This window comes from Schistocerca americana, chromosome 7, assembly GCF_021461395.2.
Source record: "Schistocerca americana isolate TAMUIC-IGC-003095 chromosome 7, iqSchAmer2.1, whole genome shotgun sequence".
NCBI lineage: Eukaryota > Metazoa > Arthropoda > Insecta > Orthoptera > Acrididae > Schistocerca > Schistocerca americana.
Genome location: NC_060125.1, coordinates 310,835,910 through 311,124,267, shown reverse-complemented (window position 1 = coordinate 311,124,267; position 288,358 = coordinate 310,835,910). Strand labels below are relative to the sequence as shown.

General features: G+C 42.0%; 2 protein-coding genes and 1 non-coding gene across 5 annotated transcripts in view; 1 reads left to right on the top strand and 2 right to left on the bottom strand.

Moving 5' to 3' along the window:
* Positions 1 to 48,312: 48,312 nt before the first annotated feature.
* Positions 48,313 to 234,099, top strand: LOC124622543 (transmembrane protein 53). Of its 2 annotated transcripts, none has more exons than XM_047148278.1 (6): positions 48,313 to 48,464; positions 211,247 to 211,352; positions 212,458 to 212,760; positions 215,090 to 215,358; positions 233,622 to 233,799; positions 233,886 to 234,099. In XM_047148278.1, exons 2-6 carry the CDS (start codon positions 211,263 to 211,265, stop codon positions 234,024 to 234,026), a joined length of 981 nt encoding a protein of 326 aa, XP_047004234.1. In that variant the 5' UTR covers positions 48,313 to 48,464; positions 211,247 to 211,262; the 3' UTR covers positions 234,027 to 234,099. The 2 variants fall into 2 exon arrangements, with proteins under 2 accessions (XP_047004234.1, XP_047004235.1); XM_047148279.1 differs by lacking the exon at positions 48,313 to 48,464 and adding an exon at positions 211,004 to 211,160.
* Positions 103,961 to 104,035, bottom strand: Trnat-ugu. The gene has a single exon. It is a non-coding gene; the product is annotated as a tRNA-Thr (tRNA).
* Positions 234,100 to 261,470: 27,371 nt separating the features above from the next.
* The window catches only part of LOC124622055 (probable ATP-dependent RNA helicase DDX49), a 56,944-nt gene continuing 30,056 nt past the window's right edge, over positions 261,471 to 288,358 (bottom strand). The window contains exons 5-9 of one of the 2 annotated variants that reach the window (XM_047147620.1): positions 277,405 to 277,509; positions 264,307 to 264,473; positions 263,348 to 263,502; positions 262,968 to 263,168; positions 261,471 to 261,828 (exon numbers count right to left, since the gene is read on the bottom strand). In XM_047147620.1, the coding sequence (XP_047003576.1) occupies positions 261,596 to 261,828; positions 262,968 to 263,168; positions 263,348 to 263,502; positions 264,307 to 264,473; positions 277,405 to 277,509 (861 nt within the window). In that variant the 3' untranslated portion in view covers positions 261,471 to 261,595. The remainder of the gene's footprint in view (positions 261,829 to 262,967; positions 263,169 to 263,347; positions 263,503 to 264,306; positions 264,474 to 277,404; positions 277,510 to 288,358) is intronic. The other variant, XM_047147621.1, reaches the window with a different exon arrangement.

Genomic DNA, 288,358 nt, shown 5'->3' with positions numbered 1-288,358 from the left:
AATAGAGGACCTATAACACTTCCTTGGGGAACGCCGGATATTACTTCTGTTTTACTCGATGACTTTTCGTGTATTACTACGAACTGTGACCTTTCTGACAGGACATCACAAATCCATTCGCACAACTGAGGCGATACTCCGTAGGCATGCAGTTTGGTTAGAAGAAGCTTGTGAGGAATGGTGTCGAAAGCCTTCTGGAAATCTAAAAATATGGAATCGATTTGACATCCCGTGTCGATAGCGTTTATTACTTCATGAGTATAAAGAGCTAGTTGTGTTTTACAAGAACGATATTTTCTGAAACCGTGCTGACTATGTGTCAATAAATCGTTTTCTTCGAGGTACTTCATAATGTTCGAATACAGCATATGTTCCAAAACCCTACTGCAAATCGACGATAGTGATATAGGCCTGTAATTCAGCGGATTACTCCTACTTCCCTTTTTGGGTATTGGTGTGACTCGAGCAATTTTCCAGTCTTTAGGTACGGATCTTTCTGTGAGCGAGTGGTTGTATATAATTGCTAAATATGGAGCTATTTTATCAGCTTACTCTGAGAGGAACCTGACTGGTATACCATCTGGACCGGAGGCCTTGCCTTTATTAAGTGATTTAAGCTGCTTCGTTACTCCGAGGGTATCGACTTAAATGTTTCTCATCTTGGCAGTTGTGATGAACTATATCCATACACATAACTATGTTTGTGCGCAACCTCAGGGCAGGAGACCACCTCCTACGTGTCCGGTTTTTTTATTGGTGTCCAGCTCTATTCAAATAATTAGTATACGTATTATTTATTAGAGACACCGCAGTGGATGATAAAAATTGTAGAGGGAGACCAAGGCTTGAACACAGTAAGCAAATTCAGAAACATTTAGGTTCCAGCAAATAAGGAGAGATGAAAAGACTCGCACAAGATAGATTAGCGCGCAGAACTGCACCAAATCATCCTTCGAACTGAAGACCACAACAGCATCAATGTAAGAATGGTCCTGCATTCATAGAGTGTCCTCTGCTGTGATATTTCTTCTTCGATGCATCGCTACATGCCGGGAAAAGGATGGCGCTTAAGCTGCGTCTGTGGTTTATTTGTGCTTGGCCCCTTGATGCTCCCAATACCATAAACAAAAGCCATATTCTGTTATCGCGTGCATTAGTGACCGGTGGCGCATTCCTATTGCTCAGCACGGACTATGATCTCTTATCCAGAGACTTCTTAGACTTCGAACGTAGCAACTATCTGACGTTCCAAAGGGCTCTTAATCACCACATCCGCATATCAACTGAATTGGCTGATACAACTGTCTGTCATCTGTCTCGAAGTCTCCTTCAGTTAAAACCGGTTAGCAGGAATACTAAAAGCGCTCGTAATCTCAACAGCTGTTAGTGGAAATTGTCAAGTTTTTATCGAGAGAATTTAAACCATGGTCAAGGACTCTACTGACGATAAGATTATTTTCCGACTCGAATGGCAACAGGCGAGCTGTTATCGCGTTTAGCACCGTCAGAGACAGTCGGCGAAAGTTGAGAGGCTCTCCTTCAAGCAGCAGAACACGTCGCTTTCCATCCTTCCCCAAATATAAAATTTTTGTCGATTCTGGAGCCCGCGACATTGGTGACCGATAAATGTGACTAGTGCGGTTGATCGTTGTGTAAAGTTTTGATGTGTCATCTCGCAGATAAGATGTGTAATGGATCTCATAGTGTTGAAAATATAGTGCTGTACTCTAGTCAGAGAAACTTCTTTTAATGACAATAGCAACTCACACATGCATGATTTCACAAGACAAATCGGTGAGACGAAATAACCTATTTACCCAGTTTTTGATCGTAACATACACTTACAGAGAATTGTATTGAAAATGTGTCCCCACAATGTCCATGTCGTTTTTAGTCAATGTTCATATGGATATTAAAAAAAAAAAAATAAAATAAAATAAAAAAAAACTGGACAACTGTGAGTAGTACTCAAGCTCTGAAGGTCCCCCGCAAACTTCATTATGTATACATAAAAATAATAATAATAATATTAACAATAATTTCGTGTGGCTCGACGTCCAGGTGCAAGTGTTCCTATTGGATACCACTTCGGCGACTCTCTCCCTACTCCGGTTATCCAAATGGGCAAAGAGGACCTAGAGTTTAACTTGGAACTGACGTGCTGTTTCTGGTGACTTTTCAAATCGTTAGGATTTGAAGGCTAGGTTGGAAAGAAGACTGCAAATTCGTGTTCTAACCGAGATTCGATCCGGTGGTCTTTCGGATTTCAGACTTCACCTTTACCGCCAAACCACCAGTCCCGACCAGTATGAAGACAATTCACCTACAGGATTTGATGAGTGAGTACGTGAGTATCAAAATATGTGACATATATAGTCGTTTCTTTGGTTGCATTGGCTTAGAAGCTTGAATTATTACGTCGGCAAGGGACAATAAATAGATCTTAGTATTTGACATCAATTTCAGCTTGATAGCCTTACCTGTTCCTGCGAAAATCGCGGGCAGACAGAGATACGGACAAGAAACGGCGAAAAGAAAATTATGTAATGTAATAAGAAATAGATAATATTCGGATTTTTTCCTGTACTTGTACTGTGACACCTTGCTTCTTGCCAAATTTAATGATAAAGGGAAGTTCGCTTTAGGTTTTGGCAAATGAGTTTGTGAGTATCAAAATATGTGCATAAGTCTGTTGACTGCATTGACTTAGAATCTTAAAATGATCACATTGCCAAGGGACCGTAGATCTTAGTAGTTGATAATCATTTCAACTTAATACCTCCATCCGTTCCTTAGAAGCAGGAGTCTTAACAGCTGGACTACCAAAGGGACAATAAAGTGATCCTATAAGGCTTCCATTTTTACCGACTGAGGTACGAAATCCTAAAAACAGCTATGTCGGAGTACGTTATGAATGGATTTGTCGGAAATAAGCAGTTACCCATGCCAAGGTTCCAAATTCATCGCCTGCATTACGATGTTGTATTCGCAAATAAAACCTTTCTAAACTTCTGGCAATCAAAACTATGTGGCGGACTGGGACTAGAATCTGCAACCCTTGCTTTTGCGGGCAAATGCTCTTCCGACTGAAATATCCGAGTGCGAATCACAGTTGTACTTCCACCAGTATCTCACCTCCTACCTTACAAACAACACAGAATTTCTCCTGAAATCTTGAAGGACTACATCGCTGGAGGAAAGGAAATTGCGGAAACGCGATTTAGCTGCAGCCAGGTGGACTGCTTTCATTACATTTTCAGAAGGCCTTACCTTGCAGGCTGTAAATGTATTTGAAGAACGTCATTATTACCGCCAAGTGCTGCTGATAAAATTTCTTTATTTAACAACCAGTTTCGGGACACGGACCATCATCAGGTGCATAGAAGCATTTACGACATTACGTTAGGCGCTATCAGATCAGTGGCGTGATACAATAGTATCCGTGAATTCATCACTGTTGTCACATAGCAATATAAATTACACCGACAATCATGAACTGTGCAGTACAGTGTTCTTATTCATGCTACATCAACAATCTGCATTAGCGATGGGTAGAACAGTGTTCTTCTTCATGCTACAACAACAATCTGCATTAGCGATGGGAACGATGGCATTTTACACACTACGTACTGAGATATGTACAATGTATCTGTTCCTAGTGTTAATGCTGATTGTCGATACAGTGTGAATAAGAACTCTGTATGGCACAGCTTTTGATTGTCAAAATGGTTCAAATGGCTCTGAGCACTATGGTACTTAACATTTGAGGTCATCAGTCCCCTAGACTTAGAACTACTTAAACCTAAGGACATCACACACATCCATGCCAAAGGCACGATTAGAACCTGCGACCATAGCAGCAGTGCGGTTCCGGACTGAACCGCTTAGAACCGCTCAGCCACAATGGCCGGCTTTTTGACTGTCGATGTAATTTATACTGTAATGTGACAACATTGACGAATTCACAGATTCTATTCTATTACACCACTGATTTGATAACGCCTAACATAATGTTGTAAATGTTTTTATGAATTTGATGATGGTCTGTGTACCGAAACTGGCTGTTAAATTGATTTTTTCTCAGCACACTAGCATCTACCAACAAGGCAATACAACGTTTCACACAGTTCGCAGTGTAGGTGCGTGGTTCGAGCTCGAAGAGCACCAGGATGAGTTTACTGTACTCTCTTGGTCACCAAGCGCCCTGGATTTAAATCCAATCAAGAATGTGTGGGACCACTTCGATTGGGCTGTTCGCGCTGTGGATCCTCGACCGAGAAATTCAGTGCGGCTGGACACAGCACTGGAGTCGGCATGGCTCCACATCGCTGTCGGTACCTTCCAGAACCTCGCTGACTCTCTTCCTGCAAGTCTCGCGGCGTTCGGCCCTACAAAATTCGGTTATTCAGGCTTTTGACAGGTGGTCGCATAACTGTGACTGGACAGTATATAAATGAAATGAAGAAATTGTTGTTGGGGGTCGCAGTCCAGTGAATTAGTGCAAAAGATAAAATATAAAATAAATGAAAGTTAAATATGAAACTGTCTTCAGTGTCTTTTGAATTCGATCAATCAAGATATGACCTTTTCTCAGATCTCTGTCGTCAACGAAACTAGCTGCTGAAAACATTTTAAGTCCTGAAGCAGAGAGTGAGGCTACATGGTAAAGGAAATTATTTATTAGGACTGAATTAAACGAAATTTACTGTGAAATATTGTAAGGTGGTGTGATCTCCTGACCTTCATTTCTTACATACTCCGTCCTCACAATCGTATTCTGCATATCAAGACGCTTCATTCGAACCCAAACTCGATAAGGTAGAGCTAATTTTGTATGAATTCATGTAACTGATATGCAAATATAATAAGTAAATCGCAAGTGCGCACCGAGGTTGAAAAAGTCGAGGCTGGAGTACACAACATGACGGCCACAGGAATTTTCGTTCTAGGGAGGCAGCCAGCCCACTGGGAAGTCCGTCCCTTCAGAGGGGTAGCTGCACACCTACTTCAGCCGGAGCGACCGCCCAGAGAGAGGACAGCTTTTGCCAGAGCGAAGGGGTAATGACCCCCATGTTCAACTTAAAAGCAAATTCCGCTACATTGTGTGGGAGCACCCAGAAGACGCATTTTTTGACGGACCGACTGCCTAGTTACGGAGTTCTCACAGGAGCACAGTATACGCCTAACGGAGATGCTACATATTTCCGCATTGGTCGACTTAAACGAAACGTCATTCTCCCGTTTAAAAGAGCAGCGCTGATTGGCGGAATATTTCTGATGCAAAGAGCCAGAGGAGTGAGGGCAGACAGCGGATGATATACCCTTGCAACTTTTCCAGAAAAAGGGGCCATTCCATTGTCGCTCTTGGAGCGGGAACACGTAACGAGAGCGAGTGCACTCATACGTGTATGCAAAGAGCGAGGAACAAAGTCTCTCCTCAGTACTTCACTGGGAGAGCACCTCTGTCATTAGTGAATCGGAGTGATACTCTATATCAAGTCGCTCGCGATTAAGCGTTGTTCACTGTGTTGGCCGCCACACTTATTGTGCGGTGTGAATATGGACAGAGTACTAGTTAAACGCCTGCGAGCGAATATTGAGTGGCATCGCTGCGGACTGGTTATCTGACCAGTGTACCACGCCAATAGTTAGACTACGGGCGGATAGGAGTCCTTGACTTCATCAAGGCGTAGGCGAAGGTCAATCCAGATAGAAAGAGATAGTTGTGTTATCTGTCAGCAGTGAGCAACGCAGGCAGCAGTCGTCGCAGCTCATGGTATTGTGTGCTACAGTGTATGTGAGCCCCATCTGTCCTCCATAACAGTACACTCCATTACATTTCTCATACGACAGCCTTGACTGTACCTAGAAAAGTTATTCAAGTTGTGTAGGTGCGGCTCTCAGCCATTCTGCGGAATAAATAACATTCTTAAAGAAAAGGGAGAAGAGAAACCTTCCATAATTTGTAAAATAATAGCATTCCTATCCATAAGAGGCAATCTACTGTTCCAAAAAGAACCCGGAAATTTATTATTTTATAAGAAAAAGTTTCACTTGATTTCTCAGAATTTTTTGCAATAAATAACATTTTTCGTTCGTTTAATGTTTTTCTTACACTAACTAGCAATACCCCAGTACCCAAGTATTCCACTAGTTACGTAAGAATATAGAATGTTTTTGTGTCTTTTCCTTACAGCAGACGACTCCAGAAGATATTTGCTAATGAATTTTTTCAAGCAGCTCTTGTTGGTACATTAGGAGCGTCTGTCTGACTTCTGTAGTAGTATGAGGTGGAAATTGTTTCTTGCAAGAGCCAAAGGGTATTTGTTGGATCAATCCATTGCGCAACTTGACGAAATAAAACCCACACAATCATAGAATATCAGCAAGAGTAATGTACTGGTCATATGTGTAAAAATTCATAGTATGGTCGTGTTCCGACAGTCAGTATTTTGAATGCATACACGTTTCGACGAATTGTTACTGCTGATAAAATTGATATACAACGCTTTGAGTTTCTGAGTCTGGATTATACCCATATCCCTATCATGACACTCACAACAGGGGACTGTGGCATTAGTGTATATGACCAGAGAAATGAGTATGTGTCACTAAGATTTTATTTTACCTAAGGATGAACTAAGAATAAATTGTGGCATCAGAAAGTAAACAGAATTTAGTTCTTAAAATATTTTATTGTGTGCAAATCGATAGTTTGCTGTGTTGCCATTCTTCCGAATTAGAAATTTTTGGCGACAGTTTCATTTTTGTGTAATAGGAAGCAATTTCCCATGGCGCCGCAGCGTAGTTTATTCAAACACAGACTCGGCAATGCGATCCAGTACAATGTTGTTGTTGTGGTCTTCAGTCCTGAGACTGGTTTGACGCAGCTCTCCATGCTACTCTATCCTGTGCAAGCTTCTTCATCTCCCAGTACCTACCGCAACCTACATCCTCCTGAATCTGCTTATTGTATTGATCTCTTGGTCTCCCTCTAAGATTTTTACCCTCCACGCTGCCCTCCAACGCCAAAGTGGTGATCCCTTGCTGCCTCAGAATATGTCCTACCAACCGATTCCTTCTTCTAGTCAAGTTGTCCCACAAACTTCTCTTCTCCCCAACCCTATTCAATACTTCATTAGTTATGTGATCTACCCATCTAATCTTCAGCATTCTTCTGTAGCACCACATTTCGAAAGCTTCTATTCTCTTCTTGTCCAAACTATTTATCGTCCACGTTTCACTTCCATACATGGCTACACTCCATACAAATACTTTCAGAAACGACTTCCTGACACTTAAATATATACTCGATGTTAACAAATTTCTCTTCTTCAGAAACGCTTTCCTTGCCATTGCCAGTCTACATTTTATATCCTCTCTGCTTTGACCATCATCAGTTATTTTGCTCCCCAAATAGCAAAACTCATTTACTACTTTACGCATCTCATTTCCTAATCTAATTAACTCAGCATCGCCTGATTTAATTCTATTATCCTCGTTTTGCTTTTGTTGATGTTCATCTTATATCCTTTCGTGACACTGTCCCTTCCGTTCAACTGCTCTTCCAGGTGCTTTGCCATCATGAACAGAATTACAATGTCATTGGCAAACCTCTAAGTTTTTAATTCTTCGCATGGATTTTAATTCCTACTCCGAATTTTTCTTTTGTTTCCTTTACTGCTTACTCAATATGCAGATTGAATAACATCGGGGATGAGAAGGCAATAAAAGTGATAGAACTAAGAGCATATTTTGAAAGTTTTAAAAAATTTCTAGAGTTTAGTGATATTGATTGTAAAGAACTGTGCTTAATTTTAGCCGGCTGGGGTGGCAGCTACGGTCGCAGGTTCGAATCCTGCCTCGGGCGTGGATGTGTGTGATGTCTTTAAGTTAGTTAGGTTTAAGTAGTTCTAAGTTCTAGGGGACTGATGACCTCAGAAGTTAAGTCCCGTGGTGCTCACTCCCTTCCCAACCACTGCTCCCCTTTCATGCCCCTCGACTCTTATAACTGCCGTCTGGTTTCTGTACAAATTGTAAATAGCCTTTCACTCCCCGTATTTTACCCCTCCAGCCTTCAGAATTTGAAAGAGAGTATTCCAGTCAACATTGTCAAAAGCTTTCTCGGAGTCTACAAATGCTAAAGACGTAGGTTTGCCTTTCCTTAATTTTTCCTCTAAGATAAGTCGTAAGGTCAGTATTGCCTCACGTGTTCCAATATTTCTACGGAATCCAAACTCATCTTCCCCGATGTCGGCTTCTACCAGTTTTTCCATTCATCTGTAAAGAATTCGTGTTAGTATTTTGCAGCTGTGACCGAAACTGATTGTTCGGTAATTTCTCATCTGTCAACACCTGCTTTCTTGGGATTGGAATTATTATATTCTTGTCTCATACATTTTGCTCACCAGATGATAGTTTTGTCAGGACTGGCTCTCCCAAGGCCGTCAGTAGTTCTAATGGAATGTTGTCTACGCCCGGGGCCTTGTTTCGACTCAGGTCTTTCAGTGCTCTGTCAAACTCTTCACGCAGTATCATATCTCCCATTTTATCTTCACCTACACCCTCTTCCATTTCCATAATATTGTCCTCAAGTACATCGCCCTTGTATAGGCCCTCTGTATACTCCTTCCACCTTTCTGCTTTCCCTTCTTTGCTTAGAACTGGGTTCCCATCTGAGCTCTTGATATTCATACAAGTGGTTCTCTTTTCTCCAAAGGTCTCTTTAATTTTCTTGTAGGCAGTATTTATCTTGCCCCTAGTGAGATAAGCCTCTACATCCTTACATTTGTCCTCTAGCCATCCCTGCTTAGCCATTTTGCTCTTCCTGTCGATCTCATTTTTGAGACGTTTGTATTCCTTTTTGCCTGCTTCATTTACTGCAGTTTTATATTTTCTCCTTTCATCAATTAAATTCAATATTTCTTCTGTTACCCCATGATTTCTACTAGCCTTCGTCTTTTTACCTACTAGATCCTCTGCTGCCTTCACTGCTTCATCTCTCAAAGCTACCCATTCTTCTTCTACTGTATTTCTTTCCCCCATTCCTGTCAATTGTTCCCTTATGCTCTCCCTGAAACTCTGTACAACCTCTGATTCTTTCAGTTTATCCAGGTCCCATCACCTTAAATTCCCACCTTTTTGCAGTTTCTTCAGTTTTAATCTACAGTTCATAACCAATAGATTGTGGTCAGAGTCCACATCTGCACCTGGAAATGTCTTACAATTTAAAACCTGGTTCCTAAATCTCTGTCTTACCATTATATAATCTATCTGAAACCTGTCAGTATCTCCAGGGTTCTTCCATGTATACAACCTTCTTTTATGATTCTTGAACCAAGTGTTAGCTATGATTAAGTTGTGCTCTGTGCAAAATTCTATCAGGCGGCTTCCTCTTTCATTTCTTAGCCCCAATTCATATTCACCTACTACTTTTCCTTCTCTCCCTTTTCCTACTACCGAATTCCAGTCACCCATGACTACTAAATTTTCGTCTCCCTTCACTATCTGAATAATTTCTTTTATTTCATCATACATTTCTTCAATTTCTTCGCCATCTGCAGAGCTAGTTGGCATATAAACTTATACCACTGTAGTAGGCGTGGGCTTCGTGGCTATCTTGGCCACAATAATGCGTTCACTATGCCGTTTGTAGTAGCTTACCCGCACTCTTATTTTTTTATTCATTATTAAACCAACTCCTGCATTACCCCTATTTGATTTGGTGTTTATAACCCTGTAGTCATCTGACCAGAAGTCTTGTTCCTCCTGCCACCGAACTTCACTAATTCCCACTATATCTAACTTTAACCTATCCATTTCCCTTTTTAAATTTTCTAACCTCCCTGCCCGATTAAGGGACCTGACATTCGACGCTCCGATCCGTAGAACGCCAGTTTTCTTTCTCCTGATAACGATCCAGTACAATACATAATCTAAAAAACAACCGGAGAAGAGCGAGGATGGCACTCTGAGAGTTGCGCACAAACTGGACTATGTATAAGGGGCGATCAAAAAGTTCCTGTTCGAATCCGTTCCGTCCAGAATCGGTATGACAATTAGACAAAATCACTGTGAGCATCGAGGCAATCACCCCACCGACGCACCAAACTGAAGATATTGGTCTGGTAAAACTCCGTGCTTTGCTGCTCAAAGAAGTGTGTACCTGTCCGTATGGAATCATCGATCCTTCAAGACATTTTTTAAGGAACCGAAGGCGTGATACTCACATGGGTGGAGATCATGAATATAGGGAGTGTCTCCCACTGCAGACTTCTGCGTTACGACTTTTGCGATATGGAGCCGTGTTTTATCACGGAGCAGCAGTACCTTTCGGTGCATCATTCCATAATGGTGGTTTTCGACAGATATTCTGCCCCATACACATACTTCATTCTCCGATCATTGTGCACCGGTGTTTATCCTGCGGCAGCCAAGAAAACGATAACAGCACGTTGGTCCTATTTGGAGGCATTTGGTAATAAAGTTTCCGCATTTACCGCATGCACGTCGGAAAGACACGAATGTCACACTCATCTATTGTCTACATGTTGGTGCTTATAAACCTGCATCAGAGTCGCGTTACTTTGTATATACACTTCAGTAACGGCCTCAAACGGAAACTATTTCATCGCCCCTTATAAATAGGCAGTAATAATTTCGTGTTGTTCAGTGGCCTGATACAATCCTTTCTATTAAATGTCACTTCGACGACTTGCGTGTCCCTGTCCTAGCTCAGTTGTCCAACCGGGGAAAGCGCACTCACACTTCAACATGGAATAACGTGTTGTTTCTGGCGACTCCCCACATCGTTGAAATTTGAAAGACAGCTTAAAAAGGGGGCTGAAAAATTCGAGGTCCGACCGAGATTAGATTCCACGACGTCTCCTGTTCCTGGCATGCGCTTTATTGCTAAACAACCAAGCGGCAAGAATGCATATATGTAGTTCATCTACAGCATTTCATTAGTGAGTCTGGAAGTATCATTATATTGATTTAGAAGCTTAAATGTTTTAAAGGGCAGTAGAGCTTAGTACCTGGAATAGATTTCAGTTTAATACCAATACCCGTTGCTGCGAAAAAGTAGTCTACAGACAGACGGACAAAATGGTTCAAACGGCTGTGAGCACTATGGGACCCAGGTTTCGTCCCCAGTAATGATTGTTGCAAGGAAGCCGTCAACTTCTCGTTCAAAGCGCCGAAGAAGTTCTTCACAAGCATCAACGCGCCGTTCTCTCATTTCAGGAGTCAGCTGCCGTGGCACCCATCTTGTAGACACTTTGTGAAACTGGAGCACATCACGCACAGTGTGGTGTGCTGACCCATGACTAATCTGTAAGCATGCTGCAATGTCATTCAGTGTCACTCGGCAGTTTTCCTTCACTATGGCTTCAACTGCTGCAGTGTTCTGTGGAGTCACAACTCGTTGTGCCTGACCTGGACGAGGAGCATCTTCCACTGAAGTCACACCATTTGCGAACTTCCTACTCCATTCGTAGACCTGCTGCTGTGACATACATGCATCACCGTTCTGAACCTTCATTCGTCGTTGAATTTCAATACGTTTCACACCTTCACTAAGCAAAAACCGAATAACAAAAAAATGGCTCTGAGCACTATGGGACTTAACTTCTTAGGTCATCAGTCCCCTAGAACTTAGGACTACTTAAACCTAACCAACCTAAGGACATCACACACATCCATGCCCGAGGCAGGATTCGAACCTGCGACCGTATCAGTCGCGCGGTTCCAGACTGTAGCGCCTAGAAACGCTCGGCCACAGCGGCCGGCCACAGACAGACAACAAATGGCAATTTTTTGTGATATAATAACAGGTTTACAATTTTCGGATTTTTTTTTCTTGTACTGTGCAATCTTACTCCTTGTCAAATTTCATTATCCTAGATCAACGAGAAGTACCCTATAGGTTTTGATGAGTGAAGGCACAACGGCCTCATCCGCAAACTCAGCGACGCGGGATTCCCCGACGGGCTGCTGCGTCTAATACACTCACACCTTACAGACCGGAGTTTCAGCACTGACGTGCAGCGAAAACAATCAACACGACACGGTATACACGCGGGAGTACCCCAGGGAAGCATCATAGGGCCCTTACTGTTTAACCTCTACATAAACGATCTCCCAACCACACACAACACAATGATGGCAATCTACGCGGATGACACAGCCATTCTTGCGCAAGGTTGGAAACCATCAAACATTACGTCACGCCTACAGACTGCACTCAGAGTGGCCGAGCCTTGGCTGGAGAAATGGCGTGTTAGAGTAAACGTCGACAAGTGCGAAGCCGTTCTGTTCACTAGAAGACCGAAGCAACTGCGCAAACACCGCTATTGCAGACCAATAACTCTATATGCACGTCCAATACGTTTCCGCGAGAAAGTCAAATACCTCGGTGTCTGGCTGGACCGGAAATTACTCTGGGGGGACCACATACAACACATGACCAACCGAGCTAGCGCGAGTCTCAAACAGCTCTATCTATCCTATGCTCAACAGGCGTAGCACACTGAACAGAAAGGTGTCGAGGTCCATGTACATGACACTTATCCGACCCCTGATGACGTACGCAGCTCCTGTCTGGGGGTACCCTGCGCCTACACGCCTGCGCCATCTGCAGCTCATACAAAACAAAGTACTCAAAATCATAAGCAATGCTGCACGATACACACGCATCGCGGACCTTCACCGGGAATACCGACTTGAGACTCTCACGGAGGTAATCCACAAACTCACCACAAGACTATACAGAAACTCCAGACATTCGCAGAACCCGTTTATTCTGAATCTGGGGAACTACGACCACAACCATAGATGGAAACATAAAAGACCAAAAGATGTACTTGTAAGGACATAACATCTATGGCCAAGCATACGCAAACATAACGGCACAGGCGAGCCCCTGTTAATCAGACGCCATTACTGGATATCCAGCTGAAATACGCTGTCGAATAACTGGCACCACACAGGGAAGCCATGCCGTACACTGCATGCAAACAAGCTCCACACATCCCCCACACAGTGAGATGATCTATGGCCGATCTCACACTACTGTATAACGATCTTGATTGTTTCAGGAATGTAGCAGCTGCAGCAACTGGGACACATCACCATCGCTTGCCACGGTAATGATGCATGATACCTATACTAACAAATCCAACCTTGCATGAGCTATCGCAGCTAGTAAGCTACTACTGCTCTTACTACCCATCCCACTGTCGCAGAGGTTTTTTTCCCACGGCACGAGCCATGGCACTTTTTTCCCTCTGCTCTTCAAATCGCTACCCTCACTCGCGTTCCGTTCACTATCTATCACTTGATGGACCGTGTTAATGCGTAGCCTTACCCAGACCCACTGACAACATCACAGCCCAGCATCCTGTGATCCACTTACTAGATAACTAACATGTTTACGGAGGTGACAGTAGAACTTTTGGTTTGGTCACCACGTTGGTGCGGGCGTGGAGGGGCCCCATCTCTTATATAGTGAATTTGCGAATTATGGAAATACGTGACATAAATGGCCGTATCTTTTGACTGCATTGACTTAGAATCTTAAAATGCTCACATTGAGAAGGGACCGTAAACCTTAGTACGTGACATAAATCTCAAGTTGATAGCCCTATCCGTACCTGAGAAAAAGGTGTCTTAGTAGTTGGACAGACAGGCAGAGAGACAACAAAGTGACCCTGTAAGGATTGCGTTTTTGCCGATTGAGGCATAGAACTCTAAAAACAACGATGGTCATCCGATCTTTTCTGGTAAAAAAAAAAAAAATGGGACATACGAGTTGTGAGACTTTTAGCTAATAAGCAAGTGCGCTAGCATTTATTTCTTCAAAGCTTTAAGCCAAGTTAATTTCTGATATCTAAAGCAAGTGGTTAAGATGCGTATGAAAAACGTGCACCAAATCCACGTTACTTCCGAACGCGGTTTGCCACTACTAGCGATGTACTTACGTTGCAGAGCAAAATGCTGCCACTCAGTCTCTCTAAGATAGTCGATAGAGTTCGGCATTGAATCTCACACCACTGTTACAGCGTTTGATATTGGGTTAATCGAAATAAAAATGAAGGTTGGAAATGTTGCATCCAAGGTCAGACTCAAATTACCAGATACGTTGTTTGTTTATTACGAAATACCGTTTGTTGTCTTCGGGGCAGCGATCAGTGTCCTACGGCGCAGTAATAGCATACAGAGAGCCAACACTTGGTTCAGTATAATTCACATTTATTTATTTATTAACAAGGAGTTGGCTCATTTACTGAATCTTGAAGATGCATTGGTATCTGCAAATGGGGAGGGGGTGGGGAGGGAGAAGGGGCAGGAAGGGTACACTTGCTTCCAACTCCCCCCCCCCCCCTCCTCCTGGAATGCGGAGTGCAGTGTTTATATTATGCACCGCAGAATTCTCATACACTATGGACAACCATCTATTCTCTGGGGTATAATAAGTTTTTCGTGTCTTCTATAAAACTTAGCTCTTGTAGCTTGACACGTCGTGAAATTGACCAACTCATTCATATCAGAAATGGAAATTGTAGCATCTTGCCCCCTTTCCTCGATAAATTTCTGCTGGCGCCCATGCATATGACCCTTCAATTGTCGTAAGTGGATTTTTATATCTTTCTGCCTAAAATGGGCTCGTATCGCATAGTTAATGCAGCTAAAGGGAAGGAAAAATCGGCTTCATACAATGCTCTTCAACACGGGCAGCTCGTTATGGTACGGTATTTTCTAGCCGTGCACGCCAACCATGAAGTATCGCATTCGCAGCGCCGTAACTTGATAGCTCGTAGACCGCCGAAGCGCCGAGTTGGTGTGTGGAATTCTCTCCTCAGAGTAGAGCCCCGTCTCAAACAACGGCCGATAGACTATTAAAATTAAGCTGATTCTTGTTTTATTGTTGATTGCGTTTACTTAAACTTATGCATGGACATTTTTGTGTTCATAAACATTTTAATTTTATCCGTTATTACTTTTATGTTGTAATTTCATGTACTGACATGTTCCATGACCTTGGACATTTGCTCCTCAATTTGGTCCTACGGAAGCTGACGTGTAAATAAATAAATAAGAAACTAGAAAATATCATTGTAATGACAATCAGCGTGAGTACAAAAGACAAAAATGTTCAAATGTGTGTGAAATGTTATGGGACTTAACTGCTAAGGTCATCAGTCCCGAAGCTTACACACTACTTCACCTAAATTATCCTAAGGACAAACACACACACGCATGCCCTAGGGAGAACTCGAACCTCCGCCGTGACCAACCGCACAGTCCATGACTGCAGCGCCTTAGACCGCTCGGCTAATCCCGCGCGACAGTACAAAAGACCTTCGTATTGTTGTTGCTTCCTCTTAGTGTGGCTGCTAATTGAAATTACTACGAAAATAATCAGTTCCACTGGTGAACTGCCGATATACAGGGTGTACCACAATTAACGCATACAGTTGAAAGTACACGATACTAGGGGCAAAAAAGTCTCAGTAAACATGGGCTCTAAAACGCATTCTTAAAGAGTTATGGGCACTTCTCCGTCTTCGCTTCTATGAAACACTTCTCTTCTACTGAGCAAGAGTCCGTAGCTCGTAAGGTATGTATTTTAGAGTACATGTCTACCGACACTTTTTTGCTTGTGGTATCGTCTACTTTCAGCTATATACATTTACTCCATTAATTATGATACGCACTGTAGATGGAATTAGAGAAACCACCCGATATCGGAGCATTGAGAGGAATTCTTTAATCTGTACGCAAGTATGAAACATAGGTTTCTAAATAGTAGTCAATATCCTGGCATCATTACAATTCACCAAAGGAAAAAAATCTTATTTTACTGGCCTATAAGCGCACCATTACAGCCATTACAAATCAAAAAAATCGAAACAAATGTAATTTGCACTGAAAATTATGTCAACTGTGTTTTTGAACTCAACAGGTGTACTCTTATTGATTTCATAGAACAGTAACATGATAAAAAAAAATTCATGACACGTGGATGTTTAACTCTTGCATCAACTACATGCAGCTTGTGGTGGCAGCGTTTGTGTGACGGACAGTTAAACTGTGTGTAAAAATGAACAATGCCTCCGCCTATGAAATGTAGGAATTAATGTCATTCTCGATGTGTGCCCCTGTTTCATGAAGTGTGGCAGCAGATTAAACGGTAACGAAAGTAAACAGCGCTAAAGCATGTGGATTGCGGTCGGTGTTCGATTGACCAATACAAAAGGCATACCTTGGCTAATATTCGTTACGAATTGCGCGAAAGTTATAAGCCTTCACAATAAGCGGAAGAAACGGATCGTATCGCGATTAGCACATATGAAAGTGACGGTCAAGAAAATGTAAGGTGTTGCTTTAGCACTCAGTTTGACAATCGATCGTTTCACAATTCCGCAACTTTCGAATTGAAATTCTAGATCAGGACCTTGTACCTGTTGTTCTGACATAGACTTCACGAAGTCTCACACATCTTAGATTTTATTATAAGAATCACCTGTTGATAATGCAAATGCTTTAGCTGTTCTATAAGGGACAGTCAAACAAGAAAATGGTTCAAATGGCTCAAGTACTATGGAACTTAACATCTGAGGTCATCACTCCCCTAGACTTAGAACTACTTAAACTTAACTAACCTAAGGACATCACACAAATCCACGCCCGAGGCAGGATCCGAACCTGCAGCCGTAGCAGCAGCGGTTCCGGACTGAAGCGCCTAGAACCGCTCGGCCACAGCGGCCGGCGTCAAATTAAAAGAGGCAGTCGAAAAAAAGTAAATAAACTGTTTATTATATGAAAAATAGTCGCCGTAATTGTTAATACATTTATCTTTATGGAAGATGTTTGCTGTTGCCTACGGAACAATGATTGTACTCTGGCGTGTACTTCTTCGTACTAAGCAGGTCGACGGGCAAGGGGGCCTTTCTTCAGGCCCTGCCCACACGTCGCCAAGGTTGTTTCGACTGCGCTGCATAAGTTTCGCTAGAAAGCTCTTACACTTCCTCCATACAGTCCAGGGCTCTCCCCATGCGATTTGCATATTTCTGTAGCCCTGAAGGAAGAAATTCGTGGCTGTCGATTTGCTTCGAAGAGGTGCACGCCTGTGTACAACCATGGTTCTGTAGGCAACCGCACACATTTTTTCATGAAGGCACTGACCACCTTGTCCGATTGTGGGATAAATGTATTAACACTTATGGCGATTACTTGTGAAATAATACTTTACTTTCGTTTTTTTCTGTATGTCTCCGTTACCTTTGACTTTCCTTCACAATAACGTTTCTTAGATCTGTGCTACATTGTCTTTTGACTTTGCAATTAAATTTAGAAATCGTTTTAAGAGTACTTTTTTCTAATCTTCTGTTTGTAGGAATTGCTTTTCTGCTGTTTCTCCTTTGATTTCATTTTCGAAAGGCAGCAATACTAAACCTATATTACAGTACTGGCAATGTGGATCTAGCGAAACTTGCCATGAAACGAAGTAAGGCGGAAAAGATTTATTTAACTTGATATTTTAATTTAAATCTCCGCAATTACTGCCGACAAAACAGTGGTTTGAATGGAGAAGTAGAGAAGCGCAAAATGCTGCCTCTCGAGACGACAAGAGCCCAAAACATGAGGCTTTCACGAGAAGTTGTCCCCAGCCAGTGTTAAAATAGCGAGCGTCCGTCGCTCTGGCGCCTGAGACCCGACATCAAAAGAGAAACCCGCCAGCCATCGGTCTGGACACCGTCCGCAATTCACAGTGGTCGGACGTCAAATCACCTCCTGCTGTTGTGAGCGGGTGCTTCCTCACAGCCAAAAAGCTCCTACTCGTCTCCCACATGAAATGAACAGAATTACGATATGGATGCATGCTACACCCGATCATGTCCATGCTGGTATATACACCCGATTACCTACTTTGCATGACAGTGTAATAAGGTAGTCAAATGACATTAAATTTGCGTGGCCGGACAATGTGGCCAAGCGGTTCTAGGCGCTGCAGTCGGGAACCGCGCGACCACTACGGTCGCAGGTTCGAATCCTGCTTCGGGCATGGATGTGTGTGATGTCCTTAGGTTAGTTAGGTTTAAGTAGTTCTAAGTTCTAGGGGACTGATGACCTCAGATGTTAAGTCCCACAGTGTTCAGAGCCATTTGAACCATTTTTGAAATTTGCGTGTATGCAAATTCAGATTATTGAAATGCAAGATAGGCTGGTCTGACGGGTCTTAATAAGTGTATGAAGAGGCCAGAGGGGCTGCCATCTTACACCTTTTACCCTGGGAACGACCCCAGTGCTTATTTAATAGCAGGCTGAGTTGACCTGAGGCCGTCCTGAAGGGATTGAAACGAGGAAAATCCCTATCCGGGATTGAATGTGGGACCTCCAGGGACAGAGTGTAATGCTCTACCCACTAGGCCATCACGGCCACAATTACCATAAGACAGAGAAGTTCCTGTTGTGGCGTTCATGATATGCATGGTGAGGTCTTCTAGTAATTGTAGGTTAGGGGTTTGGAAGGGGAATAATTGAAAAATGAAGATATAGAAAAGGACGAGGAAGGCGCCTGAGGAGGTATCTAATATACAGAATGTGTAGGTCCAAAAATGGTTATGCGAACAGAAAGAAGATGGGTTGGTATACAGCTGATGGGGTGGATAGATCTCAGAGGTGACTTTACAATCTGGGAGAGGAAGGCGGTTAAAGGTGAAGAGTTTGGAGATGTGAGGAAGATGGAATGTTCTGACACAAGGATGGGGACACAGTCGCGTTTTTGGAGATGAAGGAGGGGAAAATGTGTTTTTTGCGTTCCTGTGTTCTTGCTGTTTGAGGAGGTACAGGGGTGGCGTGGGCGACGGGAGCCAAAATGTAAAGTAAAGAGGAGTGCATGCTGCAAAAGATTTGAAGAAAAAATAAATGATTGAAGATCCGTGCAAAGTAGGTATGAGACGGGTGACGGTTGATGCATGCATGGTTAACGGTTGTGGAATTTAGTCTCCAGGTTCGTCTGGTTAATAGCTTCTGTGTATCGTGTACTTTCGTGTTTGGTAAGTGGGGAATCCAAATAAGGTTTTCATCGACTGTTAGTCTTGCGTATTTTAGTGAGATGGCTGGGACAGAGTGTCTAAGATAGATTATTTAATGTATGACAGGAATAGTATAGCTATGGCGAACTCGGCACACATCCCATGTGACTAGCGCCTGAGAGAGCCTGTTCCGGTTGCCTAAATTCAGAGGCAGAGCTGTGGTGGCAGCAGTATTTAGTGTCATGCCTGTCCCCCGTCCTAAGTGATGATCTGTGTGTTTCTTGGAAATAGGCAAATCAGAGAGCTTTAATAAAATGAAACTATATGGTTCTAGAGGCCGTTTCAAGTCTCAAGCATCTATGATGTACATACGCAGACTGAAGTGATGAAAGAAAATTTGTACCAAGGCCAAGATTCAAACCTGGGCCTCCTTCTCACTAGGCAGATGGGCTAACTGCAGTGCCACGGAGTGGGCTGAGGCGTGAATGGAAATTTGGATTGAGGAGGCAGGCATGCTAGGGTAGTCTATGCAGCTGTGCAAAGCCGCTTCGCCAGGGTAGCGTTGTGGATAGGCCGTCTGCCTGGTGAACAGGAGACGCCAGGTTGGCGTAGTGGTTAGTGCACCTTCCTTCTGAGCAGCCCGGATACAAATTTTCATTTGTCGCTTCAGTCTACAAATACAAGGTGATCATTTTAACTGAAAATATTGAATATTTCGAAAACTACACATCGAATCAAAAAAGTTATAATTCCCACCTGTTTGTCTCGGAGGGGGACATGCAATGATATCACATTCGACCCCCCCTCCACCACACTCCACCCCGTACGTGGGTAGCGGAGGGAAACTTTAAAATCTTCAATGGGAACCCCTTTTTTTTTCTTTTTTTTCTTAAACATTTTCTTCGTTTCGCCACAGATGGCGCTGTAATCGGAGGAATAGAAATGGGTACGACATGAATATCCAATGGCACGTGGGATCCCAGCTCCATGTTGTGAGGGTAGGACAGGCCAGAATTTCATAACTTATAATTGGAAACCCCATTAGGAACGTTTTATTCCTCCGACATGTCGAACAGATGACTACTCGACGGGCCTCTGCGGCCGTGGCCCGGGGCGAAAGCTATTCTAGTTTTCCAATTAGAGTTAAGAGTTCAAACGTAGTACCACCTACTTCAATACGCTTAGTGATCCGCTTTTCAAATGACCTTACACTGGACAGAAGCATATCTATGGGAACTTTAATGTAAGCGTTTCTGATCTGGACGACCTTGTCTTTAGAGCTGTTGGCACTTGCTGGTACACTTTATCTTTTCATATCCCAACAGAAAGAAACCCGGCGACATAGTGGTTCAATTAATATGAGCACCTCTGCCGATCCACCGACCAGTCTAAACACGCTCTAAAACATCATGTGCATCAGTTGCGCAACGCTATGGGTGACTGTCATGCTGACACCACACACGTTGTCGAATGTCCAGAGCTACTCCTACACTAGTACCAGTAGTTCCTGTTCCAAAAATGTTCGATATTTGCGTCCATTCAACGTGCCGTCGACAAAATACTGACCAATGAGTTTGTTCCCCATGATGCCATACCGTACGTTAACTGTCCAAGGACGTGGATTGTCAACTTGTCGTAACAAGTGGGGATTGTCTACACCCCAGTAATGCATGTTATGCTGGTTAACGCTACCATGGTTTGTCAATGTAGACTTATCGGAAAATAGTACCTCGGTAAAGAACGTACGGGACGTTTGCATTTGTTGACGAGCCCATTCACAAGACACTACCCGACTGTGGAAATTTATGCCGGCCGTGGTGGCCGAGCGGTTCTAGGCGCTTCAGTCCGGAGCCGCGCGACTGCTACAGTCGCAGGTTAGAATCCTTCCTCGGGCATGGATGTGTGTGATGTCCTCAGGTTAGGTTTAAGTAGTTCTAAGTTCTAGGGGACTGATGACTTCCGATGTTAAGTCCTATAGTGCTAAAAAAAATTATAAAAAAAGCCCAAATATGTTGCAAACGCTTGAAGACGGATTCAAACTATCACGTGAAATCCTGCTATCAAGAACCGACAAGTATGTATTTAGGAATATACCGCAACTTCCTAGATATCGCCCCCATAAGGAATGCGAAAACAAGGTTATACTAATTACAGCATTCACAGAGGTGTTTAAGCAATCATTCTTCCCGCGCTCCACACTTAAACTGAACGGTAATAAGCACTAAGGTAATAACTGCTACAATGGGAAGCACCCTCCGCTATGCACTTAAGCCATTTGCAGAGTATGTAGGTAGGTCTAGGTCAGTTTACAGTACTTTCATTGGCCTCCAACAGTCGATACATATAAATCCACAGCAGAATTCAATGGGAGTTTGTACAGTAGTACATAGCAGTACTTATTTTTGGGAAGGGAGAGACTCGGTGGGGGGGGGGGGGGGGGGGGGGAGAGAGAGAGAGCCTATGCTTCCTCCCCCCCCTCCTCCCCCCCCCCCGAGTCTCTCCCTTCCTAAAAATAAGTCAATTCACAAATAGGTGTTATAGGTGTTGCAGGTCAAACGGTCATGCCACCACTAATTCAGTAGGGGGGGAGGGGGGCAGGGGGCACAGGCTTATGACTGGTTTGATGCTGGTGGCCACGACGGTACCTATTACAGGAAGAGAAGCAAGCGGAAGACTGCTGCTTCAAAGGAAAATCCATAACAACATTGCGCAACTGTTTGTTATTTTTGATTCAGTTCCTGGCACTGTGATAGGTGCTTTCACAAAATAATGATCCTGAGAGTTCTTTTTAGGGACTCGATTCCCGGTACCTTCTCGATTCTTTTTCCTGAGGTAGAGAGGCCTGGAATGGAAGAAAATTGTTGTTAGCAAGGCGTTCATTGAGAGTTGGCGCAAAAACGCCAGTCAGCCACCGCCAAAGGAGTAATCTTGTTACCTAAGCCTTCTATGCACTTTCCATAAAACCGGCAGTTTATCTTATAGCACTTTATTGCGTTTAAAAGGGAGCGGGTTTTCAGAGTGGTAAAAGGAAAGACGCTCAATCTTACAACCGCCACTTGCATTAGCGTATACTAACTTGGACAAACATATATGGGCACAATGAAGGTTACTGCGAAGAAACCTTGGGTAACAGAAGAAATATTTCAACTGGTCGACGAAAGAAGTGCAGAAAGGTGCAGGAAAATAAAGGAGTACAACAAGAGGATAGCACATCCTGTTCTGGACGAGGTAACAATCTTATCTCAAGGGCACTTTCTGTGACAGGTTTCACCTGAGGCAGTTGGCGATTTATACTGAAGGTTACGTAGGGAAGAGAGCGGACACGTGGAAGGAGTACATTAGAGAAGAAATGGGAGTAAATATCGAAGAATTTTCCTAGTTTTTTTTTTCAGGCAATTTTCAACAGTCGATACATGTTTCAGTTAACTAATAACACTGAATTGCATTAACTGGATTTTATTAGTACTAACGGTTTGGGACGTAGGCCATCATCTGGCACGAAAATCACGTAAGACATTTCATTTTCATGAATACTGAAATATGTTGTTGTCACTTTATATGAACAGATGATTGCTGCGCTTGTAAACGTTATGCATGAGCTTTTTATTGCGTGTTTCATGTGGATTAAACTATTCAACGTTTTGTGTTTCAATATTCATGACAAATGAAATGTTTCAAGTGATTTTCTTACCAGATGATAGCTTACGACTGAAACCGATGGTGCTAGTAAAATCCAGTTAACGCAGTTCAGTGTCGTCAGTTTTTTGAAACGATATGGAAGACATACAGAATCCAGATCAAAGTCTATGCTTCGGAAGACATTCGATCAAATAAGGCAGAAAGAATAGATAACAATCCATCGTAATTTTCTATAATCATCGGAGGAAGTGTAACTGAAAGACTAGCCAAACTAGTTTGTAGAGACTATGAGTATGGAGAAAGACCATCAAACTTTGGAGAAAATATCATCCACACAATCCCGAAGATAGCAAGGGCAGGCAAGTGAGAAATATCGCACAATCAGCTTAACAGCTCAAATATCCGCAAAAATAATGTACAGAAAAATGGAAAAGAATTTTGAGGACCTGTAGGATGAGGATCATTTTGGCTTTAGGAAATGTAAAGGCACCACGAGAGTAGTTCTGAAGTTGCGCTTGATAGTGGAATCGAGACTTAAGAAAAATCAAGACACGCTCAAGGATTTGTCGACCTGGTAAACGCCTCACACAATGTAAAATGATGGAAGATGTTCGAAAATCTCAGGAAAATAGGTCTAAGCTGTAGGGAAAGACTTGTAATACTATATACAATACGCCTACGCAAAAGAACCAAAAGGGAAGAATAAAAATGGACGACCGAGAACGAAGTGCTAGGATCAGAAAATGTATAAGGCAGCTATATAGTCTTTCGCCGCTACTATTCTCTCCATACATGGAACAAGAAGTGACGGAGATAACAGAAAAGCTCGGGATTAGTATTAATATTCGGAGAGAAAGGATAGCAACGATAAGATTCGCTGATGACACTACTATCCTCAATGACAGAACTGCAAGATTTCTTAAACGAAATTAACAGTCTTATGAGCACGTACCATTGGTTGAAAGCAAACCGAAGAATGATGAAAGTAACGAGGAGCAGCAGAAATGGTAACAGCGAGAAACTTAACATCAAAATTGAGGGCCACGAAGTAGAGTAAGTGAAGGGAGTCTGCTACCATGGAACCGAAATATCACATGACGGTAGACGCAAAGAGATTATAAAAAGCAGACTAGCACAGGCAAAGACGGAATTTTTGTCCAAAATATGTCTATTAATATCAGACATCGGCTTTATTTTGAGGAAGAAATTTCTGAGAACCTACGCTTGATGCACACTGTATGGAAGGTAACCATCAACTATAGAGAAACAGGAAAATACAAGAATCGAAGCGTTTCAGATGTGCAGAGGAGAAGGACGTTAAAAATTAGATGGACTGATAAGTAAAGAGGAGGTTCTCTACCGAATCGTCGAGGAGACAACAGTGTGGAAAACGTTGACAACAAGAAAGGACAGCATGATACCATGTGTGTTAAGACACATGGTAGTCCACTTGGCGAAATCTGTAGAGGGGAAAAACTGAAGGGGAGGACAGAATATATCAGAAAAATAACTGAGGACGTGTGATGCAAGTTCTACTCTGAGCCGGAGAGGTTGGCAGAGGAGAGGAATTCATGACGAGGCGCACCAAACCGGTCAGAAAACAGATGATAAAAGAAATGTAGGATTGTCCTTAATTATTTGTCACCAGACAGCAAAGACCTTGTAAAAAATACTAGACTCACTTATGGCGCTGTAGTCGCGGGATAATTTGAACCTTCGGCTGGACGCCATTATAGTGGTTGTAGTCTGATGTGTTGTGTAGTATTGTTGTTTATGAAGATCCCGATTCAACGTTGTATATTTGTTGGGCCGTACATACAGTATTTGTTACTCGTAATTCTACTGTTTGTACGTTCCTATCAAAAGAAGTATAATGCTGAAGAGTTGTGCAGGATTAATTGTACAAATAAATTCGAGAAAGGAACGAATATTACATTTCACAAAAAAAAATGGCTCTGAGCACTATGGGACTTAACTACTGTGGTCATCAGTCCCCTAGAACTTAGAACTACTTAAACCTAACTAACCTAAGGACATTACACACATCCATGCCCGAGGCAGGATTCGAACCTGCGACCGTAGCACTCGCTCGGTTCCGGACTGCGCGCCTAGAACCGCTAGACCACCGTGGCCGGCTTACATTTCACAGGTATGTGGATATTTTAAGTTGTTTTGTATGTCAGTGCACTTGCTTAATAAATGTTTTTGTAACGTGGTATTAGCATAATGTCTGTGCATCTATTTGAAGGTTTCCTTTCTCAAAACCACAGCTGTTACAAAAATGGTTAAACGCTGTCAGGAGGCAAGACTTCCGACCGACAGAATAACTTTTTATATGTTCTGATCATTTTGAAGAAAGTTGGCTGATCGGTAGTGTTTTCATGGTCTAGGTTAGGTTGAAACTTGATAATTTGGTTGTGAGTTGCCAAAGCACTATGCCATATATAACGCACTTCTCGTCATAAAATCTAAAGCAAGGTAGAGTCAGAAAATATCTATTAATATAGTGGGCAAATCTTCGAGTATTTTGATGCATTTTGCGTACATCTATCGTAAATGAACTACGAAAAATGCTAGGGGTCCAGTACATAACTTTTAGCAAGGCAGATTCCATGTATTACGTAAGATAAATTCATAAACAGTGAGTAGTTGCTGTTTGTTCATAGATTAAAAAGTATATTGTAGTAACGTATTTAAATGAGGCATATGTTTGTCACTTAACTCAAGGGAAGGCATTTTATAACCAAAAGCGATGTATAAACATTCGAACCCAGCGCGTCAGTTTACCACTCTAATGGCCGCCGCCCAGCTATTCAATTTGTCCACTCTTCACAGTCGACCACTCGTGCGGTTGTGGGGGCCTGCCAGACAGTGACTACCTCTCTTGGTTCATGTAATTGCTTGTTAAGAACTGGCATGTACGTACGTGCGGTTCAGAGTTGATAAAGTTCGCAAATTCGATTTCAAAATCTACTGCATTTTTATCCAAGCTAGCAGCCTTTTCAAGCCTAAAGACAGCGTAATTTATGACAATTGACACCACAGATGCTTTACAATTAAGTAAGAACCAGTGAGCTCAACACGGGTAAGAACAGACTTTGGCCAGAGATGATGATGTCTTTAGGCATCTCTCACATGATCTGCTCTTTCACTTTCAAACTTTATCGACTAAGTCAATAAAGTTATCTAAATAATTTGTGTGTTTGAAGTATGTGTGGTCATTAAGAATGTCCTGATATTTCTTGTGTGAATATATATCTCAAGTTCTTGCAAAATATTCATTTCTAATCGTTTTGATGTTTTGTGTAATGTTGTTAGAGCGGTTCAGATGTTTTGTGGTGAGTGATTTTCGTTTTATAGATGTAGATAGAAACTTGATTTGTTGTTTTCATTGACTTACGGGTTCACGGGAGTGGGGTGATGAAATCACGCCCTGTCTGACCAATGAAGAACTTATTGCAGTTGTAGCATGTGATTTTGTTAAGTTCCTGGTTCTCAGTAGTGGGAAACTTGTTGATGGACCAGCATTGAAATCTGCAGCAATATGCGGAAAGGTTGCACTTCTGTCACGTTGAACGATTTTCTTCAGTCGTCGTTGGTCCCATCCTTGCAGGATCTTTTTCCGGCGGCAGCAATGTCGGAGATTTGATGTTTTACCGGATTCCAGATATTCACGGTACACTCTTGAAATGGTCGTATGGGAAAATCCCCGCTTCACCGCTCCCTCTGAGATTCTGTCTCCCATCGCTCGTGCGCCGACTATAACACCATGTTCAAATTCACTTAAATCTTGAAAATCTGCCATTGCAGCAGCAGTAATCTATCTAAACAATCGATCGATCGATTATAGTGACTACACCAGACACTTTTGTTATATAGGCGTTGCCGACCGCAGCGCCATATTCTGCCTGTTCATATCTCTATATTTGAATACGCATGCCTGTACCAGTTTCTTTTGCGCTTCAGTGTATATACATAATTACGTTTGTATGGAATACTCGGTGCACGAGTCTTACTCGCACTTTCCGGATTTATTTAATAAAATCCTGTGGGTATCAGGCCGCACCATTATGAAACACTAAAAGAACTATTGGTGTTTAGTGTTTGGTAATGATGCGATCTGATACCCACTAAAATAGCTATTAAGCAGTATAGAAATTGAACCAAAACGCATTGTATTATAACTTAGCTATGTGTGCAAGTAAGACAAAGATAATGGCTTTCAAAGGAAGGAATCCAGTCAGATCGAAAATAATAAAAAATGAGAAAATACCAGAACAAGTATCCTACTTAGAGTATCTGAATATGATATTAGTTTTACTAGGACAAAGAGAAGAAGGTTAATAAATATCAGGTTATCTGCAGAATAATTGGAAGAACTTCCGCAAGAAAACAAGAAGAGAAGCACAAACGAAATTCTATAAAGTTACGGCTGTACCTACTCTTGGAAATGGTTCCGAATCTTGAACAGTAACAAACAAAAAATAATCACGTGTACAAGCAGCAGAGATGAATTTCATGAGATATGAAAGAGGCTGCAATAAAATGGATAAATTAAGGAATGAAAGAATAAGGTTATGTTTAAAAATCTTTTCAGTTAATGACAAGACAGAAGGGAATAGAATGAAATGGAAATGTGTCGGTGAATGGAAATGTGTCGGTGATAGGATGACAGAAAATAATTACCAAAAAAGATAATGAACTATCGGCCGAATGGAAAGAGAGAACTAGGGAGACCTCGCAAAATATGATGGATGATAGAAACCGGAACAGGCGATTACGACGCCTAATTCTTTGGAAGGAGATGATGATGACGATGATGACGATGATGATGGTGGTGATGATGAAAGCAACTATCACACTGAGGTTGCGGCCGTCTTTGTAGCGATTCTCTTCAGGACGACTAAAATTTTGGGTTCTTATTTCGGTTACCACGTGACGTCTGTTGCCATCTAATAAAATCGTATACATTCCCGGAAGCCAGCAGTTTATTCGTCCTGAAGAGAATGACTACTGCGACGGTCGAAACGACGACATTATACACTCATGCTCATAAATTAAGGATAATGCTGATACATGGTGCAACAACGCTCTGGTGGGCGGTTTTCCGGTTTTAAATCACCTCGGGGTGTGACCATGCGGTGCATTTGACCTGCTGTCGTCGCACGGTGGCACTGGCAGCAGTCCACATACATAGAGGTGCGTTGGTGCATGTCAGAGTACGGTGCAGCGAGTAAGTGTGCAGACGTTTTCAGACATGCTAATGGTGACTGTGTGTTGAAAATGGCTCAAAGAACACATATCGATGACGTTATGAGGGGTAGAATACTACGGCGATTTGAGGCTGGTCGAACACAGCACGTCGTAGCACGGGCCCTCCGTGTGCCACAAAGTGTGATCTCACGATTATGGCAACCATTCCAGCAGTCAGGAAACGTGTCCAGGCGCTACGGTGCGGGACGTCCACAGTGTACAACACCACAAGAAGACCGATATCTCACATCCAGTGCCCGCAGACGGCCACGCAGTACTACAGGTAGCCTTGCTCGGGATCTTACCGCAGCCACTGGAACAGTTGTCTCCAGACACACAATCTACAGACGACTGAACAGACATGGTTTATTTGCCGGTAGACCTGCAAGGTGCATTCCACTGACCACTGGTCACAGGAGAGGCCGTAAGTAAAGCCTGGTATCAAGAACGCAGTAGATGGTCATTGGAACAGTGGTCCCAGCTTATGTTCACGGACGAGTCCAGGTACAGTCTGAACAGTGATTCCCGCTAGGTTTTCATCTGGCATGAACCAGGAACCAGATACTAACCCCTTAATGTCCTTGGAAGGGACCTGTATGGAGGTCGTTGTTTGATGGTGTGGGGTGGGATTATGATTGGTGCACGTACACCCCTGCATGTCTTTGGCAGAGAAACTGTAACAGGTTAGGTGTATCGGGACGTCATTTTGCACTAGTATGTTCGCCTTTTCAGGGGTGCAGTGGGTCCCACCTTCCTCCTGATGGATGATAACGCACGGCCGCACCGAGCTGCCATTGTGGAGGAGTACCTTGAAACAGAAGATATCAGGCTAATGGAGTGGCCTGCCTGTTCTCCAGACCTAAACCCCGTCGAGTACGTCTGGGATGCTCTCGGTCGACGTATCACTGCTTGTCTTCAAACCCCTACGACACTTCAGGAGCTCCGACAGGCACTGGTGCAAGCAAGAATGTGAGCTACACCCCCGCAGCTAGCTGCTCGACCACCTGATCCAGAGTATGCCAACCCGTTGTGCGGCCTTGTACGTGTGCATGGTGATCATATCCCATATTGATGTCGTGGTACATGCGCAGGAAACAGTGGCGTTTTGTAGCACATGTGTTTCGGGAGGGTTTTCTCAACTTATCACCAATACTGTGGACTTACAGACCTGTGTCGTCTGTGTTCCCTATGTGCCAAAGCTGTTAGCGCCAGTTGTGTGTAGTGCCACGTCGTGTGGCACCACATTCTGCAATTTTCCATAATTTATGAGCATGAGTGTAGTTGGTACAGTTTTTCATAATGACGCGGCCCGATACCGTAAAAAGATTTTAATCAAACTGACACTAGTCATGAAATCCAGCGGGCGTATATTGTATGTACAGTTCACCGTATTAGGTTCTGTCAGCCATTCACATATTGTTGAAGATACGTCAGTTTTCTCTCGTGAAAATGGATTTTCAATCAGCAGGAGTAAGATTAGATTCCCTGTGTGGGTATCCAGATTGAGGTTTCCCGTGATTTCCCAAAACTGCGTAAGGCGAATAACACTATAGTTCCTTTGAAACATATACGCTGTCACTAGTCTTCTTAACTCCTTTTAAAGACGAGGTCGCGACAGCAGTCACAGGACCTCTCAGAAGGCAACCCAGTCAAGGAAATGTTGGTTGGTACACTCTTTTTTCTTTTTTCAACTAGGTGCACCGCTGACGGATCAGCTGCAGGCTGGGCTGAAACCGGTACGAGACAAAAACAGCGCGACGAGCTGAGGATCAAATTCGCTTCGTTGCGGTCACAGTTCTTGCCACACTACCGCTGTACCTGTGTATCCCTCGCAATAACTCATCACCAGTCTTAACTGATGTTTGGCCATCTCCCTGACAGGAAGCTCTATTACGTTGTGCAGAAAACTGGGCTAAGGAAACATTTACTGCCAGGTGTCTGAATTTGTCTTGTCGAGTGAGAGCAACTACAAAATATCACGTTCCTCCTTCAGCATTCTCTTCTAATCTTTGTATTGTTGGGAAGCCGCTATGTCTATGAACGAAACTGAAATCAAGGAGTAATTTTCAGAATTTTTAAATTAACTTTAGTCTTCATGAGGATGCTTTTTATGGTTCAAATGGCTCTAAGCAATATGGGACTTAACATCTGAGGTCATCAGTCCCCGAGACTGTTAGAACTACTTAAACCTAACTAACCTAAGGACACCACACACATCCATGCCCGAGGCAGGATTCGAACCTCCGACCATAGGAGCAGCGCGGTTCCCGATTGAAGCGACTAGAACGTCTCGGCCACAGCGGCCGGCGATACTTTTTATGGGCGAATATTGTAGAACTCTGCAGTCGTATCGATTTGTAGAAACGTTAAAAAAAATTGAACAAGAGACGTATTCTGCCTCCTTTCCTCTCGACAGGCGTTGCAAGAACCTGAATTCATTCATTTTCCTAACCCCCTAAACGGTTTGTGGGGTAGCTAGGAAAATCTAAATCTACATCTACATCCATACTCCGCAAGCCACCTGACGGTGTGTGCCGGAGGGTACCTTGAGTACCTGTATCGGTTCTCCCTTCTATTCCAGTCTCGTATTGTTCGTGGAAAGAAGGATTGTCGGTATGCCTCTGTGTGGGCTCTAATCTCTCTGATTTTATCCTCATGGTCTCTTCGCGAGATATGCGTAGGAGGGAGTAATATACTACTTGACTCCTCAGTGAAGGTGTGTTCTCGAAACTTCAACAAAAGCCCGTACCGAGCTACTGAGCGTCTCTCCTGCAGAGTCTTCCACTGGAGTTGATCTATCATCTCCGTAACGCTTTCGCGATTACTAAACGATCCTGTAACGAAGCGCTCTGATCTCCGTTGGATCTTCTCTATCTCTTCTATCAACCCTATACGGTACGGATCCCACACTGCTGAGCAGTATTCAAGCAGTGGGCAAACAAGCGTACTGTAACCTACTTCCTTTGTTTTCGGATTGCATTTCCTTAGGATTCTTCCAATGAATCTCAGTCTGGCATCTGCTTTAAAGACGATCAACTTTATATGATCATTCCATTTTAAATCACTCCTAATGCGTACTCCCAGATAATTTATGGAATTAGCTGCTTCCAGTTGCTGACCTGCTATATTGTAGCTAAATGATAAGGGATCTTTCTTTCTATGTATTCGCAGCACATTACACTTGTCTACATTGAGATTCAATTGCCATTCCCTGCACCATGCGTCAATTCGCTGCAGATCCTCCTGCATTTCAGTACAATTTTCCATTGTTACAACCTCTCGATATACCACAGCATCATCTGCAAAAAGCCTCAGTGAACTTCCGATGTCATCCACAAGTTCATTTATGTATATTGTGAACAGCAACGGTCCTACGACACTCCCCTGCGGCAGACCTGAAATCACTCTTACTTCGGAAGACTTCTCTCCATTGAGAATGACATGCTGCGTTCTGTTATCCAGGAACTCTTCAATCCAATCACACAATTGGTCTGATAGTCCATATGCTCTTACTTTGTTCATTAAACGACTGTGGGGAACTGTATCGAACGCCTTGCGAAAGTCAAGAAACACGGCATCTACCTGGGAACCCGTGTTTATGGCCCTCTGAGTGTCGTGGACGAATAGCGCGAGCTGGGTTTCACACGATCGTCTTTTTCGAAACCCATGCTGATTCCTACAGAGTAGATTTCTAGTTTCCAGAAAAGTCATTATACTCGAACATAATACGTATTCCAAAATTCTACAACTGATAGACGTTAGAGATATAGGTCTATAGTTCTGCACATCTGTTCGACGTCCCTTCTTGAAAACGGGGATGACCTGTGCCCTTTTCCAATCCTTTGGAACGCTACGCTCTTCTAGAGACCTACGGTACACCGCTGCAAGAAGGGGGGCAAGTTCCTTCGCGAACTCTGTGTAAAATCGAACTGGTATCCCATCAGGTCCAGCGGCCTTTCCTCTTTTGAGCGATTTTAATTGTTTCTCTATCCCTCTGTCGTCTATTTCGATATCTACCATTTTGTCATCTGTGCGACAATCTAGAGAAGGAACTACAGAGCAGTCTTCCTCTGTAAAACAGCTTTGGAAAAAGACATTTAGTATTTCGGCCTTTAGTCTGTCATCCTCTGTTTCAGTACCATTTTGGTCATAGAGTGTCTGGACATTTTGTTTTGATCCACTTACTGCTTTGACACAAGACCAAAATTTCTTAGGATTTTCTGCCAAGTCAGTACATAGAACTTTACTTTCGAATTCATTGAACGCCTCTCGCATAGCCCTCCTCGCACTACATTTCACTTCGCGTAATTTTTGTTTGTCTGCAAGGCTTTCGCTATGTTTATGTTTGCTGTAAAGTTCCCTTTGCTTCCGCAGCAGTTTTCTAACTCGGTTGTTGTACCACGGTGGCTCTTTTCCATCTTTTACGATCTTGCTTGGCACATACTCATCTAACACATATTATACGATGGTTTTGAACTTTGTCCACTGATCCCCAACACTATCTGTACTTGAGACAAAACTTCTGTGTTGAGCCATCAGATACTCTGAAATATGCTTTTTGTCACTTTTGCTAAACAGAAAAATGTTCCTACCTTTTTTAACATTTCTACACTCCTGGAAATTGAAATAAGAACACCGTGAATTCATTGTCCCAGGAAGGGGAAACTTTATTGACACATTCCTGGGGTCAGATACATCACATGATCACACTGACAGACCCACAGGCACATAGACACAGGCAACAGAGCATGCACAATGTCGGCACTAGTACAGTGTATATCCACCTTTCGCAGCAATGCAGGCTGCTATTCTCCCATGGAGACGATCGTAGAGATGCTGGATGTAGTCCTGTGGAACGGCTTGCCATGCCATTTCCACCTGGCGCCTCAGTTGGACCAGCGTTCGTGCTGGACGTGCAGACCGCGTGAGACGACGCTTCATCCAGTCCCAAACATGCTCAATGGGGGACAGATCCGGAGATCTTGCTGGCCAGGGTAGTTGACTTACACCTTCTAGAGCACGTTGGGTGGCACGGGATACATGCGGACGTGCATTGTCCTGTTGGAACAGCAAGTTCCCTTGCCGGTCTAGGAATGGTAGAACGATGGGTTCGATGACGGTTTGGATGTACCGTGCACTATTCAGTGTCCCCTCGACGATCACCAGTGGTGTACGGCCAGTGTAGGAGATCGCTCCCCACACCATGATGCCGGGTGTTGGCCCTGTGTGCCTCGGTCGTATGCAGTCCTGATTGTGGCGCTCACCTGCACGGCGCCAAACACGCATACGACCATCATTGGCACCAAGGCAGAAGCGACTCTCATCGCTGAAGACGACACGTCTCCATTCGTCCCTCCATTCACGCCTGTCGCGACACCACTGGAGGCGGGCTGCGCGATGTTGGGGCGTGAGCGGAAGACGGCCTAACGGGGTGCGGGACCGTAGCCCAGCTTCATGGAGACGGTTGCGAATGGTCCTCGCCGATACCCCAGGAGCAACAGTGTCCCTAATTTGCTGGGAAGTGGCGGTGCGGTCCCCTACGGCACTGCGTAGGATCCTACGGTCTTGGCGTGCATCCGTGCGTCGCTGCGGTCCGGTCCCAGGTCGACGGGCACGTGCACCTTCCGCCGACCACTGGCGACAACATCGATGTACTGTGGAGACCTCACGCCCCACGTGTTGAGCAATTCGGCGGTACGTCCACCCGGCCTCCCGCATGCCCACTATACGCCCTCGCTCAAAGTCCGTCAACTGCACATACGGTTCACGTGCACGCTGTCGCGGCATGCTACCAGTGTTAAAGACTGCGATGGAGCTCCGTATGCCACGGCAAACTGGCTGACACTGACGGCGGCGGTGCACAAATGCTGCGCAGCTAGCGCCATTCGACGGCCAACACCGCGGTTCCTGGTGTGTCCGCTGTGCCGTGCGTGTGATCATTGCTTGTACAGCCCTCTCGCAGTGTCCGGAGCAAGTATGGTGGGTCTGACACACCGGTGTCAATGTGTTCTTTTTTCCATTTCCAGGAGTGTATTTACGGCTGAAATCATCGATGCAGTAACAGCTTTATGGTCGCTGATTCCCTGTTCTGCGTTAACTGTTTCAAATAGTTCGGGTCTGTTTGTCACCAGAAGGTCTAATATGTTATCGCCACGAGTCGGTTCTCTGTTCAACTGCTCAAGGTAGTTTTCAGACAAAGCACTTAAAAAAATTTCACTGGATTCTTTGTCCCTGCCGCCCGTTATGAACGTTTGAGTCTCCCAGTCTATATCCGGCAAATTAAAATCTCCACCCAGAACTATGACATGGTGGGGAAATCTACTCGAAATATTTTCCAAATTATCCTTCAGGTGCTCAGCCACAACATCTGCTGAGCCAGGGGGCCTATAGAGACACCCAATTACCATGTCTGCTTTAACCGTGACCTTCACCCAAATTATTTCACATTTCGAATCTCCGTCAATTTCCTTCGATACTATTGCACTTCTTATCGCTATAAACACGCCTTCCCCTTCACTGTCCAGCCTGTCTCTGCGGTATACATTCCAATCTGAGTTTAGAATTTCATTACTGTTTACATCTGGTTTCAGCCAACTTTCTGTCCCTGGTACTATGTGGGCATTGTGACCGTTTATTAATGAGAGCAGTCACAATGCCCACATAGTACTAGGGACAGAAAGTTGGCTGAAACCAGATGTAAACATAAATTCGAGCTTATCCAAAGACTTATCGACAGTTGCTCTACCAGCTCACTTTTCGCGATTGAAACAGGAATCGTAGTGATGCCAAAGTACACTCTACAATACGCTGGAAAGTGGCTTGCGAATTATAACCCACAACGCCTGACAACATGCGTCAGCGCATTGTCAACGCATGTGCGAACATTACTGAAGGTGAAATACTGCGAGGAATGTCGTTACATGTATTGCCAAATGCATTGAGGTTGACGTACACCATTTTGAGTATTTATTGCATTAATGTGGTATTTACAGGTAATCACGCTGTAACAGCATGCGTTCTCAGAAATGATACGTTCACAAAGGTACATGTATCACATTGGAACAACCGAAATAAAATGTTCAAATGTACCTACGTTCTGTATTTTAATTTAAAAAACCTACCTGTTACCAACTGTTTGTCTAAAATTGTGAGCCATATGTTTATGAGTATTACAGCGCCATCTACCACAAAGCAAAAAAAGTGGTCCAACTAAAACATTCATTTTTCTTTATGTACTACACGAATATGTAATAAAATATGAGGGTTCCTATTTAAAAAAACGCAGTTGGTGTCCGTTTGACCAATGGCGGCGCCATCTAGCAGGCCAACAATAGCGCCATCTGTTTCCCCCTTCAAGCTAGAAAAGTTTCGTTCTTTGTAGTTTTTTGGTTTGACGCTTATTTCGTGAGATATTTGGCCCGGTCACGATCAATGGACCACCCTGTATATGCAAGTGAAGACAATAATCCTAATTGTTCTTACATTACGGTATCTATGTAGTTTTTGCTCTCTATGTTTCTCTCTGCACGTAAAACGTTTTTCCCTCTCACAAGAAGACCAGCAAGTTACGATCTCATCCCCTTCCCCCACCTCCTCCTTTTCCTTGAAAGGATACGGATCCTGTTCACCTCCCATAAACTCGATCCTCCTCACCCGCTAGTCTCCCCGATCCTCTCCCACCCCCGCCTGCTGCCGCGCCTGTATTCCCATGTCCCACCCGGTCTCCATCTCTCCACCCTCCTTTCCCTCTCCCCACGTGGCTTCCGTCAGCTCCCCCTCCCTGATGATGTCCTCCTCCCCTCCATCTACCCCTCCTATAAACTTTGACCCTGCCCCACCCCCAACTTCCCGTGTCCTTTCCTTTAGGCACCCTCCCTCCCTTCTCTTCCCTTCCCTTCTCTTTCCTTTTCCCCCGTCCCCTCCCTCCACCCCTCTTCCTCCGGGCTTCCCCTCCCACTTCCTCCCTCCCCCTATCTCCCCTGCCAGTGGCATCTCAGCTCTCCCCTCTCCCTCTCCCACCCCCCCCCTCCTCCTCCTCTCTTGGCACGTCCCCGGACTCACACACTCAGTGAACATTCGCGCGCCGGAGTTCATCGCCATCTGTGTCTCTTGTGTGTGACGTCGTTTTGTGTTTTTTAGTGTCCGCCAGCCGTCGAGCTTCTACGTTCACCTGTGCAGTCGGATTCACCAGTGTTCTGTGCGCCGTGTCAACGTGTTTTCAGTGTCGTTATCGTCGAATGTGAACGGCTCCGTGTTTTTTGTGTATCTGTGACCACTCTTTTTTTGCATGTCACTTTGTTCATACTGATTCTCCATTCTATGTTCTGTTATTGTCAACACTTTGGTTGAAGAGCAGCGTAGCTTGCCGCCGCTGACAGCCTACCTGTTGTTTAGGTATTAAAATAACAATAAAGGAAAAAAAAGGACAAGCAAGTTATTGTTGATTAAATAATGGGCATCATGTTTATACTTTCATGTTGTAATAATTTCATTTCCAGCACAGTAATTTCTACTTACAGCATTGCGGTTTCCGTACCGATTTCCTCACCTCTCCTCATCGGGTCACAGCTTGGATTCCTTTTGTTTTCCATAAATCTGAAAGGGAGCAAAACTCTGTTGGAGAAAATTGTTTCTTTAGAAAAGGGTGTTAATAATAGTTTCATTGGGTGAAATACATTACAACGCGCAGGCAGGTTTTCAAAATTTGCCCGTCATTGCGGTACATTTCTTACGTTTTCGAGTAGAAACCGTATAGCAAGTGTGTAACAGATATGGATTTGCAATTGCTAAACGATTAGCAAACGTGTTTGTGCTATGCAATGTACGCAGATCAAACTACGACTGAAACAAGAAAAAAAAAATTCTCACCGTCATTAAACATAAAATTCCCACAAGTGTAGTACATGTGCCACTTTCAGCCTTTGGTTATGTGGAGCGAAAAAAAGAGGAAAGTCACCAGGACACGTACAAAGAAAGTATCTCTGTAAGTACCCTTTCATTTTAGATGAAGGTCAAAGTGTAACGTGTCATTTTCCACTTTTGCTATATTACTTTCATTTGTTCACAACTAATTTCAGCCTTCTATGCCACTTTCAAGTGATTTTATGGTTCTGTAATAAACAGAACACATTGTATACTGCTCGCATCTTGTGGTCGTGCGGTAGCGTTCTCGCTTCCCACGCCCGGATTCGATTCCCGGCGGGGTCAGGGATTTTCTCTGCCTCGTGATGGCTGGGTGTTGTGTGATGTCCTTAAGTTAGTTAGGTTTAAGTCGTTCTAAGTTATAGGGGACTGATGACCATAGATGTTAAGTCCCATAGTGCTCAGAGCCATTTGAACCATTTGAACATTATATACTGAAGAGTCAAAGAAACTGGTACACCTGCCTAATATCGTGTAGGGCCTCCGCGAGCAAGTTGGTTCAAATGGCTCTGAGCACTACGGGACTTAACATCTATGGACTCGACTAATGTCTGAAGTAGTGCTGGAGGGAAGTGACATCATGAATCCTGCAGGGCTGTCCTGAAATCTGTCAGGCCCTATTCACACGGGGATACTCAAATCAAGTCTCCACGTACTTGAAAACCAAGAGACTGGGGGACTGGACGACTCGAGTAGCCGATCACATTCACACAGGCACGATACGAGTCTCCTGTACTGCGAAATCACTTGCGGTGTGAATGGAAAATTAAATCAGTTTCATTGGCTGTCGGCAAAGGACGTACAGCGCGTTTTTTTGTGTGCTGTGGCCCCCGGAGTACGAAGTCTAGTGACTATTAGTGATGCTGATATTATAATACAGTATTATTATTACCTCCGGTACAGAAGGAGAACTGTGAGAAAGTTCTTGGTTCATTCTAACACTGAGAATAATATAAATTGTAGGTTACATTTATAAATCGTTGATTAGTTTTCAATAAAATGGATCTTAAAGCATATTGAGTAGGGCGTATTTATTTTATGTTAAAAATTTTAATTACTGATAATGAACTTACCTGATAGATTAATCTCCTTGGCTTCTTCGTGTCATGCTCTGTCACCTCCTTCCTTGAAAACGCTTTCAATTTGCAATTTTATAGTTCCTGATATTTCTCCACTTCTCCCAGGAATTTCAAATTAACGATTTGTTCGCACTTTGCGCAACCCAATGGCTGGAATGCAGCTGAGAGACTGGGAGACTCGATTCGGTGACAAGCACATTGGGACACACAGTATCCAAGTCGCGGCGACTCTGGGACGCCACTACTGTAGTATCCCCGTCTGAACGATCGCACCTAATAACACATGCCGGGTCTCTTGGTTGCAGAGTGTCTCAGTCACTCGGAGACTTAAATATCTTCGTGTGAATAGGGCCTAAGAGTACGAGGGGGTGCAGATCTCTTCTGAACAGCACGTTGAAAGGCATTCCAGATATGCTCAATAATGTTCATGTCTGGGTAGTTTGGTGACCAGCGGAAGTGTTGAAACTCAGAAGAGTGTCCTTGGAGCAACTCCGTAGCAATTTCGGATGTGTGAGCATCGCATTGTCCTGCTGGATTTGTCCAAGTCCGTCGGAATGCACAATGGACATGAATGAACGCAGGTGATCAGAAAGGATGCTTAAGTGCGTATCACCTGTCAGATTCGAGTCTAGACGTATCAGGGGTCCCACATCACACCAACTGCGCACGCCCCACACCATTACAGAACCTCCACCAGTTTGAATAGTCCCCTGCTGACATGCAGGGTCCATGGATTCATGAGGTTGTCTCCATACCCGTACACGTCCATTCGCTCGATACAATTTGAAACGAGACTTGTCTGACCAGGCACATGTTTGCAGTCATCAGCAGTCCAATGTCGGTGTTGACGGGCCCAAGCGAGGCGCAAAGCTTCGTGTCGTGCAGTCATCAAGGGTACACGAGCGCACCTTCGGCTCCGAAAGCCCATATCGATTATGCTTCGTTGAATGGTTCGTACGCTGACATTTGTTGATGGCCCAGCACTGAAATCCGCAGCAGTATGCGGAAGGGTTGCAATTCCGGCACGTTGAACGATTTTCTTCAGTCGTCGTTGGTCCCGTTCTTGCGGGATCTTTTTCCGGCCGCAGCGATGTCGGAGATTTGGTGTTTTACCGGATTCCTGATATTCGAGGTAAACTTGTGAAATGATCATACTGGAAAATCCTCACTTCATCGCTACGTCGGAGACGCTGTGTCTCATCGCTCGTGCGCCGACTATAACACCACGTTCAAACTCACTAAAATCTTGATAACCGACCGCAGCTCGTGGTCGTGCGGTAGCGTTCTTGCTCCCCGTGCCCGGGTTTCCGGGTTCGATTCCCGGCGGGGTCAGGGATTTTCTCTGCCTCGTGATGACTGGGTGTTGTGTGATGTCCTTAGGTTAGTTAGGTTTAAGTAGTTCTAAGTTCTAGGGGACTGCTGACCATATATGTTAAGTCCCATAGTGCTCAGAGCCATTTGAACCATCTTGATAACCTGCCATTGTAGCAGCAGTAACGATGTAACAACTACGCCAGACACTTCCTGTCTCACATAGGCGTTGCCGACCGCAGCGCCTTATTCTGCGTGTTTACATATCTCTGTACTTGAATACTCATGCCTATACCAGTTTCTTTGGCGCATCAATGTATATAGGCGTTGCCGACCGCAGCGTCGTATTACACCTTTTTGTATTTCTCCGTATTTGAACACGCATGACTATACTAGTTTCTTTGGCGCTTCAGTGTATGATCTCAAAGAATAGTAATGTAATGATGTGAATATAAAATTTAGCCAAAGTAGATAATTTCAAACACAAATAAGTAAAGAAATGTTTAGACAGAAACTGAAGATTAAGAAAAACTGGGACGCAAATGAAATTATTCTAGAAAAGAGGAAGCCAAACAAAAAATTAAATTCGTACTTCTGCCCCATTATGGAATGATTTCTAGTAAAAGAACCAAAACTCTCAAAGATTCAAATATCAGAATTGGGTTCCGTTTTGGAAACAATATTATTGATATTATAAGACACGCCACTAGTGAACAGGCTCATTTAATGATATACAAAATTGGACGTGACTATTGTGACGAAGTATACAGGGTGGTCCATTGATAGTGACTGGGCCAAATATCACATGAAATAAGCATCACGAAAAAACTACAAAGAACGAAACTCGTCCAGCTTGAAGGGGGAAACGAAACTGCGCTATGGTTGACCCGGTAGATGGCGCTGCGTTTTCTTTTTTTAAATAATAACCCCCAGTTATTATTACATATTCGTGTAGTACGTAAATAAATATGAATGTTTTAGTTGGACCACTTTTTTCGCTTTGTGATAGGTGACGCTGTAATATCACAAACGTATAAATACGTGGTATCACGTAACATTCCGCCAGTGCGAACGGTATTTGCTTCACGATACGATACCCGTGTTAAAATGGACCGTTTACCAATTGCGGAAAAGGTCGATATCGTGTTGATGTATGGCTATTGTGATGCTGCTCGGTATCCTAGACGACATCATCCAAGTGTCCGGACCGTTCGCCGGATAGTTACGTTATTTAAGGAAACAGGAAGTGTTCAGCCACATGTGAAACGTCAACCACGACCTACAACAAATGATGATGCCTAGGTAGGTGTTTTAGCTGCTGTCGCGGCTAATCCGCACATCAGTAGCAGACAAATTGCGCGAGAATCGGGAATCTCAAAAACGTCGGTGTTGAGAATGCTACATCAACATCGACTGCACCCGTACCACATTTCTATGCATCAGGAATTGCATGGCGACGACTTTGAACGTCTTGTACAGTTCTGCCACTGGGAACAAGAGAAATTCGGGACGATGACAGATTTTTTTGCACGCGTTCTATTTAGCGACGAAGCGTCATTCACCAACAGCGGTAACGTAAACCAGCATAATATGCACTATTGGGCAACGGAAAATCCACGAAGACTGCGACAAGTGGAACATCAGCGACCTTGGCGGGTTAATGTATGGTGCGGCATTATGGGAGGAAGGATAATTGGCCCCCATTTTATCGATGGCAATCTAAATAGTACAATGTATGCTGATTTCCTACGTAATGTTCTACCGATGTTACTACAAGATGTTTCATTGCATGACAGAATGGCGATGTACTTCCAACATGATGGATGTTCGGCACATAGTTCGCGTGCGGTTGAAGCGGTATTGAATAGCATATTTCATGACAGGTGGATTGGTTGTCGAAGCACCATACCATGGCCCGCACGTTCACCGGATCTGACGTCCCCGGATTTCTTTCTATGGGGAAAGTTGAAGGACATTTGCTATCGTGATCCACCGACAACGCCTGACAACATGCGTCAGCGCATTGTCAATGCATGTGTGAACATTACTGAAGGCGAACTACTCGCTGTTGAGAGGAATGTCGTTACACGTATTGCCAAATGCATTGAGGTTGACGGACATCGTTTTGAGCATTTATTGCATTAATGTGGTGTTTACAGGTAATCACGCTGTAACAGCATGCGTTCTAAGAATTGATAAGTTCACAAAGGTACATGTATCACATTAGAACAACGGAAATAAAATGTTCAAACGTACCTACGTTCTGTATTTTAATTTAAAAAACCTACCTGTTACCAACTGTTTGTCGAAAATTGTGAGCCATATGTTTATGAGTATTACTGCTCCATCTGTCACAAAGCGAAAAAAGTGGTCCAACTAAAACATTCATATTTCTTTACGTACTACACGAATATGTAATAAAATACGAGGGCTCCTAATTTAAAAAAAAAACGCAGTTGATATCCGTTTGACATATGGCAGCGCCATCTAGCGGGCCAACGATAGCGCCATCTGGCTTCCCCCTTCAAGCTAGACAAGTTTCGTTCTTTGTAGTTTTTTCGTTTGACGCTTATTTTGTGAGATATTTGGCCCGGTCACGATCAATGGACCACCCTGTATATTACATACTAGGACGTCAAGCACATTAGTGACAGTATAAAAAGAATTGATAACACTTTGCTGTTGTTTTTGAAGATGACCGCCGGTAGAAGGAAACGGTAGCAAGTCAAATGTGAACAAAAATAACAAAAGTAATAGGTAAAACGTGAAATCAATGCACCAGGTAATAATTCTTTTAAAAGCCAGTTCATGTGTTCTTACATAGGTTGAGCATACTGCCTAACGTGTTTTGCTGTGTGAAACTAGAGGAATCTCTACTATGTTCCGCTAGCTACCTAGTGGTGTGTGGTGGAGGACACTTTCTGTACCAGTCACTTCCCCATTTACCAGTTCCAGTCGCGAATGGTTCATGGGAAGTACTATTACTGGTAACCCTCCATCTGGCCTAGAATCTCTCTGATTTTATCTTCGTGGTCTTTTCCCGAGATATACGTTGAAGGAGGCAAGATATTGGCTGACTCTTCCAGGAATTTACACTCTAGCAACTTAAACAGTTAACCACGCCGTGAAGAAGTACACCTCTCTTGCAGCGTCTGCCACTGGAGTTGGTTGACCATCTCTGTAACGCTTTGATGCTTACTAAATGAACCTGTAACGAAACGCGCCGCTCTTCTTTGGATCTTCTCTATTTCCTCTGTCAGTCCTATCTGGTACGGATCCCACACTGAAGAGCAATATTCAAGTACTGGCCGAACGAGTGTTTTGTAAGCTACTTCCTTTCATGTTGTCCTTCATTTCCTGAGGATTCTGCCAACGAATCTCAATCTGGTATCTGCCTCACCCGCAATTAACTTATGTGATCATTCCACTGCAGATCGCTCCGTATGCATACTCCTATATAGTTTATGGAAGTGACTGTTCTATAATCATGTAATCATATAATAAGGGGTCTTCCTGTCTGTTTATTAGCAATACGTTACATTTGTTTATACTGAGAGTCAAATACAACCCCCTGCACCAAGTGTCAATTCTCTTCAGGTCTTCCTGCACTTCGCTACAATTTTCTAGCGCCGCGACTTCTCTGCGTTCAAAAGCATCGTCTGCGAAACGCCTCAAGAAAAATAATGAACTATAACTCTCCCCTGGGGCACGTCCGAACGTATTTTTCTCTCCGTTCAGAATGGCATGCCGTGTTCTGTTAGTTGGATGATGACGATGTTTGGTTTGTGGGGCGCTCAACTACGCGCTCATCAGCGCCCGTACAAAGTCCCAATTTTTACACAGTCCAATTTTTTTACCCAATTCAATCTAGCCACTGTCACGAATGATGATGATGAAATGCTGAGGACAACACAAACACACAGTCCCCAGGCACAGATAATTCCCAACCCGGCCGGGATTCGAACTTGGGACCCCGTGATCCAGAGGCAGCACCGCTTGCCACTTTTTTTTAAAATCTCATTTTGTTCTATATTGTTCGTTGACTTTGTTCAGGGCGGACGTCCGATGACACCCGTTGAGATTCTTCGTTGATCCGTTCACTCAGTTTTTATTACAGAGGGCAGCTAAAACCTCTGACCGAACACGCTGAGCTACCGTGCCGGCATCCACTACACCACGAGCTGCGGACTGTTATCTGGAAGCTCTTCAGTCCAGTCATACAGTTGACTTGTTTTTTTTCCCTATCGTTTCGGCCTGCTTTGGACCACGAAGATTTTTATCTCTTCCCTGATTGTGTTTTCCTCTTTTGCCAGTAGATTTTCATTTTGACTGACTGTGCTTCTTTTCTCTGTTTTGACCATTTGCCGGCAGGACGTGGAACTGGCGTAGTAAGCGAAATAAGGTTTTTAGTAATTTTGACTTTTTCTCTGAAAACTTCTCGATCCTGAACGTCCTCAAATGAAATTTCAGCTTCCTGTAAATCCTTTTTAACTTGGCTTTCCCATTTTGAATACGATTTTGTTTTTGAAATTGATGAACGTATGCGATGAGTAAGTCTTTGCGGGTTCATTCTTTCCAGATGACCAAAAAACATCATTATTCGCTTCCTCATGCTGGTAACAATGTCTTCTGTATTTTCGTATAATTCACAGTTGTGTCTTTGGCGGAATTATCCGTTTTCTTTGACAGGGCCAAGGATTTTCCTCAAAATTTTCCGGTCTTTTATTTCAAGTTTTCGTAGTGGTCCTTTTTTCGCCTTGTTTAAGCATTCTGATGCATACAAAGCTGACGGTCTAATTACGGTGTTATAATGACAAAGTTTTATATTTAAAGACAGGCTTTTGCTTTTGTATGTCTTTGCACAGATGAAAAGCACCTTCTAGTTTAGAACACCTACTTTCTACAGCTGCATTTTCTGAACTCTCTCTATGTAGGAATCAACATGGATTCCGGAAGCAGCGATCGTGTGAGACCCAACTCGCTTTATTTGTTCATGAGACCCAGAAAATATTAGATACAGGCTCCCAGGTAGATGCTATTTTTCTTGACTTCCGGAAGGCGTTCGATACAGTTCCGCACTGTCGCCTGATCAACAAAGTAAGAGCCTACGGAATATCAGACCAGCTGTGTGGCTGGATTGAAGAGTTTTTAGCAAACAGAACACAGCATGTTGTTATCAATGGAGAGACGTCTACAGACGTTAAAGTAACCACAGGGGAGTGTTATGGGACCATTGCTTTTCACAATATATATAAATGACCTAGTAGATAGTGTCGGAAGTTCCATGCGGCTTTTCGAGGATGATGCTGTAGTATACAGAGAAGTTGCAGCATTAGAAAATTGTAGCGAAATGCAGGAAGATCTGCAGCGGATAGGCACTTGGTGCAGGGAGTGGCAACTGACCCTTAACATAGACAAATGTAATGTATTGCGAATACATAGAAAGAAGGATCCTTTATTGTATGATTATATGATAGCGGAACAAACACTGGCAGCAGTTACTTCCGTAAAATATCTGGGAGTATGCGTGCGGAACGATTTGAAGTGGAATGATCATATAAAATTAATTGTTGGTAAGGCGGGTACCAGGTTGAGATTCATTGGGAGAGTGCTTAGAAAATGTAGTCCATCAACAAAGGAGGTGGCTTACAAAACACTCGTTCGACCTATACTTGAGTATTGCTCATCAGTGTGGGATCCGTACCAGATCGGTCTGACGGAGGAGATAGAGAAGATCCAAAGAAGAGCGGCGCGTTTCGTCACAGGGTTATTTGGTAACCGTGATAGCGGTACGGAGATGTTTAATAAACTCAAGTGGCAGACTCTGCAAGAGAGGCGCTCTGCATCGCGGTGTAGCTTGCTCGCCAGGTTTCGAGAGGGCGCGTTTCTGGATGAGGTATCGAATATATTGCTTACCCCTACTTATACCTCCCGAGGAGATCACGAATGTAAAATTAGAGAGATTAGAGCGCGCACGGAGGCTTTCAGACAGTCGTTCTTCCCGCGAACCATACGCGACTGGAACAGGAAAGGGAGGTAATGACAGTGGCACGTAAAGTGCCCTCCGCCACACACCGTTGGGTGGCTTGCGGAGTATAAATGTAGATGTAGATGTAATTATTTCTTGAAGATATTTAAATTCGTTCGACTGCTTGATTTTCTCTTGTATTTCAATATGAGGAGGAGCGTGTTTGATGTTTGTGATGAATTCAGTTTTGTTAAATGCTATTTTTAGGCCAGTCTTAGCAGCAATTGATTGTAAGCTGGACACTTGAACCTTAGGTTCGTCAATATTATTTGCAATGAGTGCCAGATCATCAGCTAAAGCCAAACAGTTTCCACTGAGGCCATTTCTTTTGTGTCCAATTTGAATCCCATAACCTGGCGGTACGATTGTTTTCCACTCTCTGACTATCTTTTCCAGAACACAGTTGAAAAGCAATGGAGAGAGCAGGTCACCTTGTCTCACCCCTGTACAGATTTCAAATGGTTCTGATAGTTCGCCTCTGAACTTGACCTTCGACACTGTGTTACTTAAAGTGACGCTTATCGGATTGATTATTTTCCCATCTACACCAAATTCGGCAAGGGTATTCTTTATTGTTTCCCGATCAATTGAATCATACGCTTTTTGAAAGTCGACAAAGGCCACAACAAACGTTTTTGATCTTGATTTGGCGTATGAGATAACAGATTTCAGGTTATAGATCTGCTCTGCACAGGATCTTGATGTCCTGAAACCAGCTTGATATTAGCCCAAGTGTTGATCTAAGACTGGTTCAGCACTGTTTAACAACAATCTGGAAAAGATCTTGTACAGTTGACCTGGTATTTTGTGCTTTAGGCGGCAGTGCGGAACGGTATCGACTGCCTTCCTGAAGCCAAGGAACACGGCATCTGCCTGGACACCCGCATCTACTACCTTCTGCGTCTCGTGGACGAACAGAGCGAACTGGGTTTCATATGACAGTTGTTTTTGGAACACGTGTTGTTTCCTGCAGACGAGATTTTTGGCCAGTCAATGTGAAGTAAAAGAATCACTAAGTACAGAAAGGAAACACGGCCAAAAGTTTCTAAATTCATTTCGTTGCATCAAAGGAGTTCAATTGGGTAGGCATATCGTTTACTATGGGCAACATAATTTGTCCGCTGTCAACACAACGCCTCTAGCAACAGGCACCATTAACTGCTTTCTGCAGGAAGGGAAATGTTCTAGTCGTGTTCCCTTTCGGCTGCAAACAGTATTTCCCAGGCAGCGCTTGTGTGGCCAGGTAGCTCTGGAGAAGTCTGCGTTCGGTGTGAACTAAAACATAACCCTATAGTAGTGCGTAGCGTATTTTGTTAGTTTGTTTCGTGAATTATTAGCTTCATGAGTAAGTTGAACTCTTCATAATGAGTTCAACGGAAGAAGAAACTGACAGCAGAAAAAAGAAGAAGGGAACCATTAAAGCTGCAAATACAAGAGAAATACGATCAAAAAGCCAACGTTTCGGGTAGAGAACAATTGAACTGAAAAGGGCAACTTGTTCCAGCTAAATAGCCAGGATCAAAGAATTGCGGCCACTGTATTTCGAGTGAGAAGGCTGCTAGATGTCTCGTCAGTAAATGTAAGCATTGGCATAAGTGTGCACTTTTACTATATCTTGTGGATTTTAACAACCTGACAAGCATAAAAGGAGTGCTACATACGTAGACATACCAAGTCCCACAAGATGCAGTTTATCTGTGCACATTTCTTATTGTCACAAACCTGTTTGTAATTTTATTTTTGACATTCTTGTGTCGAATACGCAATATACTCTCCACTAAAACGTTAACATGCCATGAGTAATCAGCGCACAATGGAACATAGCGTACAACCAGAAAAGTTTTTGGAGATCTGAAGATGAAAGTCTTACCTGTTGAAACCGGTCAATAAAATACAGTTTTGAACACGATCTTGACCATAAAAAATTTCTTTAAAGTACGTATGGATCGCCTCTTCTCATTTCTCGTTATGAGAACTTCAATCAAACAATTCTGGCCTATCAAAGTAACATGAATTTAGTTTCAACAATGATACGCTGCAGGTATCTCAAAGTAAGATCAACACAATAGCCTGCGAGCTGATTGCTTTTATTTGAGGAATACTCGAATGAATCTAGGACTTCCTGAGGAACCTGCCTACAGTGCCAAACATTCATAAACACCTTAAAAATGGATTACTGTATACTAAGAAACGTTTAATTTAGATTCCTGAAGAAAAGATGCAGTTTTGGAATGAGATTTTGACATATTCGACAGCAAAGAGAGATGAATCTGACGAGAATTCTTAAGTCAATGCGTTTATTTTAGTGAAATAGCACTTAAAATGTATTTAGCTTGATGAAAATATGTAAAATAAATTTCTACTCTCAAAATGTAAGGCTTTTAATTTTTGTTCCACATGGTTTACTGCAAAAAGAAAACTTGAAGAATGGCAAAAAAAATTTTAAGCTGCCGGTAACACAATGTTGGATGAAAACTACATAATCTAGAGCACCGTACAATCACATATTTTTAGAAAAAAAAATAATTTTGCTTTAGGGTTTTCGTATGAATTAGTTTTTTGACCCTCCTGTAAAATTTGTAGAAGTGGACTTGTTCCCTTTTTGCAGTTAGCATTTCAAATCTGCACAAGTAAAAATTAGGAAATTACCAATATCATTGAACACTATGACCTATGACATAAGCAAGAAAATAGTTGATGTTTAAGATTCTTCGTAGATATTAAAACATTAGTATACCAAAAATATAACTATTGTAAGACATCAAAAAATAATGTTGACGAAACAGCTTGATTTCAGACTTTAGTATTTCCGATTGCTAGATTGTAATTGCACAACACATTACTAGCTGCATTTATACCTCCTTTATAAGCTCTGAAAAAATACCGTATAACTTCCCACAGTTTGAGCACTTCACAGTTGAATGGGCTCGTCAAATATTACCGGCATATTAGTTACACTCCCGTCCGCTTGGGAGCGCGGCGCGCGCCTCACCGTTGCCAACCCACCCGCCTGCGCGCTCCAGTAGCCGCTTCCCTCTCAGTCAGGAAACCGCAGCCTGTCCGAAGGGAAGTGTCAGCCCACTGTGCTTCTCATCGGGCCGCCGCTGCAGCTGCGCGTAGCGTACACCACAATTGCTTTGTCGCTTGGGGGAACACAAATCTCGAGGAACGCACTATCATCGAATACTGCAGGTAAGAAGCGCCGGTCGCTAGGCTCACCTGTTGTCATTGATGCAGTATACCATGCCGGCGTTTTGTAATACATATCCGTCTGTCATTCAGTAAGAGATCCTGCAGGGGACTGGCGGCGCTACAGGTGTAGCGGATATGATTGGTAACAACGGTGCGGTGGGTGGCGTGATTCCGCGCAAGTTAGCGTTGAACTGTAAATATCACGGAAGACAGTACAAGCCGGTATGAAGAAGTACACGGTGATAACACATTAGAAAACCGCAATTATGCGGAGCAGTCAGCTGAAAATACAGGCGCAACCACTACCGCTTACTGAACAATTTTGCAAAGAATTATTCATTGCAAAGATACTTCTAACTGTCGCTTTCTTCGTTTCCCGCCGTTCCTTAGTTGCTTAAAAATTCATAGAGCTATGTTCCGTTTTTGTAAGTAATTGAAAAGCAGTTTGTTTTTTACGATAGCCGTTTCGCTTCTTTCATTTATGAAGCATCTTCAGTGGCCTGTAATACATGTTTTTATACATATAATAAATACATTTTGTAGTAGTTACAAGTATATTAATATGTTACCTTTTCTCATGTCACTCTTGTTTGCCAAGTTAGAAACAACTTTCGCAGCACAAATTTCGTAACTTTAAATTTTTGGTGTTTCTTAGAATTCCCAGTGTTGTTATTCATATGTATCATCATATGTGTTATGGGGACAGAGTAAACACATCTCCAAGATGACTCACATTAACTAACGACAATGGAAATCGTAAGTAACACTAAAAGGACAATTTAACCTCTCAAATCTTGTCATGTAAAACTTGTGTCTAACCGGAAAAACAAGAGTGACATGAGAATACTTGACTGAGAAGTAGCGGCTCCGGTCTGTCTCGATGTAGATCCATTTTCAAATTACAAAATTGGAATTGTTACTTTTAATTCATTTCACAGCTGTAAAATTGTTTTCAATGAAATCTGAAACCAATTAGGTAGCCTTAACAAGAGATATTGTATTTTTGCTGTGGGTTGACAAATTTGGCAGCAACTCGTATACGTTACGTGCACCTACTACCAAACTCGAAACGAAAGTAAAAAACGTAACGGAAATTGATCAGCTAGACACCAAATGATAATGGCATTTTTCTCTCTGGTATTGGATGCTTAGAATCATTACGCAAGAGATTCAGCCGACGGAAAGTCACAACAAACCACTACTTGGCACTCCGAGCTATTCCGCTAATAACTGAGCCTCAGCCGACGCCAAGGAAAGTATGCCGATTGATGATGTATCATTTTATGGAAAGCAAAATCGGCCAAATACGCTTGATTTTTTTTTCTTTTCGTTGCCGGTTGTCGACAATTGCTGTTCAGTGATTCTGAAAACATTTCTAATAAGTAATCACTTTCCCTTATACAGGGAGTGAGTGATGGAGACGCTAATAACAGTTTGTAAGTGCTATTTTCACGCCAACGATTGCCAGAGGAGCCATTGAGTTTGTGAAAAGTCTTCCTACCATAAGTATGTACTATAAGTCATATCCTATACTGTACTTTGACTCTATGTGTTCATTGTGGAGTGGAAATGGTCGTCAAGTACAGAACTTAGAATGAAAGTTGTTTCTTAGAAATCAGCTTTTCGAAGTGCGAGCGACGTCATGTTGTCTGCTAATGTACCGGTAGCCGTTTTTTTAGAAATCAAAATAAAAAAATAGAATATGTCTGCATTAACATACGCAGTAGAGCTTTGATTACCTGAAACAAATGCCCAAAATTTTTTTCAGAGCTGAGACTCGTTTTACTCGCTCTCGCATTCGGGAGGACCCGCCCGGTCATTCAGATGTAGGATTTCCGTAATTTCCCCAAATCGCTTCAGGCAAATTGTTCCTTTGACAAGGCACGACAGATTTCTTTCCCCATCCCTAAAAAGTTACGAGCTTGTGCTCTGTTTGTAATGTCTTCGAACTCGACAAGATGTTAAATCCTACCCTTCATTCTTCTCTCTCTCTCTCTCTCTCTCTCTCTCTTCGTTACTGAATCGTTTTAAAGACAGAAGTAATACAGGATCACATTCTTGTTTGTTATTCTAACCACTTAGCAAAAAAAATGGTTCAAATGCCTCTGAGCACTATGGGACTCAACTGCTGAGGTCATTAGTCCCCTAGAACTTAGAACTAGTTAAACCTAACTAACCTAAGGACATCACAAACATCCATGCCCGAGGCAGGATTCGAACCTGCGACCGTAGCGGTCTCGCTGTTCCAGACTGCCAGCGCCTTTAACCGCACGGCCGCTTCGGCCAGCTAACCACTTAGCAGCTGTCTCAAGGTTATGGAAAACTTCCTCACTGGGTGGTTCTTTTTCATCACTGTCGTCACGACGTTCTTCCTGGTCGACGCAAGAGTCTTGGTCGTCGATAACACTAAGTTGTTATATCGCCTGTCGATTCTTGATAGCCACTGGGCGCGCGCGAATTTGAATTAACCGGCTGGAAGGCTTTTGATTAACCGATGTTTCGTCTGGTCGGTTTTCAGATAACTGGTGTTCTGTAGGATTGGAAAAAATCCATCCTGTCTCAATAGCGACAAGAATAGGTGAAACCCCATCGCGCTAAACGCACCTAAATAGGCTTAGGCATGGCTCGAAAGATCAGTCTTTATTAGATGTTTGGGAGCACACTGCAAGGACAAACAATCGAAGAGTAGACAAGATGAGCAACAATATCGCGCTTCGGAAGCTGAAGTTCATCTTTAATTAGCTACCTACTGACATTAGTTTACTGTTGGCTATTCATTTTCTTACCTGTTCGCAAAACTCTGCTTACTTTGGGAACGAGTTTCAAACGACAATTTTTCCGCGAATAATCGGATTGTTTAGTGGTAACGCCAAGGAACTGGACCAGAAATATTTCGTGACTGCTATGGGTTTATGATTCGTTCGATTATGTAAAATCAAAAGTCAGGGGTCGATTCTTATTCTCTTCTTGAATCACTGTTTTCTAGCGCGTAATTGGTCTTGCGGTAGCGTTCTCGCTTCTCGCGCACGGGGTCCCGGGTTCGATTTCCGGCGAGGTCAGGGATTTTCCCTCCCTCGAAATGACTGGGTGTTGTTGTGTCGCCTTCATCATTGTCATCATTCATCCGCATTATGTTCGGAGGAAGGCAATCGCAAACCACTTCCGCTAGGACCTTGCCTAGTACGACGCAGCGGGTTTCCCGCATCGTCCCCTACGCTGTTCGGAGTAAGGAACCTCATCATCATCAATACACTCTATGTTCAAAAGTATCCGGACGCCCGCATGTAATGCGGAATTGAAAACTATATTTCGCAAGAGGCAGACCCACCAGTATCAAAGTAGGCACCAATTATTGTGTTATCAGTAGAGAAGCAGTACTGTAGAATGGGTCTGTCACGAGGTCACAGTGACTTGGAACGTGGGCTAGTTATTGGATGTGACCGGAGTAAGAAAATCAGGGACATTTCAACCCTTCTAAAGCTACCCAAATCAACTTTTGACGTTACGATTGCGAAGTCAAATGTAAAGGAACAACCACAACTAAACCAAGACCAGGCAGGACTCATGTAATGACGGACGGATCATCGAGCATTGCGTAGGGTGATTTCAAAAATCCCATGAAATCAGCGGAAGGAATCACTCTTGAGTTCCAGTTGCTACCAGCATTCCGTCTATCACATCGACTGCGAGTACGGAGTTGAAAACAATGGGGCGCAATGGCCGAGCCGCTCCTCATAAGCCACACATTTCAGTGGTCAAAGCTACGCGACGCTGGAGGTGGAGCAAAGAACGACACCACTAGACAGCGGATGCCTGTAAACGAGTGATTTGGACTGATGAATCACGCTATACCTTGTGATATACCCCGTGCCTATCATCATGTGTTGCGCCAACAATGAAGTACGGAGGGCGTGGTGTTACGGTACGGGGGTGTTTTTTGTCTGTCGTGTGCAGTTTCCTTATTGTGCTTAAGAAGCCGAAGGATCTGAACACATTTTCCAGCACTGTATCCTGCTTACAGTGGATAAATATTTCTTATGCGATTATTGTTTGCATCAGCATGACAATGGAACCTGTTATTAACAAGCATTTTTGAGGCAATGGATTGTGGACAATAGCATTCCTGAAATGGACTGGCCTGCCTAGACCTGATCTGACCTAATGGAACACTTTTGGGATGAATTAGAATATGGAATTAGCTCCAGATCTCAGCGTTCAATCATTACCTTCACTGGTTTCGCCTCTGGAGGAAGACTGGACTGCTATTCATCCAAAGGTATTCAGGCACCTAATTGAAAGTGTCCCCAGCAGGGTTCAGTCTGTCATAAAGGCTAAGGCCGGACGCACCCCTTATAAATGTCCACTGAGAGATGTCCGGATACTTTTGATAGCACCACCTCTAACAGTGCTTCACGTAAGTAAAAACTGGTAATTTGCACTAGCGGTATGGCGTACTCTACATCTACATGGATACTCTGCAAATCACATTTAAGTGCCTGGCAGAGGGTTCATTGAACCACCTTCACAATTCTCTATTATTCCAATCTCGTATAGCGCGTGGAAAGAATGAACACCTATGTCTTTCCGTTAGAGCCCTGATTTCCCTTATTTTATCGTGGTGCTCGTTCCGCCATATGTAGGTCGGTGCCAACAAAATATTTTCGCATTCGGAGGAGAAGGTTGGTGATTGGAATTTCGTGAGAAGATTCCGTCGCAACGAAAAACGCCTTTCTTTTAATGATTTCCAGCCCAAATCCTGTATCATTTCTGTGACACTCTCCCCCATATTTCGCGATAGTACAAAACGTGCTGCATTTCTTTGAACTTTTTCGATGTACTCCGTCAGTCCTATCTGGTAAGGATCCCACACTGCGCAGCAGTGTTCTAAAAGAGGACGGACAAGCCCAGTGTAGGCAGTCTCCTTAGTAGGTCTGTTACATTTTCGAAGTGTCCTGCCAATAAAACGCAACCTTTGGTTAGCCTTCCCCACAACATTTTCTATGTGTTCTTTCGAATTTAAGTTATTCGTAATTGTAAAACCTAGGTATTTAGTTGAATTTACGGCTTTCAGATTAGAATGATTTATCGTGTAACCGAAGTTTAACGAGTCCGTCAGTTACTACGAACTGTGACCCCTCTGACAGGAAACCGCTAATCCAGTCACAAAACTGAGACGATATTCCATAAGCACGCAATTTCACTACGAGCCGTTTGTGTGGCACAGTGTCAAAAGCCTTCCGGAAATCGAAGAATACGGAATCGATGTGAAATCCCTTGTCAATAGCACTCAGCATTTCATGTGAATAAAGAGCTAGTTGTGATTCACAGGAACGATGTTTTCTAAACCCATGTTGACTGTGTCAATAGACCGTTTCCTTCGAGGTAATTCATAATGTTCGATCACAATATATGTTCTAAAATCCTGGTGCATATCGACGTTAACGATATGGGCTTGTAATTTAGTGGATTACTCCTACTACCTTTCTTGAATATTGGTGTGCCCTGTGCAACTTTCTAGTCTTTGGGTACGGACCTTTCATGGAGCGAACGGTTGTATATGATTGTTACGTATGGAGCTAATGCATCAGCATACTCCGCATTAACAATAATTGGCTTTGTGAGCTAGTTCTCACATCGCAGGACGAAGAGGTTCGTGACTATTAGAGATTAAGTGCTAGGGTGTGTAAACAAACCTTGGGGATAACGACAGCTTTCCTTAATTTAGGAATATCTACCTCGCTGTTACCGTACACCTGATTTTTAGAGATATACAATAATGAAAATAGGATTAATAATAGTTCTCTCGATTAAATTGAACTTAATGATTTATTTGATTATGTCAACACACGGGTAGTCGTTAAACTTTGACGAAACACAATGTACGAAGTTCTACACTTCTCAGAAAACGATAGTCTCCGTAACTGCAGTCCATTCAAAGTAGCGGTACTGCTCAGGTTTTGGAACCACAGACTGATCACTGAAAGCCAACATTCTGTACTTAATGGAGCACCTATGTCTGTTACATTTTCAGATCACGCTACCACATTTGTATGTATATTAAGAAAGAAGAAATTCCACAGCGTGCTGAAAAAGTAATGACTACGAATTTTTCTATGTGACAATTTTTAAATCATTTTAAGTAAAACATTCATTATTAACATTGCAAATCTTTATTTTGATGTCTACGTAGTTGCAGCCCTCTGCCACTAGTGAGCTCCGAATTGTAGCGTGTAACATGACGGTGTGTAATGTAACTATGTTAGTGCGTGAGAATCAGCTTCTGTAGTAGTTTCGAATTCGAAGAGTTCGGTTCAGCGAAGCGACATGGGCACATTCCGATGCCTTGCTTTCACTGTCATCAACCATCCTCCACACAGTTCCGACTTGGCCTACTCCCATATCCGTCTGTTTGCAAAACTTGAAGGTCATCTTCGAGGGCTCTACTTTGATAGTGATGCAGTGCAAGCAACAAAGACAATCTACAGAGACAGTATCAACAAGCCGGTCGTCCGGAACCGCGCTACTGCTACGGTCGCAGGTTCGAATCCTGCCTCGGGCATGGGTGTGTGTGATGTCCTTAGGTTAGTTAGGTTTAAGTAGTTCTAAGTCTAGGGGACTGATGACCTCAGATGTTAAGTCCCATAGTGCTGAGAACCATTTTTGAACAAACCGATCTCTCGTTGGGAGATACGTGTTCATCGACAGGGTGATGCTGTTGAAGATGTGGGATGCTAGTAACGTTTGTCTAAGCCCGCCCGGTTGGCCGCGCGGTCAAATGCACGGCTTTCCGGACGGGAAGGAACGCCTGGTCCCCGGCACGAATACGCCCGGTGGATTTGCGTCGAGGTCCGGTGAACCGGCCAGTCTGTGGATGCTTTTTAGGCGGTTTTCTATCTGCCTCGGCGAATGCTGGTTCCCCTTATTCCGCCTCAGTAACACTATGTCGGCGATTGCTGCGCAAACAAGTTCTCCACATACGCGTACACCACCATTACTCTACCACGCAAACGTAGGGGTTACACTCGTCTGGTGTGAGACGTTCCTTGGGGGGGGGGGGGGGGGTTCGGCGGAGGGGTGAAGTGGACTGCCGTAGTTGTGGACCACTGCGGCTGCGGCGGGGACGGAGCCTCTCTGTCGTTTGTAGGTCCCCGGTTATCATACAACACATACAATACAATACAACTTTTGGTTTTTTTAAAACGTTTTACGAGGTTTCTCAAAAATATTCTGAGACATCACTTTTCAGTAAGCCTTCGAAGTTTATTCTCTAAATTTCCCTGCACCAATGAACTGTGACGTGTTTTCGGGATACGAAAGAGTGTTACAAGACTTATGGCTTATTTTAATTCTAGAACATCCTACAATGGTGGTGTTATAAAGCTTGAAATTTTGACAAATGATGCATCCATTCTTGACTTTTGTCGTTAACGTTTTTCTTTTCTCAAAAAATTGCATGCAGCATGATTATAATAGACTAAAAATTATTCCTATAAAAACGTAAAGTATTTAACATTTATATAGAAAGAAGTCAAATATTTTGGTGCACGTGTATTCAATAACACAGAAAAAGGATTGGCATTTAACGTCTCGTCGACGACGATGTCATTAGGGACGGAGCCGAAGGTTGTTTGGGAGGAAGGAAGGGAACGGAGATCGGGCGGGTGCTTTTCCAAAAAACCACGGAAAACTTAATCAGACTGGGCGTATCGGGAACTGAACCATAGTCAACTCGTATGCGTGTCAAGTGTCTTAACTACTTGTAATGCAAAACTAACTTAGCTACGAGTCCTCCACGGTTCGTTTTCATGCCACACTTTCATTTGACTCTCATACCTTTTACTCCAGCGTCAGTAAACAAATATCAATTTATTTCCACTTAATACACTGTCAAAAGGAACAGGAGAAGAAACATTCAGATGAAAATATAACAAAGAATTGTGTTTAGGCATAAGAAGAGTTTAAGGCTGTGACTGTGTCAAATAATGTTATGTAAGACCTTATCAAGGCAGTGGCTTCATACCGGGAAGCAGCTGATGGGGTGACAGGGGAAACTGGGCCAGTCTTCGACGGTTCACATTCATTTTTAAACAGCTGTCAGCCGACGTATCGATTTCTTCACTGTGTCTTCCCGTTATACCAGAGCTAAGAAACTATACTGAGAGTATTAGTTTTGCTGATAACTTTTCATTGTTTAAAGGAAAGAGGTACGATTCCCGTTCGTGCTGTTTTTACTGCTTACATGTTTAACGTCAGGCGGGTTGGGGGGGGGGACTGTTTTACCACTCACCTTTTATGAAACAATTGCAGCTAAAGAGTGCCCATAAGCCCACATTCTTTACCTCTGTATGCATTTTAGAGCCGACAGTATGTTCTTAGATTCCGCCTTAAATCATTTTCACTAAATGTTATGAAGGGAAGTTAGTGTAACATCCCGTCAACACCAAAATCTTTACAAGCTTTCGTGAAGCTAATGTGGTGTCCTAATTAACTGTTCTCTTATTTTTCAGTTAATAATAATAGCATTTTTATAATAACAGTGCCTGTTTAAAAATCTTTCTAGTAGGACGACCAATATTGCTATTCCGAAGAATAAGCTGCAGGTCCGTCCTTATGTGATTACCGCTGGCTATAAAATTCTCTCGCAGCAGCATAGGTCGTCCTTTTTACTGAACACCATAACGAAAATACTATTACAAAATACTTAAACGGAAATTGGATTACTATGATAAGGTTAACACTAAGTTATAAATATGTCACGACCTGTTAATTTATCTTGTTTATTAATAATTATTTATCTTAGTGCAGTGCTTACAAATAACAGGCGCTGAGTTAATAGTCCAACTAATCTATATACTACACAAGCCAAGTCTATGAACTATCAAGGAGTATGCATATGGAGCGATTTGAAGTGGAAAGACCACATGAAATTAATTGGCGGTAAGGCAGGTGCCAGATTAAGATTCATTGGAAGAATTCTCAGGAAATGCAGTCCATCAATAACGGAAGTAGTTTACAAAACAATCGTTCGACCAATGCTTGAATATTGCTCGTCATTATGGCATCCGTACCAGATCAGACTGATAGAGGAAATAGAGAAGATCCAAAGAAGAGCAGTGCGTTTCGTGACAAGTTCATTTAGTAGGCATGAAAGCGCCAAAGAGATGATCAAGTGACTCCAGTGGCAGGTGTGCAAGAGAGGCGTTCTGCATCACGATGTGGTCTACTGTTAAGTTCCGAGAGCGGACGTTCCTAGAAGAGTCAACAAATGTATTGCTTCATCCTAAGGATGTCTCCCGAAACTACCATGAAGATAAAATTAGAGAGATTAGACCACACACGAGTGCTTACCAGCAATCGTTCTTCCCGCGAACTATTTGCGACTGGGACAGGAAAGGGGAAGCGACAGGCGTACACAAAGCACCCTCTGCCACATACTGCTATTTGGCTTGTGGAGTGTAGATGTATATGTATGTCCTTCGGAGAATCAGAGTTCATGCTACCTCTGTAATGGACTTGTGATTCCTCTCTTCTAATGAAGTCGTCGACATGACGTTAAATACTAAGCTCCTTGTTGTCTTCCTTCGTTAATAAAAATACGCTACTTCCAATCATCCTCATGTTTGCTTTCGTCACGAGATCGGACAAGTTTCGAAATAAGTTCACTAGACAAAATGTTGGTCATTCCCTTACAAGAGCACGCTGTTCGTCTTGGAATGCTGTAAATGGTGAACTGTTAATGCGGGAAACTTGTAAGGTACCATCTGACACGAACTATTGTCGCCATCCTTACAAAAGGCCTCGCAGTTGCTATATATGTATGGCAATTGGATACACGCCCTAATGTCCTTCTCCATCTTCTCTCTGTCCACCTTCCCCTCCATCTTTCATTGTCCATCTCGCCTTCCTCCGCATCTCTTCGTCCATCAGCTTTTCCCCCTCTCTTTGTCCATCGAGGTAAAAAACAAAACGGTACATTTTCACTGCAGACCACAGCACGGCATTTTATAACTCAGTCAGTTTTAATAGAAAACCTGTACACTCTTGCTTAAAAAATTACATAGCCTGTGTCTGTCTGAATGTTTAATAGAGGATCGGGTAAAAATTTGAAGTAAATTGTCAATAACTTTAAAAGATTTTTGCTAACTTTATTTCCACATTATACAGGGTGTCCCACTCAAACCTCCCTGATTTCAGGGACCCAGGAGAGAAAAACCACACGCAGTAGATACGACAATTAATAATGCACCACACTGTAGAGCGTCTCAAAGAATTTATATTTCCAAGTCAGAAGCCCAAAGTATCGTCGCCAACCGGCCGTTGTGACCGAGCGGTTCTAAGCGCTTCAGTGCGGAACTGCGCTGCTGCTACGGTAGCAGTTTCGAATTCTGCCTCGGGCATGGATGTGTGTGATGTCCTTCGGTTAGTTAGGTTTAAGTAGTTAAGTTAAGGGGACTAATGACCTCAGATATTAAGTTCCATAGTGCTTAGAGACATTTGAACCATTTTTTATGGTCGCCAGAGTGCAACAAGGTCACATGAAGTGAAAATGGCGACTCCACAGCAGTGCGCGCAAGCAGTAGTGTGGTTTGCAGAAACAAAATCGCCGACTGCTGTGCAAAGAAATTGTCATGTGTATGAATGGTGATCCACCTGGTGTGAAAACAATTAAGTAATGGTATAGGAAGTTTCTGGTCACAGTAAGTGTTCTGAAAATTTTGGCGGAGCACGTTACGGAGTTTCAGAGGAGACAGTGGAGGACATCAGACAAACGTTTCTCAGAAGGCCACGTAATAAATCAATTCGTCAAGTATCTAGGCAACCTGATGTACTTCGATCAACATTGTATTGTGTCATTCACCAGCGTCTTCGTATGTGTGCTTGCAAAGTGCAAATTCTGCAACATCTGACGCCAAACGACAAACCACGCCAACAACTATTTGCTGCGGATATGCTGCAGCGTATTGATATGGATGCCACCTTCCTGGTATGATGTTTATTCTCAAATGAGGCAACCTTTCATCTACACTACTGGAAATGGAAAAAAGAACACATTGACACCGGTGTGTCAGACCCACCATACTTGCTCCGGACACTGCGAGAGGGCTGTACAAGCAATGATCACACGCACGGCACAGCGGACACACCAGGAACCGCGGTGTTGGCCGTCGAATGGCGCTAGCTGCGCAGCATTTGTGCACCGCCGCCGTCGGTGTCAGCCAGTTTGCCGTGGCATACGGAGCTCCATCGCAGTCTTTAACACTGGTAGCATGCCGCGACAGCGTGGACGTGAACCGTATGTGCAGTTGACGGACTTTGAGCGAGGGCGTATAGTGGGCATGCGGGAGACCGGGTGGACGTACCGCCGAATTGCTCAACACGTGGGGCGTGAGGTCTCCACAGTACATCGATGTTGTCGCCAGTGGTCGGCGGAAGGTGCACGTGCCGTCGACCTGGGACCGGACCGCAGCGACGCACGGATGCAAGCAAAGACCGTAGGATCCTACGCAGTGCCGTAGGGGACCGCACCGCCACTTCCCAGCAAATTAGGGACACTGTTGCTCCTGAGGTATCGGCGAGGACCATTCGCAACCGTCTCCATGAAGCTGGGCTACGGTCCCGCACACCGTTAGGCCGTCTTCCGCTCACGCCCCAACATCGTGCAGCCCGCCTCCAGTGGTGTCGCGACAGGCGTGAATGGAGGGACGAATGGAGACGTGTCGTCTTCAGCGATGAGAGTCGCTTCTGCCTTGGTGCCAATGATGGTCGTATGCGTGTTTGGCGCCGTGCAGGTGAGCGCCACAATCAGGACTGCATACAACCGAGGCACACGGGGCCAACACCCGGCATCATGGTGTGGGGAGCGATCTCCTACACTGGCCGTACACCACTGGTGATCGTCGAGGGGACACTGAATAGTGCACGGTACATCCAAACCGTCATCGAACCCATCGTTCTACCATTCCTAGACCGGCAAGGGAACTTGCTGTTCCAACAGGACAATGCACGTCCGCATGTATCCCGTGCCACCCAATGTGCTCTAGAAGGTGTAAGTCAACTACCCTGGCCAGCAAGATCTCCGGATCTGTCCACCATTGAGCATGTTTGGGACTGGATGAAGCGTCGTCTCACGCGGTCTGCACGTCCAGCACGAACGCTGGTCCAACTGAGGCGCCAGGTGGAAATGGCATGGCAAGCCGTTCCACAGGACTACATCCAGCATCTCTACGATCGTCTCCATGGGAGAATAGCAGCCTGCATTGCTGCGAAAGGTGGATCTACACTGTACTAGTGCCGACATTGTGCATGCTCTGTTGCCTGTGTCTATGTGCCTGTGGTCCTGTCAGTGTGATCATGTGATGTATCTGACCCCAGGAATGTGTCAATAAAGTTCCCCCTTCCTGGGACAATGAATTCACGGTGTTCTTATTTCAATTTCCAGGAGTGTATTTGGAAGGGTTAATAGGCATAATGTTCGGATTTGGGGTTATCTATATCGTCACGTTGTCATTGAACATGTTCGTGATAGCCCTGAACTAAACATCGGGTGTGGGCTAATGCATGACAGGATTGTTGGACCATTCTTCTTTGCGGAACAAACAGTGAATGGGTCAGTGTATCTGGACATGTTGGAGCAGTTAGTGTATCCTCAGATACAAGACTTGCAACCCAACGTAATTTTTCTACAAGATGGAGCTCTGTCGCATTGGTCAACGGCTGTTTGCAAGTTCCTGGATAGGCAATTTCCCAATCATTGGATCGGACGCGGAGGACACATTCCCTGGCCACCACGTTCACCCGACATTACGCCGCTTGATTTCTTCACGTCGGAGTTCGTGAAGGACCGGGTGTATGCAACCAAAGTGGACGATATTCCTACTTTGCGACATCGTACCACTAATGCGATTGCAATAATAACAGCGGAAATGTTACAAAGAACTTGGCAAGAAATTGAATATAGACTCGATATTCTTCGTACTACAAATGGTTCACATGTAGAGGTGTATTGATGAAAAATGAAAAATTTCTTTGAGATACTCTACAATGTGGTGCACTTTTCATTGTCGTATCTAATGTGTTTTTTTTTTTCCTGGGTCTTTGAAATCAGGGAGGTTTGAGTGGGACACCCTGTACACAGCGTATAATATATAGCCTTTGTTCATCGAAATCTTTATCAAAGTAACGTGTAAAAATTTAAGTAAGTTGGTCAAGTACTTTTCGATATTTGTGGTAACAACGACCTGTCTATAAGTAATAGTATAGATTTGTTGGACTATTAACCCAGAGGCTGTTAATTGTAAATACTACACGAAGATAAATACGAGCAATTATTAATAAATAAAATAAATTAATAAGTCTTGACTTATTTATAACGTATTATCGTTAACCCATTCATGCTAATTCATTTTCTGCTGAAGTATTTTGTAATATATCTTCGTTGCGATGTTCAGTAACACGGACGACCGAAGTCACTGCGACAGAGGAATTTTATATCTGTTCCCGCATACCAGAAGTAATATACGGACGAAATAACACTCGTCTGTTGCACTGATGATTCAGTAGAGAAACGACGCTGTCGCCTTCGGCGATGACTGCTTATGATCTGAGTGGCACTGCGCTCAGGCGTTAAGTACGTGTGCTGATGCAGTAGCATATGGAAACTCTTCTGGACGGGTCTACGCCATCGTTCCTCTTTCGCCAATGCTGCTGGCAGCCACTGCGTTTCCTTGGGGTTCCATTGCAAAGTACCAACTTTGCCTTGGCACCTCTCTCTCCGGACTACACCACACGAAGCAACGTGCGTGTCTCTGACAAGTAGTCATTCCTCGCTAAGTGACGCTGTTATCGCCTGGACGGCCTTATATCAATAGTAGGTCGGTGGTCCTGACGTTCTGACTGATCAATGTATTGTTGTTGATATTTCTTCCTGGTTATATGGCCGTGGTCCATGGAATTCTTCTAATCCTAACGTTTCGTCCAATACTTATACTTATAACCACGGTGAACTCATGTCCAGACGTGTTTGGTTGGGCGGCCACCCTTCATTACAGATGGTTCAAATCAAATGGTTCTGAGCGCTATGGGACTTAACATCTTAGGTCATCAGTTCCCTAGAACTTAGAACTACTTAAACCTAACTAACCTAAGGACATCACACATATCCGTGCCCGAAGCAGGATTCGAACCTGCGACCGTAGCAGTCGCACTGATCCGGACTGAAGCGCCTAAAACCGCTCGTCCACCGCGGCCGGCCCATTACAGATGTCGGACGTCATAGATTGGGCAGACTGGTAAAACAGGACAGGCGCCGGACTGTGGCAGAACTAACGTCAGACTTAAATGCTGGGCAGAGTACAAGTGGTGTCTGAACACGCAGTGCACCAATGGGCCTCCGCAGCCGACTACCCGTGCATGCACCATGTGAACAACGCGACATCGGCAACTACAATTGAAATGAGCATGTGATCATCGGCACTGGACGTTGGCCCAGTGGCAGAGTGGTCTGATGAAACCCAATACCTTCTTCAGATGCCGATGGAGGTGTGCGAATCCGTCGTCTTCCAGGGGAGCAGCTCCTTGACACCTGCACTGCTGAACGGAGACAAGCAAGCGGCGGCTCCATTGTGCTCTGGGGAACATTCACTTGGGCATCCAAGAGTCCAGTGGAGCTCGTGCAAGGCACCACGACGGCCAAGGAGTATCGTGCACTGGTTGCAGACCACGTACACTCCTTCATGACTATCGTGTTTCCAGACGGCACAGGCCTTTTTTTAGCAAGATAATGCGCCGTGTCACAGTTCAGGGAGTGTGATGGAAAGGTTCAAGGAACACAGTGGCGAGTTCCGATTGATGTGCTGACCCCACAACTCACCAGATTTGAACTCGAACACATCTAGGATGTGACTGAATGTGATGTCAGAGTTCATCTCCCTCCTCTCCAGACATCATGGGAATTAGGTGACGTGTGTGCAGATGTGCGACCTGCCAAGGCCTCATTACTTCCAAGCCAAAGCGCCGCCACTGTTATCTGTGCCAAAGATGGACATATCGGCTATTATGTAGGTGGTCTTAATGTTCTGGCTCATCAGTGTATGTGTTAATTGTTGTAGCATATCCCTGCTCTCCGTGGCTGGTAAAATTTTGGTAGAATTCTGTTGAATTGCCTCCAGACTCTTTCCGAGACCGTACTTCCTGAATCTCAGGGTGGATTTCGCCCCTCCAGAGAAACTATTGATACGGTCTTCTGTGCGCTACAACTGCAGGAGGAGTGTGGGGAGCAACGTAAGTCTTTACTATTACTGTTTGTGACCTATAAAAGGCGTTTGATACGGTGCTTAGAGAAGCTGTCTGGAAGGTCTTAAAACGGTTTGGCTGCCCTGAATAGTTTGTTCGGATGATTCGAGCTTTCCGTAATGACATGACTGGGCAAATGCTGTACCAGAATAAAATATTTGACGAATTGTCTGTTACTAAAAGGCTCAAAAAAGGATGTGTCTACGCATCAACATTGTTTGCTCTGTACCTAGCAGCCATTCTTTGATACATCGTATGCAAGCCATCAGGTTTAGAGCTTGACAGAGAGCTATTTAATCAGTCCAGGCTCCATTCTAAAAGGTTTACAAGTGTTGTCAAGGTTAATGGACTGCAATATGCAGACGACAGTCATCTACAGCTCAAACACCAGCAGAGCTGGACGTGTCAGTAATTGTTTTAGTACTGCATATGTCTAGCGGTTCTAGGCGCGCAGTCTGGAACCGTGCGACTGCTACGGTCGCAGGTTCGAATCCTGCCTCGGTCATGGATGTGTGTGATGTCCTTAGGTTAGTTAGGTTTAAGTAGTTCTAAGTTCTAGGGGACTGATGACTGATGACCACAGCTGTTAAGTCCCATAGTGCTCAGAGCCATTTGAACCATTTGAAGTACTGCATATGAACAGTTCGGCAGACCATAAATATCCAAAAAACAAAGGTACTCGCACAGTCGGCTTCTGGAAATACCTGTCCAGATTTCAACATTTCTGTTTCAAGCACACCTTTGGAACAAGCCGATCACTTCCTTTAACTAGGAAATATATTTTCATTTAACTGCTCATTGGAAAAGGGCGTGTAGTGCAGAATTCATGCTGGACGTGTCGAATTTGGACGTCTCCTACAGCGGGTTTTCCTGAATAAAGATCTGACACTATGCACCAAACTGATGGTGTATCGAGCAGTTGTTGTTTCTATCCTGCTCTATGGTTGCGGAACCTGGACGCTGTATCGCCTGATCTCAAGAAACTAGAATGCTTCAACCAACACAAGCTCAGGTACATTATTAACATCAAATGTGATCAAATCCTTATCAAACATTACTGTTGTTGAGATGGCGAAGATGTACAGTATAGAAGCCATCGTTACTGGTCACCAACACACATGGATTGGGCATATCAACACATGAGAAAGAAAGAATTCCTCGACAAATTTTGTGTAGTGAAGTGAGCATAGATACAAGGCTCCGAGGTGCTCCTCTGAAGCTCTATAACACGGATCCAGCCCGAGATTAGTTTCAATCCGACGCGCGGAGGAAATTCGTGAGGGAGAGCGAAGTGCTTGCTTGCACTGTATTCCACCCATGACACATTTTCGGATATTCCCCACGCTGTTGTTCGTATTATTCTAGCTTGTCTTCCGTGTAATACAGCCGATATGTGCTAAATACAAGCTATTTTGACTTGTAAACTTTCTTAAATTGAACAAAAAATTCATAATTCAATTAGCGTTACAGAAACAACCCCTATAGATCAGTCATTAAATCATTTTTCGACCAATGTTTGAAAAAGATGCTTTCTAATAACGGTTCTGGGAACACTAACAAATAATTCTTGTCCATCGTGGACGAATTAAAAACTGCAAGTGTTGAAATAGGAATTAGCTGTAGCCAGTTGTCTTTATAGTTGTTTATTTTTCTAGGATGACATTTCAAGATACCCATCTTCATATGTTTACATTAATTTTATTTACGTGTCGTGAACATCATTTCTTTACTAACGGCTTTGCAGAATTTTGCAACGGAAGTTTTTAAGTCAGCTATTGTATGAGGGTGACTTGAAAAGTTATCGGAACGGAGCAGAAAAACGTACTTACATCACTGAAACTTTTATGTTCCAGTGTAGTCCCCTTGTAGATTAATGCACTTGGTTCGACGATGTTCCAGTGCCTTGATCCCATCTCGAAAATGAGTTTTCTCCAAGCCTGCAAAATAGTTGTGAATTCTGGCTATCAATTCTTCGTTTGAAGTGAATCTTCGTCCACCAAGAAAAATTTTCAGTTTTGGAAAGAGATAAAAGTCTGACGGAGCCATATCAGGCGAATAAGGCGGATGTGGCAACATACCTTAGTTCGTGTAATTTTGCCATGGCGACGGCACATATGTGCGGGCGCGTCAAGAGTCGCACCCATCTTGCAGATAATTTTTTCATTTCAAATTCTTCAGAAAATGTGATATACCCTTTCATATGACATCTGGCAAGCGTGAGAAATTTCACGCACTTCCAATCGGCGATCCTCCATGACCATTTTGTGCACTTTTGCAATGATTTCTGGAGTAGTGACACATCATGGCCGACCAATGCGCGGATCATTCTCTAAGTTCTCCCGACCAAATTTAAATTCATTTGTCCACTTGGTAACAGTCCGCCAGTGTATTCTGGAAGTCGGCATGAATGTCCTTTGCTTTTGTACCTTTTTAACGAAGTTCTTGAGCACTGCTCGAATCTCGATTTTTTTTTTTCCATCTTCACAGATCACTATGCAGGAACAACAACAAATCCACGTCATCGCCACAGCTCTCTTCCAAGAGCACTGACGTCGTACGTGTTTACAGGCACAGTCCAATGAATACCACGTGAACAACTCGTTGTACTAGCGCTGACCTCTCATGGTGATTCAGAGAACTTTTCAAACCACCCTCGTAAAACATCGTGTGCGAAGAAACAAAGTTGAAGACGTGTAAATAAATATAAACGTCTGAAAATAAAATGAAAGTGTATGTTGTCTGTTTTTCAGCCACTTTTCCCGCATTCGTAGATATACAAGTAGGGTAGGTTAAATACCGTCTTTTGCAACTGTAATGGTCTTAATAAGACTTTCATTAGACTTGTATAATTTGTAAAAGGAATGTACCTTAAAAAATGCTTTGAGGCACAATTTGTTGGCGTGGCGTGTGGGGAAACGGGTGCCTTTCATATCGGTGCGTTAGCCCACAGGCATTAACGTCACTGGCGCTGTAGTTCTATGTGCTAGGAGCGTTACTGACACTTCACGTGACGAGCCAGCCCGCCAGCTAGAGTATGTGAATCAGGCCCGCATGTCACTAAAGGTTGCCAGCGCTTGCGCTATACGGACAAAGTCAAGAAGTATCTGAACAGTCTAAACTTTGACCCCGGTAACTGGTACACCGCAGCAGAAATTCATAATCACTGACGCATAATTTCTTCAGCTGCTGCCTTACAGGGCTATTACAAATGATTGAAGCGATTTCATAAATTCACTGTAGCTCCATTCATTGACATATGGTCACGACACACTACAGATACGTCGAAAAACTCATAAAGTTTTGTTCGGCTGAAGCCGCACTTCAGGTTTCTGCCGCCAGAGCGTTCGAGAGCGCAGTGAGACAAAATGGCGACAGGAGCTGAGAAAGCGAATGTCGTGCTTGAAATGCACTCACATCAGTCAGTCATAACAGTGCAACGACACTTCAGGACCAAGCTCAACAAAGATCCACCAACTGCTAACTCCATTCGGCGATGGTATACGCAGTTTAAAGCTTCTGGATGCCTCTGTAAGGAGAAATCAACGGGTCGGCCTGCAGTGAGCGAAGAAACGGTTGAACCCGTGCGGGCAAGTTTCACGCGTAGCCGCGGAAGTCGACGAATAAAGCAAGCAGGGAGCTAAACGTACCACAGCCGACGGTTTGGAAAATCTTACGGAAAAGGCTAAAGGAAAAGCATTTCTTAAACAGGAGATTGGAAAACCGATGGATCGGTCGTGGTGGAGATCATGATCAACAATTCATGTCATGGCCTCCACGCTCTCCCGACTTAACCCCATGCGATTTCTTTCTGTGGGGTTATGTGAAAGATTCAGTGTTTAAACCTCCTCTACCAAGAAACGTGCCAGAGCTGTGAGCTCGCATCAACGATGCTTTCGAACTCATTGATGGGGACATGCTGCGCCGAGTGTGGGAGGAACTTGATTATCGGCTTGATGTCTGCCGAATCACTAAAGGGGCACATATCGAACATTTGTGAATGCCTAAAAAAACTTTTTGAGTTTTTGTATGTGTGTGCAAAGCAGTGTGAAAATATCTCAAATAATAAAGTTATTGTAGAACTGTGAAATCGCTTCAATCATTTGTAATAACCCTGTATATTTAGAGCAGGAACGTCGAAGGCAGGAACACGTCAGAGAGGTAAACTTTGCCAGGCCCAGCCACGCCCTCCACCCTCCATCATGTGTAGCCTATGTGGCCAGGATTGGTCTGCTAAGCGATCAAAAGCATCTGCACACCTGAACTGCGGTGCAGTAATGGAAAAGCAGAAGAAAATTGAAAATACGGATACGAGTATCAGCCGACGACGACAGTACCAGGTTGTCATGTGACACTCTACTGCTGACGCAAGTCATGCCAGTGAAGTACTATGTATGTGCCAGTAGGTTTTAAGGGAACAGCGCAATAAGAAGGTCGAGGAGGAGGCGGCGTGACATAATGACAAAGGAGCTATTGTCTTAGGACGTAGCGATGACTACACCACACCGAGAATAATTATGGCCGATTTGTTGGTGTATCAATGCGGGCTGTCTAACATGTCTAAGAGGAATTAGTACGAGGGCTATTTGTCTATTAAAGTGCGATCGGACGCAAAATGTAAACCACAGTGAAATACAAAAATGTTTTATTGAGAACAGTTAGCTACGCCTTCCAGCTGCTTCTCCACATAGTCGCCCCTCCGACTTCGACATTGTTGTAGTGTTGTACCAACTTTCCAATACCCTCGTCATAGAAGGCCACCGCCTGTGCTTTCCACCAATTCTCTCCGCTGGTCTGCAGCTCGTTGTCTGTGGCAAATTTTTGTCTTTATAACCAGCAGTTCGTGTGAGCAGAGTTGAAAATGAGAGGGAGCCAAGTCTGGGCTGTATGATGGGTCATCAAATACCTCCCATCGAGAAGGATGCAGGAGCGTCTTCATTGCCCCTGCAGTGTGCGGCCGTGCGGTAGCGTTCTCGCTTCCCGCGCCCGGGTTCCCGGGTTCGATTCCCGGCGGGGTCAGGGATTTTCTCTGCCTCGTGATGACTGGGTGTTGTGTGATGTCCTTAGGTTGGTTAGGTTTAAGTAGTTCTGAGTTCTAGGGGACTGATTACCATAGATGTTAAGTCCCATAGTGCTCAGAGCCATTTGAACCAGTGTGCGGCCGAGAGTTGAAAATGCGCGCGACCGCTACGGTCGCAGGTTCGAATTCTGCCTCGGGCATGGAGGTGTGTGACGTCCTTAGGTTAGTTAGGTTTAAGTAGTTCTACGTTCTAGGGGACTGATGACCTCTGAAGTTAAGTCCCTTAGTGCTCAGAGCCATTTGAACCATTTAGTTGAAAAAGGAAACGTGTGAGATATGTTATGCGGGCTCCATGAAATCAGGCCAAACCTCTCAGCAGGCTTTCATGCTTGGCAGGAGATACTATTTTCTAGGCATCTTTACGTTCTAATTGTGCTTCCAGAACTGAAAAGAGCGATGTGACGCTTCTGACGGCCATACTAGACACACTGCACAACACATCAGTACAAAGTTTCATTGGGTTTTCACTGTGGTTTCTATTTCGCGAGTGATCGGACATTTGCCGTGCCTTGTCAATGGCAACGGATTTCTAACGAGATAGGTGTCAGGACATCTCAGCCAGTTTCCGAGCGACTATTACGAAGGGAACTGCATACAAAGGACATTTGAAGTTGTGTACCTTGCAAAAAGACTATTGTTAATAGCGGTACCTAACGTTTTCGGACACGGCACGCGCAGTTGTACGGGCTTTGTTTATTTGCGTTGTAGTGTCCTACTATTGCGCTACGTCGTTTAGTCATCAGCGAAAAAATTGGTCGGGGATCTTTGCTTCTTATACAACTCGAAGCACTTTGTTATCTTGTTACAGACTCGGGGTATTTTGTATTAAATTTTGGAAATTTTCAGTGTGGCTGGCCCGGAGTGTCTGCGTCGAGGAAAGTGTTAATTGTACATTTTTTATTGTTTTGACATTTGAAAAAATTGTTTCAGCATCGGATAGGTCTACAGAAGAAATAAAAAATTAGTGCGCTAAACATTTTTTAATAGCTTCACTGTTAAAATGACTGCAACTTCCACAAGTACAAAAAACACTATGGGACTTAACATCTGAGGTCCTCAGTCCCCTAGACTTAGAACTACTTAACCCTAACCAACCTAAGGACATTACACACATCCATGCCTGAGACAGTATTCGAACCTGCGATCATAGCAGCAGTGCAGTTCCGGACTGAAGCGCCTAGAACCGCCGGCTTCCATAAGCACAATTCTGCGTGCTGGGACTGTGTTACTTGCGTATGCTCATTTAGGCCGATGTCTGAGGCTAGGTTTCGAAGCGGATTATGGAACAAATATATCTTATTGCCAATAGATTTGCACGTTATTGTCACACTGCGTTAGATTTTTACGTTTAGGGCCTACTAATGAGGAAATTATACTTTTAATAGATGAATGCGAAGTGGAAGACCTCAGTGGATTTCCGACAGGTGATTGGAGAAGCGCTAATTTTTTCATCTAGTGAAGAAAACGTAAGTGGATTTGACGAAGAGGCATCAAAGAAAATATATAAACCAGAAAATATACCATGTGATGATAAGAATATACATGGGTACCAGCAGTGGCTGACTTGATGATCTGCACGCCTCTCATTGCTGCAGCTGCAAGAAGAGAGCAAGAAGATGATGTGTGACGTGTAAAATTTCTTTTTTTTGTAAAAAAAAACGTAATTGATTTCGTAAATAACATAAGATATAAATATGTAAAATAGTTCTGACCCATTCTAACGTATGGGTTCTGGATTTTTGTGCAAATAAAAAATAAAAATTTCGTACCTATTAATGTACCATACTATAAGCGGCGATCAAAATGTGTCTTTTTGAAGGCCGTACTGTCCAGAATCGGTGTGCCAATCCGGCAAAATCGCCGTCAGCATTGACACAATCATCCCATTGACATACCAGGTTGAAAATATCCGTTTGGCAAAACTCCACGTCCTGCTGCGTGAAGAAGTTCGTAGCTACCTGTTGCACATCCTTATCGGGCACGTATCGTCGACGCTTTAGCGCCTTTCAGGGACCGAAGGCTTGATAATCGCTTGGGTAGGGTCCAGGACTATAGGGCGGGTGCTGAGTTGTCTCCCACTAGAGTTAGCTTAACTTTTGGCTGGCCTCCCAGATCGACCAGCACGGAACTTGGGGAGCACCATTCCACAACGGGTGGTTTTCGGCAGACATTCTCCATTCTCCAATGGATGTCCTTCTGTGTGTGTCCTTGGCAGCCAAGAAAAGAATAACAGCACGGTGATCCTGTTTGGACGCATTTAGTACGAGGGTGAGTCAAATGAAAAATTTAAATATTTTTTTTAAATATTATTTATCGTGCAGAAGTGGTACAAAGCTGTATCACTTTTCAACGTAATCTCACCCACGCTCAATGCAAGTCCTCCAGCTCTTACAAAGTGCATAAATTCCTTTAGAAAAAATTCTTTTGGTAGTCCGCTTAACCACTCATGCACTGCATGGCGTACCTCTTCATCAGAATGGAACTTCTTTCCTCCCATCGCGTCTTTTAGTGGTCCAAACATATGGAAATCACTTGGGGGCAAGGCCTGGTGAGTACGGTGGATGAGGATGACACTCAAAATGCAGGTCTGTGATTGTTGCAACTGTTATACGGGCAGTGTGGGGCCTTGCATTGTCATGTTGCAAAAGGTCATCTACTGACAGCAATCCACATCGCTTTGATTTGATTGCAGGCCACAGATGATTTTTTAGGAGATCTGTGTATGATGCACTGGTGACAGTGGTTCCTCTAGGCACATAATGCTCCAAAATGACGCCTTTTTCGTCCCAAAACAGAGTCAACATAACCTTCCCTGCTCATGGTTCTGTTCAAAACTTCTTTGGTTTTGGTGACAAGGAATGGCGCCATTCCTTGCTCGCTCTCTTCGTTTCCGGTTGGTGGGAGTGAACTCAGGTTTCGTCCCCAGTAACGATTCTTGCAAGGAAGCCATCACCTTCTCGTTCAAAGCGCCGAAGAAGTTCTTCACAACCATCACCCAATCGTTCTCTAATTTCAGGATTCAGCTGCCGTGGCACCCATCTTGCAGACACTTTGTGAAACTGGAGCACATCATGCGCAATGTGGTGTGCTGACCCATGACTAATCTGTAAACATGCTGCATTGTCATTCAGTGTCACTCGGCAGTTTTCCTTTACAATGGCTTCAACTGCTGTAATGTTCTGTGGAGTTAAAACTCGATGTGCCTGAACTGGACAAGGAGCATCTTCCACTGAAGTCACACCATTTGCGAACTTCCTACTCCATTCGTAGACTTGTTGCTGTGACAAACATGCATCACCGTACTGAACATTCATTCTTCGATGAATTTCAATAGGTTTCACATCTTCACTACACAAAAACCGAATAACAGAACGGTGTTCTTCCCTGGTGCAAGTCGAAAGTGGGGCTGCCATCTTTATACTGATACTGCGACGGTATGTGTGCATCTGCACTATGCTGCCACCTACAGGCCATTCTGCACGCTGTTTGTAGCACGCTTACCAACTTACAGGAAACGGCTCGAAATTTCGATTTGTTGTTATAAATTTGAGGTTTTCATTTGACTCACCCTCGTACTGAAGTCGCCATAGCTTACGTTTCCGCGTTTACCGCACCCACGTCGGAAAGACAGGAATGCGACCCTAATCCCATGCATATATGTCGGTTTTGAATGCATTATGGGAACAGCAGTGATCAATGTCTTGTAAATAATTACTATTAAAAACAGTCTTGATCACGATTTATTTTACAAGGTGACCGGTTTCGACCACTACTGTGGTCATCTTCAGACCATTGAGTAGGAACCCCTTTCTGTTGGAGAATCACAACAGAAAGGGGTTCCTACTCAGTGGTCTGAAGATGACCACAGTAGTGGTCGAAACCGGTCACCTTGTAAAATAAATCGTGATCAAGACTGTTTTTAATAGTAATTATATATGTCGGTGTTTGTATACCCTCATTGCAGTCACGCAAGGTTGCGTATACGTCACATTATCATCCTCAAACGGAAACGTTTTGATTACCCTATATATGAATATTTTTGTTAGAAAATCTCATTGATTTCGAAATTACCATTCCGAGTTTGACATGGGGTCTGAAAGGGATAAAGCTGCAATTCATCGTTGGATCAAACAAAACAGAAACGTGGCAGTAGCTGACAAAAGGCGCGTAGTGTGCTCCGACGACTCGTAAATTTGGCTCTTTTCAAATCACGTAATGCGTCAAGAGGGAAGGTCCAATAGGGCGTTTAAGCTGCCGTGTAGTGGATGGTGTAACTCAGACCAGAGGCGGTTCTGTGAGAGATTGGGGTGTTATCTTACCATGACAAGAGCCAAGTATTGAAGAACGCGAACCACGATGTTTATTTCAACATAGTTGGTGGCCCGATTGTTACCATCTCTTCAAAATCTTCATGAAGGGTACGCTGTGGACCCTGCTGTCTTCAAGCCGTCTTCACAGGGCTGCACGCGTACCGTTCTTTGTTTAACGACGATTCAGGCGTCCAGTCGTAACACTAGGTGAAACGTAACAATCGACATCCTCGCAAATATTTAGAATTACGGGGTCTAATGATCTACGAGAGGCTTCAGCTAGATTCTGCAAAGTTATGGATTCTGTTCCTCGCTGAATTGGGGTCGTTATCAAGGATAGAGTAGATGTTACACGGTATAATTGTGATGTCTCCTGGTGCGTGACTACTGTTTTGTCCAGCGTGTTTCATACCGCCATTATTAAAAACTACTGACTTGAATGCAAACGTATTTTTCCTTCGATTTGTGAACTGATGGTTATTGAAGAAATGAATTACAAAAGCAAGTATTAGAACGAAGTATGAAAACGAAATGAAATGTGACCCTTCTTCTTTTCCTTCTTCTTCTTCTTCTTCTTCTTCTTCTTCTTCTTCTTCAACTTCCTTATGCTGGAACTATCGGGGTAGCCTCGCACTAGCTATTTCCCCCATTCCACTCTATTCTCGCACAATCTCTTCTTTTTCACGATTGTTTCCACGCCCCTCCTCTTTGCACACGCATTCCAATACTTGTTCAGCTTTCCTATCCTCTCTCATTGTCTAAACATGAACAGTCTCAACTGACGTTCCTCAACCACAGCACTCATTGCTTTCTTCTGCCCGGTCTTTTCTCGTATTATTTCATTTCTAAATCTATCTGTTCTGGTCTTTCCTGCTGCTGTTCTCATGAATTTCATTTTTGTGGCAATAATCCTACTTAACTATCCATACCATACGCCGTAATTGGTACCATAACTGCAGTGTGACTTTGCGTTTTAGTTTTCATACTTATGTCTTTCTTCGCTACTATTGTGTTATTGGAAATGGAAATAAACGTTTGGCGTCATTGGCCCGGGCAGGTCCGGCCGTCTTGGTGCAGGTCTTATTACATTCCACGCCACAACGGGCGAGCTGCGCGCCGGATGGGGATGAAATGATGATGAAGACAACGCAACACCCAGTCCTTGAGCGGAGAAAATCGCCGACCCAGCCGGGAATCAAACCCGGAACCCTTAGGAAGGCAGTCCGTCACACTGACCATTCAGCTATCGGGGCGGACATTGTGTCATATATCTGATAGAACGCTGAGACTGCTTTCGTAATTCTATTTAGCACTTTCTGTCGTATTTTCATTACTACTGAGTATGGTGTCAGGATATTCAAACTGTCTACTTTTCCAAGAAGCTTCCCATTGCGGACTGTATTTAGTGTTTCTTCCTGTCTATTCCGTTTTGCAACCCACATGACTTTGCTTTTATCTACATTCACTATCATTCACTTCCTCTATGACACTTGTAATTATGATTTTTCTCAGTGTAAATTCGTGGGCTGGATGCCCAGCTTACAATTTCCCGTTTGTGAGTACTTCTAACAACGACTTTCTAATGTAGCTACAGAAATATGTTTCAATAGTTCAGTTGAAGAAGGAAGAAAATATATTAAAAATGTCATTCCACAAAACTTTAAGCCACTGGAAGTAGCGCCAACATCCTTCACTAAATATAATTGAAGTATAAAATAAAAAAAAGGATAAGTGCGAGTAGGACCCGGGTTATGAGATTTTAGTACAAAATTAAATATGTACCTGTGTTTTGATAAGAGAATTGGCGAGTATTAAAATGCGACATAAATGACCGTATCTTTTGATTGCACTGACTTAGAGGCTCACATTTTTGCATCGCCAAGGGATTGCAACTTGATACCTCTACTCGTTCCTGAGAAAAAGGGGTCTTAGTATAAGGGCGGTCGGGCAGATGGACAACAGGGTGACCCTGTAAGGGTTCCGTTTTTACCGATTGAGGTACGGAACTCTAAAAACGAAAGCTCTTATGGCAGTCGTTTTGAATCTGTTTGCGTCCACGGCTCCCTTTCCCCCAAACACCCACGGCTCAGTTCCACATGTCATCCTATTCGAAGTGTGGGGTAAATAAACTAAAGTTTCGAAAAAAATGAATAAGAACAGTTATTTCTTCTTTGACAGTTCGAATACATACTGGCCATTAAAACTGCTACACCAAGAAGAAATGCAGATGATAAACGGGTATTCATTGGACAAATATATTATACTAGAACTGATATGTGATTACATTTTCACGCAATTTGGGTGCATAGATACTGAGAAATCAGTACCCAGAACAACCACCTCTGGCCGTAATAACGGCCTTGATACGCCTGGTCATTGAGTCAAACAGGGCTTGGATGGCGTGTACAGGTACAGCTGCTCAAGCAACTTCGACACGATACCACAGTTTATCAAGAGTAGTGACTGCCGTATTGTGACGAGCCAGTTGCTCGGCCACCATTGACCAGGCGTTTTCAATTGGTGAGAGATCTGGAGAATGTGCTGGTCGTGCGGTCGTGCATTATCCTGCTGAAATGTAGGGCTTCGCAGGGATCAAATGAAGGGTAGAGCCACGGGTCGTATCAGATCTGAAATGTAACGTCCATTGTTCAATGTGCCGTCAATACGAATAAGAGGTGACCGAGACGTGTAACCAATGGCACCCCATACCATCACGCCGGGTGATATGCCAGTATGGCGATGACGAATACACACTTCCAATGTACGTTCACCGCGATGTCGCCAAACACGGATGCGACCATCATGATGCTGTAAACAGAACCTGGATTCATCCGAAAAAAAATGACGTTTTGCCGTTCGTGCACCCAGGTTCGTCGTTGAGTACACCATCGCAGGCGCTCCTGTCTGTGACGCAGCGTCAAGGGTAACCGCAGCCATGGTCTCGGAGCTGATAGTCCATGCTGCTGCAAACGTCGTCGAACTGTTCGTGCAGATGGTTGTTGTCTTGCAAACGTCCACATCTGTTGACTCAGGGATCGAGACGTGGCTGCACGATTCGTTACAGACCTGCGGATAAGACGCCTGTCATCTCGACTGCTAGTGATACGAGGCCGTTGGGATTCAGCACGGCGTTTCCTATTACCCTCCTGAACCCACCGGTTTCATATTCTGCTAACAGTCATTGGATCTCGACCAACGCGAGTAGTAATGTCGCGATACGATAAACCGCAATCGCGATAGGCTACAATCCGACCTTTATCAAAGTCGGAAATGTGATGGTACGCATTCCTCCTGCTTACACGAGGCATCACAACAACGTTTAACCAGGCAAAGCTTGTCAACTGCTGTTTGTGTATGAGAAATCTGTTTGAAACTTTTCTCATGTCAGCACGTTGTAGGTGTCGCCACCGGCGCCAACCTTGTGTGAATGCTCTGAAAAGCTAATCATTTACATACCACAGCGACTTCTTCCTGTCGGTTAAATTTCGCGTCTGTAGCACGTTATCTTCGTGGTGTAGCAATTTTAATGGCCAGTAGTGTAATATGTTTGAATCAACTTTTAATGATACCACATGTTAGTCTTGCAACGAAATCAATGATAAGGATGAGCTTGCTTTATCATCAGTTTTTAATCTCGGCTGAAGAAGGGAAACTGTGATTCGCATGTTTTTTTTTATTTAATACGTGATCTGTATTTTATCTTTCTGATTGCCAATGCTGAATAATCTACCTCAAATGGTTCAAATGGCTTTAAGCACTAGAAGACTTAACTGCTGTGCTCATCAGTCCCCTAGAACTTGGAACTTCTTAAACCTAACTAACCTAAGGACATCACACACATCCATGCCAGAGGCAGGATTCGAACCTGCAACCTATCTACCTCAAATAAGCAGTTTGTTTGAATAGTGCCAAGATTCGTAAGGGCTTGTTACCTATTTACCGATACTTCTGTTCCACCAAGCTCCAAACCTCAAGCAATGATAAGGAAACGATCTTCGATTGCAATATGGAGTCTGAAGAAATATCAATAAACTGCTGTTGTTTAGCAGTGATAAGCGTTAATGTAGTTGCTGAAACGATCTGTGATCCAGTTGTATTGTCGAACCACTTCTGGAAAGTACTTCAGAAAGTAATCAGTAAGTTCTGCTAAATGCTCCACAAATAAGGACTTCCGTTCTTCACTCAAGTGAAAGCCGCTAAACCGTGTGAAGAGCCGGGTACACGTATTGTGTATCTCCTTCTTCCACCATCGTAGTTTCTTTCTGAAGGCTGAAATTTAGTGTGACAGTTGCACAATGTGTCTCATTAAGCTGAAGGGATACATTCAATGAATTTAGTTTTTCAAAGATGTCACCTAGATACACCAGTCTCAAAATTCAAAATAAAATCACTGTCTACCGACTTCTCGGAACTCAAATGTATCTCTCGAACAAGGTAACTGTGAAGTTCATTCCTGAAAACATACAATCTTTTCAAAACATTCTCACAAGAAAGCGGGCGAGAGTTTCTGCAATAAATTAGAGAAATTGCCTCAGGCCTCATATCAGTGCACATTTTTTGAAATCATCTTAAGTCACTTACTTTTATTAATTTCAGATTATTTTACTCCTCACATAATTGCTAATTTTGGAAAGAAACAAATCATCCTCCTGACGTATTTATATTTCCACTCAACAATGTTTTATGGACTGACTGACTACGGGATAACTCACCACTTACAAAGTACGACTGCAAAAAAGCGAGCTGTAAGAATAACGTGTTATTCACACGCGGTCGTCATGTGGATACCTGCTCAAGGAGGTACGCATTTTAACTGAACCGCCACAGGGAGGTACGCATTTTAACTGAACCGCCACAGTACATATATTCGCTGAAATTCGTCATAAGTAATTCATCACAGTTTGAGAAGAGCAGTGATTCCCATACCGGTAACACTAGAGGAATAAAATGACCTTTATTAGGCATTATTAAAGCTGTGAAGTGTGCACCAACACAAATTTTTGATTACTTCCACAACATAAACTGCCTCACAGATAGAAATGCACGTTTTAAAGTTTTAAATCTACCTAAACTACTATTGAACAACTTCTTCTATTCCATGGACGAATTTTTATTTAAAATTTGTCAGCCTGGGATAAAAAACAAAGAAAACCTTTTTTTTAATATGGTTGCATGAGTAGGACTAAAAAAATTGTGCTCATTAATGTTAACACTAATTGTGCATATATATCCCGTAGCCGATGAAAAGAATCGTTCAAATGATCTGTGGAACATGTAACTAAGGAATTAACCGTTTGTATTCATTACCTGCAGTGTTTTTTGGATTTAGGTATGTCAGACTGAAAACTGAAGCCCGCATCTCGTGGTCGTGCGGTAGCGTTCTCGCTTCCCACGCCCGGGTTCCCGGGTTCGATTCCCGGCGGGGTCAGGGATTTTCTCTGCCTCGTGATGGCTGGGTGTTGTGTGCTGTCCTTAGGTTAGTTAGGTTTAAGTAGTTCTAAGTTCTAGGGGACTGATGACCATAGATGTTAAGTCCCATAGTGCTCAGAGCCATTTGAACCATTTTTTTGAAAACTGAAGTAGACGTGTGCTAACGAGAAGCCCTTGACAAGTAAGATAGGATTCGGACGTTGTGACAAAAGTGAACATTCTGGTGATTGCAGATGGTGTTCTTCTTCACTGCGTAAATATACTTCTTGGCGGGTATAAAACAACGAAATGTTTCTTAATGAGTTGCCCACATTTAAGCAGATGTTTTATTCATTTTTTCAGTACAGATCTATAAAACGTGCCACCGACAAGGTACATGTAATAATGTTATTTTAAATGGAAATGGGGGAACTGTGATACTTATACATCAGTCGGAAACACAAGGTATATTGTTAAACAAAACTTGTAGTGACGCAGTTACTTGCTCGTCTTTTGTCCATCATAAGCAGAGTGTACAACTACAGCAATTTACGACAAGATTGCATCATATTAGTTTCCTGATGATGACCTTGTAAAGTGAATACCGAGCCGTAAAGGAGATAAACATTAGTAGAACGTTAATTTTTTGGTATTTATGTTGTAAATACGAAATGAGCTATGTAATGATTCACGTAAAAACATTGTTGTGGAAGGCCGGCAGTGGGCTTCTCACGAATGAGTCTGGTTTTAGTGGTTCACGGTAGATGTTAAGTGTGAACACACATTCGGCTTCGTGTGTCGACAACTAGCTGCCTTTGCGGTTAGTATAGATCTTCTACAGATTCTTCTGTGTTCCGCCACGATTTGGCGGAGACAGCATCTGTTACGCAGACCAGAGGCACAGGACTACGAATGCTGTCGAAGACTGGCATAGGAAACTAAACTCCTCAATAAATCAAAATATTCGAGCGTATACCTTTTGATAAATAAGGTGAAGGAGGAAGCAGTAAATGCTACATTTGAAATTAAAACAGATTCCATTGGTCTGCCTCTTCAAAAAAAGAAGAGAAAGTACACAGATCTTGAAGAAAGTTAAAAAAAAGACGTAAGAATATAGACCTATAACGACTCGGACTTAAGACAGTATTTACGATCTCTGGATTTCTTACAAAAACTTAAGTGAGGAATAAAAATTTGTAAACTAAGACAATAAGCTGATAATTTGCTGCAGTAACGTTGCAGAAAGAAAAAAAGGATCAAAATGAAAACAACAAAAGCCAAACAACAAAAACATTTCAATATTTCTATGTACTATGTGCATAGCCAATACTAAGTGTGTATAATTTGTGACGGGGTTTTGGTATTACAAAACGGTCGGCAGGGTCTCAACATTGTTATGGCTTCTTCTGACAGTCGGAAAGTCCACGGCTAAATTATTTGTGGCCTGAAGTTCCATGTTTACGTCACGGGCCACGAACCCCAGGGCCGGAAAGCACACGACATATTTCGAAAAGTAATGGTGTTATCGCTTCCAGAATAATTTTGCTAACGAAAATAGAAGGGATGGTAGCTACAGTTCCGGTGAACCGCACTGCGCCGACCATTGTTATGGATTATATACCAGGTATCTCCACCCCAGAGGAAGACAGTGATGAACATGGTTAGCACGTTCAAATAGGCGGCAGTAATTATTCGGACACGAAGAAGCTTGCACAGGATCGACTAGTGTGGAATGGAGCATCAAATCTCTTCGGACAGAAGTCCACAACAGAATTTCTATTCTTGTTTTACGCTTTTTTTTTTTAAAAAAAAGTTACAGAACCATCCGCCGAATAAGGACGTTGAAGCAGTTGGGGTCATTTGAAAGAAACCCGATGTGTACCGCCAATGAGATCGCCCCAAAACATCCTTTCATACAATCATTATCCACAACAATACATATTTCACATCGCATGTCATAATAACATATGATTCTAGTGCAGAAGATTAATTAACACAATCAGCCAGAACATTATGTCCACCGACCTACTATCGATGTAAGTCCGTCCAGGCCATAGCAGCGTCACCTGGCCACGTATAACTGCTAATCAGACGCACACACGGTGCATGTAGTATCAGTGAGCGTGCTGTCCGTGCGTAGAATGGGGTAGAAGCGCAATCTATGCGTGTCTACGCTACCCCGGTACTAAATGTAGAGACTCTTCGTGCTCGTATTATGGACGGCTGTGATAGAATACGCCATTCTCCAGGGCTGCATCAGCGCATCAGAGATTCCATGCGACGGAGGGTGGATGCATGTATCCTCGCTAACGGAGGACATTTTGAACATTTCCTGTAACAAAGTGTTTGAAGTCACGCTGGTACGTTCTGTTGCTGTGTGTTTCCATTCCATGATTAATGTGATTTGAAGAGAAGTAATAAAATGAGCTCTAACATGGAAAGTAAGCGTTTCCGGACACATGTCCACATAACATATTTTCTTTCTTTGTGTGTGAGGAATGTTTCCTGGAAGTTTGGCCGTACCTTTTTGTAACACCCTGTATGCCGTCCTACGGGAGGATGCAGCTAACGTTGAAGTGGACAAGGACGAGTCATCCACCATCACGAGAGACAACCCCGTCGGCACACCGAACGAGCAGGTTATTGTGACCAGCGCTCTCCAGCGGCCTTTGTCGGCGATATTTGGTTCGGAAGCCATGCAGTTTCTTTAGAAAAATGCCTGCCGTAATATAGTTGCATCAACTCTGTTAACGATTTGCGACGAAAAGCAGAGTAAACAGCGAAGAAGATTCTGGACTCGTCAATGGCTTCAACAGTGAATTGCTGGTAGAGGAACATTACATAATGATGTACTACGAACTGAGATATATACTAGTGGAAATTATTCGTTAACTCCACTACATTTTCGTCCCATTTTCGGTTTTAAATTCAATGTAGTTAAGGTACAGTGCCTAATGTCAGTTTGGGCATGCATAATATTCATATTCTCGATGTTGCATTGATTATCAACACCCTGAAATAACATACTTCATCACATATATTTCGTAATGTAGATTCGTTTCGTAACTTCATTCGAAAGGAAGAGGAGATTTTTCCGAAGCTGCTCACCGCCATTGAAAAAGATTTTTACCGGCAATATAAAACACGAGCTAGTCCATAAACCCAGATATGGATCTGTTACAGAAATTTCCATAATGGTAAAAACTTCCAGTGTGTAACTTGTGTTTATTTCCTGACATAGACTTGCAGCCACATTAAGAATTGGGATCACTGGGCAAACAGTTTTTGGCCTTTGCAACACGAATTGCAGGGAATACATCATTTACGATTAAAACATCGAGTTCAATTAAGTGAATAAGAAAGATCCAGAATTTTTTAGAAAACATATCGTTAAAAGAAAAAAAAGAAAACTGGAGAGAGGTGTACGCGAAATGCTACCTTTGTCTTTGCAGCAATCAGCTCACGACGCTACCAACTGCGCTACGATTACGACATATCTACCTGCTCTCCGTGTATGACATACTCTCCAAAGTCCATATCTACAGATATCAGTATTTGATATTTAATATGCAAATTGCGCCAAAAGACGCGCTTTTGATAGATCGCTGTGCCGCAGCACTGAAATGATATACTTTCGTAGCACACAATTCGTAACACTGAAAACATCAACCACTGGAAGCCGTTACCTACCGATATGTAGTTTTCTACAATTTGCTATAGCAAATCGTCGCTGGAACGTGTTTTCGAGAGATCCTAAATTTGTTGATGTTTTGAAACAGCTTATTGTAACACGTGCTCTATGGGGAAGAAAACCCACCAGACACGATATTTCTACGATGTTCCGCCTGTGACGTAAAACGATGTCACAGCTCACTGGTCACGCTCCTCTCCACCAGGCAAAAATCTAACACGCCAGATTCCTTATATCACACTCCGCATTGTAGTGGAACGTGGAATACCATACTGTGATGTCACCAGCTTTTCGTCCACGTTCGTTGTCACGGCTAAAGGGTCGGAAACACCGTGGTCGGAAAGCCCACGCAGCCGAAGTCCCACGGTATCTGCGGCACCTACTGAAAGGTCGGGAGTGCTGCGGTCGGAACCCCCACGTAGCACTTCAAAATACTGCCTTCCAGCCTTCACGGCCTCTTTCTTTTTTTTATCAGTCTTCTGCTTTTACAAAAAACTGACAATATGTACTCGAAGTCTGTTTTTACCCTCTACAGCACCCTCGAGTAACAAAAAATTTATTTCCCTGTTGTCTTAACACGTGACTTGTCATCCTGTCCCTTCTTCTTGCGAGCGTTTTCCGTATCTTCCTCTTCTCGAAGATTCTGTGTAAAACTTCCTCACTCCTTATCGTATCAGTCCGCCTAATTTTCAACAGCCTTCCTTCTGAAACGCTTAGATTCCTTTTCCAATTTTCGTTGAGTCAGGGACTCACACCGCTGTTCTGCTAACGTACACGCTCAAATTAAGGCCGATACTTGATACCGGTAGACTTCTCTTGGTCAGAAAAGCTCTCTTTGCCTGTGGTAGTCCGCTTTTTTGTCGTCTTGCTTGCCCGCATCTCGTGGTCGTGCGGTAGCGTTCTCGCTTCCCACGCCCGGGTTCCCGGGTTCGATTCCCGGTGAGGTCAGGGATTTTCTCTGCCTCGTGATGGCTGGGTGTTGTGTGATGTCCTTAGGTTAGTTAGGTTTTTGTAGTTCTAAGTTCTAGGGGATTGATGACCATAGATGTTAAGTCCCATAGTGCTCAGAGCCATTTGAACCATTTTTTTGTCGTCTTGCTTCGTTCTCCATGTGTTATTTTTCTTCCAATGTAAAAGGATTCATACATTTTGTCTACTTCGTGGTCCCCAGTTTTGGTAAGTTTATCGCTAATTTTACATCTCTTACCTCATTATTTTCGTCATTTTTCGGTTTACTCTCATTCCATTTTGTTTCCTCATTACCTTGTTCATTGCAGCAGTTGTTCCTTCCGCACACTGAGGTTTGTTACCGCCTTACTGTTCTATAACAACAAACGACGACTTGTATTGGAAGGATATGCCGATGCTGCAGTTCTCTCTCCCTGATCCCCCACTTTTATCATTTAATCCACTGGTGGGCAAGTCATGACCCACCTCCCGGATCCCGCCCGCTACTGGTTTCAGTTCGAAAAACGAAAAAAATTGGTGGGCAGGAGAGAAGCGCCCGCATTGTACTCCCAACATGTCGCATTTTCGATTATTCGCCATTCTGTTGCTCGCATTATTCAAGCTTGGTTTCTGCGTAATACAGCCGATATATATTAAGTTTCAAGCGATGCAGGCCTTCTAAAATGTACATACAAATGCTAGCTTAATTTATTTAAACTATCCGGTCAAGCACAAGATTATTTTCGCATGAATACTTTAAAAATGCTTGCAGATAGTATTCGCAGACATTAACACACTAAATTTCGAACACTCTAATGACCAGCATGTGATGAAAAATCGCAAAGTTACTCCTAATTCTTTGTCGACCGGGATTGCCTGTCCATTGCCGTATTTTGTTTCTCAATCCTTTCTCGCGTTAACATTAGTAAATAATTCTTGTCTATTGTGGGCGTATTGGAACGTTGCAACAGTTCAAGTTGAAGGATATTTATAATGAATTAGCTGTAACCATTTTCTTTTTATGGGAATTAATGTTCCATGATGACATTTCAAGAAGCTTGGCACTTCATCTTCAGACGTTTGCATTTATGCATCGTGGACAAACTTTCTTGACTAACAGTGTTTCAGAATATTGCAGTTGAAGTTTTTAAGACCCTTTTGTAAAACTCCGTAAGTAAATAAATAATGCCCACGACTCGTAAAGAAGTGTAAACATCTGAAGGTGGGGTATACGTACAGGGTGATAATTATTGAACTGTATGAATTAAAATCGTCCTAACTTCTGAACGGTTTGCGTTAGGACGTTCGAACTGCGCGGTTGGCCGCGGCTCATGATGCGAATTAGTATGCTCTGTATAGTTCAGTTTAGCGACGAAGCCCACTTTCATATGGATGGGTTCGTCAGTGAGTAAACCCGGCGCGTTCGGGGAGGGGGGGGGGGGGGGGGGGGGTGCGGGGACTGAGAAACCGTATTTCGCGATCGAGAAGCCTCTTCACCCTCAACGGGTGACTAGTGCAATGTCCAGTCACGGAATAATCGGCGCGATATTCCTTGATGACACGGTGACTACCGATCCGTACGTGAAGGTTTAAGGAGATGATTTCACGCCATTACCCAAAGTGACCCTGATTTCGACAAGATGTGGTTCATGCGAGACGGAACTCGACCCATCGGAAAAGGAGAGCGTTTGATGTCGTGGAGGGGCAGTTTGGGAACTGCATTCTGGCTCTGGGGGTGCCCAAGGTCCACCGTCATGGGCCTCAATTGGCCGCCATATTCTCTCGTTTCGAACACATGCGCCGGCCGCTGTGACCGAGCGGTTCTAGGCGCTTCAGTCCGGAACCGCGCTGCTGCTACGGTTGCAGGTTCGAGTCCTGCCTCGGGCATGGATGTGAGTGATGTACTTAGGTTAGTTAGGTTTAAGTAGTTCTAAGTCTAGGGGACTGATGACCAAAGATGTTAAGTCCCATAGTGCTCAGAGCCATTTGAACCATTTGAATCTGAACACATGCGATTCATTTTTGTGGAGCTGTATTAAAGACGAGGTGTACAGAATAACCCAAAGACCACTGCTGAGCCACTCAGGAGGTCATCCACTGCATCGAAGTTCAGACACTTCAGCGGGTCACGCAGAATTTCGCTATTCGTTTGCGCCACATCGTCACCAGTGATGGCATGCGTGCTTAACATGTCATAACCCAAATCCGAATATCTTTAGTGAAGTTTGCATATTCAACAAAGTGTGTCATGCCGTAGTTTCTAACTAATTTGCTTTTTTTCCATGTAGTTCAATAATTGTCGCTCTGTAAAATGAATGTACTCTCCAAAATGCGAGTTTCGAGGCCTAATTTGTTGGCGTGGCGTTTCGGAAAGGGGTGCCATTCATAATGACGCGTTTCCCAATGAACATTAACGTCACAAGTACTGTAGTTTTAACTTCATGGACTGGGAGCACTGCTGTCGCGTCTCGTGACGACCCGCCAGGTGAGCTTCAGCATGTGGGAGGGTTGTTTGGGGGAAGAGACCAAACAGCGAGGTCATCGATCTCATCGGATTAGGGAAGGACGGGGAAGGAAGTCGGCCGTGCCCTTTCAGAGGAACCATCCCGGAATTAGCCTGGAGCGATTTAGGGAAATAACGGGAAACCTAAATCAGGATGGCCGGACGCGGGATTGAACCGTCGTCCTCCCGAATGCGAGTCCAGTGTGCTAACCATCGCGCCACCTCGCTCGGTTCAGCATGTGAATCAGGCCCACGGGCAACAAAGGTTGCCCATGACTGATCTAGTCTCTTGCAAACGCACCTAATGAACGACGTCGTACAACCCATCCTCGTGTTCAGTGGTTACCCAGAAAGTAGCACATTCGACACACCACCCCGGGAAGCGGTTACGTTGGAGGCGTTGCAACGGGACCTGGCGTGGAAGTGAAATTGCTTAATCACCTTGTAATTAGATTCTGCTGACGGGGTTCGTTATGGCGCGCCGTATCACGCAAACGCAGAACTGCCGCTTTCCCGGTAGTGGCCCTGCGGAAAACAGGGCACTCGCCAGAAATCTGGCCGCTCTGTAATCTCGCGACGCGTCACGCCAGCTAGAGCGTCAAACGTGCGCGTCTCTTTTCACGAACGAGATAGTGCATGTCTTTGTCAGCTATCACTGACACCGGGGCTGAGACTAGCAAAAATACGACGGAGCGCGAAAACCGTGTAAGCGCTGCTTAGGGATTATCTTTCGTTAGGAGAAATGCCAGTATTTCCACTTGTTTGGTTCTGTCTGTCTTTCTCTATCCGAATTACTTTCGTTTTTGCTTTGTTTATCCTTAAACCATATTCAGTGCTAAGTATGCAGCCCTTTCCTTGAAACAGATCTTCCAGGTCTTAGATCCGGCCATCTGTGGAAGCCAGCATTGCTATGTGTACTCCTTGTACTTATATTTCTCCCTTCAAAATTTTCTGTAATTGCTCCTTTGTCATACAGATAGAATTAGAGTGCTGATAAGCTGCTACTCAGTCTTTCACCCTTGTCCCACAGACTTGTCTTAATTGATCTTCCACTTTTCTTACACCCACATGGATTTTGTTGACGTGTGTTATACTGTCTATATAACTTAGCCGAAATCTTCTAAGGGCTATAACACCTTCTTTCACCTTACACTGTCGAGTTTTTTCTCAGAGTCCAAAATTCTAGAAAGATATCCTGATTTTTCTTCAATCTGTCGTCCACTGCCAACTACAATGTCAGTATTGTTGCTCTTATTCATAAATTTAGACAACATTGTCTATGGAGAGCCGCGACCTGATGCTATATTGAAGATAAAATGAACAGTCGAGGCCGGCGCTGTGGCCGAGCGGTTCTAGGCACTTCAGTCCGGAACCACGCTGCTGCTACGGTTGCAGGTTTGAATCCTGCTTCGGGCATGGATATGTGTGATGTCCTTAGGTTAGTTAGGTTTAAGTAGTTCTAAGTCTAGGGGACATGACCTTAGATGTTAAGTCCCATAGTGCTTAGAACCACTTGAACCATTTTTGAACACTCGAGATGGCAATAAAATTTGTTTATTGTTATTTAAAAGCCATCTTCAAAACTTTTGGCCCCTACGGCTTGAGCTGACCGCTCCTCGGTTTTCTGGTGATGCTACGATCGTACACTGCAGTGCAAATATTATTGCAATCTCAACTGTTCATTTTAACTTAAATTGTTGCTCTTATACCTTTCCTCTTCCTGAAACCAATGTGCTCTTTGTCCAGCTTCTTGTCAACTTTTCTTTTTATTGTGTATATTAACTCTTGTCAGCAGTTTACTAGAGTGAATTACCAAACTGACAGCCCGATAGTTCCTCGTTTATTTTGATGTGCTTTCTCTGGTAATGTGTTAATAGCGCTTTTCTGGAAATCTGATGAAAAGTCATCTGTTTTATAGATCTTTGGCACCAACCAAGAAATTCTAGTTCTTAATCTCCCAGAGATGTAAGTATTTCAGGAGTATACCATCGACTTCTGCTGACTTGTTTCAGCTCAAATCATTCAGTGCTCGAACAGATTAGTCGACATGGAAGAAATAAGTAATCCAGTAATGTTATTTCCTCCTCTTCTCGATAGTACAGGTCTTCCATGTACTCTTGCCTCCTATCTGCCTTTTCTTTTACGTTTGATACGAGGGGTTCCATATGAAATTCACGGAGTAACATCTTTATATGTTTTACTTCTCCAGTGTACATTTACTTATCCTGTGCAATGTGTCGGTTATTCCTATTTTCATATCTTTCTCAATATCCTGCCACGTTTCCCTCACCAATTCTGATTTAAAATGTTTCCTTTTCCTGTTAATTTCACCCTAGGCAATTTAAAATCCTGTTTCCCAATCTAATTCTTAAAATTTCGGTTATTTTCTTCTTCCACCCGTATGGTCGTGTTTTTCTTCAGTCAACCATCGCTTCTTTCTTCACTGATTTCGCAATTGCCCTGCCCAGCATTAATATTACTTCATTCTTCATTAATTTGACTCCCTTTCCAGTGAAGTACTCGGCACTTCTACTTGACCATGATCACTGCTTCAGAGAATTTCCATTTCGTCGCACTACATCCTAAATTTTCAGTATTTCATTGCTCGTTTACTCCTTTTTCTTTACCCTCTAAAATTTCAGCCTGCTATTCATCACTACTAGGTATCTATCAAAGCCTGTGTCCACACATCAGAATGCTTTGTAGTCAAGAATTTCATTTCAAAGTCTTTGTGTAAACTTGATACCTTACTACCACAGGTCCCCGGGCGCTAATGACCATAGCAGTTTTGCGCCCTAAAACCAAAAACAAAAAAAAACCACAGGTCCCATGGTGGCCCACATGAATGCCCCCATAGCTTTATACTGACCCGACAGTCTGCATCTGTGACGCGGTCCATGTTCCGAGCAGCCGCTCGCCTGGATGACGTCTTCTCATCCAAAAGCACAAGAGGAGAAGATATACTTCGAAAAGGCCAGCACACTTCAGTTTTAAGAGAAGATCTCACATGTGGTAAATATGCAAACGAGTCCACATCTCTCATATGCTAAAATTGTGCCGAACTACTTCATTCACAGTTCGCCAACACCATCTCTATCTGTAATTCAGTTGTTCATTAGTGCTCACAGGACACTGATCTTCGCATTGAATGCAAGTATCTCATAATAACAACTATCAGAGTTGTTGACTTAGTAGATAGTGTCGAAGTTCCATGTGTCTTTTCGCGGATGATGCTGTAGTATACAGAGAAGTTGCAGCATTAGAAAACTGCACCGAAATGCAGGAAGATCTGCAGCGGATAGGCACTTGGTGCAGGGAGTGGCAACTGACCCTTAACATAGAAAAATGTAATGTATTGCGAATGCATAGAAAGAAGGATCCTTTATTGTATGATTATATGATAGCGGAACAAACACTGGTAGCAGTTCCTTCTGTAAAATATCTGAGAGTGTGCTAACGGAACGATTTTAAGTTGGATGATCGTATAAAATTAATTGTTGGTAAGGCGGGTGCCAGGTTGAGATTCATTGGGAGGGTCCTTAGAAAATGAAGTCCATCAACAAAGGAGGTGCCTTACAAAACACTCGTTCGACCTATACTTGAGTATTGCTCATCAGTGTGGGATTCGTACCAGGTCGGGTTGACAGAGGAGATAGAGAGGATCCAAAGAAGAGCGGCGCGTTTCGTCACAGGGTTATTTGGTAAGCGTGATAGCGTTACGGAGATGTTTAGCGAACTCAAATGGCAGACTCTGCAAGAGAGGCGCTCTGCATCGCGTCGTAGCTTGCTGTCCAGGTTTCGACAGGGTGCATTTCTGGATGAGGTATCGAATATATTGCTTCCCCCTACTTATACCTTCAGAGGAGATCACGAATGTAAAATCAGAGAGAGTCGAGCGCGCACGGAGGCTTTCCGGCAGTCGTTCTTCCCGCGAACCATACGCGACTGGAACAGGAAAGGGAGATAATGACAGTGGCACGTAAAGTGCCCTCCGCCACACACCGTTGGGTGGCTTGCGGAGTATAAATGTAGATGTATATGTAGTTGTTATTTCTCAGTTTGAGCATCGTCAATTACCTTTGGCAAAAGCGCTCACAAGGTCTTTATTACATTAGTGGCTTTCCTAAAATTTGTGAATCACTTTCCAATAACGTTGGTCTCATAGACAGCACAAAGTGTCCATTGCCTTCCTTTCTTCTGTATTCAGCCCAATATGTAGAATGCCAGAAGTTTTTCAGTTGGCACTGAATCTTCTTTTCCTCAAATAACGAAAACAATCCCTAAATATGCAAATATTAAAAGTGCTACGTTCAAAGCAACAAGTGCAAGAGACAAAAAAGCTAATTTCCTAGTGATGCACCGTTGTGGTAATGAAGAAAAACAATACGAACTTGTAGATACATGTAATAGTAACAAGAATTCTTTGTACTTCAAGTCTCTAGATCACAATATGGGTAATTTCTCTGTCACAGAACCAGATTTCATATCCGTCTCGGCGAATTAAATCTCCACTATGTTCTTATCCCTATCCTCAATAATTTGAACAGAGGCCTCTTTCTTCAGTTCCACGCATCGTTTGTGTCGAACGATGGAAACAAATTTTCCCTGTGCTCATTTCATGGCAACTAGCCTGTAAATTAACGTACCGCGTATTTCAGTAAACACGTATAAGCTGTCTGATGAATTTATAAATTCTAACAGGTAAGTGTTTTCCAATAAAAAAAAGCCAACAACAGATTGTGGCTAATTGCTGTTGTACACTATAACATTATGTATCTCATAACAGCCATGGTTCTCCAATAATTCCAATATCTGACAAAATAGCATAAACGTCTTTTGTTAAGGAGTATGATTTTTCAAACATCTTTTCATTTGATTTTTGTTAATTACCCAAATGATAATTAATTAGTAATACTTGCTTATTATGTAGAAGAACTTCAACTCCAATTCAATAAAATTAGCGTTTTTAGTAAAGAGTTTAAACTTACAAGGTAAAATCTTCTAGGTTGTTAGGCCACCATTATGTTCCTCTTCAGTTTATTCTACACAGTCGATGTTTCGAACCTTCTGCAGTGATATTCTTTACGATGTTCTGCTGTTCAGTTAGAATGGTTTCCAAAAAACGAAATTTATAGGCACTACCAAGAAGAGAACAGGGAGCAGGGTTGTCATTGTGAATGTGATGTACTTAAGTCAGAAAATCAGACGCCTACTAGAAAAGTGGGCTCATGATAAAAAACTGAAACTGACACTGCAAAAACTCGCATAACTGACGTGTAATCACATCTTTCAGTCTACCACAGATTAGTGAACTGTAAAGTGTTGTTTTACCTGTACTGGTGTATGGAGGAGATTCCTGGATGACGAAAACCTCAGCCATGAAGAGGAAGAAGGCGTTTTAAATGTAACATTGCTTCCGTCCAGACCCCGAAACTTCTGTGACGCCGTGTGAAGTACTCTTGGCGAGGTGGGCCGCACGAGACAAATTGCGCAATTTGTTGCTCCGCAGTCTTCAGGCATCCATTCACAGCATGAATGGCCATCAGCTCGAGCATGCCGACCTATCCGACTGTGTGTGGACGCTGGCGAATGCTTTAGTGGACCCTAGCTTTCTTCCCTGACGAATTGCGGACTGCCAAGTAGTGGGTGGGACTAGTACGTAGAGGTCCGCTGGTGGAAAAGATGGTATGCAGATCCATCGCCCATACTAACGCGAACAGGGTGGGCATACCCACTCGGCGGGCAAGTCAGCACACTCGTCTCCCTGTGTATGGAGGGCCTTTAGTCGGAAACGTTTACTGACGGACCAGGATTTACTCTCTGCACTGTTAAAAATTTAGTGTCAGTCTAAATAAGGGTCACCTGCCTCACATTGATTGGCGAGACAGAGTTAAAATTGTCACTAGTCCTATACCACTAGTCAGTGCCCTGTACCAATCCAACTACTTTCAAAAGGCTCTCAGACTTGACTACAGGATTGGAAAAATAGCACAGTAGACATTACTATAACGTCTCTAACCGGTTCCTAGCATCTCCTCAACATACAAAACAAGTAGTAGTCTATAGTTAAAAAGCAGGACACACACAAAATCAAAAGTTTCCACTGGAACTAATGAAATGTGTTGTCTTCCATAAAACCTCACCAGGTCCGCCTTGTCATTATCAAACACTGCCTCCAGGCAGCTGATGACTCCACATTCCGATATGAGGCCCCTGTCCACCTGACAACTGCTCACTCGTCAAGTACCCTTTCTCTCAAAAACCACAAAATAGCTGAGCTCTTTACATCAGCTGGAACGGGTTTTACTCTGCTTCAGTAATCTACACACATTTTTTTCCTGTCTTGGCCGCAGTTTATTATTTCCGATTACACGTTTAAGCACTAACAAGAGGAGCACACTTACCTGTCATCAGTTTCGTCCAATTTTATGATATATGCAGGGCTTGGCCAGAAATGAGTGACAGAAATGGTTGCTCCAGATAGCCAAACATTTAGAAAACAGCATTTTCAGCACGGGTATGGCAGGGCTTGAGCCATCTACATTGACGTAGATTATTGGTAGCAATTAGTGCAGTGGAGAACGTGCGGAATAGTTATCCAAGGATCGCGGGTTCGAGTCTTTAGACAGAAATATTTTTTCTGTTTTTGTCAATTTTCACATTACTTACATCGAAATAAAGCGAAATAACTCCCAATATTTTGTGTTTATTAAGATTTTGATGAAAGGCAAGAAAAAAGGAAGGCAATGGAAAATTTGGCATTACAGAGACTGTAAGGTGTACATGAGAACTACTTATACAAAATTAAATACTTTTATTATTGTATAGTTGATATTCATCGTAAAAACATGGAAAGCAGTACTTTTATCGGCATCTTGCAAACATTATAAGCGCGACATTTTTACAGTTGCATGGTTGTTTTAAAGTTTCTATAGAAAAACAAAATAGTTTATACTCATAAAAGGTTCTCTTTGATGGAACAGTTTGGCGGCAAACCACGCGTAACGCAACATTTCGTCAAATATTGGTGAGGATATCTGGTGATGTACAATGGAACGTATTTTGATGCAGTCTTCCCTGGATACGAGTCTTTTTCCCTCTCGATGAGATAAAATCAATTTCGAAGGTTTTTGATCAAATTCGTTACCTGACGATAAAAACAGACATCGTAGGCCTGCAACAGCGGAGTGCATTTGAGAGGAATCCTACCTTTGAATTTTATTTGCAATCCCAAATTTTCCTATGCCTTTCCTTTTCATGCCTGATATGAAAATCTTGCAAATACAATATACTGATCGTTATTTCGATGTATTTGCTGTGCAAGTAACGTAAAAATTAAAATTAAAAAAAGAAAAAAGTTTCAGCAATGGAACAACAGGTTATCGCTCTGTAGTGTCTCCGCTACACTAACCGATGGCTAAGACTAGGCTAACGTAAATGGTTCGTGCCTCGCCCAAATAGAGCCAAAAATGCTATTTTTTTGTAATCGCTTGTCCATCTGGAGCTCCCATTTCTGACACACTCATTTTTGGCCAATCCTGGCATATACCACAAATTTTAACGAAATTGGTGACGACAAGTAGGTGCGGTGTCCTTGCCAGCCACCCTCAGGTCTTTTGACTAATCTCCCAATATACTTCATTTTGACTGTAATGGGTGTTCCATATTTTAATTAATTATTGCCGAACAAAAAGGCTATAGAAGAGCTCTTTCCGGCGTCGCTAATCCCACACTGGTATCCATGAATATAAGTAATATAAATACAAAAATATGGTTGCTTGATTTGAGGAAAGCATACAAAACTGCTGTATGGCGATCACGAAATTACACTAGAGTCACAAGAATGCAAAAGAAAATACTTTCTTTTGTGGACTGGCAAGACAGCCAATCCACGAGGACGGGAGGCCGAAGGGCATGCGTTTAAGCTCACGCAGGATGGCGTGAGGTCTGGAAAATGACAAGGAATTGAGACTAGCAAAAAAGGTACATAGCTGCTGGAATACTTAACTTTAATCCATAATTGGTGAACATCGGTCTGACGGTACATGCATCCCAAGATAAATAGCAATTGATAATGGCGCCTTGCTAGGTCGTAGCAAATGACGTAGCTGAAAGCTATGCTAACTATCGTCTCGGCAAATGAGAGCGTAATTTGTCAGTGAACCATCGCTAGCAAAGTCGGCTGTACAACTGGGCGAGTGCTAGGAAGTCTCTCTAGACCTGCCGTGTGGCGGCGCTCGGTCTGCAATCACTGACAGTGGCGACACGCGGGTCCGACGTATACTAACGGACCGCAGCCGATTTAAAGGCTACCACCTAGCAAGTGTGGTGTCTGGCGGTGACACCACACTTTCTGATTTTTCGCTTGCATGAACCTCATAAATCGCGTGTTTCAGTTTTCCGGAAAATAAGAAGATGGATTGTTGCAAGAGTAGAACATGAAAACGGTGACAATCCTGCTGTGTTGGGTATTTGAAAAATCTCCAGTGATCCGGGCATTGGCAGCATGATCATAAAATTGATTACCCTTTATTTCAGTTATGCTTTACTCAAACACTCCATTAATGGGCGAAAGAACGCCTCGAGGTGCAGAGGAAATCAATAAATTAGTTACTATACTAGCCAAATATTTAAACACGATGGCGTGCAGTAAAATAATGCCTCGGAACGTTCTACATCTTTATTCTTCATGTCTAGATTTTTATTTCTCAACTTAGTTACCCTGGTGATAAACACATTTCTCACAATGAGAGATCAGTTTGTTGATACTCTCACTGTAGAATGTTTCACTTCGTTAACGAGGCCACACCTCTCCTTGCACCGCTTTATCCCTATCAAAAGGAAATCCTCTAAGATGTTCTTGCAATTTGGGAAACAGATGAAAATTGGATGGGGCCAAGTCGGAACTGTATGGAGGATGATCGAGGCCAGTGAACCCAAGGCATCGGATTGTTGGAGATGTCGCAGCTCTCGCGTGTGGTCTGACATTGTGATGCTGAAGGTGAGGGCGCTCCATGTGTGTACGAACTCTTAGAATTCGCAACTCGATTACAACATACCCTTTCTCATGCACTGACGTAATTACATTACACATCGCCATGTTACAGGCTACATTTCGGAACCTTCTAGCGACAGAATGCTGCAGATTTGTAGACATAAAGAATAAAGATGTAGAATGTTAATGATGGTTATTTTATTTAAAAAGCTTTAAGACTTTTGACATAAAAATTTAGTGGCATTAGTTTCCAGCACGTCCTCGTATTTAAATGTTACGTATAAACTGATATTAAAATGTAGACTGCCACTAACATCTCAGTCTAAAACGAAATGCATTTTTACGTATGTAGTATCTGAAGTGATGCATTACATACTAGCATTTATGTTAAAAGTCAGTGTTATAGAGATATGTACTGCAAGTATGACAATATATTTCCTCCACAGGGCTTGAATATCATGTGCACTTACGGGTGCTACATGTGGTCTATGTAGACAACACAGGTACAAGTAGGGCCTACAAAAATGACATATTTGGGTAATGCAAGCAACCAAAGTTAGTGCTGTTAATAGTCGCTCGATGATGCATGTCTATACTACCACGCACCCTGATTTAATTTATAACGCCATGGACAAATGTTAGTTCATTCGAATTTCACCGGCAATATCTCGTGCAACACATAGTGCCGTTGTATACATTGCATTTTTGAACATAGTGTTTAATAAGATATTATGTATTTCATCTCAGTGAGTATTTTTTGTGTATTTCCGATGTTCCCTAAATTATTTTACGTTTAAGTGATGTCAAACCTTTAAAATAACAATTAAGTTGGACTGCTGCATTTGGAGATGGTGCCCAACCACACAATTTGCCCCGGGCTCAGTCCTGGCTCTCAGCGGCCTTCGAATTTCAGACGATGCAAAGCACAGGAATCAGCAGGCAAACACCAGAGTTCTACCCCCAGGTTGGATAGAGATCACTGATAACAACAGCTGAGAATAGAGTGTAACTTCCAGTAAGGAGGCGGCACTTACAAGAAGCTACTGATATAGACAATAGGTGCCGTCCGTGGCCCGGTGACGTCATGAAGCACTTGGGGCGAGATGATTACGGCTGCTGCCCGCTGCCGCCCCGGGACAGAGTTCGCATCCGCGCCCGCGGAAAGCCGCGCTCTGCGCATGTGCGACCTTGAGTCAGCAGGTCAGGCGGGCAGCCGCGAATCGCGTGACGCACCACGCGTCCAACACGTGGTCGGCGCAGGAAGCGATGCAGGCGACGCGGCGCGTCGGAAGTTCAGCAATTGACCGGACTAGTAAGTAGGGGCTGCAGGCTGCGCGCATTGCGTGGGAAAATTCCACAGCGCACAGTTCCCATTATGTGCAGATCGGCGACGGCAGCGGACAGCGAGCGGTAGCACAAAAGACGTTGGCGTTTTCAAAATCTCTGCGCTATTCCTCCAACTTACAACAGAGCTCATACTACGAAATTGTCAAAATGTTTCGAGAAAAGAGGTTACGATGAATATAAACGAAAATAAATCAAAGGTTATTAAATATGTAATAAATAATTCTAGTGTAAAAGTTAGAGACTGTGTATATCTCTTGAAGCAGCGTTAACTCACAGCGCACACATTACCCCAAACTATAATCATTCAGCACTTGATAATGAGAGCTCTTAGTGACTACCAGCAAACTTTACACATAATTTGAAACCTTTTTTAAAGTTTGTCTCGCTGTCACCCCAACAAAATAATGAAAGAGAACAATGACGGCTCGTGCAAAATTTTACCAGTGTGCTGCAATGTGGTGGCCTATTGCCTTTCGACTTGCAAGGCCAGTAATCGTAACTAAATTGAATATTTAATTTTACACAAGTAAACTGAACTGTTTAAATGGATTTAAATTTTATAACTGATTGTTTAACGTGGTGAGGAATACAAGAAAATGAAAAAAAAAAGAATTATAGTTGAAGCGGTGATCAAATCGGAGCCAACGAACCGCCAGTGGGTACACTTGACCACTGCACTACCGAGCCAGTATGTAAACTGCTGCTCAATCAATTATCCTCTACAAGTTACCTTTTGCTAGAGCCCACTCAGGCGAAATATTCTAGGGTCTTGAAATGGGCATCTACCTGCATCTACTCACATAGTTTAAGCAGTTCAGTGAGCCTCGTTCTATGCCCTCTTGTTACATTTACACTTGGAGCAGATATACCGTACTCTTTAAGTCTCTCTTTATCCTTCAAAGAGCTACCGGAACAGGGCATTTTAACAGATCTACAGAAACACTTTCATACTAAATTTCCTTTTAGACTCGTTTTTTACCTCCGTCACCAGTCTTTTGACATACAAAGGTAGCTATCGCAACTAAATTTAATACAGTAATTTTACGTATTTAAATTGAATGTTTGAACATATCTAAACTTTTTAATTGAGTGTTAGCATTGTCACGAATAGAATAAAATAAAATGGAAGAAAAAGTATGGTAGTGGTGAGAATTAAACCTGTGCTGGTGAATTGCCAGTTAGTCACCATGATCACTTGGTCACGGCGCCGTTACATCAACTGGTCCTCTACAATCCCTCACACGCAAGAAAAAGAAAAATACTGACCTGGTGCTGTGAGCAATGTAGCTCTCATAGTGCTGGAAGTTATTGTCTCACATCAGAGGATGTGCAGTCGAAAACACAGCTACATTCTTTCTCTGAATTGTTCGTAGCGCGGCTAACCACTATTTCAACACTTGGTACCGGTTTCTAGTTATCATGGAGAGAGCACAATAAAACATGTTTTCGTCGGTTTTATTTGCATACCAGCACACATTCGATGAGAAATAGAATAATTTTAGTGCTCTTTCTGGCTTGCATTCGAATAGAAATGGTATAATCTTAGTTTGGTTTCCACCTCACATTTGAAGAGAAGTGGCACAATTTTAGTGCAGTATTTAAAATGTGGTGTAGTACATTAGCACATAACTGGTCACCAGTGAAAGGAAAAAATTTTATCGCTTACATTTTTGCTGTTCATACAGTAAAACTTCACCATCAGGTATGCTGTTTTAATTTATTACTTATTTTCTACAAACTCTATTTCCAACTAATTTTGCAGACACTATCCCCAAATACCATTGAAAGTAGCTACAAAATTTATCATTGTGCAGAACATAGTTCAGGAGATATTACATCATAAACAGTGAGATGGGCGTTCGATTCTTTAAAGCAGCGGAATTACGGTTAGTGGTGAAACAGTGAAAGCAGTCGATTAGTTTTGCTTTGTGGGCAGCAAAATAATGCGATAGCCGAAGAAGAGAGGCTATAAAATGCAGGCTGTCAACAGTAAAAGAAGCGGTTCTGAATAACAGACATTTAATGTCGAATATACTCATAAATTTAATTGTTAGGAAGACTTTTCTAAAGATATTTGTGTCGAGTGTAGCCTTCAACAGAAGTCAAAAGAGGACGATTAGTGGTTCTGACTAGTAGAGAACAGACGCTTCTGAAATGCTGTGCTACAGAGATCGAATAACTAATGAGGAGGTACTGAGTCAGACAGGGAAAAAGATGGTGGCCCAACGACAATGAACTGTTTTTACAGCGCACATGAAGCCTCAAGGAATCGTCAATTTCATAATAGAACGATATGTGAGGGTTAAAATTGTAGAGGGAGGCAGTAGCAGGTTGAAATGGATGTACGTTGCAGTAGTTACAATCAGAGGCTTCTAAAGGGAAGATTAGTGTAGACGGCTGCACCAACGGCAAAGACCAGAACACACATTTCTGAGTCACCTGTAACAACGCAAACACAATACTACACCGGAGAAGCATTTATCACAGTCATCCACGCGACACAGGTACGCATTTTTCGAGCTTCGTTAATAGGCTGTAAGAGTGCAACTGCAAGCCACCTCCATTTGGTCGATGTCGAGGAATGTAATGTGGGATTTCCGTGTTGTTCTCAATATTCACGTGTCGAGTGTGTGATTAGTCTTGAAGTTTGATACAGGAGTTCACTCTTTGTACCACGCTAGTCTCTGACATAACGGCTGATAATAGTTGCAGTGGTGATAAAAGCTATCAGAAGGCTATGCAGAACATCACACAGACTGGGTGCATCATTGCAACTCCGTCGCACTAGCATCCTAGAGTGATGCTAGCACTCTAGTTGACCACTGATATGTTTGACGGTAGTACCGGAGGTGCATGCGGCTATCATATTCCTCTCGCGACAGTTAACGTCGGCTTATAATCCGGAGCCGCCACTTATCTTTCGTGTAGCTTCTCGGTTCTTCAGCGCATCCGTTGGTAGTGAGAGTTTCATTTTCCGTTGATCATTTGCACGACGAACCGTAATGATGTGAAAAGAGTCGTTTTATATTCCCATCACAAATTATTCTGTAAAAATGCCTACATGCTGACCATTTACAAGTTCTTTCCTTCTTTCTTTAAATATAAGAAAAGCAAAGGAAGACATACATATGTGAGTCAGTAATTTCTATCCACCATCTTTTATATAATACAATAACAGAAATTCTTCTACAGAATAAGAGTTGTCAAGAAGAAACTTTTTCAGTTTATGTTAAAATTTTACTTTGCTGGTTGTGAGACATTTTATAATTTCATCTGGAGCATTGTACATTCCTTTTTGTGTTAAAGATAACCTTAATATAGAATGTCGAATGTCACTTTTCCTTCTGGTAATATAATTATATGTATTATTATTCATTTTGAACTGCAGTGGATTACCTATACCAAACTTCATTGGGGAGTAAATATACAGGGTTGTCCAAAAGTCCGGAAACACCCTCATAAAATTAAAATGGAGTAGCAAACAAGGAAACAGTCTCTACACACGAGGAACGGGAAGGGGGAAACTTTATAGGCTATGCCACCAACATGGCGGCCATCTTGAAAGCCGCCATCTTGGATTCAACTCCAAAATTTCAAATGGAAATGTGATCATGTGACATATCGAACAGATAGAGAATTTCACCAGAAAAACAATGCCATTGTAATTTTAAACATAGCTTTATTCGTTCTCGGGCAGCGGTGGGATGCTCAGCAGCATGTGTGTTATGTGCCGAAGAGACATTATGCCGATGCTACACAGTCCCGAGAGACCACCAACAGTCATAGGAATGGCTCGATATGTTGTCCATTATGTTGGATTGTTAATGCTATCCTCCAAACTCAGTCCTGATGAACTTTGACAAACACATCTGGCTGAATTTGACCACATCCATCAACAATGCGCTGCTTTAGATGATGCAAATCCCATATATTCACAGAATAAACCAGTGCTTTGACATGACCCCAAAGATAAAAATCCGAAGGAGTCAAATCTGGTGAACGTGGTGGCCACTCCACAGCACGACCAAACCACTTTTGAGGGAACTGCACATCCAGATATGCTCGAACATTGTGCCCATAATGTGGTGGAGCCCCATCATGATGGAAGAATTCCGGAAATGTCCCGTCCTCCATTAACAACGAGGGAAACACTTCTTCATCCAATAACCTCAGATAATCGTTGGCTGTTAACGTACCATCAATAAAAAAGGCCCAACGACTTTGGTACCCGACGCACCACACCAGACCATCACTTTTTGTGAGTCGAGCATTTTGGAAGCATCAATCCAGTGCGGATTTGTGTCAGACCAGTATCTGTGATTCTGTTTGTTCACCTCACCATTGATAAAGAAATTGGCTTCATCACTGAACAGCACCCGATAGGGGAAACGTGGGTTTATCTGCAGCTGCTGTGTCATCCATTCTGCGAACTGTACCCAACAGTCTGGGTCATCCTTGTTCAGGTGTTGGAGCAGATGAATTTTGTAAGGGTGCCATTTGTGCTGCGATAAAATTCGCAGTATGGAGGTACGGCTATCCGCGACGAGTACTCCGTTGAGGACTCTTGATAAATGATGGCAACACGCTCACTGTTGTTGCTTCATCGGTGGCGGATTTTGCTCTTCCAGACTTAGGTTTATCTGCGACAGAACCTGTTGCTCGGAATTTGGCCAAAAGCTTGGCAACTGCGCTATGGGTGATGGGCTGTCTGGTTGGGTGACGACTGTTGAAATCCTCAGCGATGACCCATGTGCTTCTTTCTCCTGATATCAAGATGATTTCAATGCATTCTTCATGTGTTAAGGACATTTTGTAACCTGTAAATAAGGAAACAATGATTAAAACGTTAGCATGAGTAAATGATACCTAACAGTTAAACACATGTAATATATCAGGCATGGGATAGTCACTTTGCACCGTTTCAGACTCCATTTTATGACTTCTCAGTACGTAATACTCACGGTGCCAAGCGTCCCACTGCTGCCGCAAATAATTGGCTTTAACCTGAGAATGAATAAAGCAATGTTTAAAATAACAATGGGATTGTTTTTCTGGTGAAATTCTCTATCTGTTCGATATGTCACATGACCACATTCCCATTTGAAATTTTGGAGTTGAATCCAAGATGGCGGCTTTCAAGGTGGTCGCCATGTTGGTGGCATAGCCTATAATGTTTCCCCCTTCCCGTTCCTCGTGTGTAGGGTCTCTGTTTTCTTGTTGGCTACTACGTATGGATTTTATCAGGGTGTTTCTGGACTTTTGGACCATCCTGTACTCTAAGCAGCAATCTGAACGCAAAAGTCCTCAAACGGATGTCTACAAGATCAATGTGGATAAGCATTACGTATTAGTCTTACAACACGTTTTTGACCAGTGAAGACTTCCTTTCTTAAGGATGAGTTGCCTCCGAAAATTATTCAATATGTCATTATTGAATGGAAGTATGCAAAACGTCAACATAATGATTTCTCTCTCGCCAAGATTAGCAATAATTGTAAGTGCAAATGTGGCTGTAGTAAGTTGTTGTAGGAGTTCAAACTGTGTTTCCTTTAGTTTAAATTCTCATCAATACGGACACCAGAGAATTTTGGAGGTGACTCCCCTTTTATTATTGGCTCACCGTGTGTTACACTTATGTTAGTGTAGTACCTCTAGAGGTTCTAAACTGAATATGATGTCTTTTTAAATTTGGGAGTGAGACCATTCGCAGAAAACCAGTCAATGATTCTTTTAAGATCATTTACTATTTCTTCTGTTGCTGAATGTATGCTTCGATTGATTACAATACTAATGTCATCCGCAAAAAGAACTAATTTCACTTGTTGTATATTAGATCGTTTACATGTAAGAGAAACAACAGCGGGCCTAAGACTGAGCCTAATGGAACGCCGTACCTGATTTCTCCGCAGTCAGAATAGCGTCCCCGGAATAAAATGATTTAATTACTAAGTACAGCTTTTTGCATGCTCTGGTTAGATATGACACTATCCTTTAGTTGGCTATACCATCAGTTCCATAAAATCTTCATTTGCCTAGCACAATGCTGTGATTCATACAGTCATACACCACAGATAGGTAGCAGAAAATACTAACCGACAGTATTTTGTCATTTAATGCTTGTAAAATCCGGTGACTGAACATGTACATGACGTTGTTAGATAGAGCAACTCTTCGGAAATCCAAATTCTGATTTACTGAGGATATTATTGTTGCTGTGGTGGGATACTGTTCTTGAATACTCCACCTTCTCAAAAATCTTCGAAAATGATGTTAGCAGTGAAACAGGTCGGTTGTTATTGACAATTCTCCTAGCATCTTTCTTATACAGAGAGGTTTAACAATGGCATAGTTCAGTCTCTCTGAAAAAATACTTTGAGTGAGTGATGCATTACATAACTCGGGTAAGACAAGACTTATTACACTGTCCAGTCACTTCGTGACCAACCTGAATAAATTGCTTAAGAATAGATTCATACTTGTACTGATGCAAAGTGTCTTACTGAAGGACGATATCACGCAGGGAATGCCACAAAAGCATTCTCCAGACCATAACGCTACCTCCTCTGGCCTTGAAGCTCCCGGTGATTGTTGCAGAGTGTTTGCTTCCAGAAGTTTCAAGCCGTACACGGATAAAACGTGATTCGTCTGAGAAGGCCCCCCCTCACCACTCAGTGAACGTCGAGTTGTTGTTAGCGTGCAAATTCCAGCCTTGGTCGCCGATGAACAGCAGTCAGCATGGGTGAATGAACCAAGCGCCTGTTGCGAAGGTCAATACGCAGCAACGGTCGTTGAGGAGACGCTGTTTGTAGCCCCTTGGTTCATTTGGGCGGTCGGTTGCTCAACAGTTGCATGTCTATTCGCCCGTACACGTCTTCGCAGCCGATGTTCGCACCTGTGATCTATCGCCTGTGGTTTGCCAAAACTGCCTAGGCACCGGTTTTGCACCACATAGTTTAACCGTGGCGATACACGAATAGTTAACAAATTAGTCTTTTCGGAAATGCTTCCATCCAATGATCATGGACTTTCGACGTCCGATAAATCACTTCGTTTGCGCATTACAACGACTGCACTGTTTTCCGCGTCCCACCGTAGGTTTTATACACCCCTCACTGCTAGTGCTTCTGCTACCTACCGTCTGTGAGTGGTTACTGCGCTTTAACGGCGAAGATAGGCGGCTGTCACAATAATGTGACTGAACCGCGTGTGGAAACAAATCTTTAGCACTCGATTGGAAAAGCCATCAAATCCAGATGAGCTTTTATTTTTGAGAGAATATATAACTCTCTTAATTTCAGAAGGAGAGCTTGATGATACGTTAATATGACTGAATTTTATGAGCTCTGCATTTTCGACATAATCCTGTAATTTTTCTCTTGAATTGTTTGTCCGTATATTTTCTACTATATTTAATAAAAGATTATGAAATTCATTTGTTTCCTTTAATTAAGTACCCTAGTAGTACTGGGTATAGCATTCAGGTCTTCTGTATGTCAGTCAGAAACGCTGGCATCTGAACCACGGAAGGAAGTCCTCAGGAATGTACAAGTCGGGGAGTGCCTCCATTTATGGCATCAGACCATACAGGCTAAGCAGGCAGGCCCGTTCAAACGAATCATCTCGGCATTTGCCTGAAGCGATTTGGAGAAATCACGGAAAACCCATATTAGGATGGCAGGACGCGGGTTTGAACCGTCGTCCTCCCGAATGCGAGTCCAGTGTGCTAACCATTGCACCATCTAGCTCGGTAATGAGTGGAAGCACTACGACCACTGCTCACCACGAAATTAAATGCCGCCTGGTGGCTGTGCGCGTATGTGACACGACACGATAAGGAAAGTGTACATGGTGCAATGACAATCAAATCAAGACCCTAAGCTGTCTACAGGCGTTGATATACATCGACGGGGACAGTTGAAAATGTGTGCCCCAACCGGGACTCGAACCCGGGATCTCCTGTTTACATGGCAGACGCTCTATCCATCTGAGCCACCGAGGGCACAGAGGATAGTGCGACTGCAGGGATTTATGCCTTGCACGCTCCCCCTGAGACCCACATTCCCAACTTAGTGTCCACACATTATATTCGTAGTGTCCCTGCCCACTACACTCATTACTCGCGGTAGACAATCTTTCCGAGTCCCGTAAGAGTTCGGGCAATGCGTGTGCATCCAGCACAGGAGGAGGTCAATGGCCGGTTAGCCTTAACTGTATGAAGATGGAGAACAGATACCATCTTCGTATAGTAAACAGGGTGGTCAGAAATAGTCTGGAAAGCTTGTAAGGGTGTTACAGAGTAGATTGTGCTGAGAAATAATTGTTACGGAAAAAATTCTATACGTTGCGTAGTCTTCTAGTTAATTAGCATTGAAATTAGCCTACCATGCCGGCGCGAACAAATTCAAGTGGCCCCCCAGAGACGGTGTCAACAAACGTGGCCTTCGTATGCTTCTCTAAAACCGAACAAGAGGACGATACAAAAATTGGGCAAGGGGTAGTAGCAAGTATCGAATCCGATCCAAAAGCTGACCAGTCTCGTGCGCTGTCATCTACGCTATAACAACTGACACTAATTTAATTGTATCTGGCGGGCCGCTTGAATTTGCTCGCGCAACGGCCTGATTGGCTAACTTCAATGCTAATTAACTCGAAGTATTTTCTTGTCAGTTATTTCTCAGCAAAACCTACCATGAAACATCCATACACACTTCCCAGCTGTTTCTGACCACCCTGTACAAGCGCAGCATGGACGAATGAGGAACCATTCTAGCGACGATACGGGCCTCAAATAATGAAAACTGCTGACATACGCGACTTTGACAGAGGGCCGACTGCTGGGGCCCGCCGGAAACGACGAAGCTGATGATCTGTTCTTGTGCTACTGTCGTGAGCGTCTGTGGAGTTCGGTTAAAGTGCGGTGAAACGACGAGTGGGCGACAAGGCACTCCTCACCACACAACGTTTAGGATGGAGGCTTGTCGCTCTGCAAAGCAGCGCAGTTGCTGATCTGTGGCAGGTCTGACGACAAAGTAAAATACTGGTGTAGCCACAAGTGTTTCAGAGCACACCTGTCATTGCACATTGTTGAATATGCTGCCCTGCTATGACGACCTCTACCTGTCCCCATGTTAACCCAATGAAATCGTCAATTACGACTGCAGCGGGCATCGAGATTGCACCTTGGTGCAATAGAAACTTGTCGCCTGGTAGGATGGATCACTTTTCTTGCTACACCAGATCGATGATCGTGTCCGCATATGCTGGCACGTAGACGGACGGCAGCCCCAAGTATGCTCCGCTCCATGGGCACAGACCAGGTAGGTCAATATTATGCTTTAGTGGATATTTACCCGCTCTTCCATGGCAACTATGGCAGTAATCAAAGACAGAAAGACAGCTGGGAACTATATACCCGTAATTGCGGGCTATCTGCATCACATCATGTCTTTCCCGACGGCAGCGCCACCTTCCAGCAGGATAAATGTCCGCTTCGCAAGGTCAGAATATACTATAGAGGAGCATGACAGTGAAACTCACGTCCATGGCTTTGTGACCGAATTCGACAGATCTGAACTCAATACTGCCGGGCGCCGGATCCGCGTCCATGAACCACTGCTGCGTAATTTACGGGCTTTGCGTTACCTGAGCGCAGACTTCTGGCACCACATACATACGGAAACATACCAAAGACTTGTCCGAAGGCAGACCTACAAGCTATTAAGCAGGTGGTCAGTATGTTTTAGCCCATCAGCGCAGCCGGCCTGTGTGGTCGAGCGGTTCTAGGCGCTTCAGTCTGGAACCGCGCGACCGCTACGGTCGCAGGTTCGAATCCTGCCTCGGGCTTGGATGTGTGTGATGTCCTTAGGTTAGTTAGGTTTAAGTAGTTCTAAGTTCTAGGGGACTGATGGAAATGGAAATGTCGTGTGGCTAGGGCCTCCCGTCGGGTAGACCGTTCGCCTGGTGCAGGTCTTTCGATTTGGCGCCACTTCGGCGACCTGCATGTCGATGGGGATGAAATGATGATGATTAGGACAACACAACACCCAGTCCCTGAGCGGAGAAAATTTCCGACCCAGCCGGGAATCGAACCCGGGCCCTTAGGATTGACAGTCTGTCACGCTGACCACTCACCGGGGCGGACAGGGGACTGATGACCTCAGATGTTAAGTCCCATAGTCCTCAGAGCCATTCGAACCATTTGAACCATCAGCGAAACTGTATATTGTTTTCAAAACCTTTTGTCATCTCAACGATCCTTTAAAGTTCGCCAATGAGAAATTTCTACTGTACACTACTGTACACATACTTTCACTTCTTACTCGCGTTTCTCTTCCGAAAAAAAAAAGTTCAAATCTGTGTGAATTCCTAAGGGACCAAACTGCTGACGTCATCGGTCCCTAGACTTACACACAACTTAAACTAACTTGTGCTAAGAACAGCACACACACACCCATGCCCGAAGGAGGACTCGAACCTCCGCCGGGACTGACCGCGCAATCCGTTGACATGGCACCTCAAACCGCGCGGCCACACCGCACGGCTTTTTCTTCCGAATTTGGCCAACCATGTACCGCGTGAAACTCATGGCTTTTTGGTCTTTTTTCCTCTCTTCCTAGAACCCCCTCCTTCTTTAACTTTTTTCTTTCTCTCCTCCCCGGAAACAAAATGTGTGGATCTCCTCGTTAGTAATTTTTCTTCAAATGATTTTATGCAGTTCACTTTGCTTCTGAGTCCTTCTGTTTTGGTTCACCTCTAGTGTAATAGCAGTTTCTTGTGCATCTCTTTTGACCTCTTCTGTCCACTTAGAGATGGACTTTAATGATGTGATGTAACTAAAGATAGTTTTGCTCAGTCAGAATTCGTATATTCTTGTTAGGTGTCCATAAAACTTCAACCATCGTTTCCGTGTTGTGTCAGTTAGATTTTTGGTGTACTTAGAGAGTTCCTCGTTTTTTCTGTTCTTCCAGGTTATATCAGTAGTCTTACGAGGTCCCTGAATTTTCCTGAGAATCTCCGCCGGCCGGAGTCGCCGAGCGGCTCTAGGCGCTACAGTCTAGAACCACACGACCGCTACAGTCGTAGGTTCGAATCCTGCCTCGGGCATGGATGTGTATGATGTCCTTAGGTTAGTTAGGTTTAAGTAGTTCTAAGTTCTAGGGGACTGATGACCTCAGAAGTTAAGTTGGTTGGTTGGTTGGGGGAAGAGACCAAACAGCGAGGTTATCGGTCTCATAGTATTAGGTAAGGATGGGGAAGGAAGTCGGCCGCGCCCTTTCAAAGGAACCATCCCGGCATTCGCCTGGAGCGATTTAGGGAAATTACGGAAAACCTAAATCAGGATGGCCGGACGCGGGATTGAACTGTCGTCCTTCCGAATGCGAGTCCAGTGTGCTAACCACTGCGCCACCTCGCTCGGTCAGAAGTTAAGTCCCATAGTGCTCAGAGCCATTTGAACCATTTTGAACCTGAGAATCTCTCTTTCCTTCCGTTCGATTTCTTGCAACTGTCCATTTTTATTTAGAACATGTATCGAGTACTTCAGGCTTTACAAATGAATTATAGCGCCTGATTTTGGCCGTGTAGGATATCGCTCGTTTGTTGTGCCTGTTTGTTCGTTAATTTTGAAGCAATGTCTAATTTTCTGGCTCTTACTTTACTGCCTCTTCATCCCGTCCACTGATTTGCACCCACTGTCATAAGGATTTGAATTTCTGTCCTTTTAATCTGACCTTCTAATCTTTCTCTCCAATTATTTCTGTAATTGATGTCTGTGTTCCATTTACTTTGTCTATTCATATGAGACTCTGAGATCCGTTTTTCCAGTGATTTCATTTGAGATCTCCAGCATTCTTTGCGCAACTCTCCGGTTTCTGGCTAAAAGGGCGTCATCGGCAAAAGCTAAACACCTGATTTCCAAGTTGTTTCCTTTCTTCTCAAGATGTGTTCCACTTATTCTTTCCAACTGCGTCACTTATTGTTTCCAACTGCGGAATTTCTTCCCACATTCTCACTATTCTCCACGACGACATTAAAAAGAGCTGAGGATAACGTGCCTGACCCCCTGTCTTTAGTTCAAAGGTGCTTAGAGATTTCTTCAAAAAACTTAAATTTCCAGATGTTTTCTGCCAGGGTTGTTTTACGATTCCCATCGCTTTTCTATCAATTTAGAATTCCTTTAAAACGTTAAATAAAACTTGTCTCTTTGGAAACCAGCGTGATACTTATATAAGATATATGTACACATTTACAAATTAAGATAATATTCGTGTTGATTTATTACCGTTGCGTAAGTTTTGCCTAGACAAGGTCACTTGTTTCCTCTGACTTATCTTTTCGTGACGATATTTAGTATTCGTGAACATAACATGTTTTGTGGCTTCTGTACAAGAAACAGATCCCCACGTACTCATTATGGCTTTGATCAGTACCCAATTAAAGACCTCGCACTCTTGTCTCGACTTGCTATCCCAAACGAAGAGAGAAAGGGATGCCAGGAGCGTTATAGGCAGAAAACTAGTGCGAGCAGAAAGCATGGAACAAGCACCTTCCGTGACTCATTTGAAAAAACCATCCTGACCTTCGTCTGCCCGTCACATGCCTATGATCATCATGCAGCCATATTCTTGAAAGACCACAGTGTGTCTACCGTTCTTCAACGTGATGGTACATTTGTACACTAAATTGCTTTTCTGGATATGCCTTCTCTTACTTAAATGTGAAGACTAACGTTTAACGTTGTTATATGGGGTGGAGTGCAAGCTCGGATTAGACAGGATCGGGAACTGTATGGCCATGTACGGTCCAGCGCACTGCGCAGTTTAATATGGTTTTGAAGTATGTCGTGCCACTGCTCACAATCCAAAATGGCGGTCACTTTACCACAAAAAGTGGTAGTTATAGTGCGGATTGCCTACATGCAGGGACAATCTCGTCAGTGACTTCATCAACCTTACGAATGGTGTCAGGCAACAACCCCTTCCTCTCCAACCAACCACTGCGTCAGCAAATTAGAATGAAGTTTCAATAAATAAATACACAAATAAATACATAAATGCATTTAAAGAACCAGAGATGACGGAACTAGCCCAATTGTGCTTTGTACTCCATCCCTCTCCTCCTCTCCAGCCAGCATCAATGTAATATTAACAGCTGCGTAAAAATGATGGCAGGTTCGAAGATATGGAGGGAAAAATTACGTGTCTTTCAGCTGAACAGGCGGCAAGCTCAAAGATCTGCATTATTTCCACGAAATTCAAAGATACTTATGCACACATTCAAACCTCTGTATTTAAGCAGCATAGTGTTAAAATGACGACCAGATCCAACAACAATTTTTGTCTATAATGGTATATTTTCATCGAGTAGTGAGATGGCATGTTGCATTGCACCAGGACCGCGATGAAGATAGTATCGGATGGCGGACACTTCCAACAGCAACCTAGAGTTACGAAAGTGTCAAAACGACTTGAAGAGATCTTGAGTGACACATAGTTAGGGTCTGTTAGCTGTGTAGGGGCGATCTCAAAACGAGAAAACTATCAAAAGCAACAAATTAGATTTGATATCGAAATGTTTTATGTCATCAACCAAACCATATTTCAACTAAAATTTTTGCCTTACCAATGTTCTAATTTTTCAGTGTATTCCTCAATGTCAAGAATTAGGTGTCGTGTTCCGTAATGTCTATGTTTTTGTCCTATTTATGTGACTCACGTTTTAATTAAGCAAGAGCCGATGAGCAACTGCAAGAGGTCAGATTCGGCCGCAAGTACCGTACGGTAGTATTTCATGTAGCAGCCTGTTTTAAAACTTGCACTTCGATAATTCTCATGCCCAGAGGCGTCGTTAGTGTAAATCAACCGGGGAATAAGCTACGAGCAAAATGCACTACGACAAGGAACTGGATAGAAATTCAATCCTGCACTCAGGGTAACAACTTTCAGTTATTTTGGTTTCTCTTTGTCTTAAGTTGTCAGAAAATGGAAAGTTCTATCATCACGCACTTACTGACAAAGCTTCACGAGCAGTTACGTTGTGATCGTTACGAGACGTTACTTTTCATCTGTTTCGTTTTTCTAGACTACATGACAGTTTCGCTTAAGGACCACGTATTCAAGACATTACTGTTAGCACTTTTGTTCCTTGTAGCACATTCTCATCACAACTGCTTCTCATTTCATGTTATTGGAAGCTGGAATCTAATTTAAACTGTATTTACTTACTTTTTTCCCATGGCTTTTGACCCCTATTTGTCGATCATTGAGTAAGTTTATCTCGCAATGTTTGTTTTTCTGATTCGAGATCGTATGTTATTCACGGCTTATGAAATTTCTTTGTGGATATTCCCGATTTGCTGCCTTCTCACTTGCGTCATTATATGTTAGAGATGGTCCCAATGAAAGCATTTACAAGGGAAACTGTTTTCAGGTATATAACAATAAAAATAATGTTCCTTACTCATAATGTTAAGTGTCCGACGGTGATAAAAAAGCAAAGCGCATCTGGTAAATGAATTTTAGTTTGCAGTTAGCTTAAAACAGAAAAAAAATACAGCAGTTAATGAAGAGGAGGGCTGCTCAAATAATTCCCACTGCTCGTCATTTACGGTGCTCGAATAAGAGCGCATCTGGATATTATTCGTACAAGTAAAACTCGTTGGCCTATAGGTATTTCTGCTTCCAGTCAATGTATTGGCAGCCGGCACTGCCCCGTTTTCAAAGCGTGAGATTCCCAGTACATAAACACAACGGCTAAGCAAACTTGAACTGGCAACATTGTAGCTTATGTGAGCGGAAACTGCAGCTTACTTCGCCATTCACATTGCGAATTTTACGTGTTGCCCATAAATGGAACAAAAAGGAAGAGCTGTTTAACACAGATCTACGCTAGCTTAGCGGTAAAGTGTTCGTCCTTCCAGCGGAAGAGTGAGCTAGTTTTCGCTTCTAATCTCGCTGGAGATAAGATTTTTACCTCTTCTGTGAAAGAGTCACTAGCAGGCAGTTCGACAATCAGTAAAGAAATCCTAAAACGACTTCTCGTCCCCATACGTTTTGTCGCTACCTTGATATTGTACCTTGTAGATCTAAAGATGAAAAACTTGCTGAATTGCACACCTGTTAGCACCTGCATTTTCTGCTGCTGTCAGCTATACTGACTTAATTGTAGCACTGAATGATTTTTTAACTGAATTTGTTAGATATCTACCCTTACTATTAAATTTATATGACTTTGGGTAGTCCTGCACCGCTACTTCAGTATAGCTGTAGACTGAACATAGACAGAGACCGTTTTGAGGCTGAAAGTGCTTAGCATTTTGCTACTATATGACGATCTGGTGTACTTCGTTTTATTAAGAGACTTTTTTCGTAACTTTATCATAATAAGTTTTAATTTATTTGTATCAGCACTAAAAAAACTCCGCCTGAAGAGGCCTCAGAAGGCCCAACGGTACCGACCGACCACCGTGTCATCCAGGGCCGATAGGCGTCACTAGATGCGGATATGGAGGGGCATGTGGTCAGGAAACTACTCTCCCGGCTGTTGTTAGGTTTCGTGACCAGAGCCGCTCCTTCTTAGTGAGGTAGCTCTTCAGTTGGCCTCACAAGGGCTAAGTGCACTCCAAGTACCAACAGCACTCAGTGGACCAGGACAGTCGCCCATGCAACTGCTAGCCAAGCCCGATAGCGGTGATCGGACGGGAACCGGTGTTATCAATGTCGCAAGGCCGTTGGCTATATTAGTACGGTGAACGCTAAATAGCATTTTTTGTTAGTTTACTAAACGCAGCCGGCCGGAGTGGCCGAGCGGTTCTATGCGCTACAGTCTGGAACCGCGCGACCGCTACGGCCGCAGGTTCGAATCCTGCCTCGGGCATGACTGTGTGTGATGTTCTTAGGTTAGTTGGGTTTAAGTAGTTCTAAGTTCTAGGGGACTGATGACCTCAGAAGTTAAGTCCCATAGTGCTCAGAGCCATTACTAAACACAACAATTAAACATAAGAGAGAAATTAATCTCTCAAATGGTCTAAAAAATCTAAGAAAGCTCAGAAGTTTTCTACTTCACTACTGTAATCTATAGGTTGGTAGCACTTAGTCTTCTTCCATGTTATGCTGTGTAATACAGTTAAAGCTGTGACGTTCAGTATACCGAAAAGGCGAGAAGTCTAGCAAATTCTGCCACCGACTGTACTTAATTTTGCAGAACGCAAAGCTGAGCGGCTGCTCGGACGTTCTTTAGAGTAAACATGCAACAATTTGTTAAAAAGATGGTTAATCAATTTTTTCCCACTTGTTGGCTTTCTTCCGCCATTCAGCAACATTTGAAATTCAGATCGTCTTTTTTTACATTTAAGATTAATATTTGCTCAGGGACTACAAAAAAGTATGGAACTGGACCGTTTCAACTGGAAATCTCCATTTTCTCATGGACAGAGCTCAAGGTAAAAACACATCTTGTGAAAAGATGGAACCGTGTTCCCTGATGTGTGGCCTGGAAGTACACACCCCCCCTACTCTGTCCTCACTGGGCCTAAGGCATCGAATTCATTTCTTACTACAGGTGTGATTCGACCTTGGCCCAGTCAAATGAAACCCGAACACCCTCTACAATGGAACCATGGAATAGCTTCTGTCAAAAGTAATGACGCTTTAAGACATTTATCCCCCTGGGACACGAGACGATCAATTCCCGTTTCGTAGGACGTGGTCGGCCGCTCCTCCACTTCCTCGTCCGACTGAAACAGACGTCCACGAGTGTCTTTCTTCAGGTCGCCAAAGACGTGAAAATCACGCAGTGAAAGATCCGGGTTTTACGGAGGATGTTGCAGTGTTTCCCAACCAAATCGCTGAAGCGTAGCCCTCGTTCGATTGGCGGTGTGGGAGCGGGCGTTATCGTGCGACTGGATGCTTGCGTCCTACTGCATTCAGACAGCCCGTGGACCAATGGCAAAGCAAACAGTGGAAACATCCCGCATCTCTCCGCCAGAGAGATCCAAAGCTGATCACACAAGTTCCAGTAAGTTCATGATGACCTCCTTCGACTGCAGGGAGGCTCTGCTAGCGAGTTCCTTGAGCGTGGAACCCTAATCAATGCGCAGCGCTATGAAGAGATTTTGCAGAAACTGCGGCGCGCCATAAAGTTAAAGCGCCCAGGAATGCTGTCGGATGGAATCATCCCGTTGCACGAAAACGCCCGCCCCCACACTGCCAGTCGAACGAAGGCTGCACTGAACAACAAATTTGAAGTGAAAGTGTGTAAATTGCATGATTTTGAGTTAGTTATGTTTATTTCAGTATAAAATGATACAAAATAATCATCTTCATAACTATTTACCTCTAGTATTTTAAAAAAGTAATCTACATTTTTGTATAAATAACTCACTAACTAAATATGCATTCATGTTCCCAGATTCAGCATAACAAATTTTAAGTGAATAATTACTTGAATTACGTTATGTGTTATGCATTGATAAATTTCAGTGCTATTCTGGAAGTACAAAAGTAAAATTTTAAGAAAAAATGATGATATTACATGAATGAAAATACTTTGTAAGTCTACTCTCACCAGAACTATGTAAAGCACAAAAGAAAACATATAAATTAACTGGACAAAGATGTATATAAAGGATTACAAATGTTAAATGTCCATATGTACAGCATATACAATTACATATTTTGTTCAGAGACAAATTCAGAAGATGGCCGTTTTCGCTTGGCTTGATGTTTATACACATCCTCGGGAACATCCCTTATCACAGTCCAGCAGTAATCTGCTAAAATAGTAGGGCTTCACTTTCAGGCATACCTCTTCTCAAATATGGCAATATCTTGATGAAATCACTCCCCATGTTCATCACTTACTGCACCACAATCTTTGGGGAAGAAGTCAAGGTTACTAAGTAAGAAATGCATTTTCAATCACATGTCGCATCCAAGTTTTTCATAAGATGACATGTTATGTACAATCTTATTGTAATTTATTTCTCGTTTCTTCCCTAAGAACTGTAAACAGGCTGTCTTAAAACGTTCCCATGCATGCTTCTCATCACCTTGTATGATTCCATCAAAAGTACGGTCTCTGAAAAGCTCTCGAACCTACGGGCCTACAACGATGCCCTCCTTTACTTTGGCATCACTTAAGTAAGGGAATTTTTGCCTTAAGTACTTAATCGTGTCACCATCTTTGTTCAGTCCCTTAACAAAGTTTTTCATGAGACCCAACTTGATGTGCAAAGGCGGGAGCAGAATGTTTTTAGGGTCTACTAGAGGTTCACTCTTAACGTTTTTTACACCTGGTTAAAGAGATTTTATGGTGGGCCGGCCATTCATGTTTACTGTAATGAGATGCACAAGCTCAGCTATTCCATTCACAGAGAAAGCAGCAATATTTAGTATACCCTAACTGCATACCTAATATCAGTGCAGTCATTTTCAAGTCACCACAAATCTGCCACTGGGAGTCATTATACTTGATGGCTTCTAGTAAAATTTTCATGTTTTGGTATGACTCTTTCATATGCACACTATGCCCAACTGGAATAGAAGGAAGCTCATTACCAATATGTAAAAGCACTGCTTTTAAGCTCAACTTCGACGAATCAATAAAGAGTCTCCACTCATCAGGGTTGTAATTAATTCTGAGAGCCTTCATTAGACCATTTATGTCTACACGTGCCACGAGACTATCTTGCATGTAAAAAAAAAAAAAAAAAAAAAAAAAAGAAGAGTGAATTGTTGCTCTCTTCTGCAGTAGAATGAAACATTTACATAGCTTTCCAGAAAACTGCGCTGCTGCAATCTTCATGCTAAAATCTCAGTCTTAGCTTTAGAGAGCTCCAAATCTCTAATGAGATCATTTAACTCATTTTGAGAAAATTTTTGTGAATCATCAGTTGATGATATATTTGGAACAAACTCTGGATGTTGTGATATACATGGTTCAGGACATTCAGAATCCCCATCAGACGTAATCTCGTACTCTGTCGGTGGTTTAGGCATTGGCAATCCTTCGTCATGTAGAACTGGACGTATGGCAGATGAAATGTTAGGATAGGTAACTGTCCGCTTCTTCTTCTTATACATTGCCTTCTTGATAGGAGGAACCACACAAAAATAGCAGTCACTGACATGGTTAGTTGGCTCACGCCAGATCATGGGCACTGCGAAGACCATGAACGTCCTTTCCCATGACTCCAAGCCGGCCGTGGTGGTCTCGCGGTTCTAGGCGCTCAGTCCGGAACCGCGCGACTGCTACGGTCGCAGGTTCGAATCCTGCCTCGGGCATGGATGTGTGTGATGTCCTTAGGGTAGTTAGGTTTAAGTAGCTCTAAGTTCTAGGGGACCGATGACCACAGATGTTAAGTCCCATAGTGCTCAGAGCCATTTGAACCATGCATCCAATTCCTGAGGTTGCTGGTACAAGTACTGCAGATCACACGTGGAGCCCAGGGTTTATCCTGATCACCTTTTTTGCACCCAAAATAACAACTTAAGCTTTTTTAATCAATGGTGTTATTTGCTGTTTTTGTGAAGCAAATGTCACTTCTCTACACATAGCAAAATGTGTCAGCACTATTAACACAAACTCGTGACATTTTTGTTCACTTCAATAGCAGTCAACTTGAACAACTGGTAGTTAATCTGGAAACAAATGTGCAAAAATTATTACATGCATTAATATAGTCACTGAAGTTGAAAAGGAGGGGGACAAAAAGTTTACTAAAACTGGTATCAAAATGTTTATAACCAAAATATTGCACACAAGTAAGACAGGGACAATAATCCATTGTTATTAGTTATTATGTCTGACAAACCATTATAATATTTGATTTTAAACTTAACATAAAAGTCCGCATATATTTATCTCACCGTAATAAAACAGTGTAAAATGAAAACTAGAGCCAATTTTGAATTGTCAGCACATTAGAATTGATAGGAATTGGCTATTTTCGTTAGATTGACATTTTCATTGTTGCACAGTGCTATGCTTCTGTGGCGAACTGAAGAAAGACATGCGCGGACGTCGGTTTCAGTCGGACGAGGAAGTGCAAGAGTGGGTAGCACAGCTCTCAAATAACAGTCGACTACAGACTGTTTTAAGCAGGTATAATTTGCAAAGAAAAAGTGAAATCCGTAATGAAATTCACTCAAGGTAAAAAGGCACTGAAATCGATGACGGTTGTGGCTGGTTGCAAGGTAGTGATTACACGACCGGGAGACAATGGTTAGCCAGCCAAGCAAAACAGTACACACATAGCTATTAAAGGGCACTTATAAAAGGAAGGAATAAAACACAGCCGGCCGCTGTGGCCGAGCGGTTCTAGGCGCTTCAGTCCGGAACCGCGCTGCTGCTACGGTCGCAGGTTCTAATCCTGCCTCGGGCATGGATGTGTGTGACGTCCTTAGGTTAGTTAGGTTTAAGTAGTTCTAAGCCTAGGGGACTGATGACCTCAGATGTTAAGTCCCATAGTGCTTAGAGCCATTTGAATAAAACACACAACTGAGGGCGCGCGGGAGAAATGTGGTCTGAAGGCGTTACACGGCTGTATATCGTGACAGATAATGTGAGTGATGCATGGAGACGTTGGTGGTCCTGCTGCGATCGTAACTACGAGTGGCCATCATAATTTCCGGTGGTTAGATCATCGCAACTAGTGGGCAACAAAGCCACGGATTGACCACTGTAGCACTCGGTTGAACTATCTCCACATGGAACCTGAGGAGTAGGACCATGTGGTCGGGAGACTACCTGAACCAGCCACGGAACGCGTATAGACCGCAGACGGAATCGGGTCCGAATGAGCAGAGGTCTTGCTGTGGGGGTTGTTTAACCCCTCGGGTTTCGGAGAGAACCCCCGACTGTGTGCCAGGCTCTACTTTCCATAGCCATCCTAGTGCTCATTGTGTGTCTGGACAGGCTACTCCGAAGTTAGATTGGCTAGCACTGCCTTCCTCTAATGGTCAGAATCACTTCTCTGGCGCCATTGGTGAATCCATGCGGGAAGGAAGGTTCAAACTAGGGAAGACGGAGTGCCTTGCAACGGAATACTCCATCTTGGCAACCACGACCTGGAGAATTTGCGGGCATCTGTACCGTCTATGCGGTATCTCTTGTCCGCCCTCACAACACACAAAAAATCACGAGTCAATACAGTTAATTTTAACAGCCTTTCAATGTAATAGCTTTTATGGACTCAGAAGTTGAACATACTGTAATCCAGATGTAAGGATAATAACTTGCTACCCGTGAAATGGTTGCCATCACATCTTCTACCCTCATTTAAATGGGTTGACACCTAACCAAGCAAGAAGCTATCAAATACTTACATACTGTGGGCGAACAAATGGTATCCATTGATGGCAGCCATATGAGAGGCCCATTTCTTTCCCCACACGAGGATTCTGCCATTACCTGCTGAACGGAACGCTGTTGGCAAGTAGGTGTCATCGCCTCAAGTGGTTTCCTCGTACTTGTTTCCTGCCATTGGCAAATATCAGTGCGTAGCGACTTGTCAGCTCAGGTGGCCATTTTCCATGCTAAGGGTGCCCACTGGCGTAGTTAACTTCTGTGACTGACGTGCGGTGAGCAGAGATGGTGCGGTGGATGCTGCATGCCATAGCGAAGATGTTGTAGTGAATATTATGAATGCTCCCCGGTTATTTTTGTCCAGTCCAGAAATCACGAGCGATTTTCTGTACCGCGGTTTATGTATTAGTTAGTTAAGAGTTCCATAGACGTTAATGTATGGAATGTGTTAACTGCACATATACTGGACACATACATAAAATAAGAGTGGAAAATATTTAAATGGCTACATGCTGGCGATTTACATGTTTTTATACACAAATGACTATATTCAAGAATTCGTCTATGATTTAGGAGTTGGTAAATATAAACATTTTTCCTTCTACTGTTGTTTTTGTGAATATCTCTGTTAATCTAATTCAGACAGATTGTTGCTAACATGTTTCATTAGTGAGTAAATGTACTGAGACTGGTTAATATTCTCAGCTGCTTACCGATACCTGATGATGTTCATATGTGAACCCCACACACAATTCTAATTACTTTCTATTGTGCAATGAATAGTCCAGACCGTTATCCCACCTGATTAACTTCTCATGCTGCAGTTCAATCATGTAGAATTTTTTTTAAAGACATCATATTAGCCGTTGACTGTAGAAATCATATATGTCACAATTGCTGTTTTGGCCTTTGGGCCATTATCAAGTGGTACTGCATAATATTTTGCTTCAGCACATCTCTGACTTTAAAATACTCGGACATGTATACATGTCACGTCAAAACTAAGCCTGTTCACTGCAGACATATACTTGGCGAAAAATTTTGAAGTATCATATGTGCTGAAGCTTGAAAATGGCCCAAACAGCAAAATAACAATGATGAAACAATTTCTATAGTCAACGCCGAATATGATGTCCTTCGAAAAATTATCCCATTTGTCATCAATGAATGAACTGACTTTTATATCACCGTGTGCTGTTACTATTCGACAAAGTCGACGGGGACCCCTGTCCTAAACATACTATTGCTTGTGGCAGTTGGTTTTGGCAGCGGAGGTTTCCCTCAAACAGTCGACTCTACTCTCAGTACTCGGCTGCAACAGTCAAACCAGTCCACTGCAGCGGGATCTGACACACAGCTGGCGAGAGGGTTACCTGTCACCTAGTAAACGAGCAACATAGGCGTTCGGCTTCGAGAAATTCTGTGCCATCATTGACGAAGAAGATAAACTTACCGTTGACCTATAGAAGGCAATAGAGCGGTGGCGGCTGAACTTGGACGCAGTCTCCCATGAAAAGTTCCCACAGTACAACAGTTGGCACCCTTTCAAGGACTCATGTCGATCACCAAGCTTGACGTTCTAGAAGCCATAGGGAAGATGAAACTTGGGAAGGCGACCAGGCCAGATGATCAGCTAGTAGAACTGTATAGACCAAGGCACCTGGATGCAGATCAATGGCTGAGAGATATCAAGAGAGCGGACGTTCAGGAGTACAACGTCTCTGGAGGCAGAAGGGGATCCATCTGAATGTTCCAACTATTAACATGTGTGCATTCTGTCACATACCATGAAGATCTTAGAGCGCACCATAGGCAACAGAATACGCACGGTTGTCAATCATACTTCGAATACACCAAGACATTACCAAAACGCGAGTTTTCCTTGAAAGTCGATGGTACAATATCTTTTGAGAAACCAAGGCAACTAGATATCCTCCATATGGACCTCCCCCTATCCAAGTACAAGATCGTGTCAAGTGGAGACAGAGCCGAAAATACGAACCCTTCTATATTACGGGACAGGTGCTAAGGATGAAGTAGTCTACTCTAAGTACACTGTTGACATGAAAAGCCTCTTGTTAGACGATATGGCAGATAGTGCTGCATGTGCCAGCACTCAATGACGTAGCTGCGATCAAACACATTGATTCCGCACGTCTTGACCATTCTGCACTCGGAGCTGCACCACAGCCAGTCCAATGACAGTGCACTCACGTGACACATTAAACTAGACACAAAGAGAGCCGACATTCAGCAGTACAACCTGTGTGGAAGCAGAAGGGAATCCGTCTGAATGTTCCAACTACTGACCTGTGTGCCTTCTGTCACATGCCATGAAGAGCTTAGAACGCACCATAGACAACAGAATACGCACGGTTGTCAATCGTACTTCGAATACACCAAGACAATACCAAAACTCGAGTTTTCGTTGAAAGTCGATGGTAAAATACCTTTTGAGAAACCAAGGCAAATAGGAAATAAAATTTTCAATCTCTGGGTATCCCGTACGTGTGCCGTAGTCTCTTCAGCAGCACGTTTAGCCAGACGATCGATGGAGAAACGCTAAGTCCGTTATGTAATGTCGCCATCTGTTGCATCCTTGAGCCCCCAGTTCTAGATGTACCCTTGTCCGACCATTATAGTTTATTGATCAGCATCACATGGCGATTGATTTCATGCTATGTTCTTGCTCATTTGTGTATTTTAGATTGTCAAGGTGTTCAGAATTAAAACAACTACTTCCCCGTTCTGTGTGTAATTCACGATATAATCATACAGACTGTTAACAGATGTCTGTACGATTGTGTTCTTCTCGGAAGATGGCATTCCAGTCAACAGACAACCACGCCAATAGTGGCGTTAGGGCACCTCTCAAACGGAGTAATGTTTGCCGGGTAGTCCCACATTCACAATCGTCGTGTACACAGTCACTGACAGCGCAGCACGGCACACAGAAGAAACCTACCAGACTCTCTGCGGTGGAGGGCCGTAGGAAGAATGGAAATAGGACAGTTGCAAACTGACGTGGCCCTATAACTTAATGTGAATTGTTCTGTTGTTTCTCGAACGTGGCGACAGTTTATAGACACCGAAATTGTATCCCAAAGACCAGGGCAGAGTCGACCATGTGTGACATCAGAAAGAGAGGAGCGTTTTTGGCTGTAAGGGCACGACGGTACCGCCTTAGTACTGCATGGCAGCTGGCATCTGACCTCGCAGCATCCACTGGACGAGTTGCATCGAGGCAAACAGTGTACAAAGAGCTTCGGTAGAGTGGTTTCTGCGATCGGAGACCTGCTGTACGTGTACCTCTGATGCGTCTTCACTGAAGAGAACGTCTACAGCAGAGTCGTCAACAAGCCATCTGGAAGGTCGAACAGTGGGCCAATGTTCTTTTCAAAGACGAGTCTCGATTTCGTTTGGAGAGTGATTCCCGACGGATTCGCATCTGGAGTGAACACGGGAATCGATTTCGGGATCCAAACATTGTGGAAACAGACCGGTATCGAGAGGAGGAGGAGATTAGTGTTTAACGTCCCGTCGACAACGAGGTCAGTGGAGACGGAGCACAAGCTCGGATTAGGGGAGGATGGGGAAGGAAATCGGGCGTGCCCTTTCAAAGAAACCATTTCGGCATTTGCCTGAAACGATTTAGGGAAATCACGGAAAACCTAAATCAGGATGGCCGGAGACGGGTTTGAACCGTCGTCCTCCCGAATGCGAGTCCAGTGTGCTAACCACTGCTCCACCTCGCTCGGTAGGGTTATCTATGAGGATCCCTAATGGCGTGGGTAGGTATCATGTTCACCAATCGAACACCTCTTCATGAAATTGTAGGGGTGAATCAGCAAGATTTAACTGGTGTCATATATCGTGACGAGATCTTGGGACCTCATGTGCGGTTGGTGTGAGGAGCGGTGGGCCCAGACTTCGTACTGATGGACGATAATGCTCGTCATAATGCACAGGTGGTTAATGTTTCCTTCCTGCTCGCTCTCCCGATCTGAATCCCGTAGAGCACTCTCCAAGACTTGCGAACAGCTCTGCAGGAAAAATGGGCGTTATTGCCTCAACATGAGACTGATGAAATCATTCACAGCGTGCCCCGTCGTTGTCAGGCCTGTATTGCTGCCAGAGGTGGTCACACTCCGTACTGAGCACATTAACAGTTGTCAGAATGTGCGTCAAATCCGACAAAATGGAAAAAACGAAGAACATGTTTGTCTACCTCTATGCATATTGCAGTTGTCTACTTTCTGTATTCTTTACATTGTTTCTACTTTACTGTCACCTGTTTATAATGTTTTGTGGCAAAATAAACGTAACTTTGCAAAATTTTCGTTTGTTGCTTTAATTCTGGACACCAGTGTACTCCATTCGCCGTGGCTTTTGGAACAGTGTCTCTTCGAAACAGCAGCTACCTCAAATTCATTGCTCTTGATTGTAAAACGTTTGTGAGTCACATTAACTGTCGGGAAAAAAGTGGAGTGATTGGCTATCCGATCCCGAACCTGTTCATTACTCACCTCGTGCGAATAAAATAACCTCAAGCAGTACTTTTCGATGTCTTTAGCAACACTGATATTGAGCTTTTCTTAGCAGGGAGGTATGAAAGATGATTGAAAAGAACGCCTGCTATGCATTAGCATCTCCATATCTGTTTACGTCCTGTTTGTGAGTATACGTATTGCTCCCAGCCATCTGCCTGTACCATACGCTACTTAATGTGCAGCTTCTGCTGGCTCTTTTCGCATGGAACCATGTGGTACCCTATACCGTGTACACAGTTACGTGCGTCTGCACCGTGGTTCGGAGAACAGTTTGGTTGTCATGCCCCTCCTTAAGCAGTACGAGCTATTTCGCAATAGATGAAAAGGACATTGAGACCCCAGTTGTGATTTGAGATGCAATCGATAAAGCGAGTTCCCACTGTGCACATAGGCAGCGTTAGAGCTAGCAGACAGTCGCAACCTTCAACATCGCTTCTTATGAAGAATGTACGGGAGAGGATGTAGTGGATCTTGTAAAAACTACGTCGTGTACAAATTGCGACTTAACGCTTCCGTAAATAGGAACGAAAATTTGTGAAGATATTACGACCTTTATCAAAAAGGGTAAGAACTTGCCAGAGCTCATGGTTATTGATTAATCCGTTCTTCATTTATATTCGATGATCCCATATTTAACCATCATCATTTTCAGCAGCAGCAGCAGAAACACAATATACCATAAATGCACTAACTAGTCACCAACACGTGCCAGTTCAAATGCCGGCGCATTTGACGCAAGCTGGCAGTTAGTTCAAACTAGAAAAGAATGCACAAGAATAAGAGACACCATGCCTAGCTAGCGTGTTTCGAGGCACTCTGTGCTGTCATTGATACCGAAAGTATCAGCCCATCAGTAAATATGTTTTAGACGTCCCTAAAGGACAAGTGTTTCTTTCACGATGGTAAAAGGACATTGCTTATGTTGGTATGCGTATTTCTTTATTTCATTGCCAGTTTCAGGTTATGATAAACAGATAACTCAGTATATAAGGTTTGCAAAAATACAATATAATCTTAAAGTGATATGTTGCATAAAGGCTTTGTGAGATGTCGCGGTCATTTAGCTGCACCATAACACTTTTGTCTTGCCCACAGCTTTTATTGACTTAGTTACGCTTTACTCTTTTCGGCGTTACCCCAGTTTCGAAGGATCTGCAATAAAATGGGTATACATGAGAAACATGTGATGACATCAATATTAGTGGAAACATCAAGACAAGCAAATAAAAAGTGCCACTATCGGATATGACATACAGTGTTTTATGAATCAACAAATGACAAAAGTGCATTCCTTCGTACATAATATACGACAGATACTTATTTCCACAAGAAGAATAAGAATATTTGGTCCATAGGATCCATTTATTTTGTAGCGAAGATGCTGCTGACTAGTACTTAGGATGAACATTTTTAAAGCTAGTTTCGTTTTGAGCAGCTTACTGACTCGATCATAAGATTACAGATTTTTCCTCTTTTGTTTTTATTATTAATCTAATGCTGTTATGTAAACAATGGTTATGTAATGCTCCTTGTACAGTTCATTAATACTCTACTACGCATGTCCTCAGCATTCCGTTATTTTACGGAATTGCAAGGAGGCTGTTTTATTATTTTTTCGTTTATGCGATGTGTAATCAGATTGTATTGAAATGTGTATTCCCATTATAATGGTCGTATGACATTATTAGCTAACAGCTGACTGCTCCCATGACAACACAATCATTCCTCACACGCCAAATACAGCTTCAGAACTGTAACTTTTGTATTTTCTTCTTGGTATACAACACTGATTATGCTTGATCATTATCTGTATCTGTGTATTGTTTCCTTGCTATCTATATTTTGCACTTACATGAGTATTTTTCTAATTTTTTTAAACGCTGTTTTGACTAATGATACAGACATCATTATAACCAAGCGCCATATAGTTTACAACATGTAGACCTTACTTTTTACCGTTGCAGCTTGAAGCAACGAGTTTATTTATATTAGCACAAATTTGATATTTGAACTTTTGTTATTCAATATTTTACAATGATCATAAAATTTAAATTACTTTTGTAGTGCTCAAAACATTATATATCATCACCGCCTTGCATTAAGTGCCGCCTGTTGCACTTCTTTTCTTAATCCTTTCGTGAGTCCATTTTGATTAGTTTGCAATTATATCTGACGACATTAAGACAGACGAGAGATTATGTATCAGTATGTGTTGGACACACACGCTTTTGCTATTCAGTGAACCATAAGACTTTGGGTGTCATATATTTGTTAACTGTTGATTTTAATTCGCTAGTCATGGTGTATTTACTATTATTTTGCCATCACATGTTTCTCATATGTAACGATTTTATTGCAGATCCTTTGAAAATGGCGTACGGCTTAAGGTGTAACAAAATGTTAAAGACAAATGTGATATCTTAATCTTAATGTTTTGCTCAATAAGATGTAAAAATCAGTTGACATAATTACTTTAAACTGTCAATAATACTACTGTAAAACTAATACAAACTTAAAGGAGTGCAATGAAACGTATTCTAAGTATGAATTCGTCATGTAATTACGAAACAATAGCCCGAAGTGGAAGGACAAACTACCTAAGCAGACTACTTACTCGTATTTCAGAAACTGAAACTACCTTAGAAAAATATGAGGTAGGGTTGTTAGTACATGCCGGCCGAAGTGGCCGCGCGGTTCTGGCGCTGCCGTCTGGAACCGCGAGACCGCTACGGCCGCAGGTTCGAATCCTGCCTCGGGCATGGATGTGTGTGATGTCCTTAGGTTAGTTAGGTTTAACTAGTTCTAAGTTCTAGGTGACTAATGACCTCAGCAGTTGAGTCCCATAGTGCTCAGAGCCATTTGAACCATTTTTTTTTGTTAGTACATATAAAAAAACGTTTAGAATAATGTGTTTAACATTAAAGTGTGTTTCGTTCATTTTGCTTCATCGAGGAAATTATAGCACATTTAGTGCCTGGACTTATTAAACACTGGTTAATGTCGCCAGTCACAGCGGAGGTGGATAATCAGGATTGCACTACCGAGCACCTCCATTCCACCGGCATACCAGTATACTACAGTACCTAATCCGATAGCTTCCAGTTCGATGGATTACTCGCGCATGGCAACAAAACAAAGCCTTCTGCATAAAATATTCTTGGTCTTCTTACCGCCTCCTCGATTTGCGTAAAAATTCGAGCTTCAGACGACAGAGGGTCTCTTAGGTAAGAGGGTCTCGGGAAAGTACAGAAAGGGCTACAGTCTCAAATGGTGTAGGAAAACACAGGGCGAGAGTAGACATAGAAATATGCAATATTGTAGAAGTAAATCGTTGTAACTATGTTGGGAAAGAACGAAAGCTCCAAGCATTGAAGCTCATATCATTATAGGTATCGAAAGCTGGCTAAAGCCGGAGATAAGTTCAGACGAAATTTTTACAAAGGACCTAACGTTATACAGAAAGAACATGTTAAGTACCGTTGGTGATTGTGGTTTTGTTGCTGTTAGAAATAGTTCACCTCGTAGTGAAATTAGATAATTCCTGGGAGTTGGTATGGGTGGAGGTTACACTTGAAAACAGGAATAAATTAATAATTGGTTTCTTTTACCGACCCCTGACTCGGATAATTCAGTTGCTGAACAATTCAAAGAAAACTTGAGTCTCATTTCAAGTAGGTACCCCACTCACATAATTATAGTTTGTAGTGGCTTCAGTCTGTTGGCGAAAGTACACGTTTAAAGTCTGGGGTAGGTATGAAACATCATTCGAAATAGTATTAAATGCTTTCTCCGAATACCATTTTGAAAAATTATTTCAGAAGTTCACTCGAAGTGTGAATGGTTGCGAAAACATACTTAATGTCTTAGCAACAAATAGTCGTGAGCAAAATAGGGAGCATCATGATGAATACAAGAATTGGTGACCGCAAGGTCGTTGTAGTGAAAATGAACATCGTAATATACAACTCCATCAAAAATAAACAAACGTAACTTTGCAAACTTTTCGTTTGTTGCTTTAATTTTGGACACCAGTGTACTCCACTCGCGGTGGAGTATATATATATATACATATATATATATGAAACGGCAATAAAAACTAAACGAGCAGCGATAGAAATACACAGTTTGTTGCAATATGCTTGGGACAACAGTACATTTTCAGGCAGACAAACTTTCGAAATTACAGTAGTTACAATTTTCAACAACAGATGGCGCTGCGGTCTGGGAAACTCTATAGTACGATATTTTCCACATATCCACCATGCGTAGCAATAATATGGCGTAGTCTCTGACTGAAATTACCCGAAACCTTTGACAACGTGTCTGGCGTAATGGCTTCACATGCAAATGAGATGTACTGTTTCAGCTGTTCAATTGTTTCTGGATTCTGGCGGTACACCTGGTCTTTCAAGTGTCCCCACAGAAAGAAGTCACAGGGGTTCATGTCTGGCGAATAGGGAGGCCAATCCATGCCGCCTCCTGTATGTTTCGGATAGCCCAAAGCAATCACACGATCATCGAAATATTAATTCAGGAAATTAAAGACGTCGGCCGTGCGATGTGGCCGGACACCATCTTGCATAAACCACGAGGTGTTCGCAGTGTCGTCTAAGGCAGAATGTCCAGATAGCGTGATGCAGTAATCGTTTCGGATCTGAAAACTGGGCCAATGATTCCTTTGGAAGAAATGGCGGCCCAGACCAGTACTTTTTGAGGATGCAGGGACGATGGGACTGCCACATGGGGCTTTTCGGTTCCCCATATGCGCCAGTTCTGTTTATTGACGAAGCCGTCCAGGTAAAAATAAGCTTCGTCAGTAAACCAAATGCTGCCCACATGCATATCGCCGTCATCAATCCTGTGCACTATATCGTTAGCGAATGTCTCTCGTGCAGCAATGGTAGCGGCGCTGAGGCGTTGCCGCGTTATTTTGTATGGATAGAGGTGTAAACTCTGGCGCATGAGACGATACGTGGACGTTGGCGTCATTTGGACCGCAGCTGCAACATGGCGAACGGAAACCCGAGGCAGCTGTTGGATCACCTGCTGCACTAGCTGCGCGTTGCCCTCTGTGGTTGCCGTATGCGGTCGCCCTACCTTTCCAGCACGTTCATCCGTCCCGTTCCCAGTCCGTTGAAATTTTTCAAACAGATCCTTTATTGTATCGCTTTTCGGTCCTTTGGTTACATTAAACCTCCGTTGAAAACTTCGTCTTGTTGCAACAACACTGTGTTCTAGGCGGTGGAATTCCAACACCAGAAAAATCCTCTGTTCTAAGGAATAAACCATGTTGTCTACAGCACACTTGCACGTTGTAAACAGCACACGCTTACAGCAGAAAGACGACGTACAGAATGGCGCACCCACAGACTGCGTTGTCTTCTATATCTTTCACATCACTTGCAGCGCCATCTGTTGTTGAAAATTGTAACTACTGTAATTTCGAAAGTTTGTCCGCCTGAAAATGTACTGTTGTCCCAAGCATATTGCAACAAACGGTGTATTTCTATTGCTGCTGGTTTAGTTTTTATTTCCGTTTCAAATATACTGGTCATTTTTGGAACACCCTATATATATATATATATATATATATATATATATATATATATATATATATATTACTCTGTTTTTATCAGTCAGTGTGATTTCAGCGTTCGTGTAGAAACAGTCTTACGACATCGCCCAATAATTTATCATTTCTATTTGTAGCTGCCTTTTGATGCTTTTTTTACATTCTGATTGTCTGTTTCACTTCTCCTGGATGATCATTTTTTTTTTTCGGTAATGAATACACCACTGCCATTGGATATTTCCTAATCTTTCCGATGTACGAGCGAGCTAAATTGCTCATCGTTTGTGATTCACTAATCACGAACGATGAGCAACCACTGTTGATTCCTACATTGTAGCTGTTCTGTCTTCGAGAAACGGATCATATTGACCAAACATACAAGAGCATCAATCATTTAACGATCGCAGGGCAGTGCAACGGGAATGAGGATATGGTCCACTGTCCGCGGGCTGGCTTCACCACAGATTCTGCGCGCCGGCTAGCGCTAGCCTGTGAATTGGCTACACTCCACGCCTTAAGGCAGAACACGCCACCTGACGCCAGAAGCCGACCAAGTCAGCAACAAACACTATGGCTTCCTATACGGGCGCCGCCGCTCTCGGAATATCCGTACACTAGCGACCTGCCACAGATTCGCACGGGGTGCACTGTAAGTATCCACGACTGGATTACTTGTCTGCCGTAGCAGTGATCAACTATATACAAAAATCAGTATATCTATTAATGAAAACCGTATCCAAATCCCTACAGTGGTTCCTGGGTTAGCTTTCACATATCGACAGAAAAATATGGCAGGGGATATGTATAGATATGCATATATTCTAGTCGAGATTCGTTACTCTCCTAAGTTGCAGCGGATGTTTACTGTTTTTCCCGCCAGATTCCGCCACCTCTGTGACTGATCAACTTGTAGCTCCAATCATTGTCACGAGATGTCCCTCTAAACGACAAATAAAAACGGGGGAGATAATATATATTACACATTCATCGTTACTGTAATGATTTATATATACAAACCTTCCTCGTAAAGCAGACTTTCAGTAAAGACATCGTAACATCCAAAATATCGACCTTCAATGTTTGCAGAAAAACAAGGTCGGAGTGACGTTACGTCGCATATACGCTGCTGCAATGCTCTCAAACAGAAAGTTTGTTATCTCCCCTTGTATAATATTTGTATTTTGCTTTTTACACCTTTAAATAAATTCATCATATTACCGGCCACTGATGTTTAAACGTCGATGATGAAATCGAATTCTGCACCGATTATTTGCTAACTTTGCACGTCGATATTAGACCTTGTCTATATGTTCATCCTTCAATATTTTCCCAACAGTGGGTGACTTGACAGAGACCTTGAGTATCGAAATCTGTATTTCAGCTGTTCGAATTATTTTGCACCCCAGAAACGTCCCGCCTAGAAAATTACACGTCTACCCTATCTCTTAAGGCTGTTCTATGCTAGTTTTCTTTTACTCCTCATTGTTTGGGGGTTTAAAACCGGATGGCTTTCTTCTCTGTTACTGATATACCCGGTATGGAGGGACTTATAATCGTAGTAGTCTGGTCACTTAAAACCGTATAATCCATTCATCGAAAATCACCCAAAGTCATTCGACCACACAATGGTTCTTCATTGAGGAAAGAGTTAGAAGTCTTGCGTGCGACGTCAGGAGAATAGAGGGGGAGAAGTGACATTGGATAGCGTAAGGAAGCAACCTGTGTCACTGTCTCTTGTGCAGAATGAGCTGGAGTGTTGTTGAGAAGGAAAAACACCTCTTTGGACAGCCTCCCACAACGCTTCGCTTTTGTAAATCCCACGCGTAATTGATGCTTGACGAGCACGCGTGCGCAAGCATACTTGGTTGGGTAAGCATGCACAAATTCCTCCTTCCTTCACACGGCTCAAACATGCTTGTACAAGGGTCAGTTTGTTCTACAGAAAATGTAGAGCTCAGGTGATGGAGCGTTGGCTTTGGCAGCTTTTTTTTGCATGTGTTATGAAAAGAAAAGGAATCATGATACATGGAGTAAAGAGTTGTTAAAGAAACGAAAATATTAGTTCTGTATTAACTATTCGCATTGGACATGTCACGGAAACTGTGTTCTATTTGACGTGTCCTACATTATACTACAATATTTGCACAGAATGTACTTTAACAGGACGAAATAAAAATTAAACCAAATCAAATTACTGACGAATGTTTACACAACGCGTCAACGCTTGCACAAGCATGAATAATCGAAATTCGATCTAGCATCAACCAGCTTGTACAGTCCTGATTCTTGTGCAAATTTGTGCTCTACACACTGAAGCAGCACACTAGGGCAGTACGCTTGCGCATGCTTGTTTGTCAAGCATGCAGCTGTGTGTGTGGCCACCTTAACAACGTCAGGAGGTTCCGCTAGTTTGCTCCTGTAATAGTTCCCCCGTTATGAGGGTAATCAGGTTGAACCACACTATGGCAGCCCCTCCCCACCCCCCCACCCCCAAAAAAACAAAAAAAATCTTACGGCCTCACCTTACCCGATAATTGTATTTTCTCCTTTTTCGTCAATGGTGAATTCACATGTTTCCACTACTTGCTTTGCTACTGTGTATCAAGGACATACTGACACATCCAGCACTGCTCCATCGTGCCTTGGGCGTCGGGCTTTTTGAATGGGTGTCAGCAGTACCAAAATCCGGCGTGCAAAACGCTGAAATCTGATCCATGGCTGATGTTCACTTTTTCCATCATTGCCTCGATTGTGATGCGCCAGTGCTTAAGCACCATGACAGCCACTTCTTTAGCCATTCCAAGTGTAATATTTAAATGGGGGTTATAAATGCACTTGTTCAAAATGTGATCCACCATATCACTTACACATGCTCGGACAGGGACGTCAAGTGTAATGTTTAAAGGAGGCTTGATGTACCCTTTTAAAATTAACCGAACTCTGAAACACTGAAAGTTGGCTCCTGAATAAAATACTTTCCAGCAGAAAGACCTTCCACGATTAACAAACACGTTGGATTTCAGTAAATAATGTCCGCATTCACTTTCTCTAACACAAATGAATGCAGCTTGCTTACCTCTTGTCTTGTAAAGCTGCATCGCAGCCGTCATCCTGACTGGTTTCCTCTCTGTTGGCTGCAGGCTCTCTAGAGCATGCAGTAAACTGTAACATTGTGGCAAATGGAAAAAATTCTGTCGAATTAAAAATGAAATTACAGAGGACTGGGACGCAATATTATTTTATATCCATTTATAGAACCACAAAACCAAGAGAGTGAGTCTGAGAGCCAGCTTGCTATCAGCATTCAAAGTTTCCAGGTGTTAATTATTTCTAGAGCACCGGAAAAGATCACAATAAAATCATCCACATAATTCTAAAATTGACGCGCCATTAACACAGAATTGCACAAGTACGTCATCTGAGGCAGTTTTAATAAATTATTCTTTCTCAGCCTTAGATCACATTTTACACATGTATTCACGTATTGCCTTCTCCGAAAACGATCACAGACTAGAGGTGAGTTACCGTTAAGTTTGGCTCCTGCCCGCTCGGTGGCACCTGAGACTGGTTCGTTGTTTTCGCCAATGATTATCGGCATTAACTAAAATTTGTATTTAGATTAGTACGTCTGTTATTCACACCAGCGTTCTCACAGCCTGAGACCATCTATCGCGTGACGTGACGTGTGCGCTTCTCGCTACCTTACAGCGACGTGAATCTTCCTATACTGAATGTTAACAAAATCAATGAAATGTAGATGAAGAAGTGCCATGAACGCCACATCATTTCTTTCAGAGATGGTCTGCCACTTTGTTCTTCGTCATTTAGCCTTTTTTGACCACATGGAATCGTCTGCACGCCTGAAACGCTATACCTATTTGACAGTGCAGCATTGACATCCAGTTCCACCAACTCGGAGGGGATTGTTCGAGCTTTTTCCCCTTAAAATGCTAAAAAGTAATTACTGCACGTTACTACACTTTATCATTCGGCTCCGCCATATTGTTTTGTCTCTTCTATATGCTTGCTGTGGTATTATAGCGTCGGATGTCAATATGTACCATGACTGCAGACAAACAAAAAAAGTTAATTATGTTTCATTACTATTTTTCGGAATATAACTTTATCTTTTGTATAGGACGGGGCATCTGTACTGCATCGACGTATCTATCATCAGACGTAATGCTGGATTTGCTTTCAGCGGTAGCGAAATTCAAACTTCTGCCCGGCCATTCCAATTAGGGTGTCTGTAGATCAGTTAGGATAAATACTGGGACGGTTCCATTGAACAGCTTCACTCCTGCCCAGTCCGCGCTTGTGCGTGCTCCGCCTGTAAATAACGTATAGTCCTTCCTTTTATCAATACACTTTAGCAATGGCGAAGCAAGGCAGTTTTAGTAGGATACTCTGAGAATTACAGATTTCGAAAAAAGAAAAAATCTTAAAACAACTTGTAAAATAGAAACACTGCAAAAGTAACTAAATTATATATTTCTACTAGGATTGAAGCTACTACAGAAATTGTTATAAATAAATACATAAAAATATCAAACCAGTACACATTAATAAAAATATAACACTGTGTGTGTGTGTGTGTGTGTGTGTGTGTGTGTGTGTGTGTGTGTGTGTGTGTTGGGGTTTATGGGCGCTCAACATCGAGGTCATCAGCGCCCTATAACACAGTGAACCAGCGTTATATCGTCTTATAAATTTGTTCTATCCTCCTGTCCTTTTTCTGGGCGTAAACATCGATAACATGAAATATGAAGTCCTGCCGTTTGTTGAAGATTTTACAGTTCCCTTATCTATAGCCAAAATCGCAGTTTGACAGTCTGTTATTTGTCATTGTGTTGCGAAGGTGCGTTTTAACGCGTTTTTATGTACTCATGCTTCTTTCGCAGGACGCAGCGGTTGCTGGAATTGCAAGAACCAACAACAGTTATTTCATACATTCAGAGAAGATTATTTTTTTAAATCCATTGTTTACAAAGGATTTAAAGACGTCCTGAGCCTATAGAGATTTATCCTCACTGCTGTAAATAAACTTAAGTTCTACATCTACATCTACATCTACATCTATACTCCGCGAGCCACCTTACGGTGTGTGGCGGAGGGTACTTATTGTACCACTATCTGATCCCCCCTTCCCTGTTCCATTCACGAATTGTGCGTGGGAAGAACGACTGCTTGTAAGTCTCCGTATTTGCTCTAATTTCTCGGATCTTTTCGTTGTGATCATTACGCGAGATATATGTGGGCGGTAGTAATATGTTGCCCATCTCTTCCCGGAATGTGCTCTCTCGTAATTTCGATAATAAACCTCTCCGTATTGCGTAACGCCTTTCTTGAAGTGTCCGCCACTGGAGCTTGTTCAGCATCTCCGTAACGCTCTCGCGCTGACTAAATGTCCCCATGACGAATCGCGCTGCTTTTCGCTGGATCATGTCTATCTCTTCTATTAATCCAACCTGGTAAGGGTCCCATACTGATGAGCAATACTCAAGAATCGGACGAACAAGCGTTTTGTAAGCTACTTCTTTCGTCGATGAGTCACATTTTCTTAGAATTCTTCCTATGAATCTCAACCTGGCGCCTGCTTTTCCCACTATTTGTTTTATGTGATCATTCCACTTCAGATCGCTCCGGATAGTAACTCCTAAGTATTTTACGGTCGTTACCGCTTCCAATGATTTACCTCCTATGGCATAATCGTACTGGAATGGATTTCTGCCCCTATGTATGCGCATTATATTACATTTATCTACGTTTAGGGAAAGCTGCCAGCTGTCGCACCATGCATTAATCCTCTGCAGGTCCTCCTGGAGTACGTACGAGTCTTCTGATGTTGCTACTTTCTTGTAGACAACCGTGTCATCTGCAAATAGCCTCACGGAGCTACCGATGTTGTCAACTAAGTCATTTATGTATATTGTAAACAATAAAGGTCCTATCACGCTTCCCTGCGGTACTCCCGAAATTACCTCTACATCTGCAGATTTTGAACCGTTAAGAATGACATGTTGTGTTCTTTCTTCTAGGAAATCCTGAATCCAATCACAAACCTGGTCCGATATTCCGTAAGCTCGTATTTTTTTCACTAAACGTAAGTGCGGAACCGTATCAAATGCCTTCCTGAAGTCCAGGAATACGGCATCAATCTGCTCGCCAGTGTCTACGGCACTGTGAATTTCTTGGGCAAATAGAGCGAGCTGAGCTTCACATGATCTCTGTTTGCGGAATCCATGTTGGTTATGATGAAGGAGATTTGTATTATCTAAGAACGTCATAATACGAGAACACAAAACATGTTCCATTATTCTACAACAGATTGACGTAAGCGAAATAGGCCTATAATTATTCGCATCTGATTTATGACCCTTCTTGAAAATGGGAACGACCTGCGCTTTCTTCCAGTCGCTAGGTACTTTACGTTCTTCCAGCGATCTACGATAAATTGCTGATAGAAAGGGGGCAAGTTCTTTAGCATAATCACTGTAGAATCTTAAGGGTATCTCGTCTGGTCCGGATGCTTTTCCGCTACTAAGTGATAGCAGTTGTTTTTCAATTCCGATATCGTTTATTTCAATATTTTCCATTTTGGCGTCCGTGCGACGGCTGAAGTCAGGGACAGTGTTACGATTTTCCGCAGTGAAACAGTTTCGGAACACTGAATTCAGTATTTTTTTCACAGTCAAAGAAATGATATACTTTAAGTAGTTTTTCAACTTCGTATATTGGGAAATTGTTTGGTCTACTACAACCTGAGAACTTTTTCTGACTTACAGGTTCTATAACACCTGTTTTACTGTGGTCGTATGTTTGCGACACTAATTTGTTTTTATCACTATTCCGACTGCATAGCACTTGCAACAAAACAGTGATTATGCCTTGCGCACTCCAGTTTATGGATACGTCGTAAAACTCTACGAATCTCTTTCTTATTTCTCGTAGCGCTTTATTTGCGAAATGAAAAGTTACTCATTCGATTTCTAGTTGAGACATCCGTTGTTTTGTTGGCTTGTACTGATATAAAAGGACTGTTTTTAATTTCACTTGAAATTTGTTCTGTAACTGCATCCGCAATACAGGCTATTAATTCATTCTGTGTAAGAGGAAGTGCCTTTAAATACTCCATCGGATGCTAAATGCTCTTTTATGTATGGTTCTTCCTTACAACGCTGCCACTTAACCATGGTTTTGAAAATTGTGCCATTGTATTTGGAAACGCCTTACAAATTTTCCATAAGATTTTTTAATTGACAGACTTGGCGTCGGCTTTTGATACGTCACCAGGACTTTATCTTCCAAAGAAAGACGAGAGAAGAATGCAGGGTTTTCTGTTAAAAAATTCAGTGGATCTTGCGCCGTGCTAAGAAGCAGATAGTCGAAATGTGTCTCTTCATAATACTTCTGTTTTGATCAACCTTCTCATTATGTTTCAAAGCCTCCAGGCGTGTTTCTTCTGGAAGAGCATGGCTTCCGTGGCAGTTTGAGGTAGTCAGCAGTACAATGCATGACAAGATAATGATAGCAATATTAGACAACTTATAGGTTCCCTCTCGACAACATAATGAAAGATAAATTGTCGATGACGCCTCACACGAGACAGAAATATAGTTCAAAATCAGTTAATAACTGCCACTACTTACTACATTTTTACTACAGAATTCATGTTGCAGGTTTCACAACAAGCACGTCCCGTACTGTTGATACGAAAACCTATGGACATGTTAGTGAACTACCCACGTTTGAAATAAGTACAGATGGCTGTGAGAACTATGGGACTTAACATCTGAGGTCATCAGTCCCCTAGAACTTAGAAGTACTTAAACTTAACTAACCTAAGGACATCACACACATCCATGCCCGTGGCAGGATTCGAGCCTGCGGCCACCGCGGCCACCGCGGCCTGCTTTGAAATAAGTAAGGCTACTAAATTTTAATCTGAGGAACAGTGAAAATACATAGGCTATTTCCTATCATCTTGTAACAACACCCAATAATACAGTCACATTTATTTTCTGTGAATTATGGATGACTTCTCGTTCTGTGTGTTTTAAGTAAACATTTAAATTAAGAGTTAACGGCTTCTCACTCTGTCTGGCTTACTGGTAGTGTGCTAGACGATGCGAAGTAGCGCTATCCTATACGGAACTGCTGAATGACTTGCAGTTCCAAGGCGTGTATCCGCCTGCTGGCGAGAAGTAGAAACTAATCAAACGCCAGCTTTTAAAAACCGTATCCACACTGTAGAAGCCCCAGTCTGCCACGTGAAAGAAACGTTCTTACTGCGCATGCACGGATTTCTGAGCCGCTATTGGTTGCCAAGCTAGAGGAGTGATGCATTGTAATACTGTCGGGTACATATACGAAGGTCACACGTAAAATATTTGAAAACATTTGAGGGTACGTGATCAGATCCGATTAAATTCAGTTTGAACGAATTACTTTGGAATTTTTTGGGTGGGCTCAGTCTTAGAGCCAAATGGACGCATCGCCAGGGCGCTTTAAGAGCGTGATCGTGGTAGTTTATTGAGTCTTTGCAGTATCGGCCAACCTTAGTCCCAGTGGCCCGTTAGAGACAACACGCTCCGTTTGTTGCCCGTTTCTCTTAGTGAATGTATTGCGCTCTGAGCACCTGCACGTCTGCTAAAAAGCGTGTGACGTGGTATGGTTCTCGCGGTTGTACAAAAAACTTTTCCATCGACTTGTGGTTCTCGCTGTGGAGAACACAGTTGCCTGCTCTCTTACATTTTCGCTTCGGGATTGAAGTCAAATAACGTTAAGACGCCATCATGCCAAACCCCACTCGCGTTTTTCTTACAAGACATTTCGAAAGCCATGGAATAAGCCAGGTAGATGTTGCGTATCTTGACTTCCAAAACCTATTTGATTCAGAATAACACCAACGTTTATTAACTAAACGGCCATAACATAAGCTCTCAAACGAAATTTGTGACTAGACTAAGGATATCGTGTTAGGTAGGACCCAACCCAGTATGTTATCTTGGAGTAGAGTCGTCAACAGACGTGAAGTGTTGGGACACTTCATGTTCTTGTTGTTTATTAATGACCTGTTAGACAATATTAATGTTAACCTCAGACTTTTTGTAGATGATGCATTAATAATGAATCACTGTCTGAAAAGTTTCTACAGATTTCCAGTCACATCTTGTTAAGACTTCGAAGTGGTGCATAGATAGGATACTAGCGTTAACTGTTCATAAACGTAAAATCGTGAACATTCAGAAAAAGCAGAAATGTAATATCATATTACTACAGTATCGAAGAATCACAGCTGCAGTCCGTCAACTCATACAAATATCTACAAGTAATAACTTGTGGAATATGAAATGAAATAATTACATACGCTTAATCGTAAATAAAGCAGGTGGGAGGCTTAAGTTATTGGCTGTATTTTGGAAAAAACGCAAACGGTCTACAAAGGTGGTTTGTTACAAATACTCATGCTGCTACAAATGATCCATTCGTTATCGAAGCTCTATATTTTCCAAAATATATGATGGATGCATGTATAGAAACTTTAAGTCACTAACTACAAATGTTCTACGAGAGCACGATGCACGTCGAAGCGGTAGCCATGTTTCATCTTTGTCCTTAACGTACGCCCAAAGGAAAAAGTCACAAGGTGTTAGATCAGGCGACCTGCGGAAGGGGGGGGGGGGGGGGGGGGGGGGAACTACGCCCAATCCAGCGATGTGGAAGTTCGTCGTTTAGGTAGCGACGAACATCGATGCTCCAATGACGGGTGTCCCGTCTTACTGGAAGAGCAAATTCTTGGAATTCATAGTCAGTTGCGGATACAATCACAGCTGAAACATATCACAGTAAGAGGTAGCCATCACAGTGTTTTCACAGAAGAAAAACGGCCCATTCAGCTTCGCCTGTGACATGGCACAGGAAACTTTAACCTTCGGTGAATCTCGTTCACGCACCACAATTTCATGAGGATTTTCAGTGCCCCGCATTCGCACATTGTGGCGATTAACCTTTCCAGAAAAATGGAGGCTTGCTTCGTCACTGAATATAAACTTGGAGGGGAAATGTTCGCCCTCAAGTGCTTCTACTTCTTGTATTGAGATGCAAAATTGAAGGCGCCGGTCATAATCGTCCAGTTTTCATTGTTGCACGAGTTACAAACGGTGCGGTCTCATATGTAGCTCCCGTCGCAAAATCTTTGCTGCGGTATTCCAAGTTCGAGGCTTGCGTGGATCATTGAATTTTTTGGACTGCGTACGGAACTTTCTTTCATCCTCTCCAAAGTTTCATCTAACACATCTGGTCGAACGTTGCTTTTCTGTTTACAGAGACCACCAGTGCACCTAAATTTTGGATATCAATAAATCCTTCTGAATGCACGCTGCACTGTTGTCACAGATAAAAGTCTCGCATATTCCAACACACACACAAACTTTTTTCTCGGTTTGTAGCCATTTTGTCAAAGCATTGAACTCGTAACAACTGGCGGCCACAATGCAAACTCAGTGAGTTTACGACTCTATTCATGCATCGACCATATTTGTGCTAGTAATAAGAGAGTGATTTGAAAAGTTCTCGGAACGGAATAGAAAAAAACGTACTTACATCACTGAAACATTCTTCAAAAGTAGTGTCCTTGTAGATTAATGCTGTTGGTCCAACGATGTTCCAGTGTCTTGATCCCATCTCGAAAATGAGTTTCCTCCAGGCCTGCAAAATAGCTGTCGACTCCGGCTATCAATTCTTCGTTTGAAGCGAATCTTCGTCCACCAAGAAAAATTTTCAGATTTGGAAAGAAGTGGAAGTCGACGGAGCCATATAAGGTGTGTAATGCGGGTGTGGCAACAATTCATACCTTAGGCTAGGATAGGGTAATTTGCCACGTGCCGTACATGTGTGCGGGCGCGCATCAAGAATCACGGTACCCATCTTGCAGATAATTTTTTTCATTCTGATTCTTCAATTAAAATGTGATATACCCTTTCAGATTACATCTGGCAAGCGTGAGCAATTTCTCGCACTTTCAATCGGCGATCCTCCATGACCATTTTGTGCACTTTTGCAATGATCTCTGGAGTAGTGACATATCCTTGCCGACCACGGCGCGGATCATCTTCTAAGCTCTCCCGACCAAAGTTAAATTCATCTGTCCGTTTGGCGCCGGCCGCGGTGGCCATGCGGTTCTGGCGCTGCAGTCCGGAACCGCGGGACTGCTACGGTCGCAGGTACGAATCCTGGCTCGGGCATGGGTGTGTGTGATGTCCTTAGGTTAGTTAAGTTTAAGTAGTTCTAAGTTCTAGGGGACTTATGACCTAAGATGTTGAGTCCCATAGTGCTCAGAGCCATTTTTTTGGCCATTTGGCAGCAGTTGAATATAAAGGAGCAGAGTCCCCCAGTGTATTCTGGAAATCGGCACGAATGTCCTTTGCTTTCATCTCTTTCTTTACGAAGTACTTAATTACTGCTCGAATCTCGATTTTTTTTTCCGTCTTCGCAAATCATGACACGGGAAAAACAACAGAACCACGCCACCTCCACAGCTCTCTTCCAAGAGAACTGAAGTGGCACGTGTTTACAGGCAACAGTCCAATGAATATAACGTGAACAACTCGTTGTGCTAGCGCTGTGGGATGCTGCTGATATTACCTTGTGCAGCAAGCGAAGACGATGTCCTCGTGCCAATCGGAGACGGGTGTCGGGCAAGTAAACCACAGCCATGTTTACGATGTGCTAGAAATTACTATTGAATCAACGTGACAGGGTAGTGGACGGGTTCTTTGGCACAGTACATACGAGGAAGCGACAGAGAAAAGATTGGGATTTTCTTTTCGACTTCCGTAAAAGTTCGCATCTACCTTGACTGCAGGGCGGCGTCGGAACTATTGTGCCAAGGAAATGCCACCATATACCGTGAACAGCGAGACAGGCAAATAAATTAAACTTACGTAATCTGTAGTAGTAATCGGCTAAACCGGTGCAAAGTACTTCTTACAGGGTGCCTATCTACGGCTTTCAGGGGTAGAAAAGCCTGAGTTTCAATGTTTCATGTAACACTGACCGAATTAAAAAATTTAAAATGTTGTCATAACCTACTTATTAAGAGGTAAAATATTATGTTAAGGGTATAACACAGTAAGTAAAGTATTAAAATTAATCACCCAGACTGTATTCATCCAGTTTAGGGGAATGAGAGCTTTTTCTTTCTTCCAACAAGCTTTACATACAATTATAAATCTTTTCGAAACTTTTTCTCGCTGACAACTCCCACAAAATAATGAAGGGAAAAGAAATTTACCACTTACATTTTTGCTGTTGGTGCAGTAAAACTTCAGCATCCAGGAATGACGGTTCTATTTGTTGCTTTACTACTAACACTATTCGCAATACATTTGCAGATCGTATCGACATGTGTACCCCTGAATGTACCCGCAAAATTGGAATTAGAAATGTTGTGGAGATGGAGCTTTGAAGTCAGGAACCTGAAAAAATGAAAGTGTTTAATTTATACCGTGGTAAATGGATCCTATATCACTAAGACGAAGAGGTGTCCAGTGTAGTTCCTCGAAGACTTCAGATGCTCTCTTCCAATTCTACGCAAAGGCCCTCGGCCCATCGAAGCAACTAAATCCAATGGTGTTCTGTCTTGTTTCTAACACATACTGGAAGCTCCTCACGCTTATTACAAAGCGTTAAAAGAAGCTGAGAAATTCAAAGCAGATAATGAGTGCAGCGAAAGTGGGCTTCGAATACCGAGATTAGTGTTTTCAAGTCTTAAACCTATTAGATTTAATTGAATTATATTTCTTCATTAGCATGTTGCCTTAAATTATTTTAACGTCAAATTTTCCCGTAGCCAGTGAACATTTTTAATACCGTGAATAAGATGGTATCTACATTTTACGGTCACGAATAATGTGGAAGCTACTGTTTAATTTTTCGAATTAAAAAAATATTCCCATTTTGTAACTATACCAGGAATTCTTTATTGTTCAAAATTTTAATTAAAATAGGAAGACACAATGGGACATTGTTAATGTAATGATTATATGTTTGTAAAATACTAAACTGTCACTTATCATGTTTTACCCCAATCACCTTTCCCTACACACGAGAATTCAGTTCTTTGAATGACTGGAGTCGAGTAGGGGGTTTTGGAGTACTTGGTACAGCCACACTATTGCCGTTTCTACTCTGTCGTTCCAAATGTGCAGTTTAGCAGAAATAAATGCTAAAAATACACTCCTGGAAATTGAAATAAGAACACCGTGAATTCATTGTCCCAGGAAGGGGAAACTTTATTGACACATTCCTGGGGTCAGATACATCACATGACCACACTGACAGAACCACAGGCACATAGACACAGGCAACAGAGCATGCACAATGTCGGCACTAGTACAGTGTATATCCACCTTTCGCAGCAATGCAGGCTGCTATTCTCCCATGGAGACGATCGTAGAGATGCTGGATGTAGTCCTGTGGAACGGCTTGCCATGCCATTTCCACCTGGCGCCTCAGTTGGACCAGCGTTCGTGCTGGACGTGCAGACCGCGTGAGACGACGCTTCATCCAGTCACAAACATGCTCAATGGGGGACAGATCCGGAGATCTTGCTGGCCAGGGTAGTTGACTTACACCTTCTAGAGCACATTGGGTGGCACGGGATACATGCGGACGTGCATTGTCCTGTTGGAACAGCAAGTTCCCTTGCCGGTCTAGGAATGGTAGAACGATGGGTTCGATGACAGTTTGGATGTACCGTGCACTATTCAGTGTCCCCTCGACGATCACCAGTGGTGTACGGCCAGTGTAGGAGATCGCTCCCCACACCATGATGCCGGGTGTTGGCCCTGTGTGCCTCGGTCGTATGCAGTCCTGATTGTGGCGCTCACCTGCACGGCGCCAAACACGCATACGACCATCATTGGCACCAAGGCAGAAGCGACTCTCATCGCTGAAGACGACACGTCTCCATTCGTCCCTCCATTCACGCCTGTCGCGACACCACTGGAGGCGGGCTGCACGATGTTGGGGCGTGAGCGGAAGACGGCCTAACGGTGTGCGGGACCGTAGCCCAGCTTCATGGAGGCGGTTGCGAATGGTCCTCGCCGATACCCCAGGAGCAACAGTGTCCCTAATTTGCTGGGAAGTGGCGGTGCGGTCCCCTACGGCACTGCGTAGGATCCTACGGTCTTGGCGTGCATCCGTGCGTCGCTGCGGTCCGGTCCCTGGTCGACGGGCACGTGCACCTTCCGCCGACCACTGGCGACAACATCGATGTACTGTGGAGACCTCACGCCCCACGTGTTGAGCAATTGGGCGGTACGTCCACCCGGCCTCCCGCATGCCCACTATACGCCCTCGCTCAAAGTCCGTCAACTGCACATACGGTTCACGTCCACGCTGTCGCGGCATGCTACCAGTGTTAAAGACTGCGATGGAGCTCCGTATGCCACGGCAAACTGGCTGACACTGACGGCGGCGGTGCACAAATGCTGCGCAGCTAGCGCCATTCGACGGCCAACACCGCGGTTCCTGGTGTGTCCGCTGTGCCGTGCGTGTGATCATTGCTTGTACAGCCCTCCCCCAGTGTCCGGAGCAAGTATGGTGGGTCTGACACACCGGTGTCAATGTGTTCTTTTTTCCATTTCCAGGAGTGTATATACGAATTTTGTAATCAACAGAAACTATACGTCCAAGAGGAGCAAGTGCGCGCCTCCCCCTCCTCCCGCCCCAGTCCCTCTCCGTCGTTGCAGGGCCTTTGTGTAGGGAGGCATCACACGAACGAATGGCTTCCCGCATAACGTAATCAAGGAAGCCGGTAAAATACAATTGCCGATAACCACCGTAGTAAAGACGGGGGCGTGCTCCAGGCTGTTCTCGCAAACTTCTTGACGGAATGATGCGTGCACAAAAAGCAAAAGACGATCGTCATGTGGATCCAGGTGCTTGACTTTTTTGAAAGTTTTTATGGCTCGCTAAGTGTCGATTTGATCTGTGTCGCATCATCTGATAAACAACACAGTGGAAGGAACAAACTGTCCGACAGTGACAAGAGGATGTTAAGGAGGATTTAATCACTTGCTGAAAGTGTGTTGCGAGATTGACGCGAGGGTTCCCCTTTTAAGTTTTTCACAAATGACCGCTAGGTGGCGCGATTCAGATGTGATAGTGCTATACGCGCAATCTAACTTGACGCTCGGTGGTGGTGGTGGTGGTGGGGAAAGGGTGCGTTTGGACAGGCAATGTTTTATGGCAATGTGTGACCGCAAAAAGTTGCCGTCAACACTGCTGCAATTACCAGTCAATTTTGCTGGCGTATCAAGCTGTTGCAGGTAGTTTTCGACGTATTGCCGGTTGTAGCTGGTGTTGTTCACCAGAATAGACAATATTTCAATATTTCGTATGGCCGGGCCATACCTATGTCTGTCCTAATCTGTAAATGCTTCCGTCTCACTCTGACCTTTCTCTAATCGAGAGTGCTGCAGTCAAGTGTTAGAGAAGTAACAATATTCCTTCGCTTCTGTTCTAAAGTTTGAGCGCGAAGTTGGTCACTTGTCTCGTTTCTTGTCTACAGTAAAGGAGAAGTGGGCAAATGGGAGAACTAAAAATTTCATAAATGCGATACGTCTATGCCCATTGTCCATAGCTCATGGTTTAGCGGCGGGCACCGCTATCTCCAGTTCGCGTGGCCCTGGTTCAGTTCTCGGTAGGGTCGAAGATGTTCTTCTCTCAGGAACTGGGTGTTTGTATTGTCCTGATCATTTCCTCTCATCTTCATCGACACACAAGTCGCCAGAGAGGCGTCGAATAGGAAGACAGGCGCCAGCGGCCAATAATGCCATTGTATCATTTCATCTATGACAAGAGCGATGGGGCGTAGAAAGTAATGTATTCAAAGATCTGCCGCAATGAGGTATACTTTATTATTTGAAATTTTTGAGACCTCTATAACATTTGCCCACATGTTCATAGGCATCTACTTGACAACGATCCAATAGCAGATTGTGATCTTTGTATACCTTACCTTTTTTCATCCCGTCGCTCTGGCCTTAGATGTGTCGCATTTATGAAATTCATAATTCTGTCACTGTTCTGGTGAACAGAAATAACACATTAATATAAAAATTGGATTCTTATTTTAATCCTATATTAATAAAATCCTTCAGTCCTCCTACCTGTGGTACTAAGGTGTTTACTGATGAATAATGCACTTTAGAGGTACGTTAAACTTCTGTGCGGATTACCAGCTGCTAAAAAACTGTGGGTGATACCCAGTCGCATTGTAACTGGTATATATTCTCTCAGATTTGTATTAGTTTCGGTAGTTCTCGGACCAGATGCTTATACGAGATATTAAAAATCGCGTTTCGACATTCTGGTAAAATTCTGCAAAGGGTATGTTTTGAGCAGTATCAGTTCACGAGTTATTTTCTAAGCATTCCGATTACGTAAAAAATTATACAGTAGGAGAGACGGACTCACTACCACTCGCTCGTTTTCGTCCATTTTGTGGAAACAGTGCGGCCCGTGTAAACACCTCTGGCTCGGAAATGTATTTCTGCAAATACTAGCTGGTAACAGTTGCCGGCAATGCTGCCTACACGAAGCTGCAATTCGTGTGGCCGGCAGTGCTGTTGGACAATATTTACTGCCTATTTTGTCTCCAATATGCAGTCTCCATTGCCCGTGTAAACGTATATTAAGGGACGCTGCCTACAGAACCACTCCCAGCACCAACCGCACAGAGTCTGAAGTTAGACTGCGTCTACACTGAGGAGAGACAAGTTATGGGATACCCACTTAATATCGTGTCGGACCTCCATTTGCCGTGCGTAGTGTAGCAACTTGACGTGGCATGGACTCAAGTTGTTTGAAGCCACCTCCAGAAATATTGAGACATGCTGCCTCTATTGCCGTCCAGAATTGCGAGTGCTGACGGTGCAGGATTTTGTACACGAACTGATTTCTCGATTATGACCCATAAATTTTGTTGGGCTTCATGTCGGGCGATCTCGACGTCCAAATCATTCGCTCGATTTATCCAGAATGTTCTTCAAACCAATACCAAACAATTGTGGCCCAGTGCCATGGCGCAATCATCCAAAAAAATTCCATCCAGTCAGTGCTCAGTCCATTCCAAGAAAACACAGCCCACACCATTATGGAGCTACCACCAGCTTGCACAGTACCTTGTTGATAACTTAGGTGCATAGCTTTTCGTGGGGTCTGCGCCACACTCAAACATTACCATCAGCTGTTACCACCTGAAATCAGACTCAGTTGATCAGTCCACGGTTGTCCAGTCGTCTAGCTTACGTGATATCGTGTTATCAGCAAAGACACTCGCGTCGGTCGTCTGCTGCCAGAGCCCATTAACACCAAATTTCGCCCCATTGTCCTAACGGATACGTTCGTCGTACGTCCTATAGTGATGTCTGCAGCTATTTCACGGAGTGTTGCTTGTCTGTTAGCACTGACAACTCTACGCAAACGTCGCTGCTCTCGGTCCTTAAGAGAAGGCCGTAGGCCATTACGTTGTCTGCAGTGAGAGGTACTGCCTGAAATTTGGTATTCTCACCACACTCTTGACACTGTGGATTTCGGGATTTGAATTCCGTAACGTATTCCGAAATGTAATGTCCCATGCATCTAGCTCCAACTACCATTCCGCATTCGCAGTCTGTTAATCCCATCAAACGACTACAATCACGTTGGAAGCCTTTTCACACGAATCACCTGAGTTCAAATCACAACTACGCCTTGCACTGCTCTTTCATACCTTGTGTACGCGATACTACCGCCATATGTATATGTGCATATAGCTATTCCATGATTTTCGTTACCTTAGTGTATAGTACACTGCTCAGCAAAACTAAGGACGAGATAGATAAAGTAACATAAAATCATAACTACTCGCTGGAAACGAATGAAAATGTGGGAACATGGTGCCAGAGGTCTTCCCTTGTGCAAAGAAAGTTGGAAGTCACATGGCCTGAGGTCAGAGTGACTCTAGTGCCAAATTCGGTTGGCCCTGCACAGCGAGGTAGTTGAAGGAACGGGAAAAGAGTGTGCCGAATCAGTGACAAGTTATGGTGCGTTGTGGTGGAGTTCATCAGAGCGTGGCCCGGACACAACATCTGGATGATCCCACACGGGGAAGAAACGTCGGTAAAAGTGGAAGGTGGACGAAGGGTGACGAGTGTAGCCTATGATCACAGCATGGAGAGCGTGTGGCACCACAGGCACTGTTGCCCGAAGGAAAGGAGTTTGTCGAATGGAATGGCTCTGAGCACTATGGGACTCAACTGCCGAGGTCATTAGTCCCCTAGAACTTAGAACTAGCTAAACCTAACTAACCTAAGGACATCACACACATCCATGCCCGAGGCAGGATTCGAACCTGCGACCGTAGAGGTCTCGCGGTTCCAGACTGCAGCGCCAGAACCGCGCGGCCACTTCGGCCGGCGGAGTTTGTCGATCACGCTCAACTGCAGCAGCAGATGACCACTACATTCTGCAACAGAGAAGAATGGGCCAACGTCAAACACCGGGTGCAATTGCAGCCACATTTAACAGGACTGCAAGGCACGCAATTTCACGCTCCACAGTAGCACGGTGAGTGGATGGAAGTGGTCTCTTTGCTCAACGTCCCCTTGCGTTGTGTTACGTTGACACCTGTACGCCAGTGGCATCGTTCGACGCTGACGCCCCAATGGTGAGCTTTTCTTTCTCGGCGTGATGAACAGTTTAAGCGTAAGTATGATGTTCCTGTGGGGACGAAAGAAAACAGTATCTAGCTGTATCAATCGGCTTTGGGTCATGTGGTGGTGATTTCCTTTGCCTGCTACGGGAAAATAAAAATTATTCTCACAGAATATCAGTGGCACCATTTGCGATAGTATCATGAGCGTAGGGAAGGAGGAAGGAGATTAGTGTTTAACGTCCCGTCGACAACGAGGTCATTAGAGACGGAGCGCAAGCTCGGGTGAGGGAAGGATGGGGAAGGAAATCGGCCGTGCCCTTTCAAAGGAACCATCCCGGCATTTGCCTGAAGCGATTTAGGGAAATCACGGAAAACCTAAATCAGGATGGCCGGAGACGGGATTGAACCATCGTCCTCCCGAATGCGAGTCCAGTGTGCTAACCACTACGCTGAGCGTAGGGACTGGACCAAAGTCGATTAGGATCGGGGCCGGTTCTAGGCGCTACAGTCTGGGACCGCGCGATCGCTACGGCCGCAGGTTCGAATCCTGCCTCGGGCATGGGTGTGTGTGATGTCCTTAGGTTAGTTAGGTTTAAGTGGTTCTAAGTCTAGGGGACTGATGACCTCAGATGTTAATTGCCATAGTGTTCAGAGCCATTTTGAACCATTAGGGTCGGGCGTCGAGTGCTCTTCTCTGTTGACGGTATACTCCGTGTGAATAGTGATCCTAGACGCACTCTCATATGGCGAGAGGGTATACTGCCGTCCAAAGCTGTATGCTCACCGGTCAACTTTATTGTGACGCTATAATCCTTCCCCAAGTGCGTCTTTTGAGCGGTGCATTCGGCCCTGGGTTCATTTTTATGGATGACAATGCGCAACCGCATTGCACAGCGCAAGAAGAGGAGCTCTTGGAATGTGAGGATATTCGGTGCTTGCACTGGCCTGCCGTTCCCCCGACTTAAATCTCACTGAGCACATGTAGGTCGTGTTGGAGAGACGCACCAACCACCATTCAGGGATGGAACGCCCTACCACAAGAACTCCCTACCAACCTTGCGGCCAGAGTGGCAACATGTCGCTGAGCATGCACTGCCGTCTGTGGTGATCCTACACACCCTATTAACAACCATCTCCCGCCATTTGTATTGTCCAGGCGCCATCATAAATAGTGGTTACAGATTTCTGTTCCGTCTCATTGTGTATTTCTTTCATTTACCTTCTGTACTATACTGAAGCAGTTCTTTCAATGTGTGGTCCAAGTTTCCTGAAGCTATGTTACTTGGCCGTGACGCTTCATACACTAGTTACTTTCATCCTAAAGTTTCGCACACAGTGTATTCTTGAAACTTCCTGGCTGTGTGCCAGACCAAGACTCGAGCTCGGGACCTTCGCCTGACGACCATTATGAGTTCGACTCTCGGTCTGGCACATCGTTTTAATCTGCCAGAAAGTTTCGTATCAGTGTACACTCCGCTGCAGAGTGAAAGTCTAATTCCGGAATTAACTGTTGCTTTAAAATTTGTTATTTATTATTGTTAAAAAGGATTTGCCTGTACGTTATTGTGAAAACAATACCACCTTCGAAATTGGCCGAGTAGTTTGTTTACAGTCAGTGTTTAAAGAAACAGTATTGTGAAAAAGATGGAAATTTCAAATGAAGGTTTTAATCGGATGAGTTTTTGCGATTTTCCTAATGTCTAACTCAAAAACAATGCCTCGAACCGCTTCATTTAATTTTTTTTGTCAGTCTCAGTAAGAAAATAATGTTTACATTTGAGTTGCAGAATTTCGTCATGGTCGTGCTTACGCCAACGATGGATTTTTTCAAGATTGACCAAAAAAAACTGATGCCGCCCGCAGCATGATTTAAGACGATCGGAATGTCATTTACAGTGAGATATAATCATCTTTAGGAATAGCGAAGACAGCCAAACACTGAGTTTTGCATGTACCTTTAGTCTAGCTGTGAAAAAGATCGATCCGCGATGAACTCTGGACAATTTGACTGCAGCTCAAAAACCGGCCTCATGTTAGTTGGCTTAAGGAAACGCTCGGACAACTCGACCAGTGGTGTGCAGAATCCGTAGAGAACAGGAGACGAACTTTGGATATATTATTACGAGCCGGAAAGTAGAAGAGATCATTGATCATTTGTTTGGGTGTTCAGAGATGTACTGAAACCAACAAAATGGGTCTTTCGCGCAGCATTTCCATGAGCATGATGGCTCATTCCTTTGGTTGCACTGCACATGTCGCGACCATTGTTTTATAGAGTCGAAGAACCAATCGTGCTGAACGGTATGCAATAATTTCTTTCTATCCATCAATGTCAGGAAAACAACCGAAAACGACGCTTATGCTTCGCCATAACAATCAGTGCTAGCTGTCGTTCAGAACATCAAACAATTAATTATTTGATGGAGTTGACGTCTTATAGCTGATATTCACTTGATTATTGCCTAACGATCTCTTATGTTCCCTTGTATCAGATGGCAAAAGAAATCTTGGACAGCGATTTTAATTATCTTAAGGTGCTGTTTAATAAGTCCAAAAACCATGTATCTGAGATACCAACATCAGAGTGGAAACAACATTCCAGAATCTTGCCGAACGTATGTGAAATCACATGTACTTAGTAGGCAAATATACTGCCTGACAGAAAAAAGTGGAACACCCGGAACAAATGGTCGGATGTCAGTGTAAGTTCTTACGCGTACACGCCATCCACAGTTACGTAAATGAATAGAGGTGCAGTTCAGCCACAGGTAGAATGGTCAGCAGACTGCAATAACATTGCTCGTGTTTGGTGTTGTTACCAGGCCTGATAAGGTGTATAAGGGATGTAAACAGCGTCAGATATTGAGTGATCACTGTGAAGTCGACAGAGGTATCGCATGATCCTGTGAGATGGCGTTATCACCTCTTGATAGCCTGAAAGGGGCTTCACTGTGGGTCTCCATTTGGCCAGCTTTTGAATTGTGTAATATCCAGAGTTGTGGGGCATTCAGATGTGATAGTGGCCCAATGTTAGACTATGTGTGAACGTGAGAGCAGGAATACTCGTCGTCAAGGTTCCAGTCGGCGGTCTCAGGCGCTGCAGCCATTGACTGTGCGGCTGGTCCCGGAGGAGGTTAGAGTCCTCCCTCGGGCATGGATGTGTATGTTTGTCCTTAGGATAATTTAGGTTAAGTAGTGTGTTAAGTCCCATAAGGTTTCACACACATTTGATCATTTTTGAACTTCTGACGTCCGCGGGGAGCGGGGCCAACGAGAAATACGGGGCCCGCAACGAACTTTTGACGTCACACTAGCAGCCGTCTTGCCCGCCATTCATCCCTAACGCTCGGCTCCCTGCACGGCTCACGAAAAATCAATATGTTAGTTAAAAAGGTGCCACTAAAGGTCTTAACTTTGTCCAGTATTATTGAGAGCCTGCATATTTAATTACGTAGTTAAGAATAATTAAGGGAAATTCGGTAAAGAGTACGCAGTTTCTATTTAACCGCTCATATCTAGTAGATGAGAAGGTTAAAAACTTTTCTTATAGCAAATTATTGCTGGTTTATTTAGGAGCAACATATATCAGTTACAGCTGCCTAACTTTAATCAAAAATCTTAAACATCAACATACGTAAGACACTGCTCCTTCGTGCTCTTAGCCTCTTCGTCTAGTAAGAGTATGCGACTCGTAGTCAAAGAGTACGCACTAACATAAATAACAAGAAAATTCACCATGTTCTTCATAGCCCGTGCATTCTTCATGCCACCATTGGGAGCAGTTATCACGTTTAATCCAGTCTTCCGTAATATACTCCTTGTAGGCTTCATCAGACCCTGGGCAATTCAAAACGTTAGATCCCTCCTTGGATATGGACCTGGTTGTTCCTCAAGATGATGGTGCGGTTAGGTCCAGATTAGGCCTAGAGATTCTACGTTGTTTGTTACTGGTACCTGCATTTTGTCTCTTCGTGGTTTTGTCTGGTTTAGCTTCTTTTTCTAATAATGCATTTTTGTACGGACTCCCAGACAAAATTTCGGATTTTTTCGCCATTTTCTTCTTTGTTGTGGGTTGATCATATTTTGGCCGTGAATAAATACTGGATAGGCATACACCTGTTCGTTCATCTGCACTCTAAATTTCATTTGTGTAACGTTCTTTTTTTCCCTGATGACTGCACAGACAAAACATCTGCCACTGAGGAGCAACATTTTTCCATGGGTCCCTGTTGAACTCCTTTGCCTTCTTCAGTTTTTGGAAATTCGGCTCTCTCAGTGATTTCTGATGGAGAAATGTCTTCTGCTATGAAGACTTGCAGACTGAACGGGAATATACCAGTTGACTCGAAGGATTTCTCAGCTATTTGGATTGCGGCTACCCTAGAATATGCAGCTGGAAACAAACCATTCCTACCTGTCTGCCTAATGCGTCTTCCTGGATTAGTAACAGGAACAAAGACGGAGTGGTGGAGGGTTAAAAATACGCTCATCCTCTTTCTCGCTGTCTTACAGCGTACTCTTAACCGATGCGCCACTCCGTTCAAACAAATATCACAAATGATAGTCACTGTTTCGTTCCACTGTTTGTCGTGCCGTGGTTTTTTCTTCACAGAACGGTGATCCTTTTGGCAAATAATTTGATTTTCTAGTGCACACCTAGATAGTGTTTATTGCTTACGAAATACAACTTAAAGATCACATAATTTGGGACAAAACTCATATTTACCTGCTATAACCAATAAATCTCGTGGAGCTTTTTATGATCACAAGTGACGGCGTCGCTATAGAAGCAACAACTAAATGTCGTTTTTCTTTGATCAGTGTCGCCAATACAGAGAAAATGCCATTGCGAACTGTTGCCAGATGCGTACTCTTACCCGACCTTAAGGGTAGACACTTGTCTAAAATGGTAACTCGCTCCCCGTCTGAGATGGCCGATGATAACTCGCAAGACCCGCAAAGGCACGTGATGTGCGAACGCAACAGGGCCTGTACATCTCGTTGGACCCAGTGGGGAGGCGTCATGTATGACTTTGGGTCACGACTCGTAGAGATTGAAGGAGCTCTGACGGCACAACGGTACGTCGCAGACATCCTGTGTCTTCATGTGTTATCTTTCGTGTGACTGTATCGTGGTGTCATTTTTCGACAGAGAAATGCTCAGACATTGCACGTGCCTCTATGAACTGGAGGTATGATGGTCTGTCATTGCTAGCAAGATCCTGAGATCTGTTTCAACAGAATATGTTTGACCAGCTCGGACACGAATTCTGTCCGAGAGCCAGTATCCATGATATCGAGGATCAGTTACAATAGTTGTGGGTAAGCTTGCTTCACGAGAGGATACAACATCGTTACGGCACTCCTCCCGACCAAATCAGTCCATACAATCAGAACAGAAGGGACACAGTAATAATGATATGTGGGCTCTTACTGCCAATTTCTTTGTAAACTTTACGCGATTTTTAATCTCTGAAATAACACCATAGGTCCTCTCAGTCCATTAAGTTTGGAAGTTTCGTTCCCTAGCTTCTTCTTCCAGGAGATTACTTTTTTCCTGCCGTGTATTTTAACTAGTAAAGAAGTGAACTGGACAAAAAATAGATCTCCTTTTATTGTTTCTGATAAACGAATGGAGGTATTCACAAGCGTTTGGAGAACGGTGTCGACTGAAACAATACAACGGAAACTGCATGTACTATATTTGCGAGGCGTAACTGCTGTTACCCAACCTCTTGAAACTAGGTGAGTGCAACTACGAGTCCTCAATGGCGCAACACGAAACCTTGACTAATGACAAGTGAACTAGTAATACATTCTGTTGTCAACTTTTACACACACTCCCACGAGAAGTGTTTACGTATGGAGAACATTAAAGGAATCGTACAATGTAAACTTGCTTCTTGCACCTGCGCAGTACGCCTGAGCTTCTGATGTTCTCCAATGGCTATGTCATGGTTTACAGTAGGTCTTACGATTAAAATGAAAGCATAGATTAGGTAAGGAGCATGAAACCGTTTTAGATCATAATGATCATTCAGTGGCGTAGGTACTGGTCCGAGCAGAGGATTGTATCATTCAAGATAATAAAGGTCCACATCTCTCGCAGCGTACAAATCACGACGTTTAAACACCACGGATTTTCTCGGCCTTATCTTCCTTCAGCAATTCCCCAAGTTGTTTCAGTACTAATCGCTCGACATCATTTCGAAGAGAGCTCAGATGAACCGGCGAACACTGCTTCAGCAAATTATAGGAGAAACATCTCTTTGGCTCCATGTTTTTGGTTTGGCACCAACATCATTTATACGTAGGATTTTACTCGCTGTACACTTTGTCGTTGCGTCGATCATGATTCATTTTTTCATTAAATTAACCATCCTCGTCGCTCGCAGAAAGTGACAAGTGTTAGTGATAAGGAAGAGCCCTAAGCGTATTATAGCAGAAACGAGAAAGAAAATAGTTGCTAAATATGGGAATTCCAGTAATGTTTTTGATTTCTCCGAATAGTCGATATAACGAAACCTATAAAATTTGCTATATGAAAGAACAGATGGCTTGAATACGGTTGACGTGGATAAAAGAATGATTGTGTTAACGAAGCAAAGGTCTCAACTGTTTGAAGAAGCAGAGAAATTATTTTCAGCTTGTGACCAAATAAATATAATTTTGCAGAACGTTAGGAAGCGTTTCCTGTTCAATATTATTGTCATGTTCTGCCAAATACCGCCGGAAAATTAGTTTTTTGATGATTCACTATTGTGATCGAAACTAATAATTCACTAAATTATTTAGACCTAACTATTAGCGAAAATAACACTAAACAGAACTTTAAAATACACAGAAAGCCTACCACCACCGACTGTGTCATATATGCCGAATCATGTCATCCCCCTTCATATAAATTTGCATATTTCAACTCCGACCAATAGATTAATAAATTTACCTCTAAATAAAGAAGCAGTCGATAAAGAACTTGAAATACTACAATATATAGCTTACGAAAACAACTTTGACCCTAACACTGTTATCCAGTTATTTAACAAACGAATAAAACCAAAACAAGACACACTACACAAAGATATCCACCTAGTTAGAGAAAACATGACACAAACTAAATTTAAATACACACCCACAGTATATTTAGGTAACACTTCGAATAAAATTAACACACTTATCAAAAACTCCATAATTAAATTCGCTTTTCGCACTAAGAACAATTTAAGAATGAAACTGCACTTCGCAACCACCAGAAATTCCCACTACTCGGAACCAGGAACTTAACAAAATCACATGCGACAACTGCAATAAGTTCTTCATTGGTCAGACAGGGCGTAATTTCATCACATGCTTACGTGAACCCGTAAGTCAGTGAAAACAAGAAATCCGCTTTCTGTCTACATCTATAAAAGGAAAATCACTCAGCACAAAACATCGGAACCGCACCAACAATATTACACAAACACCAAAAGGATTAGAAATGAATATTTTGCTAGAACTTGAGATATATATTCACACAAAAAATATCAGGACTTTCTTAATGACCATACAGACTTCAAACACAAAAAATATTTAGATAACTTTATTGACTTAGTCGATAAAGATTGAAAGCGAAAGTGTGGACCAAGTCAGAGAGATGCCTAAAGACATCATCATCTCTGACCAAAGTCTGTTCTTAACAGTGTGGAGCTCACTGGTTTTTACGTAATTATAAAGCATCTGTGGTGTCAACTATCATAAATTACGCTAAATAATTTACGATTTTACGCTAAAACGTTACGCCCTGGTGTATGAAACCTGACAGCATGAAACAGTGCGACTCCGAAATTTCTTAAATTTCACTTGAACTGTAGCAGAAACAGTCACACCAGATATTTATATGTCACTACAACGTTGACGTAAGTTGAGAACCAAAGATAGGGTCCACACACTTGAGATACCTAAAGATACGAAAATCACAAAAATTTCAAGAAAATAAAAGAAAAATAGTTAAGAAGAAGAAGAAGAAGAAGAAGAAGAAGGAAAAAAAGAACGCAGGGACCTTTGACTATAGTCTGTTACCATGTAAATATAAACACCTATCGTGTGAACTGTCACAATATTACAGGAAATACAATATTACATCAAAATATTACGCCACACTGCATAAAACGGCACAAAATCGACGTGAAATCGATATGCTTGAATTTCACGAAAAAATATAACGAGAACAGTCACTAGATACAGTCACACGAGGTTTATACATACGACAGGACAGAGTAGACCTAAGTCTCCTTATTACTTACATAATTTAGAAATATAAAAATTAATTACAGCATAGTTGTTTGTGTAATTCGTAGTAATGAAAATTATGACTGCGGTTTCAGTTACACCTCAATAATTCACAAAATTCTACACTTAATTCTTCTTAAGTCTAAAATTTCTATAGAACTATAGCACATTGTAGCTCTCAATCTTTGTTTACGCAGATACTTCAAAATATAAATCTTCCGAAACAGCTGTCGTAATAATCAATAAACGTTTTAAGCAGTGATACTGGAACATTACTTACAATGTCAATTAAAATGAAGAGTAGCTTGTTAGAGATAATATGCGAGAAGGCTTTACTTTCGCACTGTGATTTAACGGGGGAAAAATCTAGGGTAGCGAACACGAATTTTAAGCACGTAGAAACTGATTCGAGAAATTTCGTGGACGAAACGGAATACGTACTGTCTTTAAGCTTCAAAAGGCTGCTAGTTTGGATAAAAATGCAGTAGATCTTGAAATCGAATTTGCGAACTTTATCAACTCTGAACCGTACGTACGTACGTTCCAGTTCTTAACAAGCAATTACATGAACCAAGAGAGGTAGTCACTGTCTGGTGACAAATAATAAAGGACAGTCTTACATTTCTTTTATCATCTGTTTTCTGACCGGTTTGGTGCGCCTCGTCATGAATTCCTCTCCTCTGCCAACCTCTCCGGCTCAGAGTAGAACTTGCATCACACGACCTCAGTTATTTTTCTGATATATTCTGTCCTCCCCTTCAGTTTTTCCCCTCTACAGATTTCGCCAAGTGGACTACTGTGTGTCTTAACACACATGGTATCATGCTGTCCTTTCTTGTTGTCAACGTTTTCCACGCCGTTGTCTCCTCGACGATTCGGTAGAGAACCTCCTCTTTACTTATCAGTCCATCTAATTTTCAACGTCCTTCTCCTCTGCACATCTGAAACGCTTCGATTCTCGTATTTCCCTGTTTTTCTATAGTCCATGATTACCTTCCATACAGTGTGCTTCAAGCGTAGTTTCTCAGAAATTTCTTCCTCAAAATAAGGTCGATGTCTGATACTAATAGACATATGTTGGACAGAAATTCCGTCTTTGCCTGTGCTAGTCTGCTTTTTATTATCTCTTTGCGTCTACCATCATGTGATATTTCGGTTCCATGGTAGCAGAGTCCCTTCGCTTCCTCTACTTCGTGGCCCTCAATTTCGATGTTAAGTTTTTCGCTGTTACCATTTCTGCTGCTCCTCGTTACTTTCATCATTCTTCGGTTTGCTTTCAACCCATGGTACGTGCTCATAAGACCGTTAATTTCGTTTAAGAAATCTTGCAGTTCTGTCATTGAGGACAGTAGTGTCATCAGCGAATCTTATCGTTGCTATCCTTTCTCTCCGAATTTTAATACTACTCCCGAGCTTTTCTGTTATCTCCGTCACTTCTTGTTCCATGTATGGAGCGAATAGTAGCGACGAAAGACTACTCAGCTGCCTTATACATTTTCTAATCCTAGCACTTCGTTCTCGGTCGTCCATTTTTATTCTTCCCTCTTGGTTCTTTTGAGCAAGCGTAATGTATACAGTATTACCCGTCTTTCCCTACAGCTTAGACCTATTTTCCAGAGATTTTCGAACATCTTCCATCATTTTACATTGTGTGAGGCGTTTACCAGGTCGACAAATCGTTGGCGTGTCTTGATTTTTCGTAAGTCTCGGTTCCACAATCAAGCGCAACTTCAGAACTGCTCTCGTGGTGCCTTTACACTTTCTAAAGCCAAAATGATCGTCATCCTACAGGTCCTCAAAGTTCTTTTCCATTTTTATGTACACTATTTTTGCGGCAGTTCGGATACTTGAGCTGTTAAGCTGATTGTGCGATATTTCTCACTTGCCTGCCCTTGCTATCTTCGGGATAGTGTGGATGATATTTTCTCCAAAGTTTGATGGTCTTTCTCCATATTCATAGTCTCTACAAACTAATTTGGCTAGTCTTTCAGTTACCACCTCCTCCGATGATTATAGAAAATTACGATGGATTGCTATCTATTCCTTCTGCCTTATTTGATCGAATGTCCTCCGAAGTACTGTTAGACTTTGATGTGGATTCTGTATATCTTCCATATCGTTTCAAAAAACTCACGACACTGAACTGCGTTAACTCGATTTTATTTGTACCATCGGTTTCAGTCGTAAGCTATCATCTGGTACGAAAATCACTTAAAACATTTCATTTGTCATGAATATTGAAACACGAAGCGTTGAATATTTTAACCCACATGAAACACGCAATAAAAAACTCATTCATAACGTTTACAAGCGCAGCAGTCTTTATGTTCATATGAAGTGACAACAACATATATCAGTATTCATGAAAATGAAATGTCTTACGTGATTTTCGTGCCAGATGATGGCTTACGTCCCAAACCGTTAGTACTAATAAAATCCAGTTAATGCAATTCAGTGTTATTAGTTAACTGAAACCTGTATCGACTGCTGAAAATAGCCTGAAAAAAACAACTAGGAAAATTCTTCGATATTTACTCCCATTTCTTCTCTAATGTACTCCTTCCACGTGTCCGCTCTCTTCCCTACGTAACCTTCAGTATAAATCGCCAACTGCCTCAGGTGAAAGCTGTCACAGAAAGTGCCCTTGAGATAAGATTGTTACCTCGTCCAAAACAGGATGTGCTATCCTCTTGTTGTACTCCTTTATTTTCCTGCACCTTTCTGCACTTCTTTCGTCGATCAGTTGAAATATTTCTTCTGTTACCCAAGGTTTCTTCGCAGTTACCCTCATTGTGCCCATATCCGTTCGTCCAAGTTAGTATACGCTAATGCAAGTGGCGGTTGTAAGATTGAGCGTCTTTCCTTTTACCACTCTGAAAACCCGCTCCCTTTTAAACGCAATAAAGTGCTAAAAGATAAACTCCCGGTTTTATGGAAAGTATATAGAAGGCTTAGGTAACAAGATTACTCCTTTGGCGGTGGCTGACTGGCGTTTCTGCGCCAACTCTCAATGAACGCCTTGCTAACAACAATTTTCTTCCATTCCAGGCCTCCCTACCTCAGGAAAAAGAATCGAGAAGGTACCGGGAATCGAGACCCTAAAAAGAATTCTCAGGATCATTATTTTGTGAAAGCACCAACCACAGCGCCAGGAACTGAATCAAAACTAACAAACAGTTGCACAATGTTGTTATGGATTTTCCTTTGAAGCAGCAGTCTTCCGCTTGCTTCTCTTCCTGTAATACGTACCGTCGTGGCCACCAGCATCAAACCAGTCATAAGCCTGTCCCCCTGCCCCCCTACTGAATTAGTGAGGGCATGACCGTTTGACCTGCAACACCTGTAACACCTATTTGCGAATTGACTTATTTTTGGGAAGGGAGAGACTCGGGGTGTGGGGGGGAGGAAGCATTGCCCCCCCCCCCCCTCGAGTCTCTCCCTTCCCAAATATTACTGCTAGGTACTACTGTACAAACTCCCATTGAATTCTGCTGTGGATTTATATGTATCGACTGTTGGAGGCCAATGAAAGTACTGTAAACTGACCTAGACCTACCTACATACATACTCTGCAAATGGCTTAAGTGCATAGCGGAGGGTACTTCCCATTGTAGCAGTTATTACCTTAGTGCTTATTACGGTTCAGTTTAAGTGTGGAGCGCGGGAAGAATGATTGCTTAAACACCTCTGCGCACGCTGTAATTAGTCTAACCTTGTTCTCGCATTCCTTACGGGAGCGACGTCTAGGAAGTTGCGGTATATTCCTAAATACATACTTGTTCGTTCTTGAAAGCAGGATTTCACGTGATAGTTTGAATCCATCTTCAAGCGTTTGCAACATTTTCGGGCAAATTTTTTTTTTTAAAGCACTATAGGACTTAACATCGGAGGTCATCAGTCCCCTAGAACTTAGAACTACTTAAACCTAACTAACCTAAGGACTTTACACACATCCTTGCCCGAGGCAGGATTCGAACCTGCGACCGTCGCGGTCGCACGGTTCCAGACTGTAGCACCTAGAACCGCTCGGTTTTGGCATTTTCCTGGCGCTCTTTGCTAGATTTTTGGCCCTTTTCCTGGCATTCTTTAACAGATCAGACAAACCTGTAATCATTTGCGCTGCTCATTTTTCGTATACGTTCAATGTCCTTTCGTATAATACTGCTCAAGTGTATGGGACCTTTACCTGATAGGACTAAGATAGGATGCGTAAGTGCTAATTTGTAGATTGTCTGATTTCCACAGTATACTCCCAACGAGCTGAAGTTCGCCATATGACTTACCTCCAAGTGGAGCTGCGTGATCATTTTATTTTACACAGATATTTGCACGAGATGGCTGACTCGAATTGGGACTCATTAGTAATGTGATCACTAGATACTACGTTTTCTCGCTTTGTGAAGTATTGTTTTACATTTCTGGACAATACAAATAAGCTGACAGTCACATTGAAATCTTACTAAGAACTGACTGGACATCTGTGGAGCTGTCTTCATACAGTAATTCATTACAGATAACTGCATCATCTGCAAAAAATCTGAGTTTGCTATTAGTATCGTGTCCTGGGGTCTTAATGAACAGCACGAATAGCAACGCTCATGACAGACTTCACTGTGGCACGGCTGATGTTACTTCTACGTCTCTCATTGACTCCATACAAGAAAACATGCTGCGTCTTCCCTCCAAGAAAACATCAATCCACTCACAATTATTGTCTGATACCGGATGTAATTGTACTTTTGTTAGTATACGTTGGTGTGATACTGTGTCAAATGCTTTTCGGAAGTCAAGAAAAACTGCATCAAAACACTAGATTTGAACCACAAGTGGCAGTTCCCAAAGAATTCTGCAGTTTGCCGTAGCCCACTTTACTATTCAGCAACAAACCACCACACTGTTTAGAGGAAATAACATGAACAGTTGTCCAAAACTACTCTAAAAATTCCCAAGAACTTAGAGAGATGAAACTTCCTAGGAGATCAAAACTGTATACCGGACCGAGACTCGAACCCAGGAGCTCTGAAGTTCGGAAGTTAAGTTAAAGCTGTGAGGGCGAGCTGTGATTCGCGCTTGGATAGCTTAGTCAGCAGAGCACTTTCCCGCGAAAGGCAAAAGTCTTATATTCGAGTCCCAGTGGAAAATTCGGAGTAGGTATTAAAATCCATGGAGAAGAAATAAAAACTTTGAGGTTTGCCGATGACATTGTAATTCTGTCAGAGACAGCAAAGGACTTGGAAGAGCAGTTGAACGGAATGGATAGTGTCTTGAAAGGAGGATGTAAGATGAACATCAACAAAAGCAAAACGAGGATAATGGAATGTAGTCGAATTAAGTAGGGTGATGCTGCGGGAATTAGATTAGGAAATGAGACACTTAAAGTAGTAAGAGTTTTGCTATTTGGGGAGCAAAATAACTGATGATGGTCGAAGTAGAGAGGATATAAAATGTAGACTGGCAATGGCAAGAAAAGCGTTTCTGAAGAAGAGAAATTTGTTAACATCGAGTATAGATTTAAGTGACAGGAAGTCGTTTCTGAAAGTATCTGTATGGAGTGTAGCCATGTATGGAAGTGAAACATGGACGATAAATAGTTTGGACAAGAAGAGAATAGAAGCTATCGAAATGTGGTGCTACAGAAGAGTGCTGAAGATTAGATGGGTAGATCACATAACTAATGAGGAAGTATTGAATAGGATTGGGGAGAAGAGGAGCTTGTGGCACAACTTGACCAGAAGAAGGGATCGGTTGGTAGGACATGTTCTGAGGCATCAAGGGATCACCAATTTAGTATTGGAGGGCAGTGTGGAGGGTAAAAATTGTAGAGGGAGACCAAGAGATGAATACACTAAGCAAATTCAGAAGGATGTAGGTTGCAATAGGTACTGGGAGATGAAAAAGCTTGCACAGGATAGAGTAGCATGGAGAGCTGCATCAAACCAGTCTCAGGACTGAAGACCACAACAACATCGATTCGGATGACCGGGTCGCAAAACGAAAATAAAAAAAACGACTTTCACCTCGTTGGGCGATGACTTCGTGTTTTCTGCTGACATGTATTTCAGTCGAAATATGGTCAAGTTTTCAACTTCCACTCACCGCAGTGGAAGATTTTTTTCTCTATCGCAACGCAACTTTCTTTATTTGAATCCGTTTAATTTGCGCCCCTTTGTGTGGGATAGATTATCCGGAGAGCCGGATAATCGATTGGCGACTCGTATGGGAGAGACACGTCATTAAAAATGAACGTCTCTCACCGTCGCCCCTCTCTCACAAAAGCGCGAGTGCGAACCCACCCACCCACCCACACACACACACACAGACACACACACAGCTTTTCTCCACCTCATATCTATCCTTCCCTCCCTCCTTGTTTTGTGTATGTGTGTGTGTGTGTGTGTGTGTGTGTGTGTGTGTGTCATTCTGTCTTTCTACGACCGTACTACTAAATCCTAATGGTGTTTAGGAAAGGCCTCGTACCCAGTGCTACTAAATTAGTGAGGGCGTGACCGTTTGATCTGCAACACCTATTTGCGAATCGCCTATTAGATTTAGCCGGGTCCGCCAACGCTCGCTAGTGCGGGGTTATCGACGAGAAGGTTGTCGGTTTGACTATGAAATAATTTTTGCGTCAGCGGAATTTGAATACTGGAAGAGGGGAAGAGAAGTCGTAACGTGCAGTTGCCTAATGAAGAGGCTGTGTGTCAGTTCCGTGGGGTAATCAGCAGTCCACTTCCTAATGTATCGTGTAAACGGTATGGGAGATTTAACAGAGATCCATCAATCGGGTTGAGACATTACGGTCGGAATCGTATATGCTTACAATATTTCACCCGCTGCCTTTCGCCGTACTGCCATACCGTCAGCAATACGAATTTCGCGCGCAGTCGGAGCCGCTGACGCCAAAGAAATACACTAAATCCAAAATATATATTCATATAAAATATGGCTTATACGAAAATCTTGGAGCAAGGCTCAGTCAAACACATATCCGTGTACATATTTCAAGTCTTTGTTGCGCTCCTGGACAAAATATCAATGGGAGAGCCGCACTATTCCTTAACTTGTTATCCGTGAAAGTATACGAGGTCTAATAAAATGTTAACTTGTATAGTACTAAACGGCCAGCTAAAATACTCACCGCGTCACCAGGTTTCGGATGCAGCTTGCCTATCTATTGGCTTCCAGGGGCAACAAGAATTTGATTTTCATTATTTATATAATTATCGATCGAATTTTAAAATTTTAAATGCTGTCATAACGTACTCATTAAGAGGTATAAGGTTACGTTAAGTGTGTAACACACTAAGTCAAGAATTAAAGTTATAATCTGTGTATATGTCTTGAGACAAAGTGACACCCAGCGCGCAAATTACCCACATTGTCTTCATCCACTGTTTGAGAATGAGAGCAGTTAGCAACTACCTGTAGAATTTAGACATAATTTCAAACTTTTTCGAATTTTTTTCTCGCTTACACTCCTCACAGAATAATGAAAGGAGATATGACGTCATAAATATTGAGATGCTTGCAAAAGGCGTTCGTTCATACGAATGTAGTAAGGGTTTTAAGATTTTGTGATGTATCTCACTTGTTTCCTAAAATTTTAGGGAGATGTTCTTAATGTTTTAAATGAGTGACTGGCTGACCCTGTTTTTCTAAGCGCTCAGCCACTCACATTTCCCTGTGCCTTTCTTTCACCTCTTCTATGGTTTTACATCTGACTTAATCCTAGGTACAGCACCATTCATCCTTTTTCAGCTGTCTCCAGGTGTGTGAGGTAGTGATTCTGTGGTTCAAAGTGAGTGAGGTGGCAGTGAGTGAATGAGTGTCGTTTTACAGATTTCCTCCACAATGTTTGTAACAATTTTTGACAGATTATAACCACATTCGTTGGTTTTTATGAGTGTAATGGCGCTGATAACCTCTTCGTTGAGCGCCTATTAGCTCCAAACACACACGCACACACGCACGCTTAACGCCAAATACTTAGCACTTTAACTCTTTGCAAAGAAATCTGACGTTTGGAACTGTTCTGCACACTGCATCCCTATTATTTAAAATGTCTCGGGTGGGCGTTTACTGGTAAAAGAGTAATGTGGCCATGGTTCTCTCTGCCTTCTCTGTTCCGTTTCTCGTGAATTAAAACCATTACGGCACTGTCAGCAATATCGGGCACAGAAATTATGAAGTTAGAAATTAATTAAATAAGTTTTAGCACATCGATTCGCAGTCGGTCTAGCAGCTTTTCGAATTTCTTGGCACCTGGCTGTAATCTGTAAACGCAATAAACTTGAAACTTACGCACAGAATGATTAATAAAACCTTACTAAAATTCTAACTGACGAAGTATTCCGCCACAATGTTCGTGCTTGCTCTGTGTCTCTCGACTGTGACACTCTTCTTTCCGTAATGCAGAAGAAGACAGGGATAGAGCGAGCGTTGCGGTACGGTCGCGGTTCCCCCGACCTAGGTCACCGTTTGCGAGCACCGCAATGCAGCTGATTCATTCCTCTTGTGTCTCTCCAGACTTCTCCGCGAAGAAAACGCTACTCAGTCGTATTAGATGTGTTACATAATGTCGGTAACTTTCCTGCGTTCTTCTCATTTTTCCTCCTCATGTACATCCTTTAACAGACATAACGAATATCACAAAGAGAGTATTTTCGTCCCGTCGTAACAACTACAAGAAAATGCGTGTTTTTTTTTAACCGAATACGTTTTGTTTGATTGAGGTAAAGCATCATCAGCTGTCTGTATTTCAAGATATTTAGAGTTTGGTTTGTTTTTAAGATCGAGAAACAGCTCTTTGACAATCTGTTGGTTTTTACTTACGGTAACTTCTGCTTGGTTTCTCCCCTACATCAGGAAATTCGTGTGCTAGCACGTCTTTGGTTTCTTTCTTCATTAAACACTGATACTTCTGGCCTAATTTTTCACTGCTTTGCGAAACTATGCATTTTTTTATACGTTTTACGCAGCACACGTTGTTACAGTGTATTTTTATAGTTCTAGGTGTATATCGTGTTTTGTAGTGTTGCCAACATTGCCACTAGTTTGACCTATACTTTTTGTAGTTAATTATATATGTGTTATTCTATTTCATTACAGTGCTGTGTATTTATATACTGTGTAAGAGTAATGAAGTAAAAATAAGTCATAAACATTGCTTACAAAACAAACACCTCAATACAAAAGTGCATCCCAAAAAACTTCAATCAGAACCAGACAGATACCAACAATTTGGTATCTATCAGCTCAGTTGCAAACATTGCGAAGAAATATACGTTGGAACGACTGGCAGGATACTTGACGCTAGATGTAAAGAACACACAAGAGCAGTGAAATATGGTACAACAATAAAACATTTGCAGATCGCCTAAAACAGGAATACTACAGAACAAGCAGTATTGAAAAAGATAGGATCATCACAACTAAAGATACACTTCCTCTTTTCCAAGAAAATTTCCACTTACGCAAAGTATTAACACAGAATAAACAATTGTTCAGTGATCAAATAAGTATTGGGAACCAGATACTATGTAAAATAATTGAAAAAAAAAACATGGAAAAGAAGAGCCTTTTAGATCCTTCACCCCTCCCCGTCCCCCCCCTTCCCCCCTCCTTGCCCCAATTTCATTACACTTCTAGCTCCTCACATTATTTTCCTCCAACTCACTCTTCAGCACACCACAATACACTTACGCCCACTCGTCCTTGCCTCTCCCTCTCCCACCTATTCATCACAAAAAAAACGGTCCAGCACTATTCTTTCATTACTTTTACACTTTAATATAATTAAATAGAATAACACATATACTGTATAATTAACTACAAAAAAGGTATAGGTCAATGAAAACTATTGGCAATGTTGAAAACATTACAAAACACAATACATACTTAGAAGTATAAAAATAAACAGTAAACATTGGTGTACGAAAAAGTATGCTGTGTAAAACGTAAAAAAATGCGTAGTCTGCAAAGTAGCGCAAAATTAGGCTACAAATATCAATGTCTGATGAAGAAAGAAACTAAAGCCAAGTTAGCAGACGGCATTTCCTGATGCAGGCGAGAAACCAAGCAGAAGTTACCGTAAGAAAAAATAAAAAAATTGTTAACGAACTGGTTTTGGATCTTAAAAACAAATCAAATTGTAACTATCTTAAAGTACGGACTATTGATGATGATGATGATGATGATGATGATGAGGAACCTCAATAAAGTGAAACACGTCTGGTAAAGAAAAAAGGCATTTTTTTGTAGTTGTAACGACGGGACGAAAATAGCCTCAGGAACTGTAAAGCACCTACGGGCAATGTGGCGACGCAAATGTAGGATTAATGGTACTTCCTACATTTGCTGTTCGTCCATTCGTGTGCCTCGAACGATACTGTCACTGCTTCGTTTCATAGAATTCATACACGCTCTGTTACCTCTTAGGATCTTGTGTGATTTTTCTTGGTGTCACATAGAGATTCTGAAATTGGCTGAAGAATGAAGAATGTCAGTCTACTTGCTCTGTGATATTTCCATCAGTATTTAAATTTCGCTTTTGGCAGGATCTTTCTGTCGGAGTGCCTTTCCTTTCGATTATGTTATATAGATTTCTTAGCAACTATGCGAGGGCGATTAGGAAGATAACCTCTGTTTGGCTGTAAATAAACTTTCATTGAAAAAATGCTGTTTCCATCTTTTTACCATTTTTCAACATAATCACCGTTTTAATTTAAGCTTTTGTCATTGCGTTTCATTAATTTACAAAGTTCTTCATCATAAAATGTAAAATTCTGCCGCCTGGACACGTAACCAATCTTTCACGGCATTTCGAAGATCGTCGTCATCAAAATACAGCGATGCAAGCCGTTTTTTCACGCGAGCAGAGGAATGAAAATCACTTCGCGCCAAGTCCGAGGTGTATCCTCTTCAATCGTTATGTAGCACAGACGCTACATCGAACTTTTCTTTTTTTTTTCTAGATCTGGGAATAAACCAAATTTGTTGTGCCTAATTGTAACATATCCTTTGCACCTTGTGCTTTCACTGCATTGCTTGTTTTCCATCTCTGCTTGTTCCCAGTAGGTTGCACGATGTGCTTTAAAAAGGTGTTCATCGCAGTGTCAGCACATCTTCGAAAAATAAAGGTAATTCGTGTTTGTTTTTAGTAAATTTGGACTAGAATGCTTTTCGACCCTGCTGTAATATGCTAACAGACCATGCGCTGTCGAATTAGTGATCGTTTATTTCATCACAATGATATAACGATGAACTGATTTCGGTGGTAGCGCTGCGACTACAGTTGGCAACTACTTATATTTTGACATTCCAGTGACGTTTTCGTAACTTTTAGGCGATAATATTGCGTTTTCCGAATGTTACACATATTTTAATTATTTTCTAACATAAATAGTATTCACCTTGCAGATGTAAAATTTTTATGAATCAAACCAATTTTTTAATTTCAGTATTTCAGTCGTATTTTACCCGAGAACAATGCATCGAACAACAATACAAAGTTTTTATTCACAAAATCTAAGCTCAGGACTGAGGAAGGTATGGAACATGATCAAAAACGTCAAATTTGAATTGCTTCAAAATCTGTTAGTTTTTCAGGTACTTTGAGGACGAGCGTTGTCATGAACAAAAAGAAAAAAAAAATCTCAGGATGTCCGCATGCCACGACGTTTGTTTTCAATTGTTTGCTAAAGTTTCTTCAGTGTTTCACAGCAGACATCTGAAGTGAATGCGTTCCATGCTCCATAAATTCAGCCAGCTAAGGCAGAGCCCATTCTTTTGGTTTTGTGGAACAGGGCGAGCAATTTTGGTATCCGCCGAGCACAGAGCTTTTGGTATCAGAAGTTATCAGTGACAGCCTCATACATAGCTGTACGAAAAAATTGCTGGAATTTTTCAATAAATTGAGATGGCTCATCTTCGATTTTCACCTACTGTTCTGTCAATTTTGTTGACCTTATCATTATTCCCAACAGAAGGCCGACCACCAGTCTCTTCATTATGAATGTTTGTACTACCACTTCCAAAAAATAAGGCCCATTGCCGCACAACACCTTCACTCATAATGTTAGCATCAGATGCAGTACATAATTGACGATGAATGTCTGCTGAAACGTTTTGCACGTAAAGAAATCTTATTACTGCCCGCAAATCGCATTTCACGGGATTTTTTTTATTACAGCGCTCGTGTTTTGTGGTTATAACAAACAAATGCACTAAAGAAAGAGGTTCATAGATTTACAGCTGGATGCTTTGAGTCAGGGAACGCAGACCTGACAATGGCGACGCTCCGCGCACAAGTACTAGCGCCACAATAGGACGGCAGACAGAATCCGCGCAGAATACTTTGGCCGGTAGATGCGCAGATGGCAGCGCAAGCAAGGGGGAGCGGTAGTTGGGAGGGCTGAGGGCAGGCGCTGGAGAGGAAATGTCGGGCGCTGGAGGCGAAGTGCCATTGTAAACGGAAGTCTACTCACTTTTTTGTAAATACTAAGCGGGGCCCCCACCTTGCTCACACATGGATGGTGATCATTCAAAAAGATCTGTCACCTCTGCATTGGTTAGTATTTTTCCACCGAAACTGCAGCCTCTTATTTTCTCCAGGCTTGTTATTCGTTTGTAACTTTCAGAGAAGCATCACGATTGGCGAATTTTGAGTGAAACCTAAACATTTCTCTTGTTGTCGCGTTAAAATTTGCTTCTTTTGGCAAAACACAGTGGAGTTTACACAGTCTCACCTCACTAACGTGCTGTGCAGACGCAATTACGACAAAATTCTGAAGAAGTGATTTGTGAGGAATTGAGGAAAAATAAGATCAGTATCTTACGAAAAATCACATCTCCGGTACTAAATAAAGGTGTAATTTCTTCACGTATGTTGTTCGATGCCTTGTTCTTGGGTAAAATACGACTGAAATACTGAAATTAAAAAATTGGTTTGATTCATAAAAATTTTTGAACATGTTCAAAGTGAATACTATTTATGTTAGAAAGTAATTAAAATATGTGTAACGTTCGGAAAACGCAATATTATCGCCTAAAAGTTATGAAAACAACGTCACTGTAACGTCAAAATATAAGTACGTAGTTGCCAACTGTAGTCACAGTGCTACCATCGATATCAATTCTCAATTAATCGTTATAATGCCGTGATGAAATAAATAATCACTTATGTTAATCCATGGAGAAGAAATAAAAACTTTGAGGATCGCCAATGACATTGTAACTCTGTCAGAGACAGCAAAGGACCTGGAAGAGCAGCTGAACGGAATGGACGGTGTCTTGAAAGGAGGATATAAGATGAATATAAAAAAAAGCAAAACGAGGATAATGGAATGTAGTATAATTAAATCGGGTGATGCAGCAGGAATTAGATTAGGATATGAGACACTTAAAGTAGTAAAAGAGTTTTGCTATTTGGGGAGCAAAATAACTGATGATGGTCGAAGTAGAGAGGATATAAAATGTAGACTGGCAATGGCAAGGAAAGCGTTTCTGAAGAAGAGAAATTCGTTAACATCGAGTATTGATTTAAGTGTCAGGAAGTCGTTTCTGAAAGTATTTGTATGGAGTGTAGCCATGTATGGAAGTGGAACGTGGGCAAGAAATAGTTTAGACAAGAAGAGAATAGAAGCTTTCGAAATGTGGTGCTACAGAAGAATGCTGAAGTGTAGATGGGTAGATCACATAACTAATGATGAAGTATTGAATAGAATTGGAGACGAGAGAAATTTGTGGCACAACTTAACTAGAAGAAGGGATCGGTTGGTAGGGCATATTCTGAGGCATCAAGGGATCACCAATTCAGTATTGGAGGACAGCGTGGAAGGCAAAAATCGTAGAAGAAGACGAAGAGATCAATACACTAAACAGATTCAGAAGGATGTAGGTTGTAGTAGATACTGGGAGATGGAGAAGCTTGCACAGGATAGAGTAGCATGGAGAGCTGGATCAAACCAGTCTCTGGACTGAAGACCACCACAACAACAACAACAACAACAATGATGTTGTTTCAAAACCCATAGCATTTCTCGTTTCACCAGCTATTGATGGTCCTTACAAATTACATTCTTTCATCGAGAAAGTCTGTGGTTGGTAGAATAACACAATAGATACTGTAGTTTTGCATTATAACCATACGGAAAAATACAGTCCTCTTTGCGAGCTGTCATTTGACAAAATCTCATTTTGGTATCTCAAACCGTTTGACATATGAGGAATGTTGTGGATATTTCGTTCTGGCTTTATCGCCAGCGCGGCGCGATCGCAAACGCATGTGCTACATCAGATCAGTTTTCTCGAGATTGGTGACAGATAGACCTCCACACAAGTTTAAAGAAAATTTCAATACATTAGCTAAATTTCATATGCAGTAACATGTTATGTAATACACACCAAACGCAAAATCATAGCGAACCCTATTTTTCATTGGAAACTTTTTCCCTTTTCGCGCAGTGTCTTACTCCTACGTAAATATCACAGTAACTATGACCATCAGCGAAATGATGGGCACCTCATCATGAATCTGATATATAAAGCTACAAGTACAGATTTTTTTCTTTTTTACCGAGTAGTTTCTCTAAAATCATCTGAGAAAGATTGCAGGGTGTGCGCCTGTATTGTCATCGCCAGCCAGCCGAAAAAATAGCAGTGTCGGCCGCCTCTTCCAAACAAACGAATGAACTCGCCCAATGCTTTGGGTGAAAACTGGTCACCTCACATTGGCCAGACTCTACTTACCGAACCGCCCTCGCATTTAGGAATTAAATCTGTTCAGTTCACTGAGGAACTGGCGCAGAACATTCTTCATGTGATGTCGGCAACCTACGAAATGGCAACTTTTGCATTCAGAACACTTGGTGGTTTAACACAGGTCTGCAGAAGTGATTATGACTTACATATGTTATGTAAGATGTGACTACTGTTTCCCGAGAGTATGCGTACTCAAGCAAAATACTATGAAGTGACAACACTTCCAATTATGTCGATTCTGACCTAGGGAACACTGGGTTTAAAAAAGGTCCAGAGTTATAACGCAGTTTTGTCTTCAGCATGTAATGATGGATCCATGTGTCGTCTATTGCTGCAGTTCCGAGCTAATGAGTGACATCTCCGTAGCGGGTAAAATCAAATAAAAACGAAAAAGGTTTTATTCGTGGTTTAGTCAAGGCTCTAAAATATTAATGAAAATGGATTGTTGTACTGCTGGAGAGACTTTCTGGTAGCGAAGACAGCGCCCGTGAAGGAATATGCCAGTAGTAATGTGGTAATGCGGAGCTGCGTTCCGTTGGTAACCTCGGGCCGCATTCGGAGCGAAATGCCTCGACAACGCTGCCACTAACGTCCATTGTGTGTCTCACAGCACACTTCGGGCCGCAGGTCTCTTGTAATAAGGCAGATTCCGTTCTGTCACGGGTGAAGTATTTCATATGGCTAGGCCGCTCTTCCACATCGTTCTGAGACCGGTATTTTTGTGCCCACACCTGAGAAGAACTGAGTGCTAGAATGCGAGAGGGATCGAGCTCACACAGACATGGAACGGAGACATTTTTGAGTTTTGTGTTTTTTGTCTTTATTTCATAAAACTGAGCACATTAAAGAGTCACCTTTTTGGATTATAAATAATTATTTGCAGTCCAGAAAATATAATTAAACTCGCCTTCTAATATACATTATTTATCTGAAAAATGTCAGCTCCAAATTGCTAAATCTGGAAAATGTAATTTAGAAAACGGGTTATACTGTACTGGGTAGTACCGGATGAAAATACACTCGTCTGTACAATGGTGGGTCCTCTACTTTACCTACCGAGTGGATATTATAACACACAAAATATCAGTTCACTTTATTACAAAATACATAAGGATAATTACTTAACTTTGTACGATTCATTTCCACGGGAATATCATGAGTGTGTACAACTGCCTGAGAAGATTAACTTCTCACCTGATACAGACTAAATAAGTCTGTTACTAAGAGTACGTTTGACGTTAACTTTCACGTTGAGTTCTGCCTAATACACTAAACACACAGCTGGCCTACCATAAGACGATGCTGTCATCTTAGTCGATGGTCACGGACTGAGGCTGAGCAGTCCTGTGTCAGCTGTTAAGTAGTAGCGCGGTTGTGGTGGCGCGGACGAACGTTTCTGGACGTGGTTACGCCGGTGTCGCTCATTCGTTGATGCGGCTGTCTTCTCTTGTGATTGTATTGCGAGGCACTACCATGCTTTGGCAATGCGCTCTTCAGGCGACACCAGATGTTGTTGCTTTTGTTACAGTCCAGTTTTCGTTAATTACTTGTTTTAAAATGCAACTACGTTCAGATTTATTCCAATATGAATTTACTGTTACATTGAAGGTATGTTAGTGGTGTCTGGGGTTCTAGTTACACGAAATCTTAGCAGAGCATCTGTATCGAAACCTATACTTACTTTCAGCTAATGGATTCCTCCTCCTCCTCCTCCTCCTCCTCTCCCTCCTCTCTGTTTGCACCTTGAGAGTCTGATTGAAGAGCAGTCCGATGTTTTTTAGGGATGTAAGGACGTAAGGACATAAAGTCCTTTTGTGTTGCAGCAGCTATTTTTGTCACCAGGATACAACCAATCGGCATTTTGTAAGTGTGAATAAGCTGTGATGGGGTCGAGCTCAATTGATGTTCTGTGTTTCCAAGGTCGTCTGGGACTTTTGTTCAAAACCCTGAACTCTCCCGAACTGCCGATAAAGAGTAGTTTTCTTGAAATTGGGCTCTGGAACATCATTATTGATGTATTCTATCCGACACTCTGCGAAATATTCTTTTCGTTTTCATTCTTGTAAAGTCGATGCATTTGAGCCAAAGTTTTCACAGAATGTGTATATTTCCTTCTCGATCTCTTCCTACTGTAATGACTCCTGTACAAAGGAAATCTTTTTATATGATCAGTTCCTTCATTTTCTAAATAGATAAATTTAGACTTCTGTTTGCCGTGTTTTCCTCTTTGGTCTACATGAAGAAATTTGTAGGCTTCATTTTCTAACGTCTCTTCAACGTGAGACTTGCCACTAGAATGATCAATGCCATTAGGTGTTTCATGATGAATGCAAGATATTTACGTACTTCGATCTCTCCGGCTGCAGATAAACACATCCTGGATGTTGCAGATACGTGACAAAATGCTTTAGCGCAAATTCTTACTAAAATATCGTTCGCATTTCCACTGTCAAAATATGCAGTATTACTATGCGCTCTAGTGCATGCTTTACTAAGCACAATACCAAGCAAAAAAAAAAAAATTGCAAATCATAGTTTCCTAGTTGTTAAAACTCTGTAAAGACACTGTCCTTATCAGTCGCCGATAAAGTGTGTAATGTTCGCACCAAATCAGATTAGCTTTCGCAGTTTTCACAGCACAATCGCAACCGCCACCCTGGTTTCTTGCCGAAACAGTTTTGTTAGTTTTTTCACTCACCTAGCGTAGGCCTACGTTTGTTCACATTTTTGCCTTTCTTTTCTTAAAGGCTCATCATTTCTTGCACGTTTTCTCATAAGTAGCAAGCACAGAATCATCTTCACGGTCAGCTTTGACGTCAACACTAAAGCATGTACCTGCAAGCGCGTGTGCTTCTACTAGCTGACGTAAATGCATATCGCTTGGCTTATTTCCCTCTTGCACAGGAGATAGTTATTCAGAGAGATAACAAAATCTCTCTTTTGTAAAGTGGAAGAGTAAAACTGGACAATAATTATTCGTATATTGTAGGATAATAACTACGTAGTTGTAATATTCAAATACGTCAGTAACTCATTTTTAAACAGTTTATGGGTTAGCTCCCTCTCGAATTCTACGGCACAATTAGAAAAAAGCACTGACAGATCTAAGTAGAAACAAAGTCGTTGAAGTAGACCGCGTTACCTCACAATTATTGAGATCTTTGGGAGAGCTAGCCGTAATAAAACTGGTAGAAGCCGACATTCGGGAAGAACAGTTTGAGTTACGGAGAAATATATGAACACGCTAGGCAGCACTGACCCTCAGACTGACCTCAGATTGAACTAAGGCGAACGTAACTTTATAATAGTTGCAGTAGGTTTAGAGATAGCTTTGACACTGCCGATTGGAATGGTCTCTTTGAAATTCTAGATTTAGCAAGAGTAAAATACAAGGAGCGATAAACTACCTGCAAGAGGTGCAGAAACCAGACTGTCGTCATAAGAGCCGAAGAAAGTAAAAGGAAAACAGCGGTTGAGAAGGGATTGAGACAGGGTAATAGCGTATCCTTGATGTATTTCAGTCTGCACATTGAGAAAGCAGCAAAGGAAAAAAATGAGAGATTTGGGGAGAAGAAATAAAAACTTTCCAGGTTTACCCACGATTTCGTAATTCTATCAGACAGCAAATGACTTAGAAGAGCAGCTGAACAGAAAGGATAGTGGCTTGAAAAGAGGATATAAGATGAACATCAACAAAAGCAAAACAAGGGTAATGAAATGTTGTTGTTGTTGTGGTCTTCAGTCCAGAGACTGGTTTGATGCAGCTCTCCATGCTACTCTATCCTGTGCAAGCTTCTTCATCTCCCAGTACCTACTGCAACCTATATCCTTCTGAATCTGCTTAGTGTATTCATCTCTTGGTCTCCCTCTACGATTTTTACCCTCCACGCTGCCCTCCAATACTAAATTGGTGATCCCTTGATGCCTCAGAACATGTTCTACCAACCGATCCCTTCTTCTAGTCAAGGTGTGCCACAAATTTATCTTCTCCCTAATTCTATTCAGTACCTCCTCATTAGTTATGTGATCTACCCATCTAATCTTTAGCATTCTTCTGTAGTCGAGCTAAATCAGGCGACGCTAAGGGAATTAGGAAATAACACGATAACAGATGATAAATTTGTCTCAAACGTAAGGCAGCGTCAAGTGGTTTAAAATCCACGAGCCGTCGCCCGAGTACTCCTCGGCCATTGTCAAGTGGAGACTCTTTCGGTTGCTGCTACCGTGCTTACATAGCCGCGCTGCCTTCTGTAACATCACTGATGCTCGCTCCAGCGCCGTACAAGGTGATGTTTTGGTTGCGTGCTTACCGCCCCCACTCCAGCCTTCCGATGGTCGGAACCCAAGCCGTACTTAGTTGCAGGCCGCCGTTTTTATTCAGGGTGTTGTCACAAATTTTTATCTTGGTGCTTCTTTTATCACGCTATCCCAGAAACTGTTAGTCCCTCTAATAACAGACGTCTCGCCGAACACAATACGAAGTTCGTTTTCTAGACCATGCTCTGCTACCGCTGATTTTTCGGGTACTGAAGGTGAAAACATCTCTCGTGTTCTACACAGCGCTGTTAAATAGTACTCACAGTCTGTGCGGCATAAAACTGTCCACACCCACAGGGACGGACCACATCAGTTAATCAACTATATCCATGACAACATCAAGTTAGCGATGGAGGTAGAGGCAGACGATGCCTTCCCGTTCCTTGACGTCCTCGTCCGCTGTAAAGCAAAAGGGTGTCTCAGCCACAGTGTTTTCGAAAACCCACCCACATCGATCGATCTCTGCTCGCTGACAGCTATCACCGTCGTCGCAGAAACGTTCTGTTCTGACACTCAAATCTCCTGTTGTCAGACACTCAGATCGGTACCAAACGTTGTATGTCGATAGAGTATCAACCAAAACACAGATTTAGTTCGTGCTATGCGCTGTCGGCGTCCAGTAGAACATACCTAAACGGTAATTAAAAGCAACACTAGAACTACGGACCACTGAAAGGCTATCTGTGAGTGACTGCTTTGTATGTCTAGACCCCTGCCCACATTGCTCCCGAGACCACTCCTCCAGTTCATTTAACCCAAAAAAAATTTAGTGAGATGGTAGCATGTCAGACCATCATACCGAAGGTTCCACGTTCAAACCCCACTAACGACAATTTATTATAACTGCTTACACGTGTGCTGTTTAGTTGGTGAACATTTTCCTGAGGTGTATGAGGACTTCCCGGAGCCTGTAGCAATGTTCTTTTGGCAGTCTGCTTTCGCTTCGTTAGTTGAAAGTAACAAACCTATATAGTACATTTGTATAGACAGATGTAGTGTGCTGTCGGACATGTGCGACAGAACACACACCACTCGTGATGAAGCAGCTAGTTCATTTGTAGTTTCGCAGAATAAACATAAACAATCGGAACAGTTGAATGAAGAAACAATTGCATCACACGCGCGACAGTATTAATAGTCCCATATAACACTTTCACCCATACTACAAAAAAAAAAGCCATTGTTGGGGTTTGACCGCAGCACCCTGGGTACGACAATCTATCGCTCTACCAACTTAACATATTACTTCTCAGTTATACGAGGGTAAGTAAATTATTATCAGGAATTTAGTTATATTTTTGTTCATTTTGGTAGCACTGTCGTTTTAAGATGATGACGCACACTTTGTTTGTTTTTTGTTACATCTTTGCAGTTTTCAAGCTGCTAGGTTAGTTTCGTTATCGCTGCCGTCCTGTTAATTATGGCTGCTGCGCTGTCTATTTGCACCAAAGAAGAGCAACGTTCAGTGATCCGTTTTTTGTGGTCGGAAAGCGTATCAGGGGCCGAAATTCATCGAAGACTTTCAGTACAGTACGGGAACAGTGTTTTGCCACAACGGAGTGTCTACGAATGGATTGAAAAATTCCGAAATGGTCGCACAAGTGTTACCCACGATGAAATGAAATGATCGTATGGCATTGTTGGCCGGGAGGCCCCATGCGGGGAAGTTCGGCCGCCGTATTGCAAGTCCTTTTTTAGTTGACGCCACTTCAGCGACTTCTAAGCACGATGAAGGAGCCGGACGACCGTTCACCGCCACAAATGAACACAAATGAAGAAACCATTTAGCGTTCACGTGAAATGATTCTCTTATACAGACGATTAACTATCGATGAAGTGGCACATAGTCTGCAAATTAGGCACGGTTCTGCCTACGAAATCATCCACAGCAGACTTGGGTTTCATAAATTTTGTGCAAGCTGGGTCCCAAAACGACTCACACAGTTGCATAAACAAACGCACTACGACATCTGCAGAAAATATTTGGATAGCTATGGTAACGAAGGGGACAACTTCTTAGACAGGTTAATTATTGGTGACGAAAGATGGATCCATCATTACGAGCCGGAGAGTAAACGACAGAGTATGGAATGGAAACATCCAAATTCGTCGTGCAAGAAAAAGTTAAGGACCGAACCGTCCGCAAGAAAACTGATGCTTACCGTTTTCTGGGACGCACAATGTCCTGTACTGGAACATTATAGGGAAAGGGGCACAACAGTAAACAGTGTACGTTACAGTGAGATGCTTACTTCCACGTTAAAGCCTGCAATTCGAAATAAACGCCGAGGATTGCTGTCAAAAGGTGTGTTGTTGCACGACAATGCCCGTCCGCATACTGCTGCCCACACTGCTGAAACGCTCTAGAAACTCGAATCTGAAGTACTGGATCATCCTCCATATAGTCCCGATCTTGCCCCTTTGACTATCACTTGTTTGGTCCACTCAAACAGGCGTTAAGGGGCCGTCGATTTGCCTCGGACGCAGCAGTGAAAGAAAGGGTACATACCTGGCTCGCAGCTCAACAGAGAACCTTCTTTTACGAGTGTATCAGGAAACTTGTACAACAATGAACCAAGTGCCTTGAAAAGCAAGGAGACTATGTCGAAAAATGATGTTCATCTAATTTCCTATTTGAGTACAATAAATTTTTATAACTACTTTGCGGATAATAACTGACTTAACCCTCGTACTTTTCTTGTGCTCCGTAGTTCTGGTGTTAGTTTTAATTGAAGTTTACGTTCATTCTGCTAGACGACAGCACATAGCACGAACTAAATCGGAGTTTTGGTTGCTACTCGGTCGAAATACAACGTTTGGTACCGATCTGAGTGTCTGACATACGGAGGTTTGACGTGTGAGAACCTTGGTGCATCGAGCGGATACCGTCTCACTTGTCAGACGCTGAAAACCTGCCGAAGCAACTGAGCCACTAGCAGAAAGTATTCAGGGACAACGGGTACAACTACTGCCAGATTTCGCAAGTCATCTTTCCGAAAACACGTAAGCACAAAGACTCCGCGGAGGACTCAAAAAAGCTTGCGTTTTTGTCGTTCTGTGGCTCAGTAACAGGAAAGATTAACCGGTTCCTAAAGAGGCATAAATCGATTCGGTCTTCAGGGCTCCAGCAAAAATTTGACAACTCGTGAGGCCTGTGAAAGACGGTGTAGACCTCAGACCGCCAGGAGTATACAGTATAAAATACCGTGTGGATGTGGACAGTTTTATGTCGGACAGACTGTGCTACTATTGAATAGAGCTGTATAGAAGATACTCTACTTTCATCTTCGGTACCCTGAGAAATCAGCGGCGCCAGGGCATGCTCTGGAAAACGGACATCATATTGTATTCGACGAGACATCTGTCGCTATATGGTTAACCGCATCTAGGACAGTGTAATAAAAGAAGCGACCGAGATAAAAATTTGTGACAACACTTTCAATAAAGAGCTGCCTTGCAGCTAAGCACGGCTTGGGACCCAGTCATTGGAAGGCTGAAGAGAGCGCGGCGGGCACGCAGCGGAAACATTACCTTTATGGCGCTGGAGCTACACCATTGCCGTGACAGAAAGCAGCGGAGCTATATAAGGACGGTAGCAGCGACCAAAAGACAGTCACCACTTAACAAGGACCTAGGAGAACTCGGCCGAAGGCTTGTGGATTTTAAACAACTTGACGTGGCTGGAAACTCGAGAGAATTTTATCGGTGCATATTGTAGCGAAACCATGCATTCGTGTATATGATAGCAGATGAGTTTGCTATTTGGGCAGAAAGAGAAAGAGAAAGGCTATAAAGTGCACAATGGCAATAGCAAGAAAAGCATTTCTGAAAAAGAGGTCGTTGTTTACATATAGTACGAATCTACGTGTTAGGAAATATTTCCTGAAGGTACTAGTCTGGACTTTAGCCATTTACGGAAGTGAAACGAGGACGATAAATAGATCAGACAGGAAGACAATTTACGGCAAGAAATGAAGAATGAATTGATTGCTGGTGTTAATAACGATCATCCTTCTTTACCTCCTCTGCATTACTGCAGATGACGTGTCACTGAGCACATTTGTTCTGTGCATGCAGTACACGTGAGGCGCCGAATTGTTTCCACTGCACTGTGTGGAATACGAAGGTTCTGTTATAGTTCACTAACCTTCTGTCTTCAAGTTGATGTCCTCAGCGCAGAAAACAGCTTGCAGGTCGTAGGTTCCGTATCTTGAGGCTGAAACTGACTTTTAGCGAGGTTCTGATCTGAAATAATGTATCACTTCTTTGGGATGCCACTCACGTAATTTAATATAGCTACACGAGAAGACTACATGGTCTTAATACAACACCTTCTGATACAGCAAAGTACATGATCAAACACAATGTTTACGAAAATGTATCTTTACACTATTTGTGGCACGTGTCTGTGCCTCATGACTACCGGAGTGAATCTTTTAATACTGAATACTGGCAAACACATCTTACGATAGACAACATGTCTATTGAAACTTCCTGGCAGATTAAAACTGTGTGCCCGACCGAGACTCGAACTCGGGACCTTTGCCTTTCGCGGGCAAGTGCTCTACCATCTGAGCTACCGAAGCACGACTCGCGCCCGGTCCTCACAGCTTTACTTCTGCCAGTATCTCGTCTCCGAGTTCGAGCCTCGGTCGGGCACACAGTTTTAAACTGCCAGGAAGTTTCATATCAGCGCACACTCCGCTGCAGAGTGAAAATCTCATTCTGGAAACATGTCTGTTCTTCTCGACTGCCTAATCCAGAGTGACGACCAGTCCGAAACACTTCGCGCGCCTTACCAGAAAAGGCGTGACCCTGGCGCCTCCGAAGTGCTTCGTCTGCAATTTCGTCAGTCTTTTGTTTTTGATTTAAATTGTTTTTAATAATTCTAAAATGACTGATTGATAGCTGTTGAGAGATATTTATATTAAAAAGAGAAGTCATTTCAATGAGTAGTTTAACAAATAATAACAACTATACTTTAACGTTTTGGCGCCCTTGCTCCGAACACAGCAGCCAATGACAGAGCAGTAGCATTATGCAGGCGGTCTTTCTCACGGGAATGGTACCGAATCTAACATCTGTCACAGGTACCTCACACCACATTTCGTCATCTATATACTTCTTGCATCTCCACTGCTCTGGGAACAGCTTCTTGGAGCCTAATATGAAGGCTGACTAAGCCAGAAATATTACAAATGAAGTTTTTGAAATGTGGTGCTACAGGAGAATGCTGAGGACCGAAAGGGTAGATCACATAAGTAATGAGGAGGTACTGAATGGAATTGGGAAGAAACAGAATTTATGGCCTAATCAGCTATAAGAAGAGTCGACTGATACTACACGTCCTGAGACTGTTATTAAAATATTACGGGTCATTATGCTGTGGACGGATAAATTTTTTGTTGAAACCTAACACTTCGCCCCCATCTTCGGAGGACATCTTCAAGAGGAGTTATAGCTTTTTCGAAGGTCCGATGCACAACCGAGCTTACTACTGACTGAAGTAAAAAACCGTTTCTGCGAAGGGATACATGTTTTGAAAATTTGAGCACAATTGGCCTTTGTTAGTTTCTGTCGACCTGCTATTATTATCACCACATGGTGGAAGACTGGTACCCTCTTTCTTCAACACCGGAATCCAGATATCATTCAATTTCACACCCTCCTCTTTCCGTTACAAATTATTTGGATGTTTGGCGATTCGTAGGCTAAGGCGTCACGCCTAGTCTATGAGAGTCGGTTTCAAACTCGACAGGAATAGCCGCTGTTAGCTAATGCAGTTTCATCTCAACCCGTTTCCAAGCGAATGTTGAGAAGGGAACCGTATGCAATGGATGTTTTGAGTCGGAAACCTCACAAAAGGTCATTGCTCAAATTGGTACATAAAGCGGCACGGGCACGAATACACTTCTATTCATTGTGGCACGGAAGCAAACCGCCTCGGAAAGCATCCTGAGCAATTTGTAGCCATGCTTGAAACACGTACTGTGCAATTCACGAAGTTAGCTGGCATAAAAGTATGTCTTCCGATCACAACCATCACTGACGCGCACAAAAAAGGTGACAAATGAAGGGGCTAGGCAGGTCAGTCGAAGATCTGTACGTTTCTCAAAATGTTTTTAGTGTGAATTGTTGTATGGGGTCTGTTGTACCAATCGAATACATACTTGCTGTTACAACAGTGGCTTCTTTAGTTTGCTACGGGAGGAGATTGAGTGGAACTGTAATACATAAAATATTGGTTCACGTTTTTACGTTATACGAGAGGTGTTCAACAAGTAATGCAACACGTTTTTTTCTGGAAGTAGGTTGGCTTTATTAAGGATTCCAATACACAATATTATTCCTCACTCTTTTGGTTACAAAACCCTATTTTTCAACATAATCTCCGTTCAATGCGACAGCCTTATGCCACCTCACTGGGAGAGCCTGTATGCCCGCTTGGTACCACACTGCTGGTCGATGTCGGAACCGTCTTGTTGCATCAATAACCGCCCCATCATTCACGTGTTGTTTCCTGCGGAGTGCATCCAAACAGACGGCATTCAGAAGGTGCTAGATCAGGGCTCTGGGGTGAATGAGAGAGAACAGTCCGGCGAAGTTTTTTGAGCTTCTTTCCGGTGCGCAGGCTTGTCTGAGGCCTTAAGTTGTCGTGGAGAAGAAGGTAGTTTGCATTTTTTCAACGATGAACTCTCTTAAGTCTTTCTTCAGTTTCCTATTGCTAGCACAATACCTTTCGTAGTTGATCGTTGCACCATGAGGGAGGGCATCAAACAGAATAACCCCTTCGGAGTCCCAGAATGCCGTTGCCAAGACTAGCAGCAGATGGTGCGGCTTTGAATTTTTTCTTCGGTGGAGAATTGTTGGGCCGCCACTCCATGGATTACCGTTGTGTGTCCGGTTCGAAGTGATGAACCCCTTATAATGAATTCTACTCTGCTTTTGTAAATGATGAAAGTCTATGTGAATGCAGCTTGCCGCTAACTTGGTGTAATGTTTTGTCTGTACAGAAGTGTATCTGTCGCCTTTATCACTCTTTCCCTCTCACACATAAATCGGTACAATAAAGTCAGGGCTTCGTGTTTCTAGTTAGGCTGATCCGTGAAAAGACAGAGAAACAATTATGCTAATGGAGGATTCTCTCTCTCTCTCTCTCTCTCTCTCTCTCTCTCTCTCTCTCTCTCTGTCCTTTATCTGTGTACAGTTTAAATATATTATTTACGTGAAATCAGCCTAGTAGAATCTCTGGTGGAGCCCTTCGTCTTAATATTCAGCGGCTGGCTTGCTAGAAAAGATCTTTACATTTGTTATTATTATTGAGCGCTGCATTCAGTTGGGAAAATCGATCGTTTGAACAATTCGTTCAGTTTACGACAGATCTAAAATTTCAGATGTGGACGAAGCCTTTTTGGACGATTTCAAAAAACTCAGAGACTGCAGGCTCTCTTCGTCACAGCTGAAACTTCCCAATTAATTACAGGGCCCAGACAATCATCAATGGTTCAGACAGAGAACTCATTCGTCATTCACTCTAGAATAAAAATGGTCACAAACCTTATTTCTGAGGAAAATTGTATATTGAATCCATTTCCGTACATGTTCCGTTTTCTGTTGGTTCCAAGTCTCATGTAATTTTCTTTTACAGGTTTTTCTTTCTCTTTATCTATCACGCTAGCGGCACAAACTTTCCTAGCTCGCTTTAGCGCGAAGAAGAGTAAATAAATCTCCTTTAGCAATCCGACAATCTTCCAACCGGTACTTCCGAAGCTGTTCCTCTCTCTCTCTATAATAACCATGGAGCATACATTTCTGTACCTCTGTTGTTCCAAAGAATAAACGTACTAGAAAAATACCTTGGCGTCGACGAGCTGTCGGCGCATATATTACTAGAAAATCTGATCAGATACTTTTCAAACGTAAATACATATGGATGATTTGGTTGACCATTATTAATTATTGCGTGGTAGAGGGTAATTTTCCGTGGGGAGATTACACCCTGTTTCATCACCTGTGACGATGTTAGACAAAAATTATCATGGTACACTTCGTACCGCACAAACAATTCAGCTCAGATGGTCATTCGTTTCTCTTTGTCTTCTGTTAGGCGGCGAGGAACCCTGAGGACACATGCCTTTGAGTACCCCAACTAGAGGACAGGTGTGTCAGCGCTACCAACAGAGACGTCCAATTGTGCAGCGAAGTATTTCATTGTGATCTATCGATCACCTCGAATTGCAGCTGTGTGTGGCCGACCGATACGCGGAAGATCCGACAGGTTGGTGTGACCTAGTGGCGATGATGAAAGACGCCTCCCCCAATGGCTCACCGTGCTTTGGTTTACTGTCAGGTCTCCGTAGACATTCTTGAAGCGCCTATGAATATCTGCGATGCTCTGGTTTTCTGCCAAAAGAAGCACAACGACACCTCTCTGCTTGAACGCCTCCGTTGCAGACGCCATTTTGGAGGCTACGTATAGCATCGCCACCAATTGGAACTTCATGAAACCATAGGGACTGAAGCGGGATTCCACGATGTCCCACAACAAATTCTGCGTTGTTTCAACTGAAATCGGCCGAGAAAAAAATGTGTTGCATTACTTACTGAACACCCCTCGTATATGTATAAAGATTTACTTATCCATTTTGACAAGAGTGTTCTGAGTATTTACAACAGTCTGAATATTAAAGATCACGTTATAAAAAGAAATTCACAAGACTCTTCACCTGAAGTGCAATTGACATGATATTCGCTTTAGAGTTCTGCCTAAGACATTTAATACACTGGCGGTCTGTCTAAGACGATACTGTCGTCTTGATTGAGAACTGGGCGAGCCTTGCTCAGCTCTAACTAGACCATCGAATGGTGGTGGCGTAGTGAAGATCTAGGAAGCGTAGTCACGCCGGTGTTTCTCGTTCGTCGGTACAGGATGCAGCCACTATCGTTTCCTGAGGTTTCGTTGCGAGGTACCAACCATGCTCTGGCACTCTTTCCTTCGGAAGACACCACAGGGTCTTGCATTATCCTGGTGAAATATGCCATTTCTTTTTTTTTGGCTTGCTCATGAAGGATATGACACCATGGTTTACCATTCTTGCCACATACTGGTGAGCTTTCAGTTTATTTTCAACAATTATTGAATCAACCCTGTCGTAACATCGAATAGTTCCGTACGCCGTGATCCCTGCAGATGGAATGGAACGAGTCTCGAAAGTCACTGCTTGCTGACACCTTTCACCAGGGTGTTCATGGATGTGTTTGCGTAGCCTAGGCCGCCACAGACAGTAGTGAGACTCAGTGCTGAAAAACACGGAATGTCACTCAGTGTTCCAGCTGGCTCTAGCTCTACACCACGCAAATCCCTTTTGTCAATGTTACGGTGTTAACGGCAAAAACGACGCATGGCAGCTCGAGATCTCAACACAACTTCCAGTAATACGATCCTGGCCGTTCGTGGGGACACTGTCGGTAACCTCTGATTGGATTTCAGTTGTTGTCACCCGTCTATTTGTCAGTCAGTCGAACTATCCTACCATTTTTTCGGAGTTTAGTCCTTCTGAAAGGATGCATGCCTACACTTCATGCCAGACGTCCTGACTATCTCGTCACCGTTCGTTCCGCATCCGTGCACTACAGTCAACTTTCTGCACGATCTGTCGGTATAATGATCTCAATTGCACCCCTCCCCCTACTTTCATGCCAATGATTCGGTCTTTCTCAAAGTCCCAATTGTGATAAATTGTACCGAAAATGCTTAACCCTTAAGAACACGCGTGGGGTAAAATATGCCCTGCCATAGCTTTTATATGTTGTGTAAGCATTGTTAAATCCTAAAACTATGACTTTCCACATACCTTTCAACCAACTTTTCCCCTTCCTAACAATGTTCAATTTCCCCAGTTTCATGCATTTTGTTGCTGAGTAAAGTTGTGTCTTCCAGTGCCTGGTAAAAAAAATACTCCACGGGCGTGATAACGTAGCCACTGACCTTTGGAAATAGGTTGCAGATTCGAAGATGATAAAGACTAGATATACCATGTAGAACATTGTACACACGAATATGAGATTAATATTGAATCTGAGAGAGAAAATGACCTCATTCAGAGAGTGATCATAACACGGATACTGAACAAGAGGCGGACAGCCTTGATTCAGACGACATGGCTGAAAAATCTCAAGCAAGCTGTAAAAGAAAGTTTGGCACTGTGTAGAAAATAATCTGCACCACCAAGAAACACTTACCCTCATTTACCAAATCTGCTGTGAGACTTGATGCAGGTTAATATGTAAGGAAACTTAAATTTCAATTTTCAAATAACGTATCGGCGATGATTGTGATTAGATATAAAAACCAAATGCTCCAGAATACATTGTCTTCATGACGTTTAATTTATGTCATTATAAGAATGACCGTTTGCATCTTAAAAATCATTAAAATACTCTTATGTTGTGATTTACACACGTACATTCCGATTTCCTAATAATAGTTTCATGAAAGTATACTTCTTTATAACTGGAGTAAAAATACTCCACTCGTGTATTAAAGTCACAAAAATACGAGCGTTTACTTGCGGGTTAAAATAAACCCACAAAAGATGAAATTTTAGTCAACATACACCTCGCACCTGGACATACTGGAGTGTCAGTTCGGTAGCATTCTGTCTACATGACCACACGGTAACACTTTTCCTTCCCATCAGTGAAATGAGAAGAATCCAGTCTTCACCATCCACTAGCACACGACCTGGACAAAAACTTTGGAAAGACAGCGAGAAATTCATGCTTGAACATAAATCCTGATGCTAGCCAAGCCTGCAGGTTGCGCTGTTGTATTTGACCACGAATGGCACCTTCCCAATGTTCTCAGCATGTTTCAAGTGTCAATTGTGGTCAGAGCAGTGTCCTGTGTAATTGTAAGTGCATTATGTCGGAGCTAAATAAATTATGACGTGGGTAAATTATTGTGCCTCCGTAGCCAAAATAGTCGACGTGTTTGATCTTTCAAGAAGCATCATATCGAAGATTTATACCGCATACAGGAAATGTGGACGTTTTTTTTATTTATTGACTGTCGGAACGTGCCTATACAGCCATGTCAATACTGGAAATGTTTGTTTCGACGATTCAAAGTATATATTAGTTTAAGACACACTCTGGTGCAAAATTTTACCGGTAAAACATATCTGTTAGGTCACAACGCGGAAGAACGTGTGTGTGTGGAATGATCGTAACATCGGTCACTTAAGAGGACTGTGACGAAAAATAAGGGGATGACATCTGCAAAAGTCACTGTAGATCTGAATACCTCCCTCACGAACGCTGTCAGCACCAAAACATGAACACGCTCCATAGGCAGAGAAATACTGGACGAATTGGAATTCCAAAACCACTCCTCAGTGATGCAAATGCCTATAACAAGGAAATGTGGTGCCGAGGCCACAAAACCTCCTCTACGAAACAACGGAAAAAATTCATTTGGTCTGATGAGCTTTGTTACATGTTGTTGTGGTCTTCAGACCAGAGACTGGTTTGATGCAGCTCTCCATACTACTCTATCCTGTGCAAGCTTCTTCATTTCCCAGTACCTACTGCAACCTACATCCTTCTGAATCTGCTTAGTGTATTCATCTCTTGGTGCCCTCTACGATTTTTACCCTCCACGCTGCCCTCCAGTACTAAATTGGTGATCCCTTGATGCCTCAAAACATGTCCTACCAACTGATCCCTTCTTCCAGTCAAGGTATGCCACAAATTTCTCTTTTCCCTAATTCTATTCAATACCTCCTCATTAGTTATGTGATCTACCCCTCTAATGTTCAACATTCTTCTGTAGCACCACATTTCGAAAGCTTCTATTCTCTTCTTGTCCAAACTATTTATCGTCCACGTTTCACTTCCATACATGGCCACACTCCATACAAACGCTTTTCTTGCCATTGCCAGTCTACATTTTATATCCTCTCTACTTCGACCATCATCAGTTATTTTGCTCCCCAAATAGCAAAACTCATTTACTACTTGAAGCGTCTAATTTCCAAATCTAATACCCTCAGCATAACCCGATTTAATTCGACTACATTCCATTATCCTCGTTTTGCTTTTGTTGATGTTCATCTTATATCCTCCTTTCAAGACACTGTCCATTCCGCTCAGGTGCTCTTCCAGGTCCTTTGCTGTCTCTGACAGAATTACAGTGTCATCGGCGAACCTCAACGTTTTTATTTCTTCTCCATGGATTTTAATTCCTACTCCGAATTTTTCTTTTGTTTCATTTACTGCTTGCTCAATATACAGATTGAATAACATCGTGGAGAGGCTACAACCCTGTCTCACTCCCTTCCCAGCCACTGCTTCCCTTACAAGTCCCTCGACTCTTATAAGTACCATCTGGTTTCTGTACAAATTGTAAATAGCCTTTCGCTCCCTGTATTTTGCCACTGCCACCTTCGGAATTCGAAAGAGAGTATTCCAGTCAACATTGTCAAATGCTTTCTCTAAGTCTACAAATGCTAGAAACGTAGGTTTGCCTTTCCTCAATCTATTTTGTAAGATAAGTCGTAGGGTCAGTATTGCCTCACGTGTTCCAACATTTCTAGGGAATCCAAACTGATCTACCCCCAGGTCGGCTTCTACCAGTTTTTCCATTCGTCTGTAAAGAATTCGTGTTAGTACTTTGCAGTCGTGACTTATTGAACTGATATTTCGGTAATTTTCGCATCTGTCAACATCTCCTTTCTTTGGGATTGGAATTGTTATATTCTTCTTGAAGTCTGATGGTATTTCGCCTATCTCATACATCTTGCTCACCAGATGCTAGAGTTTTGTCAGGGCTGGCTCTCGCAACGCTATCAGTAGTTCTAAAGGAATGTTGTCTACTCCCGGGACCTTGCTTCGGCTTAGGTATTTCAGTGCTCTGTCAAATTCTTCACGCAGTATCATATCTCTCATTTCATCTTCATTTACATCATCTTCCATTTTCATAATATTGTCCTCAAGTACATCACCCTTGTACAGACTCTCTATACACTCCTTCCACCTTTCTGCTTTCTCTTTTTTGCTTATAACTGGGTTTCCATCTGAGCTCTTGATATTTATACAGGTGATTCTCTTTTCTCCAAAAGTCTCATTTTGTTACATAATGTTTCCAGTTTCTGGCCCAGTTTACGTTCCAAGAGTGAAACAGGGCGAGTGTTCAGTGATGATATGGGCAGTCATTCCGTGGTATTCCACAGGCGAGATCGCATCACTGCCAAGGATTATGTGACAATTTCGGCTGATCATATCCATCCCGCAGTATAATGTTTGTTCTCCAACGGTGATGCTGTTCTCTAAGACGAGAGGGCCCCTGTTCACGCTGCTTGCATCGGCCAGGATTGGTTTTGTGAGCACGACGATGAACTGTCGCCTTTGTGGCATGCTTTGGAGAGAAGCGTGGGTGATCGCTATCCACCTTCCTCATCGTTACCTAAATTTGGCCTACTTTGCAGAAAGAATGGTGTGAGTTTACCTTGAAAACCATACAGTACCTGTATTTATCGATTCCGAGACGATTGGAAACTGCTTTGAATGCCAAAGTTTTTTCAACACAAATTAGGCGTGGCAAAGCGTTGTGTTTAAGACATTTCCATATTTGTGTCCACTCACTGTAAGCCATATGCAGTAGGATACCTGTAATAAATGCATTTTAAGTGTGTGAAATTGAAAGGATGAATGGAGAGAGAAACACAGTAGCGAAGCAGTCGCCTCTTACCGAAACGCACCACGAGGGCCATTACGCTTAACGCACCCATCCGGTGGACGGTAACAGACTGTAACCCCCCCTTCAGATCCGAAACCTGGATGCCCGCCTATCCATCGCTCCCATATGCGCCATTATCGTTTAAAGGAAGAAAGAGTTGAGTTTGAAGTCCCGTCGGCGACGAGATCTTTCGAAGCGTTTCATAAATCTGGGACTGGGAATGGTAGGAAAGAAAATCGACCATGTCTTTTTCCGAGGAGTCATGCCGGCATTTTCTTAAGCGATTTGGTGGAAACACGGAAAACTTAAATCTGGATGGTCAAGCACCTGTCCTTCGGAATACAAGTCCACGGTCTTGCCTCTGTGCATCTCGCTCGGTGTTCCACGTTGAAAAACTCTCCCATGAACACTTTGTGCCATCACTCCCTTCCCTCCCCCCCCCCCCTTTCCTCTCAGATGAGCTGATCTCAATTTATTGTGTGTGTATACTGAGAGGGATTAGCAAGCGCTGTAAGGATAAAAAGTAGAAGAAAGCGTTAAGGGATTAGGAATGAGAGAGGAGAAAGCGTAATTGAGTTCTCCAAAAAATTTAAGCTCATAAATATTTTGTTCAAGAATCACAAAAGGAGGAGATACACTTGGGAAAGTCCGGGAGATACCGGAAGATTACATCATGCTCAGGTAGGGATTCCGAAATCAGCTATTGGATTGTAAGGGGTATCCAGGAGCAGATATACTCTGATCGCAATTTAGTAATGATCGAGAGTAGACTGAAATTTAAGAGACTAGTCAGGACGAATCAATGTGCAAAAAAAACCGGAATACGGAAATGCTAAGGAAGGAAGAGATGCGCATGACGTTCTCTGAGGTTGTAGATAATGCGATAATCAAAAGCTCGGTAGACAGTTCGGTGGAAGAGGAAAGAACATCTCTAAAAAGGGCAGTTACAGAAGTTGGAAGAAAAAGCCTAGGCACAAGGAAGGTAACTGCGAAGAAACCGTAGGTAACAGAAGAAATACTTCAGCTGGTCGATGAAAGACGGAAGTACAAAAAAAAAAAAAAAAAATCAGGAATGCAGAAATACAAGCCACTAAGGAATGATATAAATAGGAAGTGCAGGGAAGCTAAGACTAAATGGCTGCATGAAAAATGTGAAATCAGAAAAGAAATGACTGTCGGAAGGACTGACTCAGCATGTACAAAAGTCAAAAAATCTTCGGTGAAATTAAAGACAAGGTTGGTAACATTAAGAGTGCAATTGTAATTTCACTGTTAAATGCAGAGGAGAGAGTGGGTAGGTGGAAAGGGCTGGAAAGAGTACTCTGAAGGCCTCTACGAGGGGGAGAACTTGCCCTGATAACGTGATAGAAAAAGAAACTGGAGTCCACAGGGAAAAGATAGGGGATCCGGTATTAGAATCACAATTTAAAAGAGCTTTGGACGACTTAAGATCAAATAAGACAAAAGGGATAGATAACGTTCCATCGGAATTTCTAAAAACTAAAAACACTTGGGGGGGGGGGGGGGGAGGGCTGGGCTGGGGGGAGTGGCAACAAAACGACTACCCACGTTGGTGTGTAGAATGTATAAGACTGATGATATATCACCAGACTTTCGGAAACACACCATCCACACAATTCTGAAATTACATGACCCGACAAGTGCGAGAATTATCACACAATCAGCTTAGCAGCTCATACATCCAAGTTTCTGGCAGGAATAATATATCAGAATGGAAAAGAAAACTGAAGACCTGTTAGATGACTATCAGCTTGGTCTCATGGAAGGTACAGGCACCAGAGAGGCGGTTCTGACATTGCAGGTGATAATGGGAGCAAGATACGTTAATAGGATTTGTCGACCTGAAGAAGCGTTCTACAGTGTTAAATGACCCAAGGTGTTCGAAATTCTGAGAAAAATAAGGTAAGCTATAGGGATAGAAGGGTAATATCCAATACGAACAAGAACCAGGAGAAAACAGTAAGACCGGAAGACCATGGACGAAGTGCTCAGGTTAAAAAAGTCGTTAGACAGTGAAGTATTCTTTCGCCCCTACTATTCAGTAGGGACCAATGAATGAAATAGAAGAAAGTTCCAAGGGTGGGATTAAAATTCAAGGTGAAAGGATATATGTTTAGCTGATGACATTGCTATTCTCAGTGAAAGTGAAGAATTACGGGATCTGTTGTGTGGAATGCAGCGTCTAGTACGCACATGGTTTGGAATTAAATCGAACAAAGACGAAAGTAGTGACAAGTAGCAGAAATGGAACAGCGAGAAACATCAGAATTGGGGAACACGAAGCAGGAGAAATTAAGGAATTCTCCTACATAGGCAGCAAAATAACTCATGATAGATGGAGAAAGGACGACTTAAAAAGCAGCCTAGCACAGACAAAAAGGGCATTCCTGGCCTAGAGAAGCCTACTAGCATCAAACATAGGTCTTAATTTGAAGAAGAAATGTCTGAGAATGTATGTCTGGGGCCCAGCATTGTGTGATAGTGAGACATGGACTGTGGGAAAACCAGAACATAAGATAATCGAAGCATTTGAGGTATGTTTCTACAGAAGAGCGTTGAAAAGTAGGTGGACTGATAAGGTAGGGAACGAGGAGGTTCTCTGCAGAATCAGCGAGAAAACGCTGACGAGAAGAACGCCAGAGATGATAGGACATACCTTAAGACATCAGAGAATAACTTCCATGGTACTAGATGGAGTTTTAGATGAAGAAACCTTGGAGGAAGACGGGTATTGGAATACATCCAGCAAATAATTGAGGGCATAGGTTGCAAGTGTTACTCTGGTATAAAGAGGTTCGCACAGGAGAAGAGTTCTTGCAGGGCCACACCAAACCAGTCAGAACACTGATAAATAATAAAATAATAATAAGCCGAGGCTTCAAGCGAGACAGCTGTGACCAATCTACTCTCTCCGTGAGTTGTTGGCGGTGGTTGAGCGGTCGTGAATGAGTTGCTGTTTGTCCGATGTGCCTTTAATTCAGTCACTGATGTCTGTCAGCATCTACATATGCGAAGGCTTGCTGACAAGTAGTGCCTCCGAATTTAAATGAAAACTCTTAAAGCTTTTTGAATAAAATAAATGTTATGAACATTCTGCATCTTTATTCTTCATGACTACATATTTATTTCTCTGTATAGTCACCCTGGCGACAAACAAATTTCTCCCAAAGAGAGAACAGTTTATTGATACCGTCACTGTAGAATGTTTGACGGGGCCACAATCTCACCTCTCCTTGCACCGCTTCATCAGTACCAAAGTAAAGTTCTCGCAGATGTTCTCTAAATTTTGGGAACCGACGAAAATCGGATGGAGCGAAATCGGGGTACTATGGAGGATGATCGATGAACACCAAGGCGTCAGATTGTTGCAGATGTCGCAGCGCTCATGAGAGATCTGGCATTGAGAATCTGAATTTGGGGGGGGGGGGGGGGGGGGGGTGCTCCATGTGTCGACGAACCCTTCGAATTCGAAACTTGATTACAACATGTTGTTCCTTACGCACTGACATATTTACGTTACACACCGCGATGTAGCACGCTGCAGTTGAAGCCCTCTAGTGGCAGATGGCTGCAAGTAAAAGTATGTAGACAAGAATAATAAAGATGTAGACTGTTAATAATGTTTGTTTTATTTAAAAAGCTTTTATAGTTTCCACTTAGGAAATACGGAGGCATTACTTTTCAGCACGCCCTCGTATACACACATGACCACTCTGTTTCACAGTCAAGTGTTCGGCAGGAGGGTTCCTACTACCAATTTAACACTATTTCTGGGCCTTTCCATTCTTGAACACTTGAGAAGCATGTGGGAAAAATTAACTCCTAAATTTTTCCGCGTGAGCAGTGATTTATCTTACTCTATTACGACGGTGATTTCTCCCTATGCATTTGCGAGTCAACAAATTATTTTGGCGTTCGGAGGAGAAAACTGGTGACTGAAATTTCGTGAAAAGTTGTTGCTGCAACCAAAAACGCCTTTGTTTTAATGATTGCTAGGCCAACTTTCTTGCCTTATCCGTCGTACGCTCTTACATATTTCGTCATAATTCAGAACGAGCTGCTCTTCTTTGAACTATTTAGATAGCCTCTGCGATCTCATTTGGTAAGGATCCCATACTACGCTAGTATACTGCAGAAGAGGACGGGCAAACGTAGTATAGGCAGACTCTACAGTAGAGTTGTATCTTCTGTGTGTTCTGCCAGTGAAACGCAATCTTCAGTTCGCTTTCTCAGCAACATTTTCTACGTGATAATTCCGATTTAAGTTGTTCGTAATTGTAATCCCTAGATATTTAGTTCAATCGATAATCTTTAAATTCCTGTGATTTATCAAGTAAGCTAAATTTCAACAATTTTTTTAGTACTCGTGTGTTGGGCCTCACACTTTTAATTGTTTGAGATCAACTATCACATTTCGCACCATGCAGATGTCTTGTCTAAATAATTTTGCAATTCATTTTGACCCTCTGATGTCTTTACTAGACGATAAACCACAGACACCATCATCCACAATCTGAGAGGGTACTCAGATTGGCTCCTAAATTATTTATGAAGACTCAAAGCATCATCCGCAAACAATCTAAGAGGGCCCTTACGCTCCTTCTCCATGACAAACTGACGGTCTTGTCTCACAGCGGGATAAATGTTTTAATAGTTATGGCGGTTACTTTGAAATAATAAACAGTTTATTTATTTTTCTGCATGTGTCTCGTTTTCATTTGACTGCCCGTTGTAGACGAAGAACAGCAGGCAGCTTGTAACAGTTCCCTAAGGAATCCTAGATATCTCTTCAGTTTCGCTATATGACCTCCTGTCGATTATGACGATCTGTAACATTTCTGTCGGGAATTCGAGTGCAGTCACACAACAGAGGCGGATACACCACAAGTACGCAACTTTATTAGAAGGCGATTGTTGCAAAAGCCTTCTGGAAATATAGAAATATGCCAGTAGCACTCACTGCTTGGTGTTAGCAATCTGTTGTGTTTCACAGGAACAATATTTTCTGCATCCATGCTGGTTGTGCGTCAATAGATCGTTTCTTTCGAGATATTTCATGATTCTATGATACGCAACAGTTGATCTACTAGTAGTGCAACCCCTACGTATGTAGTACAAAAAAACCAACGTGCTACTCTAGCATTAGCCAGCTTGAATCTTGGTGCTGATAAGAGTGAGAGGGGCTACTCCAATAAATCAGACCTGAAAGTGACCTGTAGCAGCAAGGGCGAGGGGATGATTTGGAGGTTTCCTGAGGGGTTGGCAGGGGGGGGGGGGGAGGGGGGGAACAATAGGTTAATGATATGTCAATCAATGGAGAACAATAGGGTTGCTCCTGAGTGCATACCTCCCCTGATGTAGGCAACCCGCACTAACAAAATGCGCTGGTGCCATGTTGTCCCCCTACTGGCCTTACAACCAGGAGTGATGGTTTCGTGTGTCATTTCATAGCAGAACCCCTTTGGTTGTCATTCACGGCACCTTACAGCATAGCGGCACGTCGACGATATTCCATGCCTCGTTTGTCCATCTTGGTAAACCATCCTGGGCTTACATTTCCGTAAGATAATGCCCCACTCGCACATGACGAGAGTTTATACTGCTTGTCTTTGTGCTTACCAGACCCTGTTTTGGCCAGCAAGGTCGCTGGATCTCTCCCTGACTGAGAATGTTTGGAGCACTATATGCTCAGTTGACCTGCTCAGTTGTGAGGCTCTTACACTTGAATAAATCATACAATTTTTCTGGAATTGTAACCATTTGTTTATTTGTACATGTATAACAAATATACCAAATTCCGTCCCATTCGGACAGCTGCTTTGTGGTGCGTCTTTCTTTCTATTGTTTTTTTCTTAGGCTGTACATCTCCTTAGTGCTATTTACGCTTACAGTACATTGAGTTCATATAGTGAACGTAAAAAGTATTGAGGCACTTGTACTGGAGACAATTCGCTGCACTACAAAAACATAGACTAAAAATGTAGGTGTTGTAAGGTTTGTTCTCTGCGTCAAGTGCGAAAAGCTAAAAATGACACACGCCTTACGCCAAATAAGAAAAAATTGTATTCAGTCTTCGGTTTCTGACAGCCAAAAGCGGTTTAATGTGAAAAAAAAGCAAAAATAGGATGTTTTCGCAGGTAAATTCACGGATTCCGGCTGAAAGCATTTTTTGCGTACAGGGTGCTTCAATACCGTTGCATGAAACGTCTAGGGATGATAGATCAGGTCAAAAGTGACGTTTATCTTTAGTATTAGTCAGGAACAACGAGGTTTCACCGAACTAGCAGAGTCTGTTAACCAGGTGCACTGCATACTACGTGCCCCAATAAGTTGATAACGTGATTTCCAACAAGAAAACCTTGAAAATCAGTATCTCTAAGTGGAGAAATATATTTTAATAGCGAATCTAACAAACGTTGTTCCTCATGACGTGATCTATCACCCTAGAAGTTTCATGCAAAAACTTCGAAATACTCTGTGGCTTCGTTTAACTGACCACTAGGGTAACACGAAGGGCCCGCGCCCACGAAGTTAAGATCTAATAAAAGTTCGGCAATTCGTGAAAGCAGCGTACCCAGTACGGGGGTAACCTTTAGGAGAGAGGGAGAGAGAGAGAGAGAGAGAGAGAGAGAGAGAGAGAGAGAGAGAGAGAGAGAATCATCCATGACATTTCACACGTCATTGCACTGCAAAGTTGTTATAAGGCATCCGTAGATATCTGCGTCACAATTCACACCCGTGTAAAGCATAGGTACTGATAAGGCACTACTAACAGACACCCTTTAACACGTTTTTATTAGGTCGCTGTCCTGTCTGTTTGTTCCGCACAAACTGATTTTGAACTAATTTCCCAAAGAGCTAGACTTGAAACTTTCAACACTGCTCAGAACTGGATGACAATGCAGTAATAACTCTCTTTCTTGTTTGATGTGTGGCGGAGGGTACTTTGAGTACCACTATCATTTTCTGATGAGGAAGAGACTTGAAACTTTCAACATAACCCGAACTAGATGACAATGCAATAACAGCTCACTTTCGTGTCTGATGTGTGGCGGAAGGTGCTTTGTGATCCACTGCTATTTCCCCCTTTTCCTGTTTCACTAGCCAATGTTTCGTGGTAAGAACGGTTGCTGGCAAGTCCCAGAGTGAGCTCGATTCTCCCTAATTTTTACCTTCAAGGTATTTTTGTGAAGTAATCGTAGGAGTAAGCAACGTATTGGCGGACTTAGGTGAATAGAAACTGAAATAATCTTGAAATTTGCCACCTGTGTCTGTTGCCATCGAAATGTTTTAAATCGATTGAAAAATTTGATACACACAAGACTGAAAGCCAGTAAATAATTAGTTAAATAAAAACTTTACTATAACATAAGATTATAGAGTAAAATGGACTAAAAAGTGTATAAAATAATTTCTCCTAACCCCCATACAAATAGTCCTGAAAATTTGTGCTTGTGAGTTTTTAATAGTTATGAAAGTACTTGCTGAATTTGAAACGAAAAACTGGGGCGCATGCAATATACAGGGTGATTCGAAAAGAATAACACAACTTTAAAAATGTGTATTTAATGAAAGAAACATAATATAACCTTCTGTTATACATCATTACAAAGAGTATTTAAAAAGGTTTTTTTTTCACTCAAAAACAAGTTCAGAGATGTTCAATATGGCCCCTTCCAGACACACGAGCAATATCAACCCGATACTCCAACTCGTTCCACACTCTCTGTAGCATATCAGGCATAACAGTTTGGATAGCTGCTGTTATTTCTCGTTTCAAATCATCAATGGTGGCTGGGAGAGGTGGCCGAAACACCATATCCTTAACATACCCCCACAAGAAAAAATCGCAGGGGGTAAGATCAGGGCTTCTTGGAGGCCAGTGATGAAGTGCTCTGTCACGGGCTGCCTGGCGGCCGATCCATCGCCTCGGGTAGTTGACGTTCAGGTAGTTACGGACAGATAAGTGCCAATGTGGTGGCGCTCCATCCTGCTGAAATATGAATTGTTGTGCTTCTTGTTCGAGCTGAGGGAACAGCCAATTCTCTAACATCTCCAGATACTGCAGTCCAGTTACAGTAGCACCTTCGAAGAAAAAGGGACCAAAAACTTTATTGGCTGAAATGGCACAGAAAACGTTCACCTTAGGCGAGTCACGTTCATACTGAGTTATTTCCCGCGGATTCTCAGTGCCCCATATACAGACATTGTGACGGTTGACTTTCCCGTTAGTGTGGAAAGTTGCTTCATCACTAAACACAATCTTTGAAACGAAAGATTCATCTGTTTCCATTTGAGCAAGGATAAAATCACAGAAATTGATTCTTTTAATCTTATCAGCTGCAGACAGTGCTTGAACCAATTTCAGACGATAAGGTTTCATAACTAACCTTTTTCGTAGGACTCTCCATACAGTTGATTGTGGAATTTGCAGCTCTCTGCTAGCTCTGCGAGTCGATTTTCCTGGGCTGCGAACAAATGCTTGCTGGATGCGTGCTACATTTTCATCACTCGTTCTCGGCCGTCCAGAACTTTTCCCTTTGCACAAACACCCATTCTCTGTAAACTGTTTATACCAACGTTTAATACACCACCTATCAGGAGGTTTAACACCATACTTCGTTCGAAATGCACGCTGAACAACTGTCGTCGATTCACTTCTGCCGTAATCAATAACACAAAAAGCTTTCTGTTGAGCGGTCGCCATCTTAGCATCAACTGACGCTGACGCCTAGTCAACAGCGCCTCAAGCGAACAAATGTACAACTAAATGAAACTTTATAGCTCCCTTAATTCGCCGACAGATAGTGCTTAGCTCTGCCTTTTGTCGTTGCAGAGTTTTAAATTCCTAAAGTTGTGGTATTCTTTTTGAATCACCCTGTATAATTGATGAATGAATAGTTCACCTGACTATTATCTATTATATGGGCCCACGTTTTTCGTTTTAAATTCTACAAGTATTTTCATAGCTATTAAAAACTCACAAGCACATATTTTCAGGACTATCTGTATGGGGCCAGGAGAAACTGTTATACGCTTTAGTCGGTTTTAAAATGTGTTATATTAAAAATCTTTTATTTAAATAATTGCCTTTCTCCCCTGTGCCTCCTTTACACTTTCCAGTCAGCCGTTGTGGTGCCTCCAAATTGTAAGACTTTTCCTCTGCCCTTGTCCACTCTGAATCATAGGCAGTAAATTTTAATGTTCTTCTTTTCTTCCTTCTAGCTGTAGGTTTTTGTAGCGTGGACCAGCCGACCTTGGCAGTGATCTTGCGTTACCGGGAAACTGACCTAGTTGCACAGTGCCCTTTATCTCGGTTCCAGATACCAGACGCAGCCACTTATCTCTAGCATTCTGCAGTGGCCACGACTCGGCAAACTGCACACGATAAGAAATAATATTCCCAGAAGGCACTGCGACCGTTACAGGCAACGGAGCGCGTCACGGAAGTGGCAATCAAGTTTTTTTCTGAAAAACTTGGTGCAGTAAGTAAAACACGTGCATAAAAACAGAACTCAGTAAATTTTACAAACTTTACTGCCTCCAAATAACCATATGTCACATTTTAACGAATACAGCACTGGCGCAATTAAAACTTCGAGGAAGGCGTATGAAATGGAGAAACGAAGAATCGGATTCTTTCTACCCGCTCTGCAATGACAAAATCTGTATGCGGTAGACCTGTCCTCATTGCACCTACGTAGATTTTCGGTTTTCATTTTTTTTACACCTTTATGCACATTCTTCCTTTGCAAACGATCACACTTTGTGTCGCGGGTGGGTTCTTACTGTTCTACGAGGGATATTCTGAAGAAAAAAAAAAAAAAAAGATTGCCATGGTTCTAAAAACAAATGAATTTTTTTGTATTTGACAGCTTCTTTCTCTTGTTTTGGGAGTTTATTGCAGTGTAGATTGTTGAATTTTCCGGCAAATCGTCATTAATCACTAAACATTGAGAAGATCGGCTTAGAAATGCATTTGGCGAAGAAGCCCCATATGACGCATAATCGATCTTTTCGTAGTGACAACTTTCGTGAAGGACGCCCGAGAACTGCTGTTAGCGATGGAAATCTTGTCGCTGTTCGACAATGCTTGAAGAAGATTGACGGGCATCTTATGAATTTATTCAGGCGACATTCGGTATTGGTATCAGTGAAATCCAAAAAAAGCTGTATCAACAGTTAGACGATACTGCGGATGTTAAATTTATTTTATGCCGGGATCGTTCCGTTGTTAAGCCTATGTAACATCCTACCAGGGTACAATTTAAACTAATGTATAACCTGAATTGAAAACAACTGGGCACAGCTGAATGGGTGTACAGAAAAAACTTCGTTATGGATTCCCCATAAACTGATTCCCGATCGAAAACAACAACGCACTGATTGGCGCAGAAAAACTATGGAAAAATTCCAAGGCGGCATTTCAGATATCTCTGGAATGTCGTTTCTAATGACGAACCATGGGCTTACTGTTAAAATCTTGAAAAGAAAAGTCGATCGGTTCACTGGGTCTTGCGAACAGAACCTAAGCCTATAAAAGTCCGACAATTTCGCAGAGCTTATGATAGTCCCTAGCATTTTTTTATAAAACGTGTCGTATTGTAACTGTAGCATTAGAAAGTAGGACATACCACTACTGCCAGTTAGTACTCAAATGTCTGTTTATCGCAATTTTCTGAAAAAGTCCATGAAAAATGCTGGAAAGGAAAATTAATTTTACATGACTACAACACATCGGCACATACAAAACCGACAACTGAATAACTGGAAGTCCTAAAGGTCAGCACTATCTACCCTACACCATCCAGCCCTAACCTAACACCGTGCGATTTCTTTTTTGTTTCCGAAAATTAAAGATAAAATGCATGGAATCAATTTTTCGTCATCAGATGAAGCAGGTGAACATTTAAAAACCAGGTTTCTGAAGTGAGTCAGGGAGAATGACATCACTGGTTGCAAAACTGTGTTGATGTTAAAGGGAAATATTTTAAGAAAGAATAAAATCATTTAATATTTTTTTCTTGAAACTGAGCCTTGTTTGAGTTTCTAAAACTTCTCAGTATCGACCTCGGAGTAACAGCTTAGCTCATTACTAGTGCAGTGCGGACAGGAAGCAGCAGAATTACGACTGGCATTGTTCCACAGAACTATGCGTTCCCCCGACCACATTTGCCAAGCTTGTTTCGATTACGCTGCAGAAGTTTCATTGGGACGTTCTTACCCATCCTCCATACACCTCTACCTCTTCCCATATGATTTACATATTTTTGGAGCCCGGAAGAAAGACATTCGTGGCCGTCGATTTGCTTCGAAGTTGTGCACCGCTAGATACAATCATGGTTCTGTAGCCACTGGAAATTTTTTTCCATAAAGGCATTCACCATCTTGCACCACAGAGAGATAAATGTATTTGCAGTTATGGTGATTACTTTTGAAACAGTAAACAGTTTACTTACTTTTTTTTCCATCTACCTCGTTTTCATTTGACTGCCCCTTATAGGTTTAGCGTGTTGTTCTGGGTGTTGTGTGATGTCCTTAGGTTACTTAGGTTTAAGTAGTTCTAAGTTCTAGGGGACTGATGACCATAGATGTTAAGTCCCATAGTGCTCAGAGGCATTTTGTTGTTCTGGTTCACCTGCGGTCAGAAGCCGGAATGTGGGTCTATTTATTTAGCCTTTGGCTAATATACACAATTGTCAACAGATATATACAAATCAGAAGCAATGCCCTTGACAAGTTTACATGTATCGCTGAATGTCCAGTTCTTTAATACAGTGCACAGCCTCTGGTGTTGCTAACAGTAAATAATCTTTATATGCTGGAATCTGAGGGTCGCTGACAATGTGAGCGGAGCTTGGTGCTACCCAGTCACAATATGAATTGGGCAGCTTGTTCCACTTATGGAATGTATCTTCGTAGTGGCCATGGCCTGTTCGGATTCCATTCAGGGCAGTACATATTTTGAACGGTAAGTGAGAGGTACTAGGAAGCTTAGCACCTGAGATGATCTTATGTAGGCGCATGTGTGTTATTGCTTACCACCGACCTTTCCATTCTTCGAGGTTTAATAGCTCTGGCAACCATGCCAGAAGCATCACGCAAGTTCTGACGCGATTGTAGCCTTTTAAGACTTAAGTGAGGCAGGTCTCTATGCGTGGGTAGATTAGGATTCCTGGAGACCTTGCTGAATTCCCTCATAAGAGCAATAGACCTGCCGTCTGCCTGCTTAGCTGAGTGGTAGCGGGCCCGGCTTCGATTCCCGGCCGGGTTGGAGATTTTCCTCCGCTCCTGGACTGGGTTTGTGTTGTCCTCATCATTATGTCGTCATGACCGGCACGCAAGTCCCCCGATGTGCCGCCATCAGAAATAACACTTGAAACTCGGCGGCCGAACTTCCCCTGATGGTTCCTCCCGGCCATCAATGCCACGCGATCATTTCATTTCAATAGACTCGGGCAAAATTGGCGGGCTAACACTTGCTAACACGGAAGCCAATGAAATGAGGTAGATCTGACAGTGCCAGACATTTTGCGCATAGTATTTCTCGTTCGGTGTCTACAAGCTGGTGGTAAGTGCGATACATCGAAGACACATACTAGTGGAACATGCAAAATAAGCACCCTGAAGAAATGGTCCAAATGAATGTGACTTCATTCACATATTATGCAGACATACAGTTTAGATGATCAGAACAGAGCGTGATACATGTGTTAAGACAGATTGTCTTGCACAACGATCTCCGTATATATTGTGTAGTTTCCTTAGCACCAGTGCAGTCCAACCGTGCGTTGAGACTATCGTTTAGGTGTCAGATGTCATTTTGGGAGAGCGCACCGCATTGTTTATACACGGTCCAGTTACATTTTGATCTCCAGCTATGATAAGATGTCAAAGTGCACTAACCACCCACGGACCTCAGGTGGCAGCACTAGCAGTGGAGGGTATACAAGATGTGACAATAAAGTAATTAGACTGAATTTCTTTGCAAGATGTGGCAACCCTGCAGACTTGCGTCAGCACAGTATCTTTGACCTTGGTCTATAAGCTGCTTCTAGTCCAAGCGGCACATCGGCACATCGATGCAACTGCTCAGTCATGAGTTGAGCTGTAATAAGTTAACACGTGTTTGTGTCTCTCATCACAGAAATGGAACCGCATAATATTGCGCAATGGTATGCCATTTCTTTTTGCGTTAATTGGGTGAAAGCTGGACAACTTATGGTAAGCTTCAGATGGCTTTTGGAGAGGAGGTTATGTCAAGAGCTCAAGTTTTTCGTTGTCATAAAATGTTTAGTGAAGGCAGAACGAATATTGAAGATGAAGACCACAGTGGACGACCATCAACCTCGTGGATGGATGTCAACTTGGCCACAGTGCGTGAACTTGTACGATCTGATCGAAGATTATCCATGAAAATGATTGCAGAAGAACTGAACATCAATCGAGAAACAGTTCGTCTAATAATAACTGAAAATCTTGGTATTGCTGATAACTGGATTTTGCATCACGATAATGCGCCATCCCATACCGCTCTGTCAGTACAGCAATTTTTAACATCAAAACAAATTTCAGTACTACCACAGCCACTTTATTCGCCAGATACCGCTCTGTGCGACTTTTTTGTATTTCCAAGAGTCAAAACGACTGTCAAGGGACACCATTTTCAAACAGCACAGGATGTCCAAAAAGCTGTGACGAGGGCCTTGGACTATATTGCAGAATATGAGTTCCAGAATGTTACCATCAATGGCAGAAGCGCTGGGAAAAATGTGTGCAATCAGAAGGGAACTGCTTTGAAGGGAGAACACTAAACTTGACTAAAACGGTAAGCAACGTTTTTTTTTTCACATCAGTCTCATTACTTTATTGTCGCACCTCGTATAATGCGTGTTGGGGGGAGGGGGGCGGCCGAAAAACAGAACACTCATTGTCATAATGCGGAAACGGAGCGATTTAGCTGATGTCCAAAAGAGCATGTTCGTTGGCTTTCGGGTCAAGTGTGGAAGCAGTTTAGAAACGGCTGAGTTTATAAACTGCATCCCGCGTGATTAAAGTATACCGCGCATGTGAAAACGGCGCTACCTGATCCAGCGCCAAGGCAACTTTGATCCACCATGGGCAATAGATGAGAGGAGCGAATGACGACTGCAAAGATGTATAGGAGCCGAATAGACGTGCAACTGTTGAGCAACTGGCCGCCAATGAACCAAGGGACTACTAACAGTGTCTCCTCAAGGACTGTTCAACGAACGTTGCTGCGCATTGGCCCACACAGCAGGCACCTGGTTCATGCACCCATCATGCTGATTGCTATTCATCGGCAAAGAAGGCTGCATTTTGCACGCCAGTACCGCAGCTGAACGTCCACCGAATGGCTATAGGTGGCCTTTCCAGATGAATCAGTTTTTATGGTCCTTCGGACCAATGGCCTTTGTAGTATATGGCCCTGCAGCAAACGTTGGAAGGGTCTGGGAGGAGGAGGAGGAGAAGGAGGAGGAGGAGATTGGTGTTTAACGTCCCGTCGACAACGAGGTCATTAGAGATGGAGCACAAGCTCGGATTAGGGAAGCATGGGGAAAAAATCGGCCGTGCCCTTTCACAGGAACAATCCAGGCATTTGCCTGAAGCGATTTAGGGAAATCACGGAAAACCTAAATCAGGATGGGTTTGAACCATCGTCCTCAAGAATGCGAGTCCAGTGTACTAACCACTGCGCCACCTTGCTCGGTGAAGAATCTGGGCTGGAGGAGGGGGCATTATGTCTAGGGAATGTTTTCGTGGCATTCCCTGTGTGATCTGGTCATTCTGGAAGGTACATTAGATCAAAACAAGTACGCATCTATTCTTGGGGACCGTGTCCACCTCTAAATGCAGTTTGTTTTCGCCCAGCAAGGTGGCATCTACCAGGAGGACAATGCAACGTGTCAGACAGTTCGCGGTATACGCGCGCGGTTCGAAGACCACGAGGATGGTTTTACCACACTTCCCAGGCCACCAAACTCCCTGGATTTAAACCCAGTCGAGAATCTGTGGGACTACCTCGAACAAGCTTTAAGCGCCATGGATCCTCAGGCGATATACCAAGCGCAGCTGGCCATGATACTGGAGCTGGCATGATTCCACATCCCTGTCGGTACATTTCAGAACCTCATTGACTCACTTCCTGCACGTCTCGTAGCGGCCTGCGTTGCTAAAGGTAATTATTCAGGCCTTAGACAGGTGTCACATTAATGTTACTGGACAGTGTGTATGTTCTATTTTGTACAGGTCCCACGCACTTGAGCAATATTCCGGGATAGGTCGCACAAGTGTTTTGCATGCAATTTCCTATGCAGACTGATTGCATTTCTCTAATATTCTATCAATGAATCGCAGTCTGCCATCTGGTTTACTTAGAACTGTGCCTACCAGTACGTGAACGTTCCATTTCGTATTCTCACAAGCTGCTACAACCAGCTATTTGTTTGAATTGACGAATTCCAAAAGTGACTCATTGATACTGCGGTCGTATACGATACTCAGCCGAAAGCAGTGCTACGAATGCCAAACGTTACATAATACGTATTAATTGAAGTCTCTTGAGTGAGCGCGCCAAGTTTCCATCACTTTCAACAGATAGCGTAGCTGCAGGACAGTTTCAAAATGGCGTCTGTAGGTGATGTACGTTACAAGCAACGTGCCGTCATTGAATTTCTCACTGCAGAGAAAGAAACTGTGGGGAATATTCACAAACGCTTGTGCAAAGTAATGGAGCACCTATTGTCGACAGAAGTACAGTTAGTCGCTGGCGCACGGAGGGTAAGGTCATCAGAAGGCGGTTCGGCGGAGCTCCACGATTTGCAGCAGTCGGGGAGACCATCCAAGGCTGTCACACCTGACATGTTGCAGCGAGCTGATGTCACTCGAGAGGACAGACGCATTACGACTCGGCAGTTGGCGCTGCATCTGTCAATCAGCAGAGGAAGTGTGGATGCAGTTATCCGCACTCTTGGATAATCAAAAATGTGTGCAAGACGGGTCCCGCGGTGTCTAACGGTGGATCACAAATCGCACAGAAAAAACATTTGTCTTGATTTGTTCAACGTTTTGAAGATGGGGAGGCCTTCTTGTCCCGGGTTGTGACAGGTGATGAAACCTGGGCTCACCATTTTCAGCCCGAAACAAAACGACAGTCGGTGGAATGGCGTCATTCCCACTTCCCACAGAAGACAAAAAATCAAAGCAACTGCTTCCGTCGGTAAGGTCATGATCAGCGTGTTCTGAGACTGTGAAGTTGTGATTCTCATTGATGTGATGCTAAGAACCGGTACTATTAATTCAGAAGTATATATCAACACATTAACAAAACTCAGACGCGCTTCCGGCGGCTTCGGCGCCACAGCAACCCAGGAGATGATGTGCTGCAACACGAGAACGCTCGGTTCCGCACAAGTCTCAGGACTGCTACCGTCGCAAAACAGGGTTGGGTAGTGTTACCCCATCCACACTAAAGCCTTGACCTAGCCCCCTCGGTCTTCTACCTGTTTGCGCCAGTAAAGGATGCCATTCGTGGAAGACATTTTGAGGACGATGAGGTGGTGATTCACACAGTGAAGCACTGGCTCCGCTTCCACGACAAGGATTGGTACCGACAGGGCATACACGCCCTCGTTTCGCGCTGGAGGAAGACCATAGAACGGGATGATGACGATGACGACGACGACGACGACGACGACGATGATGATGATGATGATGATGATGATGATGATGATGATGAGGTCCCATACTCCGAGGAGCGGGAGACCCGCACCGCCGACTAGGCAAGGTCCTAGCGGAGTTGGTTTGTCATTGCCATCCTCCGACCGTAATGTGGAAGAAGGATGATGATGAAGACGACACAATAACACCCAGTCATCTCGAGGCAGGGAAAATCCCTGACCCCCGCCGGGAATCGAACGCTACCGCAAGACCACGAGCTGCGGACATAGAAGGCGATGCAGATAACGTGGAAAAATAGGCTGTGTAGATAAAACCCCATTCTTTCGTTATTTATTTAGTTTTTTATTTACACTTCAAGTTCCGCAGGACCAAACTGAGGAGCAAATTTCCAAGGTCATGGAACGTGTCAGTAGATAAAATTACAACATAAAAGTAATAGCAGATAAAAATAAAATATTTATGAACTCGAAAATAGTCATTTCATAAGTTTAAGTAAGGACAATCAACAATACAACAAGAATCAGGTTATTTTTTCAAGGAACTCCTCGACAGAATAGGAGTGACCCATGAGCAAACTCTTCAGTTTCTTTGAAAGCGCGTGGATTACTGCTATGATTTTTGAATTCGAGTTGTAGCTTATTGAAAATGGATGCAGCAGTATACTGCACACCTTTCTGCGCAAGAGTTGAGGAAGTCCAATCCAAATGCAGGTTTGATTTCTGCCGAGTATTAATTGAGTGAAAGCTGCTTATTCTTGGGAATAAGCTAATATTGTTAACAAGAAATGACGGCAAGGACTAAATATATTAGGAGGCCAATGTCAAAATACCCAAACGCGTGAACAGGGGTCAACAAGAGGTTCGTGAGCTTACACCACTTATTGCCCGAACCGCCGGTTTCTGAGCCAAAAAAATATCCTTTTAGAATGAGAAGAGTTGCCCCAGAATATAATACCATACGACATAAGCGAATGAAAATAAGCAAAGTAGACTAATTTTAGTGTCGAACGATCACTCACTTCAGATGCCGTTCGAATAGTAAAAATGGCTGCATTAAGTCTTTGAACAAGATCCTCAACGTGGGCTTTCCATGACAGTTTACTATCTATCTGAACACCTAGAAGTCTGAACTGTTCAGTTTCACTAATCATATGCTCATCCTCTGAAATTAAAACGTCGGGTTTTAAACTGTAAAAACTGAGTCTTACTTTGATTTAGCGTTAGTTTATTTTCTACAAGCCATGGCCTTAGGTTATGAACTGCTCTATTTGAAATCGAGCCAATGTTCCACACAATATCCTTTACTACCAAGCTAGTGTCATCAGCAAACAGAAATATTTTATATTTACCCCGTAATACTTTATATAAACAAGGAACAGGAGTGGTCCTAATACTAATCCCTGGGGCAACCCCCCCCCCCCCCCCCCCCACTTGACCGTACCCCACACAGATCACCATCACAGCCATTCTCAACATTGTGAATAATGACCTTTTGCTGTCTGTTACTAAAGTAATAGGTGAACCAATTGTGAGCTACTCCCCGTGTTCCATAACGGTCTAACTTCTGGAGCAATATTTTGTGATCAACACAATCAAACGCCTTAGTTAAATCAAAAAATATGCCTAGCGATCGAAACCTTTTGTTTAACCCATCCAGTAACTCAGAGAGAGAAAAAAATAGCATTTTGAGTTGTTAAGCGACTTCTAAAGCCGAAATGTACATTTAATAGCAAATCATGTGATATAAAATGATCAATTATCCTTACATACACAGCCTTTTCAATAACTTTAGCAAACACTGATGGCATAGAAATAAGTCTAAAATTTTATAAAGCGGCTTTACTACTGAGTACTTTAATCGTCCAGGAAACTGACCATTCCTAAAGGAAAAATTACAAATTTGGCTAAATACAGGGCTAACATGTGCAGCACAGTACTTTAATATTGTGCTAGGCACTCCATCATAACCATGAGAGTCCATAGTCTTCTGTGATTTAATTGTTGACTCAATCTCCCCCTTGTCTCTATCACATAGGAGTATTTCAGACATCAATAGCGGAAAGGCATTTGCCAAGAGTTATACGATTCCCTGTAGAAGCTAAATATTTATTTAACTCTCCAGCAATGCTCAGAAAATGGTTGTTAAATTCTGCACATATATCTGATTTATCGGTAACAGAAATATTTTTACTGAAAAGCTGACTTTATATAGTCGACCTTGTGCTGCTGACAACACACTTCCTTCACAGCTGACCAATTGGTTTTAATTTTATCCCGTGAATTAGCTATTCTCTTTGCATACCACATAATCTTTGCCTTCCTAATAACATTTTGGAGCACCTTACAATACTGTTTGTAATGGGATATTGCAGCTTGATTGTGACTACCTCTAACATTTTGATGTAATTCCCTCTTTGTTCTACATGACATCCTTATCCCACTAGTCAGCCACCCGGTCTGCCTATTACTGCTAGTACCCCGTTTAGAACATTCTAATGGAAAGCAACCCTCAAAGAGCATGAGAAATGTATTAGGGAAAGCATTATATTTATGAAATTACAATGAATTCACTACGCTTAGCTGCATAAAGGCGTTGATATACGTCAACGGTGACAGTCAAAAATGTGTGCCCCGACCGGGACTCGAACCCGGGATCTCCTGCTTACATGGAAAGACGCTCTATCCATTTCTTTATTCATTTTGTTCGATATTGGTCGTAGCGTTTTGGTCTGGGTAGACGTCACAAGACATCCGTTCAAGTTGATCGTTGATTCTTTGACTCAGTTTTTTTATTACAGAGAGTGTGCAGCCCTCTGACCGAACACTCTGAGCGACCGTGCCGGCGTCCATCTGATCCACCGAAGATAGTGCGACTGCAGGGACTTGTCTCCGGCACGCCACCCGTGAGACCGACATTTCCAACTTATTGTCCCGCACTATATTCATAATGCCCCTGCCCATTATACTCATTACTCGCGGCTTTTTGCCGATTACCGTAAGAGTTCGGGCTGTGTTTGTGCATCCGCGCGCACACACACACACACACACACACACACACACACACACATATATATATATATATATATATATATATATATATATATATATATATATATATATATATATATATATTGCTGTTGGATTAACTTTCCTACACAGTTTGTAATTACATATGACATTTGTTTGAGTAGAAAAGCCTTTTAGTGTTAAAAATTTGTGCATCATGGTCAGAAAGGCAATTTACTCTTTTACTAACAGAATGCCCATCTAGTAATAAAGAATGAATAAAAATATTGTCTATGGCTGCGCTACTGTTCCCCTGCACCCTAGTTGGAAAAAACACAATCTGCATCAGATCATTTGAATTTAGGAGATCTACCAACATCCTTTTTCTTGTACCATCATACACAAAATTTATATTGAAGTCGCCACGTAAAACTAATTTCTGGTACTTGCTACAAAGTGAATCAAGGGCCCTCTCTAGTTTGATTAGAAATGCTCTGAAGTTAGAGTTAAGGGACCTATAAATAACAACAATTAGATGTTTAGTTTCAGCAAATTCAACTGCCCCTGCACAACATTCAAATATCTGTTCAGTGCAGCCTATGGACTCAAAAGGAATACTGTTTTTTTTTTTTTTTTTTTACGTACATAGCCACTCCCCCACCCCGCAAGGAATTCCTTGAAAAACAGCCAGCTGATATGTGTGTAATTCTCATTACATTCAACACAGAATTGTCGAAGAAAAAGAATGCGGTGCATCACTTTCTGGGCAACCAACGTACGTTTTGAGACGCGAAAGCTTTTACGTTTCTGGTGATTTATAGTAAGCTTCCAGTCTTTTAGAACTTTCAAATCTTGTCAAAATCTACGTAAATAAAATGGTTCAAATGGCTCTGAGCACTATGGGACTTAACTGCTGTGGTCATCAGTCCCCTAGAACTTAGAGCTACTTAACCTAACTAACCTAAGGACATCACACACATCCATGCCCGAGGCAGGATTCGAACCTGCGACCGTAGCGGTCACGCGGCTCCAGACTGTATCGCCCAGAACCGCACGGCCACTCCGGCCGGCTCTCTACGTAAATATTTAAGCAACTTTTACAGATAGTAATTCGTGGCATATAACTGCATTAGATGACCTGTGCAGTTCGTGATGTATATTAATCACATGACACTAAATATTTGAGACTTTTTTTGCCTTGATAGATGAGCAAAAAGGAATTTGTGTCGAACAGAACGAAGAAATGCTGGGCAAATTTCACGAAGGCAACTTTAGGCTTGTTTCTGATGTTGTTGTTGGCAATTAAATTCAGGGTCATTTCTGTTTAGAAATTGTGTGTCAGTCAAAAATTTGAATCTTCCTCTGAGCACCTAGTAACGAAACTGAAGCAGCCAAGAAGTGTCAAACGAGAAATGGTGGCGACTTCCTTCTCTAGAAGCGGTCATATTGCAGCTGTACTTCCGGTGAAGCAAAGGACTGTCATTCCCTGCTTATGTCAGTGATACACAACAGTATGCCTACGAAAAGTTCTCGAAGGACAGAAGGGAATCATTCTGCATTATAACAGTGCGCCTGCAGACTTGGTCACTCCTATCGATTTGTTCATGAAGTACACAGATGTTCAACACGTGACTCATCCTCCCTGCGCTCATGATCGTGGCTTTGTTCCATGTGATCATTTCCGGTTCGCCACAAGGAAAAATTCCATGAACTGAAGACGATTCACCATCCATGGAATAATCTGAAAATGCTACGTAAGTAAGCTTTCAGCACTTGACGAAAATTAATCGAAAAACTGTCTCGAGATCTGGTTTACAACAATTCAGTAGCGCATAGTTACATTGCGAGAGCTTAGAGATAAAAAAGAATAATCAAAGCAGTTTTATATTTTCTATTGTTTTGCGTTAAGTCGGTCAGATCTTTCATAGTGACCCTTCTGTGCAATAACTTAATAATACGCTAAGCATGAGAGAAAGTAGAAATTCACTTTCCGGAAGTGGAATGGGTGAGACACCCGATCCGTATTCGAAAAGCGCGGTATAAGAATCATGTCTGGCAAACCTGATTTAAATTTGGCTTTATTTCCCCAAATCACGTCACGTGGTGTGGACTTTTAACACACCCACGGCTGTTTCTTACCCATTTCTGTGAAGAAATGGGTAAGAAACTGCCGTGGGTGTGTTTGCTAGTAGGCCCATTTCATCTACAATGACCTAATCTTCGATGAAAAGTTCAAGCTCCAATATTTCTTCTTACCGCATTAACATACTGATAAGATCTCGTTTCAGCATGGTATTTCTCCAACTTGAGTAACGTATGTGTTAAATGTGTCACTTGTAGTATATGGATGATACCAGAGTAGTCTCATTTTGAAAATGAGCGAAATGTGGGTTCCAATTATTGATTTCGTGCATTACAATCAAAAACTCATTAATCGAGTTAAACAATGTGCTCCTCACTTCTAGCCTAGCATAAATAGCAGAATTTGACTCTTATGTTATCAGAAATAAGTACATTGGGCTCATATTTTGCATTCTGGAGGTACACAGCCCAACAGACAAAGAACTTAAGTTACTATTGCTGAACTCTGGACCTTTGTGTACAGCCTCTCGAACTGCTCTACAAGCAGCCCAGCAGTCTTCCCCATCACTCTTCCCTAGTTGTGTCTGACCCACGCACTCTTGTATACGCTTCCAAGCAGATTATTTCTATTCAACCTTTTTTGCGTCACAAATATTTATCAAGCAGCAAGGAATTTATTTTGTCTAGAATGTTTCTGTCGCCTACTCAACTGTGGTGTCATTTTGTAACTCCTCGACCAGTAGCATAAATGTGCATTTCGTCATTTTTTTGTTTCCACGACTTCTTAAATGTATTCTTAAAGACAGTATTTTAATTAACTGACGATAAATTCTATTGCAGAACTAAGTGGAAGATTTCCATTTTTGCAATGGCAATATCAAGTATCGAATCGACACACGAGACACGCTCGAATGGCGTAGTACGTAGACTGCTGTCCGCGAAAGACAGGTGCTCTTTTTTTAATTGCGACCGAGGAACATATAGTAAATAGAGAAATATTTAAAGAGGAGGAGGAGGAGGAGGAGAGAAATATTTTATTTAAACGTCTTTTTCGTTTATGATGATGCTATGACCGACCAATGTGTTCTGTCTGAAGCTATTGCATAACAGTTTGTGATTAGGACAAAGTTATAAGCCTGAAGTTGGAACTAGATATTATTTTTATTTCTAAATCCTACGAAAATAATTATAAACAGTAATTTTTCTTTGCTGGTTGAAGAGAATCGATGGCATATTATCATTTACGAAACACCGATTTTGTTGAGACTTTCATTGTCAGTTGTTTATTGCATATATCACTATTTTTAAGTCGGTAATCGAATTCAGTGTACGGTAAAAGATGTACGTACTATTATGGGTACAATATAGTCTATTCAACAATCAGATCTGCAACGTAGTTGAATATAATTCTTTCGGATTTCTTGCGGCGTTCAGTGTAAATAGAAAGTTACCGTTGATGTCTTCCCCTGTCCTTATCGTCAAAGGGCGACTGTTGTTGTCGATGCAGTATGTAATTACACAACGATATCAGAAGTAGGACAGAGATATGAAGAATAATCATTTGACATATACTTTGCTTGAGACGCGAGTATGCTAAAAGGCCCGCGTCGAAGTTCCGACGCGAAATGAAATGCAGCCAACCGTATGAAACCAATAATCGAAGCGTACCGCGACGCAGAGACGAAAATAACATGGCGTTAAAACGTAACTGAAATGATATACGTATTGCGTAGCTCTGATGGAACGTTCAGACTCATTTTACGAAGCTTTAAGTTCAATTTGAGGTAATTTAAAACATTACAAATGAACCATAAGTAATCAAACTGTGTAGATGTTATCGACTACTGTCATTCGTGTGCGGATACTCTTTGACAGATTTGTCATAACGATGGTCCTCTACAGCGCTTTATTAACGAATAGTGTTGCGATATTGTTTTTGTTACAATAATTTTGTTTGTAATGCACATGATGATGTCATTCGCTTGCTAGCTTGGTAATATTAGGAAGAATCATAAGCGCTTAAACACTTTGATTTTTTTATGCATTTCATCCAAGGTAACAGCGCATTCGATGAACTACAGAATAGTACCGACTCTACTGTAAGTGCTTTAGTAAAGTACGTATATAGGCATGAATACTTGTTGTAGGCGAAAAATAACCTTTATTATTTTTCTATTTTTTTCAGATATTGGATGTAAGCAATGAGACTGTACAGGACAGCCCTCACCGTCATACTCAAAGGCACAAGTGCTGCGGGAACTACTTGTGTCATAGATAATAACCATGCCAACGTAAGTAAGGCCTAATATATATTTTTTAGATTTACAGAATGCAAACGAACCGACTTTGTTTTTTCTTCTGGTTGTATACAACTGCCGTATTGGTTTTCTGCACCCGGGATATGCTAGTGAAGACCCTGTGGCTTGCAAACTACGATTTTACATAATTATCAGGTTATCGTTAGATCAGCGTCTGTAACTTACCACATGATGGTAATTATTATTTTTTAGCATTGCAGCTATGTGATAGTACAGTGACTGCCCCATCTCTACAGTTTCATGTGATACAACAGTGCTAGCTTTAAATGCATGCTTGACTCTTTAAAAGTACATATATGCATATTCGGTTAAAGTGGACCCATAAAATCGTGGTTGTGGTTACAGACTGATCTGTAGCACAGCCTGAGGTTTAGGTTGGGTGGTAATGTGTGACAGTTTGGTTGCGAGTTGGTGAAGTCAATGAATGTCAAAGCCAAATAACTACATTGTTGTTTGAGCATTTACTAAATTTGCTAACTAGAAACTGGTTCAGTTATAAGAGGTTTTTTGCCAATTTCTATTGTAGCCCTCAACATGAACGCATTCCAACCCCCGGACCACGCGCCCCCCCCCCCCCCCCCCTCACACATATATATTATATCCAATCCACACAAGTGACACTGTTTCCCCTCTCAAAGAGCAGCCCTCCTTCAGCCTGACGTAATTATTATTCACTTGGTATCATTAGTTCTCACTCCTCCTCTCTTCATCCAAAACCACATAAAATGAAAGTGACTTCCATTCTGCTATCTTTTCAGTGTACTACATCATATCATAAGACATTTTCACATTTCCAGATTGTTTATTAAATGTATACGGAGTAAGGTACACAGGAGCCTCCTTTCAGCCTTCCTTGCCTTGCACTGCATACTGTTTTTCCGAATTTATCGAGATTCCAATGTCTTTCATTTATTGATTTACACCATTAAATTCCAATGCACATTGTTAATAGGTTGATGACTGCATTATCTATGGACTCATTACTTGTTTGACATAATACATTGCTGATACAAGAAGCAACTTTGTGAGTTATATTGGTAGGAAGATAAGTACTAATGCATTTGTTTCTGTTTTTCAGAAATTTCTTCTTTCTGCACCAAATTCAGCATTGCTCTTGAGTTTTCAGAGGAGCTATACAACTAATGAACTTTCAAAAAATCTACAGCTGACAAGTAATGATGAAGTAAAAATTGACAAATCTTTTGGGTTCAAAATTGTTTCCAAGCCTACAAACAAACCACTGGTAGTGTTGCTACCTTGGTTGTTAGCACAACAGAAACATGTCATGAAATATGGAAGGTTTTACTTGGACCAAGGGTTTGATGTGCTAAAAGCGTCTCTGACACCATGGCAGCTGCTGTGGCCAACTAAAGGCAGCCAGGTAAGTGGAGATGGTCTTCCATTTTATAGAATATCTCACAGAATAGAGAGAAAATGAAGAGTAGTATTATGTTGTGATTTGTATCATAAAATTCAACAAAATCTGTCTTTAAGGATAGAATGTACAGCATTATTGTAGCCATCCAGTCCAAACTTATTCTTGTTGTTCATGGCAGTGAAATTACTGATGGTTCATTTTATTGGTATGCCTTTTAATGTTGGCCATTCAATAAAATTTTCAACTTCTTATTAAAAGAAATAAACCTGAAGAACAGTGATTGTCGTATTAATAGAGACACAAATAGCGATATGAAATACTAAGGCTGAAATTTTCTGCATTGAAACCCCTTCCTAAGAGTTAAAAAGAGAGAAATAAAGAGTACTGTAAAAAATAACAATTTAAAACATAGAACAAATATAAGTAAAATAAAAGACTAGATTAATAATAAATGCGTAAATATATTAATTAGGTGTGTTGAAAATACTCTGACAGCACACTGTGTACACCTTATTTTCCAAAAATGGTATTTCAGAAATCACCTTTATTACATGTGGATGTATGTAGCCCAAAAGCATCTTTAATCTTTTTTGTAACATAAGTTTTCATTTTTCAGAACGAATTAACAGTGAAGGGTAATTTGCAAAATTGCAAATTATTACAAAATTCGACTATACAGTTTTCAAGAACGTTAATTACATATCATCTTTTACATGAGAAACATTTTTATGTATCATTCTATTGAAAATATCCAAACCTAATGTGCCAAATTACATTTTAGGGACAAGAAAATACATATTGAATAATTTTTACCCTCCTCTATACACCCACAAAGTTTCATCGAGATCGATTATTGACACTTGGGAATGTTCCGTTGTAAGTGTGTTCGCCACTCAAAACTATTTGGTTACTTAATATTCTCATCAGACAAAACTTTTACAGGACAGCAGTAACAAAGACATTATGATAAGTAAGACAGACAGTTCTGGATGGACCTCGTATGTAATATCAGTCGCATGTTCTGTCCTCCAAACTAATACTGAACCGATACATCTCTCTGGTGGAGAGGATTCTAGTTCAGTTTGTGAAGATAATGCAATTTGAAGCAGATACCTGAATTATGCTTGAGAGCCCATACTTTCAGTATAAACTTTGCCCAGTCTCATTGATAAAGGTCAGTTTCTATAACCTTTTCTATGATGATTCCTTCAAACAATCCATTGTCTGTTTCTTTGCCAGATTTCGAAACAGAGGTCACTTCTGGACAGAAAGGATTGACCTAGAAAGGATATATGGATTGAGTCTTTAGTAAAGGGTGGCAGTCACAAAGAGTAGACAAGAAAGCTACATGTCTACTTTCGCAATCAGTGTTTTGTGTCCTCTCATCTGTGCTACTCCTATGACTGTCCGCGAGCACCCACAGTAATTTTTCAGGGAGGGCACAGCTCATCTAAAATTGGCATTTTTTATATAAATAATTTGGTCAGTTTCAGGATGTGTCAAGCAATAAGGATTACCTATGTGAGACAAAAAACTTATTATATTCCAGAGAATTGGTGGTTATCTACTCACTTCTGTATTTGTAATGATAATTCTGCAGCGAATATAAATTCTGTACTCCAGATCCCAGGGTGGAGCTATTATAAAATCGTCTAAGTCAGTGGTAATGAAAAGGTAGAAAAAGGGGGGGGGGGGGGGGGGTATGTACATGGAATTAGACATTGAAGATTCACTGTTCCATAAAAGCAGCTACATCTGGAAAGAAGTTTCCTTTTATTGGTGGCATGCCTCGCAATAGAGCTGTCTTACAAATAGCAATAGAGGAGTGAACTGCTTAAGAATTGTTTAAAAAATAAAAATATGTATCAATTTTCAAGTCATATTCTAAAATTTGAGGAACTTCTGGGGACAAATATCACATAGAAAACTTAAGGTTGGATAGATAAGGAGACCTATAATCTGGATTTTGCAAAAAAAGTGTTATGTATATCATTTTTGTTAGTGCCTAGCCTTGGCTTGAAATCTTTTAGTTCTGAGGAAGTATTCTTTCTTGCATGTGGTGTACAGGTCTTGCCCATGTAGTAGAAAAAGTATATTGGCAAGTGTGTACCAGTGTACTTATGGCCATGAAAGAGATCCTTGTTGAGGAACATGGCAGTTATATGGGAAATGTAGTGAAAACTGGAGCTTCATAACAAGTTTGCAACAGCAGTGATAATTTTAGCACTCTAGCCTTTCCACCCATTCTTGCTCATTAATGCTCCATTTTCTCCTAGAATATTAGCTATTAAAATATATATTATCTCTTAATCAGATATTTTTCTGATTTCAGCTAATTGCAGAAGATCTCCTGCAGTTCCTCCATTTAAATAAATTTTACCAGCCTCTTCTTCTGCATGGCTTTTCTGTTGGTGGCTACTTATGGGGAGAAGCACTTGTTAAAATTAAGCAAGACATGGAGCTATACCAACCAGTTGTGGACAGAATTGCTGGCCACATCTGGGACAGCGCAGCTGACCTGACAGAAATGCCAGTAGGCTTCCCGAAAGCAGTTTTCCCAAAAAATTTAGTACTGCAAAATGCATTTGAGAAGTACATCAGGTATTTATATTATAAATCAATGTGTTCAGTACTGTAGCAAAACATAGTTGTGCAAAGTTTAATTTTTAGTTCCTTCATTATACATGGCATTATTGTTATCCTTCATTGGCACTGATAGACAAATGATTTACTGATGTAACACGTGTTAAGCCAGTAGTCATGTTGGGGCTTACCGACTATTTTGCTGGGGTATTATACTTGACTGAATATTGGAATATTAGGAAAAGATGGGGATTGGAAAATACAAAGAAATGTAAAAAAAATTCTGAGATTTGTAAATGTTGAGCAACAACAGCATTGACAGATTTGCAGCCTTACCTGGTTTTATTGTAGGAGGGGTTATACAAAAGAAATGTTAAAGATGTCAGTAAATTACACTACTTTGAACATATTATAGCCTATTGTTGAATTTATTCCTCAAATGAATTAATAGTACATGGATGTGAACTTTAAAACTTTCCCGGTGTATAGATTGTTCCATAAAATTTTGGGCTGAATGATGGATATTGGTAACTTGCTGCCACAACATTTTGGCACAGTCTTCTGGCCATCTTAAGGCATATAATGGCGAAACTACACTGAGCCCCCATGTTTAAACTGCATTGGTGCATGCGTGGCGTACCAATTGTCACTAAGTGTGCATTGACAGAGTACGCACATATCCGCTGCAAGTCTGTGCGCTGCTGGGAGTGTCCTCTTCAATATCAGATCAATCATCTTTACATGGTAAAGTTGCAGTATGACACCAATAACACAGTGAAGATTTTCTGGAATAGGATTCCATGCATTATCTGATTGGAAACCACCAACCCGATTGTTAAGGGACTTGGAATGTATTATTTCCACTGATTCATTGATAATGGCTTTGTAAAAGTTTGAAGTATATGTATTTCATTGAGTGACCAGTATGATTACAGCTTTATGTGATAGAAGTTATGTTGTTATTGAGGTGGTCAGTATGCTACTTGTATTCCACAACACATACCTGAGCAGTGTACTTCGTTTGTACTATACATGATTTTCCACACTCAGACAGAATCTTATAAACACGTGCTTTGTGCAGATTTCTGATGGAAGACAAAAGATCACTTTAACCTTACTTTTTCTGGCTACTCTTGCCTATTTTCGGAGAAATATTTTCAATCTATGGTAGGTAGGCTGTCATTTTGAAGGACACAGCTTCCTCCTTGTTGTGCTAATTGTATGTTTGTAGTGCTCTTTGTGTCTCTGAGATCAGTATCAACTTTCCAGCTACACAGCTTCAAGGTGTTCCAATTCTGCTTGCAGGTTATTGCCATCTGAGATGGTATGGGCTCAGTGAATCATGGTGTTCAGAATGCCCATTGTTTGTGCTGGATTCTGGCAAGTAGTAGCCTGTAAATGCAGGTCTGTAGAGCGAGCTTTTGAAATATTGAATATCCAAGTATACCATCACTTTTATGTTACACCAAGATGTCTAAAAATGGAAATGTCCTACTAAGGTGTAAAAGTAGGAACAGAACTTGATTCTCAAATTCCATAGTAAATTTTATGTTTTCTTTTATGGAATTTAGTGTTGAAGGAACTCTCAGAGACTGCCCAAAACACAAGGTCAAACTACAAAAGTGTCAGCATATCACAAAAATGCTGCTGGTTTTAAAACTTCAGAGTTGAGTGTCCACTCTCAGAATCTTCCACAGAAAGGTTCTATGGGAAATGACAGACGCCCCATGGCAACACTGTCACATAATAAAACATTCATTTTATTAATATAGTCCTCCTGTGATATAAGTGAAACACCAGTGGCATACTTGTCTTCTCCAAAACAGCAAGTCCAGTATCGCAGAACACTGTAATTCTACTGGTCATTCAATGAAATACAATAAAACAAAAATTTCCTGTAGGAAGGTGGCTCCACACGTAGAGGGCCAGCAATAGGAAAGTGTGGAGAGGATAAGGTTAGCGTAAGCATTGCAACAGAAAGTAGGCAGACAAAATCCACATTGTCAAACAGTGTTGCTGAAGAGAAAAACTGGGTTCATTTGCCTACGGTACGTATTTTACATTGGATGTATGAGGAGAATAATATATTTAGTACACATTTTGATCAGTCGTCTACGTGAGAGAAACCTTACTTCACATGTTGATGATGCTATGTCAGCTGCTCCACAGCTACAGTCTGCGCAGTCTGCGTCTTGTCACTAGCTAAGAACAGCTGATGCAACTTGGTGAAAACATAAAGTACCACTGCACGCACACAGGCACGCACCCCCCCCCCCCTCCCCCCCCCCCTCCCCACACACACACACACTCTACATACAAAGAAAATGTTTCCATCTAAACTAGTTACAATATTTGTCATTTTGTGTGATTTGGACTGAATTAAAAGTAAAACTGTAACACACAATTGCTTGATGGTTCCTGAATTGCAATTCATTGTAAGCATGCAAGTTCTGCACTTTTCCATGACAAATAATAGCAGACTGTGTAGATGAAAATGTGAAAAAGCTGACTTCTTTTTTGTATTTTTGTTCACAAATGTGTTATGGAGTGCCAGCGGCCTTGCCACAATGGTAACATTGGTTCCCATCTGATCACCGAATTTAAGCTGGGCTGGACTAGCACTTGGGTGGGTGACCATCCAGTCTGCCGAGCACTGTTGGCAAGCTGGGTGCTCTCAGCCCTTGTGAGGCAAACTGAGGAGCTACTTGACCGATAAGTAGCAGCTCCGGTCTTATAAACTGACGTAAGGCCAGGGGAGAGGTGTGCTGACATGCCCCTCCATATCCACTCCCAGTGATGCCTGTGGACTGAGGATGACACAGTGGGTGGTGTTGTCGGTTGATACCATTGGGCCTTCATGGACGTTCGAGTGGAGTTTGGTTTTTAAATTTCTTATGGCATCATGTTCTTAGGTAACTATTCTTAGAGGAAGAAAACATTTGTTACACGAAGGAAAATGTGTGGTGGCTGCTTGAGACCTCTTGAAGACATCTTATTAAGTAGTATGAAGATTCTTTTCAATGATAAATTGCAACTTGAAAATGACAGTAACATTCCTCATTACAATAGTAGGAAGAGAAATTCTTGAACACTAATCATCAATCATCCATAATGCAGCACGGAAATGAGTGAGGTATTCAGCCACAAAAATCTTCGACAGCTTATCCTTTGGAGTGAAGAATCTAATGGCTAACAAAATTAACGTCAGACACAAGCTGAAATAATTACTCCTGCTTGACTATTCGAATTTTCTTTTTTTAAAAAGTGTGATTTCATTGTGTGTGTGTGTGTGTGTGTGTGTGTGTGTGTGTGTGTGTGTGTGAATGTAGTTAGATGTAAACCATTGTGCATAAAAAAAATTACTTTTAACAAAGGTTAATGCAAATGACTGCAGTATAAATGGTTAGTATGGTGTCAAATTTTTTGCTGAGAAAGAGCATTATGAGTATGAACTAGCTCAATCCACTCTACATTGAGAGACCACATTTGCTGTCCATGAAAAAAGCAAAGAATCTACTATCTTCTTCGAACACCAAACTACCTAGCTGGTTGTCTTTGGGCAATATATCAAAACTTACTGTTATGTCATTTATAACAAGTTAATGTCTGCTTACTTCATAAAATACAATTTCCCAATCAATAAAGGCTAGGATGTTCTCATAAACTATTTAAGCAACTGATATTTTGACAAACAGAAACATTTTTTAAACCATAAGTCTTTAAAACCAAGGGCTAGTGTTACCTTAAATTGTTTTATAGAGTCTGTCATAGTACTGTCATCACTGATATCTCTGTTGGTTTCCAAACATCTGTCTTGTATCCATCTTCACCTTACTGTCAGTCTCCTTCCTGAAGCTTTTCAGTGTGCTGCACAGTCTACCCATACTGAAGTGGGGATATTTATTGCTTCATGCACAAGCGATTCAGCGTCCTCTGTCTCGAATGTTTTGTTGTTTTCTGCCACACAGATTTGGACACAGATTATACTAGCAGTGGTATGGGGTAAATGCAAAATTGTGTGCCACAGTCACTTGCAAGGAATTTAAGGCTGAAAATTTCAAAAGTGAAGCCATTATTTAAAAACGGCGACAAGTATAAGGTAAAAAACTATCGCCCAATATCTCTCCTCCCAGCACTTTCAAAAATATTAGAAAATCTGATGAATGACCATAATTTACTAAACAGAAATCAGCATGGCTTCCAAGCACGTAAAAATACCGAAACAGCAGTAATGTGCTACACTGAACAAATAATCAAAACTCTAGAAAAAGATTATAGTGTAGTAGGAGTAAATTTAGACCTCTCCAAAGCTTTTGACACTGTGAACCAGGACATTCTTTTAGAAAAATTGGAAGCATTGGGTATACATGAGATAGGAAAAAATGGTTTGAATCATACCTAAAAAACAGAACACAGGTTGTAGGACTGACATCAACTTACTCCAACCACAAAATAAATTCAGTATCAGAGGCAAAAAAAAAATGTAGAAACAGGAGTACCACAAGGCAGCTTCCTAGGGCCCATATTGTTTCTTGTCTATATAAATGATTTTCAAACCTCAGATGATGCAGCCAAAGAAATAATATTTGCAGATGATACTAGTGTGATAGTAAGTGCACCAAAGCAATTGCTACCAACAACTGCTGATAAAGTACTAAATTACATCCACTCTTGGTTCAATGCAAACAGGTTGACATTGAATGTAAATAAAACAAATTATATGCAGTTTGGGAAAAGATGTCAAAATTTAATCTTGATCTGGTGTGGGGTGACAAAGCCTTAGACAGAGTGACATCCACAAAATTGCTGGGGATTCATGTGGATGAAAACTTAAATTTTAATGACCATGTAATAAAACTTGCACAGAAACTTAATTCAGCCTGTTTTGCCCTCAGAATTATTGCAAATGTTTGTACCTCAGAGGGTGCCCGAATGGCATATTTAGGCTATTTTCAATCTCTTGCCACATACGGAATAATATTTTGCGGTTCCACAACAGGGCGCCTAAAACAAATTTTTTTGTTGCAGAAGAGGGTCATCCGAATAATAACTCAGTCATCCACAGACACACTGCAAACCCATATTCAAAAAGCTTAGAATACTTACTATACCATCATTATACATATACAAATGTGTATTGTATGTCAGGACCCACATTGCAGATTTTCAGACAAATGCCGACTTTCATAACTACAATACCCGTAATAGCGCAGCACTCCATACCCAGCGAACAAAAAGAACGAATACACAAAGGCATGTGAGCCATATCGGTGCAAAACTGTACAACACACTGCCAGTCAACATCAGGCAGTTAGAAGATGATAACAAATTTAAAACAGAATTTAAAAAATTTCTAGTAGAACAATGTTTGTATTCTGTAAATGATTATGTAGGTCAATATTTTTTTCTGATGATATTTATAAAGGCAAAATGGAAAATACTCTATCTGTACCTAATCATTCATTACATTTACATACTTAAATGACAGCTGTTGTGTGATGTAAATATATACTTAAGCAGCGTTGTGTATATAAGGACTTGCCATTTAGGGAGGACAAAACTAAAGCCTTGTGAAAAACAGACTATGCATTTAAAATAACAAGCAGGGATATATATAGGCTATATTAATTTCATTGTATTATTATTAACTTCATTGTATTATTTTGTTTCGTACTTTTTTACGTATATATTGTTTGTGTCCCATTTCTATGAAATGGCCTTACATGTACCCTTGACAACATCCATACAATATTTGTCAACAGATGGATAAATAAAATAAAAAATAAACAAAATAAAATAAATAAGTTCATAAGTTTTGTCACGCATCTGCCGTAAACTGTACAGAATATATTTATTTTGAGTTAGAGCACAATACCATCTTTCCTGTGTCTGCACTCAGTACTTTTTCTGTAACAGCTGAATGATAACTGACATTGTCCATTACACTGACAAACTTCGGAGCAGAATATAGCAAGAACTGTCCAGTGAACCACATCTTAAAATTGGCAGCATTCCTTTCCAAATGGTAGTCACTACTGTTTTTCTTGCACCTAAATACAAGTTGGCTACCAGAAGCAGAGCCAGCATGCAGAAGATACTATTCAAGAACCTTTTCCTATAGGAACTGTAAAACCGTCAGTACCATAACTATATTATGAGAAGGAAAGTTGCTACTCACCATATAGCGGAGATGGAGTTGGGGATAGGTACAACAAAAAGACTCACACAGTTAAGCTTTCAGTCATTAACACCTTCAACACTAGTCATCTGTGTGTGTGTGTGTGTGTGTGTGTGTGTGTGTGTGTGTGTGTGTGTGTGTGTAGTGTTGAGGAAGGCCTTAATGGCTGAAAGCTTTAATTGTGAGAGTCTTTTTGTTGTGCCTATGGAGTCATCATCTCCACTATATGGTGAGTAGTAACTTTCCTTATCATAATATTGTTACACTCCAGCCTGGATTTTCCATCAGTACCGTAAATCATTTTTCAGCAGGTTTTTTTGGGATGATTTTTATTCTTCCTTTTCTTCTAGGTAAAACACTTTGAACTATCTTCTTTTTTTGTTTTGTACATCATTCTCATGAATGTGACTCATGCTGCAGTTATGTCACTTCTTTCCATTCAAAACAGCCTTCCATCATTACTTTTGACATATTTGAAACCAGTGCCTTTTTAAAATTCTTTGCATTGACAAAGCACTACATTCGAAGTCAATTTTGCTCATGCATGATCATAACAAGTTTTTATAGTACTGGATATTCACTATTTATACAGGGTGTTACAAAACGGTACGGCCAAACTTCCATTCCTCACACACAAAGAAAGAAACTATGTTATGTGGACATGTGTCCGGAAACGCTTACTTTCCATGTTAGAGCTCATTTTATTATTTCTCTTCGAATCACATTAATCACGGAACGGAAACACACAGCAACGGAACGTACCAGCGTGACTTCAAACACTTTGTTACTGGAAATGTTCAAAATATCCTCCGTTAGCGAGGATACATGCATCCACCCTCCTTCGCATGGAATCCCTGATGCGCTGATGCAGCCCTGGAGAATGGCATATTGTATCACAGCTGTCCACAATATGAGCACGAAGAGTCTCTACATTTGGTACCTGGGTTGTGTAGACAAGAGCTTTCAAATGCCCCCATAAATGAAAGTCAAGAGGGTTGAGGTCAGGAGAGCGTGGTGGCCATGGAATTGACCTGCCTCTATCAATCCATCGGTCACCGAATCTGTTGTTGAGAAGCGTACGAACACTTCGACTGAAATGTGCAGGAGCTCCATCGTGCATGAACCACATGTTGTGTCGTACTTGTAAAGGTACATGTTCTAGCAGCACAGGTAGAGTATCTCATATGAAATCATGGCGGTGAGTCAAGGAAGTACAGTACATACTGACGAAACTAAAATGAGCTCTAACATGGAAATTAAGCGTTTCCGGACACATGTCCACATAACATCTTTTCTTTCTTTGTGTGTGAGGAATGTCTCCTGAAAGTTTGGCTGTACCTTTTTGTAACACCCTGTATACATTTGAAAAAAGTTGCCTTGAAACATCCTTTTTAAAACCATCAATTAGTTTATAGGTTTCTTGTGACTTTAGTACTTCCCAGGTGACACTAAACCAACTCCTGACATAGCTACAGCTCTGATATATTTGTTCATAATTCACTCTGCCGTTCTCTTGTTAACACCACTTGCTTCTGCAGTCCATTCTTGTGTCTTCAGAATGTCAACAATTGATTCATATTTGAAGAAGTTGTAAATGTATTTAAAAAAAAAAAAAAATACAACCACATTAACTTGAGTCAGTGCGAAAGTCATCCAGAATTCCTAAGCCAAAGAAGCTATATGACTTTAGACTGATTTGTAACAGTCATCTGACACTGACCTTTGCCACTGAAAGAACCAGTGGTGTCAGACAGTGTTGAAAACTGGCTGATAGCAATACAAGAAGAGTTACAATTGCACAACCACACATGGGCATCAGCTGTTTCACCTTCAGATGTTGTTGTTGTGGTCTTCAGTCCAGAGGCTGGTTTGATGCAGCTCTCCATGCTACTCTATCCTGTGCAAGCTTCTTCATCTCCCAATATGTACTGCAGCCTACATCCTTCTGAATCTGTTTAGTGTATTCATCTCTTGGTCTCCCTCTACGATTTTTTCCCTCCATGCTGCCCTCCAATACTAAATTGGTGATCCCTTGATGCCTCATAACGTGTCCTACCAACTGATCCCTTCTTCTTGTCAAGTTGTGCCACAAACTCCTCTTCTCCCCAATCCTATTCAATACTTCTTCATTAGTTACGTGATCTACCCATCTAATCTTTAGCATTCTTCTGTAGCACCACATTTCAACGGCTTCTATTCTCTTCTTGTCCAAACTATATATCGTCCATGTTTCACTTCCATACATGGCTACACTACAAACAAATACTTTCAGAAACGACTTCCTGACATTTAAATCTATACTCTATGTTAACAAATTTCTCTTCTTCAGAAATGCTTTCCTTGCCATTGCCAGTCTACATTTTATATCCTCTCTACTTCGACCATCATCAGTTATTGTGCTCCCCAAATAGCAAAACTCATTTACTGCTTTAATTGTCTCATTTCCTAATCTAATTCCCGCAGCATCACCCTACTTAATTCGACTACATTCCATTATCCTCGTTTTGCTTTTGTTGATGTTCATCTTATATCCTCCCTTCAAGACACTGTCCATTCCATTCAACTGCTCTTCCAACTCCTTTGCTGTCTCTGACAGAATTACAGTGTCATCGGCGAACCTCAAAGCTTTAATTTCTTCTCCATGGATTTTAATATGTACTTCGAATTTTTCTTTAGTTTCCTTTACTGCTTGCTCAATATACAGATTGAATAACATCGAGGAGAGGCTACAACCCTGTCTCACTCCCTTCCCAACCACTGCTTCCCTTTCATGTCCCTCGACTCTTATAACTGCCATCTGGTTTCTATACAAATTGTTAATAGCCTTTCGCTCCCTGTATTATACCCATGCCACCTTCAGAATTTGAAAGAGAGTATTCCAGTAAACATTGTCAAAAGCTTTCCCTAAGTCTACAAATGCTAGAAACGTAGGTTTGCCTTTTCTTAATCTAGCTTCTAAGATAAGTCGTAGGGTCAGTATTGCCTCACATGTTCCCATATTTCTACGGAATCCAAACTGATCTTCGCCGAGGTCGGCTTCTACCAGTTTTCCATTCGTCTGTACAGAATTCGCGTTAGTATTTTGCAGCCATGACTTATTAAACTGATAGTTTGGTAATTTTCACATCTGTCAACGCCTGCTTTCTTTGGGATTGGAATTATTATATTCATCTTGAAGTCTGAGGGTATTTCGCGTGTCTCATACATTTTGCTCACCAGATGGTAGAGTTTTGTCAGGATTGGCTCTCCCAAGGCTATCAGTAGTTCTAATGGAATGTTGTCTACTCCCGGGGCCTTGTTTCGACTTAGGTCTTTGAGTGCTCTATCAAATTCTTCACGCAGTATCGTATCTCCCATTTAATCTTCATCTACATTCTCTTCCATTTCCATAATATTGTCCTCAAGAACATCGCCCTTGTATAGTCCCTCTATATACTCCTTCCACCTTTCTGCTTTCCCTTCTTTGGTTAGAACTGGGTTTCCATCTGAGCCCTTGATATTCATACAAGTGGTTCTCTTTTCTCCAAAGGTCTCTTTAATTTTCCTGTAGGCAGTATCTATCTTACCCCTAGTGAGATAAGCTTCTACATCCTTACATTTGTGCTCTAGCCATGCCTGCTTAGCCATTTTGCACTTCCTGTCGATCTCATTTTTGAGACATTTGTATTCCGTTTTGCCTGCTTCAGTTACTGCAATTTTGTATTTTCTCCTTTCATCAATTAAATTCAGTATTTCTTCTGTCACCCAAGGATTTCTACTAGCCCTCGTCTTTTTACCTACTTGATCCTCTGCTGCCTTCACTACTTCATCCCTCAAAGCTACCCATTCTTCTTCTACTGTATTTCTTTCCCCCATTCTTGTCCATTGTTCCTTTATGCTCTTCCTGAAACACTCTACAACCTCTGGTTCTTTCAGTTTATCCAGGTCCCATCTCCTCAAATTCCCACCTTTTTGCAGTTTCTTCAGTTTTAATCTACAGTTCATAACCAATAGATTGTGGTCAGAGTCCACATCTGCCCCTGGAAATGTCTTACAATTTAAAACCTGGTTCCTAAATCTCTGTCTTACCATTATATAATCTATCTGAAACCTGTCAGTATCTCCAGGCTTCTTCCATGTATGCAACCTCCTTTTATGATTCTTAAACCAAGTGTTAGCTATGATTAAGTTGTGCTCTGTGCAAAATTCTACCAGGCGGCTTCCTCTTTCATTTCTTACCCCCAATCCATATTCACCTACTACATTTACTTCTCTTCCTTTTCCTACTATCGAATTCCAGTCACCCATGACTATTAACTTTTCGTCTCCCTTCACTATCTGAATAATTTCTTTTATCTCATCATACATTTCTTCAATTTCTTCGTCATCTGCAGAGCTAGTTGGCATATAGACTTGTACGACTGTTGTAGGCATGGGCTTCATGTCTATCTTGGCCACAATAATGCGTTCACTATGTTGTTTGTAGTAGCTTACCCGTACTCCTATTTTTATTCATCATTAAACCTACTCCTGTATTACCCCTGACCAAAAGTCTTTTTCCTCCTGCCACCGAACTTCACTAATTCCCACTATATCTAACTTTAACCTATCCATTTCCCTTTTTAAATTTTCTAATCTACCTGCCCGATTAAGGGATCTGACATTCCACGCTCCGATCCGTAGAACACCAGTTTTCTTTCTCCTGATAATGATGTTCTCCTGAGTAGTCCCCACCCGGAGATCCGAATGGGGGACTATTTTACCTCTGGAATATTTTGCCCAAGAGGACACCATCGTCATTTATCCATACAGTAAAGTTGCATGACATCGGGAAAAATTACGGCCGTAGTTTCCCCTTGCTTTCAGCCGTTTGCAGTACCAGCACAGCAAGGCCGTTTTGGTTAATGTTACAAGGCCAGATCAGTCAATCATCCAGACTGTTGCCCCTGCAACTACTGAAAAGGCTGCTGCCCCTCTTCAGGAACCATACGTTTGTCCGGACTCTCAACAGATACCCCTCCGTTGTGGTTGCACCTACGGTACGGCTATCTGTGTCGCTGAGGCACGCAAGCCTCCCCACCAATGGCAAGGTCTATGGTTCATGGGGGGGGCACCTTCAGATAAGAAACCAATACATGCAAAATGGGTGTTTAAAACACAAAAAGGTCTGAAAGGACACATTGTATGCTAAAAAGCACAGCTAGTAATAAAAGTTTGTGCTCAGAAGCAAGGGCTGGACTATGATGACACACATACAATGGTTACAAGATATAACTCATTAAGATTTTTATTTGCAATGGCTGCTAAGTATGATCTTCATATTGATCATATTGATGTTGCCACAGTTTTCTTACAAGGTGACTTACATCGAGAGATTTATGTGACAGTTCCAGTAGTAGACCCTATTACAAAGACAGTAAAAGATTCTGGTCTTAAGAGACTAATAAAGGCGGTACATGGATTAAAGAAAGGTGGTCACCACTGGAACTGACATTAGACAGTGCACTTTCGAATCTAAACTTCAAGAGATCAACAGCTGACCCTTGTGTCTGTTCCAAAAGTCTCAGACATTTTAATAGTTGCTGTTTATGTGGATCATATGTTAATTTTCATTAACAATTCACAAGAAAAAGAAGTTTTCAAAAACTTTTAAGAAAAAAAATGGGTGAGGTATTCAATTACTAGGAATTGCAAAGGGGGTTGACCAGACACACATGTGGAGCAGATTTTAAACAGATTTAATATGAAAGAGTAGTGCTGTGGTGGAAGTTTCAGGCCTACTCTCAGGTTTAACAAAGTTGGACTTGTGAAAGACCTACTCTCCTCCTCACATTTCCTACAGTTGAAACACTTTTTTGCCACCAGCCCCTCCAGCCAAAACCAATCCAATTCCAACATTGAAACCCGTCTGTCCTAAATCATACCACCATCCAACTGGGACACTCCCACCTAACCATGCCCTGGTGGTCATCTTCCAGGAATTCCTAATTTCCAACGAGCGAGGTGGTGCAGTGACCAACACACTGGACTCGCATTTGGGAGGACAGCAGTTCAATCCCGCGTACGACCATCCTGATTTAGGTTTTCTCTGATTTCCCTAAATTGCTCCAGGCAAATGCCAGGATGTTTCCTTTGAAAGGGCATGGCCGACTTCCTTCCCCCTCCTTCCCCAATCCGATGAAACGGATGACCTCTCTGTCTGGTCTTCTCCCCTCAAACAACCCAACCCAACCCCTAATTTCCAACCAGGCCTTACCATCCTTCCGCAGTCCCCTCCCTAAGTTTCAACAGAAAGGAAAGACTGCACTACAAAAATGGATCCTGACCGCATCATCATCCTAGCAGATGAAGTTTCTACCACTGTTGTGATGAACCGGAGTGACTACCTGGCGGAGGGCCTCTGTTAGTTGTTCGGCACCTCCACCTACAAGATCTGCCCGAATGACCCCACCCCAGAAGCGCAACATAATCTCCAGTCTCTGTTGAAATCCTTAAGCCTTTCCCAGAACCTCTCCCCTGAATCCGTCTTCCTACTCACCTCAACAGTAGCTTGCACACCCACCTTCTACATGCTCCCCAAAATCCACAAACCTAACAATCCAGGATGCCCCATTGTGGCTTTTTACAGTGCCCCCACCAAAAAATCTTGGCCCTTGTTGATTAACATATCCAATCAGTTGGCCAAACCGTAACCTCCTACATGAAAGATACCAACCACTTCCTGCATCGGCTCTCCACCATCCCCACATGCTTACCTCCCGGATCCCTACTTGTCACTGTTAATGCACCCTCCCTATATATCAGTATCCTTCATGCCCATGACGTTGGCGTGATTGCACACTATCTCTGCCAATGGCCTGCAGACCCACCACTCATTCCTTGTACACCTACGTCCTAACCCATAACTACTTTACCTTTGAAGGGAAAGTATACAACTAAATTCACGGTACAACCATGGGCAACCACATGACACCCTCCTGTGCCAACCTCTTCATGGGCCACATAGAGGAAACATTCCTAGCTTCCCTAAACCCCAAATTCTGGTCTGGTTCAGGTTTCTTGATGTCATCATTATAATCTGGACTCAAGACCATGACACCTTACCTTCATTCCTCCACAATCTCAACACCTTCTCTCCCATCCACTTCACCTGGTCCTCCTCCCCCATCTGCCAGCTTCCTAGATGTTGATCACCTCCTTTGATGGCTCCATCCACAACTCAGTCCACATCAAACCCACCAGTGACTAACAGTACCTGCACTTTGACAGCTGCCACCCTGTTCCACACCAAAAAATCCCTTCCATACAGCCTGGCCACTCATGGTAGGTGCACCTGCAGTGATGAGAACTCACCTCACGGAGGTCTTTGCAGACAGGGAATAGCCTCCAGACCTAATTCACAATCAGATTTCCCATGCCATATCCTCACACACACCTGATCCTCACATCCCTCACAAGAACCAACCACAATGATGCTGTCATTATGTAATGAGTGAACCTTGTCCTTTGTCAGGGCTTTGATTATCTATCATGATGCAATGAAATGAGGGTCATCATACCCAAGATACTTCCAAAGTGGTGTTCTGCTGTCCACCCAACCTTTACAACAACCTAGTCCATCCCTATGCCACTCTGTCCCCAATCCCCTGCCACAGGGACCATACCCCTGTGGAAGACCCTGATGCAAGACTTGCCTAATCCACCCACCCACTCCAGTCCTGTCACAGGCTTATCCTACCTCATCAGAGGCTGGGCCATCTGTGAAAGCAGCCATGTTATATACCAGCTCTGCTACAACCATTGCACAGCGTTTTACATTAGTTTGACAACCAACCAGCTGTTAACTTGAATGAATGGTCACCACCAAACTGTTGCCAAAAACAAGGAGGACCACACAGTGTCACAACATGCAGCAGAGCGCAACATGAGAGATTTCAATGACTGCTTCATAGCCCCTGCCATCTGGATCTTCTCCACCACCACCACCACCTTTTCTGAGGTTAGCAGATGGGAGCTATCCTTGCAGCACATCCTTCACTCCCATAATCTTCCTAGCCTACACATAAGGTAACTCTCTAACCCCCCACCCCCCCCCCCCACCCCCCAAAGCCCTCACCTAGTAGAGTGCGTGTGTGCATGCGTGCACACACTGTCCACTGCCCAAATACCCCCACCAAATTTGTGTCCCCACATCAGCTTCTTGTGTGCTGTTATCTCATGCCCTAGTCTATGAAATCATGTGCCCAGCTGTCTTCCACCTGCCCCCTCTGCCTGCACCCCTAGCTAGCCCACATATGGCTCCCCACTCTCCCATGGGCTGTTAGACACTTCCCACCTTATCCCCACCTCATCCCAGTATACTCACCGTAGGCCAGTAAAGAGCTGGCAGTTGACTGAGAATGTAGGAAGACAGGTGTGTGTTTTTCCTACAGCTAGAAAAAGAAAGTGCATTCAGAAAGTTAGCAAAGCTCCATACCTTTTATTTGTGTGCCTATCGATGACACAGCACTTCTGCCTTTTGGGTGAGGCAGCTCCTTTATTCCTAAAAACATTTTGTACAGTGAATCTTACAGTTCCAATCAGATACCGCCAGCAAATTACTCTTAACACTTATGAACTGTGGGCTTGTACTGTGGCATGACCTGTGTTGGTCAGTTTAGTATACAGGATTCTTGCAAAGCACATAAGGAACATACTTGCAACAGTTGAACAACTTAAGATTTCAGAGCAATGTCAATACTGGCCACTCCATAGTCTTTACTAGTAAGAAGATAAAGGACATCGTGATACACGCCATGAACTGCATTTAAAAAGTATTAGTTTTGAAATGCATCTCATGGTATACAACAAGATTTTTAGTAAGAAGATTTTGGCCTTTACTTAAAATATTTGTATAAACAGTTACAAATAATCTACTGGGCAGCAGTGGATGTGTTTCTCAATTTAGAAATCGGTGTGTTTTCATAACAAAAATATTCATAGAATGATATTAATGGATAAGAATTTTTTTCTTGTCCACAAATATGCGGCACCCTTACAATTGTATGCGTCAGGACAACCTCACATACTTAAATCCTTTCTTACAGTGAGATTCATGAAAGCAGTTAATATTGCCTGCAGCAATGAATGGAGTTAGCATCCTATCATAACCTCGTGCATTTTCTGGTTGATATATTTTGTTTGAAAAACAACTCCAACAAACAAAAACATATAACTATTGTAAAATGTTGACAACAGTTTCAAACTCTTGCAAACACATGTTCAGCGTTTTTATTTTTTGTTACAGAGAAGCAATGGAAATGGATTCTGACTGTGAAGATTTGCCATTTGTTATGGTGGAGATGATGCTTTTGCTCTGTCAGAGTACATGATGAAACCATTCGCATGATGGCAAGAGAAAGGCAACGAGGAAATGATGTATAATTACCGAATATTTTGTTGCTAGAAGAATTGTGGATAATTTTTTTGGAATACTGTTAGCAGTTTTTTGGTGTATTAGAAATATTATGCACTTAAGTCCTAAAAAATCAACATTGGTGACTTCTGCAACTGTGTCTTTGCACAATTTTCTTAGAAGAAATAAAGAAAGTGCCGCAGTTTACTCACCACATGGCAGTTTTGATGTGGAAGATCCAGAAACAGGCAGGGTTTCGGATGGCAGTTGGAGGATATATCCGCAAAATAAATGTCTTCAGAGAAAGGCAGGCAACGCAGGAAGAACCGCAAAGAATATAAAGATAAAGGATGAATTTGCAACCTAATTTGTATCGGATGTTGGTAAAGTGAAATGGCAAGAGTAAATAAATACCGAGTGAAAAGACAAATCTAATTAAAAACTTCCGATCAAAACCCTTATACCTGTAGTTATTAACAACGTAAGTCATTAATTTACAAACTACTTTGTAGCAGATTTTGACAAAATGGTGTGACAAGAGAAATAAATAAATTTCCAGCAAAAATACAGCTGTAACTGCAAAATTTCTGACTAAAAGTCTTACAGCTTCAGTTATGCTAGTGAATGACATTTTACTTAAGATTGTAAACATTTTTCTCCCTGGCTTGTTCACGCCTTTCCAATACTTCCTATTTTCATGAAATATCCATTTTGGAACGTAGATCTCAGTTGTCCCAGGCCCACTTTTAGTTTTGACCATTTTACAATGCTCACAGTTGTACTGGTTTTTCATATTTGTCCATTTCCTTTCACATTCCACTAACGGTACACCAATTCTATCCGAAACTTCTTGCAACAAATCTTTCCTTTTATATCTGTCTTTATATGAAGAATCAGAAGGATCCTATAGTGGTTTTTTCATTTCAATTTCTATCAAAAACTGAATTCTTGGATCTGTTGATGACTCGTGTGAGTTGCCATTGTCGAAAGAAACACATGAGACGATGAAAGAAACACAGCAGACACAGCAAATGCGCATTCACACAACTCTGCCGTGTTTTTGCCTACTGATCATAAACTACAAACTCGAGACAAAACTTCCCTCAACTGGTTGTTCAGACTCATGACTTCAAACTACTGTTGACAACAGTTGAAAGCTAAATCAAACTTTGATTGAAAACAGTTGCTAACAAAGTTTGTTGGAGTTGGTTTTCAGTGTGGAGGTACCTTTACATCTTCTTCACCAAAATACAATAAAACTGGTGCTTCTCCAGTCATCTGTAGGTAACCTACTGAAGTCTTCCAGTTTGGATTCATCTGTAGTCTGATCCATGAATAATGGTGCTTTGCACAAGTTGAGACAAGAACATGGAGTTCATTGTTTGCTGGCTCCAAGCAATGGTTGCAGTATGCACATACATGTGATTTGCGCTTGATGAAAGTGTGTGTCCTGCAAATTATGTCTCGCTTGCTTGTGTGGAATTTGTCGCCCACCACCACCATCAGCCATAACAATGCACGACAAATGGAATAAAATTTCACTAAATAACTCATTATGATCATATTTAATGCTCGCACTGCATAGAATATTCACATCAGAATGCTCAGAACATTGCTGAACGTTCATTGGCAGTCAGAGAATGCGTGAAGTAGATATGCAGAATGAGCCTAAACTTGACTGCCATCATTTGTGCCTCCGACTATAACACTACTTGAATTTTCTCATCCATATGCCCTAAAACTAAGGCATGTAACAAAAATTGTACAGTTAATAGTAATATGCCTCATCCATTCCATAATCTGCTCCAAATCCTAACCTCAGACATTACCTAAAACGAGCATACTCCAGTGACATAATAGTCCCAACATGCACAACTGTGCATATTAAAGTTACAGTCATCATAACTATGAAACTATTTAAGATTGTTTGGTGGACTAATCTGTAATTGTTTCTGTAGACTTTTCTGATTTTGAAACTTTTTTATTCAAACATCAAGTGCAACAAATAATGCGCAGTTAGGACATTTTTTATGCAGAGACTTATGACCAGCCGTATTGAAAATTGGCAAAATTTAAAGCACAGTATATCGCATCTGTAACGAGGTATTGATGTGCTCAGAGCTGTATGCAAAGCAGTGATTCATGCACAATTGTTTCATTAGAACTCAATGACATAGTGCCATAATATAATGCTACAATGCAAATAAACTGCCCCGACACAATTGTGCACAATTGTTCTGAAAGGGTTATAATTTCTTTTTAATCAGTAGAACAGCAGTTACAATACAAAACATTTCAGGGGAGTCTGACAGTGGGATCGGAGCCCACATCATCTTTTGGTATTAAAACATGAGTCACGTGAATATTAGTGTATTCTATAAGAAAATATTACTCCTAATTATAACAGAATACTTCTGGCTTCATTTATTATTTTTACAGACATAATTGAACTATATTTAGATAGTACAAACCCTGATAATCTGGAGCTTGCTGTATTTGCTTTCTGTTCCGGAGTAAATATAGTAAAATTCAACTAAAAAAAAACATCAATTATTGATCTGTAATTGAAAGTCTGCTTTGAGAAGAAACTCATATCCCATCCATTAATAGGAGTGAAATCATCTACATTGTACACAGTGGAAGTGAGGCACTTAACTGAAGTAGAAATACAGTTAAGAATTTTTTGGGTTACATTGTATGTTTTCAGTGTGTGGTGATAATTTTTTGCAGGTACCACTTGAAGACATTCCATCAAGCTGCTACTATTCATTACATTCGATCAAGTCAGATGTTCCATACCAGCATTGTTCGTGCTCCAGCTCTCTTGCTATTTTCTAAGACCGATCCAATTGGGTGTGCTGAGTCAAATCTCAGAGTACGCGATATATGGGAATCTGTTGGCATGAGGGTAAGTTGATGAGCAGTCTGTACTAATGGTTTTAGTGTGATTGTTAATGCGTTGATCAGTATTTACTTTATTGACTCTTTTTGTAGGTTTATACAAAATGCTGGGATGAATCACCTCATGTTGGACACTTCAGAGCACATCCACAAGAATACATGGCTGAAATATATGCATTTCTCGATAAACTAAATCTTGTGCAGAACCGAGAGAGACAAAAGGTTCAAATATAAAAGACATGGAAACACTGTAAATCAACTAAGTGCACAGTATTACAAGAACACAATGATGTGACTATTTGAGTGAGGGGAAAAAAAAAAAAAAGAAGAAGAAGAAGAAGAAAAGACTACAGTTTAGCTTTTATCATCACTTGATGTGAGGCTAATACTTACTGACAAAGTTTTAAAAACTTTCATTTTTAATAATTTTGTGATATGATAAACATTTTTCAATAATAGTTTAAATGTTTCTTTAATTTATATCTCTTATTCATATTTGTAATGTGAATAAATGTCAACCGTTTTGTTACCTTTATTTTGTTTAAAAAGAGTAAGTGTCATTCTGACTGTGTTATCAACCTGCTTTCACATACTAAATCCCATGATTTCCCAGTTGTGAACACACTGTGTATCTGCAGAAGGCAATGTTTTGTTGTGCTTGGATTTCCTCACAAATAGAAATGAACCTAGCCTTTAAACATTGTAAATCAAATTTTTTATTTATTAAATATGGTTAGATATGAATTCATCAAATCAGTTAATATAGAGGTAGTTATCAGTGATCACAAGGCAGTGATAGCAACTATGATTACAGGTATTAGGAAGGAATGTTAAGACAGGCAGGAAGATATTTTTGCTTAGCAGGTGTGACAGGATTCAAACTGCAGAGTATCAAGTAGTCAATATTCAGTGCTGATGATGAAGGTATGGAAAAAAATTGAAAAGCATCATTTAGTATGCCATAGACAAATATGTTCTAAGCAAGGTTTTAAGGGCTGGGAAAGACCCACCATGGTTTAATATCCATGTCAAAAAACTGCCCTGTAAATGAAGAGAGCATCACAAATTCAGGAGAAGTCAAAACCTAGCTGACAAACAAAAGCTGAACAAAGCAAAGCTGAGTATAAAGAGAGTAAGAAGACAAGTGTTCAATGACTTTCAAAGTAAAATTTGTCAACTAGTCTGACTGAGGTTTTCGTCTGAGGTACAACCAATAAGCAGTTCAAAATCCCCTATTCATTCACTCGGTGACCATACAGACATCAAAATGGAAAGTAATAGAGAAAGGTGGAAATCCTGAATTTGTTCTTCCAAAACTGATTCACCATGAAATGTCGTAATACAGGCCCTCTTTTCAGTCATCATATGACTGTCAAAATGGCAGATATTGAGACATCTGAACATGGAATGAAAAAACAACTACAATCACTTAGTCGAAAGGCATCGGGAGCAGATGAGATAACTGTAAGATTCTAGAGACGTTATGTAAAAGAACTTGCTCCCCATCTAGTTCACTGGAGAAAGGAAGGGTATGTAATAACTGAAAAAAAGCATAGGTCATTCCAATTTTGAAGAAGGGTCATAGGACAGATGCACACAATTATAGGCCTAAATCATTGATTTTAATCTGGTATGAATTATGGAACATGTTTTATGATCAAGGATTATGTTTTTGGAGAACAAAAATCTCATCTATAAAAAGGAACATGGATTCTACAAACAGAGATCCTGCGAAACTCGGCTCATTCTGTTCCTTCATGAGATCCACACCAATGAAGATAAAGATGCTTAGGTTGATGCTGTGTTTCTTGACCTCAGGAAGGCATTTGACACCATCAAGCATTTCCAGTTAGTGAAAAAAATATGAGCTTACCGAGCATCAGTCCAGATTTGTGACTGGATTCAAGACTTTCTTGCAGGTAGAACTGAACATGTCATTCTTAAAGGAACAAAACTGACAGATGTAAAGGTAATTTCCAGATGACTGCAAGGAAGTTTGATAGAACAGTTACTGTTAACATTGTATGTAAATGATGTGAAAGGAAGTGTCAGAAGCTCTTTAAGACTGTTTGCAGGTGATGGTGTTGTGAATACAACAGTACCTGCTCATCCTTGAAAGAAGTGACTTACAATGTACCTGTTCAACTGATTTTTGAGCGGTGTTGATCAATCTGGGATCCTTACTGGGTAGGACACATGGAAGGGAGGGGAGGGAGAGGGAGAGGGGGGGGGGGGACAGAGGAGAGAGAGGATCCAATGAAGAGCAGCGCATTTTATTATGAGATCGTCTAGTTGGCATGAGAGCATTACACAGGTTCTCAATAAATAGTTCCGTCCGCCCCCGGTAACTGAGTTGTCAGCGCGACAGACTGTCAATCCAAAGGGCCCGGGTTTGATTCCCGGCTGGGTCGGAGATTTTCTCCGCTCAGGGACTGGGTGTTGTGTTGTCCTAATCATCATCATTTCATCCCCATCGACGCGCAAGTCGCCGTTGCACCAGGCGAACGGTCTACCCGACGGGAGGCCCTCATCACACGCCATTTCATTTCATTTCATTTCAACAAATAGTTCCAAGGCAGACATTACAAGAGGTGTTGTACATCATGGAGAGGTTTACTATTGAAATTTCGAGAAAGTTTGGGGCGTCTCAAAAGGTACATTACAACTTCAGTATGTTACAGCGTTCAAGCTAATTAAAATATTCAGCCATGTCTGTCTCACTTATGTGACAGACAAACAAAGTTTTGTTGATGTGTGTTCCAGGTTCTCATGAGTGAAGCACAGCAACAGTTCAAGAAGAGGCTCAATGTGCGGAGTGGTTTACTCAGACCAAATTGGCACCTACTATCGTGGGTGTTGATACGCCGGTGGTACAGGAATTTTGTGCAGACAGGAAGCATTGATGAGAAGGATCATACAGGATGACCTGGAACAAGTGAAGTTGACACAGAATTGATATTGGTGGCTTTGGATGCTCACTGCAGAGGTCTGTTCAGAGGGTGTTGCTGGAGCTGCGAACCCCAAGAGCGACCACGCAACAGGTCTTTGAGAAATGTTTGAAGGTGTATCAATACAGATTGCAACTGTGCACCAAACAAGCCACAACATATGCAATTTGTTGTGGATATTCTCCGCTGTTTAGAGGAGGAGGATGGCAATTTTCTAAACTACCTAGTAGCATTTTCTGACAAAGCAACATTCCAAGTGTGGGGTAAGGTAAACCAATGGAATGTTCGCATTTGGGCACAACCTATCTGTATACTGTGATGGAACTGGTATGTAGCAGCCTGAAAGTGAACATGGGGTGCTGTTTGATGGTTGATCACATTGTAGGGGCATTTTTTCTAAAAAAAAATGAAGTTAATTCTACTTTGATCCGCTGGAGCTGTTTGCATTACCACAAATATGACAAGACAGCCTAACACTCACCTGTGAACCACATCAAATGATTTAAAAAATCATTGCCACAGTTGAATACAGACTAGATGTTGTGTGTGCCACTGAAGGCACAAACATTGGAAGTTCATTGAATGGCATAAAAATTTTGTGAAATAGTGTGTCACATAAGTCATGCATGGTGTGAATATTTTAATTAGTTTGGATGTTATAAAACTTTAAAGTTGTACCATACCTTTTGAGACTCCCTGAACTTTCCGGGAAGAGTCAAACAATATTACTACTTCCGTCTACATACATCTCACAAGATGACCACAACTAGAAAACTCAAGAAATCAGAGGCAATACCTAGGCTTACTGACAATCATTCTTCCCTTGTGCTTTTTGTTTGTGTAACAGAAAAAGGAGGGGGGGGGGGGGAGGGGAGGAATCGGTTAGTGGTACCAGAAGTACCCTCTACCATATACCATCAGGTGGCTTGTGGAGTATTGCTATAGTGGTACAGGTGGATGATGGGAGGACAGAGTTGAAATTCATTCTTTTGGCATACATTTTAACAGGGACTGTTGATTATAATTAATGCAATTGCTGCAAGAGGAAATCATAATTATTCAATAGTAACACGACGTTGGCACATTACAATTGTGTAGTTCTCTCCCTTCCATATTGGCTAACGGAATACTTCCCACACAGCCAACACCAACCATTAATAATAAAGGTAGGAACACAGATCCCTCTAATCACATCCATCCCTTGCCCAAGTTGAAATCCAGAAAAGGCCAAATAGGCCATGCTCCCTACAGAACTAGGCAAATGCTTAGGTTGGATACTCTTGCTAGCAGAAACTACAAAAGATTTGCAGGCACCATAATTATGACTGTGAAAAAGTGTAAACCATAGGCTACAGATAGTAATACTTTCCTGGTTGGTCCCAAAACGGTGAGGAGTCATATCAATTCAAAAATGGCAAAAAAGCAATAGCAGATGAACTATCACAGTCTAGTTGGAGCAAGATGGCAAAAGTGGATGAAAACAATGGAAAGCTTGAATTTCTACGCATTGAACAGGCAAGCATGGAAATTCTTAGGGAAACTAGGAAGCAGAATACCCTCACAAAGGCATAAGGCAGTCAGTCCAAACAACACTGCTTCACATCTAGTAACGACATCAAGGTAAAACTAGAGCTCAAAATCCCAAAAGTCAGAGCTGCTGCTGCTGCTGCTGCTGCATCTTCAGCCCGAGGACAGGTTTATTGTTATGTTATGAAAATATAAAAAGGTGGAAAAGTTGTTTTTGTAATTGTAAGTAAGTGCGCAACATCAGGGGTTAAATAATACATTACTTACAATTAAACATGTTTCCACAAGACTGAAGGATTTTGATAGGTCAACTGGCTTGATGCGCACCACAGCAGGGAGAAGAACAATGCAGTGAGGGTTTGAAGTGTGTGGATGTGTAGTAAGTGGCTGCAGATGTGAAAATTAATACTGTGGTGAATTTTGCACTGAAACCATTTTAAAGTGGTGTGGTGTTTATTTGCATGCTATTAAGTCATCTCTGAAATTGTGAAGTCGCAGATGCAATTATTTTTCGGACGGACTTAAGATGTGAAATTTCGTCATCCATGGCTACCGATGGAACAATGGTTCTGGAAAGTGTCATGTTGGTTGACATTTGAATATTTTGTAAGAGAGGTGAAGAAGCTGTGTGAGATTGTTCGCCACTACTTTTCTGATAATGCAGCAACCACAAGGCAAGACATTTGTATTATTTAGGAGATGTAGAACTATAAGTAGTACCAAGCATAATAGTTCAAGTGCTAGGGTTTGAACATTATATTTCATAAGTTTGCAAGCTTTCTGAGCCAGTGGCTCCTTCTTCTGGCAGGACAGTTGAAGGGGAAAGAAGAGGGGTGAAGGAAAAGGACTGGTGAGGTTTACGAAAAGGGGCAGAGTTCAGAAAAGTCACCCAGAACCCCAGGTAAGGGGAGACTTAGCAGAGGGGATGAGAAGGAAAATCTTCCGTTCTCATCCCGTCCAGTAATGGTTCCATTTTGAAGGACAGTATGCAAAGGCTCTAACTTCCATTGCAGAACACGTGGATGTCACTGGTTTAAGATAAATTCAAGTAACAGTCCTAATTCCTGTGTCACATATTGCAAATAATAACTTGTGGTAAAATTATGACCTTAAAAATCATATCGATGTAATCTGAAACTTTGCAATTTCAAAGTATTATGATGATCATTATCATTAAATTAAACAGAACTGAATCTAAAGTCCGTGAATTGGTCGCTTCCATTTGCTGACAAAAATTTTGGTGAATGAAAGCTGATAATCTAATAAACAAATTTTCAGTTATTGCTAAAGTGCAAGTTTTAAAGACCACTACCTAAACATGCATCAGAAACAATACTACTACTTGCTTCCATCACAAATTTTTAATTACAAATGATATTAACAAAATTAACTATAGAGTCATAGTAAATTTTAGAAATAATGAGAGCTCATTTAGATCTTGATGATTGTAAAACGTAGTTATAATATTTATTTCAGAAAGTTAAATAAGGTGAGTGACAAATGTCTCCCTTCCTGTGCCTGCAAAGAATGCCTGTTCGACATGCAGATATAATCAGTGTCAAAAGGATGTCAAAGGTAGGCAGTGTTCCGTTTAGGACAGTGCATTTGTGATAATGGGTGAAATATACAATGGGCCGCCACCAGTTGCTTTGGAATCAGTAGTAGATTGCTTTTTTTGCATAACAACAATCCAGTCAGGGTGCACAGAGTTCAAATTAGATAAACAGTGATGTTAATATCGTTATCTGGCAGTGTAATAACAATGGAAATACTTCTTTTGAGTGTTAGATTAAAGCTTTTAGATTTGATGGAAATGCAAAAGTTACAATGTGGTTCATAGCACGATGTGCACCACACGGCTGGTGTAACGTCTGTTTTTGCATGTAGCGATTGAAAATGCAGATAGTGCCTTCCAAAACTCGGTATAAAAGTTTCAGCTGTACTTGGTGTATTTGAATGGTATTAATATGTAAAACAGACCAATTAGTCATAAAGTATCAGCATTTTTTGTAATTGAAAAGTAAGGAACTTGATGAGGTTGAACACAATTTGTTGCCCGATAAAAGTAAAAGTTAAAATATTGTCGAATCATGAGGGTATGATCACAAGCTCTCCTTGCTGTTATATCCTGTGCAAGCCTCTTCACCTTCGAACAGCTACTGCAACCTACACTCTTTGAAGCTTATTGTATATGTCTCTCTTGTCTTCCTCTACTATTACCCCCCCCCCCCTTACACACACACTCACTCACTCACTCTCTCTCTCTCTCTCTCTCTCTCTCTCTCTCTCTCTCTCTCTCCCTCCCCTCTAATACTCAACCAATAATTCTCTAATGCCTCAGAATGTGTCCTTATCAGCCGATCCCTTCTTTCAGTCAAGTTATGCCACAAATTTCTTTACTCCCCAGTTCTATTCAATACTTCCTGATCAGCTAACACGACCTACCCGTCTAAACCTCGGTAGCACCACATTTCAAAAGCTTTTATTCTCTTCTTGTCTGAACTGCTTACCGTTCCTATAATCCAAAAGAATATTGTCAGATAAGAATTTCTTAAACTTAAATTTGTGCTCGATGTTAACACATTTTTCTCTTCTGAAACACTTTCCTTGCTATTGCCGGTCTACATTTTATATCCTCCAAGTCGGCCATCATCAGTCATTTTACTGCCCAAATAGAAAAACTCATTTACTGCTTTAAGTGTCTTGTTTCCTAATTTAATCTCCCCAGCATCATCTGATTTAATTCAACTGCATTCCATTACTCTTGTTTTGCTTTTGTTGATGTTCATCTTATTTTTCATCTTTCAAGAAACTGTCCATTCCATTCAACTGCTCTTCCAAATCCTTTGCTCTTTCTAACAGAATTAACATCGGCAGACCTTAAAGTATTTATTTCTTCTCCCTTAACTTAAACTCCTTTTCCAAATTTTTCTTTGGTTTCCTTTACTGCTTGCTCAATTTATGCCTTCTCAACCACTGCTTCCCTTTCAGGTCCTCCAACTATTATAACTGCTGTCTTGTTTCTGTACCGATTGTAAATAGCCTTTCACTCTCTGTATTTTACCCCTACTACCTTCAGAATTCCAGTAAACATTATTAAATACTTTTCTGTGTCTACAAATGCTATAAATGTAAATTTGCTTTTCTTTAACCTAGCTTCTAAAATAAGTCTTAAGTTCCGTATTGCCTCTCATGTTCCTACATTTCTTCAGAATCAAAACTGATTTTCCCCAAGCCTCTACCAATTTTTCCACTCTTCTATTAATGATTCACGTCACACTTAGCAACCATCATTTTTTAAACCAAGATGTATCTCATACATCTTGTGCACCAGGTAAAATAGTTTTGTCATGGCTGGCTCTCCCAAGGATGTCAGTAGTTCTGAGGGAATGATGTCTACTTGTTACAACTTAGGTAGCTCATAGCTCTGCCAAATTCTTCTCGCAATATCATATACCCCATCTCATCTTCATCTACGCTTTCTATAATACTGCCTTTTAAGAGTTCAATGGCCCTGTATAGCCTGTCTATAACCTCCTTCAACCTTTCAGCCTTAACCTTCTAGCCCAGCTCTTGCTTTCTATCTGAACTCTTCATATTCATACAGCTGGTTCTTTTTTCTCCAAAGGTCTCCTTAATTTTCGGACAGACAAACTCTGTTTTTCCGCTAATATAAACTTGCATTTGTGCTTTAGCCATTTGTGCTTAGCTGTTTTGTATTTTCCGTCAATCTCATGTTCAAGACAACTGTATTCCATACTCCTGCTTCACATGCTGTATTTTTATATTTTCTCCTTTCATCAATTAAATCCAAAATCTCCTGTGATATCAAAGCACCTCTACAATGCCTTATCTTTTTACCTATTTGGTCCTCTGCTGCCTTCACTATTTCATCTCTCAAAGATAGCCATTCATCTTACACTATATTCCTTTCCCTCGTTTTTGACAATTATTACCTCATACTTCCTTTGCAACTCTCAAAAGTCCCTGGTTCTTTCAACTTTTCCATGTCCCAGCTCCTAATTTCCTACCTCTCTGAAATTCAGTTTTAATCTACTGTTCATAACCAATAAATCACAGTCAGAGTCCTAATCTGCCCTAGGAAATGCCTTGCAATTTAAAATCTGGTTCTGAAATCTATCATACAAATATGTAATCAATCTGAAACCTTTCATTATCTTTCACATATACATTGGTGAATTACCTAGAAGGACTGCTACCAGTCGTTTTGACTATTGAAGTTTTGTTTTCACTTTTAGTTCTTAAGTTACTTCAGTACAGTGTCTTTATAGGTAAATAGTGTGTTATGCTTAAAAATTTCTACAGAAAGTATATTTAATTAAAAAGATAAAAGTATAGAATTCATTGTAAACACAAAATCATTTAAACTGAACTCACAAATACAAATATACATTTAATATATCTAAAAACAAAGATGATGAGACTTACCAAACAAAAGCGCTGGCAGATCGATAGACACACAAAATTCAAGCTTTCGCAACAAACCGTTGCTTCATCAGGAAAGAGGGAAGGAGAGGGAAAGACGAAAGGATGTGGGTTTTAGGGTAATTGTACATTAACATGTTCTATCTGTATGACTTGTACTCAGTCAAAGCCCCAAACATATATTTAGCATAAAAAATAAAGAAAAATGGACAAATTGCTGTAGCGATAATGAGAAAATAACCTTTTTTTCTCTCTGGCATCTTTTCAATCAAAGCCACAATATTTGCCAAAATACTTTGCACACATGTACTGAGCACTTGCAGCACATGGATCACAGATGAATTTCTTTCACTAAACACATACATTTCTAGATTTTTTTTTCACTTTTGCATTATCCTACCTGGCAGGTCTTCCATATGTGTACCTTAAGTATTTCAGTGGTTGCAGTGAATGTATGAACAGGCCCTTTCCTTAATAGTACGTACAAAGAGGAGAGTTCTGCTAATTTGAAAAGAAAGATTCACTGGCTAACTTTTTTTTCTGTTGTCTCTCTGTAAAGCATCCATGCGTTGATTCCAGCAAGGTCTAGGGCATTGAAAAACATGTTCATAGGCCATCTGTGACAGTGTACAGTCGAGACATTTAATGGAATTGCAGAAGCTCGAAGTTTCAGTGAGCTTCTTCTGTGTTTGTGTGTCCACTGCAACTGACGGATGCATTGTGCTCAACAGAACAACATTTTTCTTGGTCTTCCCCTGAGACGAAGTAATTGTTGTCACCAGATTTGTATAAAATAATATCAAACAAAGATCTGGCTGTTGACTTAGCTGATGGAGAAACTTTTCTTCTGGTTTGCTTGTGGTACCCACCAAAGATGTGTTCTCCTGCTTCAGTGGCTCTGCAAGATGTTTGGCTTTGAAGAAATTGTCACGTTACATTTCTTCCTTTTGAAGTGTAAGGTTACATGAGATGAGTAACAACATGCTCTGCAACAGGTGTGGTAGTGGGTCTTTCACTTTGTTTACCCAGGTAAGGAAGTCAATTCACCATATATTTTTCCTACTGGCATCTGCTGCAAGCAAGAACTTCAGACCAAATCTGTCTGGTATCTTACTCATGTATTGTTTATAGCGGCACTGAGCTTTTTATGGGTAGAGCTGCTCATCTATGGTTATAAATGCGCCTTGTTTATAGTTCTGGATACAGTTAACTACAAATGAATTCCGGATTGGGGTAGCTGCTGCGAAGCCATCAGTCTTGAGTCTTTCGGCACTAGTGTGCATGTTATCAAATCTTAAAAATTGCATGACTTCTATGAACTTATTTCATCCCATAGTGTGAGAAAAAAATGCCGACCCTCCCACACTTGAGACCACAGAGGTTTCAGGGGAAAATTCATTCCAGTAAAGTTTTTTTTTTTCCTATCCACACTCACGAGGCACTCAAACAACTGCTTGCGACTATAAATTTCTTAGTGCCACACTTTGGCCCAGGAGTTTCTACTAACACATTGTGATGCTCTAATCTTCTAGGTGCATTCTGTGGAGCAATTCAAGCCCATACTGTTCTGTCAGCTGTAGTCTCTGCACTTCGAACTTGTGGATGTTGAGATGGATGCGATTTTTTTTCTGTTTTTTCCTCAGCCGCAAGTAGGAATTTGGGGTGCCACTGGAATTGAACATGTAAGCACTGGATTATTTGTATGTTGTTGTTCAAGCTCGGGAAATTCATCATCCGACTCTGATGATTCTCTTTGTTGTGTTTTGTGAGGCTGATATTCCATGTCATCTCTATACTATTTGTCATCTTCTTCTAGTAAACTGTTCACGTAATTCAGTAATTCTTCATCTGAACAAAAACACTGGCATGCTGTAATAATGACGAGGAGCGCTAAAGAGAGAGAGGGAACAAGATAACAATGAAGTAAAATAAGCTAAGTGGATGAAAAAGTCTATTGTTGCATGTTTACAGATATGAAACATAAAAAAATATCTCACCAATGAGAGAGACTGGCTGTGGTCCTCTAAGGTAAAAAATGTTTTTCAGTTTTTGTAATAGGTGTTTCTCTTTTACAGAAATACCACCAAGATACATTAAAAGTCATAAGAAGTAAGGTCCATAAATTAAAATGTGTGCTTTTTATTAAACATTAAACAATACTCACCGGTCAGAATGCATTCCGGCATCTCCCAGAGACCCCCCCTGTTTAAAAAAAAAACACCACATCAGAGATTTGAAATGGTACATGCATATTTTGGCACTGCACCAGCACAAGTGAATGTGACAGTGGGTCGTCAATGTGATGTGATGGGCAGGAGGTATTGTGTATGTGTGTGTGTACGCACGTACAGTACGCCCAAGATAAGGTGAGTATCATTCCAAAGTCGTGATCAGTACATATCGCCTTTTGTTTACGACTGGCAACAATCTCAGCGATGTAGTAGCAAGGCAAAGTCTCGTGTTATCTGTGTCAATAGGAAATAAATAATGTAAGCCGTGTTTGAATGTGAACGTCTGTATAATATGCTTTCACGAAATCATTTTATTCCGTGTTGTAATTTATGTCATAGCTACTAATCAAATGTGATGGAGCACGCATGACTAAAAGTTGGCAGCCTTTCGCGCCAATACGTCCCTTTGTCCACGGCGCTCTTGACCTTTCAATCTTTATCTGTCCGCACTCTTGTTAGAACATGGTTGATGCTATACAGTAGAGGGGAGCTCCCACAGGGGGCAAATTTGAACTCCCAATGCAGAACAGAGGTGTATATGTTATCACAAGTCTGTCTCTGTGGCTGGCAGGATGGAGGAGTGGCAGAAGGTGGCACGTTCCAGCACCTAAAAGTTTAGAAATTAAGTGCTGATTATGTTCCGTGGAAAGCTTTACCAAGTGGATTTTCTCTTTCATTCCTTTTCTCCAGTCCTTATCCTCCAACTATTTTACCTTCTCTTTCTAACCTGTTACTAATCTTTCTGATGAACAGTCACCTTTAGAAATTGTTCTGGTGGTCCAGATACTCCTTCCCATCACTGTGCATGAACTTGCCTTTCTTCTGGACTTAGATCCTTGCTGAGTGACACTGACACTGAAATGTTAGATCACGACATCTACTTCAATCTACTAAATAATCTTTGAACTCTTATTTGCACTTCTTTGTATTTAAGTCTCACAATGACAGATCCCAGTAATGAGAACTCAAATTAGTCATCAATCTTCTAACAGGTTCGATGTGGCCCACCATGAATTCCTCTCCTGTGCCAACCTCTTCATCTCAGAGTATCATTTGTAAGCTGCCCTCAATTATTTGCTGGATGTATTCCAAACACTGTCTTCCTCCACAGCTCCATCTAGTACCATCGAGGACATCCCCTGATGTCCTATCATCCTGTCCCATTTCCTTGTCAGTGTTTTCCGCATATTCCTTTCCTCTCTGATTCTGTGCAGACCTCCTCATTCCTTATCTTATCAGTCCATCTAATTTTCAACATTCATCTGTAGCCCCACACCTCAAATGCTTTGGTTCTCTTCTGTTCCGATTTTTCCACAGTCCATGTGTTGCTACCATACAATGCTGTGCTCCAAACTAACACTTACTGATACACAACATCTGGTCCTTACACTTTATATCAAAGTTCTCTTTAACATAAAAGTAATTCATTTGGTTTTGGGTCCCCATCAACACTGTCAGCAGTCCTCTTACTCTGAGCCCTCCATGACCCTGCCAACTTGGAGTGTTAAAGCATACTTATAGCCTCGTACAACATGTGAATGCCACACATCACATGACTGCTCGCCACTGCCCTTGTTTTTACAGCCTACATACCTTCTGTACAAACACAAACCTGGGCGCACAGTGTCTGCTCCTTCCTTATTCACTCCAGTATCATAATCATCTTTAGTTGGCACCTATGCATTATTTAACAAATATCCACTATTGCGACCATCTTCAACTGGTTCAAATATCAATAATGGACCAAGGTATTTGATGAAGTCCTGCAACCAAACTTCACCAATTCTCATAATATGTAACTCCAACATATAAATTTTCCTTCTTAAATTTTTAACTGCTATATCTGTGAGTAGCCAGATATCAGCACATGCACCAGAACTCAAGAGAGAAATCGGTGAAGTGGCAAGGCGGGAGAGCCACCTCTGAATGTGAACAGGACACTAACAAGTGGTAGTCAATCTAAACAGGACTGTCTGATGGCAGACAAGACACAGACTAGGACAAATCCAAAGTAAACTATGCAGCAATCTTTGGCACAGTGATGTCAACAAGACAAGAACAGAGAGACAATCCAAAATATGACCAGAAAGAAAAACCAAGTGCCAAGTGAGGCTGTTACTAATAGTCTGTAGTATAGTGATTACAGTAACCAACATCAGAGCTGAGTACAGAACTGACCGACCATTTGCTGGGTGACAGTATTTCTACCAGCCACGAGAACTCTATTCGCCAGCATATTCATGTGGTTGGATGGGTGGTGCACTCCCTATGCGAGTGCAGTGCTGCGGCAATACCAAGCTCTCTAATGACCATCTAGGTCCATTTCTTTCAACAGGCAGCAACTTTCTCTGAGCCTGATACCATGCCCCTCTCCCCTGAAACAGGCACGTTTGGGGAGAAATGCCCCAGATGGTGCTGAGAACGACTGGAATAGAGGTAGAGCGAAGGCTGCAGGAAGGGAGGGTGTTCTGCAGCACCCACTGGGACACCGCTGGCGATGGGTGTGCGAGGAAGTTCTGCCAATCCATATGGATGCAGAAGGCATTACTGGTGCAACAGTGGAAAATCGCGGCATCTGCCAGGGGCGCCACATTGTCACCAGAAGGTGCAAGGTAGTGGATGAGATGGTGGCAGATACAATGCTTACACTGAAGGTCGGAGGTATCTCTCCGTCCCTGGATCCCCGAAGTGTCTGTATTCGTCAGGAGCGGGCCAACAAATCTGCTCTAGATGCATAATTCTGGGAGGGATGGGTGCAGGGTTTTGAAGGGGGCAGCTTCAGAATTGAAGCAGTGTCCAAGGGCGATACCCATGGACTAGTTCGGTGGGGCTGCAATTGTTAATGTCTATGGTTTTTAATGCTCAAAAACAGAGTAAGGGTCAATGTAGTGGAAAAGGATTCAACAGTTTTTTTTTGTCATCATTTACTGCTTAAAAATCTGAAGAACACATTCCACTTCACCATTTGAGGAAGGATGGAACAGAGGGCTGCAAATGTGAATTATGAATCTTTTAAGGTGGACGCTGTCAATTGAGGCGCATTATCAGAGACCAAAGTGTGAGGCAGCCCTTCGATGGCCAAAAGCTGGGCCAAGGCACTGAGGGTGGTGTTAGTTGTGGTGGGCACCATAGATGCAACATATGAGTACTTAAAGTATGCATCCACAGTGAGCAGTCACATTGATCCAAAAAATAGGTCTGCAAAACTGAGATGGATGTAGTCCCAGAGGAGCTGGGAGTAGGCCAGAGGGCTAAAGATTGTGAGGGTACTGGTTGGTTCTGGGCACATGCTGTACAGTCATGGACCATTTTTTCCATGTTGCTGTTGATCCATGGTTGGTACACGTCAGTGAGTTAACACTTCAGACTTCCCCAGTGCAGCAAGCCCAACACCTGTTGCTGCAATTCTGCTGGGATGACCACCTGAAGCGGGCGGGGGGGTTATCCTTCATAGAACTCTTATCTTTCAAAGAGCATCAAACAAAAACAACCGAAAAATTGAAACAAGAGACATCATTATTCAAAAGCTATTAGGTACAAACTGGAGAGCATTGGTGTCCACCATTTGTTGGCTTCTGCTCTGAGTCTTGTCTTCTCAACCACTGAATATTGTGCCTCAGTTTTGCTGAACAGCCAACATGCATAAAATATAGTTGTACAATTAAATAACACCATGAAAACACTTGCTGGCATTAGTAAATCAACATCAAGGTATGGCTGCCAGTATTGAGCATTCCACCCCCTCAATTATAATGCATAAATGCTCTCACAAACGAGTAAATAAAAGATCATGGGTTATAAAAATCAATCAGTCCATCAACTTATGGATGATACAAACCATAACTGACTCCACACTGGATGACCACCAACAATAACAGCACAGGTCACTGTGGAAGATGAGTTCAATCTTACTAATGTGTGGACTCAAGAACAGACTTAACAACAAAACATTCATATACGCATAAAATAAGCATTAGCAACTACCTCAAAATATTTCATTTGATATTACAGCAGACAAGAAGACTTCCTGCTGGCGACTCCAGAGTCAATAATGCTCTAGATGTTTGTTTATAAAATTTTATATTGTATATATTTTGCTCTACATGCTATGTATTTTTTCAATGTGTAAAAAAGTCGTACAATAAAAAAACTACGTCAGACTTATCTCAAGGTGAAAAAAAATAAACTTTTGCTTACTTCGAAGACTTCCAGTACAACAAAACAATCATTCAGTTGGAAAAAGTAGGTTGCAAGATGGGTTGATGGGTCTGTCTTGAGTTGTGTGAATCCATTTTTTTCAATTTTTGCCTAAATTTAGTTAGAGAGGGTATCACTAAAATAATTCTTTCGGTATGCATGACATTACATTGGTTTCAAAAGAATTATACCTGCATGATGCCCAAAAAAATTTATTAGTGATGTACAGGAGGTATGTCTGACATTCAAAAACACTGTCAGGCATTGAGGTGATGCAGTCTCATTTCTCTCATCAGTTGTTATAAGAAAGGGCAACTGCACAAATTTGCATTCCCCCCCCCCCCCCTCCACACACACACACACACACACACACACACACACACAAAAAGATTATAATATAAATGAGTCACTGTTGGATTTGGCTACCTCATACAAATACCTAGGTGTAATACTTCATAGTGATATGAAATGGAATGATCACGTAAGTTCAGTCATGGGTAAAGCATATGGTAGACTTCGGTTTACTGGTAGAGTACTGGGGAAGTGCAATCAGTCTACGAAAGAGATTTATTACAAATCACTCATGCGACCCATCCTAGAATACACGGGGGATATTGAACATTAACAGAGAAGCACAGCACAGGTTTCTTTAATCTGTGGGAGAGTGTCACACAGATACTGAAGGAACTTAACAGGCAGACTCTTGAAGACAGACATAAACCGTCCCGAGAAAGTCTGTTAAAGTTTTGAGGACCAGCTTTAAATATTACTCTATGGATATACTACAACCTGCTACCTATCGCTCACATAGGGATCATGAGGCTAAAATTAGAATAATTACTGCACACACAAAGGCATTCAGACAATCATTCTTCCCACACTCCACACGTGACTGGAACAGGAAGAAACCCTAATAACTGGTACAATGGGACAGACCCTATGCCATGCACCTCACAGTGGTTTGCTGAGTATAGATGTTTTGAGGCAGTTGCAAAACTAAGTGGTGTGATGAGTACTGGAGTGGTTTTGATAATGATAATGATGATAATAATGGGTTATGCCAATGCCTTCACATAATTATAATATTTGGTTGCACATTTTCTTTACTAGAAGACTTTATAGTATCTTCCAGTAGGTGACAATGTAAGTTGCCTTCCAATAATCTCTCTACCATATCTACTTTCTTTGTCCTAAACACTCCATTTGGTATTTGCTGTCAAAGATGCTGAATTGATTTGCAATTAGAACTCCAGGAAACAGCCTTGCACTCATGAATATACACTGTAGCAGTCTTTGATAATCTGGTTCAGTATGGTGAGTCATACTGGTCTTTCACTGAATATTTTTTGCATAGTGGTTTAAGGGATGAGAAAAGCAGAATAAATCACTACATGCGCTAAATCTCATATGGTGACATACTGGAATAAAATATACATATTAGTCTTATTACATAAAATCTGAGAAACGCCCATTACATCAGGATCAACTTTCAGCAAATCTGGCCTCATAACATGTACAGTGGAACTTTGATTTTACGTTTTTCATGATTCTACTCCATAAAGTTGTAGCCCTTGTGAAAAACCCATAAGAACATTGCTGAAAATTCCCCAGTTTTATATTTCTTCCTAGTATGGTTTACCTCGATTCAAAGTTTTTACTCGATGTCTTACTTGACTTTGTCCCATTTTTTTCCTATTGACATTTGATGTGACTGAACAAGTTATAAGTGGCAAAAAGACATATGGTTTGCATCAGGGGTGGTGGCAGAGTTAAGAGAATATTTTAGGCTGCTGTGGAGAGAAGAGACACGAGAGAGGAAAAGCTAACGCAATCAACGATCAGGGCAACTACTGCTAGGTTGCAGTGGTAATGGAAAAACAAGACATTTGATGTGATGTGTTCCAGACCACGCCAATACGTGACGAAGCGACCCAGCCACCACCTTTCTTGTGCCACTTTTAACTTATTCTCATCTTTTTGCATGTGTTTCTGATGTACTGTATTCAGCAATAATACCTTTTAAACTGAAACACTGAGTCTCAAACAATATGCTCAGTCGTAATCAAGGAAATCCCAACCATTTCCAGCTAGAGAAATTTTATTGGCTGGCAACTTGTTAAGTCACCCACTAGCCAGCAAAGCCAACACACCACACCACACTAACATACGTAAAATGAGCTTGCCTACTGGATGTGTAGCAAGGGGGAGTGCAGGTAGGGTTGAAAGCATATTTTCAAGTGCAGATGATGTGCTACAACAGTGATGTCACGGGGAAATATAACAAGAGTTTGCGATAGCAGATTTTAAAGACTTTCGTGTTCAACTCTGACACTATACAACTGTAACAACTACATACACTACTCATGTATATACTTTGCACCTCACATTGCAGATCGTAATAACTGGCAGCAGTGATAGAGGGCATGAAGTGAAACTGTAGCACTTGAGCTTTCTTTCAAATTTACATTTTACACAGTATACAGAAATTCTATGAGCTGACTTCCTAATAAGCTTGTAATGTCAACTGGGGAGTAAACTCATTTTTTCACCTCTCTATTTCTCTAATCAAGCCTCAAATAACACTTTAACAATGGTGAGCATATGAAGTGTGGCTCATAAAAAAAGCATTAAACAATAACAGCTATTGTGACAAAGCTTGTCATTAAGCAGATGTCCTCATTTATGTTTATGGTTTAACCATTTAGCTGCTGTCATGTTTTTGGTTTATTCAACACATTCATCAATTTTTAGTTTTTTCTGGGTGGACACAAAGGACAATCTCTCAAAAACGTATGTTTTGAATGTATAATTTGTGGTCGTAGCATGTCGGAAAATAACTCGATTACCTTGTACCCAGATATCAATTTCAGTTTTTTGATGAGTTTTTACTTGTTATTGCTGATCTGTGATTTTTTAATAACTGATGAAATTCATTACCACACATTATTTTATGAACTTTGGTGTTGTACATTTAATTTCCTTCACTTAGACAGATTTTATACAAAGTATTGGAGAAGATTGTGATTTTTAACCATATATGCCAATCACACATATATTTGCTTTTATTTTATTTTTTTTTAACATTTTCCTCAATTTTGCATTTTTTTTAACGCCTGGACTGCACAAAATCATGAAATAAGGATCTCACTGTACTCACTTTTAACCTGTCCAGCATCCTTTATTGTATGTCGCAGTAGCAAAAGCATGCAGGTCAGGGGTACCTTTGACAGTGGGTGCTGTTACACCAGAAACATTGCTCAATTAGTTAGATGCTTACACAGGTGGTGGACAAAATAATATGATCACCATGCAATATAGTTCCAAGTTGACACCGCTGGGTACATTTAAATACTGTGATGTGGCTGTAATGCACAGTTGACTTTCCAAGTCTTGGAGGTTATCTTTCAATGTACTACATGCTTTGTTCTATGACAGTCAAAATAAGTGACTAATTAAATGTGAGATCTCTTAGATTTTCAAAACGGTCAACTTGTTGGTGCACTGTTAGTAGGAGCATTTGTGGTGAAAACGGCTGAACTGCTCAACATTTCACAAATGACAGTGTCCGCACTAATGACAGTATGCACAAAACAGGATACAACATTGTTGGTGATTAGGAATAGTGGGTGAAAGCCGAAGTTAGCTGACAGACACCAACGAGAATTAAAAATGGATTCTAGCCATACAACATAAAACTACTGTGGCAAAAGTGACTGTAAAACTCGACACAAACTTGAGTAATACTATGTTGGCAAAACCAACACAGCAGGAACTCCACAAGGCTAACATTTCTGGAAGGACTGCAACTGCAAATGCTTAATAACGGAAGCCAAAGCAAAGCTGTGAAAGAAGTGGTGCCACAGTCATAAAACCTGGACATTTGATGACTAGTTTGGTCTGACAAATCACCATTTACATTATTTCCCACAAACATCAGGTTTATTTATTGAGTATCCCAAAATAAGACTACAATCTGGTGTGCCTGCTTCCTACTGTCTATCATGGGAGAGGTTTTGTTATGTCTTGGGTGCCTATATTGTGGTATTCAGGTTGGTCCTGTCATTACCCTCACTGGCCAGATTACTGCAAATGAATATCTGGACATCCTCAACAATGACGTGCTTTCTAAGGCTAGCATATTGCTGCCAAACACTGCCATATTACAAGATGCCCCCATACACACAGTCAAAGTTTGGTTGTGGTTTGTGGAGAATCAGAGTATCATGAAACATATTCTCTGGCCAACACAATTGCCGGACCTCAACATCACTGAAATGTTATGGGACGAGTTTGAGCAGAGCGCAAGGGGCAGATTTCCAGCTACAACGTCGTTGAAGCAATTGGCAGATGTTTTGCTACAAGAATGGGAGAACATTTTGTTGGAAACTATTCAGAAGTCTGTGAATCTATTCCCTGAACAATTGTGGCTGCTCTCAAAGCCAATGGTGGTCCAACTCCTTATTAATAAATAAATATTTTGTATGTGTCAGGTATCATAATATTAATACGTGAATATGAAAATTGAAGTACCGATTTTTAATATTAATTGTGCAAGGAGGCCAATGATCCTTATATAATTCAAAAGGTACTTTGCCATAGATATGCATGAAGAAAAAAAATGTGTGTCTGTAGCCTTTAAGAGTGGTAAAAGGAAGTTGAAGCTTTCACATTCATAACACTGATGTTACACACTCTATGACATATTAAGATATCCAATATCTAAACATGAAAGTAACAACATTTTGTGAAATTGCATTCTAGGGGCTTTCATGTTTACAGGATTCATTTGCACTGAAAGTTGCATACCGGGCAGCTACAATTTGACAGCTGCTAGATGGATGATGTTGTCAGCAGTGAAAAACAGCATATCATAGTAATGAAGTCTCTAAATAATGTTGTACACTGGCATCATTATTTTGCTTACTTTTCTGTAAAAGTAAGTGTGTAGTCATTTGCTGCCATTATCACAAAATTTGAAGTACGTTTCTACTTTTTAATTTCTTCATTTTGTGTAGCTACGACTTCAGACTTCCAGCATTATACAGAAACTATATCTGTTTTAGGATATGCCTAGAAGGAGAATTCCAATGCGTCCGAGTGAAAGATGCAGAACTAGACAGACACCATTTTTATGTAGAGAAAGTAATAGCACTGTGGACATTCATAATGGCTTATGGTTCATAATGTGTCTGTGTTATTTAACCATCATAATATGTGAGCATCAAAAATTTGAAGCACCAATTTTTAAAATTAATTATACGAGGAGGACAATGAAACTTATATAATTTGAAAGGAACTCTGCCATAGAGATGTGCGCAAAAGAAAAAAAATCATATGTATCCATAGCCATTAGTAAAAGTAACTAGACACACACATGAGAAAAGTTTTCCTTTGCCTCTGGCATTGCTACCAAACTCTACCACACATAATGATTGGGTGTTATGGTAGAAACGACACATGAAAGTAACAACTTTTCATGAAGTTGTATTCTAGGGATGTAAATGTTGCAGACAGTTCCTCTGCAGTAACACACATATACTGGACAGCTACAATGCCGCAACTGCTATGTCATCTATGTTATCAACAGTGGAAAATGAAATGTTGTGACAACAAACGTTGTTTATTAGTGTGTGTGTGTGTGTGTGTGTGTGTGTGTGTGTGTGTGTGTGTGTTGCATGGTCTGTACCTTCTTCTTCGTGCTGATGGGAGGGTGTGAATCCAACGTCTTCCAGGGGAACAGTTCCACAACACCTCTACTGTGGAACGGAGACAAGCTAGTGGTCACACCATTATGCTCGGGGAACATTCACGTGTGCATCCATGGGTCCAGTGGAGCTCATGCAAGGCTCGATGACAGCCAAGGAGTATCGTACACTGGTTGCAAACCACGTACACCCTTTCACGGTGGTCATGTTTCTGACAGCAGTGGCATTTTTCAACAAGATAATTTGCCATGTCACAAGGCCACAAGCAAGATTGAGTGGTTCGAGGAACTCAGCAGCTAGTTCCGACTGATGTGCTGCCCCCCCCCCCCCCCCCCCACTCACCAGATCTGAACCCAATTCAACACATCTGGGATGTGTTTGAACATGGCATCAGGGTTCATCGCCCCCTCCGCAGAATTTATAGGAACTTGGTGATTTGTGTGTGTAGATGTGGTGCCAGCTCCATCCAGCGGCCTATGAAGGTGTCATTGCTTCCATGCCAGTCTTCAAGAAGGGTCGTCGAGCAGATGCGCAAAACATCTCTGACATCGATCTGTTGTAGAATTTTAGAACATGTTTTTTGCCCGCATATCATGTCGTTTCTGGAAACCCAGAATCTACTATGTAGGATTCAACATGGATTCCGGAAACAGCGATCGTGTGAGACCCAACTCGCTTTATTTGTTCATGAGACCCAGAAAATATTAGATACAGGCTCCCAGGTAGATGCCATTTTCCTTGACTCCTGGAAGGCGTTCAATACAGTTCCGCACTGTCGCCTGATCAACAAAGTAAGAGGCTACGGAATATCAGACCAGCTGTGTGGCTGGATTGAAGAGTTTTTAGCAAACAGAACACAGCATGTTGTTCTCAATGGAGAGACGTCTACAGACGTTAAAGTAACCTCTGGCGTGCCACAGGGGAGTGTTATGGGACCATAGGTTTTCACAATATATAAAAATGACCTACTAGATAGTGTCACAAGTTCCATGCGGCATTTTGCGGATGATGCTGTAGTATACAGAGATGTTGCAGTATTAGAAAATTGCAGCAAAATGCGGGAAGATCTGTAGCGGATAGGCACTTGGTGCAGGGAGTGGCAACTGACCCTTAACATAGACAAATGTAATGTATTGCGAATACATAGAAAGAAGTATCCTTTATTGTATGATTATATGATAGCGGAACAAACTCTGGTAGCAGTTACTCTGCAAAATATCTGGGAGTGTGCGTGCGGAACGATTTGAAGTGGAATGATCATATAAAATTAATTGTTGGTAGGGCGGGTACCAGGTTGTGATTCATTGGGAGAGTCCTTAGGAAATGTAGTCCATCAACAAAGGAGGTGGCTTACAAAACACTCGTTCGACCTATACTTGAGTATTGTTCATCAGTGTGGGATCCATACCAGGTCAGGTTGACAGAGGAGATAGAGAAGATCCAAAGAAGAGCGGCGCGTTTTGTCACAGGGTTATTTGGTAAGCGTGATAGTGTTACGGAGATGTTTAGCAAACTCAAGTGGCAGACTCTGCAAGAGAGGTGCTCTGTATCGCGGTGTAGCTTGCTGTCCAGGTTTCGAGAGGGTGCGTTTCTGGATGAGGTATCGAATATATTGCTTCCTCCTACTTATACCTCTCGTGGAGATCATGAATGTAAAATTAGAGAGATTCGAGCATGCACGGAGGCTTTCTGACAGTCGTTCTTCCCGCGAACCATACGCGACTGGAACAGGAAAGAGAGGTAATGACAGTGGCACGTAAAGTGCCCTCCGCCACACACTGTTGGGTGGCTTGCGGAGTATAAATGTAGATGTAGATGTAGAAATTGTGGCTGTTATCCGTACCAAAGGTGGACATACCGGCTATTAGGTAGCTGCTCATAATGTTCTGGCTCATCAATGTGTTAGTGCATTTAACAAAGAGGTAGGAGCACCTGTGCCCATCTTAATCTGTACATACCAATGCAAAATATGTAGATCTATAATCATAATCATCATTTGTGTTACACGTATGGCAAAATTTGACTCCCTGCAAATGGACCAGTTCAAGTAACAATGTAGCTTATGACTGCACACTTACTGAATGTAGCCTATATTGCTACATGAAAAACATTTCTCCTATCTCTGGAAACAATTAAGTTGTGTATTTAGAAAAACTCCCATACAGAAAGAGTTTTTTTATTATATGGTACTTGCTGCGTAGTACAGCTTCTGTCAACATCTGATGAGGAAGACAATTAATTGTCACTGTAGTGCACCTCGTGTGTGGATCCTTATTGAACCACTGTGTGGGGCAGGGTCCTATACTCATGGTTCAGATTGCCTGGCTTGGAGAACATGAGTACTAACCTGCTTGTCTTCACATTTTCAAACATACACCCTCCCCACGTAAGTGCGTGCTTTTGGCGAATGGGAATTCATTGCCAATATAACCCTGATCCTGTAAGCACTACAATGAGATCTGCAGTTGCAGTCTACGTACTGCCAGGTAGAAGTCTGAATACTAAACACAGGCCTGCAAAAATCTACCTCTCTACGACAAGTGCAGATTAAAAGATCGAGCAAGAACTATTTCACCAAGCATCAGTCAAATCACTGCTAAACTGCTGGGAATGTCCAGTACGTCATCTGACATTAACTTTGTTAGCTGGCCTTATTGCCCCAGCTGTATTTGGCTGACTACCGATCTGATAGTATGTCCCACACCTGATGCATTCTTCTGGTGGAAGGTGGCAATCTCTTTTGCTGAACTTGGTGCTTGATTTGAAAATAGATACAGCAACATCAGCAGAATGCTCCTTTTCCACTGCAGGTTTCCCTAAGATATCATAAAACTTCATATAGATACTTTGTTCTTTATGTTCAGCCACAGTGAAAATCTTAGAATGCATTTGACAACACAGAGAATGACCACCACTGCATAGTTTGAACATTCACAAAAAGCATCACAGATATGTAGAATGAAGTAAATCCAGACAGACAGAATTGAAAACTCAGTGATATTTTCCTGCTGAATTACAGTTACTTTTGGGTTCTCCCTCGGATTCATACTTGCTTTTATAATACTGGGTTGGTGCATAAGTTTGCAACATTTTTCCATAAGTTTAATAAAAACAAGATACACTATTTAAAACAGCTTGCCAATGCTGGGGTACATTTTCAATTGCATGACTGTAGAAATCACACGGTTTAGAGGTGAAAAATTTATCAAGCCATGTTGGGAGTGCATTTTCATCCCGAAAGGAAGTTGCTTCAAAGTTGTTTGATAGGGAGCAGAAAAGGTGAAAATCTGAGGGTGAATGATCAGGTGAATAAGGAGGGTGCAGAATGACTTCCCTCCTGTATAATGTTTTCTGTCAGTTTAGCAGAATGCGGGTGGGCGTTATCGTGGAGTAGCATCACTTCATGCAGTCTTCCTGGTCATTGTTCTTGGACTGCATCTATGCGAAGTCTCAGTTGTTGACAATAAATGTCAGCAGTGATGGTTACACCTTGGGGAAACAGTTTGTAATACACTACACCATCACTGTTCCACCTAATGCATAATGTTACCTTTTGTGGATACGCACAAGTCTTTGTATGGGGAGTTGTTGCTTTGTTTGGGCTCAATCATTCCCTTCTTTTCCTTATGTTAGCATAAAGACACAATTTCTTGTCACCAGTAATGATACAGGATGGGACTAGTCATTTTTTTTGTGAGCCAACTGAAAATGCAGCAAGCAGTTGCACATATGGCCACTCACTGATTTTTGTGATTTTGGCTAGGAACATACAGTACCCATACACCCAATTCTTTAAACTTCCTCATGGTGTGCATTTGTTGCATGATAGCAGAATTTGCCAGACCTCAGGTACACTGATGTGAATCATTGTGCATTAATGTGTTTAAACAATCTTCATAAAAACCCAAAGATCTTCCTGAACATGGAGAGCCACTAATGTCAGAACAATTCTCCTCAAAATGAAAGAACCATTTTCTTGCCTTGCTCTATCCAATGGCATTATCCCCACACATGGCACAAATGTTTCTAGCTGCCTCCACTGCTGTTCACCTCTATTGAACTCAAACCGAAGAATATGTCAAAAATGTTCCAATTTTTTCACTTGTAACTCCATTTTCTAGTGCCCACAGCACCACTCACTAACTCCAAAGGACAAAATGTAACTCAAATAGCAGCAGTGAACTACAAATAAAAACTGACTGTCAATAAATAAACCCTCAGCAACCAGAATACCAAAATGCAAAACAAAAATCCTATGAACTTATGTACCAATCTAATAATTACGAAACTATCTGAGTACGTAAATGGCAGAAATGCTGTTTCTTTCTTCCTATATTTGTGAAAGCCAAGTTTTTCTGTTATTTCTTCTTCTTCTTCATTCTCAGTTTGTAGATTGGTTGGCAGCAATTTCCATTCTGACTGAATGTTTGATAGCTACCTGGTGAATTATGATAAGTGGGTTCATAAATGGTGTCAGTCCGATTGTCACTTGGTTTCAAGTTTTCATCTCACTTTTCCTTGGAATTATTGTTTGGTACTGCTTGGAAATAACAGGGCCATCTGAGAAACAAATACAGCACACAATAGTCATAGAGGATTGGAGTAATGTGTGGAAACAACTTACGTTGTTTCAGAAAATGGCGGAAAACAGGGCAATCAATATTGTGATGACTGTTCTTCTGAAATTTCATTAACAAAACTGAACAAATTAAGTAAAATTAATCTGGTCTACAACAGTTATGGTAGCATAGTAGAAATCTGCCTCAGCAGGAAATTTACTGTAACAAATAAGCAGCATGTGCGTGGGGATTTCCAGATCTCTTCCTAAGCCACCAGGCCAATTTCAAACAAACTTGGTACCCATACAGCTTAAAAAATGAATATCAGTGAGGTAAGGGTTAGAACCTCCTAGCCTCCATAGGAGCAGAGATAGGAGCAAAAACAGTTTCTCAGCCCCTGACTTGTAGGCTGCTCAGCACAACAAACATGTCGTGCGTAGTATTGGCCTGTGTTATTGACCTGATTAGCAGGGCAACCTATATGTTGGGGGCAAAATCTGAGTTTCATGCCCTTGACATGTAAGTCGCCCTGAGCAACATGTATGTGGGGGTGTTTTGTCTAATTCAGAAGAAGGCCTTTTGACTCAAAGCTTACTTGTTTAACAGTCTTTTTGTTGTGCCTATCTGCGACTCAATATCTCAATCTATTCTTTTCACAATACTGACATTCCATAATTATTCTTGTTTCAGTATTCTACTTTTCAAAACTAATTATGAGAAAAAATGGGAATTTTAATATTTGAGTAATGAAAATTAAATGAAATTGACATGAGAATTTGAGGCACTGTGTAAAATAACTATTAGCTGGAGACCAAGAAAACTTCATTACAATAGCGAACTTGGTGAAATCTATATTGACAACTAAGGCAGAGGTGCTGGAAGGGTGAATTATAGAAAACGTGATAAATAGAACTGATTTCACTTAAGCTACAGTGATTATATAGAGCAAAAGTGAAGTTAACAAAGTTTTTAAAAGGGAAATTCCTATTGTGACCAACTTATTTGTGCATGTATCCTGTTGTTATATCATTTACTGTACACCTAATTACAGGTAAGTTAAAAAAGGTACAGCTGTGGTCAACTTGAAGGTTGGTTTGAACACAGTGCTTTATTAGGTATTGTCCTACTTGGGGTGGTATATCCTTGCCTTCCTCTTACCTTTGAACTGACTGACAGAGAAAGTTATTGGGGGACCTATAGATCAAACCAAGTTGCAATTCAGCATTTCAAACATTGCTGAAGATGAAAGAAGTGTGTTTTGACAGAAAAAAATCCTAGAACTGAATGGGAATTGAATCTCAGACCTTCGGATCAATAGTCTTCTACTTATCCACACTTTATAGATACCAATAAAAATGAGCAAAGCTAGATCACAGCTATTTGATTCTATCAGTGGATAAGTTTTATCAATTCTGTTAAGCAGTGCTGTTCACATTTCTTCTCAGAATTGTACCACAGAACATTAAAAATCAAACTTATGGATGCCAATATCAGATATCATTAGTAATTACCTATAACACTACCATCTTTCATCTGATAAGTTTGAACAGTCCTAATAAAATTGATATCCTATTTGCAAATGAAACCTTCAGTTTTTCCACACCAGTACAGATATACTTTCTCAATGTGTATCATCTCACTGAAACATAAATTTACACAAAAGCTTGTTGCAAAGCTTCAGTTACGTAATTAACCACATTACAGTCCAACTTCCTGAATTAATTCACTTCATGTTTTCTTTCTCAAATTATTTATTATCACCACATTGAATGAAACTCCAGATAGAGATTAACTATTTACAAATAATCTTCTGTAGCAGGTGCGTATTATTGTATCAATTTAGAGGTAATTGAAGATGCCAGGTAAAACACTTAACTGGGTCATAGTGTGACAAAGGCTATTAGTAAGAAGCAGAGATGGGAGAGAGGGGGGGGTGGAAGGGGAGAGAGAGAGAGAGAGAGAGAGAGAGAGAGAGAGTGTGTGTGTGTGGGGGGGGGGGGGGAGGAGAGGCCCCCTTGCCTTAAGCTACACTAAGATAAGGAAACAATAAATAACAAAAGTTTAAAAGCTGTTTGCTTCATTTAATTACAAAAATAAACATTCTTTATCTACAAATTTATAATTGCCTTTCTCACTGTACATTAGTCAACAACTGCTGGATACATACAAAGCTGAATGAAGGTGAGAAAGTCAACTGACATGTTCCCTCTTCTTGAAGTTCTTACTCAATTTCTCCTTTCTTCTCTTTCTTTTAAGCATCTTTCTCCTTTTCTCTTCTTCTTCATCTGGATCTTTCCCCTCAAGGATTAGCTTCTTTCTTTTGTTAATCATTTTTCTCTCATAAAAGTCTGTTTCATCAAGCTTGATCTCTGCTTCTCTCTTAGTAACGGACACCTGTGTGAATATCTTTGCAACTTCTTTATCTGTAAACATAAAAGTTTTGAAAAATGAAAGGTGTAGCAATTAGAAAATAAAAAGAATCAAGTGTTTTGTGATGTTCTGTAACAACAGAAAATTAACAATTAAAATTTTTTCTTTAAGAGTTTCTAGGAGACATGAAACTTTTATAATCTACCTGAATTAATTCCATTAATGCTAGTGTCAGTTGCTCCATTTGACAAAGAGAAAATAATTAAAACTGAAGTATTTTTCTATGCTTTATCCTGCTTATGACTGGGACTTGCTATCTATCGATTCTATTGATCCAGAACTATTATGCCTTTCTTCAAATGATTACTGCACTGTGCCTCTTTTAAATGGAACATAAAAGTGAAAATTCAATCCAGCAGCTTCTGGAATAAACCCACAATGTTTTGAATGAGGAAATTAGTTAAGTTAATTTGACATTTTTGAGCTTAGCGCAATTATCAGAATATTTCCTGCTTACACTGGTGAAATGTTGCTACAGCCAAATGAATATGCTGCTCTCTCTCTCTCTCTCTCTCTCTCTCTCTCTCTCTCTGTGTGTGTGTGTGTGTGTGTGTGTGTGTGTGTGTGTGTGTGTGTGTGTGTGTGCGCGCGCGCGCACACGTGTGATGGGAGGGGGGGGAGGAAGCTGCTTGTATCTGTTCTAAAACGAATATAGTAGCACTCTCGAACTCTTTCTAATGAATATTACATAACTCACATAAAATAACATTGTGGCTGACAGAGTACAGTGGTGAGGCCATTGATCACATGCAGCCAATCAGATATGACAAGGCTCTGCATGTACCTATAAGACAGGGAACACAGCAGCTCATGGCGCTTGAGAAAGAACTACATTTGGCTTGTAGCACACCACTGCTTGCTAGACTCAGATATTTATCTGAATTAAAGCATAAAAGTATGTATTATTTTCTTACTCACTGTACATTTTCTTCCAGAACTGCAAAATTCAAGTAAAACATACATACACTACACTGTAAATTTCTCAATATTCATCTTTATATCTTTCCACAAAATTCCTCTCATTAAATTTACCACAAAAATCTGTTGTATTATTCACCTGAGTATGTTACAGGGAACTGAACAGTTGTCTGAAATACTGGAAGAAAACCCTGCATTAAAAAAATACACTTACCGTCGACATCATATTGTTTCAGCTTTGTGTTGATTCCATTTTCAATTGCATGAACAAGGTGAATGTCATATGGTGAAACCAAAGATATTGCTACACCAAAGCGACCTGCACGAGCAGTTCGGCCAACACGATGGATATAATCTTTTGGAATGTTAGGCAGAGTGTGGTTAATAACCAGCTCTACAGCTGGTATATCAAGACCTATAAAACACAGAACTCACTTCATCACAGTCTTGCTATGAATTCATTTAACATGACATCTGTAGTACAGTTAACATGGATATTATTAATAAGTCACTTTGAACAAAAAAGAGAATTTTGTACATTCAGTATGTACACTAATAACCTGTTTCAAGGAAGTATGAAATATGCGTACAAACCTCTGCTAGCTACATCAGTGGCAATTAAAATTCTAACAACATTGCTCTTGAATTTTGCAAGTGCTGCCAGTCGTAGCTTTTGTTGCGTCATGGAATGTAATGAAACATTTTCAAATCCAACTTCATTTAGCGTCATCGACAACAACTGACAATTCCTGCAATGTTTCAAAATATCAACAGGTTAAAATAATGTTGATGACTGTAGAAAATATTGTACTTATGGATATTCATCTGATAGATGTGGATATGTAAAGAATGTAATAAGGCAGATCATGAAGGATACAGTTTGACGTCTTGTAAATTATGATCAGTTTGATACAATTGCGAGCATATTTTTATTAATCTCATTTTTTCCATGATATTTAAACTATTTGTGCTACTGAATTTGGCAAAAGTTTTTCTGAGCCATGTCACATAATGGCACTGAGGCTAATGCCAGAATTCTTGAAAGAGAGAATAGCAGTTTAAAAAAAGGGCTTAGGAAATGGATTCGGACAGCATCAGGGCTGCTTCAGCATGGGTTCAAGAAGAATCAGTCTACCAATGGCACCCTTATCAAGCCAGAGAACAGACTTCCCATTGTGGACATAATATATTTTTATCAGTAGTGAGATAGGATGTGAGCTGGAGTATCACAAAAGTTACATATTCCTACATATTAAACAAAAGAAGATTGGGAGCTTACATTTTTTAATGTGTGATATCTCACCTGATACTCAAATTATTTTGATCACTATAATAGGTCTTATTACTGTACTGCAATTTAGGTAACAGACTGAATATAGTTGTAAGGAAGGATAGGAATAGAGTTGGGTATACATTTCCAGGCCTGATCCAAGCAATGCAAAAAATACAATCAAACTTCACAGTATACAAAGTAAAAGGCCTTAAACTGAATGAAACTATTACTTTAAGATTTTATACTGTATCAAAAGTGAGACCAATACAGAAAGACTTACTTGCACGTATCAGTGAAAATAATTACAGAGCCTTTTTCATGATGTTGTCTGAAAGTTCGAATTGTTTCGACCAAGTACCCATCTCGTACATCGTGTGGGCAAAGAACGTAGAACTGTTCTAGTTGATCAACTGTAGCAACTTCAGTCTTATCTTCCCACATAAATACCTGGAATAAGTAGTAAAACAATAAGTAAAAAAAATTGGAGGTTAAGATAGTGTGGGCTCTAGTGCCCTTACTAAACCATATAAAAACACTGTAGTTACAAGTGAGACAGTGAAAAGGTTTCATTAGAATTAGATGCATTTCCCTCAAATCTGTACACTTGCACAAACTATGCTGCCTACCAGTTCCAAAACTTTTAATAAAAGTGAAAAATTCAACAGAGATAATTAAAGCAACAAGTGTTGGTGGTGCAAGGGGTAGGGTGGGGAGCGGCATTGTGGCCAGCCGACTTGCATTGTACAATTTCTGCCTATAACTTTAGGTTCAGATCCAGCTAATATGTAACATTTTAAAATTGTTACCCGATTTGTCTGGTTGTTAGTTATGTAGAAGGCAAGTATCCACTGAAGTTTGCTTCTGCCCTTTTGTCAAAATAAAAACTGCAGTTGAAATGGACAGCCAAGGAATCACCCTTATAGGAACCATCAGTGTGGTTTCCTACAATACAGTAAAATAAAGACTTAAAATCAAATGTGTACCTAAAATATGATGAGTTAAAAGCCACATCTGTAGATAGCTAAAAAATAATTGCATCCAAAATCGACATGGGAATCTAACGTTATTATCTGCTCCAACCTTGGGGAACAAACTGGTATGGGTCATGTCTATCTCTAAAAATTGTTGATAACAAGTGATTTTATAAGTCTTTTCATTAGTGAATGAAAATGATATGTTTTGTGCATGCCTGCTAGATGGATAGTATATTACACATTTGTCATGTCATATCATATCATGAGGAGCCGCTGTCTGTTGTTAAGAATGCTTATCAGCCTCAGTAGAGGTGGCAATCACACGTCCTTAAAAGGATATATAAGACTGACAAACCCCACTGCATGCTTAAATTGTAGAAGTGTCCTTCCTCTACAATTCAGAAAAATGATTATAGATTGTGTACAGTTTAAAATGACACAAACTGATTTCTTGATTGAGAGTTCAAAGTCTTCCTCCTTCATCCCTTTTTACTGCCTCATAACAGGCAGTTGCAGCTCACAAGTTATGACAGTGAAAGAACAACAAAATGCAACAAAACTTTCTACAAATAACCACCACTGGACAGGATTTTTTTACTATGGGTGTTATATTGTTAACAACATCAGAGCACCACCCTTACAAAAAATCTTTAATAAAACTGTTCTTATGCTAAAAGTGATGATATAGGGTTTTGTTGACTCAATAACATTTAAACTTCTTAACATAAAGTAAGGAGTTTTCATTTTCATTATTTTGACAGACATTTATGAGGCATATCTGGAAAGCAGGTACTGTTCTGGCAAAAAACTCTTTTTTTTTCATACCAACATTATTTTTACAAGAAAGAGCACTTCTTAAATTATTTTTCTACATAACTGCCACCACTGTTCAGACAACTGTCATAGCGGGAAACCCACTTTCCTATACCCTCTTCATAGGAAGACGCCACCAGTGAAGGACACTGATGAACAATGTTTTTTACATCCATATTGTTCCTCTAAAATCTCACTTCAACTCAAGAAAAAATGATAGTCAGAAGGTGTGCAGGTGACTGAACTGCTCCCAATCAAATTAATGAATAAGGTTTTAAGTGGCACCAGCTGAACAGGGATGTGTGGTATCATGAATCAACACAACACCTTGACTGAGAATTCCACATCTTCTGTTTTCAATTCCGTGCTGAAGTTTTCTCAATGTTTTACAGTATTGTACCACAATGAAGGCACTCAACAAGCAGAATGCCCAATGCCTTCCACAGAACAGTGGACATGATTTTTTGTGATAACAATAGAGTTTTGAATTTTTGGGTTTTTGGAGGTCTGTGAGTACCTCTACTACATCGACTTGTTTTGATTTTGGAGTGATGTGACAAACCAAAGTTTCACCACCAGTCACAGTTCTGTTTAAGAATTCATCTCCCTCATCACCGTACTGGGTAAGAAACGTCAAAGCACTGCCACGTTTCTTCATTTTGAGGACATCTGCAAGCATTTTCGGAACCCAATGGGAATGCAATTTGAGAATATTTAAGAGATTTGTGATAATCTCATGCAAAACAGTCTTTTTTAATTAATTTGTGGACACTCATCACAAAGCATTCTTATTGTGAATCATCTGGTCTCACTAATTATCTCATTCACTTTCCCAACAAAAGCATAATTGACAACAGAATGGTTGCCCACTCCATGTTTAATCATGAACACTGGTCCATCCATCACTGAACTGTCTCACCCATTTTCTCACCATTCCAACAATCATTACACTTTCACCATAAATCTCTGCAAGATTACTATGAATTTCAGCTGGCTTAACATTCTTTGCATTCAAAAACCACATTACAGAACACACTTCACAGTCACCTGGCTTAGACACTGTCTTAAACATTCGGAATGATCACTAACAAATGTAAACACAACACAATACAGCTATAATGGCATCAGTGGAAAGACAGTGAACCAGAGGGAGACACTAGATTCACATCGGTGACACTTCTTTCTGACATCACCATGACGTGTACATGATCAGATTCGACTGTCAGGGATATCTATCAACTTTTGAGGTAGTATGAAGTTCTGGGAAGTGGGAGAAATGATACTGGACCTTGTCACTTAGTTGAATCTCATATTTGAGCAGTTTTAAATTATGACGTACTCATTTAAGAAAAATATGTTCCGTAATATTTGATGTTATGTACATATAAGAGGTCTCTCTCTCAGGAGTAAGAAGTCATGTCAATAATTGATAAATTAGGCATGAAGCATGCAAATGCCAGTTAATATTCAAAATATGTTGAGCTCAGCAAAGAAAACGAACGAGCGACCAGGGCAGACAAGGCAGTTACACCGACGCCACCACAGACGCCAACGCCAGCCTCTCAGCGACTGCCAACGTGCGGCCGCGGGCGAGGACCACGGAGAGAACGCCTCGTGGGGGAAAGGGATTTAGGACGGCCACCCGCCCTCAGGAGCTCAGTTCATCAGCGCACCTGATGATGGCGACATGTCTGATTGCCGAAATATTGTGCCCATTGGAAACTATGGACCGGTGGTACAGCCGTGGACTGTTCGAACCCTCCATCTCTGTTTACAAGTCCATTAGCTAATTTCATCTCAACTGATTCCTTAACAACACTATCCCAATAACTGGAAGTTCACAACATGTTCTGTGTTGACGTATTTCATATGATGATTGGTACAAAGGCAATGCTCTGCAACTGTAGCATTGTCTACCACAGTTTTAAATTTCCTTGCACAGTATGCTCTCTTGTATTTGTGCCTTGAAAATCACAAGATGTTCATCTGTCGAAACACTGGCAGCTGCATTCCAGCAAGTTGTTTGTTTGAGACATGTAAGCCTACATATTCTTCCGCCAGACAGATAATGTTCATATACATGTGAATACTTTCTATACTAGAATTCTTTTCAACAATGGCTGCTAACATGAGAAAAACATATAGCAAAACAATGATTAGACACTACTTAAAGCTTTTAGAACCCAGAACCATCTGGCATTGTCAGTTACAAGGAAAAAGCTGCAAACAGTGAAATAATTTTGAGATTTTGTGACAGTGTAAAGGTGTGTTTACACCTGTGCGCCTTGCACCTAGCCGCCATGAGCCTGCACTTGCCTAACAAGCAAGCAAAGGCACATGTGCAGGTGCATAATTCTATCTCAACAAGTGCGCATGAATGATTCCATCATAACCTAGAGAGAGGCATTCATGCTACTCCAGTAACTGAGCTGCAGCTACTGGTCAATGCACCTGTGGAGCTGGCTGGTGGACAGTGGGTTTTTTATAAAAGGCAGCCAGTGGGCTATCAGTGTGTACCAATGAGGCTGCAGTATAAACGTGCCCTCTAAAGGCAGGCTGAAGACCACCTGATATTACTTATAAGGCTTACTTGCAAAATGAAACAAACACTAGAGCCTTATCATTTACAATGAACAGGGCAAGAATATGGAAGTACACATATTTTACTTATCTCACAAACATGGAATCATAATGATGAATTCTAAATATGAGAAAAATTTATATAAAAAACGTAACAATCATCAACTAAACATGTTTGCGAAAGCCTTCAGTTTATATTAGGAATGTAGATCTTTTCTTCACTTGGTGAGTTCGCAGACTGAATCACTAGAAAGTGTCTGGACATTCTATTGATGCTGTGATGGATACAGTCCGCTATCTAAGCCAGATACATTAAGAGTTGAAATTTGTACGGCACAGAGGGATGAAGTTTTTATTGTATATGAATCTGCAACGCCCAAGTACTGGCTGGCAGCTAATGAAGAAATACCAGTCATCAGATGTTGTTTCCAATTCCATTTGAAAATCAAAAAGTGCTTTATGGATGCATATTTCTGCTAGAGATTTAGAGATTCAGTATTCTTCTTTTTTGTTCTCGGTGATGCAAAGTATAAGGGGCAATCAAAAAGCTTCCATTTGAGGGCATTACTGTAGTATATGTGCAATACAGTGTAACTCCGATGAGGGGTACATAAGCACTAGCACGTAGGCAAGGCATTAGTGTGGCATTCCTGTCTTCCCAAAGTGGATGCAGTAAATGCGGAAATGTGCACTATGGCGACACTATTACGACATCATTAACAAATGCATCCACACAGGACAAATGTGCTGTAATTCTTTTCTTGGCTGCTGAAGGACAAACACCAGTACACATTCATCAGAGAATGAAAAATGTGATGGGGCAGCAAAACTGACAACCACCTTTGTGGAATAGTGTGCCAAGAGATATTGTTGCTTCATATGCGCATCCTTATGTCACAAATGTCATAATGCGGAAGTTACACCAACCCAAGTGGGAGACACTCAAGCACTCACCATATAGTCTTGATCTCTCCCCATGTGACTGTCAAGCATGTGGTCTCTTAAAAAAGATCCTAAAGGACCGTCAACTCCTGTAGGGCGAGGAAAGACAGCAGGCAGTTCCAGACTTCATGCAGCAGGACATGGTGTTCTACCAAACAGGTATCTTTAAACTGGTGTGTTAGTGGGATGATTGTCTCAATGATCAGGGCAATTGGGCCTGATTGGCATACCGCAGCCATTTGAGCATTTCAGCTGAATGCTCAGAACAGCGCTGCCAGTTGTCACGGATCGTCTTGTGCCAACTCAATTATAGCCCATATCCACTGTATGCATTGCATGTTCTGGCTTTCTTCAGACAGGTAGTGAGTGGATATGCCTGTTTATTTGGCAGTGCAGGAGTTCAGTTTGTGAATATCAAATTTTTGTGTGCATGTAAACTGCCCCATGTTCATCTGATATGCTTTTGGTTATCAGAAGAGGCTCTTGGCAGTTTGACCCTGTAGGTTTGGTTCGTTTGTTGTTCTTGCTTAAGGAAGCAAAACAGCTGAGCGGTCAATTGCCGAATGAATTTTAAGTCCATAATACTCGGAGCCTGATTGAGGGACAGCTAAAAATGATCACTTCCCAGTTGAGGAGGTAGCCCAAAAAGTTGTAAATTAAATTTCCTTTGCCATATTACTATGACAGATAAAATGTAAATCACCTTCTACAGTGTGTGCTGTATCAGCTAAAAAAATCTGATAATTCTGATGGCAAACATATATTAAAATGTAAACAGTTATAAAATCGGCATTGGGTCAGAAAATGGCGCACTGCCAATGGTTGGTTGCAGTAAGCACAGAGTGGTGCAGGGGTCTCCATTTAACAAAAGTGAGTAACTGAAACGACAGAGCTTAATACACAGCCTAGCTAAAAGTATCTCCTTGAGACAAGAGGGGTTCAAGGAAGTCATCCATGCTGTAGGGGGGTGTTTAATTTTTCAGAGTTTGTTCCTATATAAAGAAGCTCAGTGTTTATGGCAGAGTGACACAATGTTCCTACATGCAGCAACACAGAGATTATCTGAAGGGACAGAATATTTAAAAGACATAGGTAGTCGGGCTGCAGTCTTAGCAGCAGCATTGGCAGCTTCATTCCCTGACACAACCAGGGATTCACACGAACATCACATTGGCTTCATTAGCAGGAAATGAATGGAGGCATTCTTTGATTTTTTGTACTGAGGGGTGGTATGTGTACAGAACACAGAGGCTCTGGAGGGCACTTAGCGAATTGGAACATAATACACAACTGAGAAGCCTTTGCTGTCGGATGTACTCAGTGGTCTGAGAAGAGGGCAGAAGCTCTGCAGTAAAAATTGAACACTGTTTTAAAAGCCGGTATCTAAAATGTTTGTAGCCAACAACAAAGGTGCATCTGACACCACGGTTGATCTTAGAGCCATAAGTGTAGATGTTGATCTTAGAGCCATGAGTGTAGACAGAGGTGCTGCCTCCATGTCGTGTGCAAAATTTGAGAAACTCAGCGATAGGTCAACTCTAGAGATCCAAGACGAATGCAGACCTTTGCATGAAGAAGAGGCAGTAAAGGGTTCTCACCCATCTGGAATGTGGCACGTAATGTAAGATTGAGCTTCTGAAGCAGTATATGAAAGTGAACTCTGGAAGGCAACAAAGAAGTTGCACTTACCCTGTATTGGCGGTCAAGGGAGTCGTCAAAAACAGACGCACAGGGTAGATGGTTGCGCAAAGAGGACAGATGACAAGCACATCTCCTGAGGAGAAAATCATGCCATTATGACAGCAGTAGTTTGGAAGTGTCTGCACAGAGACTCATAACTGGGTTAGTGCAGACAGCTTCGGTGACCAAATGTATGCCTCGATGGTGTAAACTACATGGTCATGCAGATGAGTAAATGAAATACCCATAGTCCGTTTTTGATCAGACAAGGGATTGCTATAAGCAGAGGAGGACTTTCCTATTCGCTCTCCATGAAGTACCATTTAAAACAGGTAGGATATTAAAGATCAGGTACAGTGTGCTGAAATATGAGACATGTACGAGGACCAACAGAGTTTCCTATCGAGTGTGAGCCCCAAGAAGTTCATGATTTCGACAAACCTATGAACAACAGGACTCAGATGTAAGGACAGTGGAAGAAACTTCTTTTGGCACTAGAAGTTCAGACCGATAGTATTTCAGTGGAAAAGCGGAAGCACCATTGTCCATGTTCGACGAATAAAGATGGTAGAGACATCGCTAAAGTTGTTTCTCAAGTAAACAGGTCTGTTGAGAGCTGCAGAAGATTGTAAAGTCACTGATGAAAAGAGAGCCTGAGATGTCTGATGGGAAACAGTCCATGAGAGGGTTAACTGCTATGGCAAATAGAGCTACACTCAGCACAGAGCCCTGAGGCACCAACTTTTCCTGAATAAAAGTGTTCGACAAAGCCGAACCCACACATACCTTGAAAACACAATCTTTTAAAATCTTCTGAATAAAATGGGAGAGGCAGCACCGGAAACCCCACATGTGCATTGTATGGAGGATGCTCATCTTCCATCAGATATCATAAGACTTCTTCAAAACAAAAAAACAGCTACAGTCTGTCATTTTCACAGAAAATTGTTCATTATGTGGGTCAAGAAGGTGATGAGATGATCAACTGCAGAGCGGTTCTTATGAAATCAACATTGTGCATTTGTTAGCAAATGCTGATATTGAAGCCACCATGCCAGCTGACTGATCATGCGTTTCATCACCTTGCAGACACCGTTGGTGAGGGAAATTTGGAGGTAGCTGGATTGTAGATGTTTGTCCTTACCAGGCATGGGTATGGTAATTACAATGGCTTCACGACAAATTTTGGGAAATTTGCAGTCTGTTCAGATACTATATGTGTACGAAGGAGAAAGTGCTTGCTGTAAAGAGATAGGTGCTACAACATCAGAATGTATAAATTGTCCGGTCCTGAAGTGGAGGACTGTGACATGGTGAGAGCATTTTTGAGCTCCATCACATTAAAACAGTATTGCAGCATTCGTGATTCTGAGAGGGGAACGATGTCTCCTGAGCCACCTCCAGTCGTTTCTGAGGTAGGAAGGCACGATGGTAATGGGCGGGGCCCAAGCTCTCCGCAAACTATTATCCCAAAGTGTTGGAATTTTCGATAGAGTCCACACTGACACTGTTCGCTACAGTCAGGCCAGGAATTGGGAGAAATACCTCACTTCCAGAAATCCAACTTACGTTACCCAAACAACAGAAGAGAGAGTAAAATGGTTAAAAGAATTATTAAAAGAGATCCAACTAGATTTTTTGCTGTCTCTGATAATGAGACGATGCTTTGTGCACAACTGCTTATAACAAATACATTTCTCCTTCATGGCATGGCATTCAAAGACACGGACAGCACGTCAACACGTGCAAACCGCATCTTGGCATTCCACAGTCCACCACGGGACTGGGACACATTGCGTTAGAGAAGAAGTTGGAGGGTGGAACAACCTGCAGTGTTGAGGATAACATTCACAAGGTACTCTACCTGATCATCATAACTGTGAAAACATCATTCATCCAAGGTGAAGAGTAGAGCCTTCATTCAGCTTCAGAAAGCTGCCAGTTGGTCTTGCGCACAGATGAGACATGAGTTAGTAGATGAATTATGCACAGGAAATGGTCACTGAGTATGTGTCTGAAAGGACAGACCGGTCTAAACAGTGCGTAACCTGTGCATTACAGAACAAGAGATCCAGGTGCAACAAAGTGTGTGTGGAGTCCAAAAGAAATGTGGATTTGGCAGTGCTGACAGAAATGAGAGCAAGCTGGCTGAAAATATCTGCCAGGAGGGGCAGGTTCTCAGAGAGCCCCAAATGGGATGGTGGGCACTGAAGTTTCCAAGTAGCAGAAAGAGTGGAAGGAGCTGAGTGGTAAGTTGCAGTATGTCTGCCCTGGCGAAATCAGATGATAGGGGGTGATGTAGATATTACTAAGAGAAAAGGTATAACTGGGGAGAGAAAGATGGACAGCAACAGATTGTAGCTGGGTGTTCAATGAAATGGTTTGGCTATGGATGTCGTCCAGAATGAGTGTAGGACTAGCTGGAGTTCCTTCCTCGGAATGAAGATCGGAATGTACTGGAGTGAAGTGTGAATGGTCAAAGTGGTCTTGAGGGCATAATTTTGTTTCTTGGAGGCATAAAACAACTGGGCATTGTGACTGTGATAGCACTTATAATTCGGCCCTTTGTTATCTGATGCCACAAATGCTCCATTGGAAGAGTCATAGTAGATTATAGGAGATATTTATTTTCTAAGGGGCAATTAGCTTGATAGCTGCCAGTGCCAGATTTCGGCTGCATACTATGACAGGGTCCTGAGGCTGGTGGATCTGGTACCAGTAACCTCCCTAGGTCGGTCAGTTGGCTCCAGGGTGGAGAATCAGTTGGTGATTCGCACCGGTGAAATGTAAGTCAACCAGACAGCAAAGTCACGGAGTGTCACTGTTGTAGATGATCTTAAACAATCTACAAGTTCGATAAGGGGAAGAGGGTTTGTCTTCATTTGCCTTCTTAGTACCTTTGCGTTTGTCAGACATGGACCCAGATGTTTTCTGACTTGAGGTGCGCAAAAAAGTCCTCTCAGGAGGATCCCTGCTTAAATTTCCATTCTTCTATGCATCAAATGCGACTCTTTTAGTGTGCTGACCAACTGTAGTGGGCAGAGGTGAAGATGTCACCTTAAAACCAGACGATTTCACTACCAGGGCACTGAATGGAGTTTGCAGATCTGCATGGCCATATCTTTCATGGGCTGTAACATAGTAAAAATGGTACTGTAACTGCTCGATAGTGGTATGCAAGGCTTTTGGCTAGCTAACAGTTTGCGAGCAATACTGAAGGGTACCTTTTCCTTCACCCGGATCTCCTGAATGACTCGCTTGCTGAGGTACACAAGGCATTTGCAGGATGAAGTGGCATAGTTGCCATTGCAGTTGATGCAGTGGGATGAAGGCAATGGGCAATCTCTGCCATGAACATCGTTGCTTCAAGTTACACATTTGGCTGCATTTTTTCAGACATGTGAGTATGGCTATAGTGCTGACATTGTTAGAAACACATTGGGTTCAATAAGTAGGGTCTGACAATGTTGATTTCATAGTTCACCTTGATCTTCAACAGTGGCTCCAATTGATCAAATGTTAAGAAAAGTGTGTGGACAGGCACTAATTCTGCACCAACCCTTTTCATATCCCAATCTACTGCAGTTACATCCTGATCAGAGAGATAATGCTGTATATTTCCCTCAGTCAAACTATCAAGCAGCTCACTGTATATGACACCACCTAAGGAATTCAGTGTTTGATGAGCCTCTACACGAACAGGGTATCTGTAGAGGAGGGTAGCTTTAAGCAGATTTTGGGCTTGAAAGGTACTCTCTGTCTCTAGACGCAATGTTCCACTGCGTAAGCGAATGCAGAACTTGAGTGGGCCTGCAATTGTATCCACACCTTTCTGAATGACAAACAGGTTCACTGCACAGAAGTTCTGACCTCCTCCTGTGGGTAATACCACTAGGTAGTGGGGTGCAAATTGAGGATTTGTCATGTCTTTGGTATCATTCCATTTCTGTTTTTTAGATGGAGGTTGCATTGATGGAGTTGAAGTGCTCATCGTGGGTGAATCCCCCATGATTTCCAACATCTCTTAGAGAGCGCTACTTCCTTCTTGCCCCCCCCCCCCCCCCCCAACAAAGGGGAGCACACCCACCCTAGGTTATTGTTCACACTTAGGTCACATCTCCTGACCTCTAGACAGAGGGACCACTGGGCGATTGGCAATCATCCTCCCTGGGCCTGGCCTTTACCAGGGGATAAGCGCAAGCCCTACCTGTCAACTCAGGTGCTGTGAGTTACACATTACCCACTCATTCTTTATGCGCCAAATGTATGAGCCAGCCTTCAGGCAGGCACAGGATGGAAGAAAGACAAAAGGCGAGACCTTAAACGCCAAAGCAGAGGATGGGCGTGAGACACGGGAACAAGAAAAGAGAGAAATAAATAAATGAAATGCACCTCAGTCTTCCAATACTTTCACAAGTTTCAGTTTCCCGATTGTACACAAGATGTGGGAGGGGAGAAAAAATAGGAGGAGGACTGACAAGCTGCACAGAAAAGGAAGGAGTACTGCAAGGGTAGGGCCCCATGTGTGGCAAGCATGTACTCACACGAGAGTTTTGTGAGTTCCCCACGAGGGGGGGGGGGGGGGGGGGGACATAGAGTGTGTAGTAGCTGAGTCTTATAAAAGAATTCTATAGTTTAAAACCCCACACAGGAGGAATGGCAGGGAGAGATGTATGAGGAGTCAGAAAGAGCTCCTTGGTTTAATTCGTCAATGTGGGGACGGATATATGGAATTAACTTTTAGCTTATGACGCTCAAACACTGAACAATGACTGCTTGTGGTGTGGTTGCGAGGGAAAGAGTAGTAAAAGTATCTTTACACTAAGATATTCCACTTCACTGAGGATGTTAGCACTTCGTACTGGTGGGTCATAAGCTATAGAACGTGTCTTCCAGAGCAAATATAAATGGTTCAGTTCTAGACACATTGGTACAGCCTATGGCTAAAGGGAACAAATTTGCAGATGTTGAGTGGCCTTTAATAATAATCGTGCTTCACAATATAGGAAATGTCATGTAACCATGATTTAGACTATGTCCCCTGTAACTCCATAAAACTGGTTGCTAATAAATTTAATCTTGTGGAAGAAATACACTTCTCTTCTCAATGAACCATGAGATATTGATACTGGCACAAAACATGTCATCAGTAGTAGGATGAAGAATTCAGGCAAGGCATACATTACTCAAGAGCACAATAAATTCCAAAAAGAGAGAAGCTGAGAACCAATTGAAAAGAAAGTGAGAAAATATAGTGTTGCCTGAACTGTGAGAAAGGAAACACTACTCTGAAGAAATCAAATCCTTACAAGGGGATGGAAAAATGCACAGTGGACAGCTAAATAGAATGAAGTTGTGCCGATATCACAACCTTTGATTACAATAATTAATGGAAACAGGCAAGGAATAACATTTATCCTACTTGCATAGTTATCTCATATTAATAAACAATTTGAAAGGTCTTAAGAAATTAAATAATAAATAAGGTCCCCATTGTTCAGGGACATGTTTATGCTACTGTGTTCAAAAACCATTAACCCATCATGACAACAAAGCCAACTATTGACTAAAAGTAATAAAGTATGTCATGCAATAGCCAACCTGTCTCGGTTTGTTTCCCTGTCTCAGAATGTTTTCAATCAATAAAAAAAAATCACATCAGATTCAAAAGTTTAGAAAACCAAAAACCAGTGAAACCATAAAAGATCACAAATAAACACAAGTAACGACACCAATCCATGCTCAGAAATCAGTGACATATGACGAAGTCAGTTCTTTGGTCTGCAGTTTGTAATTTTCTTAATTATTATTACCCTGAAAATCCATTTCTTCTTTACATGTTGTTTGTATTCCATATAACAATATACTTAAACAATTTCTCAGTTATTATATAATTTTCAGTGTCTTTATAAACAATTTCCATATGCAAAAACAAATTTTCCATTTCGTGAAAATGCTAATTTATTTTTTCTGTTTGAAACACTGACACAGCAGACATATAAAAACATAATTTCCAGTGTTTTGCCTAAACATTCACCAGCACATTTCTCTCTTTATTATGGAGATTGCACTACCACATCTACATTACATTAACCCACCAATGTCATTTTTCTATACAAATAACAACACAGTAAACCAAAGAAAGAACACGTGATATACAGTTTCCCTAACAGGTATTAAATATTAGCTAGAGCAGACAGATTAAAATCATGCACTGTATGGTTTAACTATTTGTCGTACCAAAAAGAAGAGCAGAAAAGACAATACTGCCTATAATGTTGTGAGGTTCAGGCTTGTATGATAATGCAAATAGGTAAGTCATCATCTTGTGTATAATACTCTCATTTAAAATTAAATGAAAATTTTAAACAATAAAAACACAACTTTACCTCATTTGCAGTAACAGCTCTAACTTCTTCCAATGTATCTGTCATGGTAGCACTGAAGAAAAGTGTCTGCTTTTTCCTCGGGAGAGCAGAAAAGATAGTCCGCATCTAAAAAGAATTAACAAAAGTAATTTATATTCTTAATTATTTCAGAGCACATGATTAGAAAATAGAAGCAAGATGAAAGTAAAACATACAGCAACAATGCACAAGGTTTTGTAACTCAACATGATAATACAGAGGTGATCTAGAGCTTTTATTGTGAGTATACAAGGAGGGTCCAAATTAACCTAAAACCCCTTTCTTAAGGGTGAATACGAGGTAGTATCCCTACTACATCTTGGTCAACTGATTCAAAACAATGACAATATAGTTTTGCATGGTGGTAATAGTCAGGGATTGTGATTATGGTGTGTAGACATAAAGGGAATTGGCCACTGACTGGAAAAAGTTAGAAGATGCATTGGCTATGGTCAATAAGAATTCAGGCTGCTTTCATAAGCTCCAATGATATGGAGGCACCAGTGTCAACTCTGGCGCTAGTTGAATCCTCTGGAAAACCCCAATATCATTGTATCTTCTCACGTGCATGATCTGACCAGTTTGTCCTCACCTGAGGACTAGTGATGGTTTGTGTATTTCTGGGTGGAAGTCAAGTATGAGAACTGGCTGCACGGCTGTCCCCCTAAGCCTTAACAGCAGCTAAGAAGAGCAGCTCAGTACTGATTACACATCTTGGCACAGAATGCCTTACCTACTGGGCCAAAACGCCGATTTTCCAGCCAAGTCCGAACAAGCTCAGAGGGTTCCTATGATGGTCACTGAGATCTCCAACATTAGTTTCTCTCAGGCAAATAGCATGCAGATTGGGAAAAAAGGCCAGAGTGCACTTGGTATGTTTGCCAAGAGGTCTCATCTAATATGTCGGAGAGGATCTGTCAACAGTTACCTAATGGACTTGTGCAGCTAACTGCAAAATTGTAGCTCATGTTGTCACCAATAACACCTGTCACCTGGGTTCTGACATCATCCTTGGTTCCTTTGCATGGTTGGCTGGACTGGTAAAGCCAGCTAGTTGCCCTAGTGAAGTGGAGCCATGACTCACCAACATCATACCTAGAATCAATCACGGTCATCTCGACTGAGGATGAGCTGAAGAGCTCTAAGCACAAGGTCAGATGATTATTCTGCGCCAAGAATTGTACAGCCCCCTCAATTCAAGCATGTACTAGACAAAGTAGGCAGATATTCAAGTAAGAGATTATATGTGGCATCCATTTTTTTTTCCTTTTTAGATCAAAAGAAACCCACTATACAGCCAATGATGAATTGCCTGCTGTAATCAGAGTAAGATCTAGCATGTTATTTCAGAGAAGAACTTCAATCCTGTAGATTGGAAAGAGACAATATTTATGTGGTATTATTAAACTGGAGGAGCATCCACGGTAGGCCCACAAATTAAAGACAATAATGGCCACACAGTATTAAGAACAGAAAGCTAACTGAAACCAGAATTTCTAGTTGGAATATGCATCACAAGAATGGGTTAGAAGTCATTGATGGCAGTGAATTTATTGCTTACCTAACTCGATAATATCTATTGCAGCTCATATAGATTCCGAATGTGAAATAATCTGGGAAAAGGTAAGCATCCTTTTATAAACCACCTACCTTGGGCACTTAGTGTCAGGCACTTCAGAAAAATTTGGACAATATCAAAGATAATTTCCATTATCAAGTTAATGACATATGAGTAAAAATACTTCGAGCAATTATAGAACTGACACCTGAGGGCAACATCCTAAGTCTCCTTTACACTGATACTAATGGATGCAAACACAAGCGGATGACCGTTTCCAGACAATTCGCCAGTGTTCAATATCATTCACTTGCGTCTGTGACCAAGCATTTACACTGGAGGGAACATGACAGAACAAGTGTAGCGTCCCAAACCTAGCAAACCTGTGTTATCATTTTTTGGTGTCATTTGATATGACACTAGTTATAACTACAATACAGAACTGTGGTATTCATATAGGATTAGTTTGCAAGGCAAGTGCATTGGCTTTGAGGAAGCAAGTAAAAAGATGTAGGAAAGGAGAGATATGGACCTAGGTGTCTAAATTTGTATGCAAATGTGATGCATTTGGAGGTAGTGATGGAACACTGAACTGCAGATCCAGTCTTATTTGGCATTAATCCAAAACTTTGCACAAATCCCAGATAATACTTTTTGCTGGTTCCTCATGGGAATTGGAGGCAAAATTTAACAGCAGAACACTAATAACTGATGAGAAACATAACCTGAAGAAAGGCTAGCATTTAGGCCATGTCCTACATGAGCAACAGAAGCGACTGACAGCTTCAGACCCGAAACACAATGACAGTATAGTTAAAGAAGTGTCCTAGGTGAGCAACATCCATGGCACAGATTGTCCTCTGCTACAACTTAACGACATTTGAATTCAAACATGTTTTAATCTTGTCGCTGCAGCACATATGACAGTGAAAGCGAGAGCTGCGAGTTTTTTCGGGAAAGTGCTGGAGCAGACACACTGACTGCTATGAAACACTTACCATCTGATTTTATGAAAAATAATTGGTGAAAAAATTTGATTTTTCGCATCTTACAGCTTTATATTTTCGCTCAGTGGGGGACTGAATCTATTTTCATTATTTGTCACTGCTACTGTGCTGCACAAAACTAAGTAAATGACCGCACAAAATTTTTTAGACTTTGAAGATATAAAATCACATTGCTTAGACTTTGCGTATTGTGTCAAATGTAGCCAACATACCAAAATTGTTGAGAGCAGAATGATATTTTTTTTCATTATCGAGATATTGTTTGTTATAACCACGGACGGGTCACTCACAGAGCACCTGAATAATTTTCTGCGCATCGAGAATCAAAAGTGATTGTGAAAATCGTCATAATTCATAAACAGTTCGATATCAAAATGAGGTTTTTTGGAAATGACAGCATGCAGAAAGGACACAGTTTGTCATATGATTATCATTCGAAACATTTTCGTCAAATGTTTGAGTGGAGTAAATTACACAATGAGTATCTGTCCAAATTTTCATATCTAAAGAAAGCGTGAGAAATGGATAAAGCGGGCATCAAAGTGACCAGATGAAGTCTAGTATAGTAAGAAAATGTTTCATTTCTTGAAAGTATTCAGGGCAATTAAAGAAAACTTAATTATCAATTTGAGGAAAAACTGAAATATTTCACAAACGGCTGTTGCTAGCTATTTAAATGTGTTAAAAAGTTCACCTCTTCAAGGCTTAGCTCTCTCGCGCATAAAAAGATACATTGGAGTAATATTTAACTGTCAGAAAGGCTTCCTTCAAATTAAGTACTACATTTAGGAATTTAGAGAAGACACCAGGAAGGCAAATGAGGTGCCAAAAGAATCACGCTTTCTGCACAAAACTTGTGCAGACTATTTAGATTAACTGAAATGCTTGACCTTAACATTGATTCCTGATGAATTACATTTTCAACAACCAAATATCAGTAATATTTCAGGGTTGTTCAATTTGTTTTATTCAGAATCAATTGCGTGCGAATGTTCTGGGTGGGTGTAGGTGTGCATACGCTTAAAGATCAAGTATTTTGACGAGACCTTAAAAACATGTTTTTAGATGTGGTGTAAACAGTTCAGATAAAACTTAGTACACAGCATTGGTTACATGATTGTAACTGAGTCAGTTAAAATATAAGAAGAGTCAGGATCAAACCATCGGACTCAACAGTGGTCCTGTTCACTAGCCTACCATTAGACCATGGAACTTCACACGAAGCATCACTAGTTTTGTTTATTTATCGCAGTCAGTCACTCTTCTGCGCTTATCGGTTGTTAAAAGTTCTTGGTCACGTAAGAATCATTCAACTTCAATATGTTGCTGAGATAGTTGATCATCTCTCTACTCACGTGCGTATATTCGAAGCATTTGTCTGGTGATCTTCTTAGTTGATGATATAAATTAATGAAATTCTCCATGAAGATTCCCCTCTTCGTGAAGATTCCTCCCTTCGTAAATTTTATGGATGGGGCTCCTTTACAGATTAATTTTCCTAAGCAAAGCTAATTTTGTTATCTTATTCTCAAGCGACAATATTCTATGATTTAGGGGTGCCATTTTCAGAAAAGCTGGTTGGTTGGTTCTAGTAGCCATCTTGAAGTGGGAGATCGTCACTTGCGCACAGGATGATCGCCCAATGCTGTCATTTGGTGCTGGAGTGTCACATATCCAGACGTCACTCACTGTCAGTTGCTTCTGAAGCTTACATAGAAAGGACCTTTATGATCTTATTATTAGCAACTTTGCGCGTTACTGTTAAATGGTTTCACAATGGAATAGCTGATGCAGCTCAGATTCTACCTGATGTTTGCAATAACATATGTGAAGCACTTCTTCAGTGTTATGTGAATCTACCATACAACCTGTCACAAAAGCTACTTGATAAAATCCTCTATAAAATTTGCTAGGGGGCAGATAGTAGCTCACGGGAAACGGATTTTAGTTATTACTTTAAAAACTTTTAACATAACAGTCACACAATTACAACTACAATGAATGGAGCCAATTAGAATAATCAAGTCTTTTGTATATTATTAATTTCAATCTACATAATTAATGTAGATAATATGCAATGTGCTGACTGACTGATCATCACCACCCAGCTCAAACCACTATAGATACAAAGTTGAAATTTAGAAAGTATGTTGACCTTATACTAAAGGCATCCTATAAGAGGGGATTTTTGAAAATTTCACCCCTAAGGATGTGAAATTAGGGATTTCTCTCATTTTCTGCTACCTCTCTCTATCTCTCCCCTGCCCTCTGTCTATCCTACCGACTGCCCCTAGTTGCCCTACCCTCTCTCCAAGTCATCCTTGCGTGTTTTCACTAGCAGCACTTTACCATCTACCACCCATACCCAGCCATCCCTCCCCCTCTACACCCCAGCCTCCACATTACCCCCACCCAGATGCCTCACACATCATGTGCTGCTGCTAGTAGTGTGGCCTCACCTGCCAGAGACTGTGGTTATGTGTGTGTGAGTCGCATTTGCATGGCGACTCAAAAAGTTTAGATCATGTTGCAATTTTGAACAACAGAAAAATTTAGTTAAACAAAAACAAACAAAAAATCTGTGCAGACCAAGCAGTCTCCACCAACAAAGCAGCAGGAACTAAGCTAGTACACACTTCTTCATTCCCTTCATGCCTGCTGGAAGTATCTAATGTAATTATCATCTTTCTCAAGCCTCCAGATAGACCTACGTGTCCTTCAAAAGTCTCCAACCAATCATATTTCATTTTCTTTGGCAGTTGTGCTGTGGATCTCTTCAATCTCACAAGCACCTCTGACATATATATTTTGCTATCAAAAACATTTAATTATCTTGAGACCATTTCACCACTCAAGCAACTTGTACAACAAAAATTCACCAGTAAAACAGCAGATGAATTCTCTCTATGCTGCTACCACCAAAGTGGAGATCTGAACTTTCTTTGACAGTTCATAGCAAAACCGACAATCAGTGGAACACAATCAAGAGCCTGCAAATGTGAATGAACATGACCGACTGATGTCTGTTTAAACCAGACAGAATTCTTATGCATTGATGACCATTCACTTGTATTTACCCATGACAGGCTTTAGATCTCCCAGTAATTAACAATCCTCAACTTTTCAAAACAGTTGTTGTACAGAAAGGAAGCAGTGGCAATAAGGCATCAATAATTACATGTGTTACTATAAATGTTAAAAGAAGGTAGGAAAATGTTTGTGCTCAGCAAGAATGACATGAAACAAATTGCAAAATATCTGATCAGTCAACATAAAATGTCCATCTCTGGGGAAAAGATGTGGCACACATAAGTGCAAAATTCTAATGTTCTGTACAATAAATCTATGACCTGTATCTGCTAGCAATGTTGTGAATGATGGGAAAGACACACTTTAGCTGAATAGCTATGTCAAAGTTGCTGCAAAAACAGAGAGACCTTCATTAGAGATTTAAGCAAAGTTGAAGCCTTGACAAACTAAAGCTGAACAAACTCGATATAAACATAAAGAGTGCAATATGAGAAGTATTCTGTGGTATTGCACAAAGAATGAGGTCTCATGTAAAAGTTGGTACCTCACAATGACACCACAAGGAAAGACAGTTGCTGCAAAATGCAGCAACAAAACAGAGACATTGTCTTAAGACACACCCCCAAGTGTTTCCTCATACCACCACAGTCAGAAAGTTATTAATGTCTGAGAGCAGTGTTGCTCTCCCAAGACTCTCTGTGATAGCCAAGTCTCTATATAATCGCCCAGTTTCTATGTAATTGTAATTATTGCTAACGATGAAAGTATTGTCAATGCATAGATCTGGCTGCGCGCAAATAGAATGGTTATTCCGAATTTTGTATCATGTTTAAGACAATTGTACTCTGATGTGAACAATAATTCTGCAATGACAAAGTGTTAAATGCTATAATTATGAACAACAGTATCAAATACATGTCATTTGTGTGGACAGCAGCTGATTCCAAATTTAAGCATTTAGCATGTTCAAGTTTTCATAAATTACTAATAATTTGTGTGTGTTGTAGTATCTGCTCGACTTCCTCCTGAAGTAATCTAGTTTCTACAATACACCACATGTTTAATGAATTCACAGGAAAGATATTGCCAACTGATCCAACCAGGAATCCTAAGTAGTTTTGATCTTATGTAAAGGTAGTAAGTGAATCAAAATCACCTATTTAGGTGCTCTACAAAAGCACTAGCACCAACTTTCCACTACGGAGCTCATAAGACAGTTTGTCCTTTCCAGCATGGCATTAATGCCGAAATGGCAGATACTGAAACTACATCTACATCTACATTTATACTCCGCAAGCCACCCAACGGCGTGTGGCGGAGGGCACTTTACGTGCCACTGTCATTACCTCCCTTTTCTGTTCCAGTCGCGTATGGTTCGCGGGAAGAACGACTGTCTGAAAGCCTCCGTGCGCGCTCGAATCTCTCTAATTTTACATTCGTGATCTCCTCAGGAGGTATAAGTAGGGGGAAGCAATATATTCGATACCTCATCCAGAAACGCACCCTCTCGAAACCTGTTCCGCTATCATGTAATCATACAATAAAGGATCCTTCTTTCTATGTATTCGCAATACATTACATTTGTCTATGTTAAGGGTCAGTTGCCACTCCCTGCACCAAGTGCCTATCCGGTGCACATCTTCCTGCATTTTGCTACAATTTTCTAATGCTGCAACTTCTCTGTATACTACAGCATCATCCGCGAAAAGTCGCATGGAACTTGCGACACTATCTACTAGGTCAATATAATGGAAGAAAACATTCCACGTGGGAAAAATTATATATAAAAACAAAGATGAGGTGACTTACCGAACAAAAGCGCTGGCAGGTCGATAGACACACAAACAAACACACAAAATTCAAGCTTTCGCAGCAAACTGTTGCCTCATCATGTCTGCTTGTGTCTGTATGTGTGGATGGATATGTGCGTGTGTGCAAGTGTATACCTGTCCTTTTTTCCCCCTAAGGTAAGTCTTTCCGCTCCCGGGATTGGAATGACTCCTTACCCTCTCCCTTAAAACCCACTTCCTTTCGTCTTCCCCTCTCCTTCCCTCTTTCCTGATGAGGCAACAGTTTGTTGCGAAAGCTTGAATTTTGTGTGTATGTTTGTGTTTGTTTGTGTGTCTATCGACCTGCCAGCGCTTTTGTTCAGTAAGTCACCTCATCTTTGTTTTTATCTACTAGGTCATTTATATATATTGTGAAAACCTATGGTCCCATAACACTCCCCTGTGGCACGCCAGAGGTTACTTTAATGTTTGTAGACGTCTCTCCATTGATAACAACATGCTGTGTTCTGTTTGCTAAAAATTCTTCAATCCAGCCACACAGCTGGTCTGATATTCCGTAGGCTCCTACTTTGTTTATCAGGCAACAGTGCGGAACTGTATCGAACGCCTTCCAGGAGTCAAGGAAAATAGCGTCTACCTGGGAGCCTGTATCTAATATTTTCTGGGTCTCATGAACAAATAAAGCGAGTTGGGTCTCACACGATCGCTGTTCCGGAATCCATGTTGATTCCTACAGAGTAGATTCTGGGTTTCCAAAAACGGCAGTGGACACGTAACTGATAATCAACTAAAACTGCTGAACAGTGTAACAGCATTTGGAAGGATTACACTAAGGAATGTGTTCACCTTCTAATAGTAATTTATTGTAGGCCATATGATTAATTTGAAGGAGAAAAGAAAGAGAGTAACAAATGCAGTAGCCTGCCTCTGAACTGCTTCAATGTCTTCCTTTAATGTGACCTGACACAGACCCCAAACACTTGAGCAGTACTCAAGAATAAGTCACACTAATGTCATATATGCAGTCTCCCTTACCGATGAACCACACATTCCCAAAATTCTCCCAATAAACTGAAATCAACCATGCGCCTTCCCACCAAAATCCTTACATGCTTGTTCCATTTTATATTGCTTTGCAACATTACGCCCACATATATAAACAATGTAACTGTCAAGCAGGACAATACAAACGCCATATCCAAACATCACAGATTTATTTTTCCTACCCTGCCACATTATCTTACATTTTTCTACATTTAGCTGCCACCACACCAACTAGAAATTTTGTCTAAGTTTTCTTGTATCCTACTACAGTCACTCAACTTCAACATCTTCCCATATACCACAGCATCATGAGCAAATGTCCGCAGATTGCTGCCCCTCCCTGTCTGCCAGACAATATATTTGAGGGAGTAGGATATAGTTGTAGGTAAACAACTAGAATTCTTTCGGATACAGATTTATTAGCACTTCGCTTCTACACAGATACAAGTCCAGAGGCTAACCGCTGTTACCGGCCCACATCCCCCCCCCCCCCCCCCCAAGCCCTCTCCTCAAAGATAGTACACTTATAAACTGAACAAATATCGATATTTATGGCGCTCTACGCCACATAGCCAGCCCCCCCCCCCCCCCTCCCCCGCACAGTATGGAGTACGTCCCTGTGAATGGGAGGGGTGAGAAGTTAGGAAGGTAACGTACAGTTCTTCTGCATCAAGCGGAAGCGGTTGACTGGCAGGAGACCGGGGGGTGAAACCCAGTACGTCGCCGGCGAAGTCAGCAAGCGACGCCGGCGACTGAAGACGACATCCCGTCTTGGAGTGGAGGTGTAGCACTTCGTCAGCAGGCAGGCGGAGAATCACCTTGCCAGAAGGCCTAACAAAGGCACGTAAATTGCCACAAACAGCACTTGTGCTCAATTTAAAGCGGTGCACCATACGAGTTTCTGCACTTCCTCCCTCAACATTGTCACACGTGAGTACCACACACACCGTATCACCATCTACGACAACAGATAATTTATATATGTCATCAGGGTGTACATGTGTCGTGAATTCTTGGGTGGCACCTGAACGAGCAATGGTAGGGAGGCAGGGAGGTGTGGGAAAGCCATGGCTGGGGGAAGCATCTGCGAAGAGGGGTGGGTGGCAGGTACACTGGACTGCGCAGGCGACAACCTTGGACGATCAGCTGATGGACGAGGGAACGTGACCGAAGGCAATGAGGAGCCAATGTGGATTGAACGGCGTGACAAAGAGCTGTCACACGAAGATGAACGCGGAGAAGAAGCAGTGCTCGGCAGAGAAGCACGCTGTGGAGAATCAATACCTGAATGTATGGTATGAGAAGATGGATGGCCGCTCGAAGCAGGAGTGGGAGAAATAGGGGCAGAATCAGGGAGGTTCACTGGAGGCTCAATGAAACCTGGTTTCAATCGGTTGAGTGAGACCATGGTTACAGTCTTTTATGAGGAGATCCACATTATTCTCGGAGCATTTGACGACCTTGTAAGGACCTGTGTAGGGTGACTGAAGCGGGGCTCTGATTGAGTCGTCTCTGAGAAACACGTACTCACAAGAGTCTAGCGTGCGCGGTACATACACACGCAAAGGTGTATGAGTAGCCGGAGGTGGCGGCTGAATTTTGCTGCAGTGCAAGCGCACTCACTCGAGAAGCGAAGAGAGTTCAGAGGGCTGTGGAAGTGGGGTGGGAGCAAGTAATTCTCCAGGCAAAACCAGAGGTTGGCCATACACAAACTCGGCTACGAAACTCTTGAGATCTTCCTTGAAAGTCGCACGAAGGCCAAGAAGCACGAAGGGCAGTGCTTCTGTCCATTGTGAGTCATGGCAACGCAAGGTAGACTTTAAGGTGCGATGCCATCGCTCGACAAGCCCATTGCTTCGGGGTGGTATGCGGAAGTATGAATTTTGACAATACTACACATTTTACATAAGTCGGAGAAAACTGAAGACTCGAATTGTCGTCCCTGGTCAGTGGTGAGGTAAACAGGTGAGCCAAATCTAGAGATCCACAAATCTAAGAATGCTCGATTTACTGTCTCAGAGGTAATGTTCGGAATAGGCACAGCCTCAGCCCACCGACTCATCCTGTCAATAGCTGTAAACAAGTAACGGAAATCCTCAGAGGGGGGCAAAGGGCCTACGAGGTCCACATGAACATGGTGAAACCGGCCTGGCGGTTGGGCAAAACAGCCAAGGCGTGGGGAAGTGTGCCTGGAAACTTTGTTCTGTTGACACAACATGCATGCCTTGGCCCAAGACTGACAGTCGCGGCGCATGTCTCTCCAGACAAACTGTTCAGGTACCAGATGGGTGGAAGCTTTGACACCGGGGTGTGCTAATGTGTGTAATTTGTCAAAGACCTGGCGTTGAACGGGCTTAGGAATGAATGGCCGCAACGTACCAGTCGATTCATCACACCACACTAAGTCAGATATGCCAGGGAAAGTAGAGCGTACTGGTTGGAGAGAGGAGCTGTGGTCTGAAATTAACTGCATGGTATCGGGGTCTGCCGCTTGCAACCGAGGTAGG

Bases quoted from the DNA above. Each gene is read 5' to 3' on its own strand.
- LOC124622543 (XM_047148278.1), top strand. From the start codon at position 211,263: ATGAGACTGTACAGGACAGCCCTCACCGTCATACTCAAAGGCACAAGT. The intron at 211,353-212,457 runs GTAAGTAAGGCC...TCTGTTTTTCAG, and splicing joins TAGATAATAACCATGCCAAC to AAATTTCTTCTTTCTGCACC. The intron at 212,761-215,089 runs GTAAGTGGAGAT...TTCTGATTTCAG, and splicing joins GGCCAACTAAAGGCAGCCAG to CTAATTGCAGAAGATCTCCT.